This window comes from Elephas maximus, chromosome 11, assembly GCF_024166365.1.
Source record: "Elephas maximus indicus isolate mEleMax1 chromosome 11, mEleMax1 primary haplotype, whole genome shotgun sequence".
Lineage (NCBI taxonomy): Eukaryota > Metazoa > Chordata > Mammalia > Proboscidea > Elephantidae > Elephas > Elephas maximus.
In genome coordinates this window covers 29,388,223-29,630,080 of record NC_064829.1, presented here as the reverse complement: position 1 = coordinate 29,630,080, position 241,858 = coordinate 29,388,223, and the positions used below count along the sequence as shown (strand labels likewise).

The following is a 241,858-nucleotide window of genomic DNA, read 5'->3' as shown; positions in this document are numbered from 1 at the left end:
CCGGCTCCAAGCACTGGTGAGACAGGCAGCCTCAGAATCCAACCCTTCTGAGAGACACCTGCTCTGGCTTATCCTCTTACATGGAGCAAAATGGGCTCCACATTCTTCTGAAATCGACCTTGACAAGATAACCATAGATGGCCTCAACCTACCTCTGGGTGGAGACTTAATATCATAATAAAGAAAAATCAACCTCTTCCTCCAGCGTGGAGAATGGAACCCTTGACTAAAGAAAATGCATAGTCATCCCCAAGCCCTGAGTGCCTGCATAAATGTCAATCCTGAATATTCATGATAAATTTATATTTCCTTGTCTGCTCTCTGATAAAGCCCACCTCCCCAACTTGCCTCTGAGCAGTATTGGAGGTAACAACCCCAATTGCTCCTTTCCTTGTACAATGAAATAAAGGCATCTTTCTAATCTCCCACCTCGGCCTCTTGTTTATTGGCTGTAACAAGCCACACCAAGCAAAACCTGGGGTTTTCACCTGTCAACACTGGCTCTGTAGTGCCTGTATGCAAACCATCCAGACTATTAAAACAAAAAGTCATATTAAGCCAATAATAGAAATTGATTGAAGTTTATTTAATATACGATTTGCAAATCAGGGTAACATTTTGACTAGAGAATCAAAAATGTTCCGAAGATGAGAGAACCTCGAAACACTCTTATATCAAATCTTAACAATATCCCTGTAGAAAAAAAGGGTCAGAACAGAACTGATAAACAAATTTTTGGTCAGTAAGGGTTTTCATACAGCATTGTTTTCAAGAATGTGTAGAAGCCCCCAACAGAGGCACTTGACCCCAGTAAAATGGCTAGTCTGGGTCTGAACTCCATATCAATGCTTGCTAACTTCTCTTCATTCAGTGACCTTTGTACAGACTTAAAAAAGCCTGTAACTAAGAAACATTTTCCTTCTTTGTGGTTAAGCCAGGGATAAGGGAAGAGTATTCCTGCAAGAGTCCTGATGTCCTTAAGCTGATCAGACGTGTCCAGAGCTGACTACCCACAAGAAATATATTGTTCCCCTACCTATTTTTTAAACCAAATGTCCTTGGGAAGAAATACTTTATAATCATCTTGCGGCCATCTATACACCCCTATATTTACTACTGCAATTATCCTGTGTAACCAACCACCTCAGGTTCCCAGCTTCGGGATATCCTGCCTCTGACTACCTTACCTCAGCAAGCACCAATCATAGATTTTGCACCATTATTTCCTGATTATACCACATATATTTACCCTTTTTCCCCTCCCCTTCTTGGGAGTATTTATTTCACTTTGTGAGATCATAGGTTTCCCCAGTTTGTACTGTTTTCAAATCTTCCATAAATCTCCTTGCTTTCACTTCAATAGAGTATGTGTTCGTTATTTTTGGACAAGAACAATTAAAATAATTACTGATTTACCCTAAACATAGCTCCCATTCTGACTCTTGGAGTCTGTTTCCAGAAACTGATTGAATTCTTCAAAAGAGCACAATGCCTACAACAAAACTATCTTATTAGTTTACCTAGACCATTGTTTGACTCATAAGGCAACCCCCAGGAACCAGTTTCTCCAAGGCCCAAGCTTCAAAAGGACACCCAAGGGCAAATGGCCTAGGTGGGTCACCCCAACTGCATGGACCCAAAAATCTGGATTCCAGGAAAGTTAAAACAGTTTCACAAGACGTTCTAGAAATGCACACTGAATAACACCGTTTTCCCTAAATGGCAGTCCTGAGCCAGGATCCCTAACTGTCCATACTTGAGATTCCTGGGATAATGACCTTGGTTTCCATTAGCACACGGTCCTTATCCTCTTTCCATCCCAGGTCAGAACATGTTCTGAATCCTCTAAATAATCCAAACTAAAATCAGGCAAAACTATAAACTATATATGGGATAAAGACCTGTGCTTGACAAATGTCCATACTGCAGATATGTGTGGAAATCGTGTTCCCCCTTAGTATTCAAATGATAAATTATTGAGATACATGTGACCCTAATACTTTGCAACATGTTTTCTCCTATTCAAAATGGGCGATTGAGAGCTAGACATAACTAACACCATAATGATGCTCTAAGTAATTTCTAAACATTTTTTATTGCACCAGCAGCGCTGGTCTCTTCCAAAGGGGTGAGGAGCTCTCTCCGCTCTTGGGGCCTTGGTCTCTCTCCTCTTCTTTGTTCTCTTGAGAAACAGCCTTCTGCCTGTAAGACAGCAGCAAGGAAGGCTGCCTGGGGCTTTTGATCTGCAACTTTCTTTCTTGTACCTCATCTAGTCAGAGTGGACTTGGCCAGTTCCACTAGCCGAGAGATTCTTATGCAAGTTTTTCCAGCCTGTTACAAACATACAGATTAGAGTCCACATGTCCAACATGCATATCTTTAGTTTAATGAAGAGTTTTTTGTAGTTGTTTTGTGCTGTATATGACCATCTGTGGGCTATGTGCTTAAAAACATTAAGTAATCCTTGCCAAAATAATATATAAGCTCTAAATTGCTCTTCAGGACTCCATGGAGACTGCCGGGTCCCCGATCACGTATACATCTCCTGAATAAACTTTCTCACTCTTTCTGACTTGGAGCACATTTCATTGGCTCAACTGCTCTGGGGCACGGAACCCAATGGGGTAACATACGTATGTAGTTGAAGAAAAATGGGTAGAACCAGAAATTAAATGGACCTCATGACTTTAGATAAAAGGAGATAAGACGAGAGGATGACCTAGACAAGTTATTGGAACCTTCTAATAAATTAGCCAAGAGTTTCAAAAGAAAAAATAAAAAAGGAAGCGAGTAGGTCAGAAGGAAAGGCTTAGTTACAGTGTGTGACAAGAATGTGCGACTGAGGGATCAGAAGTTGAAAGTAGAAGGATCTGGATATTCTTTTTAGATCATTTATTCAATGAATTTTTACTGAGTGTTTTCTAAAATGACTAGCATTGGGGTGACAAATCTGAATAAAAACAGGTACCTGTCCTCGTGGACCTTGAAGTCGTAAACATGCAAGTAGTAATTAAGTGCTAAAGATACTATCATAGAAGCATGTGCAGGACCCAGTAGAATGTAAGGTAGGGAGACATCAGCTCTACCAAATTTTCGGGAAAGGCTCATTAGAGTAGGAGACACTTGAGCTGAGTCTTGCAAAGTGATCAGGAATCAGACAGGTTGTAAGGGAAGTGGGGGCTTCCACCAGAGGGCGGCTGTATACGTACAGCATGTATTGGAAAAGGGCAAGTGGTTTGGCATGGCCAGACCTAGGGTTCAACAGGGGAGCAAAATACAAGATTGGGTTGCAGAATGTAGGCAAGCCCAGGACCAAGGACTCCAGAGTTTAGACCATAAGGAGTCATTAAACGAGGACAATCGTATCTTCAGATTTGCTTATTAGAAAGAGAATTCTGACAGCTGTGAAGGGTAGACTGGAGAGTTGTGAGGCTGGAGACTGGAAAACCTCTCTGTTCACTGAGGATGAGAGTCACCTGGACATCTGTTGTTCATGGGCACATCTTTAAATGTGTTAATACCTTCAGTCTAATTTCAGGTCTCAGAAACTTTTTTTTTTTTCTTTAAGGCGACTTCGAATATTCCAATGTTGCTTTCATTTCTCTTCCAAAATTTTGTTTTTGTGTTTTGGTTTCTGGTGTTGGACAGTGCTGGGTGTGGGCAGGGTGGCATGGGAGGTGAGGCATCTAAGTGGAGGTCCTGGAGTCTAAGATGACTTCTGCTTTTTTGACTTGGTTGACTGGATGAATGGTGGTGCCTGAAGCCTTGATTGGAGAGAGGATAATAAAGTTAATTTTGGACATGCTACATTTTTCTATATAGCACTTATCAAAATTTGTAAATACACATTTATTTGCCCTTTTTTTCTTTGTTGTCCATGAGAGCAGGGACCATGTTTATTTTGTTCACAGCATGGTGTTGGCATATAATAAGCACTCAATAAATATTTGTGAATGAACAAACTGAATGAAGGCTGTTAAAAACGGCTGGTAGGCAACCTGGAGTTTATAAGAAAAAATATGGGCCAGAAATAGAAATTTATTGAGCGCTTACTGTGTAATTAAGTATTGCTTACATAAGTATTAAGTACTTTAAATACATTAGCTCATTTGGTCCTTGAAATAATTTATAGGGGTATTGTTATCCCATTTTATGGATTAGGAGACTGAGGTTCTGGGACTTCAAAATCACACATAATGAAGCATGCGGTCTCTAGTGGCTATTGAAGGAAATAAACAAGGTGACTTTTAGGAAGAATGTAGGGAGTCAAGGGACAGGAGATTTTGATAAAGCTGGAGTAGAGAAAGGAGCTCTGGTGGGGCAGTGGTTAAGCACTCGGCTGCTAACTGCAAGGTGGGCAATTTGAAACCACCAGCGGCTCTGCAGGAGAAAGATGTAGCAGTCTACTTCCACAGAGATTTACAGCCTTAGAAACCCTACGGGGTCGCTACGAGTCAGAATCAACTTGATGGCAGTGGGTTTGGTTTGTTTTTTTTTGGAGCAGAGAAGTTTAGTGGCAGAAAGGACATGATGGAACTAAGGAGTTGAAAGTGGGCTAAATGCCGCGTTAGGGAGGATGTGGGAGAATTGGAAACTTGTGCATTGCTGGTGGAAATGTAAAATGGTGCAGCCTCTGTGGTGGTTCCTCAAAAAGTTAAAGCACACACGGAAGTGTACATGTAGAAATTGATGAAATGCATATTTTGTTGTGTGTATATTTCTCTAATAAAAACAAGTTAAGTATAGAATTACCATGTCCTTGTTGTTAGTTGCTGGCAAGGCGATTCTAACTCATGGCGACCCCATGTGTGCAGAGTAGAACTGCTCTGCAGAGTTTTCAAGGCTGTGACCTTTTGGAAGCAGATCACCAGGCCTGTCTTCTGAGGCACCTCTGGGTAGGTTTGAACTGCTAGCCTTTCAGCTAGTAGTCAAGTGCTTAACCATATGACCCAGCAATTCCACTCCTAGGTATATACCGAAAAGAATTTAAAACAAGGATGCCTATTTGTATACCAGTGTTCACAGCAGAATGGTTCAGAATAGCTAAAAGGTGGAAACAACTCAAATGACCATCAACAGATGGATGGATAAACAAAATGTGGCATATACATAGAATGGAATATTATTCAGCCGTTAAAAGAAATGAAGTACTGATACATGTATGCCACCACATAGATGAAACTTGAATGCATTATGCTAAGTTAAAGAAGCCAGACACACCCAAGAGACAAAAGGGGCTACATAAACCAGAGACTCCATCAGCCTGAGACCAGAAGAACTAGATGCTGCCTGGCTACCACCAGTGACCACCCTGACAAGGAACACAACAGACAGTCCCCGATGGAACAGGAGAAAAGTAGGGTGCAGAACTCAAATTCCAGTAAAAAGATCAGACCTAATGGTCTGACTAGGACTGGACAAACCCCAGAAGACATGGTCCCTGGACTCTCTGTTAACCCAGAATTAAAACCATTCCCGAAGCCAACTCTTCAAGCAAAGGATACCTGAACTATAAGACATAAAATGATACTCATGAAGAGTGTGCTTCTTAGTTCAAGTAGATACACGAGACTAAATGGGCAGCTCCTGTCCAGAGGCAAGATGAGAAGGCAGAAAGGGACAGGAGCTGATTGAATGGACGTGGGAAATTCAAGATAGAAAGGAGGAATCTGTGGTCACTTCATAGAGATAGCAGTTAGGGTCGCATAACAATGTGTGCATACATTTTTGTAGGAGAAACTAACTTGAGCTGTAAACTTTCACCAAAAGCACAATAAAAAAAAATAAAGAAGCCAGACACAAAAGGTCACATATTGCATGATTCCATTTATTTATGAAACATACCTGTTGCAGTCGAGGCGATTCCAACCAGGACTTTGAACCCGTTCTTCTCAGTTCAGTCGTGGTTGAGGAATCCAAACTGAAACAGATTTGAATTTTTTTAAATTTGGGTGAACTGGAACACAAACCAGAATGGGAAATATTATGAGTTGAAGCCCTGCTAGAAAACAAGGGCAGAGTAAGCATTGCCTACTAACCAAATCTCTTGCTCATTGGATTTTGAGCAGAGTTGGAAACAGCGGTGCCCAACTCAAAGAGGGCAGCAGACTGCACAGCTTTGAATATATGTCGCTCTCCACAGTCTGCCAATAATTCAGTCTCACGCATAGACTCCCGAAAGGGCTCACTACACCTCATTTGAGTTTCCCATTCCAGGGCTTCATACTAATTTTTCCTGTTCTGGTTATCATTCCAGATCACCCAAATTGTAAAAACCTGGGTCTGTTCCAGTTCGGCCATGATGGAACCAATTCGAACCAGTTGGAAGCCCTGATTCTCACTCATAGTGACCCTATAGGACACAGTAGAACTGCCCCTAGGGTTTCTAAGGCTGTAATCTTTATGGAAGCAGACTGCCACATCTTTCTCCCATGGAGCAGCTGGTGGGTTTAAACTGCCAACATTTCTGTTAACAGCTGAGCGCTTAACCACTGCACCACCAAATCAACAATTTATTTAAAATGGCTTTTTATGTCTTTGACTATAAAGTTAGTAATGAGATCAGACCTGGGATTGAGATTACAGAACTCTATACCCAGGTGACATAGCGGTTAGATGCTGTGGCTGCTAACCAAAATGTTGGCGGTTTGAATCCACCTGGCGCTCCTTGGAAACTCTATGGGGGCATTTCTATTCTGTCCTATAGGGTCGCTAAGAATTGGAATCCACTTGACGGCAAGGGGTTTGCTTTTTTTGTTTGTTTGGTTGGTTTTATAGCCAAATAGACCTCAAAACCAAAAAAAAAACCCAAACCAAAACAAAACCTGTTGCTGTTGAGTCGATTCTGACTCATGGCAACCCTGTAGGACAGAGTTATCCATAATTACTGATAACTTTGTGAAGAACAGGAATTCAAGGATACTGAATTGTGCTCAAGAGGAACCTGTACATAGGTCAAGAGGCAGTTGTTTGAACAAAACAAGAGGATACTGTGTGGCTTAAAGTCAGGAAAGGTGTGTGTCACTGTTGTATTCTTTCACCATGCCTGTTTTATCTGTATGCTGAGCAAATAATCTGAGAAGCTGGGCTATGTGAAGAAGAATGGGGCATCAGGATTGGAGGAAGACTCATTAACAACCTGCATTATGCAGATGACACAACCTTGCTTGCTGAAAGTGAAGAGAACTTGAAGAACTTACTGATGAAGATCAACAAGGCCACAGCCTTCTGTATGACTTACCCCTCAACATAAATAAAACAAAAATCCTCACAACTGGACCAATAAGCAACATCATGATAGATGGAGAAAAGATTGAAGTTGTGAAGAATTTCATTTTACTTGGATCCCTAATCAACACCCATGGAAGCAGCAGTCGAGAAATTAAAAGACGCATTGCATTGGGCAAATCTGCTGCAAAAGATCTTTTTAAAGTGTTGAAAAGCAAAGATGTCACCTTGAAGACTAAGATGCACCTGACCCAAGCCATGGTGTTTTCAATCGCCTGATAAGCATGTGAAAGCTGGACAATGAATACGGAAGACCGAAGAAGAATTGACACCTTTGAATTGTGGTGTTGGCAAAGAATATTGACTATACCATGGACTGCTAAAAGAATGAACAAATCTGTCTTGGAAGAAGTACAACCAGAATGCTCGTTAGAAACAAGGAAGGCAAGACTAAATCACACGTACTTTGGACATGCTATCAGAAGGGATCCATCCCTGGAGAAGGACATCATGCTTGGCAAAGTGAAGGGTCAGTGAAAAAGAGGAAGACCCTCAAGGAGATGGACTGACACAGTTGCAATGGGTTCAAGCATAACAACGATTGTGAGGATGATGCAGGATCAGGCAGTGTTTCATTCTGTTGTACTTAGGGTCGCTATGAGTTGGAACTGACTCCAGGGCACCTAACAACAACAACAGGACAGAGTAGAACTGCCTGCTGGTGGATTCGAACTGCCAGTCTTTTGTTAGCAGTCGAGCTCTTAACTAGTGCCCCACCAGGGCCCCAAACAGACCTTGAGGAGGCTTAATTTCCTCAATTTTATTAACCACGGGTCCTGGTGGGGCAGTGGTCAAGCCCTTGGCTGCTAATGGAAACGCCAACGGTTGGAACCCACTAGCCGCTCAGCAGAAGAAAGACGTGACAGTCTGTGTTGGAGGACAGCCCCAGCAAGGAAAGACCCTCACTATGTGTCCTGGAAGATAATCCGAAGAACTGACATATAGCCCTTTCCAGATCCATACTTTTATTCAGGGAAACTTACATGGGCAAGCAGTTGCTCTCTGTAGTGGCAGCCGGCTGGAGTATTTTCCGTGCCAAGCCAAAGAGGCAGAGAAATTTAAAGGGGAAACAGAAAACAAAAGATGCATGCAGCTGTTTTCCTAAGATCTAGGACTTAAGCATAATCAAACTCAAGCGAGGGCGGCTTCTTCTCATGTGCCCAAGGCTAATGAGAGCTGTTTTTCCTGGCTCCAAGGACGAGAGCTGTTGTCCTAAGACCCCGGCCGCTTCTCATCGGCTTGGAACGATTGGAACCATTTCTAGGACCATAGCCAAGGGCCTGCTTTGACCAGAGCGCGGCTATGATGAAATCTTGTGTCCCTACAGTCTGCTTCCGTAAAGATTACAGCCTTGGAAACCCTATGGGGTAGTTTTACTTTTCCCTATAGAGTCATTAGAAGTTTGAATGGACTGAACTTAGAGCGACCCAGTAGGACAGAATAGAACTGACCCATAGAGCTTCCAAGGAGCGACTGGTGGATTTGAACTGCAGACCCTTTGGTTAGCAGTTGAGCTCTTAACCAGTGAGCCACCAGGGCTCCTATTAAAAAACAAACTCATTGCCGTTGAGTCAATTCTGACTCATAGTGAGTCTATAGGACAGAGTAGGACTGCCCCATAGGGTTTCCAAGGAGGACCTGGTGGATTTGAACTTCAGACCTTTTCAGTTAGCAGCCATACCTCTTAACTACTACACCACCAGGGTTTCCAGGCTTCTATTCAGCACACACACAGCACCCACTGCCATCGAGTCGATTCCAACTCATAGCGACCCTATAGGACAGAGTAGAACTGCCCCATAGAGTTTCCAAGGAGCGCCTGCCGAATTCGAACTGCCAACCTCTTGGTTAGCAGCCGTAGCACTTAACCACTAGCCACCAGGGGTTTCCAGGCTTCTATTAAAAAAAAAAAATTAGGAGCTATTAATTGGTTAGTTGGCCGGTAATAATGGTTAAGAGGAACGTAGAGGTGATTAATATATATTTTTTGTATACATCACCGTTCTATATGCCTTGTCAGTTGCCCCCTAGCAGAGTCAATTCTGACTCACGGTGACCGCACGTGTGTCAGAGTAGCACTGCGCACCACAGGTTTTCAAGGTGGTGAGAGATCACCAGGCCTGTTTTCCGAGGTGCCTCTGGGTAGGTTCCAACTGTCACCCTTCCTGCTAGTACTTGAGTGCTAACCATGGACCCCTTTGACTCGTTACAATCATTTCTTTCTTTTTTTGTTTCTTTTTTTTTGCGTGTGGGGGGTGGTCATTCAAAATTAGGCGACTGGGTACTGCAGATGGTCACTTGGGTGGGTGTTAAGCTTTTTTGTGTGATTGCAAAATTCATACAGATTCAATGTGGAAAATTCACAAAAAGCACAAGCATCATTTCGGTCTCACCGTTTAGAGATAACTACGAACATTTTTCTTTAAGCAGTAATGGGACGTTGTGAACTCTTTTGTAAACTGTTTTCTTTCTCTCCTACGACTTTCAGAAGACAACGACTACGGTCCAACCTTTCTCTACAGGCGGTCGGAGGCCTGACTCCCGCCCACCCTGTTTCTTCCCCACTACCAAGCTGCCAGGTCAGCGCCTGCCCCATTCGCCCCGGGACTGTGGCTCTGGGAGGCGCGGCCCCTTTAAAGAGGCAGGAGCCGGGATGGGAGGGAGGGCGGTCCCGGCTCTGATTGGTGGAGTTCGGCGCAAAGAGATCCTCGGCGCGGGCCCCGCCCGTCGGGTTTCTGCTGTGGCGGGGCTTGCTTGGGTGGGCACCGCCACTCCCCGGGCAGGGGAGCGAGTTGACAGATGTGTTTGAGGAGGTCCCTGGCTGGCCTCACCTTTTGTGCCTGCTTCCTGGCTTCTTACCTGATGAATAAGGTGAGGGGAGGCGGGCCCGGGGAGGCTATGGCACGTGGGAGATATGAGTCCGACATACGTGTACAAATGCAGCTTCCAGCTTCTTATCTTTTCCTGATATGGGTGGAGAAGAAACCGACTCTGTGCTTTAGGTCAGATTTGTTGGACTGTAGAGTCCCTGTTTCACTCCCTGTAAAGCACCCTGTCCATCACCTGGGAAATAGGATCTTCTGACTGGCGAATTCCAGTGAACTTAATTTGGGGCTGTGGACTACTGTTAAGGGAAAGAAAATTGGCTTCAGTTTCCTCGGGAAGGAAGACTAGTGGGAGAAGAAATCAGACACACCCTGCCTTCTTCTCTAGGCACGCCCCTCCCCCAGAATCCCACCAGGTTCCAGGAGTCTTTAAATACATTACTCCATCTCCTGTCACACCACTGATTTCCAAACCTGTGCTTAATAATATGTCCTCATACCAGGCACTTCTGACCTATTCAAGAGGTTTTAGTGGAGTTATCTTTAAAAGTAAAACGTAAAGTTAATTTTTAATGTAAAATAATGTCAGAAAACCCTTTTTATGAGGAGGCAGAAAAGAGGTGGTGCTTGACAAAGGTTGGGGATCACTGGTAAATCGGAGTTGGTGGTGGTTTTTTCCTTTGTGAGGAGGGGGCAGCTGGCCTTGGGTTTGGTATCATGCATGGAAATGCTGTGGACGTGGGTGGGCCATCATCTCTTGTCCTGGGCTCAGGCTTGGCCAGAATTGATACTGCTCAGGACCACCTATTCCCACTTTAGAGTATCTATTACCCACACACATTGGGCTCTTAAAAAAAGCTGTTGTTGCATTTTCTTATACTTTCTATCTTAGCATTTGTGTCTGTCCTGGGTCTATTCACAGGATACTCCTGAGCCCTCCCCCTCCCTCCAGTTGATGTCAGTTCTGGTGATGGAGCTTTGAAGATCTATTAATACAGCCTTGCTGATAAGCAGCAATGGGTTTGCATCCCAGCTCCACCCACTTGGCTTTGGTATTTAATCTCTCTAAATCTGCATCTTATAATCTTTAAAATGGGATTAAAAAAAAACCTTCTTCAAAGGGTTTCTGTGAAGATTAATTGAAATAATGTTTGTAGAGTGGTTGGACTAGTGCCCAAAGTGGTGGTAGCAAATACTCAATAAGGTAAGTGGTAGTTACTGCGGAATGAAAGAAGAAAGAGAGGGAGGAAGGAAAGATGATCTTTCTCTTAGTGTATGACACAGTAATTAGCTTTTAACAGACTTGTTTTTTCTTCACGGGGGACAGGTAGCTAAGCTAAAAGAAGATAGAATCTTGGTCTTTTGTGGCACCAATTCAGGAATATGTGAAATTGTGAAATGCCCTTTTTACTCAACCATTCTAATTTGTTTAGCTCACCTGATGGATCTATTGACAATGTTTTGCTTTAAAACAGACTAACCTGCTTTTTATTTCCATATAATATTCAGAAGGGGCAAAGTAACACGTCTTTTATGAAGTCCACAAGCCAAGGCATTGGTCAGAAAAACAAACAAATGTATATCTAAGCAAAAAAAATCCAACAGGCACATAGTGTTTAGTTCACAGAAATTTATGCCCCCTCTGGATGTACATCCTCATTTGTGAAGTTATGTTTATATCTGTTGGGGCACCACACCATTTTATAATCTGTGTACTAAAGACTGAATCCCTTCCACGTGCATAATGCCTCAGGGTGCTTGTTCTTATTACTTGCTGTTGAGTCAGCCCCGACCCATGACAATCCTGTGTACAAACAATGAAATGTTGCCGTGTCCTGTGTTATCTTCATGATCATTGATGTGATGTCCATTGTTGCAGCCATTGTGTATTTGGTGTCTTTTGCAACCTAGGGGGCTATGTTGGGTAATATTGTGAGTTATACAGTTTTCGTTGGCTAAAGTAGATCGCTCGGCCTGTCTTCCAGCCTGTTCTAGTCTAGAAGGCTCCACTGAAACCTGTCCTTCACGGGTGACCCCTGCTGGTGTTTGGAATACCGGTGGCATAGCTTCCAGCACCATAGCAACATGCAAGCAACCACAGTATGACAAACTGACACATGGGTGGCAGCTCACAGTGCTAGATAAAATTAAATTGTCATGTCTGCAGGAACATATAATCTAAGTAGTAGAAATCATAGATTCCTGTAGACCCTCAGGATTTAAACATTTTTCATGATTATTTGGAATGCTTTGGCTTAGGGCTGTTGGGAAGTGTCAGACCTGAATGGAGAGAGTAGGATAAGAACAGCAGAAGGTAGAAAAGACGTGGAGACCGAGGAGATTATACAGAGGAAGAAGGAGGTGGAACCAAGAGGGGTGGAGAGATGTGAGGCCCAGGCAGCGGTAGGAGAGTGAGTTGTTCATAAGAGGCCTCTGGTGAGGAATGTTGTAACTCTTAGAAGCTTGGACTTTGCTGTTGATTCATCTTCTCAGCCGGGACAATCATACATCGTTCAGGCAGCCAAGGCTGGGTTCTGCTGCTGCCTCATGGCGGGATCAAAGGCCATGTAGGAAGAGACTTGTGTAGGAGACACTCCACAAACATATTGTCCTGCATCTAGTCTTTGCCAAATTATTTATGTTTTGAATTAGTGAGGATTTCTTGTCTAGAATAGAGAAAGCTCTCTTCCACTATTTGGAATACTCTATGATAGTTTCCTTATTTCCATATTTATCAGTATAGTTTTCTCCTTGAACTGTTCTCTGTGTTTCTAGAAAGGAAATTCATTTTTAAAAATCTTATACATCCCTTCTACTATTTAAATGAGTGAATGATTTTTGTTGGAAACTTGAAACAGCAAGTGAGTGTGAAAGGAAACTACATTAGGTAAAGAGGGAGGAAAAAGCACCTCACCCTTGAGTTCTAGTGTAGAAACAGCGTAGGGGCAGTGTCTGACCTCCTCTAAGTTCACAAGGGGGAAAGGAGACTCAAGATGAATAGCCCAAGGCTGTTTCCTATGAGGAGGAGGTCAGACATGCCTCCTCTCTGCGTCAGCTTTACCATTTCTGGCACCATTCGTCTCTCCCACAGCACTCTCTGCTTCTCTGCTGGGTTTGAGAATTCATTGCAATGGCCACACAGAACTCACAGACAGTACTTACGATTATGGGGTTTATAAGGGAAATAACAGCTGCATTTCAAGCTCAGGACCACTCAGGATACAGCTCTTCTATCAGGACAGCCTCTTCTCAGCCCTGCTCACAGGGACACCTCTCCCTGGCCCTAGGCCTTTGCCCAAAGGCACTCAGTTTTCTCTCTTCTCTGGCTGGGAAGCCCATCACACTGTCTCCTGCTGCCGGGTCTCTGCAGCCACTTCTCGAGCTCTGTCTCTCTGTCTTCTGGCTCTCTTAGTGCAGAGATCCTGGATCCTGGCTGTTCTTCCTTGGTGGGGTGGTGGAATCTTCTCTTTCTAGCCTTTGGGTGGCTCATTTCAAGCCTAGTGGGGACAGCAAAACTGACTAATCCCTCTACCAAAAAAACCCATTGCCGTCGAGTCAATTCCAACTCACAGCGACCCTATAGGACAGAAAAGAACTGCCCCATAGAGTTTCCGAGGAGCGCCTGGTGGATTCGAACTACCAACCTTTTGGTTAGCAGACATAGCTCTTAACGACTATGCTACCAGGGTTTCCAATCCCTTTAGTGAACCACAATTACCTTATCATATAGTTGTGCCCAGTCACTTGGGTGGGAGTTACAAGACCATAGCTGGAAAGACCACACAAGAGTGACCCATCACACTGCATCTTGCTTTCCTAGCTGTGTGGCGTTTCTAGGAGAGCCTAGGCCCTGAGTTTCTTGTCCTGTGGGAGTTACCAACAGTAACCTGGAGACCAGACAGCTAGCTGCCTTGCCTTCTTCCTCTCATAGCTCTTCAATGGTTAGCCTGGAGGCAAAGTCAGCTTCTCTTCTCCTTTCAAAGGTTCCAAGGAGCCCTGGTGGTGCAATAGTTAAGAGCTCTGCTGCTAACTGAAAGGTTGGCAGATTGAACCTGCCAGCTACTTCGTGGGGGAAAGACATGGCAGTCTGCTTCTGTAAAGATCACACCCCTGAAAACCCTGTGGGGCTGTTCTAGTCTGTCCTATAGGGCTGCTATGAGTTGTAATTGACTTGAAGGCAATGGGTTTTCATTGGTTCCCAAGTGATTCCTTCTTTTCCTCTGGGAAACACACAGAGCTAGGGTCTTGTTGTTCTGCCATATAGCATTTTGCTTGGAGCAGCACTTTCCAGTGACATGAGGATTTGCTGAAAGGAGAAATTTTAGGACTTGGATTACAGTTTTTTTTTTTTCCACTGTTCTTTAACAAGGTGAGGTGAGATTCAAGGATTTTGTATCTCCTTCAGTTTTTTTTTCAGTATCTAGGACAAGGCTAAGCACACAATAAACTAAATAAATACTTGGTATCTTAATGAAGGCTATGAAGAGTTGTCCAGGCCATGACCCTGAGGCTCCCTTAATCCTTTCTCCATTTTAGGGTGAAAATATCAGAGAAAAGTGGGGAGGGACACATTGAATTATGTGAGTAAATAGACTTCAGTGAAGAATGAAAGTCCATTTCTGAATAAATATAGAACAGAGCACAGACAGCCATAATTGTGACATTCAGGAGCTCATACAAGGGAAATGCTATGTAGGCTACCCCACAGGGGGAAAAAAAGATACGTAAACTTGTCCAGTACCAGTCCGCTCCATTTTTTTTAGATCATTTGAAGAATCAGTGCAGTCCTTGACTAAAACTAATGGTTTCAGAGTTTAAAAATTTTTAAAAAGTACTCAATAGTAGAAAAATAGAAAAAGATACCCAGAATGACCCAGTACAGGTCCCCATTCGTAAAGTGCTGTAACTTTGATCAAAAGACATAATAGAAATACAAATTGACCTTAGCTGGGTTGGTTTTAAAAAATCCTTAAAATGCCAAAATACAGCAAAATTTATAAGTCATTCAAGCTAAATTCATTAGAAAAAAAAAAACCCCTCAGAATGCAAAAGCCAAACTAAACGATAAACTGAATGATAGATACAGTGGATACTGCTGAGAAGGCACACTGTACCCAGGGGCCTGTCCGATTTTCTCTGGAGCTGCTGCAGTCACAACATGACGTTTCTGGGGCCTGGGAACATGCTGAGCGTTTGGGCATCTGCAGCATTGGACCCAGCCCTGTGTTTCTCTATGTTCATGGTGCCAACCTCCATTCCCCAGCAAATTTTCAGCTCCCAATAGTTGTAAGGCTCTGATGGCCCTAGGGAATAGTAGCCCACACTCTTTAGTTTGTCTTAGAAGGTAATTTTTTTCCCTAGTTGTTTTTTTTTTTTTTTTTGGTGGGAATAAAGGCCTTTTTAGGAATCTCTGAATGGCACAAATGGGTAAACACTTGATTACTAGCTGAAAGGTTGGCGGTTTGAACCCACCCAGAGGCACCTCAGAAGACAGGCCTGGCAATCTGCTTTGAAAGGTCACAGCCATTGAAAACCCTGTGCAGCAGTTCTTACTCTGACACACATGGGGTCGCCATGAGTAACCAACTCAGCAGCAGCTAACAACAACAACCGCCTTTTTGAAACTTGAGTGCACTTATGTCGTTCTTCAGTAGGAATTTCTCTGATTATATGGTCTATCAATTCTCTGTAATTTGAAATGTCCATTAATTTGTCATTTGTTTTTCAGTATGTCCTGTCTGTCTTGAAATTTACCTACCCTACATTATTCCAAGGGTGAGTATCTTTTATTTATGCATATTTGTAGGAAATGTCAAACCAACATCATTAAATGTCTTTTAAAATATTTTTAATGACTGCATACATTTTTTATCAAATCCATACTGTACTGTACTAATTAGTATTATAGTTTATTTAACTATTCTGTTAGTGGCCATTTAAATCATGCCCCATTTTTTTGCTATAAAAACAGCAACGTTATCAGACATTTTTGTACTCAAATCTGCCAGATTTCTATTTTGAGGGGATAGGTTCCTACATGAGAAATTTCAGTTAAGGAGCATGAATTTCTTTAGTATCTTCTTATTTTTGAACCTTGTATTACGTCGTAGGTGAAATTTTACACAACAAATTAGTTTCCCATTCAACAATTCACACACAAATTGTTCTGGGACATTGGTTGCTATTTCCGTAATGTGTCAGCACTCTCCCCATTTCCACCCTGCCTTCCTCATTTCTGGGAGCCCTGGTGGCACAGTGGTTAAGAGCTCAGCTGCTAACTAAAGGGTTGGCAGTTCAAATTCACCAGCTGCTCCTTGGAAACCCTCTGGGGCAGTTGTACTCTGTCCTGTAGGGTTACTATGAGTCGGAATCGACTCCACGGTAACGAGTTTGGTTTTTGGTTTTATGCTTATACATGGAACATAGTAGGCACTCAGGAAGACGACTGTTGAAATGAGAGGATGGATGAATAAACCAGATGAATCTCCAACCCTGAAGCATACATGAGCCTCTTATAAGACAAAGACCCTTTGTTGACGATCAGCTCTCCATAGCTGGATGAATTTACTTCTGGGTTCTCAGTCCTATTCCATTGGTCTGTGTGTCTGTCATTGTACCAGTACCAGATTGTTTTGGTTATTGTGGCTGCACGTAAAGTATAGTGAAGTGTTGAAGAGCAGAGATATCACTTTAAGGACTAAAGTGCGCCTGATCCAAGCCATGGTGTTTTCAGTTCCTTCATATGCATGTGAAAGTTGGACAATGAATAAGGAAGGCTGAAGAAGAATTGATGCCTTTAAATTGTGGTGTTGACGAAGAATATTGAATATACCATGGACTGCTGAAGAACAAACAGATCTGTCTTGGAAGAAGTACAACCAAAATGTTCCTTAGAAGCAAGGATGGCAAGACTTTGTCTCACATGCTTTGGACATGTTATCAGGAGGGATCAGTCCCTGGAGAAGGACATCATGCTTGGTAAAGTAGAGGGTCGGCAAAAAAAGAGGAAGACCCTCAAGGAGATGGATTGACGCAGTGGCTGCAACAATGGGCTGAAGCATAACAACAATTGTGAGGATAGCGCAGAACTGGGCAATGTTTCATTCTGTTGTACATAGGGTCGCTATGAGTTGGAACCCACTCAATGGCACCTGACAACAACAGCAGCATAGTAAGTTCTGAGATCAGGAAGTATGAGGCCTCCTCTTTGTTGTTGTTTTTCAATAATGCTTTACTTATCTGGAGCCTCTTTCCTTTCCATGTAAAGTTGGAGACTATTAGTTTTTCCATTTTGTTACAGAATGTTGGGTTTTGGATCAGGATGATATTATATCTATAGATTGCTTTGGGTAGCATTGACATTTTCCCAATGTTAGATCTTCCAATCCATAAACGTGGTATGTTTACCCATTTATGTAGGTCTCTCTTGGTTAGTAACTTCTTGAATATTAAGGGAATTTTTTCTAAAAATATTTTATCAATTTATATTGCCACCCAGAATATATATAAAGTTTTCCATAATATTGTACTTGAACCATAGCTGTTTGTTTTTTTCTTTATGCTGACTTTATAATAAAAAAAGGTTATCTCTTTGCCTTATAGTTTCTTAGATTATTTATAAAGTTGGACAGTTTTCTTACATTTATTATTCACTTGTATCTCTTTTTTTGTGAATTGTCAATTTGTGCCTTTTACCTACTTATTGAGGTTTTAATATTTTCTTATTAATTTAATGAACTCTTTATATTTTAAAGATGCTAACCACTTGTCCATCATATTTATTGGAAATATTTTCCCAAATTTGTTTATTCTTTGTCTTTTAATTTTGTTTATAGTTATTTTGATTCTTCAGATATTTTATTGTTACTTTTGTGATTGTTTCTACTGCTTTTATGGTTACTCTTACCCTTCATAAGATCATGTAGCTGTTCGCCTGTATTTCGTTAAAGCTTTATTCAATTTTTAATCTTCGTTAGTTTACTTTAGGCTGTCATTTGATGTGAGAAAATCATTCTTTCCCGAATAATTAGCTATACTATTCCCATTTATTGCATTCTGTGGTTTAATTCTTACTTTTGCCTTTGAGTTGTTATTATTATATGTATAGTTATTTTTCTAGGGTCTATTTCAGGGGTACTTTGTTGTCAATTTTTATGGAGGGTCTAGTGTGAAATTGTTTTAATTATTATAACTTATAAATACGTAGTAAGACAAGTCATTCTTCATTCTTTTTTTTTAATGTTCTTTATAGGGTTGCCAATATGTTGTTTCAGATGAACTTTAAAATTCCTTTGTCAAGTGCTTCCTCACTATATCATAGCAAACCTTTTTTTTTTTTAATTAATTTTTATTAAGCTTCAAGTGAACATTTACCATTCCAATCAGTCTGTCACATGTAGGTTTATATACATCTTACTCCCTTCTCCCACTTGCTCTCCCCCTATTGAGTCAGCCCTTTTAGTCTCTCGTTTCGTGCCAATTTTGCCATCTTCCCTCTCTCTCTATCTTCCCATCCCCCCTCCAGTCAAGAGTTGCCAACACACTCTCCAGTGTCCACCTGATTTAATTAGCTCACTCTTCATCAGCATCTCTCTCCCCCCCACTGACCAGTCCTTTTCATGCCTGATGATTTGTCTTCGGGGATGGTTCCTGTCCTGTGCCATCAGAAGTTCTGGGGAGCATTGTCTCTGGGATTCCTCTAGTCGCAGTCATACCATTAGGTATGGTCTTTTCATGAGAATTTGGGGACTGTGTCCCATTGGTCTCCTGCTCCCTCAGGAGTTGTCTGTTGTGCTCCCTGTCAGGGCAGACATTGATTGTGGCCGGGCACCAACTAGTTCTTCTGGTCTCAGGATAATGTAGGTCTCTGGTTCATGTGGCCTTTTCTGTCTCTTGGGTTCTTAGTTGTCGTGTGACCTTGGTGTTCTTCCTTTGCCTTTGCTCCAGGTGGGTTCAGACCAACTGATGTATCTTAGATGGCCGCTTGTTGGCATTTAGGACACCAGGCGCCACAATTCAAAGTGGGATGCAGAGTGTTTTCATAATAGAATTATTTTGCCCGTTGACTTAGAAGTCCCTTCAAACCAAGTTCCCCAGACCACAGCCCCTGCTCCGCTGACCTTTGAAGCTTTCATTTTATCCCGGAAACCTCTTTGCTTTTAGTCCAGTCCAATTAGGCTGACCTTCCTTGTATTGAGTGTTGTCTTTCCCTTCACCCACAGCAGTTCTTATCTACAGATTGATCAATAAAAAACCCTCTCCCTCCCTCCCTCCCTCCCCCCTTTGTAACCACAAAAGTATGTGTTCTTCTCCGTTTTTTCTATTTCTCAAGATCTTATAATAGTGGTCTGATACAATATTTGTCCTTTTGCAACTGACTCATTTCGCTCAGCATAATGCCTTCCAGATTCCTCCATGTTATGAAATGTTTCAGAGATTCGTCACTGTTCTTTATCGATGCGTGGTATTCCATTGTGTGAATATACCACAATTTATTTACCCATTCATCCATTGACGGACATCTTGGTTGCTTCCAGCTTTTTGCTATTGTAAACAGAGCTGCAATAAACATGGGTGTGCATATATCTGTTTGTGTGAAGGCTCTTGTATCTCTAGGGTATATTCCGAGGAGTGGGATTTCTGGGTTGTATGGTAGTTCTATTTCTAACTGTTTAAGATAACGCCAGATGGATTTCCAAAGTGGTTGTACCATTTTACAATCCCACCAGCAGTGTATGAGAGTTCCAATCTCTCCGCAGCCTCTCCAACATTTATTATTTTGTGTTTTTTGGATTAATGCCAGTCTAGTTGGTGTGAGATGGAATCTCATCATAGTTTTAATTTGCATTTCTCTAATGGCTAATGATCGGGAGCATTTTCTCATGTATCTGTTGGCTGCCTGAATATCTTCTTTAGTGAAATGTGTGTTCATATCCTTTGCCCACTTCTTGATTGGGTTGTTTGTCTTTTTGTGGTTGAGTTCTGACAGAATCATGTAGATTTTAGAGATCAGGCGCTGGTCTGAGATGTCATAGCTGAATATTCTTTCCCAGTCTGTAGGTGGTCTTTTTACTCTTTTGGTGAAGTCTTTAGATGAGCATAGGTGTTTGATTTTTAGGAGCTCCCAGTTATCTGGTTTCTCTTCATCATTTTTGGTAATGTTTTATATTCTGTTTATGCCCTGTATTAGGGCTCCTAGGGTTGATCCTATTTTTTCTTCCATGATCTTTATCGTTTTAGTCTTTATGTTTAGGTCTTTGATCCACTTGGAGTTAGTTTTTGTGCATGGTGTGAGGTATGGGTCCTGTTTCATTCTTTTGCAAATGGATATCCAGTTATGCCAGCACCATTTGTTAAAAAGACTATCATTTCCCCAATTGACTGACACTGGTCCTTTGTCAAATATCAGCTGCTCATACGTGGATGGATTTATATCTGGGTTCTCAATTCTGTTCCATTGGTCTATGTGCCTGTTGTTGTACCAGTACCAGGCTGTTTTGACTACTGTAGCTGTATAATAGGTTCTGAAATCAGGTAGAGTGAGGCCTCCCACTTTCTTCTTCTTTTTCAGTAATGCTTTGCTCATCCGGGGGTTCTTTCCCTTCCATATGAAATTAGTGATTTGTTTCTCTATCCCCTTAAAATATGACATTGGTATTTGGATTGGAAGTGCGTTATATGTATAGATGGCTTTTGGTAGAATAGACATTTTTATAATGTTAAGTCTTCCTATCCATGAGCAGGGTATGTTTTTCCACTTAAGTATGTCCTTTTGAATTTCTTGTAGCAGAGTTTTATAGTTTTCTTTCTATAGGTCTTTTACATCCTTGGTAAGATTTATTCCTAAGTATTTTATCTTCTTGGGGGCTACTGTGAATGGTATTGATTTGGTTATTTCCTCTTCGGTGTTCTTTTTGTTGATGTAGAGGAATCCAAGTGATTTTTGTATGTTTATTTTATAACCTGAGACTCTTCCAAACTCTTCTATTAGTTTCAGTAGTTTTCTGGAGGATTCCTTAGGGTTTTCCATGTATACGATCATGTCGTCTGCAAATAGTGATAGCTTTACTTCCTCCTTACCAATCTGGATACCCTTTATTTCTTTCTCTAGCCTAACTGCCCTGGCTAGGACTTCAAGTACGATGTTGAATAAGAGCAGTGATAAAGGGCATCCTTGTCTGGTTCCCGTTCTCAAGGGAAATGCTTTCAGGTTCTCTCCATTTAGAGTGATATTGGCTGTTGGCTTTGCATAGATGCCCTTTATTATGTTGAGGAATTTTCCTTCAATTCCTATTTTGGTAAGAGTTTTTATCATAAATGGGTGTTGAACTTTGTCAAATGCCTTTTCTGCATCTATTGATAAGATCATGTGGTTTTTATCTTTTGTTTTATTTATGTGATGGATTACATTAATGGTTTTTCTGATATTAAACCAGCCTTGCATACCTGGTATAAATCCCACTTGATCAGGGTGAATTATTTTTTTGATGTGTTGTTGGATTCTATTGGCTAGAATTTTGTTGAGGATTTTTGCACCTATGTTCATGAGGGATATAGGTCTAAAATTTTCTTTTTTTGTAGTGTCTTTACCTGGTTTTGGTATCAGGGAGATGGTAGCTTCATAGAATGAGTTGGGTAGTATTCCGCCTTTTTCTATGCTTTGAAATACCTTCAATAGTAATGGCGTTAAGTCTTCTCTGAAGGTTTGGTAGAACTCTGCAGTGAAGCCGTCTGGGCCAGGACTTTTTTTTGTTGGAAGTTTTTTGATTACCGTTTCGATCTCTTTTTTTGTTATGGGTCTATTTAGTTGTTCTACTTCTGAATGTGTTAGTTTAGGTAGGTAGTATTGTTCCAAGAATTTATCCATTTCTTCTAGGTTTTCAAATTTGTTAGAGTACAATTTTACGTAGTAATCTGAAATGATTCTTTTAATTTCATTTGGTTCTGTTGTGATGTGATCCTTCTCGTTTCTTATTCGGGTTATTAGTTTCCTTTCCTGTTTTTCTTTAGTGAGTCTAGCCAATGGTTTATCAATTTTGTTAATTTTTTCAAAGAACCAGCTTTTGGCTTTGTTAATTCTTTCAATTGTTTTTCTGTTCTCTAATTCATTTAGTTCAGCTCTAATTTTTATTATTTGTTTTCTTCTGGTGCCTGATGGGTTCTTTTGTTGCTCACTTTCTATTTGTTCAAGTTGTCGGGACAGTTCTCTGATTTTGTCTCTTTCTTCTTTTTGTATGTGTGCATTTATCGATATAAATTGGCCTCTGAGCGCTGCTTTTGCTGTGTCCCAGAGGTTTTGATAGGAAGTATTTTCATTCTCGTTGCTTTCTAAGAATTTCCTTATTCCCTCCTTGATGTCTTCTATAACCCAGTCTTTTTTCAGGAGGGTATTGTTCATTTTCCAAGTATTTGATTTCTTTTCCCTAGTTTTTCTGTTATTGATTTCTAGCTTCATTGCCTTGTGGTCTGAGAAGATGCTTTGTAATATTTCGATGTTTTGGATTCTGCAAAGATTTGTTTTATGACCTAATACGTGGTCTATTCTAGAGAATGTTCCATGTGCACTAGAAAAAAAAGTATATTTTGCAGCAGTTGGGTGGAGAGTTCTGTATAAGTCAATGAGGTCAAGTTGGTTGATTGTTGTAAGCAGGTCTTCCGTGTCTCTATTGAGCTTCTTACTGGATGTCCTGTCCTTCTCCGAAAGTGGTGTGGTGAAGTCTCCTACTATAAATGTGGAGGTGTCTATCTCACTTTTCAATTCTGTTAAAATTTGATTTATGTATCTTGCAGCCCTGTCATTGGGTGCGTAAATATTTAATATGGTTATGTCTTCCTGATCAATTGTTCCTTTTATCATTATATAGTGTCCTTCTTTGTCCTTTGTGGCGGATTTAAGTCTAAAGTCTATTTTGTCAGAAATTAATATTGCTACTCCTCTTCTTTTTTGCTTATTGTTTGCTTGATATATTTTTTTCCATCCTTTGAGTTTTAGTTTGTTTGTGTCTCTAAGTCTAAGGTGTGTCTCTTGTAGATAGCATATAGATGGATCGTGTTTCTTTATCCAGTCCGTGACTCTCTGTCTCTTTATTGGTGCATTTAGTCCATTTACATTCAGCATAATTATAGATAAATAAGTTTTTAGTGCTGTCATTTTGATGCCTTTTCATGTGTGTTGTTGGCCATTTCATTTTTCCACATGCTTTTTTGTGCTGAGACGTTTTTCTTAGTAGCTTGTGAGATCCTCATTTTCATAATGTTTAACTTTGTGTTTGTTGAGTCGTTACGTTTTTCTTGGCTTTTTTCTTGAGTTACGGAATTGATATTCCTTTTTGTGGTTACCTTATTATTTACCCCTATTTTTCTAAGTAAAAACCTGACTTGTATCCTTCTATATCGCCTTGTATCACTCTCCATCTGGCAGTTCAATGCCTCCTATATTTAGTCCCTCTTTTTGATTATTGTGATCATTTATCTATTGATTTCCATGATTTCCTGTTATGTGTATTATTTTGTTTATTTATTTATTTTTTAGAATTAGTCTTAATTTGTTTGTTTTTGTGCTTTCCCTATTTGAGTTGCATTGATATCAGGGCGTTCTGTTTTGTGACCTTGTATTGTGCTGGTACCTGATATTATTCGTCATTAGGCCAAACAATCTCCTTTAGCATTTCTTGCAGTCTTGGTTTAGTTTTTGCGAATTCTCTAAACTTGTGTTTATCTGTAAATATCTTAATTTCTCCTTCATATTTCAGAGAGAGTTTTGCTGGATATATGATCCTTGGTTGGCAGTTTTTCTCCTTCAGTGCTCTGTATACGTCGTCCCATTCCCTTCTTGCCTGCATGGTTTCTGCTGAGTAGTCTGAACTTATTCTTATTGATTCTCCCTTGAAGGAAACCTTTCTTTTCTCCCTGGCTGCTTTTAAAATTTTCTGTTTGTCTTTGGTTTTGGCAAGTTTGATGATAATATGTCTTGGTGTTTTTCTTTTTGGATCGATCTTAAATAGGGTTCGATGAGCATCTTGGATAGATATCCTTTCGTCTTTCATGATGTCAGGGAAGTTTTGTGTCAGGAGTTCTTCAACTATTTTCTCTGTGTTTTCTGTCCCCCCTTCCTGTTCTGGGACTCCGATCACTCGCAAATTATCCTTCTTGATAGAGTCCCACATGATTCTTAGGGTTTCTTCATTTTTTTAAATTCTTTTATCTGATTTTTTTTCAGCTATGTTGGTGTTGATTCCCTGGTCCTCCAGAAGTCCCAGTCTGCATTCTAATTGCTCGAGTCTGCTCCTCTGACTTTCTATTGTGTTGTCAAATTCTGTAATTTTATTGTTAATCTTTTGGATTTCTACATGCTGTCTCTCTATGGATTCTTGCAACTTATTAATTTTTCCACTATGTTCTTGCATAATCTTTTTGAGTTCTTCAACAGTTTTATCAGTGTGTTCCTTGGCTTTTTCTGCATTTATCCTAATTTCATTTGTGATATCATTAAGCATTCTGTAAATTAGTTTTTTATATTCTGTATCTGATAATTCCAGGATTGTATCTTCATTTGGGAAAGATTTTGATTCTTTTGTTTGGGGGGTTGGAGAAGCTGTCATGGTCTGTTTCTTTATGTGGTTTGATATGGACTGCTGTCTCCGAGCCATCACTGGGAAACTAGATTTTCCAGGTAATCAGCTAAAAAAAGTGCAGTCAAATCCCTATCTGAATTCTCCCTCTGGCTCCAGGTATTCGGATGTTAATGGAGCCGCCTGGGGAGGGTGGGGGAGGGATCAGAGAGCTAAGAGTGTAGCACCACAGAATATAGAGCTGAGCACAGCGTTCACTCTCTGCCCCCGTCCGCCAAAATCCGGGCGGGACGGCTCCCCGGTTGGGACCCTACTCTCCCCACTCCGAGACCAGTCACTTCCTCCCAGGGACTTCTCCCTCCGGTGCACGGCACTGCTTGCGCGAACTGGGTGGGCGTCTCCCGCACGAACGGGTGGGCCCGCCCCCAGGGTCTATTCAGGAGAATATAATTGGACCCCGTGCTCACGCCCCGCCCGCTTTCGCCAAAATCCCGGCAGGATGGCTCCCCGGCTGGGATGCTGCTTTCCCCGCTCCGAGACCAGTCACTTCCTCCCGGGTACTTCTCCGTCAGGTGCACCGCACCGCTCGCGTGAACTGGGTGGGCGTCACCCGCACGACCAGGTGGGCCAGCCCCCTGGGTCAATTCAGGGGAATATAATTGGACCCCGCGCTCACGCCCAGCCCGATTTTGTCAAAATCCCAGCGGGACGGCTCCCCGCCTGGGATGCTGCTCTCCCCGCTCCAGGATCAGTCACTTCCTCCCGGGGACTTCTCCCTCCGGTGCGCCGCGCCACATGTGCAAACTGGGTGGGCATCCCCCGGCACGAACGTGTGGGCCCCGCCCCGGGGTCGCTTTAGGGAAATATAGCTGACCCCCCCACCCGCTCGCTCCCCGCCCGCTTCCCGCCAAACTCCCGGCGGGACTGCTCCCCGCCTGGGACGCTGCTCTCCCTGCTCCAAGACCTGTCGCTTCCTCCTGGGGACTTCTCCCTCCGATGCGCCGCACCACACTCGAGAACTGGGTGGGCGTCCCCCCGCACGAACGTGTGGGCCCCGCCCCGGGTCGCTTTAGGGAAATATAGCTGACCCTCCCCCCCGCTCGCGCCCCGCCCGCTTCTCGCCAAACTCCCGGCGGGACGGCTCCCCGGCTGGGACGCTGCTCTCCCCGCTCCAAGATCAGTTACTGCCTCCCGGGTGCTTCTCCCTCCGGCTGCGCCGCTACGCCACCCGTGCCAACCAGCTAGACTCTCTCCCGTGATGGGTTCTGGGGGGTAGGGCTGGGCCCCTTGTCTGTGCCGTCTGCCCCCCTGGGCTCTGCCCCAGATCGGGCTCCGAAGGTCACCTGCCTGGTATGCTGGCTCCTAGTTCTGAAAACGGTCGCTGTCTGCCTGTATTTGTTCGTTTTCTGTCTCTAAGTCTGTGCTTGTTGTTCAGAGTTCGTAGATTGTTATGTATGTGATCGATTCACTTGTTTTTCCGAGTCTTTGTTGCAAGAGGGATCCGTGGTAGCGTCCACCTAGTCCGCCATCTTGGCCCCGCCTCCTTTTTTTTTTTTTTTGAAGTATCAGTATTCTTTATTTAGAGTCAAAATGCAGAGACAGGCTAGCCTCAAGCTAATAGACCCAGGGTTCCAAAGTCCTAATTTCCTAGGATTTGGTAAAATCCTCCAGACACTGCTGGTGGGTGGGCTTGGAAACAATGCAGTGATTAGTCCCATGCTTCATCTCTCCTCTGTGCTTCCCCCACGCCGAGGCCTCTCCTTTCTTTCATCTACACACTCTTATCCCTGCCCTTCTGGATGCTCAGTTCAACAGCCTTTAGTTGCAATGACTCATAGCTTATTTCTTTAATTGTGCTTTAGGTGAAAGTGCACAGCTCAAGTTAGTTTCTCATTCAAAAATTTATACACTTATTGTTTTGTAACATCATTTGCAATCCCCGCAATGTGACTGAACTCTCCTTTCACTCCAGGATTCCCGTGTCCGTTTGTCCAGTTTTCCTGTCCCTTCCTGCCTTCCCGTTTTGCTTTTGGGCAGGAGTTGCCCATTTGGCCTCGTGTACCTGATTGAACCGAGAAGCACGCTCCTCACGTGTGTTATTGTTTGTTTTATAGGCCTAATTTTTGTCTGAAAACTGGGCTTCCAGAGTGACTTCAGTTCTAAGTTAGCAGGGTGTTTGGAGGAATAGTCTCAGGATTCCTCCAGGCTCTGTCAGACCAGTAAGTCTAGTCTTTTTTTTGTGAATTTGAATTTTGTTCTACATTTTTCACCTATTTTGTCCGGGACTCTCTGTTCTGATCCCTGTCAGAGTGGTCAGTGGTTACAGCTTGTTTCCTGAGCTTTGGATGAGCTGCTGCGCTCTGTATGAAGTGTTTTGGAAGCATAGTCCCTGCCCTTAAGCTCCCTTCAAGCCTTCCATTTGTTTGAATCTGTACTTCTCCTTGTGCCCCAAAATATCTTTCTTTCTGCCTCCAGACTTTTGCCTGTGACCTTTCGCTTCATCTCCACCCCCATTGCTACCTTCCTTATTACCTCTACTTGTCAATATACTCCTACTCTATTTAAGCTGAATTAAAAAACCACTCCTGCTCGTGGCCTTTTTCTGTTGTCGTTGGTGGTGGTAAGTGCCTTTGAGTCAGTTCTGACTCATAGCGACCCTTCCTACAACTGAACAAAACACTGCCTGGTGCTCGGCCATCCTCTTGATGTTATACTTGAGCCCATTGTTGCAGCCACAGTGTCAATCCGTTTCCTTGAGGGTCTTCCTCTTTTTCGCTGACCTTCTACTTTACCAAGCATGATGTCCTTCTCTAGGGACTGATCCTTCCTGATAACATGTCCAAAGCATGTGAGATGAAGACTCACCGTCCTTGCTTCTAAGGAGCAATCTGGCTGTACTACTTCCAAGACAGATTTGTTTGCTCTTTTGGCAGTCCATGGTATATTCAACATTCTTCGCCAACACCATAACTCAAAGGCGTCAATTCTTTTTTTTTTTTTTTAATTTTTATTGTGCTTTAAGTGAAAGTTTACAAATCAAGTCAGCCTCTCACAAAAAAACTTATATACACCTTGCTACATACTCCCAATTACTCTCCCCCTAATGAGACAGCCCACTCTCTCCCCCCACTCTCTCTTTTCGTGTCTATTTCGTCAACTTCTAGCCCCCTCTACCCTCTCATCTCCCCTCCAGGCAGGAGATGCCAACATAGCCTCAAGTGTCCACCTGATCCAAGAAGCTCACTCCTCACCAGCATCCCTCTCCAACCCATTGTCCAGTCCAATCCATGTCTGAAGAGTCGGCTTCGGGAATGGTTCCTGTCCTAGGGCAACAGAAGGTCTGGGGGCCATGACTGCCGGGGTCCTTCCAGTCTCGGTCAGACCATTAAGTCTAGTCTTTTTATGAGAATCTGGGGTCTGCATCCCACTGCTTTCCTGCTCCCTCAGGCATTCTCTGTTGTGTTCCCTGTCAGGGCAGTCATCGGTTGTAGCGGGGCACCATCTAGTTTTTCTGGTCTCAGGATGATGTAGTCTCTGGTTCATGTGGCCCTTTCTGTCTCTTGGGCTCGTGATTACCTTGTGTCCTTTGTATTCTTCATTCTCCTTTGATCCATATGGGTTGAGACCAATTGATGCATCTCAGATGGCTGTTTGCTAGTGTTTAAGACTCCAGATGCCACTCTTCAAAGGGGGATGCAGAATGTTTTCTTAAAGATTTTATTATGCCAGTTGACTTAGATGTCCCCTGAAATCATGGCCCCCAAACCCCTGCCCCTGCTACACTGGCCTTCGAAGCATTCAGTTTTTTCAGGAAACTTCTTTGCTTTTGGTTTAGTCCATTTGTGCTGACCTTGCCTGTATTGTGTGTTGTCTTTCCCTTCACCTAAAGTAGTTCTTATCTACCAACAAATTAGTGAATACCCCTCTCCCAGCCTCCCACCCTCCCTCCTCTTGTAACCACAAAAGAATGCTTTCTTCTCAGTTTAAACTATTTCTCCAGTTCCTATAATAGTGGTCTTATACAATATTTGTCCTTTTGCAACTGACTAATTTCACTCAGCATAATGCCTTCCAGGTTCCTCCATGTTATGAAATGTTTCACAGATTCCTCACTGTTCTTTAGTCATGCATAGTATTCCGCTGTGTGAATATATCATAATTTATTTATCCATTCATCCGTTGATGGGCAACTTGGTTGCTTCCATCTTTTTGCTATTGTAAACAGTGCTGCAGTAAACATGGGTGTGCATATATCTGTTTGTGTAAAGGCTCTTATTTCTCTAGGATATATTCCGAGGAGTGAGATTGCTGGATCATATGGTAGTTCTATTTCTGGCTTATTAAGGAAGCGCCAAATCGGTTTCTAAAGTGGTTGTACCATTTGACATTCCCACTGGCAGTGTATAAAGTGTTCCAGTCTCTTCACAGCCTCTCCAACATTTATTATTTTGTGTTTTTTGGATTAATGCCAGCCTTGTTGGAGTAAGATGAAATCTCATTGTAGTTTTGATCTGCGTTTCTCTAATGGCTAATGATCGTGAACATTTCTTTGTATATCTGTTAGCTACCTGAATGTCTTCTTTAGTGAAGTGTCTATTCATATCTTTTGCCCATTTTTTAATTGGGTTATTTGTCTTTCTGCAGTTGAGTTTTTGCAGTATCATGTAGATTTTAGAGATCAGGTGCTGATCGGAAATGTCATAGCTAAAAAGTTTTTCCCAGTCTGTAGGTAGTCTTTTTATTCTTTTGGTGAAGTTTTTGGATGAGCATAGGTGTTTGATTTTTAGGAGCTCCCAGTTATCTAGTTTTTCTTCTGCTTTCTTAATAATGTTTTGTATACTGTTTATGCCATGTTTTAGGGCTCCTAAAGTTGTCCCGATTTTTCCTTCCATGGTCTCTATCATTTTAGATTTTATATTTAGGTCTTTGATCCATTTTGAGTTAGTTTTTGTGCATGGAGTGAGGTATGGGTCTTGTTTCATTTTTTTGCAGATGGATATCCAGATATGCCAGCACGATTTGTTAAAAAGACTGTCTTTTCCCCATTTAACAGTTTTGGGGCCTTTGTCAAATATCAACTGCTCATATGTGGATGGATTTATGTCTGGATTCTCAATTCTGTTCCATTGGTCTCTATATCTGTTGTTGTACCAGTACCCCCACACGTGTCTGTCATTTTGTTGTACTGTGGGGGCTTGTGTTTTGCTGTGATGCTGGAAGCTATGCCACTGGTATTCAGATACCAGCAGGGTCACCCGTGGAGGACAGGTTTCAGCTGAGGTTCTAGACTAAGACAGACTAGGAAGAAGGACCTGGCAGTCTACTTCTGAAAAGCATTAGCCAGTGAAAACCTTATGAATAGCAGCAGAACATTGTCTGATACAGTGCTGGAAGATGAGCCCCCTAGGTTGGAAGGCACTCAAGAGATGACTGGGGAAGAGCTGCCTCCTCAAAGTAGAGTGGACCTTAATGACGTGGATGGAGTAAAGCTTTCGGGGCCTTCATTTGCATGTGGCACGACTCAAAATGAGAAGAAACAGCTGCAAACATCCATTAATGATTGGAACCTGGAATATACAAGGTATGAATCTAGGAAAATTGGAAATCATCAAAAATGAAATGGAACACATAAACATCGATATCCTAGGCATTAGTGAGCTGAAATGGACTGGTATTGGCCATTTTGAATCGGACAATCATATAGTCTACTATGCTGGGAATGACAACTCGAAGAGGAATGGTGTTGCATTCATCGTCGAAAAGAATGTTTCAAGATCTATCCTGAAGTACAATGCTGTCAGTGATAGGATAATATCCATACGCCTACAAGGAAGAACAGTTAATACGACTATTATTCAAATATATGCACCAACCACTTGGGCCAAGGATGAAGAAATAGAAGATTTTTATTGGCTGCTGCAGTCTGAAATTGACTGAACATGCAATCAAGATGCATTGATAATTACTGGTGATTTTAATGTGAAAGTTGGAAACAAAGAAAAAGGATCAGTAGTTGGAAAATATGGCCTTGGTGATAGAAACAATGCCGGAGATTGAATGATAGAATTTTGCAAGACCAATGACTTCTTCATTGAAAATACCTTCCTTCACCAACATAAACGGTGACTATACACATGGACCTCGCCAGATGGAACACACAGAAATCAAATTGACTACATCTGTGGAAAGACACAATGAAGCAGCTCAATATCATCAGTCAGAACAAGGCCAGGGGCTGACTGTGGAACAGACCATCAATTGCTTATATGCAAGTTCAGGCTGAAACTGAAGAAAATCAGAGCAAGTCCATGAGAGCCAAAATATGACCTTGAGTATATCCCACCTGAATTTAAAGACCATCTCAAGAATAGATTTGACGCATTGAACACTAGTGATCGAAGACCAGACGAGTTGTGGAATGACATCAAGGACATCATCCATGAAGAAAGCAAGAGGTCATTGAAAAGACAGGAAAGAAAGAAAAGACCAAGATGCATTTCAGAGGAGACTCTGATACTTGCTCTTAAGCGTCGAGCAGCTAAAGCAAAAGGAAGAATTGATGAAGTAAAAGAACTGAACTGAAGATTTCAAAGGGCCTCTTGAGAAGACAAAATAAAGTATTATAATGACATGTGCAAAGAGCTAGAGATGGAAAACCAAAAGGGAAGAACACGCTTGGCGTTTCTCAAGCTGAAAGAACTGAAGAAAAAATTCAAGCCTCGAGTTTTAATAGTGAAGGATTCCATGGGGAAATTATTAAACGACGCAGGAAGCATCAAAAGAAGATGGAAGGAATACACAGAGTCATTATACCAAAAAGAATTAATTGATATTCGACCATTTCAAGAGGTGGCATATGATCAGGAACCGATGATACTGAAGGAAGAAGTCCAAGCTACTCTGAAGGCATTGGGGAAAAACAAGGCTCCAGGAATTGATGGACTATCAATTGAGATGTTTCAACAAACAGATGCAGTGCTGGAGGTGCTCACTCATCTATGCCAAGAAATATGGAAGACAGCTTCCTGGCCAACTGACTGGAAGAGATCCATATTTATGCCTATTCCCAAGAAAGGTGACCCAACCGAATGTGGAAATTATAGAACAATATCATTAATATTACATGCAAGCAAAATTCTGCTGAAGATCATTCAAAAACAGCTGCAGCAGTATATCGACAGGGAACTGCCAGAAATTCAGGCTGGTTTCAGAAGAGGACGTGGAACCAGGGATATCATTGCTGATGTCAGATGGATCCTAGCTGAAAGCAGAGAATACCAAAAGGATGTCTACCTGTGCTTTATTGACTATGCAAAGGCGTTTGACTGTGTGGATCAGAACAAACTATGGATAACACTGCGAAGAATGGGAAGTCCAGAACACTTAATTGTGCTCATGAGGAACCTTTACATAGATCAAGAGGCAGTTGTTTGGACAGAACAAGGGGATACCGATTGGTTTAAAGTCAGGAAAGGTGTGTGTCAGGGTTGTATTCATTCACCATACTTATTTAATCTGTATGGTGAACAAATAATACGAGAAGCCAGACTATATGAAGAAGAACGGGGCATCAGGATTGGAGGAAGACTCATTAACAACCTGTGTTATGCAGATGACACAAGCTTGCTTGCTGAAAGTGAAAAGGACTTGAAGCACTTACTAATGAAGATCAAAGACCACAGCCTTCAGTATGGATTACACCTCAACATAAATAAAACAAAAATCCTCACAACTGGACCAATAAGCAACATCATGAGAAAGGGAGAAAAGATTGAAGTTGTCAAGGATTTCAATTTACTTGGATCCACAATCAACCGCCATGGAAGCAGCAGTCAAGAAATCAAAAGACGCATTGCGATGGGGAAATCTGCTGCAAAGGACCTCTTCAAAGTGTTGAAGGGCAAAGATGTCACCCTGAAGACTAAGTTGCACCTGACCCAAGCCATGGTATTTTCAATCACATCATACGCATGTGAAAGCTGGGCAATGAATAAGGAAGACCGAAGAAGAGTTGACGCCTTTGAATTGTGGTGTTGGCGAAGAATATTGAATATATATCATGGACTGCCAAAAGAAAGAACAAACCTGTCTTGGAAGAAGTGCGGCGAGAACGCTCCTTAGAGGCAAGGGTGGCGAGACTGCGTTTTACATACTTTGGACATGTTGTTAGGAGGGATCAGTCTCTGGAGAAGGACATCGTGCTTGGCAGAGTACAGGGTCAGTGGAAAAGAGGAAGACCCTCAACAAGGTGGATTGACACAGTAGCTGCAACAATGAGCTCAAGCATAACAACGATTGTAAGGGTGGCGCAGGACCAGGCAGTGTGTTGTTCTGTTGTGCATAGGGTTGCTATGAGTCGGAACCAACTCGATGGCACCTAACAACAACAACAACAGTACCAGTACCAGCCTGTTTTGACTACTGTGGCAGTATAATAGGTTCTAAAATCAGGTAAAGTAAGGCCTCCCACTTTGTTCTTCTTTTTCAGTAATGCCTCATTCATCCGGGGCCTCTTTCCCTTCCATACGAAGTTGGTGATTCATTTCTCCATCTCATTAAAGAATGTCGCTGGGATTTGGATCAGAATTGCATTAAATGTATAGATGGCTTTTCGTAGAATAGACATTTTTATAATGTTAAGTCTTCCAATCCACAAGCAAGGTATGTGCTCCCACTTATGTAAGTCTCTTTTGGTTTCTTGCAGAAGTGTACTGTAGTTTTCTTTGTATAAGTCTTTTACATCTCTGGTAAGGTTTATTCCTAAGTATTTATCTTCTTGGTGGCTACTGTAAATGGCATTGATTTGGTGATTTCCTCTTTGATGTGCTTTTTGTTGATGTAGAGGAATCCAACTGATTTTTGTATGTTTATCCTGTATCCCGATACTCTGCTGAACTCTTCTATTAGTTTCAGTAGTTTTCTGGAGGATTCCTCAGGGTTTTCTGTGTATAAGATCATGTCATCTGCAAATAGATTTACTTTTACTTCTTCCTTGCCAATCTGGATGCCCTTTATTTCTTTATCTAGCCTAATTGCTCTGGCTAGGACTTCCAGCACAATGTTGAAAAAGAGTGGTGATAAAGGGCATCCTTGTCTAGCTCAGATGGGAATGCTTTCAGGCTCTCTCCATTTAGGGTGATGTTGGCTGTTGGCTTTGTATAAATGCCCTTTATTATGTTGAGGAATTTTCCTTCTGTTCCTATTTTGCTGAGAGTTTTTATCATGAATGGGTGTTGAACTTTGTCAAATGCAAAGGTGTCAATTCTTTTTCGACCTTCCTTGTTTATTGTCCAGCTTTTCTATGCATATAAGGTGATTAAAAACACCATGGCTTGGGTCAGGTAGACCTTAGTCCTTAAAGTGACAACTTTGCTTTTTTGTACTTTCAAGAGGTCTTTTGCAGCAGATTTGCCCAATGCAATGCTGCTTCCGTGGGTGTTGATTGTGGATCCAAATAAAATGAAACCCTTGACAACTTCAGTCTTTTCCCTGTTAGTCATGATGTTGCTTACTGGTCCCCTTTTGAGCATTTTTGTTTTCTTTATGTTGAGGTGTAATCCATACTGAAGGCTATGGTCTTTGATCTTCATTAATAAGTACTTCGGATCTTCTTCACTTTTAGCAAGCGAGGTTGTGTCATCAGCATAATGCAGGTCGTTAATGAGTCTTCCTCTAATCCTGATGCCCCATTCTTCTTCATATAGCCCAGCTTCTTGGATTATTTGCTCAGCATACAGATTGAATAAGTATGGTGAAAGGATACAACCCTGACACTTGTTTCCTGATTTTAATCCACACAGCATCCTCTTGTTCTGTTTGAACGAGTGCCTCTTGATCTGTGTACAGTTTTCTTATGAGCATAATTAAGTGTTCTGGAATTCCCATTCTTTGCAGTGTTATCCATAATTTGTTATGATCCCTTTGCATAGTCAATAAAACACAGGTAAACATCTTTCTGGTATTCTCTGCTTTCAGCCTGGATCCATCTGACATCAGCAGTGACAGCCCTCATTCCACGTCCTCTTCTGAATCCATCTTGAATTTCTGGCAGTTTCTTGTCAATGTAGTGCTGTAACTGCTTTTGAGTGATCTTCAGCAAAATTTTACTTGCATGCGATATTAATGATACTGTTTGATAATTTCTGAGTTTGGTTGGATCACCTTTCTTTGGAATAGGCTTAATAGACTTCTTCCAGTTGGTTGGCAAGGTAGCTATCCTCCACATTTCTCGGTATAGAAAAGTGAGCACTTCTAGTGCTGCATCCATTGGTTGAAACATCTCAGTTGGTATTCTGTCAATTCTTGCAGCCTTGTTTTTTGCTAGTGTCTTTAATGGAGCTTGGACTTCTTCCTTTAGTACCATCAGTTCTTGATCATATGCTACCTCCTGAAATAATGGAATGTTGACCAATTCTTTTTGGTATAGTGACTCTCTGGATTCCTTCCATCTTCTTTTGATGCTTCCTGCATTGTTTAATATTTTCCACTTAGAATTCTTCAGTATTGCAACTTGAGGCTTGAATTTTTTCTTCAGTTCTTCCAGCTTGTGAGACACTGAGCATATTCTTCCCTTTTGGTTTTCTATCTCCAGGTCTTTGCACATGTCATTATAATACTTTACTTTGTCTTCTTGAGCCTCCTTTTGAAATCTTCTGTTTAGCTCTTTGACTTTATCATTTCTTCCATTAGCTTTAGCTGTTCAATGTTCAAGAGCAAGTTTCAGAATCTCTTCTGGCATGCATTTTGGTCTTTTCTTTCTTTTCTGTTTTTTTAATGACCTCTCGCTTTCTTCGTGTGTGATGTCCTTGATGTCATTCCACAACTTGTCTGATCTTTGGTCATTAGTGTTCAATGCGTCAAGTTATTGAGATGGTCTCTAAATTCAGGTGGGATATGCTCAAGGTCATACTTTGGCTCTTACGGACTTCTAATTTTCTTCAGCTTCAACTTGAGCTTACATATGAGCAAGTGATGGTCTGCTCCACAGTCAATCCCTGGCCTTGTTCTGACTGATGATATTGAGCTTTTGTATCACCCGTTACCACAGATGTAGACAATTTGATTCCCGTGCAGTCCATCTGGCGAGGTCCATGTGTGTAGTCACCATTTATGTTGTTGCAAAAAGATATTTCCAATGAAGTCATTGATCTTGCAAAATTCTAATTTGCAATTTCTGGCATTGTTTCTATCACCAGAGCCATGTTTTCCAACTACTAATCCTTTGTTTCCAACTTTCACATTTCGATCACCAATAATTATCAATGCATCATGGTTGCCTGTTGTATCAATTTCAGACTGCAGAAGTTGGTAAAAGTCTTTAATTTCTTCATCTTTGGCGTTAGTGGTTGGTCTATAAATTTGAATAATAGTTGTATTAGCTGATTCTCCTTGTAGGCAATATTATTCTATCACTGACGGTGTTTTACTTCAGGGTAGATCTTGAAATGTTCTTTTTGACAATGAATGCAGCGCCATTCCTCTTCAAGTTGTCATTCCCGGCATAGTAGATCATATGATTGTCTGATTCAGAATGGCCAGTGCCAGTCCATTTCAGCTTACTGATGCCTAGGATATCGAGACGCATGCGTTGCTTTTCATTTTCAACAATTTCCTATTTTCCTAGATTCATACTTCATACATTCCGTGTTCCGATTATTAATGGATGCTTGCAGCTGTTTTTTTTTTTTCATTGAGTTGTGCCACATCAGCAAATGAGGCCTTTCTCTCTTTTTCTTTTCTTTTTTTAAATTGTGGTAAATATATATGTAACAAAACATTTACCAATTCAATGTATTTTACTTGTCACAGCTTAGTGACATTATTCACATTCATCTTGTTCAACCATCACCGTGATCTGTTTCTAAATTTTTCCATCATTTTTAAAGAAATATCATCTATGATTATGTATGTTGCAGTCAATATTGTTGTTGTCGGTAGTTGCCAGCGAGTTGATTCTGATCATGGCGACTGTGAGGGCAGAACCGCACTCCGGGGTTTTCAAGGCTGTGACCTTTTGGAAGCAGGTTGCCAGACTTTACTTCTGAGGCTACTCTGGGTGGATTTGAGAGCTGGAATGTTGTTTTTCTTTTAATAACTAGAAAACATTTTCTGATCCCTACTGTCCTCTCATGTCTCTTCAGCTAGAGGAACTAGGGGGATTTATGTAGGAGAGCATGATATTTATACCTATATTGCTTTTCTAGCCTGTCAGTGGAGCAGAATGAATGTACCTCCCCCAACAGAATGTCAGCTGTAGAAGGGCAGGAACATTTTTACCCATTTTGTCACTAGAATATATGCAATGCCTAGAACAGTGCTTGGCACAAAGAAGGTTCGTAATAGGATGGAGTAACTCATTCTGCAAATATATTGGGTGCACTTATGTACCAGGCACTGTTCTAGATACTGGGAAGACATCAGTGAAGAAAGCAAAGATCTCTGCCCTCATGGAGCTTGTTTTTCCCTTCTGCCTGCCGTTAAATTTACTTGCAATAAATGGTACCCTCTTTCATGGTCAGAAACCTGGGAGTTATTCTTGATTCATTTGTCTCCTTCATCTCCAACATCCAATTAACTACCAAACCAAAAAACCAAATTAATTGCTGTCAAGTCAGTTTCAACTCATGGGAACCCCATGTGTTTCAGAGTAGAACTGTGTGCCATGGGGTTTTCTTTTCTTTTTTCTTCCTTAACCATGGGCTTTTCAGTGGCTGTGATCTTTAAGAATTAGATTGCTTGACCTTTCTTCTGAGGTGCCTGTGGTGGATTCAAACCTGCAACCTTTTAGTTAGTAGCCAAGTGCTTTAACTGTCTTGCCATAAAAAAAAAAAAGGGGGGGCTCCATAATTAACTGCACAAAAACCAAATCCATTGCCACTGAGTTGATTCTAATTCATGGCGACCCTATGTGTTACAGAGTAGAACAGCTTCAAAGGGTTTTCTTGGCTGTACTCTTTATGAAAGTAGATTGCCAGGCCTTTCTTTCATGGCACCCCTGGGTGAGTTCAGATTTCCATCCTTTACGTTAGTAGTCAAGCACAAACTATTTATGCCACCAGGGGACCACAGGACCGCCTAAACATCTTTGGAATCTGTCCACCGTCTTCATACCCATTGCCTCTTCCCAGGCCACTGTCTTCTCCAAATCACTGTAACAACCACCTAACCTGCTTCTTTTCCTTCTTTCAAAAACATCCTCTCCCTTGTCAAGAGAAGGAGTTTTCCCCAAATGTAAATCTGACGGTGTCACTCCTATACTTGAAACTCTTCAGTGGGTTCCCACTTTGAAGTCCCAGCTCTGTGATGTGGTTGACATGGCCCTTCATGGCTGGCCCCCTTTCTCCAGTGTCATCCACTCTCCCTGGAATGCTCAAATGCTAAGATCCACAACAATCGGATTTCTCTGAGAAGCTTTGAAAGAGCCATTTCCCTCTTACCTCTGGACTTTTGTCCATTCTGTGCCTTCTGCTGTGAACACTTCAGGCTTTTGTTCACATTTACTTCCTCTAGGAAGCTTTCCCTGACTCATCAGACTGGATTAGTTTTCCTTGCTAGGGCTGCTTGTAGTGCCTGGTACTCTTCCTGTTAAGGCTTTATCACATTGTAATTCTGTTGTAATTATTGGTTAATTATCTTACTTCTCACTAGACTCACCCACTGCCGTTGAATAGGTTCTGACTCATAGCGACTCTATAGGAAAGAGTAGAACTGCCACAGAAGGTTTCCGAGGGTATAAATCTTTACAGAAGCAGACTGCCACATCTTTCTTCAGCAGAGTGGCTGGTGGGTTTGAACAGCCTAACCACTGTACCACCAGGGGTCCTCTCATTAGACCAGGGTTTCTCAATCTCTGCAAAATTGACATTTTGAGTTGAATAATTCCTTGTTGAGGGCTGTCCTGTGCATTGTTGGATGTTTAGCAGCATCCCTGGCTGCCTTGCACCAGATAGATGCTAGTAGCATACTGTCCCTGTTGTTGTTGTTGGGTGCTATTGAGTTATTTTCAACACATAGAAACCCCATGTGATAGAGTAGAAGTGCCCCATAGGGTTTTCTGGCTGTAATCTTTACAGACTTCCAAGCCATCAAAAATGGAAAGGAATGCAGAAATATTGATATCCTAGGTATTAGTGAGCTGAAATGGACTGGAATTGGCCATTTTGAATTGGACAATCATGTGGTTTACTATGCTGGGAATGACAACTTGAAGAATGGTGTTTCATTTATTGTTAAAAAGAACATTTCAAGATCTGTCCTGAAGTACAGTGCTGTCGGTGATAGGATAATATCCATACACCTAAAAGGAAGACCAATTAGTATGACTATTATTCAGATTTACCCACCAACCACTAAGGGCAAAGATGAAGAAATTTTTACCAACTTCTGCAGTCTGAAATGGATCAAACGTGCAATCAGGATGCGTTGGTAGTTACTGGAGGTTGGAATGCGAAAGTTGGAAACAAAGACGAAGGATCAGTAGTTCGAAAATATGGCCTTGGTGGTAGAAACAATGCTGGAGATTGAATGATAGAATTTTGCAAGGCCAACACCTTCTTCATTGCAAATACCTTTTTCACCAACATAAATGACAACTATACACATGGACCTTGCCAGATGGAATACACAGGAATCAAATCGACTACATCCGTGTGAAGAGATGATGGAAAAGCTCAATATCATCAGTCAGTATAAGGCCAGAGGCCAACTGTGGAACAGACCATCACTTGCTCATATGCAAGTTCAAGCTGAAACTGAAGAAAGTTGGAACAGCTCCATGAGAGCCAAAGTATGACCTTGAGTATATCCCACCTGAATTTAGAGATCATCGCAATAATTTGATGCATTGAACACTAATGACTGAAGACCAGATGAGTTGTGGAATGATATCAAGGACACCACACAAGAAGAAAGGAAGAGGTCATTAAAATGACAGGAAAGAAAGACATGGATTTCAGAAGAGTCACTGAAATTTGCTCTTGAACGTCAAATAGCTAAAGCAAATGGATGAAATGATGAAGTCAAAGAGCTGAACAGAAGAATTCAAAGGGTGACTCGAGAAGACAAAGTATTATAATGACATGGAGTTAGAAAATCAAAAGGGAAGAAAATGCTCAGTGTTTCACAAGCTGAAAGAACTGAAGAAAAAATACAAGCCTTGAGTTGCAATATTGAAGGACTATACGGGGAAAATATTAAACAATGAAGGAAGCATCAGAAGAAGATGGAAGGAATACACAGTCACTATACCAAAAAAAGTTGGTCAATGTTTATCCATTTCAGGAGGTACCATATGAACAGGAACCAATGGTACTGAAGGAAGGGGTCCAAGCTGCACTGAAGGCACTAGTGAAAAACGAGGCTCCACAAACTGACGAAATACCAGTTGAGATGTTTCGACGAATGGATGCAGCTCTAGAAGTGCTCACTTGTCTATGCCAAGAAATTTGGAAGACAGCTACCTGGCCAACCGGCTGGAAGAGATCCATATTTATGCCTGTTCCCAAGAAAGGTAATTCCACCGAATTCGGAAATTATCGAACATTATCAGTATCACATGCAAGTAAAATTTTGCTGAAGATCATTCAAAAGTGGCTGCAGCAGTATATGAAAGAGAACTGCCAGAAGTTCAACCCCAATTCAGAAGAGGACTCGGAACCAGGGATATCATTGCTGCTGTCAGATGGATCCTGGCTGAAAGCAGAGAATACCAGAAGGATGTTTACCTGTGCTTTATTGACTATGCAAAGACATTTGACTGTGTGGATCAGAACAAACTATGGATAACACTGCGAAGAAAGGGAATTCCAGAACACTTAATTGTGTTCATGAGGAACCTGTATATAGATCAAGAGGCAGTTGTTCAAACTGAACAAGAGGATAGTGTGTGGTTTAAAGTCAGGAAACGTATGTGTCGGGGTTGTGTCCTTTCACCATAGCTATTGAATCTGTATGCTGAGCAAATAATCCAAGAAGCTGTATTCTATGATGAAGAAGGGGGCATCACAATTGGAGGAAGACTCATTAACAACCCGTGTTATGCAGATGAACAACCTTGCTTGCTGAAGGTGAAGAGAACTTGAAGCACTTACTGATGAAGATCAAAGACCACAGCCTTCAGTATGGATTACACCTCGACATAAAGAAAATAAAAATCCTCACAACTAGTCCAATAAGCAATATCATGAAAAATGGGAAAGAGATTGAAGTTTTCAAGAATTTCATTTTACTTGGATCCACAATCAACACCCATGGAAGCAGCAGTCAAAAAATCAAAAGATGCATTGCATTGGGCAAATCTGCTGTGAAAGACCTCTTGAAATTGTTCAAAAGCAAAGGAGAAGTGTGCTGTCAAATTACAGAGAGAGCAACTAGGGTCTCATAACCACGTGTGGATAAATTTTTGTATGCGTGTATAAATTTTGTATAAAGACCAAGGTGTGCCTGAACCAAGCCGTGATGTTTTCAGTTGCCTCATATGCATAGGAAAGCTGGATTATGAATAAGGAAGACCGAAGAAGAATTGACGTCTTTGAATTGTGGTGTTGGAGAAGAATATTGAATATACCATGGACTGCTAAAAGAATGAACAAATCTATCTTGGAAGAATTGCAACCAAAATGCTCCTTATAAGTAAGAATAGCGAGACTACATCTCACATTCTTTGGACATGTTGTCAGGAGGGATCAGTCCCTGGAGAAGGACATCATGCTTGGTAAAGTAGAAGGTCAGCAAAAAGGAGGAAGACCCTCAATGAGATGGATTGACACAGTGGCTGCAACAGTGGGCTTAAGCATAACAGTGATTGTTAGGATGGCGAAGGACCAGGGAGTATTTTGTTCTGTTGTACATAGGGTTGCTATCAGTCAAACAGACTTGATGACACCTAACAACAGCAACAAGTCTTTTTTTTTTTTTTAATTGTGCTTTAAGTGAAAGTTTACAGCTCAAGTTAGTTTTGCATACAAAAATTTATACGCACGTGGTTTTGAGACCCTTGCTCTGTCTATAATGTGACTGCACACTCCTCCTTTCCACCTGGGATTTCCCATGTCCATTCAGCCAGCTCCTGTCCCTTTCTGCCTTCTTATCTCACCTCTGGACAGGAGCTGCCCATTTAGTCTCGTGTATCTACTTGAACTAAGAAGCACATTCTTCACGAGAATCATTTTATGACTCATAGTCCAGTCTAATCTTTGTCTGAAGAGCTGGCTTCAGGAATGGTTTTAGTTCTGGGTTAACAGAGAGTCCAGGGGCCATGTCTCCTGGGGTTCCTCCAGTCTCAGAGCATTACATCTTGTCTTTTTACTAGAATTTGAGTTATGCACCCCAGTTTTCTCCTGCTGAGTCAGGGACTCTCTGTTGTATTGCGTGTCAGGGTGGTCATTGGTGATAGCCAGGCAGTATCTAGTTCTTCTGGTCTCAGGCTGATAGAATCTTTGGTTTATGTGGCCCCTTCGCTATGAGTTGAAATCGACTTGATGGCAATGGGTTTTTCTGTCTCTTGGGCTAATATTTCCCTGTGTCTTTGGTATTCTTCATTCTCCTTTGCTCCAAATGGATTGGGACCAATTGATGCATCTTAGATGGCTGCTGTCTAGCTTTTAAGACCCAAGATAACACTCACCAAAGTGGGATGCAGAACATTTTCTTAATATGCCTTGTTACGCCAGTTGAACTAGATGTCCCCTGAAATCATGGTCCCCAGACCCCCGCCCCTGCTACTCTGTCCCTTGAAGTGTTTGGTTATATTCAGGAAACTTCTTAGTTTTTGGTTTAATCCAGTTGTGTTGACTTGCCCTGTATGTATGTTGTCCTTCCCTTCACCTAAGATAATTCTTATCTACTATCTAGTTAGTGAATACCACTTTCCCTCCCTCCCCACCCTCATAACCCTCAAAGAATGTTTTCTTCTGTGTTTAAATCTTTTCTTGAGTTTTTATAATAGTGGTCTTATACAATATTTATCCTTTTGCAAATGACTAATTTAACTCAGCATAATGCCTTCCAAATTCATCCACATTACGAGATGTTTAGCGGATTTATCATTGTTCTTTATCGTGTAGTATTCCATTGTGTGAGTATGCCATGATTTGTCTATCCATTTGTCCATTGATGGGCATCTAGGTTTTTTCCATGTTTTTGCTATTGTGAACAGTGCTGCAGCGAACACACGTGTGTGTATATCTATTCGTGTGAGGGCTCTTATTTCTCTAGTGTATATTCCAAGGAGTGGGATTACTGGATCGTATGGTACTTCTATTTCTAGCTCTTTAAGGCAGTGCCTAATTGATTTTCAAAGTGATTGTGCCATTTTACATTCCCACCAGCAGTGTATAAGTGTTGCAGTCTCTCCACAACCTCTCCAACATTTATTATTTTGTGTTTTTTGTTTTCATGCTAGCCTCGTTGGGGTGAGATGGTGTCTCATGATAGTTTAGATTTTCATTTCTCTAATGGCTAATGTTTGTGAGCATTTCCTCATGCATCTGTTAGCTACCTGAATATCTTCTTTGGTGAAGTGCCTGTTCATATCCTTTGCCCATTTTTTAATTGGGTTCTTTGTCTTTCTGTAACAACAATAGTCTTTATGGAAGCAGATTTCCAGGTCTTTCTCCCTGGGTGGATTTGAACCACCAGCCTTTTGGTTAGCAACTGAGTACTTAACCATGTGCACTACCAGGCTGCTTGCCCTGTGTGACAACCAAAAATGTCTCTAGACATTGCCAAACGTCCCTTTGGGGAAAAATCACTTGTTTGAGAACTACTGCTGTAGACCAAGCATGGCCGTGTCTGCTTGTTCACTATTTAGTCCCAATGCCTAGCACAGCTCCTGCCACCTAGCTCCTGCTCAGTGAATAAACTTATGCCATGGAATTGATCCCATTCACAGCGACCCTGTAGGACAGAGTAGAACTACCTTGTAGGGTTTCCAAGCTGTAATCTTTATGGAAGCAGACTGCCACATCTTTCTCCCGTGGAGTGGCTGGTGGATTCAAACTGCTGACCTTTAGGTTAACAGCCCAGTGCTTAACCACTGTGCCACCAGGGCTTCTCGCTCAATGAATAGTGGTAAATAAGTGGTTACATCTTTATTCAGTGCATTATATAGCCTCAGAGCTGGTTTTATGACTTGTAGAAAATAAATTCCTAGAAAACCATGGCTTGGGAGCATTTTTGAAAGGTATATTGCTGAGACTCTGGGGAGCTCAAAGAATTAAATTGCTCAGAGAGAAAAACTAAGTCATGCTTTCTCAAATAGATATGCAACAAAGGTTGTGGATTTGTTCTGCATGCTAAATAGAAAAAAGTGACAAAAAGAGAGTTATACAAATTCCAAAAAGCTAGGATAAAAATATCGCTTAGCCTTAGCCTGCTAACTGCTTACAAAATATGTGATAGCATTTAAATATTTGTCATTACAAATGGCAATTTATTGTTAAATTTCCCTTTATACCACTTCTAGATGAAATAGTTGCTCTTGTGATAAAAATGCTTGTCTCGGAGTTTTAGAGACCCAGTATTCTCCTAAAAGTTACCGATTGTAAAGAACTCTCAATTGCTTGTAACTCTTTTATAAGAGGCTCATGTGTGCTGCAGGGTTGGAGATTCATCTGGTTTATTTATCTCTTTATTCATCCATCAACTTGTTACAATAGTCATTTTCCTGAGTGCCTGCTACGTTCAATGTTTAAGCATAAAACCAAAAACCAAACCCATTGCCATCCAGCAGATTCCAACTCATAGTCACCCTGGAGGACAGAGTAGAACTGCCTCGTAGGGCTTCCACTGAGCAGCTGGTGGATTTGAACTACCCATCATTTGGTTAGCAGCCGAGTTTTTAACCACTGTGCCACCAGGGCTCCATATATAAAAAAAGCATAGTCTTATCTAATTCTAGAGGATTTTGTAATCTAGATAAAAATAAGTAAATAACTGCTATGTAGTGTGATAAGTGCCCTGATGACGTAAGTAGCACAGAGTCAGCACTTTGGAGGGACAGTGATTTCTGCTTGGCTGGGTCAGCGAGGCTTTACAAAGGAGACAGGAAACCTGGGTCTTAGAGGATGAGCAGGTGTTCACTGACACACAAGGAGATGAGAACGCTATGGGTCAGGAGGCTAAAACCCAAAACCAAACTTGTTGCCGTTGAGTTGATTGCAACTCCTAGCAACCCTGTAGGACAGAGTAGAACTGCCCCGTAGAGTTTCCAAAGCTGTAATCTTTACTGCCACATCTTTTTCCCTTGTGGAGCAGCTGATAGGTTCAAACCACCAAAGTGCTGTTTAGCAGCTGAGTGCTTAACCACTGCACCACCAGGGCTCTAGTCAGGAGAATAAAACCAAACCAAACCCCTTGCTGTTGAGTCGATTCCGACTCATGTGGCTGGTGGATTTGAACTGCTGACCTTTTTGTTAGCAGCCACTAACCACTGCGTCAACAGGGCTCCAGTCAGGAGGATAGCACGTGCAAACTCCTGGATGCATGGAATGGCTAGCACATTCCAGAGGCTGTGTGGATTGTCAGTGTGGCTGGAATGTGGCTGCCCACAGCAGATGGACTGGAGCTGATCCAGCAGAGGGCCAGGCATAGGTCCCAGAGGGCTGTGTGTTACATACACCTGTGACTTTATCCTGTAGGCCAGGCGTTCTCAACTGTAGTGTGGCAACACTTGGGCATGTTGTAACTACTTCTGAGGTGAAATGTTGCATGTCATTTAGAACTAAAAATAAGGTTTTGAAGTTTATGAATGATCCACCTAAAATGAAAAAGCAATTAGAGTGGAACAGAATAAGGCTATGCCTATATATAGGCCATTATGCATGTAAAGTTTTGCCTCACTCATTTGTCGCTGGCATGTATTTTCTGGAGTGGGAGAGGCAGGGTGTTTATAACCTGTGCTGCCCTTAGTGAGGCCCCTAAACTCTCTGGGCTTATGGGAGGTGTCACATGAACATCCTGATCCCAGAAAGAGGCCAAGAGCTGCTGCCTGTGACAAGGGGAAGAATATACTGTTTTGTTTTGTTTGTTTGTTTACTTTTATTGTGGTAAAATATATATAAGAAAATTTTTTTGCTATTTTAACCAGTTTTAAAAATTTTATTTTATTTTAGGTGAAAGTTTACAGCCCAGATTTTTTTTCATTCAAAAATTTTATTTACAAATTGTTTTATGACATTAGTTGAAATCCCCACAATGTGTCAGCACTCTCCCCCTTGCCCTTTCCATCCTGGATTCTCAGTGTCCATTCATCCAGCTTTCCTGTCCCTTTGTGCCTTCTCAGTCTTTGCTTTTGGGCAGATTGTGCCTATTTGGTTTTGTATACTTGATTGAACTAAGAAGCACATCCTTCACATGTGTCATTGTTTGTTTTATAAGCCTGCCTAGTTTGTGTCTGAAAAATGGGCTTCAGGAGTGGCTTCAGTTCTGAGATAGCAGGGTGTCTAGTGGCCATAGTCTTGGGGGTTCCTCTGGTCTCTGTCAGACCCGTAAGTCTAGCCCTTTTTTGTGAATTTTAATTTTGTTCTGCATTTTCTCCTACTTTGCCCTGGACCCTCTATTGTGATCTCTGTCAGAGTGGTTGGTGGTAGTAGCCTGGCACCATCTAGTTTTTCTGGGCTCAGGCTGGTAGAGGCTGTGGTTCGTGTGGTCCAGTAGTCCTTTGGACTAGTATTCTCCTTGTGTCTTTGGTTTTCTTCATTCTCCTTTGCTCTGAACATAATGGGAGCACCAGATGTATCTTAGATGGCCGCTTCAAGCTTTTAGGACCCCAGATGCTACTCACCAAAGTAGGATGTAGAACATTTTCTTTATGAACTGTGTTATGTCAATTGACCTGTATGTCCCCTGGGACCATGGTGCCCAGCCCTCAGCCCCAGTAACTGATTCTCTCAAGGTATTTGGATATGTTTCAGGAAGCTTCTATTACCTTGCCTTGGTCAAGCGGTACTGTCTTTCCTTTTACCAAAGTTAAACATTTGTCTACTATCTAATTAGTGATTTCCCCTCCCCTCCCTCATAACCATCAAAGATTACTTTTTTCTGTGTGTAAACCTTTTCTTGGGTTTTTATAATAGTGATATCAACAAGGAAACCCTGATGACGTAGTAGGTAAGAGCTATGACTGCTAACCAAAAGTTTGGCAGTTTGAATCCACCAGGCGCTCCTTGGAAGCCCTATGGGCAATTCTATTCTGTCCTATAGGGTCGCTATGAGTTGGAATTGACTTGACGTCAGTGGATTTGTTTCTTTTTTTTTGGTCTCATACAGTATTCGTCCTTTTGTGATCAACTCTATTTTAGTCATTTTTAAGTGTACAGTTTATTGACACTAAGGACATTCACCATATTGTGCAACCATTACCAGTATCCATTTCCGAAAGTTTTTCATCACCCCAATGGAAACTCGGTGCCCCTTAAGCAGGAAGTCCCCATTCCCACCTTCCCTCAGCCCCTCGTGACCACTAATTAACTTCTGTCTCTATGCATTAACCTATTCTAGGTATTTCATATAAGTGGAATCACACTATATTTGTCTTTATGTGTCTGACTTATTTAGCATAATGTTTTCAAGGTTCACCCATGTTGTCATATGTGTCAGGACTTTATTTCTCTTTAACTGAGTAATATTCCATCGTATGGATATGTATGGATATACATTTTGTTTATCTATTCATCTTTTGTTGTACACTTAGGTTGTTTCCATCTCTTGGCTATTGTGAATAATGCTGCAGTGCACACTGGTAGATAATTATCTGTTTGACTCTCTGCTTTCAAGTCTTCGAGATAAATACCTAGGAGTGATATTGAGAATCAACTGTTTTTAAAACAAGCATACCAAAAAAAGAAAGAAAAAAAAAAAAAAAAGCCAAACCCATCGCTGTGACTTCAATTCCGACTCATAGTGACCTTATAGGATAGAATTGCCCCATAAGGTTTCCGAGGAGTGGCTGATTCGAGCTGACCTTTTGGTTAGTAGCCTGAGCTCTTAACCATTGTACCACTAGGGCAGACAAGCATACAACACAATTAAATTTGAATTTTAGAATGAACTCTGTAGCTACAAGATAGAAAATGAATTTTGTGGGACAACCCTGGAGAGGCAGGACCAGTTAGGGGACTAATGCTGTGTGTGGTCCAGAGCTGAGATAATGAGAGCATGAAATAAGGTAGAGGCAGAGGGGATGGAGGAGATGGTTTCAGATTTGAGAGCTACTACTGGGATAAAATCAGTAAGATTTTATGTCTAAATGAAGGAGGTGAATAAGGAGGAAGGGCTAGGATGAGTTTAGGTTTTTGTTTGGCTGATTAAGGATAGCAAAAGGATGATCAGGATATGGGGAGAAGTTCTAATTAATGTTTTAGGCATGTTAAAATTGGGAGCTTGTGGGATATCAGGGTGGCGGTATCTGGGTGAGAGCAGGGATTTGGGAATCATCAGTGCAGAGCAGTGGGAGAAGCAGAGGCTGCAGGTAACATTATTCAGGAACAGTCTAGAGTAAGGAGAGAACATCAATGTCAGCACTCAGTGCAGCAGCTAGACTCAAGGCAATAGCAGAGAGTGAGAAGGAAAGGTGTGAGAAATGGGTTCATAATTAGGAAAGAGTAGGAGAAAAGAGTTGAAGAAGGACTGGATGTGTTTGTGTCACTCATCAAATCTGCTGTGCTGCCTAGTGTTTGAGAACACCACTGTTTAATTCACATTGGTATTTATTGCAGGTGGCAGACATTAATTGGTGGACTTTTGCTTCATGTGTCATGGAAGCTGGGCTGGGTGGAGATCAACAGCAATTCAAGGTATGACATACTCTTCTGTGCATGATTCGTGATTTGTACTCTGCTTATTTTTATATTATTGAATTTCTTATGGTGTTATATTGGAAAATATGGATGTTTGAGATAATTAGTCTGTTAGTTCTCTTCTAACCTTAAGAGTCAGTGATTTTTATAATTAAATAAAACTCAAGCAGTGTTTTCCTGGTTAATACACTATTAAAATTAACTGAGATATGCAATTTATTACACCATATTAATTTGGCTTTGTTTTAGAATATAGGGTTACTATCAATGGGTTGTTAAAACTGCTTTAAAAGTTTTCTGCAAGTTTTTGTTTTGAAATTACTTCTGACTTCCAGCAAAGTTTCAATAGTACAAAGAACTCCCATGCCCTTTACTCAGATTCCCCAGTTGTTATTGCTTTACCGCATTTCCTCTTGAAATATACGTGCATTGTTTTGTTCTGAACTGTTTGAGAGTATGTTGTAGACAAGATGCCTCTAAATTTTTTAGTGTGTGTTTCCTAAGAGCAAGGACGGTCTCTTACATGCTACAGTTCAGTTATCAAAATAAGAAAGTTCACATTGACACAATGCCATTATCTCATCTACAGACCATATTCTTATTTTACCAGTTTTCTCAATAATATCCTTTTTAGCTCCTCCTTCCCTCAAAAAATTCTGATCTAGGATCCAATCCAGATTGCACATTACATTAGTTGTTACGATTCTGTTAAAATAGCTTTTCAAAGAAGTTTAAAATAAATCTCAAAGGTGATGACATTTTCATCCAAAATAATCATCAGAATTGGTTATCCATTCCTGCCTATCACAGATAAATCCTTCTGATTCTTTGAGAACATCATGCCTAGCCTGAAATGATGCCCAAAATGAAAGGAACATTAAGTTCAGGCTTATATGAATAAGGTGAACATCCCAAATGTATGATCAGGCCAAGTTACTCACCATGTGGTCCAAATTATTCTGCCCGACTTTTCTGTTAATATGATTAACTGGCTAATTGCTAAGTCACCCTTTGCTTGGCACCCAGGAGAAGCTTTGAGAGCGTGTCCAGTGTGAATATTCATAATTTTGGTTTCTCCTGAAAATATAAAACAGGAGGGCAAAAAACTAGTTGTTATGGATTGAATTTTATCCCCCCAAAATGTGTATCAACTTGGCTAGGCCGTGATTCCCAGTATTAGGTGATTGTACACCATTTTGTCATTTGATGTGATTTTCCTATGTGTTGTAAATCCTACCTCTATGATGTTAATGAGTCAGGATTAGAGGCAGTTACATTAATGAGGCAGGACTCAATCCACAAGCTCTTTTTTAAATTGTGCTTTAGATGAAGCTTTACAGAGCAAATTAGTTTCTCAGTAAACAATTAATATACATTGTTTTGTGACATTGATTGCCAACCTCATGAAGTGTCAACACTCTCCCCTTCTTGACCTCAGATTCCCCATTATGAACTTTCTTGCCCCGTTCTGCCTTCATATCCTCTCCCCTCATTTGGTGTGCCCATTTAGTCTCATTTTGTTTTATGGGCCTGTCTAATCTTTGGCTGAAGGGCGAACCTCAGGAATGACTTCAGTACTGAGTTAAAAGGGTGTCTGGGGGCCATACTCTCGGGATTTCTCCAGTCTCTGTCAGGCCAGTAAGTCTGGTCTTTCTTTGTAAATCAGTATTTTTTTTTTTTAAAAGAATTTTTATTTCACTTTAAGTGAAAGTTTACAAATCAAGTCAGTCTCTCACATATAAACTTATATACACCTTACTACGTACTCCCACTTACTCTCCCCCAATGAGTCAGCCCGCTCCCTCCTTCCAGTCTCTCCTTTCATGACTGTTTTCCCAGTTTCTAACCCCCCTACTCTCCCATCTCCCCGCCAGACAGGAAATGCCAACATAGTCTCAAGTGTCCACCTGATACAAGTAGCTCACTCCTCATCAGCATCTCCCTCCAACCCATTGTCCAGTCCAATCCATGTCTGCTGAGTTGGCTTCAGAAATGGTTCCTGTCCTGGGCCAACAGAAGGTTTGGGGATCATGATTGCCGGGATTCTTCTAGTTTTAGTCAGACCATTAAGTCTGGTCTTTTTATGAGAATTTGGGGTCTGCATCCCACTGTTCTCCTACTCCCTCAGGGGTTCTCTGTTGTGCTCTCTGTCAGGGCAGTCATCGGTTGTGGCCGGGCACCCTCTAGTTCTTCTGGTCTCAGGTTCATGTAGTCTGTAGTTCATGTGACCCTTTTTGTCTCTTGGGCTCATAATTACCTTGTGACCTTGGTGTTCTTCATTCTCCTTTGGTCCAGGTGGGTTGAGACCAATTGATGCATCTTAGATGGCTGCTTGTTAGCGTTTAAGACCCCAGATGCCACACTTCAAAGCGGGATGCAGAATATTTTCTTGATAGAATTTATTATGCCAATTGACTTAGATGTCCCCTGAAGCCATAGTCCCCAAACCCCCGCCCTTGCTCCGCTGACCTTCAAAGTATTCAGTTTATTCAGGAAACTTCTTTGCTTTTGGTCCAGTCCAGTTGTGCTGACCTGTACTGAGTGTTGTCCTTCCCTTCACCTAAAGCAGTTCTTGTCTACTATCTAATCAGTCAATAACCCTCTCCCACCCACCCTCCCTCCCCACCTCATAACCACAAAAGAATGTTTTCTTCTCAGTTTAAACTATTTCTCAAGATCTTATAATAGTGGTCTTATACAATATTTGTCCTTTTGCGTCTGACTAATTTCACTCAGCATAATGCCTTCCAGGTTCCTCCATGTTATGAAATGTTTCACAGATTCATCATTGTTCTTTATCGATGCGTAGTATTCCATTGTGTGAATATACCATAATTTATTTATCCATTCGTCCGTTGATAGACACCTTGGTTGCTTCCAGCTTTTTGCTATTGTAAACAGTGCTGCAATAAACATGGGTGTGCATATATCTGTTTGCGTAAAGACTCTTATTTCTCTAGGATATATTCCGAGGAGTGGGATTTCTGGGTCGTGTGGTAGTTCTATTTCTAACTTTTTAAGGAAACGCCAGATCGATTTCCAAAGTGGTTGTACCATTTTACAGTAAATTAGTATTTCGTTCTACATTTTTCTCTAGCTGTGTCTGGAATTCTCTGTTGTAATCTCTGCCAGAGCAGTCAGTGGTAGTAGCCTGGACACATCCAGTTGTACTGGACTCAGTCTAGTGAAGGCCGTGGTAGTTGTGATACATTAGTCCTTTGGACTAATCTTTCCCTTGTGTCTTTGATTTTCTTCATTCTCCCTTGCTCCTGATGGGGTGAGACCAGTGGAGTATCTTAGATGGCTGCTCACAAGCTTTTAAGACCCCAGATGCTACTTACCAAAATGGAATGTAGAACATTTTCTTTATAAACTATGTTATGCCAATTGAGCTAGATGTTCCCTGAGACCATGATCCCCACAGCCATCAGCCCACTACTTTGGTCCCTCAGGGTACTTTTGGGATTTTATATGTGATAAACCAAACTGGTTGCTGTCGAGTCATTCGACTCATGGCGACTAAATCGTACTTTATGCTCCATTGTTGTGGTGGATATTTCTATGAGTACTAGGACTTCATCTATACAAAAACGGGCCCTGCATTCACACGACCTGTGATAGTTCCAATATTTAGTTAAATTGTGAAGCACTCTGACTCCAAGTGGTTAACCTTATTCCTCCACAGGAGCTGGAGGTTGAACTAGAATGAGGGACTAGGCTGTCATAGTTTGACTGGCGTCCACTGGCTCTGACCAACATGGGTCTCCCGTTCTTAAAGAGTTCATGATTATAATTATCTTATAGTTATAATTTCTGATGTAAATTATTCACTGATTGATAATAAACAAAAAAACCAAACCCATTGCTCCTGAGTCAATTCCAACTCATAGTGGCCCTGTAGGACAGAGTAGAACTGCCCCATAAGACTTCCAAGGAGCAGCTGGTGGATTTGAACTGCTGATCTTTTTGGTTAGCAGCCGAACTCTTAACCACTATGTCACCAGAGCTTCCTAATTAATAAGTCTTTTTTAAAAAATTACCTTTTTCATGTTTCCTGCCATTCTTCATTCTTCATACTTTTTGTTTTGGTACTGATCAGTGGAACCGAATGAAGTCAGAGATTCTCAAGATTGTGTCTCTGGAAGAAATGTCCTCTTAAAGTAGAAGTTTGAGACCCACTAGACAGTATTGTCCCTTGAATTCTTACGATGCCAGGTTCTACCTGTCTCAGAAGATCTGTGATCACGTCCCCCTGTCAGTACCCTTGCTAAATGTCCTAGAGGCCTTTTCACCTCGATCTCCTGGACTTCCATAGATGATTTCACAGCCACTCACATGATGTCAGCTCATTTAAGCTTCTTGTCAAAGATCCCAGCGTCTGGGTTTTTATCGGATCTTGTGGTTAATAACTACTGCATAGCTCAGGATTTCCAGTTACCGTGGGCTCCTGGCAAAGGGATGTAACCAGATGGCAGCAGCAAGGACCTGACCAGCGTTCTTTCTGAGCCCAGGCTGGGTTTGTGTTTGCTGTGGCTGCTGTTTCCTCCTGGGCCTGGCTTTCTGATTATGTCATCAGGGAACTGAAGTCCAGCTACTCTTGTACAGAGATAGCAGAGGTTTGACTCTGCTGAACATTGAAACAGCAGGAAGACAGCCTGGATTCTGTGGAGGCACAGTTATGACAGTGGGCTGGAGGGTGAGTCCCAAATTGGTTTTCATACAGCATATGCTGCAGATAACTCGTTTGACTCCCCTTATGATCTAGAGCACAGTAGGACCACAGCTTCCCTCTCAAACAAGTCTCACAACTTGGCAATGCAATTCTTTTGTTGCGAAGAGGCCATACCTGCTATGCCTGCCATTCTCTGGCCACGTCATGTATTAAGTCCACAAGAGTGACCTGAATGAGTCATTCTACTTTCAGGATTGTTTGCCTGGGCTTTTGGGTGTTTCCACCCAGACTTGGACAATGCCCTTGGAATCTTCTGTCTTGGGAAAAGAGCACTGTTTCTCGGCCACAAGTTTGTTGTTATATGGCAGCTCCTGCTGTGACCAAACCATTGCAGAATGTTGGAATTGAACTTTCTAGCAGATGTTGAAGTCCTTTGCTGAAGTCTTATTGTATTTAAAAAATGTGATCATAAAAGAATACTGTGACCTGTTTTATCTGACTGGGCATCGCTTAGCACAGCTTGACCATGGCGTTCTTTATTGGATTCTCTAAATGAGGACGCTGTGAGTCGGAATCTACTCGATGGCAACAGGTTTTTTATGGGGAATGGGGACATACTCACATGTATTTCATTTGAGACTCCAGTGCTGCAGTTCCTGTATTGCCAGGACACATGTTTACATAAAACACATTGAAAATAGTTTTTAACCGACTTGCCACTTTTTGTCCATTATAAATAAGATAGCAAAATTTTAACTCTCAAATTTTTTAAAAATTGTAATTTATTTTTAACTTTTTTCTGTAAAGCTAATTTTTTAGAGCAGTTCTAGATTTACAGAAAAATTTTGCAGAAAGTAGAGAGAATTCCCATATGTACACTGTTTCGCCATTTCCCTCGCATACTGTTGCTCCTGCTGCTACCATCTTCTAGCATTTCTGTGGTACATTTATTAGAATTGATGAGCTGATGTTGATACCTTATCATTAACCATAGTTTACTGTAGGGTTCGCTCTTAGTGTCATGCAGGCCTATGGGTTCTGACAAATACATAATGTCATGTGTCCACCATCACAGTATCACACAGAATGGTTTACCTGCCCTAAAAATGCCCTGTGCTCTACCTCTTCATCCCTCCATGCTCCCTGGCCCTCTGCCAACTCTCAAGTTTTTAAGTATGAGAAATGATGAGTTAAAAATTCTGTGCTACGATGTACTCTTGTGACTAGGGATTCCTAACACATAAACTAGAAGCCCCCACCCCTTAATTTCCATCAAGAGTCTTGGCTGGAGAGCCATAAAAAATGTCTTTGATAAAATCCTCCAAGTTGCCTCAGCACTGTCCTTAAAGAAATGAACAGTTAGCCAATCGATCATGGCCCAGAATACACTTCTATTTAAAGATTATTTATGTTTTTAAGTGAGCTAGCCCACCTTCATCAAAGCCACTGATGGTTGGAATTCCTCAAAGATATTTTAATGTGTTGTTATATCATTTTGGGTGACTCCTGTAGTTTTATAAAATGTCATCTTTGCTCACAGAGGGAAGGTCGGACTCAAATGCATGTGTTTTTGATACTTGCTACTGTTGCTTTCTCTCCAGAGGAATACTTTAAGTACATATGTAAAAATGACTTTTCTGGGGGGTAATGAAACTAACTTTGAAAACTTCCTGAGGAAACCCTACTGAGACCCATGGAAGGGACATAATACTGAATGAAGTCTGGTTGGTGTTGGTGTGGTGGTTGTAGTCGTTTCTGGAGGAAGTGTCCACGAGGGCAGGGATGGGTAAAAGGATGGGTTTTTTTGGTATTGGATTACTTCATCTGAGTGGATCACAGACAGGACAGTAATGCTACAAGCCGGCCTTTATTACTGTATGCAGTTCATGCGGATAACACTCCATGCACAGGAGACTGCTGGCCTCCTATCCTGTCACAGTCCACACCTCACGTGGCCATCTCACTGTGTCCACAAAGCCCGTGTCTGCTTTCTTCATAAGGCTATGCCGATAGTATTAATCTAACTCTCCCAGACCCGAGGTCAAAGGCATTATGTCTTCCACATTAGATCGTGGGCTATAGACTGGCAAGGTACATGTTCTGGAATTTGCTTCTTTCTCATATTTACCAGAAATGAAATATGCTTTTCTTCTTTTCTGTCCTGCTTCAATTATTTTTCGGGGACCTGGGAGACTTATATCTCTTTTTATTTTTTGACCTGTATTTCTGTACCCTTCATTCTCAAGTGCTGCACCTGCAGTCAGTGTCCCAGGGCTCACTCAGGTACCCTCCAGGCTTGGGCCTCCCAGGGGTGGGTGAGGTGTGTGAGCTGGTGGTGGAGAGGGGCACCTACCCTGACGGGAGTTGCAGGGTGACAGCCCCTAAAGCTGCAGCAGGGTCGAGGCCTGAACTACTGGGGGGAAGGGCAGTGAGGGCCTTTCAAACATGGTGGTGTTGGGACCTGAGAGAGAACTGGATTTCTTTGAGGCTCCTGTTGACTTTCAGGGATTGTCAAAAACCTTAAGGAGGGTGACAAGATTTATATTTCAGCATGACCTGGGATTCCATGTTGAGAAGTGGGAAGACATGATTCTGTGTGTTGAGGGAGGTAGGAAGAACCAATTATGAAAGTGCCTGAGAATGGAACTTTATAGAAATCAAATGGTAACATAGTCCTTTGTATGTATCTGGGGCACTGCTGTGTGTGTGAAACTTTGGGTACTGCAGCTAGCAAGTTCCAGAGGCTGAGACCCATGCTGCCTTTTTCTAAATCAGATGTTGGCAAACTTTCTGTAAACAACCCCCCGAGAGTAAATATTTTAGACTTCTGGGCTGTACAGTCTCTGTTGCAACTATTCCCCTCTGCCATGGGAGCACAAAAGCTTGCCATGGACAGTACGTATACGGATGAGCATTTCTGTGGTCCAGTAAAACACGATTCTGAAAACAGGCAGCAGGTTGGATTTGGCACGTGGGGCACAGTTTACTGAGCCCTGCTCTCAGTTACATTCTGGGAGAAACAGTAGCTTCACAGAGTTCTCAGAATCAGGTAATATTAGGTCTGGGAATTGTCAAGGGAATGTGGCGCTCTGAGTCAGGAGGGAGAGTAAAGAATGAAAGAGAAAGGTCTAAGAAAAGCAGGAAGGAGGGAGGAATGGGGGAATAAGACCCTTTGAGGAATATATTCACCAGTAATGGAAAAATTTTTTTTTTAATGGAAAAAAGAAAAGACATCTAGGTATCTTCTGAGTTAATAAATGTAGACATTCTTTTCAACTGCAAAGCAAGTATTGACTTTTCAATGTAAGGTGTTACTATCTTAGGCAATGCCAGTAGGAACATAGAAGTCCTCCTATCTTGGTTTCTTCTTACTTTCAAGTTTGAGAACTGTTCTTAGGTCCACCAGGTGTCAGTATAACCCAGAGAATTCTGAGGAATTCAGGCGCTGGTCTTTTCAGAGAGCAGATGTTCCCTCAATAATGCATGCTCTATTTGAAAAACAAGTGATTTAATTTAATTAGCTTCCATCTCAATAACAACAGTTTTATAATTCGTGCCAGCAGACTTTTGTTAGCTTCTTGTAAAATGCTTTCTTCCTCAGGGCTCTTAGGGACAGTGGAGTGTGCCCCAACAAAAAACAAACACGCCCCCGGTTCAAACAACTTGAACTATTTGTGCATATAAATCTGTTAAGAAAAATGACATATCATAACAATTTTCAAACCAGACCCTGTGGCAAATTTTCCTAGAATATAGTGCAGTCTGTACTGCTAGGAGTTGCTGAGAGACCCCTTTCCACCCTCAGCCCCCACAGGGATCACCTGATAACAGCTTCCTGTCAAGACCACCTCAGGCTTTAACTCTATTTTGCTTCCTTTTTTGGCACACAGCACACTGAATGCAAAAACCAGCATGGCGGGGTGGGCAAGATAGTGCCAGCCAATGAATTAAGGGTGGAGAAAAAGTGCATTAAGGGTAGAGAAAAAGTGAGGGTTCAGTGGTGGTTCAGTGGTAGATTCTCACCTTCCATGCAGGAGCCCTGGGTTTGGTTTCTGGCCATGAGCCTCATGCACAGCTAACACCCATCTGTCATTGGAGGCTTGCATATTGCCATGCTGCTGAACAAGTTTCAGCAGTTTCCAGACCAAGACAGACTAGGAAGGAAGGCCTGGCAATCTCCTTCTGAAAATGAAAACCCTGTGGATCACAACAACCTGATCCTCAACAAATCATGGGGATGGTGCAGGACTGGGCTCCATTTCTTTCCATTGCGTGTGGGGTCAACGTGAGTCAACAGCAACTTGATGGTAGCTGACAACAGTGCACAAAAACAAAAAACAAAAACCTACCCCCACTGTCGTCGAGTCGATTCCAACTCATAGCGACCCTATAGGACAGAGTAGAGCTGCACCATAGAGTTTCCAAGGAGCGCCTGGCGGATTCGAACTGCTGACCTCTTGGTTAGCAGCTGTAGCACTTAACCACTATGCCACCAGGGTTTCCAACAGCAGTTTATGCCTAGTTTATTCCTTATTTTTAGGCCCTTGGCTACCTTAGAATCATACAGTGTTAGATCTGTAAAAGAGGATAAGTCAGTGTATAACCTCTCTGCAAGACGATTTTTAACCAGTTATAAACTTTACTGCATGTATCTTTGAATAGCAGTTCCACTTCAGAGAATTTATCCTCATGAAAAATATCAGAAGCATGCAAAAAAGATATATATTCTAAGAAAATCATTGCAGCATTAGAATAGGAAAAAGTTAGGATCATGTTGAGTGCCCAGCAATAGGCTAATATGCAATTATGAACAATATTGGGGATGACTTTTTGACATGGAAGGATATTCATGATATAATGTTGAGTTAAATAGGTTATAAAACACTATGTGTAGTGAAATCCTATTTTTGTGAAAGTGTTCATATTTGTACACATGGGCAGAACACTGGAAGGAGACACACCCAGGTTTTAAAAGTGGTTATCTTTGGGTAGTAGGGTTGTAATTGTAAAGTTATTTTTGATTATCTGTATTTTCAAAATTTTTTAACATACCTGAACCCATTGCCATCGAGTCGATTCTGACTCATAGCAACCCTACAGGACAGAGTAGAACCGTCCCCATGGTGTTTCCAAGGAGTGGCTGGTGGATTTCAACTGCTGACCTTTTGGTTAGCAGCCAACTCTTAACCACTGCATCACTGGGGCTCCTCTAGCATGCAGAGGTACTACATTTTAACAAGAAAAAGAAAAATTATTATAGTAACTAAAATAACTGCCTCCATCCCAAGTTTCTTACTTCATGTTTATTGAAGAAAATTGTAATTGTTTTTTAATATAATTTTTATTGTGCTTTAAGTGAAAGTTTACAAATCAAGTCAGTCTCTCACACAAAAACCCATATACACCTTGCTACACACTCCTTTTTTGTTTTTTTACACACTCCCAATTACTCTCCCCCTAATGAGACAGCCCGCTCTCTCCCTCCACTCTCTCTTTTCGTGTCCATTTCGCTAGCTTCTAACCCCTTCCACCCTCTCATCTCCCCTCCAGGCAGGAGATGCCAACATAGTCTCAAGTGTCCTCCTGATCAAAGAAGCTCGCTCCTCACCAGCATCCCTCTCCGATCCATTGTCCAGTCCAATCCATGTCTGAAGAGTTGGCTTCGGGAATGGTTCCTGTCTTGGGCCAACATAAGGTCTGGGGGCCATGACCACCGGGGTCCTTCTAGTCTCAGTCAGACCATTAAATCTGGTCTTATGAGAATTTGGGGTCTGCATCCCACTGCTCTCCTGCTCCCTCAGGGGTTCTCTGTTGTGTTCCCTATCAGGACAGTCATTGGTTGTAGCCAGGCACCATCTAGTTCTTCTGGTCTCAGGATGATGTAGTCTCTGGTTCATGTGACCCTTTCTGTCTCTTGGGCTCGTAATCACCTTGTGTCCTTGGTGTTCTTCATTCTCCTTTGATCCAGGTGGGTTGAGACCTATTGATGCATCTTAGATGGCTGCTTGCTAGCGTTTAAGACCCCAGACGCCACTCTTCAAAGTGGGATGCAGAATGTTTTCTTAATAGATTTTGTTATGCCAATTGACTTAGATGTCCCCTGAAACCATGGTCCCCAGACCCCTGCCCCTGCTACGCTGGCCTTCGAGGCATTCAGTTTATTCAGAAAATTTCTTTGCTTTTGATTTAGTCCAGTTGTGCTGACCTCCCCTGTATTGTGTGCTGTCCTTCCCTTCGCCTAAAGTAGTTCTTATCTACTGTCTAATTAGTGAATACCCCTTTCCCACCCTCCTTCCCTCCCCCTTCTCGTAACCACAAAAGAATGTTTTCTTCTCAGTTTAAACTATTTCTCCAGTTCTCATAATAGTGGTCTTATACAATATTTGTCCTTTTGCACCTTACTAATTTCACTCAGCATAATGCCTTCCAGGTTCCTCCATGTTATGAAATGTTTCACAGATTCCTCACTGTTCTTCAGTCATGCGTAGTATTCCATCGTGTGAATATATCATAATTTATTTATCCATTCATCGTTGATGGGCACCTTGGTTGCTTCCATCTTTTTGCTATTGTAAACAGTGCTGCAATAAACATGGGTGTGCATATATCTGTTTGTGTAAAGGCTCTTATTTCTCTAGGATATATCCCAAGGAGTGGGATTGCTGGATCATATGGTAGTTCTATTTCTCGCTTTTTAAGAAAGCACTGAATCGATTTCCAGAGTGGTTGTACTATTTGACATTCCCACCAGCAGTGTATAAGTGTTCCAGTCTCTCCACAGCCTCTCCAACATTTATTATTTTGTGTTTTTTGGATTAATGCCAGCCTTGTAGGAGTGAGATGAAATCGCATTGTAGTTTTGATCTGCCTTTCTCTAATGGCTAATGATCGTGAACATTTCCTTGTATATCTGTTAGCTACCTGAATGTCTTCTTCAGTGAAGTGTCTATTCATATCTTTTGCCCATTTTTTAATTGGGTTATTTGTCTTTCTGCAGTTGAGTTTTGCAGTATCATGTAGATTTTAGAGATCAGGCGCTGATCAGAAATGTCATAGCTAAAAAGTTTTTCCTAGTCTGTAGGTAGTCTTTTTACTCTTTTGGTGAAGTCTTTGGATGAGCACAGGTGTTTGATTTTTAGGAGCTCCCAGTTATCTAGTTTTTCTTCTACATTCTTTATAATGTTTTGTATACTGTTTACGCCATGTACTAGGGCTCCTAACTTTGTCCCGATTTTTCCTTCCATGATCTCTATCGTTTTAGATTTTATATTTAGGTCTTTGATCCATTTTGAGTTAGTTTTTGTGCATGGAGTGAGGTATGGGTCTTGTTTCACTTTTTTGCAGATTGATATCCAGGTATGCCAGCACCATTTGTTATAAAGACTGTCTTTTCCCCATTTAACAGTTTTGGGGCCTTTGTCAAATATCAACTGCTCATATGTGGATGGATTTATGTCTGGATTCTCAATTCTGTTCCACTGGTCTATGTATCTGTTGTTGTACCAGTACCAGGCTGTTTTAACTACTGTGGCGGTATAATAGGTTCTAAAATCAGGTAAAGTAAGGCCTCCCACTTTGTTCTTCTTTTTCAGTAATGCCTTATTTATCCAGGGCCTCTTTCCCTTCCATATGAAGTTGGTGATTTGTTTCTCCATCTCATTAAAGAATGTCATTGGGATTTGAATCGGAATTGCATTAAATGTATAGATCACTTTTGGTAGAATAGACATTTTTATAATGTTAAGTCTTCCTAATGAGCAAAGAACGTTTTTCCACTTATGTAAGTCTCTTTTGGTTTCTTCCAGAAGTGTACTTTAGTTTTCTTTGTATGTCTTTTACATCTCTGATAAGATTTATTCCTAAGTATTTTATCTTCTTGTTGGCTACTGTAAATGGCATTGATTTGGTGATTTCCTCTTTGATGTTCTTTTCGTTGGTGTAGAGCAATCCAACTGATTTTTGTATGTTTATCTTGTATCCTGATAATCTGCTGAACTCTTCTATTAGTTTCAGTAGTTTTCTGGAGGATTCCTTAGGGTTTTCTGTGTATAAGATCATGTCACCTGCAAATAGAGATACTTTTACTTCTTCCTTGCCAATCTGGATGCCCTTTATTTCTTTATCTATCCTAATTGCTCTAGCTAGGACTTCCAGCGCAATGTTGAAAAAGAATGGTGATAAAGGGCATCCTTGTCTGGTTCCCAATCTCAAGGGGAGTGTTTTCAGGCTCTCTCCATTTAGGGTGATGTTGGCTGTTGGCTTTGTATAAATGCCCTTTGTTATGTTGAGGAATTTTCCTTCTATTTCTATTTTGCTGAGAGTTTTTATCATGAATGAGTGTTGAACTTTGTCAAATGCCTTTTTTGCACCAGTTGATAAAATCATGTGATTCTTGTCTTTTATTTATGTGGTAGATTACATTAATTGTTTTTCTAATATTGAACCATCTCTGCCTACCTGGTATGAATCCCACTTGGTCATGGTGAATTATTTTTTTGATATGTTGTTGAATTCTATTGGCTAGAATTTTGTTGAGGATTTTTGCATCTAAGTTCATAAGGGATATAGGTCTATAATTTTCTTTTCTTGTGGTGTCTTTACCTGGTTTTGGTATCAGGGATATGGCAGCTTCATAGAATGAGATTGGTAGTATTCTGTCCTTTTCTATGCTCTGAAATACCTTAGTAGTAGTGGTGTTAACTGTTCCCTGAAAGTTTGGTAGAACTCTGCAGTGAAGCCGTCCGGAGCAGGGCTTTTTTTTTGTCGGGAGTTTTTTGATTACCTTTTCAATCTCTTCTCTTATGATGGGTCTATTTAGTTGTTCTACCTCTTTTTTTGTTAGTTTAGGTAGGTAGTGTGTTTCTAGGAATTCCCCCATTTCTTGTAGGTTTTCAAATTTGTTTGAGTATAGTTTTTCATAGTAATCTGATATGATTCTTTTAATTTCACTTGGGTCTGTTGTAATATCGCCCCTCTCATTTCTTATTCGGGTTATTTGCTTCATCTCCTGTTTTTCTTTTGTCATTTTGGCCAATGGTTTATCAATTTTGTTGATTTTTTTAAAAAGCCAGCTTTTGTTCTTGTTAATTCTTTTCAATTGTTTTTCTGTTTTCTATTTCATTTAGTTCAGCTCTAATTTTTATTATTTGTTTTCTTCTGGCGCCTGTGGGTTTCTTTTGTTGCCCTCTTTCTATTTGTTCAAGTTCTAGGGGTAATTCTTTGATTTTGGCCTTTTCTTCCTTTTGGATGTGTGCATTTATTGGTATAAATTGGCCTCGGAGCACCACTTTTGCTGTGTCCCAAATGTTCTGATAGGAGGTGTTTTCATTCTCATTGGATTCTCTGAATTTCTTTATTCCATCCTTAATGTCTTCTATAATCCAGTCTTTTTTGAGCAGGGCATTGTTCAGTTTCTAAGTGTTTGATTTATTTTCCCTGCTTTTTCTGTTATTGATTTCTACTTTTATGGCCTTATGGCCAGAGAAGATGCTTTGTAATATTTCAATGTTTTGGATTCTGCTAAGGCTTGCTTTATGACCTAATATGTGCTCTATTCTAGAGAATGTTCCATGTGCACTAGAAAAGAAAGCATACTTGGTTGCTGTTGGGTGGAGTGTTCTGTATATGTCTTTGAGGTCAAGTTGGTTGATTGTGGCATTTAGATCATCCGTGTCTTTATTGAGCTTCTTTCTGGATGTCCTGTCCTTCACTGAAAGTGGTGTGTTGAAGTCTCCTGCTATTATTGTGGAGCTGTCTATCTCACTTTTCAATGCTGATGGAGTTTGTTTTATGTATCTTGCAGCCCCGTCATTGGGTGCATAACTATTTAACATGGTTATATGTTCTTGGTGTATTGTCCCTTTAATCATTATATAGTGTCCTTGCTTATTCTTTCTGATGTATTTAATTTTAAAGTCTATTGTGTCAGAAATTAATATTGCCACTCCTGCTCTTTTTTGATTGTTGTTTGCTTGATATGTTTTTTTCCATCCTTTGAGTTTTAGTTTGTGTCTCCATGTCTAAGGTGTGTCTCTTGTAGGCAGCATATAGACGAATCTTGTGTTTTAATCCATTGTGCCACTCTGTGTCTCTTTATTGGTGCATTTAGTCCATTCAGGGTAATTATGGATAGGTATGAATTTAGTGCTGTCATTTTGATGTCTTTTTTGTGTGTTGTTGACAGTTTCTTTTTCCCACTTAATTTTATGTGCTGAGTAGATTGTATATTGTCCTTTCCTCATATTTGTTGTTGTTGATTTTGTTTCTGCTGAGTCTGTATTTTTCTCTCGTATTTTATTTTGATGAGTAGGATAGTTTGTCTCCTTTGTGGTTACCTTATTATTTACCTCTATTTTTCTAAATTTGAAACTAACTTTTATTTGTTTGTATCGCCGTATCTTCCTCTCCATATGGAAGGTGTATGATTACATTTCTTAGTCCCTCTTTATTATTTTAATGTTGTCTTCTTTTATACAATAACATCGCTGTTACCCTGTTTTGGGCTTTTTTTTTTTTTTTTTATAATCCTGCTTTGTTTTTTTGGATTTCCCTGTGTGGGTTGACTTCTGGTTGCTCTGCCCAGTGTTCTAGTCTTGGGTTGATACCTGATATTATTGATTTTCTAACCAAAGAACTCCCTTTAGTATTTCTTGTAGTTTTGGTTTGGTTTTTACGAATTCCCTCAACTTGTGTTTATCTGGAAATGTCTTAATTTCACCTTCATATTTAAGAGACAATTTTGCTGGATATATGATTCTTGGCAGGCAGTTTTTTTGCTTCAATTTTTTAAATATGTGATCCCATTGCCTTCTTGCCTGCATGGTTTCTGCCGAGTAGTCCGAGCTTATTCTTATTGGCTCTCCTTTGTAGGTGACTTTTCTTTTATCCCTCGCGGCTCTTGTAATTGTCTCTTTATCTTTGGTTTTGGCAAGCTTGGTTATAATATATCTTGGTGACTTTCTTTTAAGATCTACCTTATGTGGAGTTTGATGAGCATCTTGGATAGATATCTTCTCATCTTTCACAATATCAGGGAAGTTTTCTGCCAACAAATCCTCAACAATTTTCTCTGTATTTTCTGTTATCCCTCCCTGTTCTGGTACTCCATTACTCATAATTATTTCTCTTGATAGAGTCCCACATGATTCTTGAGGTTTCTTCATTTTTTTTTTAATTCTTTTACCTGATTTTTCTTCAAATATATTAGTGCCAAGTGATTTATCTTCAAGTTCAGAAATTCTAGCTTCTACTTGCTAAATTCGGCTCCTCTGACTTTCTACTGAGTTATCTAATTCTCTAATTTTCTGAATTTCTGATTGCTGTCTGTCTATGGATTTTTCCAGCTTATTAAACTTTTCATTATGTTCCTGAATAATCTTTCTAATTTCTTCAGTTGCTTTATCTGTGTGTTTCTTTGCTTGTTCTGCATATTTCCTCATTTCCTTCCTGATGTCTTGAAGGGTTCTGTATATTACACTTTTGTATTCTGCATCTGGTAATTCCAGGAATGCACTTTCATCTAGAAGACCCCTGGATTCTTTGTTTTGAGAGCCTGTTGAGGTGATCATGGTCTGTTTCTTTATGAGACTTGATATCGACTGTTGTCTCCGAGCCATCTATAAGTTATTATATTAGTTTATGCTTGCTTACTGTGTCGTAGCTGCTTGCTTTGTTTTGTTTTGGTATACCCCTATGGGTTGCTTGAGTGAGCTAGCTTGATTATTTTTGCCTTTGGAGCTCTGGTGTCCTGTCCCCAGCTGGCTAGAGTTGTTATCAGGTATATCAGTCTAGGAGTCCATTCAGTTTTCTTGTATGAATTCAGCTCAGGTTTCTAGGTAGCTGATGATCAAGTATGTGGTACAGGCTCTGTCCTACAGTCTTAGAGGGGCAGGGGTGATTGGAGTATATACTGGTATCTGATTGTAGCAGGGGGTCACTCTCTGAACAAGGCAGGGAGCTGAGAACCAACCCCCGTGTGTCTCTGAGGAAAACGCGTTTCTGTTCCCTAGAGCATGCTGGTGGGTGGGTTCTGCAGAGCAACCATAGGCACCCAATGTTTCTGGTTGTAAGGACTAGGAGGTACCAGTTATCTTTAGACCCTTGTCACAGGTGGCTGGGTGACTTGAGTGGAGCTACCAGTCCTTAGGTCCCTGATGTGAGTAGGTGAGGACCTTGTTTAACAGAAAAAAGCAATCTCAAACGTCAAACGCCCACCTCTCCACCACACAGCTGAAATGGTTGGAGTTTGCCAACAAGGGCCTATTCTCCTGGAATAGGCCCACACAGGTCCATGCAGAAGGGGAAGTTGCACAAGGTCCACGGACGGTTTTTGCCTGGACAGGAGCCGCTTCTGTCCTGAGCTCCCCTGGTTAATGGAGCTAGCAAATTATCTTTTCCCCTCAACTGCGAATTTTTTCCTTCCCCAAGGCCGGGAAGATGGCTATAGTGCTCACCAGGGCCTGTCTCAGGCCCAGGGATTCAGCTGCTGAAGCTGGCTTGGGGGTAGGGGGTGGGGCGCAGTAAAATATCTACAAGTACTTAGCTTTTGCCGAGAGTGCCCTACTCCTCAGGTTCCGGAGGTGTGAGTGGGCTGTGTGGCTGGCTGCTTCTCCCTGAGGAAACTGCGTTCGAACACTAGTGCCAACCCCCGCCCCGCCACCGCCGCTCCAGGAATGGTGCCTGAGGGCTCCCCATGATTCAGATCTGGTAACTCCTCTCTACTTCTGAACGGTCTCTTTCTCCCCCTGCCCCTCAGTTCGTTGTCTAAGCTTGCCTTTGATCCTCAGGGCTCCCAGCTTGTCACAAATATACTCATTTCACTTGTTTTTTCGGGTCTTTGTTGTAAAGAGGGCTGGCCAGAAGCGTCTGTCTATTCCGCCATCTTGGCTCTGCCTCTCTCTGTTTTTAATATAGTCACTTTTTTGTTGTCCCAGTTATAAGTTATGATGTGATAGTTAATAAATGTCCATTGAATTTGAGATTGTTAGCATTCCTTGTTAGGGCCATTTCAGAGGCAGATGGCAGAACGTGGGTAGCTTTTACTCTCATCTCTGCCTTCGAAAGGCAGTAGCTGTACGTACCAGCAATCCGTTGAGAGCAAAATCTCTGGAGGGCTTGAGAAAAGCAAAGAAAGGTTTAATTTTGGTCATGCCTGAAGTTTCCTGGTATATTTTGTTGCTGTTGTTTTCCCCTGGTATCATTCTGAGAAGAGAAAGGAAAACTTTTGTTCTAAATTGCAAAAGCAATACATGAGATTCATTCAGACAGAATTCCGCCCTCATAGAGCTTACATTGCAGCTGAGGGAGACTGCAATAAAGAAGAAAGGAAACATATAATGTGTCAGATGATGGTAAGTATAGGGAAAAGTAAAGGTGGGTAAAAGAACTGGTGTGTTTGTATAAGCTTGTGTGCGTGCCACGGGGCGGGGAAGGCTGTTACTTTATATGGAGTGGTTAAGAAGGACTCATTGTGAAGACATTTTTTAACTGTGGTAAAAATATGTATAACAAACCATTTGCCAGTTCAGCGGTTTGTACATGTACAATTCAGTGACACTGGTTACGTCCATCATGTTGTGTAGCCAGCACTAATTATTCCATCACCATTAACAGAAAGTCAGTGCCCCTTAAGCAATGACTCCCTTGTTCCCTTTCCCTTCTACCCCTGCTAACCACTAATAATCTCTAGTCTCTGTTATGGATTGAATTGTGTCCCCCCCAAATGTGTGTCAGCTTACTTAGGCCATGATTCCCAGAATTGTGTGGTTGTACACCATTTTGTGATCTGATGGGATTATCCTATGTGTTATAAATCCTAACTTCTCTGATGTTAATGAGGCAGGATTAGAGGCAGTTATGAGGGGGGACTCATCTACAGGATTAGGTTGTATCTTGAGTCGATTTCTTTTGAGGCATAAAAGAGAGAAGTAAGCAGAGAGGAGGGGGACCTCTCGCCACCTAGAAAGAAGCCTGGAGAGGAGCATGTCCTTTGGACCCGAGATCCCTGCGTTGAGAAGCTCCTAAAGCAGGGAAAGATTGATAACAAGGGCCTTCCCCCAGAGAGACAAAACCTTCCCTGGAGCTGGCACACTGAATTCGGACTTCTAGCCTCCTAGACTGTGAGAGAATAAACTTTGTTCAGACAATCCACTTGTGGTATTTCTATTATAACTGCACTAGATAACTAAGACAGTCTCTATATATTGACCTATTTAACTATGTGAGAGAGCGGGCCATGCAGATATCTGGAGGGAGAGGGTGCCAGGCCAAGGGAGCAATAACAGGTTCTGAGGTGCTTGGCATATTTGGTGAACAATGAGGCCAGTATGCAGTTCTTTTTTCCATTAGTAAATAAAAGCATTACTTAGATACCTTTTTTTTTTTAATTAACTTTTATTAAGCTTCAAGTGAACATTTACAAATCCAATCAGTCTGTCACATGTAAGTTTACATACATCTTACTCCCTTCTCCCACTTGCTCTCCCCCTATTGAGTCAGCCCTTTCAGTCTCTCGTTTCGTGATAATTTTGCCAGCTTCCCTCTCTCTCTATCTTCCCATCCCCCCTCCAGTCAAGAGTTGCCAACACACTCTCAAGTGTCCACCTGATTTAATTAGCTCACTCTTCATCAGCATCTCTCTCCCCCCCCACTGACCAGTCCCTTTCATGTCTGATGAGTTGTCTTCGGGGATGGTTCCTGTCCTGTGCCAACAGAAGGTCTGGGGAGCATTGCCGCAGGGATTCCTCTAGTCGCAGTCAGACCGTTAAGTATGGTCTTTTTATGAGAATTTGGGCTCTGCATCCCACTGATCTCCTGCTCCCTCAGGAGTTCTCTGTTGTGCTCCCTGACAGGGCAGTCATCGATTGTGGCCGGGCACCAACTAGTTCTTCTGGTCTCAGGAGGATGTAGGTCTCTGGTTCATGTGGCCCACTCTGTCTCTTGGGTTCTTCTTAGTTGTCGTGTGACCTTGGTGCTCTTCATTTTCCTTTGCTCCAGGTGGGTTGAGACCAATTGATGCATCTTAGATGGCCGCTTGTTAGCATTTAGGACCCCAGACGCCACATTTCAAAGTGGGATGCAGAATGTTTTCATAATAGAATTATTTTGCCAATTGACTTAGAAGTCCCCTCAAACCATGTTCCCCAGACCCCCGCCCCTGCTCCACTGACCTTTGAAGCATTCATTTTATCCTGGAAACCTCTTTGCTTTTAGTCCAGTCCAATTGGGCTGACCTTCCATGTATTGAGCTTAGATACCTTTTTGCCCACATCCTAGATGACTGTCCAGGGATAAAGTCATAGAAGTGGATCTGCTGGATCAAAGAGTATGCATATTTTTAAAGCTTTTGGTAAACATAGCCAAGCTGCGCATACAAACCCTCTAATTAAGCTGTGTGACCCCCCCCCAATATTAGACAGCAATTGAAAGATGCTAATTTCTTGGTGAAATTCGGTGTTTCATTGTTTTAACTTGTAATTTTATTATTACCAAGCAGTTGCTGCTGACTCCGACTCATTGCGATCCCATGTGTGTCAGAGTAGAATTGTGCTCCATAAGGTTTTCAATGACTGATTGTGAAAGTAGATTATCAGGTGTTTCTTATGAGGCGCCTCTGAGTAGATTCGAACCTTCAACCTTTCAGTTAGCAGCCGAGTGGCCTAACCATTTGCAAAACTCAGGAACTCCTATTATAAAGGTTAAATAATCTTTTTTCTTTTATTTATTTAACTTGTAAATTACACTCATTAATTTTGTTTTTAAAAACATTTTTTATTGTGTATTACCCAACTGAACTAAATGAAAAGCTAAGAAGTTTCCTGAATGTAACCAAATACTTCAAGGGACAGAGTAGCAGGGGCGGGGATCTGGGGACCATGGTGTCAGGCAACTTCTAGGTCTATTGGCATAACAAAGTTTATTAAGAAAATGTTCTGCATCCCACTTTGGTGAATGGGATCTGGGGTATAAAAGCTAGCAAGCAGCCATCTAAGATGCATCAATTGGTCCCAATGCACCTGGAGCAAAGGAGAATGAAGAACACCAAAGACACAAGGAAAACATTAGCCCAAGTGACAAAAAGGGCCGCATAAACCAGAGACTCCATCAGCCTGAGACCAAAGAACTGAATGGTGCCCAGCTACCACCAATGACCACCCTGACAGGGAACACAACATAGAGTCCCTGACAGTAGGAGAAAAGTGTGGTGCAGAGCTTGAATTCTAGTAAAAAGACAAGACTTAATGATCTGATTGAGACTGGAGGAACCCCAGAAGACATGACCCCTGAACTCTTTGTTAACCCAGAACTAAAACCGTTCCCGAAGCCAAGTCTTCAGACAAAGATTAGACTGCACTATAAGGCATAAAATGATACTCATGAAGAATGCGCTTCTTAGTTCAAGTAAATACATGAGACTAAATGGGCAGCTCCTGTTTGGAGGCGCGATGAGGAAGCAGAACAGGAGCTGGTTGAATGGACATGGAAGATCCAGGGCAGGAAGGAAGAGTGTGCTGATACATTATAGGGATAGCAACTAGGGTCACATAACAATGTATGTATAAATTTTTGCATGAGAAACTAACCTGAGCTGTAAACTTTCACTTAAAGCACAGTGAAAAGTTTCTTTTTTACTGTGCTTTAGATGAAAGTTTACACAGCAAATTAGTTTCCCGTTCGATAGTTTGTACATAAAGTGTTCATGACGTTGGTTGCATTCCCATGATGTGTCAGCACTCTCCTCTTTTCCACCCTGGATTCCTTGTTTCCTTTCATCAGCATTTTCTGCCCCTTCCTGCTGTCTCATCTTTGTTGTCCTTCTGATGTTGTATAATTGATTGTTCTAAGGAGCATGCTCCCTTTGGTTGTTATTGTTTATTTTATGGACCTGTCTATTGCTTAGCTGAAAAGTGGTTTCTGGGATAGCTTCAGTTTAAGGCCAGAAGGGTGTTTTAGGGCCATAGTCTGCGGGGTACCAGACTGGTAAGTCTGGTCTTTTTTGTGAATTTGATATTTTGTTCTACATTTTTTTCTCACTCTGCCTGGGACCCTGTGTTGTGAACCCAGTCAGAGCTGTCGGTAGTGATAGCCAGGCACCACCTAGTTCTTCTGGTCTCAGAGCCACGTACACTGTGGCACATGTGGTCCGTTAGTCTTTTGGACTATTTTCTCCTTTGATTCTTTGGTTTTCTTCACTCTTCTTTGCTCCTGACGGGAAGAGACCAATAATTTTGTCTTAGATGGCCACTTGCAAGCTTTTAAGACCCCAGACACTACTCACCAGAGTAGGATGCAGAACATTGTCTTTCTGAACTCTATTGTGCCAATTGATGTAGATGTTCCCTGAGCCTGTGGTCGTCCTTTGCCTTTGAGCCTAGGAAACTTGTCCTATGAGATGTTTGGTTATATCTAAGAAATTTCCATGACTGTGGCCCTTGTGTGTACCATTGCCTATATTATACATGCAGCATCTACAATTATGTATGTAGAAATATCCACAAGCAAATGTTATGAAATGTTTCACAGATTGATCATTATTCTTTATCATTGCGTAGTATCCCACTGTGTGTACGTACCACAGTTTGTGTATCCATTCATCTGTCGATGGGCGCTTAAGTTGTTTCCATCTTTTGGTATTGTGAATAAAGCTGAAATGAACATGGGTGTGCGTTATGTCTCTTTGTGTCATGGCTCTTCTTTTTTTTTTTTTAAGTTGGAAAGCATAGTCAGTCTTTTTTTTTTTAATTTTTGTCGTTCTTTAAGTGTAAGTTTACATCAAGCCAGTCTCTCCTACAAAAATTAATATACACGTTGCTGTATACTCCTAATTGCTCTCCCCTCCATGAGGCAGCACAGTCCTTCATTCCAGTTTCTCTTTTCGTGTCCATTCAGCCAGCTTCTGACCCCCTCTGCCCTCTCATTTTCCCTCCAGACAGGAGATGCCAACATAGTCTCATGTGCCTGCTTGATCCAAGAAGCTCAGTCCTCACCAATATCATTTTCTATCCCATTGTCCAGTCCAATCCCTGTCTGAAGAGTTGGCTTTTGGAATGGTTCCTGTCTTGGGCTAACAGAAGGTCTGGGGACCGTGAACTCTGGGGTCGTTCTACGTCTCAATCACACCATTAAGTCTGGTCTTTTTACGAGAATTTGGGGTCTGCTTTTTTTTTTTTATCCTACTACTCTTCTGCTCCATCAGGGGTTCTCTGTTGCATTCTCTGTCAGGGCACTCATCGGTTGTAGCCAGGCACCATGTAGTTCTTCTGGTCTCAGGTTTATGTGGCCCCTTCTGTCTCTTGGGCTCATAATTACCTTGTGTCTTTGGTGTTCTTCATTCTCCTTTGCTTTAGGTGGGTTGAGACCAATTGATGCGTCTTAGATGGCTGCTTGCTAGAGTTTAAGAGCCCAGATGCCACTCCAAAGTGGGATGCAGGATGTTTTCTTAATAGATTTTATTATGCCAGCTGACTTAGATGTCCCCTGAAACCATGGTCCCAAAACCCCTGCCTCTGCTACGCTGGCCTTCGAAGTGTTCGGTTTATTCAGGACACTTCTTTGCTTTTGGTTTAGTCCAGTTGTGCTGACCTCTTCTGTATTGTGTATTTGTCTTTCCCTTCACCTAAAATAGTTCTTACCTACTATCTAATTAGTGAAAACCCCTTTCTCTCCCTCCCTCCCTCCCTCCGTCCCCACTCTAGTAACCATCAAAGAATATTTTCTTCTCTGTTTAAAGTATTTCTCCAGTTCTCATAATAGTGGTCTTATACAATATTTGTCCTTTTGCAACTGACTAATTTCGCTCAGCATAATGTCTTCCAGATTCCTCCATATTATGAAATGTTTCACAGCTTCATCATTGTTCTTCATCGATGCGTAGTATTCCATTGTGTGAATATACCATAATTTATTTATCCATTCAACCATTAGTGGGCACCTTGGTTGCTTCCATCTTTTTGCTATTGTAAACAGTGCTGCAGTGAACATGGGTGTACATATATCTGTTCGTGTGAAGGCTCTTAATTCTCTAGGATATATTCCAAGGAGTGGGGTTGTTGGATCGTATGGTAATTCTATTTCTAGTTTTTTAAGGAAGCGCCAAATTGATTTCCAAAGTGGTTGTACTATTTGACATTCCCACCAGCAGTGTATAAATGTTCCAGTCTCTCCACAACCTCTCCAACATTTATTATTTTGTGTATTTTGGATTAATGCCAGCCTTGTAGGAGTGAGATGGACTCTCATTGTAATTTTGATTTGCATTTCTCTAATGGCTAATGATAGTGAGCATTTCCTCATGCATCTGTTAGCTACCTGAATGTCTTCTTCAGTGAAGTACCTGTTCATATCCTTTGCCCACTTTTTAATTGGGTTATTTGTCTTTTTGTAGTTGAGTTTTTGCAGTATCATGTAGATTTTTGAGATCAGGCGCTGATCAGAAATGTCATAGCTAAGAACTTTTTCTCAGTCTGTAGGTGATTTTTTTTTACTCTTTTGGTGAAGCCTTTGGATGAGCATAGGTGTTTGATTTTTAGGAGCTCCTAGTTATCTGGTTTCTCTTCTACATTGTTAGTAATGTTTTGTATATTATTTATGCCATGTATTAGGGCCGCTAGCATTGCCCCTGTTTTTTCTTCCATAATCTTTATCATTTTAGATTTTATATTTATGTCTTTGACCCCTTTTGAGTTAGTTTTTGTGCATAGTATGAGGTATGGGTATTGTTTCATTTTTTTGCACATGGATTTCCAGTTATGCCAGCACCATTTGTTAAAAAGACTGTCTTTTCCCTATTTAACTGTTTTGGGGCCTTTGTCAAATATCAACTGTTCATATATGGATGGATTTATGTCTGGATTCTCAATTCTGTTCCATTGGTCCATGTATCTGTTGTTGTACCACTACCAGGCTGTTTTGACTAATGTGGTGGTATAATAGGTTCTAAAATCAGGTAGAGTGAGGCGTCACACTTTGTTCTTCTTTTTCAGTAATGGTTTATTTATCTGGGGCCTTTTTCTGTTCCATATGAAGTTTGTGATTTTGTTTCTCCATCTCATTAAAAAATGTCGTTTAAATTTGGGTAGGAATTGCATTGTATCTATAGATGGCTTTTGGTAGAATAGACATTTTTACAATGTTAAGTCTTCCTACCCATGAGCAAGGTATGTTTTTCCACTTATGTAGGTCTCTTTTGGTTTCTTGCAGTAGTGTCTTGTAGTTTTCTTTGTAGAGGTCTTTTACGTCTCTGGTAAGATTTATTCCTAAGTATTTCATTTTCTTGAGAACTACCGTAAATGGTATTGATTTGATGATTTCCTCTTCGATGTTCTTTTTGTTGGTGTAGAGGAATCCAGCTAATTTTTGTATGTTTATCTTGTATCCTGATACTCTGCTGAACTCTTCTATTAGTTTCAGTAGTTTTCTGGAGGATTCTTTAGGGTTTTCTGTGTATAAGATCATGTCATCTGCAAATAGAGTTACTTTTACTTCTTCCTTGCCAATCTGGATGCCCTTTATTTCTTTATCTAGCCTAATTGCTTTGGCTAGGACCTCCAGCACAATGTTGAAAAAGAGTGATGATAAAGGGCACCCTTGTCTGGTTCTTGTTCTCAAGGGGAATGCTTTCAGAATCTCTCCATTTAGATGATGTTGGTTGTTGGCTTTGTGTAAATGCCCTTTATTATGTTCTGAGTATGATGTTGAGGAATTTTCCTTCTGTTCCTGTTCTACTGAGAGTTTTTATCATGAATGAGTGTTGAACTTTGTCAAATGCCATTTCTGCATCAATTGATAAAATCATGTGGTTCTTGTCTTTTGTTTTATTTATATGATGGATTACATTGATTGTTTTTCTAATGTTGAACCATCCCTGCATACCTGGTATGAATCCCACTTGGTCATGGTGAATTATTTTTTTGATATGTTGTTGAATTCTGTTGGCTAGAGTTTTGTTGAGGATTTTTGCATCTAAGTTCATGAGGGATATACGTCTGTAATTTTTTTGTGGAGTCTTTACCTGGTTTTGGTATCAGGGATATGGTGGCATCATAGAATGAGTTTGGTAGTATTCTGTCCTTTTCTGTGGTCTGAAATACCTTTAGTAGTAGTGGTGTTATCTCTTCTCTGAATGTTTGGTGGAACTCTGCAATGAAGCCATCTGGTCCAGGGCTTTTTTTTGTTGGGAGTTTTTTGATTACCTTTTCAATCTATTCTTTTGTGATGGGTGTATTTAGTTGTTCTACCTCTGTCAGTGTTAGTTTAGGTAGGTAGTGTGTTTCTAGGAATTCCCCCATTTCTTGTATGTTTTCAAGTTTGTTTGAGTTTAGTTTTTCATAGTAATCTGATATGATTCTTTTAATTTCACTTGGGTCTATTGTAATATCGCCCCTCTCATTTCTTATTCGGGTTATTTGCTTCATCTCCTGTTTTTCTTTTGTCAGTTTGGCCAGTGGTTTATCAATTTTGTTGATTTTTTTCAAAGAGCCAGCTTTTGGTCTTGTTAACTCTTTCAATTGTTTTTCTGTTTTCTATTTCATTTAATTCTGCTCTAATTTTTTTTATTTGCTTTCTTATGGTGCCTGAGGGCTTCTTTTGTTGCCCTCCTTCTATTTGTTCAAGTTCTAGGGGTAATTCTTTGATTTGGGCCATTTCTTCTTTTTGTATGTGTGGATTTATTGATATAAATTGACCTCTGAGTACTGTTTTCACTGTGTCCCAAAGGTTCTGATGGGAAGTGTTTTAATTCTCGTTGGATTTAATGAATTTCTTTTTTTCACCCTTAGTGCCTTCTATAACCCAGTTGATTTGGAGCGGGGTATTCAAAAAAAAAAAAAAAAAGTTTTTTTTTTTTTTTTATTGTTCAGTTTCCAAGTGTTTGATTTCTTTTCCCTGCTTTTTCTGTTATTGATTTCTACTTTTATGGCCTTATAGTCAGAGAAGATACTTTGTAATATTTCAATGTTTTGGATTCTGCTAAGGCTTGCTTTATGACCTAATACGTGGTCTATTCTGGAGAATGTTCCATGTGCACTAGAAAAGAAAGCATACTTGGTTACTGTTGGGTGGAGTGTTCTGTATATGTCTTTGAGGTCAAGTTGGTTGATTGTGGCATTTAGATTCTCTGTGCCTTTACTGAGCTTCTTTCTGGATGTCCTGTCCTTCACTGAAAGTGGTGTGTTGAAGTCTCCTGGTATAATTGTGGAGCTGTGTATCTCTTTTTTCAATGCTGTTACAGTTTGTTCTGTATATCTTGCAACCCTGTCATCGGGTGCATAAATATTTAATATGATTATATCCTCCTGGTATATTTTCCCTTTAATCAGTATATAGTGTACTTCCTTGTCCTTTGTGGTGGATTTAACTTTTAAGTTTATTTTGTTGGAAATTAATACTGGCACTGCTGCTCTTTTTTGATTGTTGTTTGCTTGATATATATTTTTTCATCCTTTGAGTTTTAGTTTGTGTCTCTAAGTCTAAGGTGTTTCTCTTGTAGTCAGGATATAGGCGGATCATGTTTTTTGATCCATTCTACCACTCTCTCTGTCTCTTTATTGTTGCATTTAGTCCATTTACATTCAGTGCAATTATAGATAGGTATGAATTTAGTGCTGTCATTTTGATGTCTTTTTTTATGTTTTGTTGACAGTTTCTTTTTCCTACTTAATTTTTTGTGCCGAGTAGTTTATGTATTGTCTTTTCCTTTTATTTGTTGTTGTTAATTTTGTTTCTGCTGAGTCTCTCTTTTTTTCTTGCATTTTATTTTGATAAGTAGGATAGTTAGTCTCCTGGTCACCTTAATATTTACCCCTATTTTTCTAAGTTTATTCCTAAGTTTTATTTCTTTATATCGCCTTGTCTTCCTCTCCATATGAAAGATCTATGAGTACATTTCTTAGTCCTCTTTATTGGTTTAATGTTGTCTTTGTTTACATAATAACTTCCCTGTTGTTTTTTTTTTTTATCTTGATTTATATTTGTGATTTCCCTGTCTGGGTTGACACCTGACTGCTCCGTCCATTGTTCTGGTCTTGGGTTGATACCTGATATTATTGGTCTTCTAACCAAAGCACTCCCTGTAGTATTTCTTGTAGTTTTGGTTTGGTGTTTACGAATTCCCTAAACTTCTGTTTATCTGGAAATGTAATTTCACCTTCATATTTGAGATACAGTTTTGCTGGATATGTGATTCTTGGTTGGCAATTTTTTTCCTTCAATGCTTTATCTAAGTCATCCCATTGCCTTCTTGCCTGCATGGTTTCTACCAAGTAGTCCAAGCTTATTCTTAATGAATCTTCTTTATAAATGAATTTTCATTTATCCCTAGCCACTCTTAAAATTCTCTCTTTATCTTTGGTTTTGCCAAGTTTGATTGTAATAAGTCTTGGTGACTTTCTTTTAACATGTACCTTATGTGGAGTTTGATGAGCATCTTGGATAGATATCTTCTCATGTTTCATGATATCAGGGAAATTTTCAGCCAACAAATCTTCAACAATTCTCTCTTTATTTTCTGTTGTCCCTCCCTGTTCTGGTACTCCATTACTCGTGGGTTACTTCTCTTGATAGAGTCCCACATGATTCTTAATGTTTCTTCTTTTTTTTTAAGTTCTCAGATCTGATTTTTCTTCAAATATATTGGTGCCAAGTACTTTATCTTCAAGCTCACCAATTCTGCCTTCCAATTGCTTAATTCTGCTCCTCTTTCTATTGAATTGTCTAATTTTGTAATTTTATTGTTAATCTTCTGAATTTCTGATTGCTGTCTATGGATTTTCACAGCTTATTAAATTTTTCATTATGTTCTTGAATAACCTTTTTAATTTCTTCAACTACTTTATCTGTGTATTCCTTGGCTTGTTCTGCATATTGCCTGATCTCCTTTGTAATTTTGTTCCTGAAGTCTTTAAGAGTTCTGTATATTCATCTTTTGAATTCCGCATCTGGTAATTCCAGAAAGGTACCTTCATCCAGAAGATCTGTTGATTCTTTGGAGAGCTTGTTGAGGTGATCATGGTCTGTTTCTTCATGTGACTTGATATTGACTGTTATCTCCGAGCCATCTATAAGTTATTGTATTAGTTTATTTTTTGTTTGCTTACTGTATTGTAGCTTCTTGCTTTGTTTTTTTGTTTTGATATGCCCAAATTGGTTGCTTGAGTGAGCTAGCTTGTTTATTTTCATCTTTGGATCTCTAATGTCCTGTCCCCAGATGGCTAGAGCTGTTATCAGGTCTGTCAGTCTGGGAGTCCATTCACTTTTCTTGTATGAATTCAGCTCAGGTTTCCAGGTAGCTGATCATCAAGTGTGTGGTACAGGCTCTGTCCTACAGCCTTAAAGGGGTGGGGGTGATTGGTGTAGGTACCAGTATCTAGTTGCAGCTGGGGGTCATGCTCTGAACAAGGCAGGGGGCTAAGAACCATCCCCTGAATGTCTGTGAGGAAAGCACGTCCCTGTTTCCTAGAGCATATAGGTGGATGGGTTCTGCAGAAGGACCTTGGGCACCCAGTGCTTTCATTTGTAAGGACTGGGAGGTACCAATTATCCTTGGACCCCTGTAGCTGGTGGCTGGGTGACCTGAGTGGAACTACCGGTCCTTATGCCCCTGATGTGGGTAGGCAAGGACCCTATTTAATAGGCAAAGTGGTGTCAAATATCAAACACCCACTTGTTTGCACAGCTGAAACAGTGCAGCCTGCCAACAAGGGCCTATTCTCCTGAAATAGGCCCACACTGGTCCGTGCAGTGGGGAAAGGTATTCAAAGTCCATGGAGTGTTTATGCCTGGACAGGATCTGCTTCTGTCCTGAGCTACCCTGGGTAGTGGAGCTGGCAAATTATCTTTTCGCTCAGTCGTGAATTTATTCCTACTTCAAGGCTGGGAGGATGGCTCCAGGCATTCAACACAGCCTGTCTCAGGCCTGGGAAAATCAACAGCCACTGAAGCTTGCTTGGGGGTGGGGGGCATAGTAAAATATACTCAAGTACTTAGCTTTTGCCAAGAGTGCCGTTATTCTCTGGTTTCAGATGTGTGAGTAGGGTGTGTGGCTGGCTGCCTCTCCCTGAGGAAGCTGTGGCCAAATGCTACCACCAGCCTGCTGCACCTGCTTCTGGGAATGGTGCCTGACGGATCCCGGCAATTCAGGTCCGGTAACTCCTCTGCTCTTCTGAACCATCTCTCCCTCCCCCTGCTGCTCAGTCCAGTTTCTAACTTTGCCTTTGATGTTTAGGGCTCCTAGCTTGTCATAAATATGATCGTTTCACTTGTTTTTTTTTTGGTCTTTGTTGTAAGAGGGATCACAGGAAGTGTCTGGCTATTCTGCCATTTTGGCCCCACCTCCCTTTCTGGTAAAGTTTTTTGATGAACAAGTTTTTAATTTTTATGAGGTCCCATTTATTTATTTTGTCTTTTGCTGTTTGTGATTTTGTTGTTATATTAGATGACCCATTATTGAAAGCTAGGCCTGACAGCATTGCCCCTACAGTTTATTCTAAATATTTCATGGTTTAGGTTTTCACATTTAGGTCCTTAATCCATTCTGAATTTGTTTTTGTATATGGTGTGAGGCATGGATCGTGTTTCATTTTTCTGAGTGTGGAAATCCAATTTTCCCAAAGGGGGAAATTATGTTGAAAATGTTTTTTAATTTCATCCTTAAAACTGAGAGATAAAGGAATACAGAAAAATCAATTTTAAGACAAATTTACTAGTGCTTTCTTGCTCCCTAGAGGACATGGGAGGATCTCCAGACTGTTACGTCCAGTTGCCTACTTGACATCTCTGCTTCATGTCCCAGAAGTATCACAAGTTCATTATTTCAATGACTTGAGTTCACGATTTTCCCCAGGGAAACCTCTTCCAGTTTTCTCTCAGTACAGAGCACCACCTAACGTCCCACTGTTCAAATTTGGAACCTGGGTGTCATTCCTGGTGTCATTTTTCCCTCACTTGCCAGTGGAACTCATCACTGAGTGCTATTGATTTCTCAAATCGGTCCATTTCTCCATCTTCATCATCTCTTGCATGGACTCCTGTAATGTCTATCAGACTTGTCTCCTGCCACTGCACCCCTAACACCATTTCCACCTATCCTCCATTCTGTAGCCAGAGCAATATTTTCAACACCTATATTTGTCCTTCCCACCCCGTATTTGTCCTCCTGTCTGTTCATGCTACGCTCTCCCTCCTCCAATTTCCTCATGCCACAGGACCTTTTTGTATGCCGTATTTATGTTTTTTTTTATTTATGCCTGGAATGTGTATCCCTTCTCCTGTTCTACCCTTGCCCTCAATATCCCCTTAACTTTTTTTTATTGTTAACTTTGAATTTCATCTCAAAACCGCTTTTTGGGGGAAGCTTTCCTCATGCTCTTCACTGGCTAGGTTAGATGCCTTCATGGTATAGGATAGTCCTTTAGTCAGTCTCCTTTGTAATATTTATCAATGTAATGGTTTCACATATATTTATATGAGCAAAACACACATGGTTCCTACCTGGGTGAAATTCAAGTGTATTTTGGGGCGTGTCATGGATTGAATTGCATGCCCCCAAAATATCTGTCAACTTGGGTAGGTCATGATTCCCAGTATTGTGTGATTGTCCACCATTTTGTCATCTGATGTGATTTCCCTGTGTGTTGTAAATCGTAATGAGGTGGATTAGTGGCAGTTATATTGATGAGATCTACGAGATTAGATAGTGTCTTAAATAATTCTCTCTTGAGATACAAAAGAGAGAGACCAGCAGAGAGACATGGGGACCTCATACCACCAAGAAAGCATAGCTGGGAGCCAAGTGTGTCCTTTGGACCTGGGGTCCCTGCGCCTGGGGTCTCTGCACTTGAGAATCTCCTCGACTAGGGGAAAATTGATGACCAAGTCGTTCCTTCAGAGCTGACAGAGGGAGAAGGCCTTCCCCTGGAGCTGAATCCCTGAACTTGGACTCGTAGCTTACTAGACTGTGAGAGAATAAATTTCTCTTTGTTAAAGCCATCCGCTTGTAGTATTTCTGTTACAGCAGCACTAGATGACTAAGACAGGGGGCATTAATAATATGTGCAGAAGCTCTTTTATCTTACACTGTTAGACAGATAATAGATGGGCTCACTGACAGATAAATTGAGGACTCACAGTATTTACGATATGTAACTCTGCATTTATTTGCCAAGCTGTTGGTCTAGGCCAAGGATGTTTCCTTGCATATGGACTATTAACTAGTATTCCCTCATCTTTTTTTTTTGTATAAGCTACACTTAACATATTCTGTCTGGTTTTTAGGTGGAGTACATTCTTAAAAGTGGAATAAGAGCTTGATACTTGGAAATAATATGAATGCAGAAGGCTTCTTGAGTTTTAATTATTTTTCCCTTTTCCCCTAACCTTTGTTTGACACTTGTCTTGCCTACACCTGTTTTGGCAGCAGTTTTTTTCAGCAACTGGTATTTACTCTTCTTCATAGCAGCTATAGTTTTCTGTGGGCCTGTGGTAGAGGAAGGCAGCCGTCTCTCTGATAAGAGCCCAGAAGGCCAGGGAAGGGCTCTGCAGCCAACTGCTTCTCATGCAGGAGTCTCAGGTCCACCACTAGCGCCTGTGGCCCGGGCTCCATCCACCTTGAAGGTGGACCCTGAGTGAAATGACTGGGGAGGACATAAGCACCAGTGCTCGTGTGCCTGGTTCAGAGTCCCATGCTGGCAGCCACATGCTCACATAGCTTGCTGTCTTCTAGCATTTTCCAGACATCCCGCTGGTCAGACTAGACCTGTGTATGTTTTTTCTAGTTAAAGTTCTTTCTTTGAATTTTAGGGTAGAGGGGTTAACATACAAAATATTCCCTAGGAATGTTTTCTTTTCCTCATTTCCATGGCCACTCAGATGCTGATGTCTCTTGAAGTACGTAACTCGGCAGGAGTTTTCCTTGTTTATTTTAAGAGGGAATAGAGTACAAATATTTGGGGCCTCGCTGACCTTGCATTCCAGAGCGGTGGGCCTGCCTCAGCGAGGCCAGCTGTTATTCTGCCGAGCGCACCCCCTCCTTCCTCATCAGTGCTCTGCCTGTGGTGTATGTGTTGGACTTCCTTCTGGTACACAACAGGCTGTGGGTCTGAATTCTGTCTCCACTGATGTCTGCTCCCAGAAGAGTAGCGATTGGCTGGTGTAGCTCTGGACCTGTTAGGATGGAGGATGGCATCCTCCTTTCTCTGTTCACCTTTTGGTTGGAGGTTCAGACATCTATTTTTGCAGGAGGCTGATGGGGACGCTTCCTCAGATAAGCATTTGCCAGATCTGCTGCCAGAGCAAAATCGTGTCATATTTGCAGCTTCTCTATTTAAACATCAGTGTCTCACATTAGATTACGAGTTCTTTGAGAACAAAGTATAAGAGAGTGATTAAACACTAAGACTTTAAAGTCAGACAGATCTGAATTCAAATTCTGGCTTTGCCATCTACCAGCTGCTCTGACCACATTCAAATTACTTAAACTTTATACTCAGTTTCCTCATCTGCACAATGGGGATAATAACAATACCTTCCTCATAAGATTACTGTGAACATTTAAAAAAGATGAGACATATAAAACATTTTGTATACTGCCTGGTTTGCAGCAAGTGCTCAATAAATGTCCGCTCCTGATGCTGCTCTGAACAATAATTGTTGTGTTCTCAGCACTGTACCAGTTGCAGTAAGCATTTGCTGAAGGAATCTATACTATGTAGCAAGTAAGGTTTAAAGGCCTTCCTAGAGATTTCTGGAAGCATCTTAATGCTAGATTCCCCTGGGAGTTGTTCCAGAGCAGGCCTGGTCATGGATGGACTGCCTGCCCATGCTAGTAAGTGAACAAAGAGCACTTCTTGAGCAGGCATCAATGCCAGGAGAACAGCTCATTGAGTTAGTTGGGATTGTTACCATATGTCCTGCTGGAATGGTTTCATTTATTTCTGTGGATTATTAGAATAACTCTAAGAACTCTAGTTAGTGGACAGGATGGCTTTGTAACTGATGGGGGAAGCATGTTGCAACCTCCGTGATAGGCACTGTATGTAAAAACTAGAATTTTGCATTTCTTGAAGAGAATAAGATTTTAAGGTGTAATGAAAAGGCCGTTCCTGTGCTACCACAATTAAAAAAAAAAAAAGTGTCCCTCAGAAGTCCTTGAAGATTACCTGAACTGGTGTTCCGGCAATGTCAGTTTCATGGTTGAAGAAGTTAGCAAATGACATACCAGCACTTTTTTTTGCCTTTTATTATTATTTTTTTGATTCTGTCCTGTGACATTGAGATTTCCTTTGTTGTGGTTCCATGGAGCTGTTTGATTTATTACCTGGATAAAATAGTCTCTTTTTATGTTTAATAATTTGGCATGGATTCAAAACTTCTGCCCTACTTAAAATCCAAAGAATAACGTTCACTACTCTTAAAACAAAAAATCAGATCTGGTCTCTCTTCCAGCCTGCGGCGAGGCTTTTTCAGTTTCCAGCTCATTTATGTTCTATCTTTGCGTTCGGTAATGGTCGGTGGTGGGTAGAATTACATGCTGTAGGAAGATGGTTCGCTGCCTCCACCACTCTCTCAATTGAGAAAGACCACATCGCAATGAACAAATCAGGCAGTGATTTTTTTTTATTCCTAATAGACTATTTTATAGAGCAGTTTTAGGGTTATAGAAAAATTGCACAGAAAGTACAGCGAGTTCCCGTATATGAGCAGTTTGCATTCTGTTATGAGCAGTTTGCATTCTGGTGATATGTTTGTTATAACTGACAACCCAATGTTGATACATTGTTATTAACTGAGGTCCACAGTATACAGTAGGGTTCGCTCTTTGTGTTGTACAGTCCTGTGGGCTCTGACAAATGCACAATGTCCAATGTCCACAATTACAGCATCACGTAGAATAGTTTCCCTGTCCCGAAAACCTTGCGATCCACGTATTCATCCCTCCTCCCCAGCCTCCTGGCAACTACTGGTCTTTTTACCGCCTTTATAGTCTGCCTTTTCCAGAATGTCATACAGACGGAATCATACAATATTAGCATTTTCCGGCTGGCTTCTTTCACTTAGCAATATACGTTTAAGTTTCCTCCGTGTCTTTTCGTGGCTTGATAGCTCATTTCTTTTTATTGAATAATACTCTGTTGTATGGATAGACCATGGTTTGTTTATCCATTCACTGATTGAAGAACATCTTGGTTGCTTCCAGTTTTTCCAGTTATGAATAAAGCTGCTATAAACATCCGTGTGCAGGTTTTCATGTATACATACGTTCTCGTCTCATTTGGATAAATACCTAGGAACGCAATTGCTGGATCAAATGGAAAGCCTCTGTCCAGCTTGGTAAGAAACTTGGGCAGTGACTTTGAGGCAACCACTGTTTTTGTACTTGGTGCATCTGAAGGGTCAACTCCTTCCAGCTGGATCTTTGTACATAAGTGATAAAAGTATTGTGTTTTTTTTCCTCTTTCCAGATCTGATGTTTTGATGTGGCTTCCTGCTTCAGTGCTGTTTGTGGGTATAATCTATGCTGGGTCCAGAGCATTGTCCAGACTGGTGAGTATTAGAGGTTTAGGGGAAACCCCTCACTACCCTTCCCCTTTGCCTGTTCGCCAGGTGATCCTGGGATCAGTGGGGTGCCAAGTACCAGCTTTAACAATGGTAAGACTAGATTAGAGAATAGGTCTTGGACCTGAGGCCAACCTGGGGCCTTTTACTTTCTCTCCCGGAATTGAAGATCACCAGATAACAGGGAAGGGCCAACTTGTTTTATAAGATGGAGAAGCAGGAACAGAGTAATGATATTTGTGGAGCTGCCACAGGCAGGCCGTGCCTGGCCTGCTTCCCTGTGGAGACGGGAAGGGCAGGGCCAGCCCACTCTGCCTAAACGGAGGCTTTCCACAGGAGGAGGGCTGAAGTGTTCAGTGGGCTCCTTGCTTCTGAGGAACCCTAACCACTGGCAGCATGGCCTGGTGGGTGTTGGCCAGTCATGTGCATGAAGAGCCTGGCACAGAGATGACACTCAGTGCGTGGAAACTGTTAATAAAACAAGTTATCTGCTCTGCCTTCCCACCCCTTTCCCCCAGAACTCAGCTCCTCTAAGGCAGGAACTGCGAAGAGCAATGCTGCTTCCAGACACATTCTGTGAAACTCCAAAAAGCTAGTTGTTTTGCCATCAAAAGAGAATCTGTTAATGCCACCAGTGACAGAAAGCAGCCCAGTGTCAGGAGTGGCATTAGTGCTCAGCTGCCGCCTTTTGACTTGTACCCTGACTGCCAACCACCTGTATCTATCAGAAGTGGTTTTGGGAAAAATTCAGAATTTGCAAAACAAGTTAGTTTTTTTTTTTAAGTAAAATTTATTTGTTATGTTGGTTTTTACTATAAAAGCAGTAAAAGCAAACAAAACCATCTTCACTGGAAAACAATATCATTAGGACAGCAACCTCAGTGTTGCAAAATAGTGGTTGAGAATGTAATTTCTAAATTAAATCATCATTTTTCTTTCATGATTCATAAGCTTGAGTAGATGGGATGATGTGTGCAGTGGGGAAAAACGTCCTGGGTGGGCCTAAGGAATGACCCTCGGTGCACATTGGTGTTCAGCCCACAGAACGAGGCTTCTGGCTGCCTCTTGAGCCTGGCTGGCTCCTGCTGGTCTGCTGCCTCACTTTCCACATAGTTTCTGGCCTGCAGAAGGTACTTCCTCTTCTCTATAGGATTTGGTGAGAACAATCTGTTGTTCAAAGGCTTTTAAATTTTTTTTTTCTAGATTCCAGATGATTATGGATGCCAGAAATTTGAAGTTTGGATGAGGAAGGTGTTATGCTAATCATAATATTTTTTGTTTGTTGGTAGAGTGACTTCCTCTTGTATGAGCCTTACAATCAGCTGAGAGGTGGTGGGTGAGGGTGATGTTACTCACCTGATAGAGGAAGAGACATAAGTGTGAAAAGTCTCAGTGACCTGCCTTGGGTCTCAGGTAGTGGCAGCTCTTCTGACTCCTTGTCTTTTGCCTTTTCAGATTTGTCTCTTTAGGACCAACACATGTGGATTCTAGAATAAGTCCGTGGTATAGTAGCCATGCAGAACTGTAAAACTTCCGACTGTTTGGTTGTACCTGTTTGAAAGTGCACAGACTTGTCTAAGCCAAAGGGAAATTAATTAGTTCATGTAACTGAAAAGTTCTTGGGGAGAGTCCTGCTTCAGGCATGCTTGATCCAGAGGCTCTAGTGACATACTCAGAATCCCGTTTCTCTCTCTCAATATCTCAATTCTGCTTTCTCTGCCTTTGCTCCATTTCATAGCCAGGCTCTTCCCTGATCACCCAGCGCCATCGAGTCGATTCTTCCCTCATAGGTGCCATTAACTCCAGGCTCACATCCTCACAACCTTAAGTCTAGTGGAAAGAGGCTGTCTTCCTGGTAGCTCCTGCATTAGCCTGGAAGTCACTCTGATTGGGTCACTCTGGGCCACTGCCCATCCTTAATATAAAAACCAGGGGGTGGAATTATGCTGATTGGCTGGTGCTGAGTCATGACCTCCCTGAACTATTCTCTGTGGCTGGAGAGACGCACAGCACTGATTGGTCAGCCTTTTTAGTCATGTGGGTGGAAACCCTGGTGGCATAGTGGTTAAGAGCTACGCCTGCTAACCAAAAGGCTGGCAGTTTGAATCCACCATGCATTCCTTGGAAACTCTACAGGCAGTTCTACTCTATCCTGTAGAGTCGCTATAAGTCAGAATCTACTCGATGGCAACAGGTTTGGTTTTTTCGGTTAGTCATATGGGAGCCCCACCTGGGTCCCACAGAATGAGAAAGGACATGACGGGGCCTCAGTATTGAGGTGCTTTACCAAAAACCTCAGAAGTCCATCATAAAGATCAATCTTGGGCACTCCCAGCTAGATGGGGAGTTCTGTAACCTAGAGTAGCCCTCTCAGTGTGGTCCAGGGGTGGCGCCAGTCTGAACTGTTATCTGTCCATAAGGACGTTGTGGCAGAACGTACATCAGCACTAAGCACACTGTTTAGTTGAGCTGATTTTTTTTTTTTTTTCCAAGCAGGGCTTTTTGAAGAAGGAAGCAATGCATTCTTTACATCCTGGCGTGAGCTCTTTATCTTATTTGAGACCAGCGCTCTGAGTGGCATTGACCCAGAGCACAGCCTTCTAATAGACAAAAAGAAGCTGTTGCCGTTCAAATTCTTTGCACGAAAGGAAACAACCAAACAGGAACATACCCGATTAGAGTGGAAGGAGGACAGGAAGGAGGCACTTATTACTGCTTTTTAGTAAAATAACCTAGCATCTTTTCTTTGTTTTCTGGGTTTTTGTGTTTTCACGCAGTTGCTTAAAAATTAATATCGTGAATCAAACACGAGGCGCTGTACAGTTTGCGTTGGGTAGAAAACAGGCATGATATGCTGGTGCTGAACTGTCTAATGAATACACTGGGAATTTGGGTAAAGTGTGCAGTGAAAATCTGTGGGTGTATTGTTGTGCAAAATACTTTCCAGGTAGCTCCTCTCCCATGAGAATGCCTGCATCTGACAAGGCCTTCAAGCTCTGTTCTCTGGAGAAGCAACTCAGGAGAGGAACCTGGTTTAATTCTGCAAAGGCTGTGGGGGAAAAGCTCTTTATAGATTCTTCCATCTCAAGCCCATAGCTAGATGGTACACAGTTAAGGGACAGGAGATTATTCTTGTAGTTATCCATTCAGCAAATATTTATTAGAGATCTACTATGTGCTGGGGACTTAAAGACAAACAAGACATGGTTCTGACCTAGAGGAACTTACAGATTGGAGAGGGGCAGGGAGAGATACACAGCTAACAATAGGAACAGCCACCATGAATGTTGAGTGCCAGATATGTGCTGGGCATTTTCTGTTGCCAATCTCTATGACATATGAAATCGGACTTATTATTCCCGTTTTACAGATGGAGAAACTGAGACATGAGTTATTTGGCCAAGGTCAACAACTAGTAAATGTTAAAGCTGAGATTCAAACCCAGGTCTGTCGAGGGATAACAGCTCATCCCCAAAGCTCACCCCTTTTCCTCCTTAAATTACACCAACCAAAGGACTGTTTGGGAGAAGAGAAGAGGCTTAGCTGCTTTCCTTTCTGTTAGGGTTAGTTTTCCTGCTTTCCAGCTTTCCTACATTGAATGAAGTCCCAGCCGGAGATGCCTCTTTGGAGGGGCAATACAACTTTGATGGGTCATCATTACTCCTTTCCTGACCTGAAGTCTTCTCGGCTAGACAGGATTGTCTCAGAGTCTGTGCAGGCAAGCGTTTGAACTGATTTGCAAATTCATACATTACTGAGCTTGCCATTGAGAGGCCATCCCAGGTGTTGGCGGTGATTTGGGTGCTTAAAGCATGCTGTTTTCTTGCTTGCAGAGGCCAGAGACAACAGTTGGAGGAACTCTGCAAATCCAGGTTAAGGCACCTTGACAGGGCTGGAATGGGTTTCCCCACCAGAGCTCTTTGATATTGGTCCTTCCCTAACTGCTTGTCAGGGCTTCTCTCTTCCTTCACAATATTTGCTCAACACGTTGGGGGTAGGGATTGAATGGGGGTGGGGGTGGTGAGATGTGCACATGAAATAGTTAAACCCAGGTGGAGTAAGTTACTCAGTTAAGCAAACTGGAGCACTCTGGCCCCCCTCCCCGTTTGTTTGGTTCCAGTGTCACATAGTGGAACTTGGATTCACAAAGGAAAAGGATGTCCATGTTGGTGTAGAATGGAGAATCTTCCCTTAATGCTTCCTGTTACTGTTGAGCAGAGGCAGCTCAACTTTTCTTTCAAATTGTGTTCTTATCACAGGATCTCAGAGTTCAGCCGCAAGGATTACATTTCTTTGTAATTGTGGTAAAATACATTTAATGAAACATTTGCTGTTTTAACCATTTTTAAGTGTACAGTTCAGTGACATGAATTACACTCACCAAGTTGTGGGACCACCAGCACTGTTCATTTCCAGATGTTCTTCATCCCTCTAGACAGAAACTGGCGCCCTGGTGGCGCATGGTTAAGAGCTTAGCTGCTAACCAAAAGGTCGACAGTTCAAATCCACCAGTTGTTCCTTGGAAACCCTATGGGGGCGGTTCTACTCTGTCCTATCGGGTCGCTGTGAGTTGGAATCAACTTGACAGCCGCGGGTTTGGTTTGGTTAGACAGAAACTCAGTACCCCTTAAGTAATAGCTCCCACTTCCCCCTCCCCCAGCCCCTGGTAAGCACTAATAAGCTTCTGTCTCTGCGCACTTGTGTATTCTAAGTATTTCATGTAAGTGGGGTCATACAGTATTTGTCCTTTTGTGATTGACTTATTTCACTCCACATAATGTTTTCAAGGTTCACTCATGTCATAACATGTATTCAGAACTTCATTTCTCTTTATGGTTCAATAATATTCCATTGTATGTACATACCACATTTTGTTTATCATTCATCAGTTGATGGACAGACGCTGGGTTATTTCTGCCTGTTGGCTATTAAGACTAATGCTGCAGTGAACATTGGTGTAAGCAAGGATTGCTTTTTAAGATGTGGGCTCAGTGACAAAAATTAGACCCCTCCTCTGGATTTCAGTTATCTTCTTGCTCCATCTAAAGTTCTTCTCTATAACCCTTATAAAATGGTAACTACCACTGGGCTCCATGGATATTTTCTTAAAGATCTGTGAGGAGGAGGGGTTGCTAATGTTTTTTCTCACTTGTCTCATTCAGAACTGCTCTGGGTGCTATGTGATATGCATAATCAGCTTAACTGAATTTTGTTATACCAACTTGGGGGAAAATATGAGAAAAATAGCAACTCACCTAGAACAGGCAAGTCTCCCCTCCTCCGTTCTGGTCTGAGCCCTCCTGCCCCCAGTAAGCGAGCCGAGGACTGGCTGGCTGTGCCTCCTTAGCCTTGCTTATTCCCATGCACATGTCTCTTGGTACTGTATTAGCATCTTGCCAAGCTGGAGGAGCTCCTGGTATTTGAAGATACCTATTTTTCTTACGGAGCCCTGGTGGCTCAGTGGTTAAGAGCTCCGCTGCTAACCAAAAGGTTGGCAGTTCAAATCCACCAGTCATTCCTTGGAAACCCTATGAGGCAGTTCTATTCTGTCCTGTAGGGCTGCTCTGAGTTGGAATCGACTCAATGGCAACAGGTTTATTTGGTTTGGTATTTTTTGTACAATAAGGCCCCTGAAGACAAGTCAGCTACTTTAGCAGATGGTCAAATGAAGGACCAAGATGGCCTCAAAGCCTGGTGCTGGAGATACATCGGAGAAGAGGGGAGTCTAGTCCTCTGCTTCAGGAAGTATCTGCCATCTAATGATAGTAAAATAAAATTAATGTAAATAAATACTTAAATGTATTTCATGTAAATCAGTATGGATGTGTTCACTGACGTATACACAAATACATATTCAAATAAACCAAACCAAGTTGCCTTTGAGTCAGTTTTGACTTCTGGTGACCCTGTGTATATCAGAGTAAAACTGTGCTCCCTAGGGTTTTCATGCCTGATTTTTTGGAAGTAGATTGCCAGTCCTTTCTTCCAATGTGCCTCTGGGTGGTTTTGAACCTCCAACCTCCTGTTAGCAGCCGAGTGCTTAACTATTTTTCCCACCCAGGAACTCTACTTATAAGAATACCTACAATAAAGTAGGATAAAAATATTTGTGATTAGAATTTTAGCAGAAATCTAGGTAAAGGGTAATAGAAGCACAACTAGATGAGACCCCAAGAAGAGTCAGCACATAGAAATTTATGATGTAATATACAACTTTATTTATTAAAGTTGAGCCTTGAGTTCAACTCTCAGCTTTCTACAGCCAAATAGAAATGTTACAAGACTCTCAGTGTTTGTCAGATAAAAACAGAGTTATTGCTCAGGAAAAGCAAAGCTCTTCTTTGGTTTCGGGTCTAAGAGACAGTTTTCCTGAGTCCCCATAAAGGGTAGACCGGGCACCTTAGTGGAGCAGGGTCTTCAATAATGTCCTGTTTGTAAACAAAGCAGTAAGTTAGTTTCTCAGCTTCTTAGTGCATTTTGTAGGCATGATGCTATAGTACAGTTGAGGAGGAGCAGTCCCCTGGGGGAGAAAGACCTGCTCTCTGTGGCCTGGCTCACCCCGGATCGGGCTCGCTGCGAGAAACAGCATTTCTTGCATGCACAAATTTGATAAAAACTAGACAGCAAGGAGTTCAAGGTCACATTCTTTGGCAGGGGTCTGGAGTGCAGGTATTCTATACTGTAGGTTAAGGATAAGTCTACTTGTTTAAAAATCACCTAGAAATAAGGTACGATGACATTCCTTTATAAAAATTAAGAAGCCTATTTGGGACATATGCTTGAAAAAGGACGTCATCCACACTCTGCAGAGTGAGCCCCAGACGGGCCTCTGGGCGGGGCCGGGATTCTCCAGAGAAAACTGTTCTAAGTCAGTTCCAACACCTGAACAAATAACCGGAGCTTCAGAATTCCACTCTGGAAGCATGGGAATAATGAAAAATGTCTGACTAATAGTTACCAAATTTTCATCATAGCCATAGAAAAATTTCAACAACATCATTGGATTGTACATGGGGAAACTGTTGAATTGGTGTACGTTTTGCTATGTGTGTTCTTAACAATAACAAAATAAAATAAGTTACTAAAAAAATTCATGCTGAGTGAAAGAAGCCAGTCACCAAAGACCACATATCATGAGTCCATATATTTGAAATGTCCAGAATAAGCAAAAAGTTGTGGTTGCCTAGGGCTGGAGGGGTGGAGGAGATGAGGAATGAATGTTAATGGGTATGGGGTTTCTTTTTGGGGGTGGTGAAAATGTTCTAAAATTGACTGTGCTGATGGCTGTACAGCTCTGTTAATGTGCTAAAAACCACTGAATTGTACATTTTAAATGGGTGAATTGTATGTGAATTATACCTCAATAAAGCTGTTAAAAAAAAAAGAAAGAAAAATTTTAGTGGTACATGGATATTTGAATATTAAGCTTATGGATCCTAAGAATGAATTAGTTGTAAATTGTGCCCCTAAGTAATTAAACCAATTGGTCTGCAGTATAGTTGGATAAGGTCAATGACATTTTAGCAAATTTGTTTCAAAAATGATGATCTAGGCTTTATGGTAGTTGATCTTGAGCCATTTTTTCTGATGATAGACAGTAGGATCTTTATTTTTTGAGGCCATTCCTTGAGTGTTGGACATCCCTCAGTTTTGTCATCTGTAAAATGGGGATGCTAATAATATTTAACTCATAGAGTTATTATGAAGATTAAATATGTAGAAGCAGTTAGAACCATGCCTGACACATAATAAATATTTAGCAAATCTTAGCTATTGTTACTGCTCTTACTGTTTTTTGGAACTCCTATCTGATTGAACATAAGTAAGTCCTGATTATCTATAAAGATAATAAAGGGCATGTTTTCTCAAAGGATCAGTCACTAGGGGATCTCTTGAACTAATGTAGCATAGTTTAGATTGGGTCTTGTCACAGGGTTAGAGGCCAAGGAAAGATCAATAATTAAAGTTGCAAGCAGTCTTATATTTATATATATGCATTTGTTATATTTGCTTTAGACAATATTGTTTTTATATTGTTTTTGACAGAGGCTGATAAACAGTGTAACTGATCAATTGCAGAATAACTATCTCTAAAGCCTACTAGCGTCTCAGTAGAAAAATGACATAAGAAGCTCAGATTTAAAATTTGTTAAGTAGGAGTGGAAGAGAGGATTTGGTTTGGTCATTCATCCTTTCATATTTATTTCATGTGTCACGTGATTAATCTGGCCACGGTTTTCCTTGTTACCTCCTCAACCCAAGAGCTCAAACCAGGGCCTAAGTTTGCCAGACATGGGCATGATAGATAAACCCATTTAAAAAATTAAATGTTTTCCTTAAACCAAAAAACCAAACCTGTTGCTGTTGAGTTGATTTTGGCTAATGGAGACTCTATAGGACAGAGTAGAACTGCCCCATAGGGTTTCTAAGGCTGTAAATCTTTACAGAAACAGACTGCCACATCTTTCTCCCACGGAGCAGCTGATAGGTTCACACTGCTGACTTTTTGGTTAGCAGCCCAGCACTTAACACTGCACCACCAGGGCTCCTGTAATCTCCTTAGTAATCTTAAGACACAGAAGAAAGAATTCAAAATATAAAAATTTAAGAGGAATAAAAAGAAACATAAAAGATAAATGAAAAATATAAAAGAATTAAAGTGTGACTTTAAAAGGAATAAATAATTTGACTGAACTTTTAATGAAAGGTAAAGTAAAAATGTAAAACATTAAAAAGATAAAAATGATAAGGCAAGAACTGAAAAAGAAAGAAAACAAGGCAAATTAGAACAAAATACTAAAACAAGGCAGAGCAATAAAGTTGTAAAGATTTTTAAAAGAAGGTAAAAATACATTCTCCAAAAAGGGAAAGGATAAATGCATCTGAAATGTTGGCCAGCAACATACTCTCTAAGTGGATCCTCTAAACTGGGATAGCTTACCCAGTTCAGAGTCCTCAGCAAAGGCTGCAGAAGGTGGAACTACCAGTTACTGTTGTCAGCAGTCTTTTGTGCAGTGCTCCTGGGCACTGAGCCAGAGCCTTTACCTACGTTGTTATTTAAGTCATCCCTCATAACTGTGCTAGGTTGTAGGTATTGTTAACCCCATACTATAGTCAAGGAAACAAGTTTTGTTAAGTAAAAAGCCTACCTAGCTCCACTAGTAGGTGATAGAGCTGGAGTCTGAACCCCACTCTGATGCCTATACCCATGTCCTTATTCTTGATCTTTTCCTGACTTTCAGAAAACGACGTTATCATCATCAATAACAAAGACAATAGCAAAATCTTATACCCTTTCATTCTTCCCCCTCATCTTGCCATGATTGCCTTTTGTCTTGAGTATTTTTTTATCTAGTGTCACTATGACATAAATACCACAAATGGATGGCTTTAACAAACAAAAATTTATTCTCTTACAGCCTAGGAGGCTAAAAGTTCGAATTCAGGGCGCCAACTCCTGGGGAATGTTTTCTTTTTCTGTCGGTTTTGGGAGAAGGTCCTTGTCATCAATCTTCCCCTGGTCTAGGAGCTTCTCAGCACAGGGACCCCAGGTCCGAAGGTTGTGTTCTGCTCCTGGCACTTCTTTCTTGGTGGCGTGTAGTCCCTCTCTCTCTCTCTGTTTGCTTCTCTCTCCTTTTACCTCTTGTAAGATAAAAGGCCACACCCCAGGGAAACTCCCCTTATGTGGGATCAGAGCTATGACCTGAGTAAGGGTGTTACATCCCACCTAATCCTCTTTAACATAACCTAATCTTGCCTCATTAACCACAGACAGAGAAGAGGATTTATAACACATAGGAAAATTACATCAGATCACAAAATGGAGGACAACCACAAAATACTGGGAATCATGGTCTAGCCAAGTTGACGGATATTTTGGGGGGACACTATGCAATTCATGTCGTTGTTGTTAGGTGCAATCAAGTCAGTTCCAACTCATAGTGTCCCTATGTTCAACAAAATGAAACACTGCCCTGTCCTGCTCCATCCTCACAATTGTTAGGCTTGAGCCCATTGTTGCAGCCACTGTGTTCCCTCAGGGGCTCATCTTCCGTCACTATATCAGTCAATGTTCTGTTGCTATTCATAAGGTTTTCACTGGCTAATTCTTTTCAGAAGTAGACTGTCCTTCTTCCTTGTGTATCTCAGTCTAGAAGCTCAGCTGAAACCTGTCCGTCATGGGTTACCTTGCTGGTATTTGAATACTGGTGGCATATCTTCCAGCATCACAGCAGCACACAAGCCCCCACAGTACAACAAACTGACAAACACGTGGGGGATTCAATCCATGATGCCTATCAAATTAGGAAAGATTGCCTTTCTTAGGCAGAAACCCTGGTGGTGTAGAGGTTAAGAGCTACAGCTGTTAGCCAAAAGGTTGGAGGTTTGAATCTACCAGGTGCTTCTTGGAAACCCTATGGGGCAGTTCTACACTGTTCTATAGGTTCATTATGAGTTGGAATCAACTTGACGGCAACGGACCATTCTTAGCAAACAGCCCAGTAAAGTAAATGAACAGTAGATACTCTCTGTATCTAATAACTTACTGGAGTGTTTATTAAATTTTTGTATTTTCTTCTCTCAATTTTTTTTTTTTTTTTTTTAACTATAAGCAGCAAGAAGAAACCAGGCCGTACCTTCAACATTGTGCTTGGAAATCTCCTTAGCCAAATACCCAAGTTTATTGCTTACAAGTTTTGCTTTCCATACAACTGTAGGACATAATTCAGCTAAGCTCTCTGCCACCATATCACAATGATCACTTTTCTCCCAGTTTCCAATAGCATGTTCCTCATTTCCTTCTGAGCCCTCACCAGAAATGCCTTTAATGTTCATATTTCTACCAACATTCTGATTATGATGATGTATGTATGCTCTAAGATGATAGAAACTTTCTCTCCTGTGCTTCTCACTTCCTCTGAGCCCTCACTAGCAAAGTCTTTAATGTCTGTGTTTCTACAATGGTCTGTTTAAGGCAGTCTAGGCTTTTTCTAGCATGCTTCTCAAAATTCTTCCATCCTCTACCCATTATCCAATTCAAAGCCACTTACATATTTTTTAGATATTTGCTACAGGAGCACCCCACTTCCTGGTACCAAATTCTGTATTGTGGCTTCCTATGGCTGCCACAGACTTGGTGGATTAAAAGAAAAGAAATCTATTCTCCATAAAAGACCTGTAGAAGGAAAACTACAAGACAGTACTGCAAGAAACCAAAAGAGACATTATAAATGGAAAAACATACTATGTTCATGAATAGGAAGACTCAACATTGTGAAAGTGTCAGTTCTACCCACAGCAATCTACAGATATAATGTGATCTCAATCCAAATACCTACAGCATTCTTTAATGAGGTAGAAAAACTAATCACCAACTTTACATGGAAAGGAAAGAGGCCCTGGATAAGCAAAACATTATTGAAGAGAAAGAACAAAGTAGGAGGCCTCACACTACGTGATCTCAGAACCTAGTATGCAGACACCGTAGTCAGAATAGCCTGGTACTGGTGCAATGACAGACATAGTCCAATGGGACAGAATTGAGAACCCAGATGTAAATCCATCCACCTGTGGTGAGCTGATCTTTGAGAAAGGACCAAAGTCCGTTAAATGGGGGAAGAGACAGTCTTTTTAACAATTAGTGCTGGCAAAACTGGATACCATCTGTAAAAAAAAAATGGAATGGGATCCATACGTCACACAGTACACAAAAACCAACTGAGAATGGATCAAAGACCTGAATATAAAACCTGAAATGATAAACATCGTGAAAGAAAAAATAGGGACAGTGTGAGAGGCCCTAATACATGGCATAAATATAATACAAACCATAACTAACAATGCACAAACATGAGATAACTGGGATCTCCTAAAAATTAAATGTTTGTGCTCATCAAAAGACCTCTCCAAAAGAGTAAATAGAGAACCTACAGACTGGGAAAAAATCTTTAACTCTGACATACCCAACAAGGGTCTAATCTCTAAAATTTATAGAAAATTTCAATACCTCAACAAGACAAACAACTCAATTAAAAAATGGGTGAAGGACACGAGCAGACACTTCATCAAAGAAGACATTCAGATGACTAATAAACACATGAAGAGATGCTCACGATCATTAGCCATGAGAGAAATGCAAATCAAAACTACAGTGATACACCATCTCACCCTGACAGTACTAGCACTAATCAAAACAAAAACAAAAAACAAATGCTGACAAGGTTGTGGAGAGATTGAGAATTTTATACACTACTGGTGGAAATGTAAAACAGAACAACCACTTAGGGAAATCGGTATGGTGTTTCCTTAAAAAGCTAGAAATACCGTATGATCCAACAATCCCACTCTTAGGAATATATCCTAGAGAAATAAGAGCCGTGACAAGAATAGACATATGTATACCCATGTTCACTACAGCATTATTTACAATTTCAAAAAGATGAAAACAACCTAAGTGCCCCTCAGTAGATGAATGGTTAAACAAAATGTGGTACATACACACGATGCAATACTATGTAATGATAAAGAACCATGATGAATCCACTAAACATCTCATAACATGGATGAATCTGGAGGGCATTATTCTGAGTAAAATAAGTCAATCACAAAAGGCCTATTGTATGAGATCACTATTGTAAAAACAAGAGGAGGTTTACACACAGGAAAAAACTGATGGTTATGAAGGCAGGGTGGGGTGAGGAAATCACTAACTAGATAGTGAACAAGTGTTAACTTAAAGTCAGCACAGCTTGACCAAGGCAAAGTCATAGAAGCTTACTAGACACATCCAAACACCTCGAGGGACCAACTTACTGGGGCTAAGTGCTGGGGACCATAGTCTCAGGGGACATCTATGTCAATTGGCATAACATATTTCATAAAGAAAATGTTCTACATCCCACTTTGGTGAGTAGTATTTGGGGTCTTAAAAGCTTGCAAATGGCCATCTAAGATACATTTATTGGTCCCATCCTGTCCAGAGCAAAGGAGAATGAAAAAAAAAAAAAGGAAAATATTAGTCCAAAGAACTAATGGATCACCTGAAATACAACCTCCACCAGCCTGAGCCCAGAAGAACTAGATGGTGCCTGGCTACCACCACTGTCCACTCTGACAGGGATCACAATAGAGGGTCCTGGACAGAATGGGAGAAAAATGTAGAACAAAACTCAGACTCACAGAGAAAGACCAGACTTATTTGATTTGACAGAGACTGGAGAAACCCTGCTAACTCAGAACTGAAGCCACTCCCAAAACCCACCTTTAAGCCAAAGATTAGGCAGGCCTTTAAAACGAACAATGACTCAAATAAGGAATGTACTTCTTAGTTCAATCAAGAATATGAGACCAAATGGGTAACAGCTGCCGGAAAGCAAAGACAAGGCAGGAAGGGACAGGAAAACTGGATGAATGGACATGGGGGAACCCGAGGTGGAAAGCGGGAGAGTGCTGACACATTGCAGGGACTGCAACCAATGTCATAAAACAATTTGTGTGTAAATTTTTGAACGAGAAGCTATTTGTGCTATAACCTTTCACTTAAAGCAAATAAAATGAAATTAAAAAAATGTATTCTCTCATAGTTCTGGAGGCCAAAAGCCTGGAATTTTTATCACTGGGCCAAAATCAAGGTATTGGCAGGGCTGTGTTCTCTCCGGAAGCTCTAGGGGAGAATCCAGGTTCTGGTAGCTACCAGCATTCCTTAGCCTGTGGCCACATCACTCCAGCCTTCCAGGCCAGCATCTTCAAATCTCTCTCTGCTTCATCTTCACATCACCTCGTCCATATGGGTCAAATCTTCTTCTGCTTCCTTCTTATGAGGAGACTTTTGATTACATTTAGGGCCCACCCAGATAACCTGGATCAATCTCCTCATTTCAAGATCCTCAAGATCCTCACATCTGCAAAGACCCCTGTCTTGCCATATTAAAGTAACACCTTGGTTTCCAGGGATTAGGATGTGAATATCTTTGGGGACCATTTTTCAGCCTGTCACGCTCCTAGATTTTTGCAGCCCTCTCTACCACCTGTCCTCTATGCCATAGCACGGCGCCTTTAAACAGCAGATCAGATTATATCACTGGCTGCCTTAAAACTCTCAGGGGCTCCTAGTGGGCCTCAGGAAAAAGTCCTAATTCCCTGATATGACTCGTGATTCTCTTCCCATCTTCCTCTCTCCGACTTTTCCCTTTCATGTTAGTGCCAGCAGCATTCAACTTCTCCAGTTCCTTGGAGGAGTCAAATTCACGCTCATCTCTGGGCCTTTGTGTGCCCCTCTGCCTGTGACTTTCTTGCCTCCTGTCCTTGGGTTTGGCTGACTCTAGTTCATCATTCAGTTCTCATTTAGACTTTGGGCTTCATTTCCTCCAAGAAAGCTTCACTCCCCTTGTGGGGTCAGGTGCCGTTTCTGTGTGCCCCTGTCAGAGCACTTAAAATATCTGTCAGGTGTTCCCCTTGTTCACAAGATGTGTCCCCACCTAGCACAGTGCCTGACACACAGCAGGTGCCTAATATTTGTGGATGAGAATACCCATAGGAAGCGAGCCTCTCTAACCTACTAAGAATAATACTGCAACAAAGAACGGGAATCCACGTGAAACAGCCTTGCTGGAGAGGGTTATATAAGAGAGTGCCAAGAGTTCCTACAGATCTTTATTTTTAAGCTAAAACCAAGGATTATGTAATTATGAGGTTGAAGAAAATATTTTCATGCTAATTATTCTGTTTTCTTTCAGACCATCCCTGTGTTTCTCACTTTGCATAATGTAGCTGAAGTTATCATCTGTGGGTACCAGAAGTGTTTTCGGAAAGAGGTAAAGGATGCTGCAAAATGGGACATTTATCTCCATTGCTTTAAATTTCAAAGAAAGACTTGTTTTATGGCCCAAATTAGTGTCTACCTTTTTCTGCCACCAATTTCCATTTCAAGACTGCCTGACAGTGATCACTAATTTCAAGGGTCACGGCTTTAATATCCCTTCAGTTTGTCAAACATACATGGGAATGTTTTTTGGTCTGAGCAGAACTCAACTCCAGGCAAGGCTGAGCCAGACCCTCAGGATGCTGTTGTTGTTAGCTGCTAGGAGTCAGCTGGCCCCTAATTAATGGCGACCCCATGCACAACAGGACTGGACCATCATGATCCATGGGGTTTTCACTGAGTGATTTTCAGAATTAGATTGCCAGGCCTTTACTCCTGCTCTGTCTTAGTCTGGAAGCTCCCCTGAAACCCCGCAAGCTTCCAGTGACAGACAGTGCCAGAGGTATACTGGCCGAGAATTGACTCTGGTTTCCCGCATGGAAGGTGAGAATTCTACCACTAAACCACTAGTGCCTCACTGATAAAGGTAAGTTTGCTGTGGGCCTGGTGAGGGGTGCATACCCACCAACAGCTAATCTCAATACCACATGAATGTTATGGAGAAGGTTCCGGGGGTTCGAACCGGTTCAAAGCAGTTCAGTCATGGCCTGCAGAAATAAGAGCAGCAGATGCATTGCATAGCAACCAAGTCTCTTGTGAGGTGGCTTTTGACCTGAGTAGGAAACAGGCAGCGGTGCCTCACTCGAAGGTGGCGGCTGACCATACAGCTTTGAATGTGTGTCACTCTCCATAATCCTGGCAATAATCCAATCTCCACTTTAGGCTCCTGAAAGTTTCTTGATGTGGGAGATTGGATTATTGACTCCCGAAAGTTTCTTGATGCAGGAGGTTGAATTATTGGCTGTACTGGGGAGAGAGATACATATTCAAAGCAGCGCCCTTGGCTGCCATCTTTGAGCGGGGTACCGCGCCTGTTTACTACTTGTGTCAAAAGCTGAGGTCCAACAGATTTGGTTGCTGTGCGACACATATAGTGCCCTTGTTTCCATTGGCCATGGGTGAACCACTTTGAACCGGTTAGAAGCCCAGCCTCGTTTCCGTTGGGTATAACTGAACCATTAGGAACCAGTTGGAAGCCCGGAGAGGTTTACACAGGGTCCTGGGGGCATTTGTCTATTCTGGGGAAATTTGCTTTTGTTTCCAACCCCAGATCTACCTCATAACGGCTAGAGCAAGTTCCTTCACCTTCTGTGCCTCCATCTATGAAACAGGATCACAGTGGTACCCAACTCATAGACTTATTAGGAAGGCTCAGTGAGGCATCCATGTTAAGTGCTTCTGAACTGTTTTGGCCACATTGTTGGTGCTCTACAAACACTAGCTCTTATTATTAGTGTTATTTTTGGTGGTTTCAATTAGGTCTCTTTTTCAGGAGTTTCTGTTTTTCTAATACCTGCCCACCTGAAATAGTTTCATACCAAAATTTTCGGAACTTTTAAGTTCTAGTGAGGCTGGTTGGCACTTTAGGCAGGATCTTTCAGGTATTCAGGAGACAGAAGTCACAGAGGTGTCTTTCCCGGTGGCCGAGGCCACTCCCCACACCTGTTCTCCGTGTGTCACCCCACCTGCCTTCCCGGAGGCAGTGCTTCATCAGTTATCGCGCCTCTTCCCTGCATTTTTAACTTCTTCCTCCAGGCTGGTCCATAAACATGCTCAGTGTTGTCAGCTCACCAGGATGGACCAGGCTCTGGGAGATTGATTCATATTAGCCCAACTCTGGAAAGGTGTATTTGTAAAGCAAACACTGAAACAACCAGAACAATCAATAAGCTCCTTCTGCTTACCCTTCCTTCCTTCTCTTGCCTTATCTCATCCTTTCTCTTCCTGCCATAGTGCCTCAGAGAGGGTTGGGCTTGGCATTGTCCACGTCCTCGTCCCTCTCATCTTTTACCTGCTCCCTGCTTCTCCCCATCTTTCCCTGCAGTTGCTCTGGCTAGAACTACTGACGACTTCATCTCTGTGCCCCTCTGTTGACAGTATGCACCGCTAATCACCCCACACCTTTTCTGAATCTCTTTGCCCCCTTGGCTTGACCCCACACCTGCTGGTTCTCTTCCCACATCTCTGACTCTTCTTGCCCAGCCTCCTGTCCTCATTCCCTTGTCTCCCCTCAGGGTCTTCTACGGCTCTGTCCTCATGCCACATGCTTTCTGGGCCATCTCACCCCTGCCTGCGGCTCAGCTGCCTTCTGTTCATTGATGACTCCCAAGTCCCCGTCTTTAGCGCAGAGTCTGTCCTGCGTGGGGGACCCTAGTAGAGCCCCATGCCTGCTTACTCTGGGTCTCTACCTGACTGTTCACTGGGCATCTGAAATGCAAAATGGCCAAGAGGGAATGATTTGTTTCCGTATACATGCTTCTTGTTTGGTAATCACTGTCCTGGTCATTGATCATCACCCAGGGCAGAACCCTAGGGAGCCTCTTTTGGCTTCTCGGCACACCTGATCCCACAGCCACTCTGTTACCAAATCTGCTTGATTCTTGCTCCCTAACACCCCTGTTACCAGGCCCCTCCTCTCTTCTCTTCCTCAGAGCTGCCCACTTAGGGGCCGAGAGGGAAATCTCGATCTCCTTAGCCCTTGGGCAGCCAGGGAGGGCCTGGTGTGAGCAGACCTAGGGCTTCAACAGTCATCCTTTCCTGTGTGCTGTCACCTGGTAAAGGCTGGGCAGGAAGCTACCTGACAGAGGTGCAGCAATGTCCTAACTGGTTTCCCACTCCGCCCTCTCCACGCTCACCCTTCCTCCCTGCTGCACGGATGGAATCATATCACTCCCCTGCAAACCGCCTTCCTCCTTCCAGGGATTGTCTAAGACCTACTGGACGAAAGGTGAACCCCTTGGAGGCATGCAAAACCATCATCATCTGGGCCCCATCAACTTCTCCAGCTTTGTAAATTCCAGTCACAGTAAACTTCTCACTTTTCCTAGACCACATCTTTTTTTTTGTGTGTGTGTGGTAAAAAAAATATATAACAAAACATTTGCCAATTCAACAATTTTTACAGGTATAATTCAGTGACATTGATTACGTTCATGTTGTACAACCATCATGCTGTCTTTTTCCAAATTATCCCACCACCATTAATGGAAAGTCAGTGCCTCCTAAGCAGTGACCCCTCTTCCTCACTCCCTCTGTCCTTTGGTAAGCACTAATAAACTTTGGTCTCTATACATTTGCCAATTTCATATAAGTGGGATCATGTCAATATTTGCCCTTTCGTGATTGACTTGCTTCACTGGGCATAATGTTTCGAGGTTCATCCATGTTGTGGCATGTATCAGGACTTCATTTCTCTTTATGGCAGAGTAATATTCCATTGTATGGATGGACCACACTTTGTTTATCCGTTTATCTATTGATGGACGTTTTGGTTGTTTCTACCTTTTGACTATTGTGAAAAGTGCCTCAGTGAACATTGGTGAACATGTGTTTGTTTGCATTGCTGCTTTCAAGTCTCTTGGGTATATACCTAAGAGAGAAATTGCTGAGTCGTGTGGTAATTCTGTGTTTAACTTTTTGAGGAAACTTCAAACTGTCTTCCATAGCAACTGTACCACCAGCAATGGATGAGGGTTTCTAGACAGTGTCTTGATGTTTCTTTCCTCTTATCTCTTGGAAGATCTCTTCAAACACCTCTCAGCCATTCGGTGGATATTTCTTAAGTACCTCGATGTCGCCACACTGTGCAGAGCAGTGGGTCTGCAGTAGTGAAGGAGAAGCACAGTTGTGGCTCTTGTAGAGTATGCAGCCTGGAAAAGGATACAGACATTAAACAAATAGTCCTACCCACACACTGGGTTGTGGGACCAGAGAAGGCAGTTGAGGAAGTGAGATTTAAATACAGCCCCGAAGGGTGAGCAGGTAGGGGAAGGTGTCCCAGGAAGGGTGGGTAACACATGCAAATAACCAGAGGTCGGAAGGGACTTGACAGAAATCACTTTGGGCTGATGTGGCTGGAGCTTAATAAGAGGGAGAGAGGGGCTTAGGATGCTACTGGAGACAGGGGCACGGGCTGGTCGTATGAGGCCTTTGAGGCTGAGCTACAGAATGTGGCATTTATGCTGAGTGCAGCGGGAGGCCACAATCGGGTTTTAAGCCTCAGTGAGATTTACCGGATTCACGAGCTCATCTAGCTGTCTGTGGAGGAGAGAAGACTGCAGGAGGGTGAAAAGAGCCTGTGGTGACCCAGTGAGGTCCCCTCAGACTTTAGGCCAGATCCAGGTGGGGCTGGAGGGAAGCTAGCCTGGCTTTTCTTTCTGCCACCACTGAAATGGCCACCTTTCTCTGACGTTCAGCTCATCACACCATCTTGCAGTTTCCTATTTCATCACCTCTAACATGTGCTTCTTTTCTTCCCTCATTTTAACCTGAAGTCAGGATGCTGTGTCCATGGTGTGTCCTGGTTTAATTATTTTTATTCCTTAATAGTACATAAAATAACAGGAAATCTGAAACAATCAGTGGCATCTTAAAAAAACCCAGAACCCAGTGCCATTGAGTCAATTCTGACTCATAGCGACCCTATAGCTTAAAAAAAAAAAATTTTTTTTTTAGGCTTGATGAACTATGGTACTGTTTCCCTGTGTCTCCCTGGCTGCTTCCTCTAAGCCGTCTGATGGCAGGATCATGTGCTAGTTCCCTGTGTAGCCTCAGGGACCAGCCCCCAGAACTGGTACGGAGCTGGGTGTTCATTAGCTAGTAGCTGAGGTTTGCAGGCTTACAGAGACTGACTCATGCCACTCAGGTTCCAAGAAGCCTTTTTATTTATGAAATTTATATGAGTTATGAATTGAAAAATACAGATTTGCCTGGCATAGAGACAAGCAGTACATTGACAAGGAACTACCAGAAATTATTATTGCCGATGTCAGTTGGATCCTGGTTGAAAGCAGAGAATACCAGAAAGATGTTTACTTGTGTGATTTTTTGACTATGCAAGGGGATTCGACTGTGTGGATCATAACAAATTGTGGATAACATTGTGAAGAATGGGAATTTCAGAACACTAATTGTGCTCATGAGGAACTTGTACATAGATCAAGAGGCAGTTGTTCGAACAGAACAAGGGGATACTGTGTGGCTTAAAGTCAGGAAAGATGTGTGTCAGGGTTGTATTCTTTCACAATACCTATTTAATCTGTATGCTGAGCAAATAGTCTGGAAGCTGGACTATATGAAGAAGAAGGGGGCATCAGGATTGGAGGAAGACTCATTAGCAACCTGCGTTATGCAACTGACACAACCTTGCTTGCTGAAAGTGAAGAAGACTTGAAGCGCTTACTGATGAAGATCAAAGACCACAGCCTTCAGTATGGATTGCACCTCAACATAAAGAAAACAAAACTCCTCACAACTGGACCAATAAGCGACATCATGATAGATGGAGAAAATACTGAAGTTGTCAAGGATTTCATTTTGCTTGGATCCACAATCAACACTCATGGAAGCAGCAGTCAGGAAATCAAATGACACCTTGCATTGGGCAAATCTGCTGCAAAAAGACCTCTTTAAGGTGTTAAAAAGCAAAGATGTCACTTTAAGGACTAAGTTGTGCCTGACTTAAGCCATGGTGTTTTCAATTGCCTCATATGCATACAAAAGCTAGACCATGAATAAGGAAGACCAAAGAAGAACTGACACCTTTGAATTATGGTGTTGGTGAAAAGTATTGAATATACTGAGGGAATGGACTGCCAGAAGAAGAACAAATCTCTTTTGGAAGAAGTACAGGCAGAATGCCCCTTGGAAGCAAGGATGGCGAGACTTTGTCTCACTTATTTTGACAGGTTAACAGGAAGGATCAGTCCCTGGAGAAGGACGTCATGCTTGGTAAAGTAGATGGTCAGAGAAAAAGAAGACCCTCAACGAGGTGAATTGACACAGTGGCTGCAACAGTGGTCTAAGCAAACAGTGATCATGAGGATGGCTCAACACTGGGCAGTGTTTTGTTCTATTGTACATAGGTTCACTGTAAGTCAGAACTGACTGGATAACACCTAAGAAAACAGCAGAGACAAGATCCACGCATCTCCACAGAGTATTCCTTGCTGATGGGCAAGTCTAGACAGGAAACCACATTGTGGAGCAGATAGACTAGGGTGAGTGTAGGATACAGATTTGGTGAGTCCTCAACAGATATTTCTACCAAGCAGGGACCCTCCTCACCCTAGAGACCAAGGACCAGACTTCCAGGGTGGGAGGACCTTTCCTTGAAAATAATTGGACAAACACTAAAATATTTTGATCTTCAACTCCACTTCATCATTAACACAAGACAGCATCATTTCTTGTGAGGGAAAATTAGAAACAGTTGAGTAGGTAACAGATCTTTTTAGTTATTAAAACAATCTTTTCTTCCTTTATGAATGTAATATAATGTAATAAGTTATAGAAAATGCAGAAGGAGAAGGGAACCCAGAAATCAGCTGTGATCCTACTTCCCAGAGGTAACCACTCTATTCTCTCAGACTTTTTTTCTGTGAACATATAGACATTTACACAAATGGTATGATCCATCCGGTTTTTCTGCTGAACAATTTATTAGGGATCCTTACTCAGATCATTGTCAATAGTGTTCCACTGTAGGTGGGACAAAATTGGTTGGCCTGTACTTGTTTATAGACTTTTAGATGGTTTCTAGTGGTTTAACATTAAAATCTGCTCTGCAACTATGATATGTTTTTGGTATGACTTACATTCCTGATCATACAGCCTGGAGTCTTGGTGAAGTAACTGGATATCACGGGGAGCACAGTTACACGCCATCTCTCTGCTGCTTCCAACGAGTTCTATTTTTGTCCATTATGTGTCTGGTTTTATTAGAGTCAGCTTTGGAGAGTAATCTTCTCACGGTCTTGTCCCCAGATTGTGAGGATAGACTATTTAGAGTCTCCAGTTTATTTTCACCATCCATAACTGCTTCTTTGCATACACACATACACGCACACACACACATGCATACACACACAATTCAACTATAAGAGAACGTGTGCCTTGTGGAATTAGTCCTACTACTTTGCAGATATATATATCATAGTTTAATATTAGTATATTCAACATTCAATGTTTATTAAAGTGTATACTGTAAAAAAAAATTTTTTTTATACTATATATCAAACATTTTGTTCGGGCTAAAGCTACAGAAATGTAGAAGACACAATTATTCCCCTCACAAAACTAGGAGTTGAAATATCAGAGGGCCCTGAATAGAGGTGTGGGTAGAGCAGGGAGGTTAGAAGGGCCGGAAGGTTCCCCAGGAGCTAGATTTGAGCCAGGTCACACGGGATGAGTAGGAATGTTCTAGGTGGCACTCCAGGCAAAGGACATGGCAAATGAAGTCTTTCAGCCTGCAGGAGCCCGTGGTGTGTTACCCCAGGAGCCAGTGGTGTGTTACCACGGGAGCCTGTGGTGTGTTACCCCAGGAGCTGGTGGTGTGTTACCGCAGGAGCCCGTGGTGTTACCGCAGGAGCCGGTGGTGTGTTACCCCAGGAGCCCGTGGTGTGTTACCGCAGGAGCCCATGGTGTGTTACCCCAGAAGCCGGTGGTGTGTTACTGCAGGACTGGCAGGCAGACTGTGGCAGAATAGCGTCATTATGGGTCAGGTTCTAGACCCAGATTGCCTGGGCCCAAACCCTGTGATTTTGGGTAACTTACCTAATTTCTCAGTGCCTCAAGTTTCCTTATCTGTAAAATAGAGGATATCATCACCACCCATGATTGTCATAATTCAGTGAGATAATACATGTAAAGCACTTTAGAATAGTGTCTGCTAAGTAGCCCTCAGTATACATTAGTTAAGCCAAAGTAATATTAGCTGTTTATTGTTATTTTTGCCAGTATGACTTTTTGAGGAGCATACTGAATCATTCAGAACCCTAAGACATTATGGGGACTTACCACTAGGTTGTTTTTAGACTCAAGGGCCTGAAAAGGTAAATACCCCCTCTCCAGCACCTCTTTTGTTTTTGGAGCGCTGGTGGAGGGGTAGTGGTGGAGTTCAGTAATGAACATATTGTTTATTTTTACTCTCCATACTTCAGGTCCGGGCTTCTTTAGTCAGAAACCAAGCCAAACCAAAACCATTGCCGTCAAGTCGATTCCAACATATAGCAACCCTACAGGACAGAGTAGAACTGCCCCCATAGGGTTTCCAAGGAGCACCCAGTGAATTTGAACTGCCAACCTTTTGGTTAGCAGCTGAGTTCTTAACCACTGTGCTACCATGGCTCCTTAGAAGGAATTAAAAAAAAAAAAAAGATTTCTTACCCAGTAATGAAAGCCCTGAAATAGTTAATGGGTGAACATGTTATTCATGGAGTTCGAATATCCCTTTTGTCTCTATCCTCTCCATACCTTCTCTTCCACCAGACTGTTGAGAGAGTTCAGTTATATTTAGCTGGAATCTTTTGGTAACACAGTTTACTGTAATGAGAGCAATTACCCAGGTATTATCAGCCAGATTACCTTTGCCTGTGCTATTATTTCTGTACTTAAGGGATAATTGATTTGTTCCCACCAGGTGGCAGTAGAGTCAAGGTTGGCTTTGCTTGGTGGCCACTGAGACACTTTGACAAAGTTAAGAGATTAAAAATTCTGGATTCAAAGCATACCTTTGTATACAAATAGGATCTGTTTATTAAAACAGTGGAAACCTGGTTATTTAGTAACACGTGAAAACTTGGTAACCTTCATAGCAGACCACATCTGCCTCTCAGATGAACTCTTCACTTTTTAGCGATATACTTCACACTTATCTGAACTTGGTGTCAAAAATTGTAGTTTGTCCTCAACTAGCAAAATAACCCTTCTGAAATGTTTAGAATTAATCTGTTGTCCTATCTGCTTTCCCTATCAAATATTTTTTTTAAAAACTCCATGCTAAGATCAAATATTTTTTTAAAAACTCCATGCTACTACCTGCTAAATTAAACCTTTTCTTCCTGAGTGCAAAGGACTAGTTCCCCAAAACTGACAAATTAAAAGGAATTGGTAAGGGTAGAATCTGAATTAGGATTCCTTTGTTTCAGGGAGCTTTAAATACCAAATTTAGATTCCTGCAATCAGTCCTTTAAAAAAGGAGCCTTTTTTCTTCTCTCTAGGATTGGAGTAAACTGGCCCTTCTGCTTTTTCTGTTTCTTAATTTAAACATCATACGAGATAATTTATAGCACCACTCAGAGTCAGAGCTGGCTTAATGAAAAGAAGATTTACAAAAACAGAGCTGCAATAGAAGTTGAACAAAAGCGTATTGACTTCTCTTACACAGGCTCCATCTCTCTTCTTCTCCCCTCTCCCCTTTTCTCTGTGTATTACGTTTTCAGGTTTGGCTCCCACATCCGTTTGCTTTTCCCGGGTAAACATGGTTCCGATGGTGCTGTGAGAAGGGCTTGGTGGGCGGGTCAGCTCTGCACACCCAGAATGCTTTGCTGAAGTGACTCAACGCTGGAGCTCTGAGTCATCCTCATTTGGTCCACGTAACAAAAAGCCTCAGTAAATGTGAAAGTGCAACAGCTGTTAAGCCCCCTAATATACTTACTCATAATTTATCTGCCTTCTGGTCTAAATGCTTTCTTTTAATGGGGATAAAAAAGAGTTTGTAAAAACTAATTGTAAATGTCTTTCCTTTTATGCAGAAAACTTCTCCTGCCAAGACCTGTAGGTAAGTTTTAAGAAAAACCAACCCCTAAAGTGAAAGATTTAACCTGATTTTTAACTCCGATGATAAACCGTTTGTTGGAGGTTTGTCTGCTAGTTGCTGGTGGAGAAATTTATTATAAACACTGTAAAAATGGTGCGCCGGGGCGTCTGACTTCACAAGTGGGGAGAAGCGTCAGCATCAACAGCAGCCCAACGCTGATTCCTATGAGGCGGAGGTCAGACATACCTCCACTTTCCAACCTTTCTACCAGTTCTGACACTAGATATCCCTCCCATGGCACTCTTTCCTTCTCTGCTGGGGAAGTGACAGGTTAGAATTCAGGATCAGAAACGACTCAAGATGCAGTTCTTCAATCAGTACAGCTTCTCAGCTGTGCCCACAGGCAGGTCTCACTCTGGCCTTCAGCTCTTGGCCTTGCCTCTGCCCTGCTTGGGAAGGCTAAAGAGCTCCACCAATACGTGCCCAGAGGCATCCCATTCCACCAGTAAGCCTCTTGCTGGAAGGCACTTAGCTTTCTTACTCCGTGGGCCAGGAAGTGCACCATGCTGTCTCCTGGTTCTCTGTCCTCTGCTGCCGCTGTTTCTCTGCTGCTGCTTCTCACAATCTCTGGTGTTACATGTCTCTCTGTCTCCTGGGTCTAGGAGGTTCTCAGTGCAACGATCCCGTGTCCAAAGGGCATACTCCGCTCCTAGCTCTTCTTTCTTGGTGGTGGTGAGGCCCTCTCTTTCTACCTCTGGGATGGCTCTTTTAAGCCTAGTGGGATGGCAAAACTAATCAATCCCCTCGATAGGGTTCCATACACCTTATTTGCATGGTCCCACCCCCACAAGGGTGCTGTGCTCCTTATTTGCATTAGTAGCAAGCTGCCCAATCCTCTTGGTGGGGCACAAGCACCTTATTTGCATAGTCCCACCAAATGGTTGAGTGGAAGCCACAAGGACTATAGCTAGAAGGGCTATATTAAGTAATTCACTGCACTGCAACAATCATATATCCCTATTTTATATCTTATTTAGAGATTTATTCTTTTTTTTTCTGAAATATCTTATTAACAAACTCATGCCAGATTTCAGCTATTGATGCCCAAAGCTTCACTAACAAATAGTTGTGCAATAATGATGGAGAATGAAAATAAAAACATGGAAATGACTTAAAAAAATTTTTTTTTATTGTAGTTTATATGAAGGCTCACAGAACAAACTATTTTCTCATTAAATAGTTAGTACGCGTATTGTTTTATGACATTGGTTAACAACCCCGTGACATGTCAACACTCTCCCTTCTTGACCTTGGGTTCCCTATTACCAGCTTTCCTGTCCCCTCTTGCCTTCTAGTCCTTGCCCCTGGGCTTTTGTGCCCCTTTAGTCTCGTTTTTTATGGGCCTGTCTAATCTTTGGCTGAAGGGTGAACCTCGGGAATGACTCCATTACTGAGCTAAAAGGGTGTCTGGGGGCCATACTCTAGGGGTTTCTCCAGTCTCTGTCAGGCCAGTAAGTCTGGACTTTTTTTATGAGTTAGAATTTTGTTCTACATTTTTTTCCAACTCTGTCTAGGACCCTCTGTTGTGATCCCTGTCAGTGGTGGTAGCAGGGCACCATCTAGCTGTAGTGGACTCAGTCTCGTGGAGGTCACGGTAGATGTGGTCCATTAGTCCTTTGGACTAATCTTTCACTTGTATGTTAGTTTTCTTCATTCTTCCTTGCTCCTGAAGAGGTGAGACCAGTGGAGTATCTTAGGTAGCTACTCACAGGTTTTTAAGACCCCAGACGCTATACACCAAAGTAGAATGTAGAATGTTTTCTTTATAAACTATATTATGCCAATTGAGCTAGATGTTCCGCGAGACCATGGTCCCCGCAGCCCTCAGCCCAGCAATTCCGTCCCTCAGGGAGTTTGGATGTGTCTATGGAGCTTCCAGAAACCCTGGTGGCGTAGTGGTTAAGTGCTACGGCTGCTAACCAGAAGGTTGGTAGTTTGAATCCACCAGGCGCTCCTTGGAAACTGTATGGGGCAATTCTACTCTGTCCTATGGGGTTGCTATGAGTCGGAATTGACTTGATGGCAACGGGTTTGGTTTTGGTTTTTGGATGGAGCTTCCATGACCTTCCTTGTACAAGTTGTGCTGGCTTCCCCAGTATTGTGTATTGTCTCACCCTTTACCAAAGTTACCACTTATCTATTGTCCCCTCACCTCCCTCATAACCATTAAAAATTGTTTGTTTTTGTGTGTAAACTTTTCATGAGTTTTCACAGTAGTGGTCTCATACAATATTTGTCCCTTTGTGATTGACTTATTTCACTCAGCGTAATGCCCTACAGATTCATCCGTGTTATGAGATGCTTCACAGATTCATCATTGTTCTTTATCTTTGCATAATACTCCATTGTGTATATGCACCATAGTTTCTTTATCCATTCATCTGTTGATGGGCATCTAGGTTGTTTCCATCTTTTTGCTATCGTGACAATGCAATGAACATGGGTGTGTATATGTCTGTTTGTGTGATGACTCTTATTTCTCTAGAATGTATTCCTAGGAGTGGGTTGCTGGATCATATAGTATTTCTATTTCTAGCTTTCTAAGGAAGTGCTGTATCGTTTTCCAAAATGGTTGTATCATTTTGCATTCCCACCAGCCGTACATAAGAGCTCCGATCTCCCCACAGCCTCTCCAACATTTGTTATTTCCTGTTTTTTTGGTTTGTGCCCGTAATGCTGGGGTGAGATGGTATCTGATTGTCGTTTTGATTTGCATTTCTCTAATGGCTAGTGATCATGAGCATTTCTTTATGTGTCTGTTGGCCACTTGAATGTCTTTTTTGGTGAAATGTCTGTTCATTTCCTTTGCCCATTTTTTAATCAGATTATTTGTCTTTTTGTTGTAGAGGTGTTGGATTTTCCTGTCGATTTTAGAGATTAGACCTTTGTTTGATTTGTAACAGCCAAAAAATTTTTCCCAGTTTAGAGGTTCTCTTTTTACTTTTTTGGTGAGGTCTTTTGATGAGCCTAAGTGTTTTATTTTTAGAAGATCCCAGTTATCTAGCTTATCTCCTGGAGTTTGTATGTTGTCGGTTATGGTTTGTATCCTGTTAATGCCCTCTATTAGGGCCTTTAGCATTGATTCTATTTTTTCTTCTATGAACTTTATAGTTTTTGGCTTTATGTTTAAGTCTTTGATCCGTTTTAATTAGTTTTTGTGTATGGTGTGAGGTATGGGTCTTGTTTCTTTTTTTTTTTTGCTGATGGGTATCCAATTTTGCCAGCACCATTTGTTAAAAAGGCTATCTTTTTCCCATTTGATGGACTTTGGGCCCTTGTTGAAGATCAGGTGACCATAGGTGGATGGATTTACATCTTGGATTCTCAGTTCTTTTCCATTGGTCAATATATCTATCGTTGTACCAGTACCAGGCTGTTTAACTACTATAGCTGTATAGTAGGTTCTGAGGTCAGGTAGTGCAAGTCCTCCTTCTTTATTCTTCTTTTTTAATAGTGCTTTATTTATCCAGGGTTTCTTCCCTTTCCATATAAAGTTAATGATTAGTTTTTCCATCTCTTTAAAGAATGTTGTTGGTATTTGGATTGGGATGGCACTCTTTTTGTAAATTCCTTTGGGTAGAATTGTCATTTTCACAATGTTGAGTCTACCTATCCATGAGTATGGTATGTTTTCCCATTTAAGTAGATCTCTTTTGGTTTCTTACAATAGTTTTTTGTAGTTTTCTTTGTATAGGTCTTTTACATCCCTGGTTAGATTTATTCCTAAGTATTTTACTTTTTTGGAGCTATTATAAATGGTATTGTTTTCTTGATTTGCTTTTCATCATTCTCTTTATTGGTGTGTAAGAATTGAACTGATTTTCGTATGTTTATCTTGTATCCAGTTATTTTTTTTTGAATCTTTCTATTAGTTTCAGTAGTTTTTTCATGGAGTCTTTTGGGTTTTCTATGTGTAGTATCATATCATCCACAAATAGGGACAGTTTTACTTCTTCCTAACCAATTTGGATGCCCCTTATTTCTTTTTCTTGCCTTATTGCTTTAGCTAGAACTTCCAGCACAATGTTAAATAGGAGTGGTGGTAAAAGGCATCTTTTTCTTGTTCCTGTTCTCAAGGGGAATGTTTTCAGCCCCTCTCCATTAAGAATGGTGTTGGCTGTTGGTTTTGTATAGTTGACATTTATTAGGTTAAGAAATTTCCCTTCGATAACTATTTTATTGAGAGTTTTTGTCAGGAATGGGTGTTGGACTTTGTCGAATGCCTTTTCTGCATCAATTGAGATGATCATGTAATTCTTTTCTTTCCTTTTGTTTATGTAGTAGATTACATTGATTGATTTTCTAATGTTGAACATCCTTGCATACCTGGTATGAATCGTACATGGTTGTAGTATATTATTTTTTTGATGTGATGCTGAATTCTCTTAGCTAGAATTTTGTGGAAATTTTTTGCATCTATATTCATGAGAGATATTGGTCTGTAATTTTCTTTTTTTGTGGTGTCTTTCCCTGGTTTTGGTATCAGAGTTATACTGGCTTCATAGAATGAATTCGGAAGTATTGCTTCCTTTTTATGTTCTGAAATAGTTTGAGTGATATTGGTGTAAGTTCTTCTCTGAATGTTTGGTATAATTCTCCAGTGAAGCCATCTAGGCCAGGGTTTTTTTTTGTTGTTGGGAGTTTTTTTTATTACCTGTTCAATCTCTTCTCTTGTTATGGCTCTGCTCATATTTTCAACATCATTTTGCATTAGTTTGGGTAGGTAGTGTGTTTCTAGAAATTTGTCCAGGAAATGGCTTAAACTTTTAAAGATAATTTTTGAGCTTTATTGGGTTTTTAATATTTTCCATGGTGGAGAAAGCACTGGGCTGTGAGTCGGGCATCTGAGTTAACATTGGGCCACAGCAAAGGATCATGGTCAGGGTTCATAGCTCCCTGCACCTCAGTTTCCTCAGCTGAAACATGAGCCTGGCTGGATTCTCTTTCAGATCCCTCTGGCTCCAGAATTCAGATTCTAACCTGAAGCCTTGTTCTCAGCTTGCTGCCTACTTCCTCTACACTTAGTAGCTAAGAAGCTCAGTCCTTTAAATAGAAAACCAAAAGAGATACTTTGGTACGTGGATTTAGGACTTTTTGTTTAAAATATTTCTGGGCTTTCATCCAATCCTTTTTTTGCCTTTATTACAGGCTGCTACTTGAGAAACAAATCCTCTGGACTCATTCTTATCTTTAAAAGGGGATTAGCAGGTGTTAAAGAAAAGCATTAAAGACCGCTAATACCTGATATAATCAGATATTGCTCAGGGCACAAGTTTGGTGGAAACTAGGAAGCTGCCTCACACCTTGGTGTCCTCCCCCTCTCCCCAGCCCCCAGGATTGTCTTTTGAGGGGGTCTCTGATGATCCTTCCCTGTGCATGGGGTCCACCATAGGTAGACACCCACTAGGATTCTCCTCCCTCCCACCTGAAAACTGCCCATTCCTCTTCAGCCCCATACACTCTCCCTGACAAACTCCCCTTCACTTATTTCTCTCTTCCCTTGCCTTTGAGTCCCTCACCGTCCAGGGCCTTGGATTCTCCTTTTGGCCGTGTGTGTGTGTGTGTGTGAGAGTGTGTGTGTGCGTGTGTGTGTGTGCGTGCGAGGGTGTAGGTGCCTTGTGCATTGGAGAGGCCACTGGAGTAGGGTGGGCTGCACCCTGGGCCTCAGAATGTCCTATGTTGTCCTGGCTTCCCAAGGCCAAGGATCCCAGTGCTGGAGCCTCCTCTGTACCAGTCACAGGAAGTCTGTTGGGTGTGTAACTACAGGTGATTGCAACAGTGGGGTGGAATGTCGGCAGAATTCATTAGCAGCAGTCTTTCCAGTGACTACTCAGGTTATAAGTATCAGAATATTGTATGTTACGTATGTGTGATATATATGATATATAGTCTATATATATAATATAGAATTTTATATGCATATAGGACATATATTGGTATCAGATGTCATATGAAAACACCCCCTAAAAGTGAAAACACCCCCTAAAAGTGAAAACACTGTGGTCATTGCTTTCTCTCAGGCCTTTAATCCTTTGCCCTTTGCTGCCTAATGGGACGGTCAGTAGTGAAGGGGCCAAACGCTGTACGTGTTGGTGTATTGATAAAATGGAACAAGGGGGCAATATGTGATAGTTTGGGTTTTATGCTTCTGGTGCCTTCTTTTAGGAGGAGATAATGATTAGAGAAAGTTAGAGGACAAAATATTTTGATATATGAATCCCAGAAGAAATAAAACCAATGATGACTGAACCAACAGATAGCTCAAATTGACTTTCTAATGAATGAGAATAGCTTTCTGAAATATCTGTGATTAGCAATGTTGCTTTTTGGTATAAGAATTGAAAAAAATTATTATGGAAATTTATTAACATATATAAAAGTAGACAGAATAGTGTAATGAAACCTACCATATACATATGACCCAGTTTCAACAATTATCAGCTCATGGTCCCACCTATTTCCTCAGTTCAGTATTATTCTGAAGTAAATCCCAGGCATGATAGCATTTCATCTGCAAATATTTCAGTATGTATAAAAGATTTTCCTAATAAAACTTTTTATTGGAGAAAAAAGATTTAAACCTACAGAAAAGTTGCAAGAATATTACAATGAACTCCCATATACACTTCACTTGGATTCATCCATTGATAATATTTTTTGCATCTGGTTTCTCTCTGTGTGTGTGTGTGTGTGTGTATATGAGTCAAATGTGACTTATAGCTACATATATATAGATATATGTAATATACAAAGAATATATAAGAATATATACATTATTATTCTTACTCTTATTTTTTATCTGACTTTCCTAAATTATTTGAGAATACATTTCAGAGATCATGACCCTTTACCCCTAAAACAAGGGCAATTTCTTAAATAATGACAGCACAGTTATCCAATTTAGAAAATGTAACATCTGATATAATATTATCTAGTACAAAGTTCATGTTCAAATTTTTCCAATTATCCAAATGTTGTCTCTTATAGCAGTTTTTTACCCCCAAAGATGCCATGTCTGTTTCATATCCTTTAACCTGGAACAGTTCCTCAGCCTTTCGTTGCACTAACATTTTTGAAGACTATAGGCTAGGTGTGGATATGCCCATTGTTTTGTGACTGTCCCTAAATTTGGGTTTGTCTCGGTGTTCCTCATGATTTGGTTCAGGGTCTGCATATTTGTCAGGAATACTGCATAAGTGATGCTGTATCCTGGGGGCATCATATCAGGAGGCATATGTAGATCTGCTCCATTATTGGAGCTGTTGAGTATGACCATTTGGTTAAGGTGGTATACAAAAGATTTTAGTGCTCTTTCCATGGTGTTTTCTTTTTGGAACTGGCACAATTATGGTCTTATTTGCTCAGTTTTCCACCAGTTGTACTTTTCAGGGTGTATAGTTAAGAAAAACAACAAGCTTCCTTTTCTTAACTGTTTAACAGGCACGTATGAGTGAGCCAGTTTGGACTTTGCAGATGTCCTGCAAGTGCCTCCTGGGGAAAATGGCTAGTGGGGCACCAGGGAAGGAAACATGTGGTTCTCGGGATTGTACACAATTGACAGCTACACAGGCAGCTGGGTTCTCAGAGGAGGAACTGGGCTTGGTCTTACAGGATCTTTGCCTCCTCTAGACACCACTCAATGCATTTCAGCCTGCACTTTCTCTGTGAGCCCTTTGATGTTGAAAGGTAAAGCCCAGGTATTTTATCTCCTCTCCACAGTGCCTTCTTGCTCCTGGCTGCTGCGGGATGCCTTCCCTTCAACGACTCCCAGGTAAGTTCAGATAAACTCATTTTGCCTTCAAAGTGTCTTTTATTCTCTGCAGCCTATGTGTATGAGCAAAATTTCCCAGCCCTTCCTTTCAGAGTCAGAATAACCCTGGCCTATGGGAAGACTCCCAGGCTCACCTTTCCCCAGCCTTTGCCTTCTCCCCAAGGCGGAGGCAGTGCGGCCACCTAACTCTTGCCTTCGTGGGTGCTGGTTGTGTGAACTCTTCTCTCTGTACATGTTTGGTAAACCTGCAAGCCAGCGTGTAGGCTGCCCAAGCCACAAGCATGGAGGCAAAGTTGTTTTCCCTCTCATCCAAGGGCCTTGTCTGTGGGGTGATTTTCACTTTCCTTGTTATCCTGAGCTGGAGTCAAGTTTTTTTTTTTTATTAGGGCTGAGGACCCACCCCCAACCCCCAGGAGTCATCTAGTTGATAGGTTTCTTTTCTTTTCTCCCCCAACATTTCTTAAGCCCCCACCAAGTGTCAGGCACTGAGCCAGGCACTGGAGACACAGAGAAGAATAGTCCTTATCTGGGCAGAATAGAAGTCAGAGTCTACTTAGAATCAAGGATCGGGGGAACAGATGAGTCAGCAGATAATGATAATGCAGTGAGTCCAGGGCTGTACCCCAGGGAGGTATGAGATGCTATGGGGGGCACCTAAGAAGACTTGGGAGTAGGGAGAGCTCACAATTATACGGAGCCAGCTGTGTGCCAGGCGCTGTGCCAGTGCTTACTGCCTTATCTTAAAGTCTCACAATAATTCCAAAAGGGTGGGCACTGTTATTATTTCCGTTTCATAGCTAAAGAATAATGAAGTCCAAGGGTTGCCAGCTAACAAATAATTTTAGAATTTAACCTAGATCATTCTGATTTTGTCTCTGGGTGGTGCAAATGGTTAACGTGCTTGGCTGCTACTCAAAAGGCTGATGGTTCGAGTCTACTCAGAAGTACCTTGGAAGAAAGGCCTGGCAATCTACTTTAGGAAAAAACAATCAGATATTGAAAACTCTGTGTAGCACAGTTCTATTCTGATACTCATGGGGTCGCCATAAGTTGAATTGACTGGACGGCAACAAGTCAGACTGTGCTTCTTGCTGGGTGCTGTGGAATTGATTTTGACTCATAGAGACCCCATGTGACAGAGTAGAAACTGCCCCATAGGGGTTTCTGGGCTTAATCTTTATGGGAGCAGATCACCAGACCTTTCTCCCATGGAGCTGCTGGGTGGATTTGAACCACTAACCTTTCAGATAGCGGCTGAGTGCTTAACCATTGTGCCACCAGGGGTCTTTCCAGACTCTACTTACTAGACCTAAATCTTGAAGAATGAGGAAGGGTTTGCTAGAAGAAAGCAGGCCCGGGTAGAGTTCTGGAGGTGTCACGAGTACTTCATGGTTCCACTTTATTGAGCACCTACTCTGTGTCTACCCTGTTCTAATTCCCACCCTCCTGGAACTTACAATCTGCATGTATGTAGCAGGGGTAGGGTGGGGGGTGGATAGAGACAGATAAATGAAGATTAAGTAAAATATACAGTGTGTCGGAGGATATTAGATCCTACACAGAAAAAGAAGGAAAGGAAGAAGAGGAGGGAGTGCCCCTCTGCTGAGTTGGTGGGGGGAATGCAAGCAGTTCTCTTTCTCCTGGGGGGAGGGCAGATGTGACTGGAGGGGTTGATGGGGCTGGTCATTGGGATTTTATCCTGAAGTCACTAGGGAGCTGTTGGTGATTCTAAACAACAGATGACACCACCGGATTTGCCTTTTGCTATAGAGACACAGTCTGGTGGCAGTGTAGGGTTGGGGATGGTGGCGACAGAGGCAGAGTCCCATCAGGAATCTGTGTTATGGGCATCTGGGCAAGAAAGGAGGAAGCACTGGCCCAAGGCCCAGAGGATCCTGTTTTGGCCTCTTGCATTGCACTTGCTTGGCACATTGACTATTTAGGTTTCTGATCACTGTGCTTGCTCTTTGTGTGTCTGTACTTATAGTCGTTCACTTTTTTATCATGTGTTACAGTTTGATCCAGATGGATATTTTTGGGCTATAATTCACTTCTTCTGTGTAGGTAAGTTTTAAAAGAACGTTTGCTATATAATTGAGGGTTATTCATTAGACCTTAGACTATATCCGTTTTTCAATGACTCTGGACAATAGAATTAAATCCAAGGTATCAGGGTTACAATTAAATGGGTGTTTTCTGGTTTGATTTTTCCATTTTCCTCAAACATTTCTGTTTCCAATATAGTTCCCTCTATTTTGTGACAAACATTGGTTAACTTCCCATGCTTGGGGTTTGCTTCCTCAGCCCAGTTTATGGATGCTGGTTGGTCTTCTCTGAAAACAATGGGGAGTATCCATAAGTTTGTGTCAAAAATATTTCTTTCAGCCATATATCAAAACAGTTTTAATTGGGCTGAATAAAAGGGCCATCTGACTTTATTTCAAGTCACGTGTTTAATGTTTCCTGTTTATACTCTTAAGGAGAAATATAGTACCCTCACTTTGTTAGACACAGTTCAGAAATCCAAGGGTTTTTCTCATTTTCACGTGCATTTTTAAAGGAAATAAAAACCCTCCTGTTAATTGTATCCCTCTGTTGATCACTAAGCTTTTCTTGCCCCGTGCTCTCTTTGGGCCCCTTTAGCTTGGAGATGCATAATCATGGAAGATTCGAATTCTCATTTTTGAAAATCTCCCTTGGGACATGTGTGACCCTGCTAAAGAGGGGGGACTAGCAGCTGCATGTGCGGGGACCCTCTGCCACATGGACTTCATGTTTGACATGGAAATGCAGTTAGCTTGTTACAAAGAATGCCAAGTGCCAGTGACACATGTCACTTCATTTTCAGGAGCTTATAAGATACGACAGAAGTCCCAGAAGCCCAGTGTGCTAAGGTAAACTTTCTAAGTCGGGTGAGTTGTCGCTGGTTAAAGGAGAGGAGTAAGAACCATGGTGGTGTGACACCTGACAGCAGTGAGGGCTGCCCACTCAGCTCCCGAGGCTGGGCCCAGACCTAACGTGTGTCTGCCTTCAGTGATTGCTGAGGAGGCATGGGAGTATCAGTCTCTTTAGGGGCAGCAATTAGGTGACATTAGTGTGAAATTTATGTGACCAGCTGCGTTGGGCCTGAATTGATCAGCTCCAGCTCAGAGGCACAACTCTTGTTTCTTGTTTCCCTGCCCTCTCCTGACTTGGTTCACTTCAGACCCTGAATCTCCTCAGTCACTAGCTCTGTTCCTTGGATAAAATGAGGCCTTTGTTGCAATCAAGTGGCCTCGGTGAATGTACAAGCAAAAAGAGGACTCAGGCCTCAGGTGAGATGGAGCTGCAAGGACCACTCTGCTATGGCTAGCTTGCTGCTGGGTTTCCAGGGGGGCTGGCCTGCCTGAAGGCCCAGAGGGGGCAGGTCTGAAGGGAATGACTGCTGGGAGAAGGTTATACACTGAAAATGTGTGACTTTCAGTCCTTAGAGCACCTTTTGTTCTTTTAATAAAGTGTTTTTGCAGCAAGAAGCCAGTAAAGTTGTCAGATAAAATACACCACACTCACTTAAATTTGAATTTCAGCTCAGCAGTGAATAATTTTTTACTTTTAGTTAAAGCATGTGCCATCCAGAGTCCCTGGGTAGTACAAACAGCATACTTGGCTGCTAACAGAGAGCTTAGAGATTCAAGTCCACCCAGAGGCACCTTGGAAGAAAGGCCTGACAAGCTACCTCTGAAAAACCAGCCATTTGAAAACCCTATGGAGCATAGTTTTACCCTGACACACGTGGGGTTGCCATGAGTCAGAATTAACTCAACAGCAACTGTTAACTGGTATGTCACATCCAATATTTGGAACATACTTAAACATTAATGTTTATATGAAATTCAAATTTATTTGAGCACCTTGTATTTTTTTTTTGTTGTTAAATATGACAACCCTAAAAACCAGTTCATTGGCCTGAGATAGTTGACATTCCTTTTAAAGTGGCAAACACACACAGAGGAAGTAATCGGCCACAGGGGAAAATGTGTTTGATTGTTGTGAACTAGGGAATATTTTTAAAAAATGAACCTGGAGCTGATTTTGAATATAAAGTGTTCTTTATAGTCTTTATTGATAATTTACAAATGTATGACTTCTACATGATATAATTTATTAATAGAGGATAATGACTGTCTTTTGTACATAAAACACTTCCATTATTTCATATGCTTTATCTTTTTTTTTCCCCCCCTCATTCCTTAGTGAGATTGACCAGCAGTACTTAAACTATATATTCAGGTAAAGTATAATTTACATCGTCAGAGAACAACTTGTATCATTCTAGATTTTGATTCTAATTCTAATATTTTAGTTAGAGACTTCTCAACCCATGTGCCTGCCGGGAAGGCAAGTTAAGTAATTTTGTGAGGTGACTAGAAGTTAAGGAAACCAAGTAGCTGTCCTGCCCTTAGAGCAGACAAGTGGGGCTTCTGCCTGGCACTGTCACTAGTGACCCACTCTATGGGATGTGGAGTCTGTAGCTAAGGGGAAATTTTATCTCTGGGCCCAAACTGTTCCTTCTAGAACGTGCCCTGGAATTTTCTGCCCAAGTGGTCCGGAGCTCAATGTCAGGCCTCCTTGGGTTTGTCTTTCTAACTCATTCCTAGGCCCAAGGGTGTCCAAAGGGAGGCTGTGGTGGGAAGGGGTTTCCATGGAGTGTGGACTTGCAGGCTGAGGTGTCCATACAGGATAGAGCCTGGTGTGAAATGAGAGGGGCGCACTGGAGCCGGGAGCCAGGGGCTGGTCTTCCCAAGCTGCCATATTCTGACATGAGGCTCCAAGAACTCTGAGAGTTCTACATTTTAATCTGGCCTTCCAGGCTCTTTTGAAGGTACATTTGTTAAGTAAGGTAGGGTGAAGTTTTAGGTTTGATTTATAACTGTTAAATGTTTGGACATGTGGTACTCTGGCCCAAACCCAGCCAAGGATAGGAGCCGGCCAGCTAAGTTGACCACGCACTGCAAGGACCTAGCCGAAAAAGAGAGAAATCTGCTGTTGGAAACCCAAGTTTACTTAATGCAGTGCCATCACATGAAGAGGACCAGGACTGGAGATGTGCCTTTCAGCATTTGGTTGTGTGTGTTTCCGGAGCAAGATTCTCTGCTTAAAACATTCAACTAGAGCTGTAGTCTCATAAATAAAGCTCATAAATATCTTGGTATTTATTAAAATGCCTTTTTGAAAGCAGGTCTCCCCTGCCTCCCAAGCATGGCTGTGATCCTCTATTGTACTCAGCTAAAAACAATCACTAGCTCCACTCTGCTCAGACCCACCAGCTGCCTTTTCAGACTTTTTGAAGAATGCAGAAGCCTCTTGGTTTTTAACATGTTTCCATAACATTGGACCACAGAAGGTGGCTCAGCATCCCCCCTTGGCCCATGCCTCCCATGGCGTGGGGGAGGACCCTTCCCTGGTGGGGCTCTCCCCTCCCCCAACCCAGTGTTACAGCCTCCCAGCAAAAAAACCACCACATGTCTGTCAGTTTGTTGTACTATGGTGGCTTCCATGTTGCTATGATGTTGGAAGCTATGCCACCAGCAGGGTCACCCACGGTATTATGATGACATGTTCAAAGACCTGGAGTTAGAAAACCAAAAGGGAAGAACATGCTCAGCATCTCTCAAGCCGAAAGAACAGAAGAAAAAATTCAGCCTTCAATTTGCAATTTTGAAGAATTCTATGAGCAAAATATTGAACAACACAGGAAGCATCAAAAGAAGATGGAAGGAATACACAGAGTTACTGTACCGAAAAGAATTGGTCGATGTTCTGCCATTTCAGGAGGTAGCACATGATCAAGAACTGGTGGTATGGAAGGAAGAAGTCCAAGCTGCAATGAAAGCATTGAAAAACAAGGCTCCAGGAATTGATGGAATACCAGTTGAGATGTTTCAACAAACTGGTGCAGCTCTGGAAATGCTCATTTCTCTATGCCAAGAAATTTGGAAGACATCTTACCTGGCCAACCGACTAGAAGCGGTCCATATTTCTGCCCATTCCAAAAAAAGATGATCTAACAAAATGCAGAAATTATCGAACAGTATCATTGATATCACACACAAGTAAAATTTAGCTGAAGTAATTAAAAGATGGCTACAGCAGTTTATCAACAGGCTTGACTTCCAGAAAGTCAAGCCAGATTCAGAAGAGGATGTGAAACCAGGGATATCATTGCTGATATCTGGTGGATCATGGCTTAAAGCTGAGAATACCAAAAAGATATTTACCTTTGTTTCATTGGCTATGCAAAGGCATATGACTGTGTGGATCATAACAGATTATGGATAACATTGCAAAGAATAGGAATTCCAGAACTCTTAATTGTGCTTATGCAGAACTTGTACATAGACCAAGAAGCAGTCGTTCAGACAGAATAAGGAAATACTAAAAAAAAATACTACATGGTTTAAAATCAGGCAAAGTGTGTGTCAGGGCTGTATCGTTTTACCATACTTATTCAGTCTGTATGACGGGCAAATAACCTGAGAAGCTGGACTGTATAAAGAAGAACTTGGCATCAGGATTGGAGGAAGACTCATTAAAAACCTGTGATATGCAGATGACACAATCTTGCTTGCTGAAAGTGAAGAGGACTTGAAGCACTTACTGATGAAGACCAAAGACCACAGTCTTCACTATGGATTACACCTCAACATAAAGAAAACAAAAATCCCCACAACTGGACCAATAAGCAACATCATGATAAACAGATTGAAGTTTTCAAGGATTTCATTTTACTTGGAGCCACAATCAATGCCCTAGGAAGCAGCGGTCAGGAAATAAAACAACGTATTGCATTGGGTAAATGTGCTGCAAAAGTCCTCTTTAAAGTGTTGAAAAGCAAAGATGTAGCTTTGAAGACTAAGGTGTGCCTGACCCAAGCCATGGTATTTTCAGTCACTTCGTGTGCATGCGAAAGCTGGGCAGTGAATAAGGAAGACTGAAGAAGAATTGATATCTTTGCATTATGGTGCTGTAAAGCGTATTGAGTATACCATGAACTGCCAAACAATGAACAATCTGTCTTGGAAGAAGAACAGTCAGAATGCTTATTGGAAGCAAGGATGGCGTGACTTTTTCTCCTGTATTTTGGACATGTTACCCAGAGGGACCAGACCCTGGAGAAGAACATCATGCTTGGTAAGGTCAACGAAAAAGCAAAAGACCCTTAATGAGATGAATTGACACAGTGGCTGCAATAATGGACTCAAACAACCATGATTGTGAGGATGGTGCAGGCCCAGGCAGTGTTTCTTTCAGTTGTGCATAGGGTGACTCTGAGTTGGAACTGACTTGTTGGTACTTAACAACAACAACAGCTTAGCCAAATTAAGCAGCAAAGGAATAAGGTCTCTTAGGCTGGATTCTCTAGAGAAGCAAAACCACTGAAGTGCATGTATATGTATATATATGCAGTTGTAGAGACTGGCAAGTCCCAAGTCCGCGGGCCAGACATTAGGCTGGAGGTTTCTCTTGACTCATGTAGCTGCAGGGGCTGATGAATCTCAAGATTGGCAGATAAGATGGCAGGCTGCTGGCTCACAGGCTGTGGAGGCTGATGAATTCCAAGAACCAGAGGCCAGATGACGACCAACCAGATGCAGGATCCAGAGCAAGCTAGCAAGCTTTGCCAGACCATCCATATATATGTATTAGATACAGGCCATACCCCGAGGGAACTCTGTTTACAACTGATTGCTCATGAGTTCAGATGACATCATAGACTATGATTACATCATTCATAACTGCCAAACTATATCATTATATAACTGCTAAACCACTGGGAATCATGGCCTAGCCAAGCTGACACACAGCCTTAACCATCACATAAGGGATATGGAAAAATGAGCCGTTATGACTCATAACTAATTTTCCTGCCCTCTTCTCCCTCCCTCTGACTTCTTTCTTCTGGTGTGAGGAAATTTATTGCCTGTGAGCCTGATGCCTGTGATTTCCTGGCTAAGGCTGCAGCACGCCCCTCTACAGCCAAGCTTCTATGTCCAAGTCTTTGCTTTCAGTACAAGTGATGAAGATGTGTAAGTCAGCACAAGGGCCACAGTTCGCTTACCCACTGGCACCACACACTGAGGTAGCCAGAGATTTCCAGCCTGCTCAGATTTACGTTGGCTGTGCTAGCCCAGAGCACTGTCTGCCAGGGCACAGATTTGGTTTGCTCTCTCAATTTTTTGAAGCAAATAGTTGGATAGTTTTCTACCTTTGGCACACACCTCTGTTTTTTTTGTTGTTTTTTTTAAGGATGTATTTGCTCCCTGACCTGCACTGGAGCCTTTTTCATGTATTTCTCATATGTTCTTATTGGTTGCTGTCAAGTCAACTCTGACTCATGGTGACCCCATGTGTACAGAGTAGAACAGCTCCATAGGATATTCAAGGCTGTGACCTTTCAGAAGCAGATGGCCAGGCCTGTCTTTCAAGCTGCCTCTGGTAGTTTGAACTGCTAACCTTTTGGCTAGTAGTTGAGTACTTAACTGCATGCACCACCCAGGGACTCCTGTTTCTCACAGAAACGAGAGGTATAAGGCACAAGGTAGAGGGGGAAAAGCGAAGGAAAGAATGAAGGGGAAGTTTGTATATGAGGCCGAAAATAAGTGAAACTTCTAAAAATGGATATAATTTCATACTCGCCATCTTTCTTAAAAAAATGCGTTACCTGCACCCACTCCATGATTTTTTCCCCCTGGAATAAATGTTATAGGAGGCATTCCTAGCTTCGTTTCTTTTTAACCTGAGCCAGACAGTAGTCTCTCCTAGTCCATTAAGTAGGAAATTACCAGGATGTCACCTGTTCAAGCTCCACCTCCCTCATCTGCAGATGAGATTTTTGTGTGTGTCAAAAAGAAGTAGGCAGACCATTTGTCCAGGGTATGGCTTGGTAAAAAAAGAAAAACGTATTGGAATGTAGCATATGGAGATTATATTTTCATCATATTTTCTTATTTTATTTCCCACAAGAGTAGGGATGTAATCTATCTTGTTCACTGCTGTATCTCAAGATACAGCATGTGCTAGGCACTCAATAAATATTTGTTAAATGAATGAATTTTAAAAAGTCTGCTGGACGATGATTGCTTCAAAAAACTCCCAAAACAGAGAATCAAGGACTCTCCTGGATGAAGATGTATTCCTGGAATTGCCAGATGCAGAATACAAAAAAATTAATATACAAAATGCTTCAAGACATCAGGAACGAGATCAGGCAATATACAGAAAAAGCCAGAGAACACACAGATAATGCAGTTGAAGAAATTAAAAAGATTATTCAAGAACATAATATAAAATTTAATAAGCTGCAAGAATCCATAGACAGACAGCATTCAGAAATTCAAAACATTAACAATAAAATTACAGAATTAGGCAACTCAGTGGGAAGTCAGAGGAGCAGAATTGAGGAACTGGAATGCAGAATTTGGAAGATGGAGGATAAAGCACTGTGCACCAATATATTTGAAGAAAAATCAGATAAAAGAATTTAAAAAAATGAAGCAACCCTAAGAATTATGTGGGACTCCATCAAGAAGGATAACTTGTGAGTGATTGGAATACCTGAACAGGGAGGGATAATAGAAATACAGAGAGAATAGTTGAAGACTTGCTGGCAAAAAACTTCCCCAACATCATGAAAGATGAAAGGATATCTATCCAAGATGCTCATCGGACCCCAAACAAGGGAGATCCCAAAAGAAAGTCACCAAGACATACTATCATCAAACTTGCAAAACCAAAGATAAAGAGAAAATTTTAAGAACAGCCAGGGATAAGTGAAAAGTCACCTACAAAGGAGAATCAATACGAATAAGTTCGGACTACTCGGCAGAAACCATGCAGCCAAGAAGGCAATGAGATGACATGTATAGAGCACTGAAGGAGAAAAATTGCCAGCCAAGAATCATATATCCAGCAAAATCGTCTCTCAAATATGAAGGTGAAATTAAGTCATATATAGATAAACACAAGCTTAGGGAATTTGCAAAAACCAAACCAAAACTGCAAGAAATGCTAAAGGGAATTCTCTGGTTAGAATATCAATAATATCAGATATCAACACAACACTAGGACACAGAACAGAGCATCCAGATATCACCTCAGACAGGGAAATTATAAAAATAAAATACAATAAAAAATGCTAAAAACAGGGAATCAGTGATGTCATCATGTAAAAGATGACAATAATCAATAAAGAGGGACTAAATAAAGCAAGCATTAATCTTCCATGTGGAGAGAAGATCAAGGCAATACAGGGAGATACAAGTTAGGTTTATACTTAGAAAAATAGGGGTCGATATGAAGGTAACCACAAAGGAGACTAACAATCCGACTCTTCAAAATAAAAACCAAGATAAACATAAAGACTCAGCAAAAACAGATTCATCTACAGTGAAAAAGAGGAGCACACAATTTACAAAGAAAAACTTCTCAGCACAAAAAAAGTAAGTGGAAAAATGAAACTGTCAACAACACACACAAAAAAGGCATCAAAATGACAGCACTAAACTCATACCTATCCGTAATTACACTGAATGTAAATGGACTAAGTGCACCAATAGACAGAGAGTTGCAGAATGGATAAAAAAACATGATCCAACTATATGCTACCTACAAGAGACACACCTTAGACTTAGAGACAAAAACAGACTAAAACTCAAAGGATGGAAAAAAATATATCAAGCAAACAAGAATCAAAAAACAGCAGGAGTGGCAATATTAATTTCTGACAAAATAGACTTTAAAGTTAAATCCACCACAAAGGATAGGAAGCACACTATGTAATGATTAAAGGGACTATTTACCAGGAGGATATAACCATATTAAATATTTATGCACCCAATGACAGGGCTGTAAGATCCATAAAACAAACTCTTAACAGCACTGAAAGGTGAGATAGACAGCTCCACAGTTATATTAGGAGACTTCAACATACTACTTTTGGTGAAGGACAGGTCATCCAGTAAGAAACTCAATAAAGACACGGAAGATCTAAATGCCACAGTCAACCAACTTGACCTCATAGGCATATACAGAACACTCCACCCAACAGCAACCAAGTATACTTTCTTTTCTAGTGCACATGGAACATTCTCTAGAACAGAGCACATAATAGGTCATAAAGCAAGCCTTAGCAGAATCCAAAACATCAAAATATTACAAAGCATCTTCTCTGACCATAAGGCCATAAAAGTAGAAATCAATAACAGAAAAAGCAGGGAAAAGAAATCACATACTTGGAAACTGATCAATACTCTGCTCAGAAAAGACTGGGATATAGAGGACATTGAGGATGGAATAAAGAAATTCATAAAATCCAATGAGAATGAAAACACTTCATTATCAGAACATTTGGGACACAGCGAAAGCAGTGCTCAGAGGTCAATTTATATCAATAAATGCACACATACAAAAGAAGAAAGGGCCAAAATCAAGGAACTATCCCCACAACTTGAACAAATAGGAAGAGAGCAACAAAAGAAACCCTCAGGCACCAGAAGAAAGCAAATAATAAAAATTAGAGCAGAATTAAATGAATTAGAAAACAGGAAAACAATTGAAAGAGTTAACAAGACCAAAAGCTGGTTCTTTGAAAAAATTAACAAAATTGATAAACTATTGGCCAGACTGACAGAAGAAAAACAGGATAGGAAGCAAATAACCCAAATAAGAAATGCGATGGGCCATATCACAACAGACCCGACTGAAATTAAGAGAATCATTTCAGATTAGTATGAAAAAATTGTACTCCAACAAATTTGAAAACCTAGAAGAAATGGGCGAATTCCTAGAAACACACTATCTACCTAAACTAACACAGAGGTACAACAACGAAATAGACCCGTAACAAAAGAAGAGATTGAAAAGGTAATCAAAAAAACTCCCAACAAAAAAAAAACCCTGGCCCTGACGGCTTCACCTCAGAGTTCTACCAAACGTTCAGAGAAGAGTTAACACCACTACTACTAAAGGTATTTCAGAGCATAGAAAAGGATGGAATACTACCAAATTCATTGTATGAAGCCACCATATCCCTGATACCAAAACCAGGTAAAGACACCATAAAAAAAGAAAACTGCAGTCCTATATCCCCATGAACTTAGATGCAAGAATCCTCAACAAAATTCTAGCCAGTAGAATTCAACAACACATCAAAAAAACAACACCATGACCAAGTGGGATTCATACCAGGTAAGCAGAGATGGTTCAACATTAGTAAAACAATTAATGTAATCCATTGTATAAATAAAACAAAAGAGAAGAACCACATGATTTTATCAATCTCTGTAGAAAAGGCATTTGACAAAGTTCAACACCCATTCATGATAAAAACTCTCAGCAAAATAGGAATAGAAGGAAAATTCCTCAGCATACTAAAGGGCATTTATACAAAGCCAACAGCCAACAGCCAACAGCCAACATCATCATAAATGGAGAGATTCTGGAAGTATTCCCCTTGAGATCAGGAACCAGACAAAGATGCCTTTTATCACCACTCTTATTCAACATTGTACTGGAGGTCCTAGCCAGAGCAGTTAGGCTAGATAAAGAGATAAAGGGCATCCAGATTGATCAGGAAGAAGTAAAAGAATCTCTCCTTGCAGATGACATGATCTTATACACAGAAAACCCTAAAGAATCCTCAAGGAAGCTACTGAAACTAATAGAAGAGTTCAGCAGAATATAAAAAATCAGTTGGATTCCTCTATACCAACAAAAAGAACATCGAAGAGGAAATCATCAAATCAATACCATTTACAGTAGCCCCCAAGAATATAAAATACTCAGGAATGAATCTTACCAGAGATGTAAAAGACCTATACAAAGAAAACTACAAGACACTACTGCAAGAAACCAAAAGAGACCTACATAAGTGGAAAAACTTACCTTGCTCATGGATAGGAAGACTTAACACTGTAAAAATGTCTATTCTACCGAAAGCCATCTATGGATATAACGCAATTCCAATCCAAATTCCAATGACTTTTTTTAATGAGATGGAGAAACAAATCACCAACTTCATATGGAAGGGCAGGAGACTCCAGATAAATAAAGCATTACTGAAAAAGAAGAACAAAGTGGGAGGCCTCACGCTACCTGATTTTAGAACCTATTACACCACCACAGTAGTCAAAACAGCCTGGTACTGGTACAACAACAGATACATAGACCAATGGAACAGAATTGACAATCTAGACATAAATCCACCCACATACGAGCAGCTAATATTTGACAAAGGCCCAACGTCAGTTAAGTAGGGAAAAGGCAGTCTCTTTAACAAATGGTGCTGGCATAACTGGATATCCATCTGCAAAAAATGAAACAAGACCCCTACCTCACAGCATGCTCAAAAACTAACTCAAAATGGATCAAAGACCTAAATATAAAATCTGAAATGCTAAAGATCATGGAAGAAAAAATAGGGACAATGCTCAGAGCCCTAATACATGGCATAAATGGTATACAAAATATTACAAAAAATGCAAAAGATAAACCAGATAACTGGGAGCTCCTAAAAATCAAACACCTATGCTCATCCAGAGACTTCACCAAAAGAGTAAAAAGACTACCTACAGACTGGGAAAAAGTTTTTAGCTATGACATTTCTGATCAGCGCCTGATCTCAAAAATCTACGTGATATTGCAAAAACTCAAACTACAAAAAGACAAATAACCCAATTAAAAAATGGGCAAAGGGTATGAACAGGCACTTTACTAAAATAGACATCCAGGCTGCTAACAAATACATGAGGAAAAGCTCATGATCATTAGCCATTAGAGAAATGCAAATCAGAGCTACAATGAAATTCCATCTCAGTCCAACAAGGCTGGAATTAATCCAAAATACACAAAATAATAAATGTTGGAGAGGTTGTGGAGAGACTGGAACACTTATACACTGCTGGTGGGAATGTAAAATGGCACAACCACTTAGGAAATTGATTTGGCACTTCCTTAAAAGGCTAGAAATAGAACTACCATAGTATCCAGCAATCCCACTCCTTGGAATATATCCTAGAGAAATAAGAGCCTTTACACGAACAGATATATACACACCCGTGTTCATCGCAGCACTGTTTACAGTAGCAAAAAGTTGGAAGCAACCAAGGTGCCCATCAATGGATGAATGGATAAATAAATAATGGTATATTTACACAATGGAATACTATGCATCGATAAAGAACAATGATGAATCCGTGAAACATTTCATAACATGGAGGAACCTGGAAGGCATTATGCTGAGTGAAATTAGTCAGCTGCAAAAGAACAAATATCGTATAAGACCACTATTATAAGAACTGGAGAAATAGTTTTAACAGAGAAGAAAATATTCTTTGATGGTTATGAGAGGGGGGAGGGAGAGGGCTTTTCACTAATTAGATAGTAGATAAGTTTTATTTTAGGTGAAGGGAAAGACAACACACAATACAGGAGAGGTCAGCACAACTGGACTAAACCAAAAGCAAAGAAGTTTCCTGAATAGACTGAACGCTTTGAAGGTCAACAAAGCAGGGGCGGGGGTTTGGAGACACCAGACACCACTCTTCAAAGTGGGATGCAGAATGTTTTCTTAATAGATTTTATTATGCCAAATGTCTTAGATGTCCCCTGAAGCCATGGTCTCCAGAACTAGATGGTGCCCGGCTATAACCGATGACTGCCCTGATGCTGAACACAGCAGAGAACCCCTGAGAGAGCAGGAGAGCAGTGGAATGCAGACCCCAAATTCTCGTAAAAAGACCAGACTTAATGGTCAGACTGGACTAGGAGGACCCTGGAAGTCTTGGTCCCCAGACCTTCTTTAAGCCCAAGACAGGAACCATTCCTGGGGCCAACTCTTCAGACAGGGATTGGATTGTAATATGGGATTGGAAAATGATACTGGTGCAGAACAAGCTTCTTGGATCAAGTGGTCACATGAGACTATGTTGGTATCTCCTGTCTGGAGGGGAGATGAGAGGGCAGAGGGGTCCAGAAGCTGCCTGAATGTACCCGAGGAGAGAGAGTGGAGGGAAGGAGAGTGCTGTCTCATGAGGGGAAGAGCAATTAGGAGTGTATAGCAAGGTGTGTATAATTTTTTGTATGAGAGACTGACTTGATTTGTAAACTTTCACTTAAAGCGTTATAAAAATTAATTTAAAAAAAGTCTGCTATTCGTCAGGTGTGATATGCCTTTTATATTAGTATAATTTCCTTGTTAAAGCTTACATGTAATGTATAACTTTAGAACTTTAGGGAGCTTCAATTGTATTTCTCTTCAAAGATATTCCCACCACAAATACGTCTAGAGGTGATGAATTGTGATTCAGAAAACATTGAGCACCTGCTAGGTGCCTGGTACTGCTGGATTCTTGGCACCCAAAGATGAATTTAGAATGGGCCCTCAAGAGGGTCACAGTGTAGGAACTGGGAGTGTTTTAACACTGTATTTGAAGAATTCAAATAGGGAACAAACTGTTTTGTTTAATTCTTCTTTTTAATCCCTTAATATTTTATTTTAGGGACACTCTTTCGGGTGATGACAGTGATGGGATTTTTGGTACCCTGGCAAGTCTTGGGAGATATTTTGGGTTCAAAAAGGGCCCCTCATACATTGCCATTGAAGCAATAGCTTCTGCTCCTGAAATTATAACCAAAAGGAGATACAGTGAAAAAAAAAATCAGGAATGGGTGCAGGGTTTTTCAAGAAAGTAGAGATGGCAAGTAAAGACAGAGCTGTCCCAAGGACTGATCACTGGCAAGCCTCTATGGCTCCCTTGGAGTGTGTGTAGTTTTTACAGCTACATGTATGCTCTGCCTTAGAAACCTACAACTCAGAATTACCCCGACATGTGGCTGTTCTCCATTGCCCTTTTCCTAAGCCTCCTCTTCTCCTGCATCTTTCCATGATGTTGTCACTCTGGGAGCCATTAGGGAACCTGTGCTTCAGAGGCAGAGCAAAGGGCCTGAGAATAACAGAAATGGCTCAGAAAGATAGCCCCCATGTGCAGAAGGGCTAACTAAGAGTGGTTTCACTGCTCGATACTGTCTTCCCCCATACTGCCTATAATGCTACCAACTAAAGATTGATTCTTTGTGGTGGTTTTCAAACCCTGTGTGCCTTAGAACCACTGGGGCCTTAAAAAAATAATAACTGATGCCAGAACCACGCCCTCATGATTCTAATTTAAGCTTGGACGATGGGCAATTCTAATGCGCAGCCAGTGTTAAGAACCACAAAGTAGACCATCTAGCGCTTTTTTTTTTTTTTAATTAACTGGAAGGGTTGATTTCCTCCATACTGGCATACAAAAGTGTTATTCCTAACCTCTAACTGAATCAGCTGTCTGGATGGAAGGAGAGTTTTTTGTTGCATTTTTTCTAAATTTTATTTGTTTTGTTGTCATTGTTGAGAATATACACAACAAAGCATAAACCAGTTCAGCAGTTTCTTCATGTATAATTTAATGACATTGATTATATTCTTCCAACTGTGCAACCATTCTTACCCTCCTTTTCTGAGTTGTTCCTCCCCCATTAACACAAACTCACTGCCCCCTAATATTCCTGTTTAATCTTTCGAGTTGCTGTTGTCCATTTGATCCCACATAGATAGTTCTTAAAAGAGCATAATGCTCAAGGCAGACCTTTTATTACTAGTTAAGCTAAACTATTGCTCAGTTTTAAGATGACCTCAGGGGATATTTTTGGTTTAAGGTTTAAAGATTGTCTCACGGCGATAGTTTCAGGGGTTCATTTACCCTTCATAGCTCTCTGGAGTTCAAAGAATTTGAATTTCTCTTCTACACGTTCCCCCTTTTGATCAGGATTCTTCTAGTGGTAGCCAGGCACCATCCAGTTCTTCTGGTCTCATGGCAAAGAAGGCAGTTGTTCATGGAGGCAATTACCCACACATTCCATTTCCTCCCTGTATTCCTGACCCTCCTCCTTTGTTGCTTCAGGTGAATAGAGACCAATTAGTGTGCCTTGGACGGCCGCTAGCAAGCTTTTAAGACCCCAGGCAATACACAGCAAACTAGGAGGTAGAACAGAAGCACTAAACACATTAGGAAGGAGAGTTCTGATGGGAGAGAAGATGGGTGATTGTGGAGGATGCAGAAGGTAGGAGATTTGGCACACTGTGGTGGGCTTATGGCAGCATGAAGGCACTGTGAGAGAGGCCCTGGAAGATGGGAGAGGCTTCTAGAGGCTTCCAGAAAGGAAGATGGAAGGTGCCACGGTCAAATATGGCCAGCATTAGATGGACATCCTTATTCTCCTTTTTATCCTTTTACCCTTTCAGCATCTATTGAAAACCAATCCAAGTAGTTTTCAACCACATGGTGGACGGGATGGATCGTTTTGTGGGCTACCTGCTTAGGAATTTAATATCTTCTTTGTGGTTAATCTTGTGTCAGAAGTATATTTTGCTCACCCTCAGCAGTGAGCTTTTGGATTGTAACTTGCTTTGTTTAGCTTGAAGTCTTTGTGAATTATATGAATATGATAATAGTGAGGTAAATTGGGGCCAAGAGAAGTGACCTGCGGACCTACAGAGTGGGATGTAGGACCCTTAATCTGTCACAAGGGTGTAATCGATCCTTTTGCCAAAATATGGGGCCTTTCGAGTGAGTCTCACCCTTTCACTGAGGGGTTAGAGTTAAGCAAAATGATGTAATTCATTCAGTGCAAATAATTTGCTTTTCGGCAAATTGTAAGTATTTCGATTCCTGGCCAGCGCGCCTCATGCACAGCCACCACCTGTCTGTTAGCGAAGGCTTGCATGTTGGTATGATGCTGAGCTGGTTTCAGCGGAGCTTCCAGACTGAGACAGACTAGGAAGAAAGGCCTAGTGATCTAATTCTGAAAATCAGCCAGTGGAAACCCTGTGGATCACAACAGCCTGATCCACAACCGATCATGCGGACGTTATAGGACCTGGCAACGTTTTGTTCCATTGTGCATGGGCCTGCTGTGAGTCGGGCTGACTCCACGGCAGCTAACTCCTATTTCCAAGTAGAATGGGTGGAAATTTATGGGGTGGTTTTAGTGCCAGGGAGCGTTTTCTGACCACTTTTGGTCTTTTTTCAGCGTGGTGCTGCTGGCATTTGCGTCCCACCCCACAGGTAAGCTTCACTGCAGTGTTATTTGTTATTTTGTTTGCATTGCCCATTCACCCAGAGCACTGACCTTGGTTACATTTCTAAGGTACGTTTTATAAGAGAGCATTGTCGTTGTCTTCAAGGATAGCAAACCCAGAGGTTAGGAATGGCCCATATACTTGCAACTGTTCTTGATAACCCATTATGGATTTGTTGACCAAGAACATGAATTTTGTTTTCCTTGTTTTCACATGGTGCCATCCTAGTTGTACAGATAGGTTTATTACCTACCGGGTAAAGTAGTGCTTTGCTTTGCCCACTTTTAAAATTCCTCCTTCAGGCACTGGGAATAACTCATCAATTCTAGTGCTAAAGGATTTGGTGAAAAAGTTCATTTTCACCCAATTTTCGCTGACATCACTTTATAAATTTTTTTCATGTTTTACCATCTGATTTCCTTAATTTCAGATTAAAGTCAATTTTTAAAACTTATCGTGCTATTGCTGTCTTGGTTACTCTGTAGTTGCTTTTCAGATTCAGGAATTGCCTATAATACTATCTTCTGCTGTTGTTGTTTGCTTTGAAAGGCTTTGAAGTCGATGCCAAAGGTAGAACAATAGTGCCTGTGTGTGGTCTGGCTGGAAGTACACGTTCTGGTGGTGGCGCTCCTTGTGGCATAGTGGAGTGCCCTGGAGAGAGCAGGGTGGGAACTTGGCTCCCTTGCTAATGGGCTGTAAGATCTTTTTTCTTTTAGCCAATGTTTATTGATCACTTGCTATGCTGAAGGCACAATGAGGTAGTTTCCCGCGGGAATTGCCCAAGCCCTCTGGGCCTCAGTTTTCTCACCTGTAAAATGAGAAAGGTGGACTAGATTATTTCTAAACCCCGTCTGCTGTCACTTCATGCTCCAAACAATGACAGCTCTGTTGGTGTTCATAGGTGCTTCAGCCTGTTTGAGCTAGTGTCCTCAGAGAGATGTCAGTAGTGACTCGTGGGTAACGTTTCCAAATTGTGTATGACCTATCAGAACCATGTCTTATCCGGAGAATTGCAGTGACTTTTTTCTTAATGCATTACTTAAGGTATGACTCTATGCTTGTCCACGCTGAAGTGCACCTGCTGCTTCCTGCCCGCTCCCATGGCCAGTGTCATCTCAGAACTATGAGGCTTCCTGCTGAGCGCCCTGGCCACTCTCATTTGTTGAAAGCCTATTCTTTGTAAAATAATAACTGACACCAAACCACGCTGTTAACCCTGAACTGTATCTGCTGACCCTGGCTGCTGGCGTCTGCCTCTACCCTCATGCAGCCCTACGGCTGCCATCCTACAGGTGTTGAAGTACCTACTACATATCCTCCCCCTGTGAGATGTGCTCTGTCAAAGGCCTTTGGGAAATTGTGCTCACTGGCTCTCCTTGGTTTACATTCCTTTACTTCCTGAATGGTTTCTAGTCAATTTGGTTGGATAATTTTTGCCTAAAGAAATTACTTTACTTTTCAACTAAGAGGTTATGCTTGCTCATTTGTTACACTTATGATTATTAGCGATTATTATTATGATTTTTAGTGATTATCCAAACGACCACTAAATTTTGTGGACAAGGACATGGAAGCCCAGGAGTTAAGTGATGAGACCAAGCTGATGCTGGGTAGGCAGGTAGCAGAGGGAATCAGGAGCTTATGTCCTGGCTTCCTTTCCAGTTTTTTTTTTTTTTTTTTTTTAATGCTTCTTTTTTTTCTAATGATCCTACACTTTTTTTTTATAAGTTCCCTGATCAAGTAAAGACTTTGTTGTACAGTGTTTCTAAATTTCTTCCTGGAGCTTCTCGGTTTGGAAGGCATTTTGTCCACCAGTTTCCAAGCACGGTGGCTGCTGGTCATAGTTTATGCATTTTGACCAAGTCCTACATCTTACCTTGAGTTTTTGCTAAACTTTTAGGTCAGTCCAAGAATGCCTTAGGCATGTAGTTCACTCTGGGAACCCAAAGTGGTCAGCAGCCTAAGGCTGTAGAATGGCCCGGGCAGAAGAAGAATTAAAAAATAGGTTGCTGTTTCTTTTTGGGATGATAAAAATGCTTAGGAATTAGGTAGCGGTGATGGTTGCATAGCTCTTTGGATATACTATAATGACTCAATTGTATACTTTAAAAGCATGAATTTTATGGTAGGTGAATTATATCTCAATAAAAAAAATTTACAAGGAGGAAAAAAGAAATCTCTCTGCTTTGAGAGCCTGATTGAAGCTCAGCTATGCCAGAAGAGGATATTTATAAGGATTAACTTTCCTTCAGATTATATTTTAAGTTTGAAAAAGTAGACATGAGATGCTCACCTCTCTTTCTTCTCCTGCAGGCTTCAGTCCATCACATAGGGAGTGTGTGAGGATAGGTGTGTGCGAGGCAGCTCAGGGAGCTATACAGCTAGTGGGATTCAAGCGGAGAGACTTGGCACGCTTCCTTTAAAGGCCTCCTATTTTGGGGCCTTGGTGGCACAGTGGTTGAGAGCTGTGGTGTGCTGTAGCTGCTTTTCAGAAGTTCAGCAGTTCGAATCTACCAGCTGCTCGTTGAAAACCTTATGGAGCAGTTTTACTCTATGTGTATTAAGTAATGTGTTGTGTGCTGTCAAGTATGTTCTGACTCATAGCAACTCTATATGACAGAGTAGAACTCCCCCACAGGGTTTTCTTGGCTGTAATCTTCATGGAAGCAGATCATCAGGTTGTTCTCCCTCAGAGTTGCGTAGTGGGTTCGAACTGCAGCCAAGCTCGTCAAGCCACCAGGACTCCTTCCTTCAGTAAAGTAAAAGCGCTCTTTTTGTAACGGTGTTCTGTGTGTGATCAGCAAGACCACATTTGTTGCTTTCTTAGAACTTTAAAAAATTGTGTGTCAAGATGCTTTAAAGATGTGTGTGTCTTTTTTTCCTTTCACCTCCTATCAATGGCCATTGACTTAAACTCTTGACAGACAACGTTTGTCCTCCAGTGCCTGACTGGATGAGAACTGTTGAGTAGCAGAAAAATCTTGGGTAGAGTAGTGAAGCGGCTTATAAAATCCAACTAGAAGAGACTGTCCAGGTTTTTATCAACTTTAGCTTTTATAAAATCTTGGGACTGCCACATGCGATAGTGTTATATAAACAGCGTCGTGCCCTTTGAAGTTATGTGGGGTACAACCTGCCCAGCTGTGAGGAGCAGCCCACTGCTTCAGAAAGCACTTTGGTGTAATAAAGTGCTTATCTTTTTAAGAGTATGTTGCTAAAGTGGGTAGCCTCAGACCTAGTTTTTTGTTTGTTTGTTTTTAATGGATAAACAAATCACGGTATATTTATTTAATGGATTACTATACAGTAATGAAAAAATAGACAAAATACTGCTGAATACAACAGGGATGAATCTCACAAGCACAACAGTGAGTGAAAAGAGCTGGACACACAAAAATGTTCAATTTAAATAAAGTTCACAAATGGGTAAAACTCCCTATGGTGTTGGAAGTCGTGAGAAGATCACCTTGGTAGAATGTCAGCTGTGACCTAGAGGGCATTGGTCTTTCACAGAACTCGTCATACTGTGTTCCTTGCTTGGGTAGTGCTTACACAGATGTGTCCATTTTATCAAACATCTTGATGATTCACAGTGAAGATACAGGCCTGCTTTAATATTCTTTTGTGTCTAGCTTATTTCACTCGGCATAATGTTTTTAAGGTTTGTCCATGTTGTAGCTTTGTATTGGAATTTCATTTTTCTTTATAGCTGAATAATATTCGGTTATATGTATATACAGCATTTTGTTTGTCTGTTCACCTGTTAATGCTCACCTAAGCTGTTTCTAGTTTTGGTCTATTAGGAATAAAGCTACTGTGAACATTCTTATACAGTACTTTTTGTGGACTTAGGTTTCATGTCTCTTGAATAAATACTTAGGAGTAGAATTGCTGGGTCTTAGAATACATGTATATGTAGCTTTTTAAGAAACTGCTAGTTTTCCAAAGTGGTTGAGCTGTTCTATACTCCTACCCAGCAGTATATGAGAGTTCCAGTTGCTCCACATCCTCACCAACATTTGGTGTTGTCTTACTTTAGCTGTTCTAGTGGGTGTGTAATGGTCTCCATAGTGCTTTTGACCAAGCTGCGTGTCTCATTCACCCATGAGTGATTAGAAAGATTAGCTTCCTTGTAGATGCAGATAATGTAGCTTTGGGTCATAACCCTTGGAGTGTGGTGGGCAATAGTGATAGGGTATCAGGTAGACAGTTTTCCATATCTTAGGCATGGGCCCTGCCACTTTGTCCCCTTCAGACACTGAGTTTGCTTTTTGGTGAGTGGAATCCTCCTTCCTCTCTAGTTTTTCACCTTTATGATTCATGCAGAGACTCCAGGCATCTTGGAACCTTGCTTGAGAAGAGTACCACCCCTCCCCTCTACTGTTTAAGCCCTAGTGGCGAAGAGAAATTTTTCCTTTGTTTGAAAGTTTGCATTTAGTGTTTTTATGTGTATTTGGTATTTGTTTTCAGCTGTGATGTTCAAGCAGGGGTGGATTATCCAATAGCAAGGTAAGCATGGTGCTTACTTTGCTTAACAGATCATCTGTAGTGAACAATTTCACATTTTTTCATTACATCAAAGACTCTGCTTCTGCGTATGACTAGCATCTATCTCTCTCCCAACCCCACAGCACCTTCCTACAGAATCAAAGCCGCATTTCAAATTTACAATCTCTGATGGGCGGATGACCCAGTAAACAAAGTAAGCATGGGCTTACTTTGTGCTAACTTACTAATCTAGTGAACAATTTCACATGGGTTTCACACATCTATGATCTTTACCTTGCCTGTTGGATAATCCACCACTGTGTTCAAGAGAAAGAATTTCAAGGAACTAGAAGAGCAGGGAGACCCACAGGAGTCTGACGCAGAAATGACCTTGTTACCTGGTTTGTCTGTTGCTGGTGTGTGGATAAAGCAAGCAGCACTCATTATTCCTTGGAACTGACCCTTCCATTTTTCTGCCAGTTGTGAGGGGTACATGTGGTGAGAGGAAATTTTCTTGATGTTAAAATACCAGTTAGTCTTGAATGTGCTAAGACTGTACCACACTTTTCATCACGGCAATTTCATACTCTGTAATCTTCAGAGAAATGGAACTCACTCCCTCACTCAGAGAGTCAGCAGAATTGTAACTATGGAAAACAGGAGTGAAAGCTCAACTCGGACTTTATTTATAAGGTGCATGTTGATGCCACTAAACATGTTTACACATCTTTTAACCACTTATTTGTGCTTAAATGGTACAGTTCTTCACAAAATACCTCAGGAGTGTTGGCTTTTGAATATCTTTACAAACTTTTAAGGCTCCTGGATTTAGTTTCGTGAGACACCCTGCAACAACATCTCCAGGGGTATTTATAGCCTAGAGGCATTAGTCTGTAGAGGTTGATGCCACCCTCTCTGTTTAAGAGCTCCACCTTAGGGAAAGAGTAGGAAGGTTGAAGGTCAACCAACACAGCCCATTGGAAACCCTTTGGAACATTCTCTCCAGGGAGAATGAGAAGTGTTTCAGACTTTCGCATACTCACTTCAACAGTGTTGTTCAGTGTCAGGCATGGTGCTAAGTACAGTGGATACAAATGATGAGTAAGATAGTCTCTGCTCTTAAGGACTTTATAGTTCTAGGAAGAGAGACAGACATGAAGTCAACTAAATGCCCTATGAGAAAAGTGTTGAGGTTTTAGGAAGGGCCAAAGATAAAAGTGAGCTATTCTCTTTCTGTTTCTTCCCCCTCTCTTCCTCGATCTTGCTCTCAATAATTTATAGGATCCATTTTCAGGTTTTGGGTGGGATTATTTAATCTAATTTGTAAATTTCTCAGGTCTAGAATTTTTTATTGTGGTCTACCTCTGATCACTTCTGTTCTCTATAAACTCCAGTCTACCTCTGACCACTTACCTGCTCTTTAGATTCCCCAAAGCCTGGCTGGGCATAAAAGGAGCTGACACACTATGAGTCCATTTCACCACTCAGGAGCATTTCTGACGAAAGACTGGGTGTTAAGAGGAGGTAGAGCTGAGGGGCTTTAACTTATCTCTGTCTCTGCCTGGTTCTCCTTATCACACTGAGTGTACTGCAGTTTCTTTCACACTGAGAGGGAAATTGGGAAAGGCCCCCAAACCAAAGTCACAGCTACCGCAGAGACAGAGAGCAAATTCTCCAAGACGTCTTCCTCCACCTGCTGAATGAGGGGCTCTGTCCACTCTCTGGGACTGGGGTGCCAATGGTTACCTCAGCTTTTGTTTCTGTAGGGAAAGGGACTTCAGAATAAATCATATTCTTCATGCTAGAGGTCCAAACCTGATGTTTTAGTTGATGAAGTCCCTCCACCAACCTAGGTCTCAGTTAGGCGGGAGATATATTGAGTGGAATTGTGACTAAGAGAGAACAAGAACTCTTAAGCTCTTGGTTTGGCTGCTCAAAAGCCAGACCCCAAAGAAAAGCCCCTCCTTTTAGTTAAACACGCATATATATGCACAAATGAGATGAAACAAAATAACAATGATGATAAAACATACTGACCCTTCAGAGAAACAACACGCAGAACTTTCCATCTTAGTTATCTGGTGCTGCTATAACAGAAATACCACAAGTGGATGGCTTCAACAAATAGAATTTTATTCTTTCACAGTCTGAAAACCCAGTGCCATTGAGTCGATTCTGACTCATAATTAGAAATTCAAATTCAGGGCGTCAGCTCCAGGAAGAGGCTTTCTCTCTGTTGGCTCTGGAGAAAGGGCCTTATCAATCTTCCCCTGGACTAGGAGCTTCTCATCCCAGGGACCCAGGGTCTAAAGAATGCACTCTGCTCCTGGCACTACTTTCTTAGCGGTATGATGTCACCATGTCTCTCTGCTCACTTCTCTTTTATATCTCAAAAGAGATTGGCTTAAAATGCAACCTAATCTTGTAGATTGAGTCCTGCCCCATTAACATAACTGCCACTAATCCCACCTCATTAACATGATAAGATAGGATTTGCAACACATAGGAAAATCACATCAGATTGGACAATCACACAATACTGGGAATCATGGCCTATCTAAACTGATAGATAGTTTGGGGGCACAGAATCCAATTCATAACAGTGTCCCAATAGATGGTTTTGAATCATTTGAAATCATTTAGGTCTCTGAGGAAGTGTAGAAACCCATTGTGTCTTTGTTCTGAAGCTCTTGATTAATAAGTGTAGTCGTGAAAGAAATACCGTCTGTGTGTCCCACTGCACACTGAATACCCTGTCAGTACTTAGGAAAGTCAGTGCTTTTCCCACCAGACCATCCAGACCTGAGAGACAGACCAAAGACCTGGGTCTGGAAGGCCAGGTTCCTCCAGAGTCTCAAAAATTCCAGATTTGGAAGGATTTGAAAGCTTAGGCTATCTGCCGTGGAAATGCTTACCGTAATTCCTTTTCTCTGGACATTTTTGGAAGGCTTTCTGTTTTTTTAATCTCCTGTTTTTTTGTTTGTGACCAAGTTCAAATTCCAGAGGGGGAAGCAGCCAATATGTGTGATTATTTCCTCTTACACTAAGTGGAACTAAAAGAATGAACTTACTTCACTAGAAATAAATGTACCCTTTGGACCTTAAAATAAAATGAACATGCATGGTCAGTCTGGTTCCTGCGCCTTCTGTGCAGTAATTAAACACAAAAATGAAAAAAGATGTCAGGGGAATGTATTCACAGTCTTTTTTTAGACACGAGGCAGAAAAAGAAAAGAATCTTTAAAAAGAATCTTTTTCCTGCATGCTCCCTTCTGCAGGGAAGGCTGCCTGATGGAGAGGAAATATCCCAGGATCTGGCTTGACTGGGGATCACACTCTGGCTCCACGGCTCAAGAGTCGTGCAATCTTAGATCTTTCTCTCTCTCTTTTTAAAATAATTTATTTTGTTGTCGTTGTTGAGAATAAGACAGTTTCTACATGTACCATTTGGTGACACTGATTACATTCTTCAAGTTGTGTAACCATTCTCACCTTCCTTTTCTGAGTTGTTCCTCCCCCATTAGCATAAAGTAGCTGCCCCCAATGTTCCTATTTAATATTTCGAGTTGCTGTTGCCAATTTGATCCCATGTAGATAGTTCTTAGAAGGAGCTAATGCTCAAGGCAGGCTTTTTTTTTTTTTTTTTTAACAAGTTAAGCTAAGCTCTTGTTTGGTTTTAAGAAGACTTCAGGGGATATTTTTGGTTTAAGGCTTAAAGATTATCTCAGGGCGACAGTTTCTGGGGTTCATCTAACCTTCGTGGCTCCAGTAGAGTTTGAAATTCTGTTATGCATGTTTCCCCTTTTGATCAGGATTTTTCTGTGGAATCTTTGATCAAAATGTTCAATAACGGTAGCCAGGCACCATCCAGTTCTATTCGCATGGCAAAGGAGGCGATTCCATTTCCTCCTCCTGTTCCTGACTCTCCTCCTTCCTCTGTTGCCCTAGGTGAATAGAGACCAATTGTTGTGCTTTGGATGGCTGCTTGAAAGCTTTTAAGACCACAGGCACTACGTGTCGAACTAGAAGGTAGAACAGAGGCACTAAACGGGTTATTATGCCAGTTATCTGGGATGCCCATGAAACCGTCACCCTAAACCTCCAAATCAAGGAACCAAATTCCATGAGATTTTTGGTTGTACGTAGTCAGCCTCAGCAGCTACTTTTCCTTGTTGTTGTTGTAAATATATCACACAGCTTTTGCCAATTCAGCTTTTTACAGGTGTAAACTTATTGACAAACAGCAATTACAATAATCAGCTGTGCAATCTGACCCTTAATGAATGTGATATTTCCATCACTATTAACCCCTCCCTTTTCTTCTTCCTCCGGCCCCTGGTAAGCACTAATAAACTTTGTTCTCTATGCATTTGTCTTTTTATATAAGTGAGGTCATGCAACATTTGTCCTTTCGTGATTGACTTATTTCACTCAGCATACTGTCTTTCAGCTCCATCCATATTATTGCATGTATCAAACTTCATTTTTCCTACTGGCTTAATAGTATCCTGTTTTATGTATTTTGTTTATCCGTTCATCTGTTGATGGGCATTTAGGTTGTTTCCACCTTTTGACTGTTGTGAAAAGTGCTGCAGTGAACCTTGATATGCAAGACTGTTTAAGTCTCTGCTTTCAAGTCTTTTGGTTATATGCCCAGGAATGGAATTGCTGGGTCATATGGTAGTTCTATTTTTAGTTTTTTGAGGAACCACCACACTGTTTTCCACAACAGCTGTACCATTTCACATTCCCACCACCAATAGGTAAAAACCAAAACCAAACCAAACCTGTCGTTGTTGAGTCAATTCTGGCTCATAGTGACCCTATAGGACAGAGTAGAACTGCCCCCATAGGGTTTCCAAGGAGTGGCTGGGGAATTTGAACTGCTGACCTTTTGCTTAGCAACCAAGTTTTTAACCACTGCACCAACCAGGGCTCCACTAGCAGTGGGTAAGTGTGCAATATTAGGTCTCTTCACTTCTCTGAGCAACAGTAAAAACGGGGATCATAAAACCTCAGAGTTATTATGAGGATTGACAGAGGTAGTGTATATAAAGCTTTTGGTACAGGGCAGGCTCTTGCTAAAACCCAAACCAAACGAACCTTTGAGTTGATTCTGATTCATGGCAACCCCATGTGTGTCCGGGTAGAACTGCTCCATAGCATTTTGGATGGCTGTATCCTTTCGGAAGTAGATCACCAGGCCTTTCTTCCAAGGTGCCTCTGGGTGGACTCAAACTGCCAATCTTTTGCTAGCTGCTGAGCACTTAACTGTTTGCACCACTCAGGTAGTTGTAGGCTCTCACTAAATGGTCATTATTTTGATCATACTGTCATTATTATGGAGCCCTGGTGGTGCAATCCTTAAGAGCTACCCTTGCTAACCAAAAGGTCGGCAGTTTGAATCCACCAGCAGCTCCTTGGAAACCCTATGGGGCAGTTCTACTCTGTCCTATAAGGTTGCTATGAGTTGTGACCAACTTGTTGGCAATGGGTTTTATCATTATTATAAGACAGTGTCATTACCAGGAGAAACCCTGGGCATGCCAGGCTTAGTTAAATGCTAGAATCTCAACACTCAGAGGACTGTCCTTCCATTCTGGAAACCATGGGGGATAGAGGGGTGTGTAGCCATTGTCTGACCCGTGTTCTTCCCCTCAGGTGATCTCTCCAGTGTCCTGGAGTTTCCGTTCCTGTATTTCTACAGATTCCACAGCAGCTGCTGTGCCAGGTAATCTTTAGCTATAGGGCCCATTGCTCTGTTAATTTGTATGTTTTCTGTCCTCTCAGCTGTGTTTTAGTCTCAGTAGGTTTGTGTCACTGCAGCAGTGAGTGGGGGTGGGTATGGGGAGGAAGTAGCCCACTCGTTGGTCAGCATGTTGTTTTCCGAGCACCCTGAGGTGTCAGTGCTGCTGTGCTGGATCCTGTGAAGACCCTTGTCCTGCAGAGGCTCCTCAACAAGGACAGTGATTTTAAACTTTGCTGAAGAGCTAGACTCCTCCCACTTTTTGTCTCTGTAGCAGATCTTACACAAGAGCTTCAATATTTGGATCCAGAATTCTACCCTTTCTGCTTCCATCTTGGCCTCCCTTTTCCTCCTGAAGGCAACTCTAAAAAACCTCCACTGAGCCCTAAGACTCTGAGAAACAGATTGGAAACCAGTGACTAGGAGGTGTCTAGACCACATGATGATAGTTAATGTTTGACCTTGGGAAGTACACAGTGATGTAGGCCCATTAGAAGGATACATTTAGATACCCAGAAGCTCATATCCACCCTGTACCCCCTTTCCTTCAGTGATCCCCACTTAGTTTGACTTTATTATGCTGAGGAGGCTTCTGGGGACCGTGTCAAAACGTGCTCTGACACGATGGAGAGACCAGCTGGACGTGGGTTGAATCTCAGCACTGCCACTTGCTGATGGTGTGGCCCTTGGACAGGTTATCCAAGTTCTCCCAAGCCTTAGTTTTCTCATCTGTAAAAGGAAAAAACAATACCAAGGCAGGGTTATTGTGCGTATTAAGTAAATATTCGAGGCCCTAAGCATTGTGCCTGGCCAAATAAATGAGGACCATTATCTGCTCAGGTCAGCTATAAGTAAAATGTTAACACATCATGAGCAATTGCTACATAAAAATCATACCACACATATAAAACGGCACCTTGTAAAACAGTGATTCCATCCAGATAGCTAAATTGCTGATATATGGTTAGATACTGTTTTTGATGGGAATGAGTCGTTTCCCTCAGGTATATTGGGGCAAAAACAAACAAACAATTTTATCGAGTTTGTTTTTGCATTTGAGCCTCAGAATGATTTATCCCTCTCAGAAAAGTCTCAGGAGAACATCGACAGAATTCATCTTCCCAGTTCCCATCAGGTGAGGTGCGTTTCACTGGACCGTGAGCTGGGGTTGCACAGCGTAGTTTCAGTCCTGTGCAGTCCGTGCGGACTTGGGTTCCTGTGTGAACCAGTAATTTCGGGAATAAGAATCAACATGAAGCTGGTTCCTAGGAGGCAGAAGTCAGGTATAGCTTTTCAATTTCTCCATTGTCTGTGACACCACCAATTCCCTTCTTCACAGCATTCTGTTTCTCTGCTGAGGTTGCTAGTTCACCACAACATCACACAGAACTCAGAGACTGTACTTATGGTTATGTGGTTTATTAGGGTAAAAGACATAACTCATGAATAACTCAGGATTTGAACAAGCGGGAATAACAGGATACAACTCACAAGTAGCTCAGTAGCAACATGAAGAGGTACCTGGGCGAGGTTTGGAAAGGTACCCGAAGTGGAGGGCACGTCTCTCCCAGGAAGCTCTCCTTTCAGGATTCTCTCCCTTGGGAAGCTTCTCTGAGCCTCAGTGTTGCAGGCTTTTATGGGCCAGCTCACACACTCCTTATTGGTTACAGGTAGGTTCCCAGACTGGCTCCCACTTAGTAATACAAACCCTCAGGTGTGGCCAATGTAGCCCAACTACTCTAAGGGTTATTTCACAGAGGCCAGGGACAAAGGCTAAACTGCTTGAGGTAAAATAACTCTTAACCCTACAGTGAGAGTCTGGTTATTGGCTGCAGGGTATACTGGGTGGGGAGGGGAGGTCAACAATGTGCTGTTATTTGGAACAGAGCAACCCAGTTCACAGCCCATTGGTGTTGGCTTTATGGGGTGAGGGCATTTGGCTCTATTTCTGCACCTTTTAATGTGCAGCTTTCTTATAGCTCAACATGAAAAATCAGGTTTCTGCTTTAAAATTTTTGAAATCTTTATTTGGAATAATTTTACTGTGTTACGTTATACTCCCTGACTTCAGCACAAAACTGTAACCTGTTTTGAGAATGCGTAGGTTTTCCCCAAGTCATTTCTGGCTCCTCCATGACCATGTCTCAGAATGAGAATTGTCACCCTCAGGAAGTCCTAGGTGAACTAAGAAGGGGTCACAGGGACCTGAGGGGACAATGATGGCCGTGATCTGCAGACCCATTAATAGGGAGCCCCAGGCTCCTTCACTTCTGGGATTCTTCCGCTGCTTTTATGACCTGCCTACATAGCCAGGGGCAGAAAGAGCTGGAAGTGGAAGGAGAAAGATAAATATCCCTGCATGCAAAATTTAGAAATGATTCACACACATTCAAGTGACGGGAATACTCATAGACACTCTCATCTGCATGTCGTTCAGAAACTGGGAATAGCTTAGTCCTCGCACAAAGCCTGAGCCCAGAGGAATCAAGCTCTTCTTGTGGCTGGAGGTGGAGAGAAGAGGAGACCAAGGGGAAGGAGGTAGGGAGGTTGAACAGGCATTGGGGTGCAGGGTGACTTGAGAGCCACCAGGGGAGCCCTGGAGCACCAACTGCTGTGGCTTTTTCCTCCCCTCCCACCGCTCCCGGTCTCTTCTGCATCTCTTCACTCTCTATATCTTCCCTCTTCGTCTCTCCAGTCCACATCTCCTCAAGGCCAAGGGCTCATGGAGTGTCTCACCTGTGTCCACCTAGTTACTATTCCCACGGTGAGGTGGAAATACAGCTATTTGAAGAGGCAGGAAACCTGGATTCTTACTGTGTCTTGCCTCCGTTTCCTTGTTAATAAAGTGAGATTTGGGGGCTAGGTCATCTTTCTGTTCTGAAAGGCTCTGATTTGCATAAGGTAGGATGAGGACCACTACGTTTATACCTATTTTAAGAGCATAGAACCTGAGACAAGAAAAAAGGGGGTATTTGGTTAAGGTTACGAGGGTCAGTGAGCACAGCTAAGTCCAGGTCACTTGATTTCCGGCCTACTGCTTACCCGCAAAGGCTTCTCTCTACTGGGTGTGAATGACTTGATGTCTCAATCCATAGCTGTCCAGTCGCCCATAACTGCAGGTACAAATGTGAACAAACTATGTAAGCCACCAGGGCCCTACATGCTGAAGTATGCATAGTCCTGCCCCAAGAACGTGGCTGTGCACTCGTCTAATCTAATGAGGTGAAGGTACAAATTTCTGTGAAATTCAGCCTTAGGTGTGTTTAATCTCACTTAACCTTTCTTCAACCTGACAAGCATTTCTTTAATACCTACTCTGCTGAAGGCACTGTGTTAAATAGGCTCTGCGGGGAATCACAGAGAAGGCGAGTAGTTGGGCTCTTGCCTCTGAGCTTAGGCACCAAAGACTATAACAAGAAAAAAACCCAAAACCAAAATCATTGCTGTTGAGTCAGCTCCAACTCACAGCAACCCTATAGGACAGAGTAGAACTGTCCCATAGCGGCTCTAAGGCTGTAAATCTTTACGGAAGCAGACTGTCACATCTTTCTCCCATAGAGCGGCTGGTGGGTGGGAACCCGACCTTTTGGTTAAGCAAGTGCTTAACCACTGTACAACTGGGCTCCAGTGACTAATAAAGGTCGGATAATGGTGAGGCGCTAGAGGCTTTGCGGGCACAAGTGAAATGTAGCTCATATGACCTGCCCCTCTGCTTGGGGGTACAACTACAGTCTTGTCTCTTGCTTTTCACTTTCCAATTTCAAATCAAATTCATATTCAAAGCTCCACTTGCACTTATTTGTAGAAAGTCAGCCTCTTTCTGTTGAGGCTGCTCCACCACACCCTCTGCCCCAGCTGTCCTGCCTCTAAATGTCAGTAAGAGTGACCATTCTGTTTGGAGCTCCCTTTGCTTTGGCCTTGACCACACAGTGACACTACTGAAAATGTTTCCAGCACACACCACAGCCTCCCTGTCCACTGCTGTGCCAGTGCCCTCGCAGGTCCAGACCTCTGAATAGCCCAGGATGCTGCCCCAGCCTCAGGCTCCCATGGTTTGGGCTCTTTTACTTAACATACACGTGCTGAGACATCATCCATAAAGCGAAGTATCCAGATAGGTCTGCCTGGTTTGGGGAGTTGTCCCACGTGTTCCTGTAACCCACCCTCCCCTTCAGAACATTACCTTGATCTCAGGAGCCAGTCCAGATCCCTCTTCTCATAGGGTGAGTTTCCCTTTGGAGGTCTTTTCCTGGCAGTTCGAGCTTCCTGGTAGAGCTTGGAAAAGATTGGAGCTCTACCTTGGCAAGCACCAAGCTCCCCAAGTGATCAGAGAGAGAGCATAAGGCACTGTCCTCCACAATACTTTCTTTCATGATTTTACCAGAGACCTCCCAACTTCCTATAGCCTTTCCCCACTTCCAATGAAATGCTCTAACCATGTTATTTTGTTAGGTTCCATTGATTTCAACTTATAGCGACCCCATGTGGCAGAGTAGAATAGCCTCACAAGGTTTTCTTGGCTGTAATCTTTATGGGAGAAGATCATTAGGTCTTTCTCCTGCTGAGTGGCTAGGTGGGTTTGAACTGTCAACCTTTCAGTTAGCAGCAGAGCCCTTAACTATTGCATCACCAGAGCTCCTTGTTGTCACCATAGCTCCTTGGAAAAGTAGAGCTTATTTTAATTTTGCTTTTGTTTTTATCTAGAGATCGGTAGAAAACAGATGAGTTTAATTACGTAATTATATAATAACTAAAATTTGTAATAATTAAAAATTGACTGGTAAATGTAGCAGAAAATAGTTAGCTATCGGCTAAAAGAAGACAAGCCTCACTAACTAAAGAATATTTTTTCCTTCCAGTGGATTTTTAGGATTCTTTCTTATGCTCAGCACAGTGAAGCTACAAAGCACTACGGCCCCAGGGCAGTGTGCAGCCTGGATTTTTTTTGCTAAGGTAAGAGAGGGGAGGGGAGGGGTGGGGAAATTCTCAGAGCCTGTTCAGTGGAAGGTTCCGACTTATGAAATCATTTCTAGCCACTGGCCCTAAGCCGAATCCTTCACTAATTCGGGCAATAATTTCTGAGGCCTTCCATCTGTTTTATCAGCATTACCTGTTCAATCTTTGTAGCACTTCTGGAAGGTGATTGTGGGTAAACCCTTTAGCGTACCTGAGCCTTAATTTCGCCATCTGAAAATCTTTAAGGCTTCTCCAACTTTAGATGGAAGGGAAAGTTCTTATTTTCCTTTCCTGTGGGCCCTGAGGGTGTCCAGAGCTCAAGTGGCTTGTCCAAGAGGACTCAGTCTATCAGAGGTGATCGAGAAAGGAAAGGAGAAAAATGATCAGGTTGGGAGACTTTGATACAGCCTTCAAAATGGAATTATTATAGAATTGCCCATTGTGCATCTGAGTGTCCATTTTGGAAGCGTGAAATAGAGAGGTGAGAAAACGAAGAAGAAAGAGGAGGAATGGAAAAACAGCTGTGGAATTCACGGTCTTAACTGAAATGCTTTGGAACTAACTCTCTCTAGTTTATTATTTAATTTCTGTAATGTCTGTGAAGGAGTCAAGTTGTGAGGCCCTGGGCTCTGCTCCCAAGGAGTGAGATTTCTTAATCAGTTAATCTACTGAAATTGTGCCTTTAGCTATCTATGCTTTTTGGTTGATTTTTTTTCCTAGAAAAAAAAAATTTTTTTTTCTTTGAAAATCAGACTTTATAGTGATTTTTTCACCCGTATGGTTTACTTTTTAATAGTGTTAATCATTCCAGTCCCAGCAGAATGTAAAGAATGATTGAGATACTAACTTCCAGCCTGATAGAGTGAGGAGGTTGACAAATTCGTTTCCCCAGAAGCAACTACAAAGCTGGACATAGCTGTCAAAATAGCCATTTCAGCTCCCTAAAAATTGAACAAAGGCACACAACACACTGAAAAGCACTTATTTATGAAAACGGCTAAGCTTTGGGTTTGAGTTTGTGGCATTCTTGCCTAAGGTTGCTCCCATTAACTCCCCAGCTCTGACAGTGTGATAGCTCAACCAGAGCAGGGCAGGCTACGGAGACAGAGGAGGTTCACTCTATTTGGAGTATTGTCAACAAACAGGCAGGGCCAATGGTCCACTAGCATGAGTTTACAGTCCTGTTTGGGGCGAGCAATGGACCAGTAGACCAGCCTGGGATTTAATAGGTAGTTCTTGGAGATGAGGCACCACGGGGGGCTTGATAGTTCTCCTTATATCCCAGATTGACCCTAACCCGTGTACATGAGCAGCAGAGATGGAGCAGCCCCAGGCCACCCACGTATCACTGCCAGTGGTGCCCGTGTGCACACATAGAGGAGATGCGAGGGAGCCCGGCAGAAAGGGAAGGCCAGGGAAGACATGAAAACAGCCTGAAGTTTGAATGTGCTCTCCAGCCCACACACAGAATCAGAAAGTAGAAGCTTTACTGCCTTGAGGTGTTTGAGTACAACCTCTGACCAATTTTTACCAGACCATCAAAGCTATGCAAACATAGGAAAGATCCCTAGGAAGCCAGGATTAAAAATAAAAACAAGAGAAAAATTGAATAAAGACATCAGTAACTATACCTTGCATGGGAAACAGATTTCACAGACTTAATCCAAATTACTAAACAAACAAAACAACCCTTTTGGGGGGAAGAGTCAGAGTTGCCATCACATATTATCTAAAATTTGTAGTATTCAGAGACAAAGAAACAAGAAAGTGTGGTCCACACTCAGGAAAAAAGCAGTCAATAGAAACTGTGAGTGTGTGTTCTCAGATGTTGGACTCGGCAGAAAAAAGATATTAAAGCAGCTATTATGTTATGTTTAGAGATCTAAAGGGAACCGTGTTTAAAGAATTCAAGGAAAGAATCAATGAATACAGAATCTCATTGAAGAGATAGAAATTATAAAAAATAACCAAATGGAAATTTTGAAGTTAAAAAGTATGGTAACTAAGAAGCCCCGAATAGCCAACACACTGTTGAAAAAGAAGAACAAAGTAGGGGGCCACATATTCCCCGATATCAAAACATTCTATACAGCCACTGTAATCAAAACAGCCTGGTATTGGTTCAGTGATAGACACATAAACCAGTGGAATGAAATTGAGAACCCAGACCTAAATCTGTCCATTTATGGACAGCTGATTTTCAATGGGAAAGAAACAATCTCTTTAATAAATGGTGCTGGCAAAACTGGATATCCACTTGCAGAGAAATGGAGTAGGACTCATGCCTCACACCATACACAAAAACTAACTCAAAGTGCATCAAAGACCTAAATGTTAAACCTAAAACTATAAAACTCCTGGAAGAAAACATAAGGAGAAAACTATGGGGCCTAATCTTTAAAAAAATAGGCTAACAAACATAACTACAAACACACCAATAGCAGAAGACAAATTAGGTAATTGGAACCACATACAAATTAAACACGCTTATCAAAAGACTTCATCAAAAGAGTCAAAAGACAACCTACAGACAAGGAAAAACTCTTTGGAAACAACATATCTGATAAGGGTCTAATCTCTAAAATATAGAGAAAACTTCAACTCAACAACAAAAAAACAAACAACCCAATTAAAAAATGGGCAAAGGACATGAACAGACACTTCACCAGAGAAGTCAAGCAGCCAACAAACACATGAAAAGATGCTCAAGGTCAAGCCATTAGAGAGATGCAAATCAAAACTACAGTGAGATACCATGTCACCCTGACTAAGATGGCTCTGATAAAAAACCAACCAAACAAACAAAAAAATAGGTAACAACGAATGTTGGCAAGGATGTGGGGAGATTGGAACCCTTATCCATTGCTGGTGGGACTGTAAAATGGTACAACTACTAAGGAAAATGGTATCATGCTTCCTCAAAAAACTAAAAATAGAACTACCTTACAATCCAGCAATCCCACTCATACATATATACCCTAAAGACCTAATAGTAACATGAATAGACATGTGCACACCTACATTCATTGCAGCATTAATCACAATACCAAAAAAATAGAAACAGCTTAAGTGCCCTTCAATGGATGAGTGAGTAAGTAAAATGTGGTACATAGTACAACGTAACACTATGTAACCATAAAAAATGACAAGTCTGGGAAACATAACATGGGATAGTTCTGGAGGACATAATGCTAACTGAAATAAGTCAATCACATAAGAACAAATACTGTATGATCCCACTTTTATAAGAAGACAAGGACAGATATATGTACAGAGACCAATGTTCATTGGTGGTTACCAGGGATGGGGGGGGGAATCACTCTTTAGATCATAGATACTAGTTATTTTTGGTGATGGGAAAAGTAGCACAGAATGTGGGTGTAAGCACAGCTTGACCAAAGTAAATGATGCCGCTAAGATGCGCACAAGAGAGAAGGATGTTTGTGCTAAAGGATATCATGTATATAACTTGGCAACAACACCAATAATAGCCAAAAAATGAGTCACATATGTAGGCATATAGGCATGTATGTGTATTGGTAGGCACAGGTGAGTAAATATGTATGCACAGATAGAAGTATCTATATGTGCATGTATGTACAGATATGTGTGTGCATGCAGAGACAACACAGTTACAGATGCTTCTCAGACGTAACCAAACACTTTTTCCTGATTTGAAGGCTTAGGGCATTAGTCTAATGGGACAACTAAGTCAATTGGCATAATATAGCTCATCAAGTTCATGCTGTATCCTAGTGGGGTGAGTAGCATCTGAGGTCTTAAAAGCTTGCGATTACCCATGTAAGATACGTCTGTTGGTCTCTACTCATCAGGAGCAAAAGAGAAAGAAGGAAACCAGTGTCTCAGAGAAGAAACTACTCTATACAGCTAATATCCTACATGAGCCATGGCTCATCTACCCTGAGACCAGAACTAGATGGTGCCTGCCTACCACTACTGCCTGTTCTGATCAGGGCCACAATAGGTGGGCCATTTTAGAATGGGAGAAAAACATGGAACAGAACTCAGATTCTTAAAAATTTCAGGCTTAACTGGACCAGTTGGGACTAGAGGACTCCCTGAGACTGTTGCTCTGAGATACTTTTTAAATCCTGAACTGAAACTATCCCCTGAGCTCGCTTTTTAGTGATATAACACATTGGTACACAAAATAAAGGATATTATCTGTGAATACAGTGTCCCATTAAAAAGCCATCTGTTTGAGACCAAAAGGTCAACAATTACCCTAAAGCAAAGATGCGAAGATAAGGGGCATGGAAACTAGAGTACTGGAAACAGAACAACCATAATGCAATTAAAGAGAATGTTGACACATTGTGAAAAACATAACTAATGTCACTGAATACTTTGTGTAGAACTTGTCAAATGGGAATCTAATTTGCTGTGTAAACTTTCACTGAAAACACAATAAAATACTATTAAAAAAAGTTGAACAAAAAAATTACAATAAATATTTTAAAATGATTGGGGAGGGAAGCTCAAATAAAGTGTAAAAACTAAAAAAAAAAAAAAAGTACAGTAACTGAAATAAAAAATTTCTAGAGGAACTCAGCAGTAGATTTGAGATACCAGAAGAAAGAATAAGTGAACTGGAAGGTAGAGCAATAGAAATTATCCAATCTGAGCAAAAAAAGATTTTAAAAACTAAAGAAATATGAACAGAGCTTCAGAGACCTGTGATACAACATCAAGTGTATCAACATATGTATAATAAGAATTCCTGAAAGAGAAAAGAGAGGGGTAGAAAAAATATTTGAAGAAATAATGGCTGAAAACTTCCTAAACTTGATGAAAAATATTAATTTACTGATCTAAGAGCCTCAATGAACTTCAAATAGGGGCTTTTACACTTAGACACATTATAATTGAATTGTCAAAAGACAAAGAGAAAATCTTGAAAGTAGCAAGAGAGAAATGATGCATCATATAAAGGGAAACAGTAATACGAGTAATAGCTGACTTCTCATCAAAAATAATGGAGGCCAGGAGGCAGTGGGTTGACACTTCAGACACGCTAAAAAAAGTGTCAACCAAGAATTCTATATACAACAAAACTATCCTTTAAAAATGAAGGAGAAGTAATGACATTCTGAGATAAAGACAGAGATTTGTTGCTAGCAACTATATCAACAATTACATTCTATGTGAGTGGATTAAATGCCCTACTCAAAAGGCAGAGATTTTCAGATTGAATTAAAAAAAACTAACACCCAACTATATGCTGGCTTCAAGAGATACATCTTAGATTCAAAGACACAAATAGGTTGGAAGTTAAAGGATAGAAAAGATATACCATGCAAAACAGTAACTATCAGAATGCTAACTGCAGTAGTTATACTATTAGACAAAATAGACTTTAAAGCAGAAAATATTACTAGAGATAAACACGAATATTTAATAATTATAAAAATATGAATATATTAGGAAGATTTAACAGTAATAATAAATAAATAATAACTGTATACACATCTAACAATAACAATAAGCACCCCAAAATATATGAAGCAAAAACTGACAGAATTGGAAGGAGAAATAGACAACTCAACACTAATAGAGATTTCAATACTGCACTCTCAACTAGATACAACTAGATAGATAGGTACAGCTAGATAGAATGGCTAGATAGAAAAATTTTAGAAGACTTGAACAACACTGTCAACCAACTTGATGTAACAAATTTATGCGACAGTCCACTCTGTCTTTCCAAGCACACATAGAATGTTCTCCAGGTTAGTCTATATGTTGGGTCACAAAACAAGTCTCAATAAATTTAAAAAGATTTAAATCATGTAAAGTACATTCTCTGGCCATAACAAAAGTAAATTAGAAATTTTCAACAAAAAAAAAATCTAGGAAAACATCATTTATTTGGAAACACATATAAATAATATACTTCTAATAAGTAAAAAAAAAAAAAAAAATTTTTTTTTTTTTTTTTTTTTAATAAGTAAGGGACCAGGACTTCAATACATATTTCTGGGAACACAACTCAGTCCGTAACAGGGAGGCTTATAATCTCTAACTTTATTGTTAATTTAAAATAGGAAGGATTTTTTTTTTTTGATAGGTACTAAATAATTTTATTTTCTGAACAAATAATGTCAGTGAAAGACCTGCCTTCCTTTTTCCTTTTTTTTTTTTTAAATTGTGCTTTAGGTGAAAGAAAACCCTGGTGGTGTAGTGGTTAAATGCTATGGCTACTATCCAAAAGTCAGTTCAAATCCACCAGGTGCTCCTTGGAAACTCTATGGGGCAGTTCTAGTCTGTTCTGTAGGGCCGCTGTGAGTCGGAATTGACTGCAAAAGGTTAGATTAGGTGAAAGTTTATAGCTCAAGTTAATTTCTCACTCAAAAATTTATACATATATTGTTATGTGACCCTAGTTGCAATCCCTAGAATGGGACCGTGCACTCGCACTCCCCCTTTCCACCCTGAGTTTTCTGTGTCCATTCAACCAGTTCCTATCCGTTTCTGCACCTTCTCATTACAGCTCCACAAAGGAGCTGCCCATTTAATTTCACGTATCTACTTGAACTAAGGCACACACGCTTCATGAGTATTATTTTATGTTTTATAGTACATTCTATAGGGTTGCTATGAGTCGGAATCGACTCGACGGCATTGGTTTTGGTTTAGCACATTCTAATCTTTGTCTGAAGAGTTGACTTTGGAATGGTTCTGGGTTAACAGAGAGTCCGGGGACCATGTCTTCTGGGGTTCCTCTACTCTCATTCAGACCATTAAGTCTGGTCTTTTTATGTGAATTTGAGTTCTACACCACACTTTTCTGAAATGGGAAGGGTTCTAAACTGACTGTGGGGGCTAAATGTTAATCCTCCTTAAATGTAGGGGATTAGATTAGTTGAGCCACTAAAGTTTCTTCCACCCTTAGTACTTGGTAAATCAATCTCAATCTTTCTCTCCCTCCTCTCTGCACCTACTTCTTTTTTCTTTGAAAAAAACTCTGTGACCCTCGGTACAGAGTATGTACCCATTCTTTGGGGCACACACACATCATAATGTGTTGACATTTGAAGTACAGGGTACTTCAGTGCACTGAAGGCATTGGCAAAAAACACGGCTCCAGGAATGGACAGAATACCAATTGAGGTGTTTCAGCACCAAGTGGATACAGTTGTAGAGGTGCTCATTCATCTGTGCCAAGAAATTTGGAAGACAGCTACCTGGCCAATATACTAGAAGAGATCCATATTTATGCCCATTCCAAAGAAAGGTGATCCCAACAGAATGCAGAAATTATCAGACAATATCGTTAATATCACTTTAAAAAAAGCAAAGCCCACAAAACCAAACCCATTGCCATCAAGTTGATTCTGATCGTGGTGACCCCATAGGACAGAGTAGAACTACTCCATAGAGTTTCCAAGTTGTGGATGGTGGATTCAAACTGCTAACCTTTTGGTTAGTAGCAAAATTCTTAACTAGTATGCCACCAGAGCTCCAAATTTTGCTGAAGATCATTCAAAAATGGCTGCAGGAGTACATCTACAGGGCACTGCCAGAAATTCAAGCTGGATTCAGAAGAGGATGTGGAATGAGGGCTATCATTGCTGATATCTTATGGATCTTGGCTGAAAGATGTTTACCTGTGTTTTATTGACTATGCAAAGACATTCAACTGTATGGATCATGACAAATTGTGGATAACATTGCAAAGAATAGGAATTCCAGAACACTTAATTGTGCTCATGCAGAACCTGTATATAGACCAAGAGGCAGTTGTTCAAACAGAACAAGGGAATACTATGTGGTTTAAAATCAGGCAAGGTGTGTGTCAGGGTTGTAACCTTTCACCATACTTATTCAGCCTGTATGCTGTAAATCTGAGAAGCTGAACTGTGTGAAGAATAGGGCATCAGGAATGGAGGAAGAAGACTCATTAACAACCTGTGATATGCAGATGACACAATCTTGCTTGGTGAAAGTGAAGAGGACTTGAAACATTTACTGATGAAGATCAAAGACTATAGCCTTCAGTATGGATTACCCTCAACATAAAACAGAAGTCTTTACAACTGGACCAATAAGCAACATCATGATAAAGAGGGAAATATTGAAGTTGTAAAGGATTTTGTTTTACTTGGATCTACAATCAGTGCCCATGGAAGCAGCAGTCAAGAAATCAAACAACATATTGCATTGAGCAAATATGCTGCAAAAGACCTCTTTAAAGTATTCAAAAGCAAAGATGTCACTTTGAGGACTAAGGTACGCCTGACCCAATCCATGCTATTTTCAGTCACCTCATATGTGTGCAAAAGCTGGACAATGGATAAGGAAGACTGAAGAAGAATGAATGCCTTTTAATTATGGTGTTGGCGAAAAGTATTGAATATACCATGGACTACCAGAAGAATAAACAATTCTGTCTCAGAAGAAGTATTGCCAGAATGCTACCTAGAATGGATGGTGGTGACACCTCCTCTTACATATTTTGGGCATGTTAAATCAGGAGGGATCAGTCCCTGGAGAAGGACATCGTACTTGGTAGAGGGTTGGCAAAAAAAGAGGAAGACCCAGAACAAGATGAATTGACACAGTGGCTGCAGCAGTGGACTCAAACATAACAAAGATTGTGAGGATGGTGCAGGACCAGGCAATGTTTTGTTCTGTTGTACATAAGGTCACTATGAGTCAGAACTACCTTGATGACACCTAACAACAACAATACAGCATTTCACCATGATGTCATTGTGACTCTACTGGATGCCAGCATATTAGGAAAGTGACTTAGAGGAATAATCCATTGGTGCCAGAGGAAAATGTGGATTCTGTGAAAGACCAAAGATGCACAGGCTGGAAGGTCATTCAGAAGGATGAGGGCTCTTTTTTCCTTGCTCCAAAATGATCCATTCTCTTTAGTTTTCCAAGATGTTGTCCCATCAATTTCATCACTTCCAAGTAGCGAAACTTCTCTCTGATCCTCGGCTTTCTCTGTATCTTTTCCTTGGGTCTGAAGAGTGCCTTGTAAGTAATTTTATATTCTTGTCATTATGATTATTGTTTTTCTTTCTGGGGATTTTGAGAGAGATTCTAAGAAGCTAAAAATACCAGAATACATAGCAGTATATAGTCATCCCTTCATTTTGGTAAATTCAGGCATGTGAAATCTAATTACATCTTCATAAAATCTTGAGATCCCCTCACACCTGTAATATAAATTGTTGATGTGGGAAAACATGAATGGATTTAGGAGAAAAATAATGAAATGTGTAGATTATAAAGAAGGTGTGGTATGAGTTTATATTTTTCCCCTACTGGGCTAGTCCAGCAGATTTAAGTTCTCACATGAGAGTTCTTCCTGGATTGAGTAGTGCCTGGTCTCGTCCTTGTTCACTTCAGCTTTACAGTATTCTCAGCATCCATTGGAACTAAGCAGCTTAGATCAGAGAGGGGTTATGTTGAGGATGAGCCAGGAGAGTACCGGTACCCCCAGACAGCAGCACAGCACTCGAGGAAGTCTTGAAGATCCAAAGTTTGCTTCCCATTTTAAAGCTCCATAACACCACTTCCTTTTTTTAAGTTAATGCCAGAGCTGCCGCCACCTTTTTTGTGTCCTTGAGGAAGTGATAGACCAGGGATATGGCCCAGGGAAATATTTTTTCTGATGCTTGTGCATTTCTGGATTTGGTTTTATTTGTTTTTTTTTATTGTTACAGGGCAGGGACTAGGGACTAGAGTGAAGCTAGGAAGGCCCCTAGGTTACAAAACTTCCCATGGCACTCACTCTCCGAGTCATACAAGTGCAGGGTTGGCACTTGAGAGTTGTTGTTGTTAGTTGTCGTCGAGTTGGCTCCTGCTCACGGCAACCTTATGTATAACAGAACGAAACGTTGCCTGCTCCTGTTCCACCTTTATGATTGTTGGTGTGTTTGAGTCCGTTGTTGTGGCTATTGTGTCAGTCCATCTCACTGGAGATTTCTGTCTTTTTGTTGGCCCTCTGCTTTACCATACATGATGTCCTGATGACATGTCCAAAGTAAGCAACTCAAAGTCTCACCATCCTTGCTTCTAAGGAACATGCTGGTTGTATTTCTTCTAAGACTGATTTGCTCATTCTTTTGGCAGTCTATGGTATATTCAATATTCTTTGCCAGCACCACAGTTTCAGTGCATCAGTCTTGTGTTCTTGCTTGCCTCACTCGTCTTGGTCTTGACACTGCATCATAATTTACTACCTCCCAGAAGCAGCTGTCACTTCCATGGAATAAACACTTGGCTGCTAAATGAAAGATCTGTGGTCTGAACCTGCCTCAGCTCTGTGGGAGAAAAGACCTGACGATCTGCTCCCATAACAATTATAGCCTAGGAAACCCTATGGGACAGTTCTACTCTGTCATATAGGGTCGATATAAGTTGGAATCAACTTGATGGCATAAAACCACGACAGATTTTTACAGTTTTGATGATATTAGAAGTGTCTTATATCAAGGTAGAGGAGCTCTGGTGGTGCAGTGGTTAAGCACTCAGCTGCTAACCAGAAGGTAAGTGGTTCGAACCCACCAGCTGCTGTGTGGGAGAAAGATGTGACAGTCTGCTTCTGAAAGATTACAGCCCTTGGAAACCCTATGGGCAGTTCTACTCTGTCCTATAAGGTCGCTATGAGTCGGAATCAACTCAGCCGCAAGGGGTTTGGTTTTGGTTTTTGGTTGTATCAAGGTGTATGTTCTCCTTTTGAATAGCCTGCTTTTTTGGCATGATTCTCCCAATCCATCATCGATCTAGGGAAGCCTTTGTAGTGTCTGAATATTGTGGGGTGGGAAGGAATGTATGGCCATGTGTAGCGCCTGCTTAGGTCAGCTTAGAATCCAGAGGAGAAGGTCAAAGTAGCAAGTGTGAGCCTATGGAGAACAGTGCTGAGCTGTGTGGTACTGACTGCAGCCTTTTGGAGAAGGGCAAGCTCTGTGAGCAGGAGGAGGCAGGGGAAGGACTGCCCGGGCCAGGGGGAAGAATGAAATGAGGGCCTTCCAGGAATGAGCAGGTGGGGAGCCATAAGGAAATAAATTTGACTAGAAGAGGAGGAGAGTGTGGAGGGACAGGAGGAAATTGGGTGCAGAAGAGTCAGGTTGTAGAGAGCTTTAACAACCACACCACAGGAACCTCTGTGCACCTCTGAGTCAGACTGACTAAAGGCAAATGGAGTTTCGAGCAGGTTGATATGGCCATGGTCCTTAAAACAGATTGGAGATACGTTTCATACATTTAGAAGGGAGGTTAATCAAGGTAATGACAGCAAAAATAAAGATGAAAGGTCAGACTTGACTGAAAATGGGAAGGAAAATGAACTTTAATCATTTAACTTATATCATTGATGTGTGACATGATAAAAGAATTCAATGATAAGGACTCACATGATTTTAAAACAGATCGGACATCGGGACTAATGACAGTATGGACACAGGGAATGATGGAGAGAGAAGAATCACAAATGACTCCAAGCTTTGTAGCTAGAGACACTGCAAATCCATGGCATTACAGACAGAAATGGTGATGGCTGAGAAAGAATGTCTTTAGGGAAGAAAGTTGGTGAAATGTATTTTAGACAAAAGATCTAAGTGTTGCTGTTTTGTGGGCAGTTGGAAACATGGGGTGAAATGTAGGTGTGAGCTCAGGGCTTTGCACGTCTATTTGAGGCTTCAGCTACAGAGAGATGGAGTTGCAATCAAGCAAATAGATGAGTTTACTGAGAAAGGATGTGGGGAGAGAAGAGCAGAGGCCTAGAATGTAGCTTGGGAGACACTTCGATACTAGGGACCAGTAATGAGCAGGAGAGAGAAGTAGTAGCCAAAAGGTAGAAGGGGGAACCAAGAAAATCCATTGTGGGGCAATCTAAGAAAACATGTTAAGGAGTAATACAAAATGCCACCAAGAGGTCCAGGTTGTGATAAGACCCGAGCAAGGGCGTTGCTAGCCTTTGAGGAAGCAGTTTTAGTAAAAGAGTTGAGATGGGAGTGGGGCTGAAGATGGATCATAAATACTCAGTGAAGAAGTGGGCAAAATGTTGTGGTTGGTGGTAGGCAAAGGGACAGTCAGATCTAGGGAAGATGACGTCTCTTCTAGGAAAAGAAAGACTTGGGCGTGCTTGAAACTAGAAAAGAGGCAACCCATACACAGAGATTTAAAGATGCTAGAGAATGAGGGGAAATCAGGGGAATGAGCTTCATAAAGGAGGTGGAAGGAGTAGAGGACTAGTTTAGAGAAAATGGAAACCTTTTTCCTAAACTTTAGAAGGGCAGTGGAAGAAAGGAGCTCCAGTCTTCTCCATGAGAAGTGGACAAGGGACTGCGATTCCAGGGGGGGCACAAAAGACAAGGAAAGGAAAGGAAAGGGCATTCATTCCTCTAGTCCTGAATTGTTTCATCCATAAACAAAGAGACTGGACTGGAAAATGTCTAAAGATAGCTCAAAAATGCTACGATTCTAATGAGCTCTGACAGTGTTGACCTATGATATTTAAGACTAAATGCTGATGGCATTTTCATTAACTAGGAGCATTATATAGTGATGATCTGCTAGGAATCGTACCATATCATTAATTATCAGTGCCTGCTTAATAAAGCACTTGCTAGATTTAAATTTTAATTATTTAATAGAATTGATCAGAATGAAGTACAAACCTGCTTAGCAATCTTATCTTCCATCCCTGTGACTAAATTCCACCTTCTCTTGTGAAAGATGATGTAAATGCTACATGCGGTTAATTGGAATGTTTGTCCTTGTTTTTACTTAGAGTTTGGACCGTCAAAATTCATGCTTCTGGAATGGAATTTCCTTTTCCATTGTTGTTGGAGGTAAAATGCTACTCACATAGCCCAGGTGGAAGAGGATAAAAGCCTTCTTAGACTCGGTTCCATGTGAGTCTTCAAACCTGGAGTGTGTGGTAGGGCAAGCAGACAAGGACCAAGTGGGAAAGATAGCAAAATTAGAAAATGCTAGAACACAGATTCCTATTTGTTTCAAGATAAGAGTATATGAGATAACCCTCTGCTGTCTTGTCGATTCTGACTCAGTGACCCTATAGAGCTTCCGAGGCTATAAATCTCTACCGAAGCAGACTACATTCTTCCTCCCACAGAGCCCTTCCCTGGTGGATTTGAACTGCCCTCTTTTTGGTTAGCAGCCGACTGCCTTAACAACTGTGGCACCAGGGCTCCTTATGTGAGATACCATGTGTGAAAATAGCTGGGGAATGCAAAGTGTTATACAAACATAGAACAGTCTGTAGTCATGTGGACCTAGACCAAGACTTAGTTTTGACCTGGATTTGAATGCCATGTGTATCACTTTCTAGGTGTGTGCCACGGTCTCATCTGTAAACAGGTATCATGTCTACCTTACTAAGATGATTAAATACTGTATCCGCCACCACCACCAGTTGCTGTCTAGTCGGTTCTGACTCATGGCAACGCCATCTGTTTTAGAATAAAACTGCTCCATATGATTTTCAATGGCTGTGATCTTTCAGAAGTAATCGCCAGGCCTTTATTTCAAGGCATCTCTGGGTGGATTCAAACCCCAACCTTTTAGTTAGTAGCTTCACTCTTAACCTTTTGTTCTACCCAGGGACTCCTAATATATACGGCCCTAGATTAGAGTGACTGCCAGTAGTTAGCAAGTGCTTCTTGAAGGCTCTGTCATTCCACTGGTTTAATTCTGTCCCTAAATTACCAGTGATTTCCTGGGTCTGAATTTACCATTTGTGAACTTAGAGATGGAAACTGCTCAGAATTCAGCATGCATGGGAACAAGGTCTCTCACAGCATGTTTAATCAGACATTATCTAACAAAAGAGGCAATTGATACACCATTCACAATGTTTTTAAACCGTCATAAAGAGTCATTGATTTAGAACAGTTGCTGTGAATGTGAAAATGTATGTTTGGTGGTTTCCATGGAGACCACCCTGCTGGCTGTTCTGTGATTGCTAGCATTAATTAAAAAAAAAAAAAAAGCATTAATTACTCACTGGAATTGCCTGAGAGCCTTCAAAGCTGTCTCTATAACAACACCTTCTTGTGTAGTAACATGACCACGGTCTCAGGCTGTGTTTCCATATAGGAGTTTCTCTTAAGAGAGCTGAGAAGATTCTGCTGGTAAGTTTCAGCCTTCATGTGATTTATTCTTATGAAGAATTCTTGATAGGACTTAGTCTGAATTCCAACTCTCTTTCTCAGGCTACTTTGCCACGTCTCAGGAGCTTGGTAAAGATATTATCAAGGCCTCATGTTTTTCTCCATTTAGTGATTCCTTAACATTTCTCTTGACCTATTGCCAAGATATTGAACTAAAAAGGAGTCTTGGCTATGTCAGTTTACTGGATAAAATTAACCTGTTTTATGTATAGGATGAATTTTTAAAAGTGTCTTTAACAGATGCTGTTAGGGTTTGATATTTGGAATTTTAAAATATCTCTAAGACTGTTGGTAAAGTTCTTCCTATTTCTGGTGGAATTTTAAAAATAAGTGTATTATCTTAATATGAATCACACGTATTTTTTAAAAAAAAAACCATTGAGCCAAATTCCAACTCATAGCCACCCTATAGGACAGGGAAGAACTGTCCCATAGGATTTCCAAAGCTGTGATCTTTATGGAAATGACTGCCACGTCTTTCTCTTGTGGAAGAGCTAGTGGGTTTAAACCACCGACCTTCTAGATAGCCGAGCAATTAAGCAAGCACCACCAGCTAACTTCCAATCACTTTTTTCTTACCACCTAATTTTTTGAGATACGTTTGTAAAGTTCCAAGGCTTAGCTCTGAATTATGCCTTGACTTCTGAGGTGGTGACAAGTGAACAAAGCTTTAAGGTTCTGGCATCAGACTTTTTAGGTTCAATTTCTGATCCACAGATACACACATACATGAACACACGCACACACACACACACAGATAGACCACAGAAGAAATCCCAGAAGTATATTTAAAATGTTTATCACATTTTACTCTCACTAGGTTAATTCTGTGGGTTTTCTGGGTTAGGTTAATTCTATGCTGAACAGTTAGTCCTCTTTCCTTTTTATTCCATTCCTGCTATTACTTCTTTTTCTTTTTTATGGTCATCATTGTATTCTCATCATCATCGTCATCACTGTCTCTTGGCTGTGGGGTGTGTGTGGCTGTCTTTCTCTACTTCCTGGGTGGTGAAAGGTAATCACAAAAGGGATGTCTCTTCCCCATCAGTTCATTACTTGTAGTTCTTCCCATCTCAACCTCTCAAGACTCTCCACCTCCTCTTCCCATCACATTTAAAAGCTCATTTGAATATGTAACTTATGTTTAGTGGTTTGAATTCCTTTTATTTTCTTCCTCCCTTCTGTTGTTATCCAGCACCTTAACTTGCCCTGGAATGATCTGATGAAAACAAATTGTGAAATCAAATGAAGCTGTGCTGTGAAGTAACTTTTGTGTCGAAAGAGTGTAGCTTAAAAAATCTAATTATGGCTGTTTCCTAATTGAATTATTTTTCTTTTTCACTGTCAGAGTGGCTATATTTTTCATGGAAAATTAAAACCTAGAAACAGCATGATTTACTTCACAGTCTTTAGCTCGGCAATAATAACAGCATGTCAATGTCTTTCCATTACATCACTGATGAAGCCACAGGAAGAAGAAGCAGCGGCAAGCCAGGGAGCCGCGCTGTGATTGTCCGGCTGTGTGGAAACAGTCGGCAAAGAAGTTAGTTATCTGGGAGTTATTTGTTTATGAACAAGATTTTCCCAGAGGGCACATGGGAGGGGACGTACAGTCTTGGACGAATGGAAAAAAAAAAATAGATTCTGTTTCCTATTATGAAAATAATTCACCGAGAAGTGAATGATGTCAATGGGCTTTTTGCTACTTTGGATAAAGTTGTCATTTTTCTTGTATCTGATATATACTCTTAATTTTTCTGGACTATTTTTAGTGACAATGATCATCACAAAGTTCCGTGCTGCAAAAATATGATAACAATTCTGGGTTTTACAACGTTTGAACTGAATGAATTTGCTTTAGTTCATTTACTGAGGAAATACTCTTAATTTCTGTGAATTTCCTGACTGCCAGGTTTTTATGGGTGCTGTTAGTATCCAAGATAATTTAACATAATTAAAATTAAAATCGACTTTTGCAATATAAAGCCTAGTTCATTGGGAGAGTTTTTAAGGCCTCCCGTAGGGGATGAATTGATATTGTAGGGTAGTATTTAGTAAGGGATTGTCCAGTGCATGCTTAAACTGATCTTACTTTACACACCTTTGTAGGTTTATGCACTGACATCAGAAACAGAGAAAAATAGAACTGTGCATGTATATCTCATGAAGTACTTTCTACTCCCCCAAAGCTTTTGTGATCCACATCCCCTTACTTAAATTGTCGCATTTATTGTGTTTGAGTTCAGTTTTCTTTATAAAGACCCTCTATATGTGAAGCAGCCACCCATCTGTCAGTGGGGGCTTACATATTGCTGGGATGCTGAACAGGTTTCAGCAGAGCTTCCAGATAAAGACAGACTGGGAGGAAAGGTGTGATGATCTACTTCTAAAAATCAGCCAGTGAAAACCCTATGGATCACAATGGGTCCGATCCTGTTGTGCATGGGGCTGTCATGAGTTGGGGGCTGACTTGGTGGCAGCTAACAACCACAACATCTGTATCCCTAGAACTAAAGTTTCCCAAAGTGTTGCTGAGCATAGGGTCTGTCTTAGTCACCTAGTGCTGCTGTAACAGAAATACCACAAGTGGATGGCTTTAAGAAAGAGAAATTTATTTTCTCACAGTTAGTAGGCTAGAATCCAAATTCAGGGCATCAGCTCCAGGGAAAGGCTTTCTCTCTGTGTTGGCTCTGGAGGAAGTTCCTTGTCATCAATCTTCCCCTGGACTAGGAGCTTCTCCACACAGGAATCCTGGGTCCAAAGGATGCACTCTGTTCCCGGTGTTTCTTTCTTGGTGGTATGAGGTCCCCAGCTCTCTGCTTGCTTCCCTTTCCTTTTATCTCTTGTAAGATAAAAGGTGGTGCAGGCCACAGCCCAGGGAAACTCCCTTTACATTGGATCAGGGATGTGACCTTAGTAAGGGTGTTACATCCCACCCTAATCATCTTTAACATAAAATTACTATCACAAAATGGAGGACAACCACACAATACTGGGAATCATGGCCCAACCAAGTTGGTACATATTTTCAGGGGACACAATTCAGTCCACGACAGGTAATTTCAAAGAGCACTTCAAGTCCTGTACATGCCCAAACCTGAGATCGGAGTATTGAAAGAACAGAGTTGCCTGTGTCAAGCGAGAAGGAGCTACAGTAGTCAATGCAAATAAAATGAAATATTCTTGAGAAATTTGAATGAGCAAATTTTTATTATGGGAAAGCTAAGTTTTGACACATGAGTGACAGACAGAAATGACATGCAGATTTTAAAAACTTTCAGTATTTACTTTGTACAATTTTTAAAAAACAACTATTCTGTCATGTGTACCATAGAGACATCTTGGTGGCTGACACCCTGGGTGCTCCAAATAGCCCACCTGATTCCTCCTTATGCCTATTTTCCTGTTTTATTCCCAAAAGTGGAATTTGTTTAAAGCATGAGTAGTTATATATCCTTTTTTTTTTTTTCTGTTTAAATCTTCTCTACTCTCACAAAACTTGGTCCAGGGGAGGAGCCAAGATGGCAGACTAGTCAGATGCACCATACCCTCTACAGCAAAAATCCGAGAAACCAAGTGAAATAGATACAGATAACAATCTTGGAACCCTGAACATCAAAAAGGAAGGATAAAGAATTGAATTGACTGGAATTAAAAATTGAATGCAATGAAAGAGGAAGTTAAACCAAGTGGAGGGGCTCTGCCAGCCATTGTGGCTCCATGTGGCCACCTTGACACAAAGCCAGCAGTGACCCCAGGTGAGGAGCACAGGAAGGCAACCTCACAGCATTCCCATAAGAGACAGAGAAACTGAATAAACACACCTGGAGAGAAACAAGCGGAGAGGATCACGATCAGAATCTAAGGAAAAAAAAACACAGAAAGGAGAGTGAGAATTCCAGGGACCCTGTAATCCACAGAACAGGAAGGAAGCCAGGATCCAGAGTCAGGTGTACTTATGAGTGGTGGTCCCATGCATGAAGCAGTGAATCAGTTAGGCGGTCCTCCACCCAACCAGCTGCTGGCCCCTATTCCTCACACTTGGTCAGGGACAGGTCCTGACTGCTGGCTGCCGTGGACGGGAAGTGCCCAGTTACCCACATCTCCTAGCCAGAGGGGCACACTCCCCCTTCCCCAACCTCCTGATCAGAAACGGCGGAGGATTCAATACCCCAGCTCTCCTGCCTGAACGGTGACCATAATACAAGCTCCCCCTGCCCCCAATGCAGCCCCGTCTGCTGTACCCTCATCTACCCGAAGAGTGGTAGTAAATGGGATCCCATACACCCACCTACCCGCCTCTCTCGCACACCTGCTCTGACTCAGCAAGTGGCAATGACCACGTGACTACGCACCCACCCACCTGGCACCCACTCCTCCCCTCCCCAAACTGGCAAGTGGTGCTCACTGCACAACCGTGTGTGTGCCGCTTGCTGTCCGTAGCCCTCCTCCCTGAACTGGCAAGTGATAGTCACTGCATAACTACACATGCCCACTTGCAACCCACTCCCTTACATCCCCAAGCTGGTGAATGGTGGTAACCATGGGGCTGTGTGTGCACCCATCCCTGCCCCTCACCCCCCACTTCTGACTTGCGGGGCGGTGGCAACCAAATGGGCACACCCCCCTGTTTCCCTGAAACCAGCAAGAAGCAGCGACTGTGCAACCAAGCGTGTGCCTACCCATCCCCCACCTCCCGCCCAACCCCTACTCTGGACCAAATGGGTGGCGGCAACTACAAGTGCACTTGCCCACCAACCATCCCCACCCCTTTCCTGAACCAGCGAGTGACAGTAATCACGTGCCTTTGTGTGCAGCCACCTGCCACTCACACCCGCCCACCTGGTGAGCACAGGTGACCACATGAATGCATGTGCACCTGCTTGCTACCCGCCCTCACCTCACCAGACGTGGTGAGCAGCGATGACCAAGCAGCCACACATGCACGCTGACCACTCACGCCACCTGACCTGGTGAGTGGCTGTGAACCACGTCAATGTGTACACCTGCCTGTCAGACACTTCCCTCCCACCCTGTCTCCCACCACACCCACTACACCTGCCCCTCTATCCACTCAGTGACTACCAGTGCCTGCTCCTGTGCCACTAGATCAACAAGAGAGAGCAGCCAACACTCACCCAGCCCACCCTCAGCTGCCGTCCATGACCAGTGAATAGGCACCCATGCTCATGCTCCCAGATGCTACCTTACCCCCCTGGAAACAGGTGATGAGCACCCTAGTGCTCTCAGACTAGTGACCAGAGTAGCACTCCCGCCCTGCCCACCTAGAAACTTCAAATCAAAAGAGGAAATCTGGACTAAGCAATCAAACATACAATAAATAAATAAATATAACTCCTTAATGCCTCAAAGACAACAGATGATATCAAATCAAATAAAGAAGCTGGATAACATGGCTTAACACAAGTGACCAAAATAAAGGACCAGCAAATCTTCCTGAGGAAGAAATTGTAATTGAACTGCCGGATAAGGAATTCAAAAGACTTATATATACGATCCTCCACCAAAAAAAAAAAAAAAAAAACCCACTGCCTTGGAAAGGATCCTCCAAGAGATCAAAAAAAAAACATAGATACAATCAAGGAAAACACAGGCAAAATGCTAGAAGAATTCAGGAAGACAATACAAGAACAAGGTCGCAATATAATAGACAAGTAGAAACTGCAAAAATGGCAAATAGAAATCAGAAGATTAAAAATAAAATCTCAGAAATAGATAATTCAATGGAAAGATATAGGAGTAGAATTGAATCAGTGGAAGACAGAATCAGTGAAATAGAGGACAAATCCCTTGATACTAATTTGTTTGCGGAACATTCAGAAAAAAGAATGAGGATAAATGAAGAAAGCCTAAGAGTTATGTGGGACACTATCAAGAAAAGTAATTTATGCATGATAGGGATTCCATAATGGAAGGAAAAAAGAAACAAAAGTTTTTAAGATTTGCTGGCAGAAATTTCCTAATATCGTGAAAGATGAGAAGCAATGCATCCAGGAAGCTCAGTGAACCTCATACAGGGTAAACCCCAAAAGAAAGCCGCCAAGACATATCATAATCAAACTTTCCAAGACTGAAGATAAAGAATCCTGAGAGCAGCTCGAGAAAAATGAATTGTCATTTACAAAGGGAAACCAGTAAGACTAAGTTCTGATTTCTCAGCAGAAATCATGTTGGCAAGAAGGCAATGGAATGACATACATAAAACCCTGAAAGAAAAAAATTGCCAACCAGAATTATATATCCAGCAAAATTGTCTCTCAAATACAATGGCATAAATAAGACAATTACAAATAAACAGAAATTAAGGGAATTTATAAAAACAGGACCAATCTTAAAAGAAATATTAAAGGGAGTTCTTTGGAAAAAGAACTACATCAGACAACAACCCAAGATTAAGACACATAACAGTGTCAACTAAATACCAATTAAGACAAAGAATTCTAAAAAATAAAGCTACAAGCCTGAAAACAGGGAACCAGAAATGTCAATCTGTAAATGATGACAATTTCAAAATAAAAATAAAAGGTATGGAGAGGAAGTCAGGGTGATATCAAGATATAACAGACTGTTTTAAACTTAGGAAGATAAAGGTAAATTTCAGGGTAACCACAAAGAAAATTAATAAATCTACTCACCAAAATAAAAAAGAAGAAAACCCAAAGACTCAGCAAACACAAAATCAACAACAATAAAGGAAATGAGAAGAAAATACACAAAAAGAACTCAATATAGAATAGTAAGCAGAACAAATAAGCCATCAACACCATACACACACAAAAAGGCAACAACAAAAAAACCACAACAAAATGACAGCAGTATATTCATACCTGTTGATAATCACATAAAATATAAATGGGTTAAACACACCAGTCAAGAGACAGTAACAGAATGGATTAAAAAAAAAAAAAAAATGACCCATCAATATGTTGCCTACAAGAAACATACCTTAGACACAAAGATAAAATAAGTTAAAAATCAAAGGATGGGGAAAAAATACATCAAGCAAACAGTAACCAAAAAAGAGCAGGAGTGGCAGTGTTAATTTCCTGAAAAACAAACTTTAATGTAAAATCCAACATAAGAGACAAGAAAGGGCACTATATGATGATTAATGGGTAAATTCACCAACAGGACATAACCATAATAAATATTTATGCACCCAGTGACAGAGCTCCAAAACACTTAAAACAAACTCTAACAAAATTGAAAAGACGTAGACAATTCCACAATAATGAGAGACTTTTTAAAATTTTTATTGTGATTTAAGTGAAAGTTTACAAATCAAGTCAGTCTCTCATAAAAAAATTTATATACACCTTGCTGTATACTCCTAATGAATCAGCACACTCCTTCCCCACATTCTATTTTCGTGTCCATTCGGCCAGCTTCTGACCCCCTCTGCTCTTGCACCTCCCCTCCAGACAGGAGATACCAACATAGTTTCATGTGTCTACTTGATCCAAGAAGCTCATTCTTCACCAATATCATTTTCTGTCCCAAAGTCCAGTCCAATCCCTGTCTGAAGCGTTGGCTTTGGAAATGGCTCCTGTTCTGGGCTAACAGAAGGTTTGGGGACCATGACCTCCAGGGTCCTTCTAGTCTCAGTCAGACCATTAAGTATAGTCTCTTTAGAAGAATTTGGGGTCTGCATCCCACTGCTCTCCCGTTCCCTCAGAGGCTCTCTGTCACACTCCCTGTCAGGGCAGTCATCCTTCATAGCCGGGCACCATCTAGCTTTTCTGGCCTCAGGCCGATGCAATCTCTGGGTTATGTGGTCCTTTCTGTCTCTCAGGCTCATAATTACCTTGTGTCTTTGGTGTTCTTCATTTTCCTTTGCTCCAGGTAGGTTGAGACCCATTGACGCATCTTAGATGGTTGCTTGCTAGCGTTTAAGACCCCAGAAGCCACTCTCCAAGTGGGATGCAGAATGTTTTCTTGTAGATTTTATTATTCCAATTGACTTAGATGTTGCCTGAAACCATGGTACACAAACCACCGCCCCTGCTACACTGGCCTTCGAAATGTTCAGTTTATTCAGGAAACTTCCTTGCTTTTAGTTTAGTCCAGTTGTGCTGACCTCGCCTGTATTCTGTGTTGTCTTTCCCTTCACCTAAAATAATGGTTATCTACTGTCTAATTAGTGAATGCCTCTCTCCTACCCTCCCTCCCTCCCCCCTCTCATAACCATCAAAGAATATTTTCTTCTCTGTTTAAACTATTTCTCACCCATCAAATTTCTCAAGTACTTATAATAGTGGTCTTACACAATAGTTGTCCTTGTGCAACTGACTAATTTCACTCAGCATAATGCCTTCCATGTTCTTCCATGTTATGAAATGTTTCACAGATTCATCACTGTTCTTAATCAATATGTGGTATTCTGTTGTGTGAATATACCATAATTTATTTATCCATTCATCTGTTGATGGGCACCTTGGTTGCTTCCATCTTTTTGCTATTGTAATCAGTGCTGCAATGAACATGAGTGTGCATATATCTGTTTGTGTAAAGGCTCTTATTTCTCTAGGATATATTCCAAGGAGCGGGATTGCTGGATCCTACAGTAGTTCTATTTTTTCTAGCTTTTTAAGGACACACCAAATCGATTTCCAAAGTGGTTGTACCATTTTACATTGCCACCAGCAGTGTATAAGTATTCCAGTCTCTCCACAACCTCTCCAAGATTTTTTATTTTGTGTTTTTTGGATTAATGCCAGCCTTGTTGGAGTGAGATGAAATCTCATTGTAGTTTTGATTTGCATTTCCCTACTGGTTAATGATTGTGAGCATTTCCTCATGTATTTGTTAGCAGCCTGGATGTCATCTTTAGTGAAGTGCCTGTTCATATCCTTTGCCCATTTTTTTAATACGGTTATTTGTCTTTTTGTAGTTGAGTTTTTGCTGTATCATGTAGATTTTAGAGATTAGATGCTGATCAGAATGTCATAGCTAAAAACTTTTTCCCAGTCTGTAGGTAGTCTTTTTACTCTTTTGGTGCAGTCTTTGGTTGAGCATAGGTGCTTGATTTTTAGGAGCTCTCAGTTATCTAGCTTCTCTTCTGCATTGTTAGTAATGTTTTGTATACTGTTTATGCCATGTATTAGGGCTCCTAGCATTACCCCTATTTTTTCTTCGATGATCTTTATCATTATAGACTTTATATTTAGGTCTTTGATCCCTTTTGAGTTAGTTTTTGTGCATGGTGTGAGGTATGTATGTCTTGTTTGATTTTTTTGCAGATGGATATCCAGTTATGCCAGCACCATTTGTTAAAGAGATTGTCTTTTCCCTATTTAACTGATGTTGGGCCTTTGTCAAATATCAGCTGCTCGTATGTGGGTGGATTTATGTCTAGATTGTCAATTCTGTTCCATTGGTCTATGTATCTGTTGTTGTACCAGTACCAGTACCAGGCTGTTTTGACTACCATGGGGGTATAATAGGTTCTAAAATCAGGTAGAGTGAGGCCTCCCACTTTGTTCTTCTTTTTCAGTAATGCCTTATTTATCCGGGGCCTCCTTCCCTTCCATATGAAGTTGGTGATTCATTTCTCCATCTCATTAAAGAATATAGTTGGCATTTGGATTGGAAGTGCATTAAATGTATAGATCACTTTTGGTAGAATAGACATTTTTATAATGTTAACTCTTCCTATCCATGAGCAAGGAACGTTTTTCCACTTACGTAAGTCACTTTTGGTTTCTTGGAGTAGTGTCTTGTAGTTTTCTTTGTATAAGTCTTTTACATCTCTGGTAAGATTTATTCCTAAGTATTTTATCTTCTTGGGGGCTACTGTAAATGGCATTGATTTGGTGATTTCCTCTTTGATGTTCTTTTTGTTGGTTTAGAGGAATCCAACTGATTTTTTATGTTTATCTTGTATCCCGATACTCTGCTGAACTCTTCAGTTTCAGTAGTTTTCTGGAGGATTCCTTAGGGTTTTCTGTGTATAAGATCATGTCATCTACAAATAAAGATACTTTTACTTCTTCTTTGCCGATCTGGATGCCCTTTTTTCCTTTATCTAGCCTAATTGCTCTGGCTAGGACTTCCAGCACAAAGTTGTTTAAGAGTGGTGATAAAGGGCATCCTTGTCTGGTTCCCGATCTCAGTGGGAATGCTTTCAGGGTCTCTCCATTTAGGGTAATGTTGGCTGTTGGCTTTGTATAAATGCCCTTTATTATGTTGAGGAATTTTCCTTTTGCTGAGAGTTTTTATCATGAATGAGTGTTGAACTTTGTCAAATGCCTTTTCTGCATCAATTGATAAAATCATGTGATTCTTGTCTTTTGTTTTATTTATGTGGTGGATTACATTAATTTTTTTTTTTTTTCAATGTTGAACCATCCCTGCATACCTGGTATGAATCCCACTTGGTCATGGTGAATTATTTTTTCAATATGTTGTTGAATTCTATTGGCTAGAATTTTGTTGAGGATTTTTGCATCTACATCCATGAGGGATATAGGTCTAAAATTTTCTTGTGGTGTCTTTACCTGGTTTTGGTATCAGGGATATGGTGGCTTCATAGAATGAGTTTGGGAGTATTCTGTCCTTTTCTATGCTCTGAAATACCTTTAGTAGTAGTGGTGTTAACTCTTCTCTGAAAGTTTGGTACAAACTCTGCAGTGAAGCTGTCCGGACCAGGGCTTTTTTTTGTTGGGAGTTTTTTGATTACCTTTTCAATGGGTCTAGTTATTTGTTCTACCTCTGTTTGTGTTAGTTTAGATAGGTAGCGCGTTTCTAGGAATTCATCCATTTCTTCTAGGTTATCAAATTTGTTCGAGTATAGTTTTTCATAGTAATCTCATATGATTCTTTCAGTATCAGTTGGGTCTGTTGTAATATCGCCCATCTCATTTCTTATTCGGGTTATTTGCTTTCTCTCCTGTTTTTCTTTTGTCAGCTTGGCCAGTGGTTTATCAATTTTGTTGATTTTTTTCAAAAAACCAGCTTTTGTTCTTGTTAATTCTTTCAATTGTGTTTCTGTTTTCTATTTCATTTAGTTCAGCTCTAATTTTTATTATTCGTTTTCTCCTGGTGCCTGTGGGTTTCTTTTGTTGCTCTCTTTCTATTTGTTCAAGTTGTAGGGATAATTGTTTGATTTTGGCCCTTTCTTCTTTTTGGATGTGTGCATTTATTGATATAAATTGGCCTCGGAGCACCACTTTTGCTGTGTCCCAAAGGTTCTGATAGGACATATTTTCATTCTCATTGGCTTCTCTGAATTTCTTTATTCCATCCTTAATGTCTTCTATAATCCAGTCTTTTTGAGCAGGGCATTGTTCAGTTTTCAAGTGTTTGATTTATTTTCCCTGCTTTTTCTGTTATTGATTTCCACTTTTATGGCCTTATGGTCAGAGAAGATGCTTTGTAATATTTCAATGTTTTGGATTCTGCTAAGGCTTGCTTTATGACCTAATATGTGGTGTATTCTGGAGAATGTTCCATGTGCACTAGAAAAGAAAGCATACTTGGTTGCTATTGGGTGGAGTGTTCTGTATATGTCTTTGAGGTTAAGTTGGTTGATTGTGGCATTTGGATCTTCCGTGTCTTTATTGAGCTTCTTTCTGGATGTCCTGTCCTTCACTGAAAGTGGTGTGTTGAAGTCTCCTACTATTATTGTGGAGCCGTCTATCTCACTTTTCAATGCTGATAGAATTTATGTATCTTGCAGCCCTGTCTTTGAGTGCATAAATATTTAATATGGTTATACCCTCCTGGTACATTGTCCCTTTAATCATCATATAGTGTTCTTCCTTGTCTCTTGTGGTGGATTTAACTTTAAAGTCTGTTTTGTCAGAAATTAATACTGCCGTTCCTGTTCTTTTTTGATTGTTGTTTGCTTGATAGGTTTTTTTCCATCCTTTAAGTTTTAGTTTGTGTCTCTAAGTCTAAGGTGTGTCTCTCGTAGGCAGCATGTAGAGGGATCATGTTTTTTTTTTTTTTTCCATATTGCCACTCTCTGTTTATTGGTGCATTTAGTCCATTTATATTCAGTGTAATTATAGATAGGTATGAGTTTTTTTATGAGTTTAATACTGTCATTTTGATGTGTTTTTTTGTGTGTTGTTGACAGTTTCTTTTTCCCACTTAACTTTTTATGCCGAGCAGGTTTTCTTTATATATTGCCTTTTCTTCTTATTTGTTTTTGTTGATTTTGTTTCTGCTGAGTCTTTATTTTTTTCTTTTATTTTGATGAGTAGGATGGTTAGTCACCTTTGTGGTCACCTTAATATTCATCCCTATTTTTGTAAGTTTAAACCTAAATTTTATTTCTTTATATCGCCTTGTCTTCCTCTCTATATGAAAGATCTATGACTTTATTTCTTAGTCCTTATTTATTGTTTTAATGTTGTTCTCTTTTACATAATAACATCGCTGTTTCTTGTTTTGAGTTTTTTTTTTTTTTTAAATCTTGATTTATTTTTGTGATTTCCCTATCTGGGTTACCTCTATTTGCTCTGTCCAGTGTTCTAGTCTTGGGTCGACACTTGATATTATTATCTTCTAACCAAAGAACTCCCTTTAGTATTTCTTGTAGTTTTGGTTTGGTTTTTATAAATTCCCTAAACTTCTGTTTTTCTGGAAATGTCCTAATTTCACCGTCATATTGGAGAGACAGTTTTGCTGTATATGTGATTCTTGGCTGGCAGTTTTTTCCTTCAGTGCTTTATATAAGTCAGCTCATTACCTTCTTGCCTGCATGGTTTCTGCTGAGTAGTCCAAGATTATTCTTACTGACCTTCCTTTATAGGTTACTTTTCATTTATCCCTAGCTGCTCTTAAAATTTTCTCTTCATCTTTGGGTTTGCCAAGTTGGATTGTGATATGTCTTTGTGACTTTCTTTTAAAATCTACCTTATGTGGAGTTCAATTAGCATCTTGGATAGATATCTTCTCATCTTTCATGATATCAGAGAAGTTTTCTGCCTGCACATCTTCAAAAATTTTCTCTGTATTTTCTGTTTTCCCTCCCTGTTCTTGTACTCCAATCACTTGTAGGTTATTTCTCTTGATAGCGTCCCATGTGATTCTTAAGCTTTCTTCACTTTTTAAAATTCTTTTATCTGATTTTGCTTAAAATATATTGGTGCCAAGTGCTTTATCTTCAAGCTCACCAATTCTGCCTTCCACTTGCTCAGTTTTGCTCCTCTGACTTTCTTTTGAGTTGTCTAATTCTGTAATTTTATTGTTAATCTTCTGAATTTCTGATTACTGTCTCTCTCTGGATTCTTGCAGCTTATTAAATTTTTCATTATGTTCCTGAATAACCTTTTTAATTTCTCCAACTACTTTATCTGTGTGTTTCTTGGCTTGTTTTTCGTATTGCCTAATCTCCTTCGTAATCTCGTTCCTGTTGTCTTGAAGAGTTCTGTGGATTAATCTTTTGAATTCTGCATTCGATAATTCCAGGAATGTACCTTCATCCGAAGATCCACTGATTCTTTGTTTTGAGAGCTTGTTGAGGCAATTATAGTCTGTTTCTTTATGTGATTTGAAATTGACCGTTGTGTCCGAGCCTTCTATAAGTTATTGTATTAGTTTTATGTTTGCTTACTGTATCATGGGTTATTGCTTTGTTTTGTTTTGATATGCCCAAATGGGTTGCTTGAGTGAACTAGCCTTATTATTTTCGCCTTTGAAGCTCTGACATCCTGTCACCAGATGGCTAGAGTTTTTACCATATGTATCAGCCTAGGAGTCCCTTCTCTTTTCTTGTATGAATTCAGCTTAGGTGTCCAGGTAGTTGATCATCAAGTGTGTGGTGCAGGCTGTGTCCTACAGTCTTAGAGGGGCAGGGGTGACTGGTGTAGGTTCTTTTATCTGGTTGCAGCAGGGGTTCATGCTCTGAACAAGGCAGGAGACTGAGAGATGTCCCCTGAGTGTCTATAAGAAATGTGTGTCCCTTTTCCCTGGAGCGTTCAGGTGGGTGGGTTCTGCAGACGGACCTTGGGCACTCAGTACTTTTGGTTTTAAGGACTGGGAGGTACCAGTTATCCTTGGACCCCTGTTGCCAGTGGCTGGGTGACCTGAGTGGAGCCACCAGTCCTTATGCCCCTGATGTGGGTAGGTGAGTACCCAGTTTAATACCAAAGTGGTGTCAAATATCAAACACCCACCTCTTTACTGCACAGCTGAATCGGTTGCAGTTAGCCATCAAGGGCCTGTTCTCCTGAAATAGGTCTACACAGGACCATGCAGGGGGAAAAGGTATTCAAAGTCCATGGACTGTTTATGCCTGGACAGGAGCAGCTTCTGTTCTGAGCTACCCTGGTTAGTGGAGTTGGCAAGTTATCTTTTCCCCCAACTGTGAATTTATTCTTATTCCAAGGCTGGGAGGATGGCTCATGGCGCACTTAATAGGGCTTATCTCAGGCCTAGGGAAATCAATAGCTGCTGAAGTTGGCTTGGGGCCTGGGGGCGAGTTAAAATATACGCAAGTACTTAGCTTTTGCCGAGAGCATCATTTTTCTCTAGTTCCGGAGGTGTGAGTAGGCTGTGTGTCTGACTGTTTCTCCCTGAGGAAACTGGCCAAATGCTACCACCATCCCGCCGCAGCTGCTCCTGGGAAAGGCGCCTGAGGGATCCCGGTGATTCAGGTCCGGCAACTCCTTTCCGCTTCTGAACTGTTTCTCCCTTGCCCTGCTGCTCAGTCCATTTTCTAACTTTGCCTTTGATGTTCAGGGCTCCTAGCTTGTCATAAATGTAATCGTTTCACTTGTTTTTCTGGGTCTTTGTTGAAAGAGGAATTGCAGGAAGCGTCTAGCTATTCTGCCCTCTTGGCCCTGCCCAGGAGGAGCCTTTAACACCCCACTTTAGAGGAAGGACAGAACAATTAGAAAGAAACTCAACAAAGACACAGAAGATCTAAACATCACGATCAAGCAACTTGACCTTGTAGACATATACAGAACATTCCATCCAACAGCAGCACAGTATACATTTCTTCTCCAGTACACATGGATCATTTTCTAGTGTAGACTTATTCTAGACCACAAAGCAAGCCTCAATAAATTCAAAAACATGAAAATAATACAAAGCATCTTCTCAGATCATAATGCTATAAAGTTAGAAATCAACAGGAAGAACAAGAAAAAAATCAAATACATGGAAACTAAGTAGCACTATGCTTAAAAGCCAGTGGGTAATAGGAGAAATTAAAAATGAAATATTATTCTGAGGATGAAAACAACATACCAAAACCTTTGGGACACACCAAAAGCCTTGCTCAAAGTTCAATTTATAGCAATAAACGCATCAAAAAAGAAGGGCCAAAATCAATAACTTAACCCTAAAACTTGAAAAAATAGAAACATAATGTAAAGGAAGCCCACAGCCACCAGAAGAAAGGAAATAATAAAGATTAAAACAGAAATAAATGAATCAGAATACAGAAGAACAATTGAAAGAATCAAGAAGACTAGAAGTTGGTTCTTTGAAAAAATTAATAAACTCAATAAACCACTGGCCATATTGACAAAAAAAGAAAGGGAAGATGCAAATAACCTAAATAAGAACTGAGACAGGTGACATTACAACAGAACCAACTGAAATAAAAAGGATCATAACAATATAAAAAATTATACTCCAACAAATTTAAAAACATAGAAGAAATGGACAGGTTTCTAGAAACACAGTACCTACTTGAACTAACACAGACTGAGGTAGAAAATCTGAACAGATCCATAACAAAAGAAGAAATTGAAGAGGTCATAAAAATAACTGTCAAAAACAACAACAAAAAAACCCTGGCCTAGATGGCTTCACTGGAGAAATTCTACCAAACATTTAGAGAAGAGATGACACCAATACTACTCAAACTATTGCAGAACACAGAAAAGGAAGGAATACTCCCAAATTCATTCTATGAAGCCGGCATAACCCTGATACCAAAACCAAACAATGACACCACTAAAATGAAAATTACAGACCAGTATCCCTCATGAATATAGACACAAAAATTCTGAACAAGATTCTAGCCAGTAAAATACAATGGCACATCAGAAAAATAACATATCATGTCCAAGTGAGATTCATATCGGGTATGCAAGGGTGGTTCAGCATTAGAAAATCAATCAACGTAATCCACCACATAAACAACAGGAATCACATGGTCATCTCAATCAATGCAGAAAAGGCATTTAATAAAGTCCAACACTCATTCTTGATTAAAAAAACTCTCAGCAAAATAGGAATAGAAGGGAAATTCCACAGCATAATTAAGGGCATATGCGCAAAACCAACAGCCAACATTATTCTTAATGGAGAGAGACTGAAAGCATTCCTCTTGAGAACAAGAACCAAACAAGGATGCCCTTTATCACCACTCTTATTCAACATTGTACTAGAAGTCCTAGCGACAACAGTAAGGCAAGAAAGGGAAATAAAGGGCATACAAATTGGTAAGGAAGAAATAAAATTATCCCTATTTGCAGATGATATGATTGTGTACATAGAAAATCTCAGAGGCTCCATAAAAAAGCTACTAGAACTAATAGAAAATAGAAGAATACAGTAAATTGGCAGTGTACAAGATCAAAATGCAAAAATCAGTTGGATTCCTCTACATCAACAAAGAGAACTCTGAAAAGGAAATCAGGAAAACAATACCATTTACAATAACCTTCAAAAAGATAACAATACTTAGGAATAAATGTAACTAGAGATGTAAAAGACTTATACAAAGAAAATGACAAAACTCTACTGGCAAGAAAACAAAGAGACCTACATAAATGGAAAAACATGTACTCATGAATAGGAAGACTTAACATTGTGATAATATCGATACTACTCAAATATAATGGAATCCCTATCCAAATTTCAACTTCATTCTTTAATGAAATGGAAAAACTAATCAACTTTATGTGAAAACTAAAGAGGCTCTGGAAGAAGAAGAAAAAAGTAGGAGACCTCATACTCGCCAATCTCAGAACCTAATATACAGCCATGGTAGTCGAAACAGCCAGGTTCCAGGACAACAACAGACACATAGACCAATGGAACAGAATTGAGAATCCAGAAGTAAATCCAGCTACCTGTGGACAGCTGATCTTTGACAAAGGACTAAAGTCCATTAAATGGTGAAGAGATAATCTGTTTAACAAATAGCATGGGCAAAACTGGATGTCCATTTGCAGAAAATGATACAAGATCCATACCTCACATCATACACAAAATTAACTCATAATGGATCAAAGACCTAAATGTAAAACCTAAAACTATAAAGATGATGGAAGTAAAAATAGGAACAACACTAGGGGCCCTAATACATGGCATAAATAGAATACTAAACATAATGAAAAATGCACAAACAGCAAAAGATAAACTGGATAACTGGGATATCCTAAAAATTAAATATTTGTGCTCATCAAAAGACTTCACCAAAAGAGTAAAAAGAGAACCTACAGACTGGGAAAAAATCTTCAGCTATGACATATCCAGCAAGAGTCTAATGTATAAAATTTATAGAAAATTTCAACACCTCAACAACAAAAAGACAAACAACCCAATTAAAAAATGGGCAGAGGACATGAACCAACACTTCACCAAAGAAGACATTCAGGTGACTAACAAACACATGAAGAGATGCTTATGATCATTAGCCGTCAGAGAAATGCAAATCAAAACTACAGTGAGATACCATCTAATAATGGCACTGATCAAAAAAGCGGAAAACAACAAATGCTGGCAAAGTTGTGGAGAGATTGAAACTTTTATATACTGCTGGTGGAAATGTAAAATGGTACAACCACTATGGAAAATGACATGGTGCTTCCTTAAAAATATAGAAATACTATAGTAATCCCACCCCAGGAATATATCCCAGAGAAATAAGAACCATGACAAAAATAGACATATGCACACCCATGTTCATTACTGCATTATTCCCAATAGCAAAAAAATGGAAACAACCTAAATGGCCATCCGTGAATGAATGGATAAACAAAATGTAGCACATACACACAATGGAATACTACCCAACAATAAAGAATTATGATGAATCCATGAAACATCTCACAACATGGATGTATTTGGAGGACATTATTCTGAAGGAAATAAGTCAATCTCAAAAGGACAAATATTGCATGAGAGGTCTATTATAAATAGTCGAGAAAATGTTTTATACACAGAAAGAAACTTTTTTTGATTGTTACCAGGGATGGGAAGGGGAAGGAGGGAAGATCATTAACTAGAGAGTAGATACGTGTTAACTTTGGTTCCAAAGGGAAAGGCAGTACATGACATGGGGAAAGTCAGTACAACATAACCAAGGCAAGGGAAGACACTGAAAGGTACATAAGAATAAAAGGCAATGAAGGTAAATACTATAAATACATAATTCTGCAACAACAGTAATAACAAACAACAATTTATAAATAGATATATAGGTAGATAAATATGCGGAATAGGTATGGGAGGTTATATGGGAGTACACCCATGGGCATATATAGGTTTGTTGTTGTTGTTGTTAGGTGCTGTTGAGTTGGTTCCGACTCCTAGTGACCCTGTGTACCACAGAATGAAACGCTGCCCAGTCCTGCACCATGCTCACAATCGTTGTTATGCTTGGGCCCATTGTTGCAGCCTCAGTGTCAATCCATCTTGTGGAGGGTCTTTCTCTTTTCCACTGACCCTGTACTTTACCAAGCATGATGTCCTTCTTCAGGGACTGATCCCTCCTGACAACATGTATATAGGTTTGGCTGTGGATATTTGTACATACATATTTGTATGTGCTGCATGTATATTCATATATATTATAGAGCACACAGGGGGCACAGTCATGGAAACAGCCTAGACATATCCAGACACCTTATGGGACTGAGTTACTGGGCTTGAAAGTTAAGGACCATAGTCCTGGGGGACATCTAGGTCAATTGGCATAACATAGTTCAGAAAGGAAACTTTCTGCATCCTACTTTGGTGAGTAGTGTTTGGGGTCTTAAAAGGTCTTAAAGTACGTCTGACATTTTTTAGTGAAAGTGGAATTTGGAGCCGTCGTTTTCAAGCTTTTAAGATACAACTATTGGTCTTTTCCATTTGGAGCAAAGGAAAGTAAAGAAAACCAAAGACTCAAGGAAACAATTAGTCCAAAGGAGTAAGGACCATAGGAACTACAGCTTCCACCAGCCTGAGACCAGAAGAACTAGATGGTGCCTGGCTACTGCTACCAACTGCTCTGAGATCAACATAGAAGGTCCCGGTTATAGTGGGGAAAAAAAATGTAGAACAAAGTTCAAATTCATAAAAAAAGACTAGGTTTACTGGTCTGAGGTGGGAGGAACCCTCAAGACTATAGCCCTTAGACACCCTTTTGACTTGAAACTAAAGCCGTTTCCGGAGATCACCTTTCAGCCAAATATAGACAGGTCTCTCAAATGATGCAGTGGGTTGTGGGTTTTTTCTAAAATAAATGAAAACACCTGTGAGGAAAGTGCTTCTTAGAACAGGCATCTATATGAGACCAAAAGGGCAACGTCTACTCAAAAGTAAAGATGAGCAGGCAGGAAGGGGCAGGAAAACTGGCGGAATGGAAATGGGGAGAGTGCTGACCCATTGTGTGGGGGAATACAACCCATGTCATGGAACGATTCCTGTAAAACTATTAAATGGGAAACTAGTTTGCTCTGTAACCCTTCACCTATAGTACAATTAAAAAAAAAAAAATTCAAATTGAAAAAAAAAAAAAAAGTAGTACAAACATGTTTTTCCCCCGCTTCTTGACTTTAAATTGGCACTTTGAACTAACCCAGTTGTTCTTTAGATTAGGATTTTTGATGTTCTTGTTTTCTGTATGTAAGTAGACTATGCCAGACTTTGAGGCCAGCCAGTTAAGTACAAGCAGGTTGCGCTTGTGTACATGACTTCAAAATAGCCAGTCAGTTAGTCAAATATGTGGCAATAAGTTTTTTAAGTCAACAACTAATTGCCTGGTACCAGGTCAACCCAACCAGCTGTTAGACTGAATTTGTAGTTTTAGTGGATTGTTCCTGTGCGCTTCTTGGTGGGAGAGGTGTTGGGGAAGGAGTGGGGAGAGTGTGGGAACAGGGTCTCCCTGGTGACATTTCCACATCTGTCTTTTTTACTGGATGACTTCTGGAGTGGGAGCTGCACAGAGGAGCAAGCCCTCGCTTGCATCTGTATCCAAGAACTCTCTCTTGTTTCTTTTCTGCCTCCCCTCAGGCCATTATTCCACATTTGTTCTTTGTGTGTTTTCTGCACAATTTTCCAAGTGTGGTGTTATGTTTGGCCTAGAATACATTCGGTGGTTGGACAAGATTTGATAAGTAAAATGTCCACTACTTTTCCTCACCTCCATGTCAGGAGAAGAAAAGTAAGGGTAAGAATTAGACTAATTAAAAAAATAACAGTAATAACCCCAACAATCCTTCTGCTCTATCAGCCCAGAAGCCCAAGGAGGACAGGCACATTTTTTTTAATTATAATTTTATTTATTTTGTTGTCACTGTTGAGAATATACACAGCAAAACATACACCAGTTTAACAGTTTCTACATGTTCCATTTAAGGACAAAAACCAAAACCAAACCCATTGCCATTGAGTCAATTCCAACTCACAGTGACCCTATGGGCAGGTACATCTTATTCCAGGTTGGATACCTAACACCTAGTGGAGTGCCTGTACTCCATAAATACTGTCGGAAGAATGAGTAAAGGGTAGTTCTTTCTAGACGCATAATTTGAACTTTAAAGGATTTTGGTGACTTAAAGTGCCTCTGACATTTTTTAGTGAAAATGGAATTTGGAGCCATCGTTTTCAAGTCTCAGGTAAGTCCTTTGTATAATGACTGCTCCTGCCCCTCGTAAAAAGAAAAAGATTTTACTCCTTTATACTGTATTAGATTTATCTCCTTGGACTTTGAAACCTTTGGTTTTGATGGTCTGAACACCTATGGTTACCTGTGGCCCCCCCCAACAGGCTTTATCATCTGTGAAAACATTTGTTTCTTCAAGTGAGATTAAGAGGTGCTCTCATAACCCCAGACCTCACATTCCTACCTTAGAAATCTTACTGCAACTAGTTTTGGTTTTAATATAAAAACAAACAGTTCTCGTCGCTTCTGTACATATTTTGTCCTTCACAGATACCTAGAACACTCCAAAGGACTGGAAGAGTGGGCTTATTCTTTAATATCCCACAGCACCTGGCACCATTCTCAGCACATAGTCAGTGAACCGTAGATGCTTCTTTGCTTGAATTATTCCTTGCCCTGGCATCTGAATTTAGCTACTGCCGTGTGAACCACTCATATCTCATATGTCCTCATGATTTGAAACCTGCATCTTCTCAGATGTCAGTCATGCTTATTATTCTCCTTAAGTTGTGCTTAAGAATTATACTGCCCCCCCCATTATTATTTCCCATTACATAAGCTGGTTTCAGTTCTTATGCCACTTATGATGGTTTTCTTTTCCCTGAAATTTTTTTTCAAGTTGCTTTGTGGGAAGATTTAATATTCAGCAGAGATTTATGGAGTGACCTGTCATATCCCAGGCTAGGAATATGAGACAGTAGAAGGTAGTGATAAATAGCCCCGTATTTTGGAGACAGAAAAACCTTGATAAGAATTCCACTCTTCAGCAGTGTGACCTTGGACAGATTAGTTAGCCTATGTATACAGTTTTCTAATCTGTAAAATGGGAATAATTATACATACTTCCCAGAAGTGTTGCAAGAATGGTATGAAATAAGGTGTTAAGCAGTTACTGTTAGCTATTAGTATTATTACTTGTAAAGAATGAACTTTTTCTTTGAAGATGGAGAAATGTTTGAAGTGCTATTTGCATTTTTGAGAGCAAAAATTTGAGAGCTGCTGCTATGTGTTGCCAGAGAGCTTTCCCTTCTTTGTTTCACTTTGCTGTTCTGCTATGAAGAGGGATTTAAGATTACCAGACTCGAGTGGTACATAGGTTTTGAAGTACTATTCTCAATTTTGCAAGTAACTTAGGAGACCCTATTTATTATTCTATCTAGCATTTTGAAAGTGCTATACTATAAATTTGTTTATTTAAAAGAAAAAAAGGTATGTCTACCTTAAAGATGCTTGAATGAGTCCTTGGTAGGGAAATTGGTGCTTTCAGTTTGTACTGGGTTGTTTTTAACAGAATTGATGAATTACGACAGAAATGGTATTAAAACTGATGTGGAACTGCACACCCACCAGAATGGCTAAAATTAGAAAGACTGATAATACCAAGTGTTGGTGAGGATGTAGAATAACATTTCTGGTTTGGAAGACTATTTGGAAGTATCTTCTAAAGCTAAGCATACATCTACCTTATGACCCAACAGTCCTTCTCCTAGGTATATGCCCAGCTGAATGAAGAGCAAGGTTTGGAATCTGCTTGCTAGGGAGCATGAGAATGGGCCCTCAACTGCAGAGAGCAGAGGGACTAAGGATGCCACCTCACCTTCCTGCGACAGCACAAGCCAACGGCCTATGGGATGCCATTTAAAGATGGAGTGTTTTCAGACCTAGCTGGGTTGGTCACCACCTCTGGGGCCTCAGGATTCTGAGCCCTTCTTCCAGTCCTACACGATGACACAATCAGTTCTGTTCTTGTCACCACAAAACTAACAACACACTCTAACACACACGTACATGCTGATATGCTGGGACTAAGGGAGTCACCAACTGGTGAACTCGTTTAAAACTTAACCACCCTCAGCTCCAAAGCCCAAAAGCCGACAAGAGCCTGAGGGATGAGGAAGATGAACAGACACTACAAGCCTGAGACCATCCACAGAGAGACTCCCACTCTAGCCCCAGGAGAGCCCAATGGGAAGCAGAGCCCTGAGTAATGGCATTCCTTTTAATTAAGTCACATGGCATGCAACATCGTAGGTATGCCATTTTCCTCAATTAGTCGCAGCCCTCAGAGGAAAAGTGTACCTGACAGGGCATGGTCCTCCCTTGTGAGGCATAGGCAGAACGATAAATTTTTCTACAAGGCTACCAGTAAGTCTGAGCTCACTTTTATTACCTTGGCACCGAGCTATATGGTTACTAGAAGCCCTCTCCAACCATGACATTCAAGAGAACTGGTGGGCACTGACCAGAAGAGCAAGGCATTGGCCAGTGAGTTCTTTCCTTTCCCTGGCAAGTGAAACTCAGACAATCTATAATACAAAGACAGTGTCAAAGCAAGAGGTCTGGGAGGATGCTGGGCCCAATGCCTGTGTGCCCTTCCAGTGACCAACGAGAGGGAGGTGGTACAGCGCTTTGGGCTGTGCTTCCTAAAGATGGCACCACAACTGCACCCACATCTGATTTTTTTTTAACTGATGTATAACATAAATACAGTAAAGTACATAAAGTACACTGCTAGTTGAATATCTCCATCCATAAACAGCCACAAGATCACCAACTGGACAAAGACACTGAACCTTTCCAGCATCTCACAAGGCTCCCTCATGCTGCTTCCCAATCAATACACCCCATCCCAAATCACCTCTCTCTCTGCACACTATATTTTACTGCTGTGGAGATCCTATTGAATGAACAGAACACAATTTATTTCTCCTTTACTGACATGCGGGTTAGTTCCTCAGTTTGGAGCTATTTCAAATAAATCTACTACAGATATTCTTGAACGTGTTTTGTTTTTTAAATAACAACTTTATTGAGATTTAATGCACATAAGATTCACCATGTTAAGTGTACAATTCAGTGCCTTTTAGTATATTCATAGAATTTTACAACCACTATCTAATTCCATAACTTTGAACCTGTCTTTTTGTGGGTATATGTCTTCATTGTTCTTGTTCATCTCCCTCATCCCTCAGGCTCTGGTTGGCTTTTGGGCTTTGGAGCTGAGGGTGGTTAAGTTTTAAACGAGTTCACCAGTTGGTGACTCCCTTAGTCCCAGCATATCAGCATGTACGTGTGTGTTAGAGTGTGTTGTTAGTTTTGTGGTGACAAGAACAGAACTGATTGTGTCATCGTGTAGGACTGGAAGAAGGGCTCAGAATCCTGAGGCCCCAGAGGTGGTAACCAACCCAGCTAGGTCTGAAAACACTCCATCTTTAAATGGCATCCCATAGGCCGTTGGCTTGTGCTGTAGCAGGAAGGTGAGGTGGCATCCTTAGCCCCTCTGCTCTCTGCAGTTGAGGGCCCATTCTCATGCTCCCTAGCAAGCAGATCCCAGACCTTGCTCTTCATTCAGTTGGCAAAACGTAATTGGACTTTTATTCCATAGATAGCAGCTCATGATCCAGTCAGATTTTAGATTCAGATCCACTTAACACTCATTGAGCACCTAATACAATAAAAGTAAGACGAGCAGCTACAGCTCACATTGGTTGAGTGCCAACAAAGTGCCAGGCAGCGTGGTAGGTACTTTGACACCCATTTCTTATTTAATTCTCATAACAGGTTATGTTAACTTGCTTACACTAGAGTAAAGGAGTTCGGACTTGAACCCAGGTCTTCTCATGCCAAAGCTTCTGTTCTTTTTGGTGGGCTCTCTCTTTGTTTTTTTTTTTTTTAAGTTTTATTGTGCTTTAAGTGAAAGTTTACAAATCAAGTCAGTCTCACACAAAAACTTATATACACCTTGCTACATACTCCCAATTGCCCTAATGAGACAGCCTGCCCCCTCCCTCCACTCTCTTTTCGTGTCCATTTCACCAGCTTCTAACCCCCTCTACCCTCTCATCTCCCCTCTAGGGAGGAGATGCCAACATAGTCTCAAGTGTCCACCTGATCCAAGAAGCTCACTTCTTACCAGCTTTCCTCTCTAACCCATTGTTCAGTCCAATCCCTGTCTGAAGAGTTGGCTTTGGGAATGGTTCCTGTCCTGGGCCAAACAAAGGTCTGGGGGCCATGATCGCTGGGGTCCTTCTAGTCTCAGTCAGACCATTAAGTCTGGTCTTTTTATGAGAATTTGGGGTCTGCATCCCACTGCTCTTCTGCTCCCTCAGGGGTTCTCTGTTGTGTTTCCTGTCAGGGCAGTCATCGGTTATAGCCAGGCACCATCTAGTTCTTCTGGCCTCAAGCTGATGTAGTCTCTGGTTTATGTGACCCTTTCTGTCTCTTGGGCTCGTAATTACCTTGTGTCCTTGGTGTTCTTCATTCTCCTTTGGTCCAGGGGGGTTGAGACCAATTGATGCCTGGTGGGCTCTCTTTTGAAACACTCGATTATGGTGGTTCTTTTCCACAGAGTGTGTGATAGTTGAGAGAAGGAGTCTGAAGGTGATAGTTACAAGCAGAGTCTGCTGGATAGGGCGTTGTTATTACTGGACTCCGCACACTTTGTTGTTGTTGCAGTTTTCCTTAATGAGTAGCTGCATAATATATAAAACACCTCCAGGAAAAGAAGAGGCTAATGGGACTAATGGGAAACAGATGAATGTAAGGGAAGCCGGTTGCCTGGGAGCCAGGAACTCAACCTGCGTCCTGGGTCAAGCCGAGCCGCGCTGTGGGGTGTGTCTTGGGGACGCCCACAGCCAAACCATCAGAACAGCTGAAAGCCAGCTGCGCCCAGATGTAAGATGGGCTTGGGGCAGAGGGTGGGACTGAAAATGTCATGGTTTCTTGGTTCGGTCTTGAATTTTCTGGTAGGTGTTTAACTGTAGGGTGTGTTCACCAGTATTGAGGCAACTTAATTTTTTCCTTAACTTGTGACTTTAGTTTTAATCCATATTGCAGCACTATGGAGAACCTGACTGACCACCTGGGCTCAAGAGAAAGCCTTAAGAATCATTTTGTCCAACTCCCTTCATTAAAAAAAAAAAATTCAAAAGCCTTATTATAGGAAATTTGGAAAGTCAAGTTAAATGAAAAAAAGGAAAATTGTATGTGATTCCACCATTATAGACATTTTGGAATGTATCCTTTGGGACTTTTCTCTACACACATAACTAGTTTTGTTTGTTTGCTTTTACAGGAGTGGGATAATTCTCTACCTGTTGTGTTTTTTTTTTTTTTTAACATTAAGATATATTATGGTAAAATACATACGCAAAAAAATTCCCATTTTAACAATTTTTAAGTATATAATTCAGTAACATTAATTATATTCACCATGTTGTGCAACCATCATGATTAGCCATTTCCAAAAATTTTTCATCACCTCAAACAGAAAGTCAGTGCCCCCAAAGCAATAAATATCCACCCTCTCCATTGCCCCTGGTAACCGCTAATAAGCTTTTGTCTCTATGCATTTGCCTATTCTAGATATTTCATGTAAGTGTGATTATATACTATTTGTCCTTTTGTGTCTGACTTACTTCACAGCAGAATGTTTTCAAGGTTCATCCATGTTGTAGCATGTGTCAGAACTTCTTTTCTCTTTGTGTCTGAATTAATAATCCATTGTGTGAATATACCACATTTGGTTTATCCATTCATCTGCTGTTGGATCCTTGGCATATTTCCACCTTTTGGCTATTGTGAATAATCCAGCAATGAACATTGGTGTACAAACTTCTGTTTGTGTCCCTGCTTTCAAATCTCTTGGGTCTGTGCCTATGAGTGGAAACTACTTGTTGATTTTTATGTAATAAAAAGATTTTCCCCTTCTTGAGATGGATGAAGAAATTGAGGCCCGGAGAAGTGAAGGGACTTGTTCAAGGCAGTCTCTCTCCAGCCCTGACCTGGGGAGGCAGCCCTGCAGCAGCCCAGTCCTGTGCCTTCTTGGCCCAACAGAGGCTGGAGAATGTCAGCTGGTGACCTGAAGTCCATGGGCCCAGGACCCCAGGCCTCTAAGGGGCCATAGGTGTTCAGTACAGTGTTTGACAATGTAATGCGCTTTTAACAAAGGAGAGAATGAAGGAAAGAAACTGGGCTTCGGTGGCTGAGGCCTCTTCCTCCCATCCCTGTCTTCGTGCTCAGGCTGCCTGGCCGATTATTTTCAGCAGCTGCCTTGCTCTCACTCCCAGCACACACTTCTAAAGCCACATGCCATAGGTGACTTTGTGGTGCACTCAGAGGCCCCCAGTATTAAGTGTGTAGAAAAGGCTGTGTGCTTCCTCTAGCTGCTACAGAATGCTGACAGAACACTCATTCTAGCAGTTAAAACCCCACTTTTAGGGGTGATTTCATAAATATTCCAGAGTCCCGGAGAGATTGTAGGCTGAGGTGGTGGCTGACAGGCACACCATGATTTTACAGATGCTATTTTAGCAGGTAACTAGGAGGTAACTGGAAACCCTGGTGGCATAGTGGTTAAGAGTTACTGCTGCTAACCAAAAGGTTGGCAGTTCAAATCCACCAGGTGCTTCTTGGAAACTCTATGGGGCAGTTCTACTCTGTCCTATAGGATCACTGTGAGTCGGAATCGACTCGACAGCAATAGGTTTGGTTTGGTTTTTGATTAGCAGGTAACTCATTGCCAAGATACCAAGCGAACCGCAGAGTTAATCCATTGCACGTTTTTGGTAATGTCTTCTCTCCTCAAAACATATAAGCAGCTCATAATTAATGTCACTGAATTGGACATGTGAAGAATGTTGAAATGACAAATGATTTGTTACGTACGTATTTACCACAATAAAAAAGAGAAACAGCTAAGTGGCTGAGAAGCCCTTTGCTGAACAGTATTTATTTCAGCAGTCCATCTCTGTGTCCAGTCTGGGTCCCTGGACCCCACAGGTTGACCCAACCTCACGTTAGTGGGAAGATCAGCAGATGGTAGATGGTGGCCCTGCTATCTAGATCCCAGCTGTTCCCACTTGATCCCTTCCTTGGGGAAATCAGCAAAAAGGCTAGCATCTCATTTTTTATTCCCATTTAACTCCTTGTGGAATTGATATTTCTTGACTGAAACAGAAAGGGGGAGAAGACCTACTGAACATCTAAGCAGATGTTAAAATTAAGTGCATTTTCAGTGTGTTCATTTTAACAGGTAAATGAGCAACCATCTTCTTTAATCGCATTTCCCTCAGTCCTGTACAAATACACAGGGAGGAGATGATATCATGTATGTCCCCAAACTAAATTTGTCGGTCAACTCCTTTCCCCTTGTATCTAGGAAGTGTGTTTCCCAGAACCTCAGGGTACTTCGATATGTAATTTAGTGCAAGGCACAGATCCCTGTCTCTCGCACATTGTGTTTCATGCCCAGGCACGAGGTTTTTGCTGGATGAGGTGGAAAAACTCCTGACCTGTCTGCTGGGCCCACAAGTATAAAATGGCATATATGCAAGGTTATTAAACAGCATTGTCTGTAGAACCAAAAGACAGGACAAAATCCCAGTGTCCATCAGTAGGGGACTACAGTCCGTCTGGCCAATGGAATACTATGGCTGTAAAAAACACGGAGGAAGCTATCTACGTACTGCCAGGGAAGGCTTTCCAAGGGATATTTTTAAGTGAAAAATGTAAGGAATAAAATTGCATGTGTAATGTGCTATCTTTGGGGTAAAAAGGAGGAATATTTACTTGCATTGCAGAAACAAGTACATAAATGGGATGACCTGTGAAGAGAAGTGGAAACTGAGCAGATGAGGACCAGGGTGGGGTGGAAACTCCTCACCGTGTATACTTTTATAGCATTTGGTTTCAGAATCATATTTATGTTATCTATTTTTAAATGAAATTAAAAAAATAAAAGAGGCTGCACTATGCTCCCCAAAAAAGGTTATGAAAAAAAGCTGCGTCTTTGTTTACACAGAGCTTAAACCTAGGTATGAGAATTTTGATCCAGAAAGAGTAGCTCGATCACTAGTAACCTGTATCTGAAAGAAAGATCATAGAAGTAGCAATGAGGTGGGTCTCATTAGGGAGAGGGGACAGTGTTCCAGGTGAGGTGACCTCCTGAGTTGAAAGGTTATGACCTCTGCACCCACTAGGAAAAGGACCTGGTACTGCAGATGGCTTTGTATGAAGCAAGTCAGGAGTCTCTGATCTACCTAAAAGTTGGCCAGTGAGCCTTCTTTGTATGCCCGTTCTTCAGTGACAGGAACCACGCAGCCTGAATCCTACAAAGCACTCAGCCAAAGCTATGCCTCCCCTACTCTGTACAGCTCCCTCTCCACTGTGGATGTAGACATTTCTAGCATGGATTTGTGTAACAGCCTCACCTCTGGTTCCCTGTCCTCTTTCCATCAAATTTCGTACCTTTCTTCATCTTTCTCATCTACTATCAATCTTTCTTTTTAAGCTTCTTGAAAACTCTCACTGGGACAAGTCAGTCAATGAATAAAATTCTCCCTCACCCTCAAAAAACATATTATGTTAAAAGACAGATTTCCATTCCTGACAAGTACTTTCTAGATGATTGCTTTATTTTAAAGAGGAGGAAACTGAAATCCAGAGCGGGTCACTGGTCTTCGTGGGGTTGCTCAGTGCGTTTGTGACACAGCAAGGGTACGCCCAGGCCTCTCAGGCTGCTGGCTCACGCGCCCTCACAGACACGGGCACAAGAAAGATGCCCTTGAGATTGAGAGAAACTCTTTTGGAGAAGCCCGTGTCAAGGGCTACCTCTGGCGTGCTGCTGACACTACACGCCCCATCATCCTGTGACCAGCTGCGTATCTTCTTCTTTAAAGCGAATAGGATTCTCCATGGAATTTTTCGGTACCTTCCTAGGAAAATTTGTTGTTGCTAGGAAAAGGGGTTTCTAGCTGAGTTTTTTTTTTTTTCTCTCTCCCTTCAGTTTTCCTTTGGCTTTAACTATAGTCACTACCCACCTCATACTTCGTGTTTTAGTTAATACCAGTGGCTTAGAGTTTGCTGAGCTTGTCCATGCTATTCCTTCCATGTAGAATGCCCTTCCAGCTTTTCTCACCTGGTAATTCTTATCTGTCCTTCAAGACAGCACAGGCATCATCTCTATATGGGGCATGTTTGCATAACATTTAGAGTAAAAAAAAAAAGGAACATTTAGAGTATTCCTATGTATATCTTAGCACTTACCGTATTATATTGCAGTTATTTGCTTAGTTACCTGTAGCAGGTTATTCTATAGCAGGAATGCTGGGAGAGCAAGGTCGGGCTTTTCATTTTTGCATCTCTAGTGCCTAGTGCCACCACCCATCTGTCAGTTTATCATACTGCGGTGGCTTCTGTGTTGCTATGATGCTGAAGCTATGCCACTGGTATTTTAAATACCAGTAGGGTCACTCATAGTGGACAGGTTTCAGCAGAGCTTCCAAACTAAGATAGACTAGGAAGAAAGGCCTGATGATCTACTTCCAGAATTAGCCAATGTAAATCCTATGGGTCACCTCAGAATATTGTCTGATAGAGTGCTGGAAGATGAGCCTCCTACATTGGAAGTGCTCCAAATACCCAGTGGCATCAACAATGGACTTGAGCATACCAGTGATCACGAAGATGGCACAGGACCAGGCAGCATTTTGTTCCGTTGTACATGGGTCGCCGTGAGTCAGAGCTGACTCAACAGCAACTAAGAACAATAGCGCTTAGCGTGGTGGCTGCGTACTGCAGGTGCTCACTCATTGTAATTTGGTCTGAACTTCATCCCAGCGATAATGAATAGCCCTTTCCCTTTTTCACTTCTAATTCAATGAAAGCTTCTCATGAGAAAATCACTTTTTTAACTTTCATTTTTGAAACTTTACAAAAGAGTAAGGAATGGGTTCTCAGGTAACCCATTTATATTTTCAGCAAGTGCTGAGAGTTGTGCAGGAAAAGCTAGAAGGTCTTCACGGTCTGTAAATCATTCCAGTGGAGATCTGCTGATAGAGTGAATCTTTGCAAGCTTTGTATGTTCCTAAGGAATCTTCCCTCTCTGGTCATGTAAAAGCGAGTTTGACCAGACCTGCAGCCAGGGTAGAGCTCTTGATGTCACGGAGAGGGCTTATTGCTCCCAGTTAATGCTTTTTCAGGAATTCTTGGGATAAAGGAAGAAGGCAGGTCAAAAGTTGCAAAGAGTTTTTACCAAATGGGCATCACATTTTCCACCTTCGAACATTGAAAAAAAGTGTCAAGATCTGTCTTAGGTTGGGTTCTTTAGAGAAGCAAATAAAAATATATAGAGAGAGAAATTTATAGCAAGGGAACAGCTCATGTTATTGTAGAGGCTGAAACGTCCCAAGTCCGTGGATCAGGATAGAGGCTTCTCCTGCTTCACATAGCTGCAGGGGCTGGCGAACCCAAGATTGGCAGGTCAGAGAGCAGAGCTCTTGCTCACAGGCTGTGAAGATGGATGAATCCCAAGATCGGCAGATAAGCTGCTAGTTTAAGTCCCAAGAACTCAAGGTCAAGGAACAGGAGGCAGCTGCAGAATTCAGTAAGGGCAAAAGCCAGAACATCCGCTTATATCCAGATGCAGACTACACATCCAAGGAAACTCCCTTTCAACTGATTGGCTACTCACAGCAGATCCCATCATGGGAGTGATTACATAAAAACATTGAGAATCATGGCCCAGCCAAGTTGACACACAATCTTAACCATCACAGGGTCTGAGGTCTTAATGTATATCTTCTGGCAAATGTGTTCTTTCTCCTCCATTATTGTTAAATATAATAATGGTATGAACTGGTTTATTGTTATATCAAAAGGAGATAAAAAAAAAAAAATCCTCATGGCCTTGGGGTAAGTATGATTATGGTGCTTTTACTTAAAGCCCTTTTGAGCTTAAACTCATCTCACTTCCAAATATAGCTTGTAGAGATTAGATCTATCCTTTGAGTGAATCAGAACAACTTAGAAAATAAAAACACTTCAACCACATGCTCTTCCTTTCCAGGGCACAGATAGTGCTTAACTTGGGAGACTTGTAGAACTTTTTAATCAGGAGGACAAAAGTTTAAAAAATAACCTTGGCAGAAACCTGTGATCCTAAAAGTAAGTCTAACAGTAGATGAGCATATTTACTAACTAAAATGAAACCTAGAAAGTTGAGAAAGTGAAGTGTACTAGAATGGAAAATTAAAAGACTGCCCCACAGCTCCTGTCCAGAGGCGAGATGAGAAGCAGAAAGGGACAGGAGTTGGTTGAATGGACACAGGAAATCGGGGTGGAAAGGAGGAGTGTGCTGACATATTATAGGGATAGCAACTAGGGTCACATAACAATGTGTGTATAAATTTTTGTATGAAAAACTAACTTGAGCTATAAACTTTCACTTAAAGCATCATTAAAAAAAAAAAAGACTGCTTCAAACTGTCACTGAATTACATCTGAGGGAAAATTAAGGTAGTCTCAAATTCCCCATTTGTCTTCTAGAATTCGATGTTCTAAGTGAGTCTACATTATTTGGCTTTTTATATGGGCAAATTTATAACCCCTTTATTTAAAGATAATTATAATAGCAAATAAAACAAGCAAAAAGGAAAACAATCCAACCAGGTATTTTAGGATGAGCTGAAGTGGAATGCTCAAAAAGCAAGATGAAGGAAGGAGCCCTCCAAAAATACCATGAAACACTACTTTAGCAGACATGATATTGATACAACCTTCTGAGAAATGAGAGTACCAAAGAGAAAAGTCTGACACTCAGCCAGGGGAAGAACTAACACCTTCTGCACAACTGTACCAGGAAGATTGCAAGTTCACAAGAAAAGGTCCATGAGTTTCTGAAGTTATAACCAAAGGGCAAGTAATATGAAAAAGACACAAAAGTCTTTTCAGCACAGTCTGTGTTAAAAGAGTTCAGGGTTTTGGTACTTGAATTCTACTACCCACTTCTCCCTTTTTGGGATATAGACCAAGAGAACATATGACTAAAGATAGTAGGTGTCTTAGGCTAGGTTCTCTAGAGAAGCAAAACCAGTGAAACATATATATACACATACAGAGAGAGAGAGAGATTTACCTCAAGGAAATAGCTCACGCAGGTATAGAGGCTGGAAAGTCCCAAGTCAGTGGGTTAGGTGTCAGGCTGGAGGCGTCTCCTGGCCCCCTCTAGCTGCAGGGGCTGATGAACCCAAGATCGGTAGGATGGCAGGCTGCTGGTTGATGGGCTGTGGAGGCTGACAAATAGAACATTGGAAGGCAGTACGGCAAGCCACTGGCTAAGTCCCAAGAACTGGAGGTCAGATGATGATGAGCAGGATGCAGGATCCAGAGCAAGCAAAAGCCAGCAAGCTTTTCCAGAAAGTCCATATGTATTGGATGGAGGCCACATCCCCAAGGAAACTCCTTTTCAACCGATTGGCTACTCACAGCAGATCCCATCATGGAGGTGATTACATTATATCAGATGTCATCATGGAGGTAATTACATCATTACATAACTGCCAAACTACATTATAACTGCCAAATCACTGAGAATCATGGCCCAGCCAAGTTGACACACAACCTTAACCATCACAGTAGGTAAGTGGGAAGCAAAGTTGAGTTGAAACACACAACCCTAGCTGGGAGACTTAAGGATTTCTGCTCCGTATAGGAGGCATGGCTTCCTCCCATCCTGCACCTGCATCTTTGACACGTGGAGACAGATAGTTAAGAGAGTTTTATTGCATGGAGTCAAGAGAAGAAAGAGACCACGTGGAGTTTGGGTTCTTGCCTTTAAAGCATTAGAACCCCACTAACTAATATAATGAGCTTCAGTAAATGGATAATCAGGTACACAATTCTTCTCACAATGGAGTGAACTTAGAAGAGAGTGAAAGGATAGAAGAGAAGGCAGAAGAGTTTACTTCCCCATGGGTAGAGATGGAATCAAGAGAAGAAACTGAAAGTCCTCCTCACCTCTAACTTGCCTTGTTAATCTCCATTATTTGCATCAGATCTGAAACCTGTGTCTGAGGAGAAAGAGGCTGTGCCTTTGAGAAAGCCCCATTGCACAGGCTGGTATATACAAACACCTAGACTGTGGTAAAAACATAGCTAATTAAAATTGAAATGATGATTTAGTAAGATGATTAGGAACTTGCTCAGAATAAATCAATAAAGCCTCCTACCTTGCCTCACCATGGCATCCCCAGTGGCTCTAGGGAAATAATGGTTGGCAAAGTCTGGTTGGAAAACCAGTAGCTTAGGCCGTCTTCCTGGGTCTTAGTTTTTGCATCTGTATAATAATGCAAAAACTTCCACTTCAAAATAGAATGTTGTATGTTGTGACAGGCCAACATTTTTTTTTTTTTTGTACTTTAGATGATTTACAGAGCAAATTAGTTTCTCATTAAACAATACACATATTGTTTTGTGACATTGGTTGCTGTTCTAGTTATCTAGTGCTGCTGTAACAGAAATACCAAAAGTGGATGGCTTTAACAAAGAGAAATTTATTTTCTCACAGTTTAATAGGGTAGAAGTTCAAACTTAGGGTTTCAGCTCCGGGGAAGGCTTTTTCTCCCTGTCAGCTATGGAGGAAGGTTCTTCTTGTCAGTCTTCCCCTGGACTAGGAGCTTCTCCTCACAGGAACCCAAGGTCCAAAGGATGTGCTCTGCTCCTGGTGCTTCTCTCTTGGTGGTATGAGGTCCCCACTCTCTGCTTGCTTCCCTTTCCTTTTATTTCTTGTAAGATAAAAGGTGGTGCACGCCACACTCCAGAGAAACTCCCTTTACACTGGATCAGGGATGTGACCTTAGTAAGGGTGTTACGATCCTACCCTAATCTTCTTTAACATAAAATTACAATCACAAAATGGAGGACAACCACACAGTACTGGGAATCATGGCCTAACCAAGTTGACACATATTTTCGGGGGACACAATTCAATCCATAACAATTAAAACCCCATGACACATCAACACTTTCCCCTTCTCAACCTTGAGTGGCCAACATTTTGACTGAAACAACCAAGGCCTATTTCATCAATGTTCTACATTAGTTCTGCGATGTTTTGGAGTTTTATAGATACTTTTACTCAAACTAATACTATATCTGGGCATCAGCTGAAGTATCATATGAGAATCACTAGGGGATTTTTAAAAATGCTGATACCTGGGCTTCATCCTAAGGGATTCTGATTTGATTGGTGTTATAGATTGAATTGTGTCCCCATAAAAATGTGTGTCAATTTGGCTAGTCCATGATTCTCAGTATTGTGTGATTGTCCACCATTTTGTCATCTGATGTGATTTTCCTGTATTATAAATCCTACTTCTGTGGCGTTAATGAGGCGGGATTAGCGACAGTTATGTTAATGAGGCAGAACTCAATCTGCAAGATTAGACTGTGTTTTAAATCAATGTCTTTTGAGATATAAAAGAGAGAAGCAAGCAAAGAGATATAGGGACCTCATACCACCAAGAAACTAGAGCCAGGAGAATAGCTCGTCCTTTGAACCCGGGGTCCCAGTGCTGAGAAGCTCCTTGACCAGGGAAGGTTATTGATGAGGACTTTCCCCCAGACTACTTTCCCCCAGAGCTGACAGAGAGTTAAAGCCTTCCCCTGGAGCTGACACCCTGAATTTGGACTTCTAGCCACTGTTAGAGAATAAATTTCTCTTTGTTAAAGCCATCCACTTGTGGTATTTCTGTTATAGCAGTACTAGATAGCCAAGACAGTTGGTATGGGGCAGGACATTAGTGTGTGTGTGTGTGTGTGTGTGTGTGTGTATACATATACACACACACATATATATATATATATACATATATATAATTTTTTTTTTTTAACTTTTCAGGACATTCTGATATGCAGCAGGGTTGAGAACTACTGAGTCAATTTGATATCACCAGGATTAAGCAAAGTCACTGTTGAGGGTTGGCTTGGAGTTGGAAAAGGAGGATTGGCACAGGAATCAGGAGACTTGGATTTTAGTCCCAGCTCTTCTGCCGTTATAACTATGTTTTGAGCAAGGGATTTAACTTCTGTGAGCTTCAGTTTCTTCATCTGTAAAATGTGGCTAATCACACTACTGTGCAGGATTACACGAGATAATACATAGGACTCTGCAGAGCCTGGTGTTGGTCCACTTTGTGCAGGTGCTTTCTCCCCTTGTTATTGTTGTTAGGTGCCGTCAAGTCGATTTCAACTCAGTAGTGATCCCATGTGACAGAATAGAGCTGAACTGTCTGTAGGGTTTCCTCGGCTGTTACCTTTACAGGGACAGATGGCCGGATCTTTCTGCAGTGGAGCCGCTGGGTGGGATATTCATGCCACGTTTTTCTAACTTTGTTTTTCTTGTTTCTTCTAGAAAATGTAGAAGATTGTTAAAAGCCACCTAACATTTCTCTAGGTTTATAATGTATCTTTCCTTCACATGACCCTAATCTCTGTGCTTATGGCAAATGTTTTTTTAATGGCTCATTATATGTTTGAATGAGGTGACACCAAACACTATTAATAGCCATTCCTGGAGTTCAGCATGAGTTGTCTCTCATTAATAATTACACTGACCATGATAATAAGTCGTAGAATAGGTCCCAGTAAGGGTTAATTGAATATTTAAAAATGCCAAATAGAGTTCTCAGCCTCAGCTGTGGTTTCTGCCTACTGGGCTTGGAGTAGTTCCCTGGGTCCTTGGAGAACAAGAGAACCTGCTCTCATATTATCAGTTTCATATTAGATTAAGTTTTTAACTTAAAAGGAAGGCCAAGTTAGTAATATTTGTATGTGAGTCTGCAACAGACTCCAAGACAGTCTGACCTGCACCTCGAACTCCATGGCTTGTGCCTGATGGTGCAGACTGGTTCCTCCCCAGAGATGTTATGGTGCAGGCTGCCTCCTCCCCAGGGACATGATGGTGCTGACCATGTCCTCCCTGGGGATGTAATGGTGCAGGCTGCCGCCTCCCCAGGTACATGTGATGGTGCTGACCATGTCCTCCTTGGAGATGTAATGGTGCAGACCACCTCCTCCCCGGGGACATGTGATGGTGCAGGCTGCCTCCTCCCTGGAGATGTGAAGGTGCAGGCCACCTCCTCCCTGGGGACATGTGATGGTGCAGGCCACCTCCTCCCCGGAGACTTGTGAAAGTACAGCTCGTGTCCTCCCCAGGGACGTGATGGTGCAGGCCGTGTCCTCCCTGGACGTGTGACAGTGCAGGCCATGTCTTTCCCGGAGACGTGATGGTGCAGGCCACATCCTTCCCAGAGACGTGATGGTGCAGGCCATGTCCTCCCTGGAGACATGATGGTGCTGACTGCGTCCTCCCCGGAGAGGTGATGGTGCTGACCGTGTCCTCCCTAGAGATGTGATGGTACAGGCTGCCTCCTCCCTGGACATGTGACAGTGCAGGCCACATCCTTCCTGGAGACATGATGGTGCAGCCCACACTCTTCCCAGAGACGTGATGGTGCAGCCTGCCTCCTCCCTGGAGATGTGATGGTGCTGACCATGCCCTCCCCGGAGACGTGATGGTGCTGACCGTGTCCTCCCTGGAGACGTGATGGTGCAGGCTGCCTCCTCCCCAGAGACATGATGTTGCTGACCATGTCCTCCCTGCAGACATGATGGTGCTGATCATACCCTCCCCGGAGACGTGATGGTGCTGACCGTGTCCTCCCTGGAGACGTGATGGTGCTGACCGCGTCCTCCCTGGAGATGTAATGGTCCACGCTGCCCCCTCCCTGGAGACGTGATGGTGCTGACCGTGTCCTCCCCAGAGATGTAATGGTGCAGGCTGCCTCCTCCCTAGAGACGTGATGGTGCAGGCCATGTCCTCCCTGGAGATGTGGCCATGCAGAGCATGTACCTACCGGCTGGCGAGTAATTCTTGAGCCTTGTTGCCAGAGTTAGGGTACAGAACAGAGACCTTCTCAAATGTTAACCCTCATGCATGTCATCTGGAGATTTGCTAACATGAAGATGCTGTTGGGTAGGTCTGGCGTAGAGCCTGAGAATCTGCATTTCCTACCAACTCCCGGGTGATATAGATGCTGCTTGTCTAACCACACTGCATGGCCAGGGTTTCCTCTAGCGAATGTTCCTTCCTCAATTCCAACCATCAAGTTTAAGGGCGAGTGTCCATGTTCTTACGTTATCACAATCAGTTGGTCCCGGAGCCAATCAGAGCCCTTTTCTGGCTCTTTTGGACTTGGTATCACATAGAGCTGGTCACAGATCCTCTCTGTGGAGCTGCTTCTACTCTTGTGGAGTTAATTGGTCAAAGAAGGATGAGGGGCAGAGAGAAAATCCCAATGGTTCTCAAGTCCTTGGTTCCTATTATCCAGGATATAGGAAAAAGGAGTTAAAAATAAGCAGTCTTGTGACCTTTGGGGATCTATCACCAGCTCCAGTGATCTAGTGCAGTTACATAAAATGTACCAGACGCTTACATAAGCAGTCTCTGCTCCTAGACCTCCACTGAATGTACAGAGATGCCTAGCACACAGCCTGGTCTGAGCGAACACACTCACAGGCTTTGGTACGTGCCCTGGCAAGGATCACAGAAGCACTGAGAAGAGGTGCCTGGTCTCGGGTGTGTGGTTGGGGGTCAGGCTCAGGAAAGTTTCCTAGAGGGGGATTTTTGAAAGATGAATAGGGATTGTGTGCGGAAGCTTGTGAAATTATTCCAGGCAGAGAGCACTGAGCCGAGCAAAGGCAAGATGATGTGAAACCGTGTTTGAAACAGTTAGTTCAGTGAAAGGTGGGTGGCTGTAACTGAGGCTGAAGTAGTAGGCGGTGGAGGGCTTTGTTGCTGGTTGCCATGGAGTTGGCTCCGACTCACGCACAACAGAACAAAATGTTGCCCAGTCCTGTGCCATCTTCACATCCATTGGTTGGCTTGTGTCCATTGGTGAGACCATTGTGTATTTTGAGTGTCCACCTTAGGAGGTCCCTAGATGGTGCAGTTTGGACTCAACTACTAACCTAAGGTCGGCATTCAAACTCACCCAGCAGTGCTGTGGAAGAAAGGCCTGTCGGTCTGCTTCTTTAAAAGGTTACAGCCAAGAAAACCCTATGGAGCAGTTCTACCCTGTAACACATGGAATAACCAAGAGTGGGAATCAACTACAGGACAATGAGTTTTTTTGGTTTTCCAGCTTAGGTGGCTCCTCTTCCAACACTATGTTGGAAAATGTTCTGTTGTGGTCCATAGGGTTTTCATTGGTTAATTTTCAGAAGTAGTTCACCAGTCCTTTCTCCCTAGTCTGTCTTAGTCTGGAACCTCCACTGGAACCTGTCCACCATAGGTGACCCTGTTGGTATTTGAAATACTGGTGGCATAGAACACAGAGTACACAAGCCACCACCGTATGACAAACATGCAGACGGGTGGTGAGGAGGGCCTTGCAGGCACGCTAAGATCAGTTCTTGTTGTCTTAGCAGCCACGTCCACCACCACCACCACAGCAGCAAAACAGTAACAAACAACCTGAATCCCTGGTTCCCCCCCAGATACCTGTCTGGCACGTTCCCACTAATAAGCCTCCTCCTGTATTTCCTTTAAAAAACGAACAAAATTTGTCCTAGGATTGCAATGAATGTTTAAAAAACAAACTCAATCTGCTTTAAATACCAACAACTGTGTAAACAGAGAGGTTGTGACATCAGTTGACAAAGCCAGGAAGTACAGAGCCAGGCTGCTGACACATTGTATTGGGTTCTGCTGTTTTTGGCAGCGGCCTGTGGCAGGTCCTGGTGTTTGTTATTCAGATCTGCGTGTGAGAAGGAGACATTCCTAAGATGATGAAACTCTTCCTTCTTTGGGAAAAGCTTGTATCTTTGAAATGCTTTTAAAAGCAAGAACAACAATTGGTAGTAATTGCTACTTCTTACGTCTCTTGAATAGCAATTTCCAAGAGTATATTTAAGTCTTTTTCATGGGCACATTTTAGCCATTTTAAAGGTTTTTTTTTTTTTTTTTTTAATGTTTATGCTTTTACTGGCATTTTTTGGAGCACAAAATGTAGTTTGTTTGAGAGATTCTTGTGCCTCAGGTGACATTATTGTATTTAAGGAGTTTGGGCGTGTGGAAGGGGCTGGAGCACTTCCTGGTCCCCCAGGGTACACACCCTGCAGTAGGCTCCTTACTGCCTGGACCTGGGTCTCAGCTCTTGAACATCAGCAGCTTGGTTTTATCCCTCACCATGGAGTGTGGTGCACTGGATTCATTCCTGTTGCTCAGATTTTAGAAAATACTGCTTGATGCAGCAGGATGTTGACCCACTGATCCAACAGTGGAGCAGCTCGCATCACACAGACAGGATTGGCGTATGAGGCCTGTTCCTGTCTTTTCTGAAGCCCAGGGTGAGGAAAAGAGGGGGAGATGGCTGGAATTTGGGAGATCGTCCCACTAAGTGTGTCCAAGACTAAGAGTCTAGTTATGTGGAGGCTGGTCTAGAGGTACAGCTGGATGGAGTAGAACTGTGCTTCATAAGGTATTCAGTGTCTGATTTCTCAGTTGATCACCAGGCCTTTCTTCTGAGGTACCTCTAGGTGGACTTGAACCTCCAACCTTTTGGTTAGCAGCTGAGTGTATTAACTGCTTGCATCACCCAGGGACTCCCCAGAGTAAGAACTAAAGCAGAATCCTATTCTGTGGATGGGGCTGGCCCTCAGGAGCTGGGCTGCAGGGAAAGGAAAGGGGGGGAAAAGTTCCGACCTCAATGCTTATACCCCAAGGCCCCAAGCCCTGGGTTTCATCATCTGAGTAGTCACTCAGGAAGGCGCCAGTACCAACAAATGTCAAAATCAATGCATTCCCAAAGCACGTGCTCGGCACATGATGGTGGAGGTGGCAACAAAGCCCCTCCAGGCCTAGGAAGGGAACTAAACGCTGAGAAAGATTTTATGCCTGTGTGTTTTTGGCAGAATTACTGTTCTGTGATCTCAGTTTGGCATTTGGTAACCTTGTCATCAGGAGCTGAAAGATAGGAGTTAAAATAATGCTTCTGTCTGTCTCTCTCTCTCTTACTCTCTTTCTCTCTCTCTCTCTCTCACACACACACACACACACCTATACACATATCGGTACGTTCCTTTGTAAGCCTCCATGATATTCCAGAATCTTAAGAGACCTTTTCTTTTCCTGTTACGCCTTTTGTTTTTAAACACGTGCTTTGTGCTTAACGATAAAAGATTTTGTTCCTGTGCTAAAACTGCGTGTCCCCACTCGTGTTCCAGAGCACACTTTGAGCTTTCAGCACCTGAACATCCTCTTCCCCAGAGCAGACTCTCCACGTGAGCAAAAAGGCAGTCAGTGCCAAGCCTGCAGCCTGAACACATGCCCTCCAGAGACCATCGGTGGCCTCAGTTCTTTTCAACCTTTGTCAAATGCCTACTGAGCCAAGCCCTTGACCTTGGGAGCTCACATCTAGAGAGAGGAGATAGACTTAAAACAGATCGATGATACACACAGGCTGGCGAAGGCAGGGAGTGAGCACTCTCACACAGGTAGGAACAAAGTGCTCAGGAAGAACAGAGGCTAAAGCCATAGGGGCCCTCGGGGAGGCTCCCCGAGGAGTCTCACCACAAGATTTAGTCAGGTGAAGCAGTAGGGGGAAGGATAAGGATTAAGAATTCAGGCAGAGAGAAAGAAACGGATTCTTTTTTAAATGCTATGTGGACCTTCTTTGGGCCCTTTCTTGAGCTTCTGGCTATGAAAGAAGGCTGGCCTGGGGGCCAGGACCTTTATTCTGTTTCTCACTGTCTGGGCCATAGTTTCCCCACCTGTAAACTGAGGGAGTCTTGGACACCTGTTAAGTAGTGCCTCAAGTGACTGCCTGGGACATTCTGTATCCAGACTTGCACAACCAGCCACTTCTCGCATCGCTTTCTTCCTTCATGGCGTTAGCAGTGGAGTGGCCCCTTGGCATCAGCAGACTGAACAGTCACACTTGTGACCATCCTTGAGCAGTCCCGAAAGAAAGCCTGTGGCATATAGAAACCTACCACTCTGTTGATGCACGAATGTGATCCTCACACGTGGTGAGGCTGATGTGTGGGAGCGAGTCAGACTGGCCAGCTGCCCAGTGTCTCCCTCTCGGTGAGGTGTTGTTCACTGCTACATGTCCATTCTTAGGCAGTGACTTTTGTGAAGTAGTAGGACATGGGTGAGTGTGTGCGTGTGTGTGAAAAAATGCCTCCAAAAAGAGTGCGGACGGCTAGGGTTGGTGATGAAAATAAAAGAAACTGGAGAAGCCCCAGAAGCGAGTGGTTCTTGTTGAGTCGATTAAAAAGTGGCCTGTCCAGCTCCAGGGTGGCTTCATGTACACACAATACTCACTGTATGCTCTCTGCAGAAATAGACGGACTATCTGTGAAATGGCAGTAAGTGTCCCCATCAGGAGAAAATTCATCCATCACGTGAGAGAGAAAACTTTCAAGAAGTTCGAGAAGTGGCTCAGGAGAAAGGCAGGAGTCTATATACAAACAGTTTCAGGAAGCAACATGGCAAAGGCACCAGCCTGGCTACTAGAAACTAGACCTGTTTTATTTTCAAGCAAGGGCTGGTTTGAAATTTTTAAGAAGTGTTTTTCTTGGCATAAAATGAAGCTAATAGGAATAAGCAGACTAGCTGAGTCCTCCTAAGCTGAAGAGGCTCACGGAGGAGCACAGGTACAGTCACACACGGGAGGTGACGGCTTCACAGGCTAGACAACAGTCATATGCAAGAAGTTGTCAGAGAATAAGGAGAGACACTGTCTTGGTTATACAGTGCTGCCATAACAGAAATACCACAAGTGGATGGCTTTAACAGAGAAAAATTTATTTTCTCACACTCTAATAGGTTACAAGTCCAAATTCAGGGTGTCACCTCCAGAGGAAGGCTTTCTCTCTCTGTCGGCTCTGGGGGAGGGTTCTTGTCCTCAACCTTCCCCTGGTTGAGAAGCTTCTCAGGCACAGGGACCCCGTGTCCAAAGGATGCGCTCTGCTCCGGTGCTGCTTTCTTGGTGGTGTGAGGTCCCCAACTCCCTGCTTGCTTCCCTTTCCTTTATGGTGGTGCAGACCACACCCCAGGGAAACTCCCTTTACACTGGATCAGGGATGTGACCTTAGTAAGGGTGTTATAATCCCACCCTAATCCTCTTGAACATAAAATTTCAGTCACAAAATGGAGGACAACCACACAATACTGTGAATCATGGCCTAACCAAATTGATACACACATGTCTGAGGGGACATAATTCAATCCATGACAGATACCGGTAAGGAATGCCTTGAAATTTGGGAATGGTTAATGGTGATGGTTAAGCAACATGATGAACATAAGTAATGTCACTGAACTGTACATGTGAGGATTGTTGAGGTGTCAAATATTTTGTTACATGTATATTTACCATAAAAAAAATGCCTTGAAGAACTGGTAAAAAAAAAAAAAAAAAAAAAAAAAAAAAACAGGCAATGAAGATGAAGACAATGGTGAAGAGTTAGAAAAGGCTAGTTGGGCCCTTTGTAAATTCAACATCAGCAACATCCATCGTTTCATGGATTGAATTATGTCCCCAGAAAATATGTGTCAACTTGGTTAGGCTATGATTCCCAGTATTGTGTGGTTGTCCTTCATTCTGTGATTGTAATTTTATGTTAAAGAGGGTTAGGGTGGGATTTTAACAACTTTACTAAGGTCACATCCCTGATCTAATGTAATGGGAGTTTCCCTGGAGTGTGGCCTGCGCCACCTTTTACCTTACAAGAGATGAAAGGGAAGCAAGCAGAGAGTGGGGACCTCATACCAGCAAGAAGGCAGTGTGGGGAGCAGAGCGTGTCCTTTGGACCCAGCGTTCCTGAACGGAGAAGCTCCTAGTCCAGAGGAAGATTGATGAGAAGGACCTTTCTCCAGAGCCAGCAGAGAGAGCCTTCCCCTGGAGCTGACACCCTGAATTTGGACTTCTAGCCTACTAGACTGTGAGAGAATAAATTCCTCTTTGTTAAAGCCATGCACTTGTGGTATTTCTGTTACAGGAGCACTAGATGACTAAAACACGTCAGTAGGATGGAAACTTTTTCAGCAATTCCAAGAAATACATCTCCTTTGGCAATGTCCCAAGACATGTCCAAGGATTTGCAAAAGGAAAGAGTGACAGTTGTCATTCATCATGTTCTTTAGGAAAGAACCCACCACTTTAAAAATGTCTTCCTTAAAGGATAAAAACTTTGAGTTCTGCTCGGTAATTGTCTCCCTGACTCAATTTCTGCTTCTTTGTTGTCCCTGAAGACAATACTCAGGTCTTTTTTATTGTAAAGGTTTTTACTGCAAATCAATAAAGGGAGGCAAACAGAAAATGACCCCATGAGTAAACAAAGTTTCAAGAATTTCACAAAGTTCATATACTTAAGATTTGTGGTTTATGGCTCCAGAGGGACTTCTTTCTGAGATGGTAAAGAAAAGTTTCTGTTGCACCCCAGCCGTTTACCTTCTTCCTGGGAAGGGGGCTTATGGAACCTTCTCCTTCTTTCTCACTAGGTAGTTGACATTTCTAAGGACCTCCAGGACACTCACCCCAACATGGCCTCCTTCTCGCTGCAGCCCAAGAAAGCAAGTCCTGAGGGCTACCTTCCTCATGGAAGCTGTTTTGACCTGCAGAATGCAGAATTGGAAACAGAAAACATCTTTTGTTCAGTAGACATTCAGAGTCTTGGCACATTTGGGTCAATGGTTTACACATACTCCCCTCTTTGTGCCTACTCTGTAGAAGCACCTCCAGAGTCTGGGCCTTGTTACTGCTGCCATCCCTAAGAGACATTTCTGTAATTTCTAGCTCTGAGAGATGCGGGGGAAGCCTCTTCCCTCTTCTTTGGCTTCTAGGTATTTACAAATAAGTAATTAATGACTTCATTGCTCCCTTCCCCAGGAAATACCTGGTTTCTTAGAATGTGCGTCATGGGCCAGAGAGACGGGTCATTAGGAAAGCTGGGTGAGACAGTGCTATAGGCAAAGGCAGATTTGTAGGACAGGTTTTTATCTGGAGTATCTGGGAACAGGTTAATGAGCACCGCTGACCTTGGAGATTAGTTCTGCACAGCTGAGGCAAGATGGAAATGAGTGTTCCTAATTCTTAATCTCTCTGCCCTGAAGAGGCATAAGGGAGGTGTTGACTGTTGGCTGAGTGCCCCCTCCTTTGAAGAGTTTGGGAGTTAAATGCTTCTTTGAAGATTCCTACCCCCCAAAATGGACTAGGACTTAGCATTTTCAGCACCAAACGCTTTGCTCAGGGGCAACCCTAAATACCAGGGACTAGGAAGTTAAGTGTGTAAGGGAAAGAAGGACACAGTGCAAAATGGCTAATGTTGGGGTCTGAATGCCTGGGAATTAAGTTTGTGAAAAACAACTTTAGAGAAAGTTACTAAAGTCTCACTGCTCTGAAGACCTTTTTTTTAAACAGTTGTTAGGTGCTGTCAAGTCAGTTTCGACTCATAGCAACCCTATAGGACAGAGTAGAACTGCCCCATCGGGTTTCCAAGGAGCGGCTGATGGATTTGAACTGCTGACCTTTTGGTTAGCAGCCAACCCCTTAACCACTGCACCACCAGGGCTCCTTTTTTTTTTCTTTTAATTAGTAGACTTTATTTTTTAGAGGCGTTTTAGGCTTATAGAAAAATTAAGCAGAAAGTATAGAGTTTCCAAATACTCCCTCTCCCTCTGGTCCCCAGGTCCCCCTATTATTAACATCTTGTATTGTTTGGTCTGGTACTTCTGTTACAGTTGAGGAACCAGTATTGATGCATTACTATTAACTAAAGTCCACAGACTGGGTTAACTCTTTGTGTTGTACGGTCTTAGGGGTTTGGACCAATGCAGAAAGCCATGTGTCCACCATTTTTCATGACCTTTTATTGAAATTATTTCCACAGGTAATCACAGCTGGTTTATCCATATTGCTGTTTGATATGATCCTGACGCGTGCAACCGTGGGTTGGTAAGTCTTTTGCACAGAGAGAGGAAATGCAGATTAGTTGTTTGGGTTTCATCAAATGTTTAAAGAACCTTTTTTCGTCTCAAAATTTGTTCTCAAAATTTTTGCCTCACATGTTGAAGAAAGACTGTGTGTATTGGGTGTATGTCCCCACTGAAATGTAAATCCCCTATTAGTGAAGGCTTCTTTTAAAAATATTTTTTTATTGAAGAAAAGTACATATATCATAAATGTACAACTTGATGAATTTCGCAAACTGAATATACCATACTATAATCAGCACCCAGATTGAGAAACAACATTCCCACTATGCCTTCTAGCCACTATCCCACACAAGAGTAACAACCTTTTTTTTGTGAAGCTCCTTTTTTTATGGAAACCCTGGTGGCATAGTGGTTAAGTGCTATGGCTGCTAACCAAAGGGTGGGCAGTTCAAATCCGCCAGGCACTCCTTGGAAACTCTATGGGGCAGTTCTACTCTGTCCTATAGGGCCGCTATGAGTCGTAATCAACTTGACGGCACTGGGTTTCGTTTTTTTGGTTTGGTGTTTGCATTTCTTTCCTCTTCTTTGAAACCTCATTCAGTTTCTCTTAGGTAAACTCCGCATCATCCTTGTTTAGAATATAGCCACCCATTTGCTTAAAGACAGCACTGCCTCCCACTAAGATGTTTGAGACCTGCAGGAAGTAAGGGAGTGAGCCATAGAGATTTCTGAGGGAACAGCATGTGCAAAGGCCCTGAGGTGGGAGTGTGCTTGGTCTGCTCAAGGACCAGTGTGCCCAGAGCACAGGGACGAGGAGGAGAGAGGTAGGAGATAAGGCTAAGGTGTAGTTGATGGCAGATCTTAAAGGTAGAGGGGCCTTAAAGGCCATTGAAGGGATTGGCTTTACCCTAAGTGAGATGAAGAGCAATTACAGACAGTTCCGGGGTTACAAACATCTAACTTGGGGACAGCTCGTACTTGCCCTTTAATGCTATGTAAACTTGCCCTCACCTTGAAACAACTGAACCAACCCGTACTCACAGTGTCTTCATCACAATCACCTTCATTTGCAGCAAGTGCAGCTTTTAAATCATTGAAAAGGCTTTGATCCTTTTCTTTCTTCTTTTAAATTGTGCTTTAAAAAAAAAAAAATTTTTTTTTTTTTAGATGAAGGTTTGTTTACAAAGCAAATTTCTCATCAAACAATTAATACACATATTGTTTAGTGACATTGGTTGCCAACCCCATGACGTATCAACACCCTCCCCTTCTCAGCCTTGGGTTCCCCATTACCAGCTTTCCTGTTCCTCCTGCCTTCTCCTCCTGCCCCTGAGTTGGTGTACCCATTTAGTCTCATTTAGCCCTGTCTTTTTTTTTTTTTTTTAATCTTTGGCCAAAGGGTGAACCTCAAGAGTGACTTCAGTACTGAGTTAAAAGTGTGTCTGGGGGTGTACTCTGTGGTTTCTCCAGTCTCTGTCAGACCAGTAAGTCTAGTCTTTTTCTGTGAGTTAGAATTTTGTTCTACATCTTTCTCCAGCTCTGTTTGGGACCCTCTGCTGTGATCACTGTCAGAGCCATTGGTGGTGGTAGCCGGGCACCATCTAGTTGTGCTGGACTCAGGCTTTGACTCAGGCTTTCATGCACTAAAGTAACGTTATATAAGAACCATATGCACCTGTTCTGACTTACCTACAAATTCACCTTAAAGATACAGTTAGGAACGGATCTCGTTCGTAACCCGGGGGCTGCCTATAGAGGGTTTTGAGGAGAGGAGCCAAATGCTCCTTTGGTAAAAATGCTTCCCTGAGAAAGTCCTGACGATCTACTTCCAAAAATTAGCCAGTGAAAACCATATGGATTATAGCATTTTCCAACTTGCTTGCTCTGAATATGCCATCAGGAGGGATCAATTGCTGGAGGAGGACATCACGTTTGGTGAAGTAGAGGGGCAGCGAGAGCATGGGAGACCCTCGTTGAGCTAGATTGGCACAATAGCCACAGTGATGGACTCCAGCATGCTGGTGATGGTGAAGATGATGCAGGACTGGGCAGTGTTTTATTCTGTTGTACATAAAAAAAAAAAAAATTTTTTTTTTTTGTACATAAAGTCCCTATAATTTGGAGTCGACTCAATAGCAGCTAACAACAACAAGGGAACCATTCACCAATAAAAGTAAAATATCCATTAAGAGATGTAATGATTTGTAAGTGAAACAGGAGCTGTGGAGCAGGGACATAGTCCTGTGCCACATTCTCCTCACCTGGTCCCTGTCCTGCTAGGAAAGATGACCCAACTCCAAGAGAAGAAACATTCATATCCTAGAACATTCTCGAGACTCTCTCTCAGCCCCAAATTTCTGTATCCTTATCCTTCATAGTGATAGTCTAAATTCTTTACAACCTCTTTCATTCTTACAAGTTAGCTTTTATGCAATTATATTTTGTACAGAATTTCAAAATGAACCAAAAAAGCCAGTTGTTGAACAGAGTATGAAAAATAACAGCTCTCCAGTGGCAAGGAAATGCTAAGTCTGTATAGTAAGAAAGCAGCGGTCCATAAAGGCCCACCTCCAGTCTGCTTTGCATCCTGTGAACTTCAGGGTCTCCCCTGAACAAAATGGAAGGAAAGGCCGCGGGCTCATGTGCCCAGATCAAGGAAACGGCGTGTGTGATTACAGCAAAAGGATCCTTGACTTTGGAATTTCCTGGTTTTCGAGAACTCTTGAGTTAAAGGATGGTGTGTTTTCAGCCTCAAAGAATTTTTCCAGCCGCAAAGTGAACCACCAGAAGAGGCGTGTCAGGCTGTAGCTCAGCCTTTCTGTGTCTCTTGCACAGAGCTGTTCCGTGTTGTACTTACACTGAACGTGTTCACACAATTGCCAGGTGTCCAGCTCCCAGACTCTATGCCGGGGCGGGCTGGCCTCTGTAGTGTCAATCAGAAGTCATAAAGGGGAGCGGGGGCTGCAGGCCTGTTTGGTTTGGACTTACGGTGCTTGCCTGCACAGTGTATTGTTTCTTGTTTTTATGGGCTTCAAACTTTAAATTAGCTATCAACACTTAGACATTGGGTGATCTGCTCTTGAAAGCCCAGATTTCCAGATTACTTTGAAAATGTGGAACAGCTGTTAGCGTTGGGCTCGCGTTTCCACTTGGCAGCAATCTCTAGAGTCAAGTCAAGCCTTGCCCCTTCACATAGACGTGTGTCTCCCAGTCAGCACGTGTCACCCACCCCTCAGCTGGCTACAGCCTACATCCTCTCGCCCATTTGTTGGCATACTTATTCGTGTCACAGAAAGCGAGTGCTGGGCTCTGAGGCCTCAGAGGGAATAAGACACAGTCCCTGACCCAGCGAGGCCCACCTAGGGGATGAGAGTTCACATTCACCTTCTCAGGCAGGCGACAGCTTAGCTGCGCGAAACAGGTCATCGAAGGTATGAATCTCACTCTCAGCACTGTTGACGTTTTGGGCCAGATAATTCTTTGTTGTGGGGGCTGTCCTCTGCCTTGTAGGGTGTTTAGTAGCAAACCGGCCTCGGCCACTAGATGCCAATAGCACCTCCTCTAGTTGTAACAACCAAAACTGTCTCCAGACATTGCCAAATGTCCCCTGGGGAGCAAACTCACCCGCCGTTGGGAGTCCCAGATCTTAAGGTTCATGGTGGTTAGCGGAGAAAATGCCATTTGAAATTTCAGCAGAATCTTAAGGAACTTGCTTATCCCCTAACTAGAGATTTGAATCAGCTCAAATGTCAAGTCTTCACTGACATTGTCCATGGTGTTGTGTACCCACGGCTCTGTGTATCGGCTTCTGAAAGCATTTAGCACACCAGATGACAGCTAGGGGTGACACTCCATCTCACCCACACGGCTGTGAGCTGCTCTGGAGTGGGACCACGTTCCCTTCACCTTTGCATCTCTAGGTCTGGCACTAAGTGCTTGCTGAATACACCACGAATGGCCAGCTTTCTAAATACTGTATCCAAGAAAAATGACAATCCTAGGTACCCAGCGTTGGCCAATTTTTCACGTCCTTAATTAAAAGCAACTGCTCTTGTCCAGCTAATTATATTGCTTTTAATTATAAAAAATGAAATATTTCAAACCCAACAATTTAAATATCAGATTCGAATTTAATAATTCATTTTTTAATTAACAGTTTATTAGATATATTGATATTAATTCTCTCTCAGATTCTCAGCAAAAGGGATTCAATTTATACAAAAGAAAAAGTCCTGAACTGTGAGCGGTTCCCTATCACGTAGAGTTAGTTGTGCACGCTTCCTCTTTGAATTCACTTTTTTAGAGTGGAAGAATCGCCCTTTTCTTTGGAGTAGATTAGACTCAAGGAAAGAAAGAGATAGCCAGAGTGCAACCACTTGGTTCTTGGGATCTCAGAACCACACGCTCCCCTTTGCCCGTCACGCACTGAAGAGCTCACCAACACCAAAGGTCTTTAGGAAATATTACGTTATCTCTAAGTAAAGACGTCTTATCCTCTTAATTTTAGGAGACTTCGCGAAGACCGCCCAGGTCTGCACAGAGCAATAACCAGCTGCCATCGAGTCAGCTCTGACTCCTAGCAGCTCTGTGTCGGAGTAGAACTGTGCTCCGTGGGGTTTTCAATGGTGATTTTTTGGAAGTAGATCACCAGGCCTTTCTTCCAAGACACTTCTGGGTGGACTTGAACCTCCGACCTTTTGGTGAGCAGCTGAATGCATTAACCTATTACACGACCCAGGGACTCTAAGTCTACATATTGTGGTCGTTATTGTTAACTGCCATGGAGTCAGCCTCCCAACTCATGGTGGCCCCATGCACAGCAGGCTCAGACCCTTGTTATCCATTGGGTTTTCATCAGCTAATTTTTTGGAAATAGATCTCCAGGCCTTTCTTCCCAGCCTGTGTTAGTCTGGAAGCTCTGCTGAAACTTCTTCTTCGTCATGTCAACACTCAAGCCCCCACTGACAGATAGGTGGTGGCTGCGCTTGAGGCGCACTGGCTGGGGATTGAACCCGGGCATCCTGCAAGGAAGATGAAAATTCTACAACTGAACCAATGAATTTAGGAGTGAAGAAAGAACTTCCTCCAACACACTCGAACATGCCTTTGGGATCACGGTGTCTGAAAATCCCATATCAGTTTTCCCTTTTACTTAAAAAACATGAAACATCTTTAAAATGCATCTAAAAAGGGCCTTCTAAGTAGCTGTTGCTAATTACCTATCCCCCCCGTTGCTGTCGAATGGATTCCGACTCACAGCGACCCTATAGGACAGAGTAGAACTGCTCCATAGGGTTTCCAAGGAATGCCTGGTGGATTCGAACTGCCAACCTTTTGGTTAGCAGCCAAACTCTTAACCACTACACTACCAGGTTTTCCAATTACCTATCAGCATAGATTAATTTATAAGATTATGAACTGTCACGCAGCAAGGCCCAGAAGGAATAGTACAATGGACAGATAAGTTTTGGTGAAGAAAAGGGAAAAAGCAAAAATGGACTAAAGGTGGGAGAAGGGAACAAGTATGACAGGTCATCTATTGGATGAATATTTATCAAGCTCTGCATTAGGTGCTGGGCCTGCAGTTGGGGAAAGGACACAGCCTTCATCCTCTGTCTAGTGGGTTCGACAGGAACTGATTGAATAACTGCAATAATTAATGTAAGATCGAGATGGGGTCTTTGGAACTCCGTGGGAGAAAAGAGGAAGACTGGAGAGGCACTGAAAATAAACCTCAGGGAGAGAAGCTGGTGACGATTTTCCTGGCTGGGCGTGCCCTGCAATCTGATGTTGACACCTTTGTTACATAAAGTTTGTTCATTTCAGGAATGACAGGGATGACAAGATTTGCAAACAGTTCAGTAAATCTTCAGTGTAAATTGTTGCAAGGCTCTTAAGATTCCTGTGCCCCATGTCATCTTCTCCTGCTGTTCAGAAAACAGCATCAAAGCATACCCCCCTGGCCCTCTTTAACAGTAAACTGAACCAAAGCTTCTTTTCACTTGGCATTCCCTAAGATGCTTTGGTGTTTCATAAAATAGCTAAGCCAGAGGGATGAAGTGCAAGGTTATCACACTTCAGCATTGTTCTAAGGCTTGTGGGAGTGAAAATGGCGAAGGGCCAGCCGCTATCTTGTTTTGCTCCCTGGTGATTAAGGAGGACTAGTGGAAGCTGTATAAAAGGCTGCGCCCTTGGTAACTCGCAGAAATAAAGCTGTCCCAAGCCCAGAGCCCACAAGGCCCTTGCATCAGGTCACAGTGACACTGCACTCGCCCAGGTGTTTAAGAAGACAGTGTGTGCACCCTTTAAGGGATGCTGAGGGTGACAGCCGATCTGCTTAAAAGGAAAAACCGGGTCTTTAGAGGTGAGCCTGTGCACTAAAAGCATGGCTGCCCATTCACAGCCACCTCTCCATCCTAACTAGTAACCAGTTGCTGTCTAGTCATTTCTGACACATGGCAACCCCACGTGTGTCAGAGTAGAACTGTGCTCCATAGGGTTTTCAATGGCTGATGTTTTGGAAGTAGATCACCAGGCCTTTCTTCCGAGGTGCCTCTGGGTGTTCTTGAACCTCTAACCTTTTGGTTAGTAGCCAAGCACATTAACCGTTTGCAGCACCCAAGGATCTCTTCATCCAAAGAGAACAGGAAATAGAACCCCACGGCTTCTGGGCTCCTGAACTAGACAAAGGACAAGCCTTCCCCCAGCTTCACAAATGAGTTTTGTTTAAAAATTTTGTTTTTTGGAAATTGGAGAACAATTTCTCAAAGAAACAATACTATACATGATGATTATTGATCTAGAAATGACTTCAGAAACTTATTTAGTTTATAACATAGACACATCAGCCGCATTATTATGAGTTAAATAGCATTTATTGATTGATTATCACTATTTATAATAATCTTTCTATAGGAAAGAGGAATATACATTCCAACTTGGAACTTAAGATACCAGGAGTGTATCTTCTCATCCCCGTCTTATTTCTGTCCCAGCTTTTAGCCCCAGGGTGAAGGGAAGGGACATCCTCCCACCCTACCTCCCCAGTGATGGCTACCTGACTAACATCTCTCTCTGCCCTCACACAGAGGCCTTTAGTCACCAAGTGAGAGGAGATCATGGTGGTTCAGAAAATTTTCCACTCTCTGAGGCTGACAGGTGGCTGGTGAAGAGTAGATTTGTTCTGTCTGGCTCCAGAAAGCAGAACTGGGACTAATAGGTGAGGTTGTAAGAAGCAGCTGTGGAGTCAGTATGAGGGAGGAACCATGTTCTCATTCAGACCCTGGGGCCACCACATTGTCTTCCACAAGTAGGATGCCCATAGACTTGCTCAAGTCCAGTGGTGGGATGGGCTTGTTTTGCACCACAGGCCATGCCCCTTTCTAGAAGTATCCAAGCTGAGGTTGGGCAGCCAGCCAGCTGTGAGGGTCACTGAGGAAGGGATTGCTGCTCTGGGAGGGCAGCAGACTAGAGAACAACACTGTTTTACTGATTGTCCCTTAGAAGCCGAGCAGAATGGCAGGTTGCTTTAGATGTCCTACTTCTAAGCCCCCCAGAAGCTCTTAAATGTGATCATTTCCTGTGTTGCAGATGAGGAAACCAGGGCTAAATAACATGCACAAGATTACAGAGCTAATAAATGCCCAAGCCAAAATTTGGACACAGTTCTGCCTGATTGTAAAGTTTGTTGTTTTTATGCTCTCACACACAGTTAATTCGTTCCTGTAGTAAAGGTGATAAATGGCACACGTTACCTATATGTCACAGCCATCTGCATAGCTGCCATTTCTCACTGTTACGTGAACAGAGTTTCATACAGTCATTACCCCAAACATACGTTAGCGACATAAAGGCACCACAGCCTGAGTGTATGTGTGTTGGGAATGACTGTGTGGAAGATCAGGATCTGGGTGGGTGGATGGGAAGGAAGGAAAGGGTATAATGGGAAGGGCTGCTGGCACCTCTGAAAAAGCATTTCACTGTCAGGGACCCACCCATAATCCCTTACTGAAGTATGTCCCATTTTACCAAGAAGTGCTCTCCGGAGAGAATTACAGACACCACATTGTTGACTGAGAAGTTTGAAATAGAAAATGTAGAGCCCTTTGGATGCATTAAACTGTAGGCATGTTTAAATATTCATCTTTGCCTTTCCTCATAACCTCTAGTTCTCCATTACATTTTCCTTTCCCAGGCACTGACCTTTCTACACTGGTGGGCAACTGCTGTAGCTTTCCCCTCTTGTATTTTCACTTTAAATGTTCTTCTAGTCTAAATGAAATAAAAATATTTAGAAATTGTTTCCTTAAGAATTGTAAGATTATGGGAACCTGCATGATTTCATATCCATCTACCCGGAAAGGCTCTGGAAGCCTCCTCCTGTGTTTCCAGAGGGCATTCACCCAAGCAGTCTCCTTCCCCTGGTCAGGATGAGTGGGACGTCTCCCCTTCTTCCCTGAGGGAAGGTTTTGATAACCCACCTCCCAGCCCACTCACTTCCCACTGTATAGCTGAGGTTTTCTCTGGAGTGAATGTCTCTGGAGGAACTGCCCGGGGTCTGACCTTGAAGAGTGGCAGTCTGGGCTTGTAACAGGGTCACAATTGCCGAAGGAGGGGAGGCATCCCTTTACCTGTTTGTGTGGGTGCAGGTGGCTCAGTGGGTCCACAGCCTCCTGGCTGGAAGAAGTGGAAGCTGACCTCTTGCTGTTGTTTACAGCCTCCTGCTCGGTGGTCTTGGAGAGGCATTGCTTGTTTTTTCGGAGCAGAAGGGCTCATAAAGAAGACAGGCATGAAAGTAGGACACACAGATTGCCAGCTGAAGAAGACATCACCCTTGCTTCGTACCTCTCTGTTGAGCGTTGGAAAGAAGAAAGCAAGGACAGTGAGACCAAGCCAGGATCTCCAGGTGGGCAGAGCCAATGGCCTAGTCACACTCTGGCCAGGTGGGATGTGGCTGGAGCTGGTGATGTGAAGCCTTGTTGCTTCTCACTGCTTCAAGGAGACCTAGTTTTGGGGCCCTGGGAGCTTCTGCAGGGGACAGACTGAAGTGTGTCTTCCCATTCTGAGAACCTAGCTCAAGCCCTGCTGGACCCAGTTCTGCAGAAACAGGACATGGAAGCTCTCACTGGGTGGCTCTGCTCACTGGGATAGAAGTGCAGGGCTCTGATGGATTGAATGTCCTTCACCAAACACTGCTTTCAGCACATGCGGGGGGGCCCAGGGTGTTCTGTTTGATTTTTGTTTGTTTTGTTTTTGATTTTTAACATCTTTGGAGATACCTCTGGGGACCTCCTTTCCTTACCCACCCACGTATGAACACAAATAATTCCTTGTGAGGGCTTCACTTTGGGGGCAGAGAGGGGGAGATGGGATTGAGCGGTAGTTCTGGGTCAAGAAAGAAGTCAATAAGGTCACTTTAGTAAGCTCTGAAGCCTTTTTGTGGCTGATGTTGCTTTTATTGCCTGCTTCTAAACTTGTCTTGGTTCTTGTAAACATGTCAGGATGTGTGATGTATTGAATTCTGCCCATTTGCCCACCAGCTAGGTTAAGTTGGTCCTACATGCTCAGCAGAGGGAATACGTTTATAAGCACTGATGGATGTCCTCCACAGGCAAGTGAAACAAAACTATATAATGTATAAATTCCTTAATGCTTTCCTGGTATCTCAGTGGAGATTTCAAATCGTTGAGCACTGAAATATATTTTCCAAGCCAAATTAAAAATTATGTGAAAATCCTGTACCTTGCCTCTATGCGTTTCTCAAAAGAAATGAATTCACAGAAGATGGTGATTTGATTCTGAACCCACAGAGAAGGCCTAAGAAAATAAATAACGCACTCCAAGTGTTTCTGCTCATGATAGGTTTCTCAAATACCTTACTGCTTGGCCAGGTGTTACAGAGTTTTGGTCATTTGGGGATGTGGAAGGGAGTCTCCATGCAGGAAACCAGGTCTTAACAGATCTGTTCTCAGCCCTGTGGAGAATAAGGTCAACTCAGGCAGTGGCCCTTTTCTCTGTGTGCTTTCTCCGACTGGCTGAAAAAAAGAGAAAGGAAATGAAACAAATTACAATGGATTTGCATATTAGAAGTCTGAGTACCCTTAACTCATTTTATGGGTTTTGCTGGTCTCTGCTTGCCATTTAAGGAAAGGACGTTCAGAGTGATCTTTACACACACGTAACTTCAGCTGGCTTTTGTTCTTCACCGGGTTGTCAAACTTTCTGTAGACTGAGGACAAAGTTGAAAATCTGGATTCAGAATTTTCCTCATTTTTTTGCTCCCACAAACCTCTATCTGTACCGCTGAGGCCGGTTCTCCACTTGTAGAGAGTGGCTTCTGCCCAAATGTCATCATAATGCCTGTCTTTCCAAGTGCTGTTTAAGGAAATAGAGAGCCCTGGTGGCACAGTGGCTAAAGCCCTCGACTGCTAACCAAAAGGGCAGTGGTTTGAACCCACCAGCTGCTCTGCAGGAGAAAGATGTGGCAGTCTGCTTCCGTAAAGATTACAACCTTAGAAACCCTATGGGGCAGTTCCACTCTGTCCTGCAGGTTGGCTCTGAGTTGGTTTGGTCTTTTGTGTTTTGGAAGGCTGGAAAGACTCACAAGCAGGACTGACCTTAGAAACTTCTGTGGATAAGTTTTATCTTGATTTATTTTTGTGATTTCCCTATCTGGGTTGATATCTGGTTGCTCTGTCCTGTGTTCTAGTGTTGGATTGATAGCTGATATTATTGATTTTCTAACCAGAGAATTCCCTTTAGTATTTCTTGTAGTTTTGGTTTGGCTTTTGCAAATTCCGTAAACTTCTGTTTCTCCGGAAATGTCCTAATTTCACCTTCATATTTGAGAGACAGTTCTGCTGGATATGATTCCTGGCTGGCAATTTTTTTCCTTCAGTGCTTTATATAAATCATCCCGTTGCCTTCTTGCCTGAATGCTTTCTGTTGAGTAGTCTGAGCTTATTCTTATTGACTGTCCTTTGTAAGTAACTTTTTGTTTATCCCTGGCTGCTCTTAAAATTTTCTCTTTATCTTTTGTTTTGGCAAGTTTCATTATAATGTGTCTTGGTGACTTTCTTTTGAGATCTACCTTATGTGGGGTTCAATGAGCATCTTGGATAGATATCCTCTCATCTTTCGTGATGTCAGGGAAGTTTTCTGCCAACAAATCCTCAACAATTTTCTCTGTATTTTCTGTTATCCATCACTCGTAGGTTATTTCTCTTGATAGAATTCCACATGATTCTTAGGGTTTCTTTTTTTTTTTAAAATTCTTTTTTCTGATTTTTCTTTGAATATATTGGTGCCAAGTGTTTTATCTTCAATCTTGCTAATTCTGACTTCCATTTCCTCAACTCTGCTCCACTGAGTTTCTACTGAGTTGTCTAATTCTGAAATTTTATTGTTAATCTTCTGAATTTCTGATTGCTGTCTCTCTATGGATTCTTTCGGCCTATAAATTTTTCATTATGTCCTTGAATAACCTTCTTCATTTCCTCAACTGCTTTATCTGTGTGCTTCTTGGCTTGTTCTGCGTTTTGCCTGATCTCCTTCCTGATGTCTTGAAGGGTTCTGTATATTAATCTTTTGTATTCTATATCTGGTAATTCCGGGAATACATCTTCATCCAGAAGATTCCTTGAGTCTTTGTTTTGGGAGTTTGTTGAAGCAATCATGGTCCATTTCTTTGTGTGCTTTGATAATCGACTGTTGTCTCTAAGCCATCTATAAGTTATTGTATTACTTTATTTTATGTTTGCTCACTGTGTCCCAGGTTCTTGCTTTGTTTTGTTTTGATATACCGAAACAGGCTACTAGAGTGAGCTAACTTGATTACTGGAGTCTTTGAAACACTAATGTCTTGTCAGCAGATGGCTAGAGCTGTTACCAGGTATATGAGCCTAGGAGTCCATTCATTGTTCTTATACAGATTCAGCTCAGGTGTCCAGGTAGTCGGTCACTTAGTGTGTGGTGCAGGCTCTCACCTATGATCTTAGAAGAGCAGTGGTGACTGGTGTATGCACAGGTTTCTGGTAGCAGCAGGGGATCACACTCTGAGGAAGGCGGGGGCTGACAAACTTCCCCTGAAAGTCTGTGTGGAAGGCACGTCCCTGTTCTCTAGACCTCTCTGGTGGGTGGGCTCTGCAGCTGTACCATAGGCACCCAATGCTTTTAACTGTAAGGACTGGTAGGCACCACTTATCCTTGGACCCCTGTCACGGGTGGCTAGTTGTCGTGGGTGGAGCCTCCAGTCCTCAGGCCCCTACTGTGGGTAGGTGAGGGCCCAGTGTAATAGCAGAGTGGTATCAAATGTCAAAAACCTGTCTCTCTGCTGCACAGCTGAAACAGTTACAGTTCAGATCTCAAACAGATTCACCCTTACAATATAACAGCCAGATCCTATCTGCCATAATGGGGCCACCTGGATCCATGCAGGGGTGAAAGACAAAGTCTGTGGACCACTTCTGCCCGGACTGGAGCCACTTCTGCTCTAGGTTTCCAGATTAGGGGAGTTGGCAGAGTATTTTCCCCTGTTTGTCAATTTGTTCCTTCTCCAAGTCCAGGAGAATGGCTCAGAGAGCGCAGCAGGACCTGTCTCAGGCCCAGGGAAAGCAACTTTAATGAAGCTGGCTGGGGCAGAGGGAGGAGGGATCAGATGGATAGGAGAGAGTTCTTTCAAAAGGAGGAGCTGTTAGATCTGCATGGTAAATGAGAGAAAATAGCTTATCTTGTGCCGAGAGTGTTGTTTTATCTCGGATTCCAGAGGCGTGTACAGATTGTGTGCGCTGGCTTGGTCCCTGCCGCAGTCACGCCAGGGAGTGGGGGCTGCGCCACCTCGCTTGCCTTCTTTCACTGAAGCAGCCGCATCCCCGAACACTACCACCAGCCCTGCCACAGTTACGCCAGAAATCGGGGCTGAGGTGCTGCTGCTGACTCAGCAACTCCTTGCTGCTTCTGCACTGTCTCTCCCTCCTCCTGTCACTCAGTCCAATTTCTTAAAATTGCCTTTGATGCTCATGGTTTCTAGCTTGTCATATATATAATCGATTCACTCTTTTTTTCGGGCCTGTGTTGTAAGAGGGACCACCAGAAGTGTCTGACTACTCCGCCATCCTGGCCCCGCCTCTGCCAATAAGTTTTTGACTCTCTTTTTAAGGATCTCTGGCAGGGATTTTTTGTCTGTTTGATTTTTGTTTTTTTTAATTACATTTCAGAGTTCCTTTGTTTTTAAAATCTTGGGTCATTTCTTAGTTTGACACCAGCAAAAGGCAGAGGATAAGGTGTTTCTTCAGTCTGCCATCCTAGTTCCTTCAGCTTCCATCTGTTCTTAGGCTTTTTCTTCAAGCTTTACCTGCTGTCTTTTATGCCCAACTGGGTGGTGCAAACGGTTAAGCACTCGGTTACTAAACAAAAGGTCGGTGGTTCGATGAAAACTTTTCTGGATTCCACTCTTCAGACAAAGATTAAACAGAACTATAAAACAGAAAGTAATACACGTCAAGAGTATGTTTCTTAGTTCAATCAGATACACAAGTCCAAATGGGCAGCTCCTGTCCAGAGGAAGGATGAGAAGGCAGAAAGGGACAGGAGCTGGTTGAATGACACAGGGAACCCGGGGTGAAAAGGGGGAGTGTGCTGTCGTATTGTGGGGATTGCAACTAATTTCATAAAACAATAAGTGTATAAATTTTTGTATGAGAAATTAACTCAAGCTGTAAACTTTCACCTAAAGCACAATAAAAAAAAAAAAAGAAAAGGTTGGCAGTTTGAGTCCACATAGGGGAATCTCGAAAGAAAGGCCTGGTGATCTGCTTCTGAAAAATTAGCCATTGAAAACCCTATGGAGCTCAGTTCCACTCTGACACACGTGGGGTCGCCATGAGTCAGAAATGACGCAATGGCAACTGGATTTTTTCCCCCACCTGCTCAGCTCTGTGAGCAGGGTGACCCCAGGTCTATAGAACACAGGGTGGGTGCAACCACTGCTGTTCCTCTAGCTCTCATTTTCTGGGGCACTCTCTGGAGAATCTGCAGGGTCTCCCAGCACTCTCTTTTACCTGAACTAACGGGTTTGGTCATATGCTTTTTTGGTCCTGATGACCTCAGTCCTTGCTGGCCCTGAGTCAAAGCCAGGTTTTTTATTCATACAGAAAGCCTAGAGAATATTCTTTCTCTCAGGAGAGGGAAAGTTCTCTATGATTATGTATTATTATTATTCTGAATGGATATAAAAAAATAAACCATTTATTTTCTTGGTAATTTGCGGTTTTTGGTCTTCTCTTTCTAAAAAGGGAATATTTGCAGAAAACGTTGTTGCAAAGGGAAGGGAGTTCTTACTTTTAAACACAGGCCCATGTTCCTCCTTCCATCCTCGTCCGAGTCACTTTGCTCTAAACAGGGAAAGGCCCACCTGACTCCATCTTCCAGACCTGTGCTGCCCAGTATGGTAGCCACCAGCCACATGTTGCTGTTGAGCACTTGAAATGTGGCTCACCTAAACTGAGATATGCTGCCAGTATAAGTACACAATGAATGTGAAGCCCTAGTATAAACAAAAAGGCCCAGCAATTCTACTTCTAGGTCTATAGCCATAAAAACTGAAGGCAGGAATACAAACAGATACATGTACACCAGTGTTCATTGCAGCACACTATTCACAATAGCCAAAGGTAGAAAGAACCTAAATGTACATCAGCAGATGAATGGGCAAAGAAAATGTGATATATACAATGAAGTATTTCTCTGCCATAAAGAGAAATCAAGTCCTGATACATGCATGCCACAACGTAGGTGATCCTTGAAAACATTATTCTGAATGAAATAAGTCAGTCACAAAAGGACAAATACTGTATGAGCCCACTTGTATGAAATATCTAGAATAGGCAAATGTATAGAGACCAAAGTTTATTAGTGGTTACTAGAGTCGGGGAGCCTTGGTGAAGTAGTGGTTCAGAGCTCGGCTGCTAACCAAAAGGTCAGCAGTTCGAATCCACCAGCTTCTCCTTGGAAACCCTATGGGGCAGTTCTACTGTGTCCTGTAGCATCGCTACAAGTCAGAATCAATGGCAACGGGCTTAGAGTACGGATGACGTGGTAGATAAGTGCTCGACTGCTAACGGAAAGTTGGCAGTTTGAACCCACCAGCCACTCAATGGGAGAAAGATGTGGTAGTCTACTTCCATGAAGATTACAGCCTTGGAAAGTCTGTGGACAAGCTCTACTCTGTCTGATAAGGTTGCTGTGAGTTGGAATTTACTTGAAGGCAACACGTTTGGTTTTTGGTTTAGAGTGGGAGGGAGGGGGAAAAACAGAGTCATTGCTAAGGGAGCATTGAGCATCTGTTAAGGATGGTGGAAAAATGAGGAAATGGATAGTGGGGATGGTTGCACAGCATGATGAATGTAATTAACGTCGCTGAGTTGTCCATGTAAAAAGTGTTGACGTAGTAAATGTGTTGGTATGTGTATTCTTGCCACAATAAAAAAGTAATGTAAAATCTCAATAACTTTTATACTGATTACATGTTGAAATGGTAACATTTTGTATGTATTGGGTTAAATAAAATATATTATCAAAATGAATTTCTCCTGTTTCTTTTTACCTTTTTTAATGTTGCTACTAAAAAAAAAATTGAAAATTACATATGGTTCACAATAACATGGTTCACATTATGTTCCTATTGATCAATGCTAATCTAAAGCAGTCCACCTGCAGTAGGGCCCAGGAAAAGGACAGGGGTGTTGGCAGCTGCTGCTGGGGCTACCAACCCAATAATAATATCTAAGACTTACAGTTATTGCTGCTTATGAAATGCCAGGCACCATGCTAGGTACTGTCTATGTTTCATGTCATTTATTCTTCCTAAAGGTAGGACAGGTGACATTCTCCTCCTGCCAATGAGATTCAGAGAGATTCAGTAACTTTTCCGGGGTCACCCAGCTAGGACTCAAACCTAGGTCTTCCGGTCTTTCAAAGCCTATTCTTTTCATCTTTAAAGAGTTCTGGAGGAGAAATGAATCCCCAAATTCTACAACGGGTCTCAGGGTTTTCCAAGAAGTGCTTAGTTTGGATTCCTAACATGCACGCGGTCATTTGTGACTTTTTCCCAGGAGGCCATGTTCCCTTGCTTTGCCAAAGGGCAGGGTCTGCGGCCTGAGTTCCAGCTGCCTTCCCAAAGAGTCTCACTTCCTCCCCCAGCCCCTTCCTCTCAGTTTGTGGGTGAGATCTTCCCTGAATATGGTTGGAACTGCTGGGGCACTTTGGGAACGGTACTGCTCTCACCTGAAATATAACTCTAAATGTTTCCAGAGCAAACCAGCCACAGTTGGTTGGCTTCTCAGGCTTGGTTTCTCAGAGATTGGCATATTCAGAGGGTGTTGTTGTTGTTCTCGTTAGGTGTCGTCGAGTCAGTTCCTACTCATAGTGACCCTATGCACAACAGAACGAAACACTGCCTGGTCCTGCACCATCCTTACAATCATTGTTATGCTTGAGTTCATTGTTGCAGCCACCATGTCAATCCACCTCTTTGAGGGTCTTCCTCTTTTCTGCTGACCCTGTATTTTGCCAAGCATGATGTCCTTTTCCAGGGATTGATCCCTCCTGACAGCATGTCCAAAGTATGTAAGATACAGTCTCACCATCCTTGCTTCTAAGGAGCATTCTGGTTGTACTTCTAAGACAGATTTATTCATTCTTTTGGCAGTCCATGGTATATTCAATATTCTTCGCCAACACCACAATTCAAAGGCATCAATTCTTCTTTGGTCTTCCTTATTCATTGCCCAGCTTTCACATGCATATGATGCAATTGAAAATACCATGGCTTGGGCCAGGCGCACCTTAGTCTTCAAGATGACATCTTTGTTCTTCAACACTTTAAAGAGGTCTTTTGCAGCAGATTTACCCAATGTAATGCGTCTTTCGATATCTTGACTGCTGCTTCCATGGGCGTTGATTGTGGATTCAAGTAAAATGAAATCCTTGATAACTTCAATCTTTACTTCATTTATCATGATGTTGCTCATTGGTCCAGTTGTGAGGATTTTTGTTTTCTTTATGTTGAAGTGCAATCCATACTGAAGGCTGTGATCTTTGATCTTCATTAGTAAGTGCTTCCAGTCCTCTTCACTTTCAGCAAGCAAGGTTGTGTCATCTGCATAATGCAGGTTGTTAATGAGTCTTCCTCCAATCCTGATGCCCCGTTCTTCTTCATATAGTCCAGCTTCTCGGATTATTTGCTCAGCATATGGATTGAATAGGTATGGTGAAAGAATACAACCCTGATGCGCATCTTTCCTGACATTAAACCAATCAGTATCGCCATGTTCTGTCCGAACAGCTGCCTCCTGATCTATGTAAAGGTTCCTCATGATGACAATTAAGTGTTCTGAAATTCCCATTCTTCTCAATGTTATCCATAACTTGTTATGATCCACACAGTCGAATGCCTTTGCATAGTCAATAAAACACAGGTAAACATCCTTCTGGTATTCTCTGCTTTCAGACAGGATCCATTTGACATCAGCAATGATATCCCTGGTTCCACGTCCTCTTCTGAAATCAACCTGAATTTCTGGCAGTTCCCTGTTGAAATACTGCTGCAGCCGTTTTTGAATGATCTTCAGCAGAATTTTGCTTGCTTCTGATATTAATGATATTCTATAATTTCCACATTTGGTTGGATCACCTTTCTTGGGAATAGGCACAAATATGGATCTCTTCCAGTCAGTTGGCCAGGAAGCTGTCTTCCATATTTCTTGGCATAGACGAGTGAGCACCTCCAGCGCTGCACCTATTTGTTGAAATGTCTCAGCTGATATTCCCTCAATTCCTGGAGCCTTGTTTTTCACCAATACCTTCAGAGCAGCTTGGACTCCTTCCTTCAGTACCACTGGTTCCTGGTCATATGCCAGCTCTTGAAATGGTTGAACATCGACTAATTCTTTTTGGTATAATGACTGTGTATTCCTTCCATCTTCTTTTGATGCTTCCTGCGTCATTTAATATTTCACCCATAGAATCCTTCACCATTGCAACTCGAGGCTTGAATTTTTTCTTCAGTTCTTTCAGCTTGAGAAACACCAAGCGTGTTCTTTCCTTTTGGTTTTCCATCTCCAGCTTTTTGCATATGTTATTCTAATACTTTACTTTGTCTTCTCGAGATGCCCTTTGAAATCTTCTGTTCAGATCTTTTACTTAATCAATTCTTCCTTTTGCTTTAGCTGCTCGATGTGCGAGAGCAAGTTTCAGAGTCTCCTCTGACATCCATCTTGGTCTTTTCTTTCTTTCCTGTCTTTTCAGTGACCTCTTGCTTTCTTCATGGATGATGTCCTTGATGTCATTCCACAACTCGTCTGGTCTTTGGTCACTAGTGTTCAGTGCATCAAATCTTTTCTTTAGGTGGTCTCTGAATTCAGGTGGGATATACTCAAGGTCATATTTTGGCTCTCATGGCCTTGCTCTGATTTTCTTCAGTTTCAGCTTGAACTTACATATGAGCAATTGATGGTCTGTTCCACAGTCAGCCCCTGGCCTTGTTCTGACTGATGATATTGAGCTTTTCCATCATCTCTTTCCACAGATGTAATCAATTTGATTTCTGTCTGTTGCATCTGGTGAGGTCCATGTGTATAGTCACCGTTTATGTTGGTGAAAGAAGGTATTTGCAATGAAGAAGTCGTTGGTCTTGCAAAATTCTATCGTTCAATCTCCGGCATTGTTTCTATCACCAAGGCCATATTTTCCAACTACTGATCCTTCTTCTTTCTTTCCAACTTTTGCATTCCAATCACCAGTAATTATCAATGCATCTTGATTGCACGTTCGATCAATTTCAGACTGCAGTAGCTGATAAAAATCTATTTCTTCATCTTTGACCCTAGTGGTTGGTGTGTAAATTTGAATAATAGTCATATTAATTGGTTTTCCTTGTAGGCGTATGGATATTATCCTATCACTGACAGCGTACTTCAGGATAGATCTTGAAATGTTCTTTTTGACAATGAATGCAACACCATTCCTCTTCAAGTTGTTATTCCCAGCATAGTAGACTACATGACAGTCTGATTCAAAATGACCAATACCAGTCCATTTCAGCTCACTAATGCCTAGGATATCAATGTTTATGCGTTCTATTTCATTTTTGATGATTTCCAATTTTCCTAGATTCATACTTCGTACATTCCAGGTTCTGATTATTAATGGATGTTTGCAGCTGTTTCTTCTCATTTTGAGTCGTGCCACATGCAAATGAAGGCCCCGAAAGCTTGACTCCATCTATGTCATTAAGGCCCACTCTACTTTGAGGAGGCAGCTCTTTCCCAGTCATGCTTTGAGTGCCTTCCAACCTGGGGCCTCATCTTCCAGCACTATATCAGCCAGTGTTCCACTGATATTCATAAGGTTTTCACTGGCTAATGCTTTTCAGAAGTAGACTGCCAAGTCCTTCTTCCTAGTCTGTCTTAGTCTGGAAGCTCAGCTGAAACCTGTCCTCCATGGGTGACCCTGCTGGCATCTGAATACTGGTGGCATAGCTTCCAGCATCACAGCAACAAGCAAGCCTCCACAGTACAACAAACTGATAGGCACATGGGGGATTCAGAGCGTAGAGGGATTCAAAGGTTGAAGGAAGAGCAGCAGCCTCTGGAGCGTCGGAGACAGTGCCAGGAGAGGACAACTCTTCATTAGTCCTGCAGGCCCAAAAAGGAAGTGCAATCATAGACCTAGATGAAAATACAAGCATGTAATAATATGGGTCTTATTGATTGCTGTTGAATTGACTCCAACTCATGGTAACCCCATGTGTGCCAGATTAGAACTGTTCCATAGGATTTTCAAGGCTGTGACCTTTGGAAGTAGATCATCAGGCCTGTCTTTTGAGGCACCTCTATGTGGGTTCAAAGCTCTAATCTTTCAGCTAATACTCAAGTGCTAAAATATTTGTCCCACCCAGGGATTCCAGTAATATGGTATGTGGTTAATAATGCTTGGAACATGAAATTTTTATTGAGCAGTTGCCTTGGACAAACTGTTGAAACAGAATATGGGGTCAAATGGACGTTCAAGTGGTTGAGTTTCTTTTGAGGTCACATAGACAGTCCTTTGATTTTTGTTCCAGGGCAAACCCATCACAGGGGTAAGGCTCCTTGACTCGTTCTGGCGCAGTCCAGCATCCCTGGCTTCAGGCCCTGCCCCCAAGCCCACCATGGAGGAAGGCTATGGTAGCTTGTCTCCCACCCCCACCCCAGTGATATTCATGCCCCTCCGTAGCACCCTTCTCTTGAATCTGGGCTGGCTCTGGCTCTGTGACTTGCTTGTAACCAGTAGAATGTGGTGGAAGTGATGCTACATGACTTCCAAGGCTAAGTCAAAAGAAGCCTTGTAACTCCTGCCTTGGCCTCTTGAAACAGCCTCGGGGAGCCCTGAGCTGCTGGGTGAGGGGTCTGATGACCCCAGGAGACCAGGAGCAGGCACTCCAGAAGACAGCTTCCACTGAGCCAGTCTTCCAGCCATCCCACCAGGGCACCAGACCTATGAGTGAAGCTGGCTTGGACCCTCTAGACCAGCCCCCCTGCCAGCTGAATACCATCAAGTGACCTAAATCAGTGCTACATGAGGCAGGGGAATCAACCAGTCAAGCCGTTCCTGAATTCCTGATAATAAAATCATGAGATATAACAAAATTGATGTTGTTTTAAGCCACTAAGTTTTGGGACTGTTTATTACACGGCAATAGATAATAGAGCAGAAGCCCACAGCCCTGCTGTCCTTGGAAGATGATAGGACAAGGAGACTTTGTTCTGAGGGCCTCAAATTCTCTTCCTCTCGGATAGGTCCAATCTGGCTCTCTGAGACCCTCTCCTGAATAGACTCTTCCTCCAGGAGACTCCAGTCTCTGCTCTAGCTGTTCCCCACCCAGGAGCCACCTAGGGAGGAGGAGCCCAGCAGAGTGTTTAGTACTTGCCTGGACCCCCATCATAGGACATGGTCTGTGGTCCTTCACCATTGGGTCAAAATATCTTATTATTCATTCATTCAAAAGATACTGAAAACCTACTAGGTGCTGGTCTCTGGTGTAGGCTCTGAGATTGTAGCTGGGAGCAAAACAAACTTACTTTCTGGTGGTGGAGACAGACAATATACATGCAAATCATAAAATTTCAGGGTATTAAGTGATGTTAGGAAAATAAAGCAGAGTTGGGAAACAAACGCAGACATAGACACCCAATTTAGAATCTATTTTGAGGAATTTATTCTCCCTGAGAAGCCCTGGTGGCACAGTGATTAAGAGCTCAGCTGTTAACCAAAAGGTCAGCAGTTCGAATCCAACAGCTGCTCCTTGGAAACCGTATGGGGCAGTTCTACTCTGTTCTATAGGGTTCCTATGAGTTGGAATCAACTCAGTGGCAACAGGTTTGATTTTTGGTTTATTTTCCCTGAAAGGAGCCCTGGTGGCTCAGTGGCTAAAGCTCTCAGCTGCTAATGGAAAGATTGGTGGTTCGAACCCACCAGCTGCTCCTCGAGGGAGAAAGATGTGGCACTCTGCTTTTGTAAAGATCTACAGCTTCTGAAACCCTAGGGGGGCAGTTCTACTCTGTCCTATAGGGTCACTGTGAATGGAAATCCACTCAATGATGGCAATGGGTATTCCCTCTGAATCCGTCAATGTACCTGTAGGGACTGTGGATTTCAGGTTAAGAAAACTGAATGGGAACCACTTTTGGGGACCCAAGGGTGAAGCCAAGAATTCCCCACAGCCCGTGTATGCCCTCCCCCATGTCCACCTGGTTCCTGATGGGGACAAGCCAATCAGGTAGCACATTTTCCACTGGCTGCTCTAGAAGGCGTGGGCCCTGCCTATGGGATACTCTCAGCCTGGTTGGGGAGGGGAGGTGTACAGACTTGAACCTCATGGTTAATTCAAGAGGCTGACGCAATAGGTGCCTCCAGAAATGCTGTGAGGAGGGAGAAATCCCTCCCAGCTGTGTGCTCCATCATGGAGGGTGGACTGAAGCCTTCCAAAGGCTCCACACAGGCATCCTTGCTCTTACTTCTCACATGGAGCCTCTGAGGTAGGAAGAGTTAGCCTCATTTTGCAGAGAAGACAGACCCAGGTAACATCCCTCAGGGCCTTAGAGGAGGCAGTTTGGGGAACAGACTAAGCAGGCAGGCCCTACCTCAGCCACTGTGGTATCCTGCCTCCCATATGAGGCTGGGACTTGGAAAGGCTGACTAGACAGGGGACCTGAGGGAGCAAAGTCCAGAGGTGGGAAATCTATGTGATACTCGGGAATGACCAGCTGGAGTGGCAAGGCCAAAGCCTCCAAAAGGTGTGTGAGGGCAGATGAAGTAGAGAAAGTAGTGGGACCACCCCAGGTGTGATTTGAATGTAGGGATGGGAAATGAGGTTTGGCACGCCCACCATGGCCCTGGCATGTGCAGGTACCTCTTGCGCATATGGCACCTAATCATCACAGGCCTCAGTGGCCCGACTTAGGATGACGCCTCCCTGGGCTCACACTATTGACCAAGATTCAGAGGTCGTTTTCACAACCCGTGCCCCTGACCCCTCCCCATGTGCTGCGCAATTTATGGGCATTGCCTGCCTGTCTCCACACACAGCCCAGTCACTGGTTCTGAGCCACTCAAAGGAGACAGGCAGCTGAGATGGCCCTCGTGCCAGGACCCGGCGGGCGGCCAGGGTGACTGGCAAGCTGTTCACTGCCCAACTGGTGGCCCCACAGAGTCAACTGCCTGAGAATGGCTCCTGGGTCCTGGGCACCGGGCAGCAAACCAGTGGGAAGGCTGAGCCCACTCTGGGCTTGCACAAGGCTCACTCTGTTCTGGAAACATTTCTGAGCGGTAGAAGCTCTGCGTTCCCTGGTGAAATGAGTGGCTTTTTGCTCCAGCTGGGAGCTGGTTTTCAGTGGCCTGACCGGCAGTGGTTTGCCTTCAGTAAAACAAACAGTGGCACATGAACCTCCGTCCAGTTCCATGCAGACCTGCCAGGGAGTGGTCTGAAGGAGCTTCGGCCCTCCCCCCAGCCCTCTTCTTTGGCAGCTGGTGGATAAATCTTATTTAAACAATTGCCTGAGCCAAAAGGAACATTTGAGTCATTTATTTTCACTCTCCCTGTGAAAAGGCCCTTAGCACTGGCGAAGGCAAGGCATTGTGTCCATTTGTCTTCACACTGCCACCCTGACAGCCTCAGAGAGAATGGTAAAAATGGTAGAAGCTTGGAAATGCAGAGACAGCATCCAGCTGCCCTGCACCGGGGCCAGCAGATTGGCGTGATGATCAAAGCTAAGTGGAGTGGCTCCTTGAAAAGAGCCCTAACTGGGAGTTAAAAGCCTGGGTATGATCTCGGGCTCTCACTGCCCTGGCACGTAATTTCAGCCATTCCTTTATTCCTTTCCTCCTGCTTCTGTTCATCAACTGCGTGCTGAATGCCTGCTGGGTGCTAGCTAGCCTTTGTCACAGAGAGACGGGTAGCAGAGCTCAACTGCCCTCAGAGAAGCCAGCCACTCCTGTTGCTGGAGCTGAAGCCTGGCTCTTTGAATTGATGTTGCTGAGGAGAAATAGAGGTGTGGGGCTGTGGGCAAATTCTGCAGGGTGAGGGGAGCTAGAATTTGTCCTTGAGGCAAATTCTTTCCCTATTCTGGGAGGAACAGCTCTGGTGACTTGCTTCATGAGAGTCGATGTAAAGCAAATAGATATCTCCTGTTCTCAGGGAGGCCCTAAGTCTCCAGGAAGACATGCAGACTGAGCTTTTTTTTTTCTTAGTGATGTAAACGGTTAATGCGCTTAGCTGTTAACTGAAAGGTTAGTGGTTCAAGCCCACCCAGGGACACCTCAGAAGAAAGGTCTGGTGATCTTTTTTCAAATAATCAGCCATTGACTACAATATGGGGTACAGTTCTATTCTGACACATACAGGTCTCCATGAGGCAGAGTCAACTCGAGGGCAACTGGTACACCAGTAAAAAAATAAGCCATTTACATCTGGGGTCTTAAAAGCTAGCGAGTGGCCATCTAAGATACATCAATTGGTCCCAACCGACCTGGAGCAAAGGAGAATGAAGAACACCAAAGACACGAGGAAAATACTATCCCAAGAGACAGAAACGGCCACACAAACCAGAGACTCCATCAGCCTGAGACCAAAAGAACTAGATCGTGCCTGGCTACCACCAATGACCACCCTGACAGGGAACACAACAGAGAGTCCCTGACGGAGCAGGAGAAAAGTGGGGTGCAGAGCTCAAATTCTAGTAAAAAGACTAGACTTAATGGTCTCGCTGAGACTGGAGGGACCCTGGAAGACATGGCCCCGGACTCTCAGCCCAGAACTGAAACCATTCCAGAAGCCGACTCTTCAGACAAAGATTAGACTGAACTATAAGACATAAAATGATAAGAAGGGGGAGGGAAGAAGGGTGGGAGAGGGGTATTCACTAATTAGATAGTAGATAGGAACTATTTTAGGTGAAGGGAAAGACAGCACACAATACAGGCGAGGTCAGTACAACCGGACTAAACCAAAGAAGTTTCCTGAATAAACTGAATGCTTCGAAGGCCAGCGTAGCAGGGGCGGTGGCTTCAGGGGACATCTAAGTCAATTGGCATAATAAAATCTATTAAGCAAACATTCAACATCCCACTTTGGAGAGTGGCGTCTGGGGTCTTAAACACTAGCAAGCAGCCATCTAAGATGCATCAATTGGTCTCAACCCACCTGGACCAAAAGAGAATGAAAACACCAAGGACACAAGGTAATTATGAGCCCAAGAGACAGAAAGGATCACATAAACCAGAGACTACATCATCCTGAGACCAGAAGAACTAGATGGTGCCTGGCTACAACTGATGACTGCCCTGACAGGGAACACAACATAGAACCCCTGAGGGAGCAGGGGTTGCAGACCCCAAATTCTCGTAAAAAGACCAGACTTAATGGTCTGACTGAGACTAGAAGGACCCCGGTGGTCATGGCCCCCAGACCTTCTGTTGGCCCAGGGCAGAAACCATTCCCAAAGCCAACTCTTCAGACAGGGATTGGACTGGACAATGAGTTGGAGAGGGATGCTGGTGAGGAGTGAGCTTCGCTTCTTGGATCAGGTGGACACTTGAGACTATCTTGGCATCTCCCGTCTGGAGGGGAGATGAGAGGGTAGAGGGGGTTAGAAGCTGGCGGGGTAGACATGAAAAGAGAGAGTGGAAGGAGGGAGCGGGCTGTCTCATTGGGGGAGAGCAATTAGGAATATGTTGCAAGGTGTATATAATTTTTTGTGTGAGAGACTGACTTGATTTGTAAACTTTCACTTAAAGCGCAATAAAAATAATAAAAAAAAAGACATAAAATGAGAGAGTCTTCTTAGTTCAAGTAGATACATGAGACTAAATGGGCAGCTCCCCGGAGGTGAGATGAGAAAGTAAAAAGGGACAGGAGCTGGTTGAATGGACACAGGAATCCAGGGTGGAAAGGAGGAGTGTGCTGTCACATTATAGGGAGAGCAACTAGGGTCACATAACAACGTATGTACACATTTTTGTATGAGAAACTAACTTGAGCTGTAAACTTTCACTTAATAAAAAAAAAATCAGCCGTGTAAATGGTACAATTCAGTGGTTTTTAGTATATTCACAGACTGATGCAGTGGTCACCACTGTCTAGTTTTAGGACATTTTCATTACCAAAAAAGAAGTCTGAAGCATCTCTGACTTCTCTTCCTGGGAGTGGAGAGAGGTGGTGGGGTGGGAGTCGTGAACATGGAGCATGGAAAAATTGGGAGTGGGGAAGGGGTCTAGGAACCCAGAGGTAGGTAAGGAACTCCGGAGAGACAGCAGGAGGGGGAAGTGATCAGCACTCCAGGGGGGTTATTTTTCAACCAGTGCATGATGCTATGATGCTGAACAAGTTTCAGTTTTCGGCGGAGCTTCCAAACTAAGATGAACTAAGCAGAAAGACCTGGCAATCTACTTCTGAAAATCAGCCAGTGAAAACCCTGTGGATCACAATGGTGCAACCCACAATCCATCATGGGGAGGGCGCAGGACCGGACAACATCTTGTTCCATTGTGCGTGGGGTTGCCATGAGTCAGGGCCGATTCTAAGGCAGCTAACAACCCTTATGTTATCCTCAGCCTTCAGTAAACTCTGTTGTGTACCACAGCCTTGTGCTAGCTGTGCTTTGGGGACTTGAGGCTCTGGGCCCACCATTTGTGTAGAAGTTGGACAGGGGAGAGGAGAAGTGGTTACAGCTCTCAGCTGGGACCACTTTATGCTTTCAGCTCCTACAGTTGTCCTCTTCTCATTGGGACCTTGCAGCTACAACTGCATCGAAGCCATGCGTTGTGTTCGTGTGTGTACCGACTGTTTACCAAATATCTCCTCTAGGTAAAGCACTCTCCACAATGGCAGAACTACGGCTGTGGCCGTCAGAGTTGCCAGTCCAACAGGACAGACTCTTGCCCACACAGAACCTAGCTAAGTGGGCCAGGAAAGCAGAAGAGTGCGGAGGACCAGGGTTAGCTGTCAGTCTCTGGGTTCCCAACCACAGCCTTGGTCTTCAGGTCTAGGCTCATTGGTGGTCTCCCATTGAGTGTGGGAAACAGGCCGAATTCACAGAGGATGCAGGAAAGCAGTCTTCGTGTGCTAGGCTGGGTCCTGCCTACAGCCCACCACGTTCCCATCCCAGCTGAGGCTGATGGTAATCCACTCCCGGAGGAAAAGCCCAGGGACAGTCCTGCCACCAGCAGTGGAATGAGGGAGCCTAGACACATCTCCAGGACCTTGTTCAGACTGCTCAATGGTCACCCAGTACCTTAGTAACAGAAATCTCATTCAACTGGAAGGCTATGTAGACAGCCAACAGACTGCATTCCCCGACTTCCCGTGCAGCCCATGTGATTTCAGGCCAGTGAGATGTAAGCAGAAGTTGACGGGTGAGACCTCTGGGACCGTTCCTTAAAAGAGTGTTGGGTAGAAGAGGATCTTTTTGCCCTTCTGCCTTCGTCCTGCTTCTTGCCTGGGCCGAGGATGTGAGAGCTGGAGTTCTAGCATGCATCTTGGACTTTGGGACAACCCTGAGGGTGGAAGCTGTGGTCTAACGATAGCGGAGAGGAAGGAAGAAGGAACCCTCATGCTAGCTAGGGCTGCCCAACTCTAGGCTTTATGTGACAGAAAACAATAAAGTTGCCCTTGTTCAGCCACTGTTATTTCCATCTCAGTTACTAACAGCCAAAGGCAACTCTAACTGAAACAGACTCTAAGAAGCCAATATAGTGCAGTAGAAAAGCCATGTACTAATACTTGGGAGTGAGGCAGACCTGTTCATGGTCTTTTCACACACACAATCATTACACAGTGGGGAAATGACCTGTTGATTTACTTGCCCTTACCCCTATGACCCGGTTTGCACCCCTCATGCTTTTTTTTTTTTTAAATATAGTTTTATTTATTTTGTTGTTGTTGAGAATATGCACAGCAAAACATAGATCAATTCAACCATTTCTACATTACAATTTGGTGACATTGATTACATTCTTCAAGTTGTACAACCATTCTTACCTTCCTTTTCTGAGTTGTTCTTCTTCCATTGACATAAACTCGCTGCCCCCTATGTTTCCTGTCTAATCTTTCGAGTTGCTGTTGTCAGTTTGATCCCAAATAGATAGAGCTTGAGAGAGCACAATGCTCAAGGCAGACATGCTTTATTAGTTAAGGTAAACTATTATTTGGTTTTTAAGAAGACTTCTGGGGATTATATCAGGGTAATATTTTCAGGGGTTCATCCAGCCTCCATGGCTCCAGAAAGTCTGGAGTTCATGAGAATTTTAAATTCTGTTCTGCATTTTCCCCCCTTTGATCAGGTTCTTCTGTAGAATCTTTTATCAAAATGTTCAGTAAATGTAGCTGGGCCCCATCCAATTCTTCTGGTCTCATGGCAAAGGAGGTAGTTGTTCATGGAGTTAATTCCTATTAGTCTCCTTCTCCCTCTGTTGCTCTAGGTGAATAGAGACAAATTGTTATGTCTCGGTGATGTTTTTCTTCACAGTACCTAGCCCAGAGCCTGTACACAGAAGGTACACAATAAATGTTGACATGAACCATTTAAAATCCTCTACACTTACTAACTCTGTGGTCTTGGACTCTCTGAGTCTTAATTTTCTTAATGATAAAAATGGGGATTATGTGGAGTCCTTGGGTGGTGAAAATGGTTAAATGTGTGGCTATTAACTGAAAGATTGTCAGTTCAGACCCATCCAGGGGATCCTTGGGAGAAAGTGCTGACGGTCTGCTTCCAAATGGTTATAACCATGAAAACCCCTATGGAAAAAACAACAACAACAACAACCACAACAACAAAAGGTAGAGCTTATAATACCCTCATAGAACAGGATTAAATATATAGTATTTAGCACAATACCTAGCACATGTTAAATGCCCAAGAAATGATGGCCATTATTAGTGCTTTTAAGTTTTCTAATAAATCTCTCTTCTAGTCCTGGTTTGACCCTCCACCTATTACTGACAACCTGACTCTTGCTTTTTCCGGTGACCAAGTCTCTGACTTCTACCATTGGGTTGATTGGGTTCCTGTCTTAATCCCTTTGCCTTATTTTTGGTCTTGAGAACCTCCTCAGTTCTGGTGGCCACTTGGTTGCCTGGTTTTCAATTCTGGCCCCTTCCTCTGCAGTTAAGCCCAGTGGTGTCACTAGGGTTGGTGTCACCCAGTGCGTTCAACTCATGGTGTCACCTGCCCCATGGACCTCCTCCCATACGAGACCATACAGAATGCTTAGAGATGTTTTTTGTACTGTTACTCGTAAATCGTAATTTCTGAATATCACTCCTTCTTTTCCTTTAAATACTACTTTATTCTCAAAAAAGTTATGGACATAGGTCCACAGATACTAATTATCACAAATATTGTAGCTAAAACACCAGAAGATTTGACAAAATCAGTGACTCTAAAAACACCCAGTAGCAACAAAAACAATTGCATGTGCTTGTAGCGAGTGCAGATGAAACCCCATGATTCCAAGCCTCATTCTAACTGGGTAAGAATGACAGCTCTGACCAGAGCGCATTAGACGGTTCAGAAAGTAAATTAGCCTAGAGCTTTAGCCTTGTAGGTATATTGATACATGTAAGCTGGGTTTATGAAAAATGTTTTTGTTGTTATAACTAACTACAGGGATATTTTTATAAAAAATAATAAATTTCTGCTGAAACACTGAACAAACATTTTATAGGCAGTAATTTTGGTGTCACCCCCTCTGCCAGTGTCCCCGGTATGGCCCACACCCCCCACCCCCAATACCGCCACAGGGATGCCACTGGTTAAGCCTTCCATACTCAGCCTCCTTTCAGGTATGTCAGGATAGAGGGAGTGTCTGCCTGAGGGCCTTGGTCCATGGAAGAGAGCCTTCCTATGAAGCGAGTAGGACATCAACTGCAAAAGTCATCCCAGTTTTTCACCCTTCCCTGTGCCTGTGCCATTTATAATGTGACTTTGCAGCTCTTTGAGAAATGGAGCCATTTCCCCACTCCTTTCATCTGGGCTGGCCTTGTGACTTGCTTTGGCCAGTGGACAGCAGTGGATGTGTGTCATGGATTGAATTGTGTCCCCTAAATATATCTGTCAGCTTGGCTAGATCATGATTCCCTTGTATGATTGTCTACCATTTTATCTTCTGATGTGATTTCCCTATGTGTCGTAAATCCTATCACTATGATGTAACAAGATGGAATAGTGGAAGTTATATTGATGAAGTCTACAAGATTAGATAGTGTCTTAAGCCACTCTCTTTCAAGATATAAAAGAGAGAAGTGAGCAGAGAGACATGGGGACCTCATACCACCAAGAAAGCAGCGCCAGGAGCAGAGCATACCCTTTAGACCTGAGGTTCCTGGACTGAGATGCTCCCAGACCTAAGGAAGACTGATGACAAGGATCTTCCTCCAGAGCCGACAGAGAGAGAAAGCATTCCCCTCGAGCTGATGACCTGAATTCAGACTTCTAGCCTACTAGACTGTGAGAGAATAAATTTCTCTTTGTTAAAGCTATCCACTTGTGGTATTTCTGTTATAGCAGCAGTATATGACTCAGACAATGTGACACTGGCAATTTTAAGCCTAGGCCTTAAGACACCTTGGACACTTCCACTTGCTCTCTTGCGTGTCTGCTTCTACCATGAGAACAAGCCCAGGCTAGCCTGCTGGAGGATTAGAGGCCACGTGGAGCAGAACTGTCACCCCAACCGAGGCCAGCCAGCCCTCTACTGGCTGCAGACACATAGTGAGTCCAGTAGAGATCAGCTGAACATGACTCAGATCAGCAGAGCTCCCTGCCGGCCCACAGACTCCTGAGAAATAATAAATTGTTGTTACTTATTATTTAATCCAGTCTCTGGATTGGAATAGACTCAATGGCAATGGGTTTGGTTTGGATCTGCAGCATCATTGTGACAATAGAGTACAGATACAGAGGGGAAGAAAAGTCAGCGAAGCAGGGAGAAGGACCTTTTAAAAGACACCCCTGCCCTGAACTAGGAGGAGCAGCAGCTGGCCAGCTGGATGGTTCCCTGTTTAGGTTTCCATAGAATTAGTGAGGGACGGCCCTGTCTCTTTGGCTGCCATTCCTGGGGAGGGGGAGGCAGGGAAATTGGAGCCACAGCTTACTGGGTGGGTCCCCTAGTCGCCTGCCTGGGAGGATGGGGGCATTCAGGCAGGAAAGGACTGGCTAGCGCTGGGGTTGACTTAGCAGTCTCGCCAGCTGGGGAACAATTAAATTCTATATTCCAAATAACTTCAAGGGAACACATGTGGGACTGAGCTATTAATAGCAGGCCTGTGAACTATGAAATATCAGCGCCACGGCACCCAGACCCTGGAGCCCCAGCCTCAAACATTCTCCTGCTTCTGCCTCAGGCCCCACCCTCCAGGCGTGTTGTTCTCTCACAGGGCAGCTTTCTTCTCAGCCCTGTATTCTTACCCAAAGTTTTGTTTTTCGACATCTGGAAAGCAGTCCACCAGGGACATGAGTGTTGCACTCTAGCTGATAGCCCACCCCACTTCTTTGGTCCCCCTGTAATAGCTGGGCTCTATGGCCTTTGTCTTGGGGCACAGGTGTCCATGTTCCCCATAAAATCCCCAAACAAAAACCACCCCCTGACCAAACTCCTGAAGAGAGGCTGTGTGGACACCCCCACCCCCATTTTCGTTTTCTGTCCTCTTAGTTCAGCTTGTTCTCACTTGTTCAGCTTATTGTCCCTGAGTGGTGCAAATGGTTAAAAGGTTGGAGGTTCAAGTCCATACAGAGGCACCTGGAAGAAAGGCCTGGCAATCTACTTCCAAAAAATCAGCCAACAAAAACCTTAAGGAGCACAGATCTACCCTGATACACATTAAGTTGTCTTGAGTCGGAGCCAGCTTCTAGTCAACAACTAGGATAAGCACTTTGCTGTATGAGGGGAAGGCTCTGGTGGATTGAGTGGTCGCTCTGTACCCTCGGCTGGTCCCACCACCTGCCCAATGGTAGACTCCTATTCCTTGAGTAGCCTCATGGTGCCTCGCCCAGTTTTAGGCTAAAAGCTTGTTGGTGAAGAAAATTGCCAGAAGAATGAACAAAGCTGTCTTGGAAGAAGTACAACCAGAATGCTCCTTAGAAGTGAGGATGACAAGACTTTGTCTCACATGCTTTGGACATGTTATCAGGAGGGATCAGTCCCTGGAGAAGCACATCATGCTTGGTAAAGTAGAGAGTCAACGAAAAAGAGGAAAACCCTCAAGGAGATGGATTGACACAGTGGCTGCAACAACAGGCTCAAGTATAACAATTGTGAGGCTGGTGCAGGATCGGGCAGCGTTAGTTCTGTTGTACATAGGGTCGCTATGAGTTGAAACCAACTCCAGGGTACCTAACAACAGCAACGATTGCTTCAATAGCAGAGGCCCTGGCTTGAAGGTAGATTGAGATCAGACCAGTCTTTCAGGGTCAGAAAAACTGGGTGGAGCCTAAGGTCTGTAGGCAGCTATTTGCCTGAGTTTGTTTGCAAGAGGTAAATGCCAATAATTGCTGAGTTTCCACTCCTTGCTGCCCCTCCCTGTACGCCACACAGAGAAACACATACTCACTGACACATACACACGCACACACACCTTCCCTGTTGTTGTTGTGTGCCGGTCATTCTGACTCATAATGACCCTATAGGAGAGAGTAGAACTGGCCCATAGGGTTTCCTAGGCTGTAATCTTCACAGGAGCAGATCACAAGGTCTCTTCTCCCACAGAGTGGCTGATGGGTTTGAACCCCCAACCTCTTGGTTAGCAGCCAAATATTTAACCATTGTGCCACTAGGACTCCTTACACCTACTCTAGAGAGCCATCTTTTTAAGGCCTGAGATGTGAGGGCTGCTCTAGGCCTAAGTTAAGGCAATTGTTTTCAAGTGGAGCCCCTGGGGGCAAGAGCAGTGGATGAAAATATGAAAGTGAGAGGGAGAGAGGGAGGATTTTTCTTTCCCTCACTTCTTTGAAAACACAGTGCTGCTCTCGTCCTTTGGCATCCTGGGGCAGCACCTGGGCCTCAGCAGGCAAGAGCAGCAAAGGCAGTGGTGAGACCACCTCAAGAAGTTCCAGAGTTGTGAGGGGA

General features: G+C 42.0%; 1 protein-coding gene and 1 long non-coding RNA gene across 5 annotated transcripts; one reads left to right on the top strand and one right to left on the bottom strand.

Moving 5' to 3' along the window:
- Window positions 1-10,004: 10,004 nt before the first annotated feature.
- Window positions 10,005-224,911, top strand: TMEM241 (transmembrane protein 241). Of its 4 annotated transcripts, none has more exons than XR_007519232.1 (15): window positions 10,005-10,158; window positions 15,841-15,887; window positions 48,397-48,474; window positions 83,599-83,680; window positions 98,428-98,505; window positions 108,206-108,231; window positions 115,990-116,041; window positions 118,057-118,105; window positions 118,890-118,935; window positions 120,275-120,310; window positions 134,147-134,181; window positions 144,345-144,414; window positions 149,289-149,382; window positions 207,767-208,108; window positions 209,155-209,172. XR_007519232.1 is itself a non-coding variant. In XM_049900497.1 (15 exons), the coding sequence occupies exons 1-15, from the start codon at window positions 10,087-10,089 to the stop codon at window positions 218,746-218,748; spliced, it is 963 nt and encodes a 320-aa protein (XP_049756454.1). In that variant the 5' UTR covers window positions 10,005-10,086; the 3' UTR covers window positions 218,749-224,911. The 4 variants fall into 4 exon arrangements, 3 of the variants coding, with proteins under 3 accessions (XP_049756454.1, XP_049756455.1, XP_049756453.1); XM_049900497.1 differs by lacking the exons at window positions 207,767-208,108; window positions 209,155-209,172 and adding exons at window positions 217,917-218,105; window positions 218,740-224,911; XM_049900498.1 differs by lacking the exon at window positions 207,767-208,108 and adding an exon at window positions 217,917-218,067 and having other exon boundaries at window positions 209,155-209,219.
- LOC126085286 (uncharacterized) lies at window positions 101,561-107,940 on the bottom strand. Its single transcript, XR_007519233.1, has 3 exons — window positions 107,835-107,940; window positions 106,227-106,256; window positions 101,561-102,322 (listed from the first exon to the last, which is right to left on the bottom strand). It is a non-coding gene; the product is annotated as an uncharacterized LOC126085286 (long non-coding RNA).
- Window positions 224,912-241,858: the final 16,947 nt, after the last annotated feature.

Coding starts and splice junctions, on each gene's coding strand:
- TMEM241 (XM_049900496.1), top strand. CDS start 10,087: ATGTGTTTGAGGAGGTCCCTGGCTGGCCTCACCTTTTGTGCCTGCTTC. Junction 118,106..118,889: donor AATTCACTTCTTCTGTGTAG/GTAAGTTTTAAA, acceptor CTTCATTTTCAG/GAGCTTATAAGATACGACAG. Junction 144,415..149,288: donor CACAGCAGCTGCTGTGCCAG/GTAATCTTTAGC, acceptor TTTTCCTTCCAG/TGGATTTTTAGGATTCTTTC.